General features: G+C 46.6%; 1 protein-coding gene and 1 long non-coding RNA gene across 6 annotated transcripts in view; both read left to right on the forward strand.

Moving 5' to 3' along the window:
* Positions 1-9084, forward strand: part of LOC129382397 (uncharacterized) — a 20716-nt gene extending 11632 nt beyond the window's left edge. The window contains exon 4 of the long non-coding RNA XR_008610463.2: positions 9046-9084. This is a non-coding gene — a long non-coding RNA (uncharacterized lncRNA). The remainder of the gene's footprint in view (positions 1-9045) is intronic.
* Positions 9085-26027: 16943 nt separating this feature from the next.
* Positions 26028-230541, forward strand: LOC129382503 (uncharacterized). 5 transcript variants are annotated; one of them, XR_011895170.1, is made up of 7 exons: positions 26028-26300; positions 45567-45756; positions 63547-63609; positions 66568-66729; positions 222796-222951; positions 228409-228617; positions 230264-230541. XR_011895170.1 is itself a non-coding variant. In XM_055066556.2 (6 exons), exons 2-6 carry the CDS (start codon positions 45681-45683, stop codon positions 230295-230297), a joined length of 507 nt encoding a protein of 168 aa, XP_054922531.1. In that variant the 5' UTR covers positions 26206-26300; positions 45567-45680; the 3' UTR covers positions 230298-230541. The 5 variants fall into 5 exon arrangements, 1 of the variants encoding a protein (XP_054922531.1); XR_011895171.1 differs by lacking the exon at positions 222796-222951; XR_011895172.1 differs by lacking the exon at positions 222796-222951 and having other exon boundaries at positions 228440-228617.
* Positions 230542-267100: the final 36559 nt, after the last annotated feature.

Raw genomic sequence — 267100 nt, forward strand, 5'->3', positions numbered from 1 at the left:
GATTAATTAAACGAAACACGAAAAAAATGAATATTGACATGTCGAATAAGGTAACCATTCAATACCAAAGGAAAGACACCTCTGGAAGCTATGAAACCTGCATTTATAAAGGGAGGAGAAGAGAATCAATTCTCATATTGCACGTGGATTTCCAGAGTGAATATGTAGTGGAAGTAACGACTGAACTGGTTTTCTGTTTTGGTTTCGTCATTAACAATATAGACCTCCTTTATCTCGGTCAATTCTTTATGCGTATTATTTACGAATCACCAAAATTTCTTTTCAAGGAGGAAGGAGTGGTTACGGTATTTTGTTTTTTTCCGGTAGGCAAGCTGCGAACGAAGTCTAATTTTGAATGTGTAACCAATTAAAGACCACAGTAAATCCACATAGAAGTCGGTTGTCTTACTTACTGGACTAAATGCCAATGCTTGCAGAACCATATGAATGTATAGTAACGGCGGTACAATGAATTCCGGCATTTACTTTTCGCGTGATGGCGCAATAAAAGCCATCCCTCGCACCTTATCTAGAGGAGACTTGGAGCATTGTACACATGAAGGGAAATTCCGGCTTTGCGAAAGCTCAATGCCAAGCATGCCACATGCTGGGTGCATTTCGGTGGTCGTAGGATGCGGCTTCCGTTCGGGCGTTCTTTCACCGACCTAAATACCACCAATATCGAGGGTTCATTCTCTGCACGTAGCGCAATTACGACAGATGTCCGTCGCTCAGATGGGCCTCATCACGTATTATATTGCTTCCAATCGGATGAATAAGGTGCTAAAAAGCCATGAGGGCTTATAATGACCGGAGTGATTCTGATATGTTTGATAAGCGCCAACAAGTTGGATAAGGTTAACGTGCGTTATTAGTTCATAAAGGCCTGATCGTATCCAATAACCGTAGGGATGATAACCGTAGGTAGCTTGGTGAAGTTGATAATGAGCGGTAAAGGTAGATAAGTGTTGATAAGGCTTAGATCTAGTCTGGTCAGGTTGATAACCCGTAAGGGCTGAAAAATATTCATAGTGCTCGGATCAAGTTTGATAAGATTGATAATTACGTTGGGTTACGCGGAGATGAGCAAGTGCCAGTGGCACTATGGATACGCATACGTAGACAACTCCAGTACAATGGCTGTGCCAATTTTTCGTTCTAGTACGCTTTATTCCGCGCTGCAAATTCATTAAACAGACAACCCAATTTGTACATGGTGAAACAAAATGTGTGAAAAAGGTGTCACGAGTACCACTAACAATTCAACAATGAGTTCCATAGCTGATATGAAAGCAATGCATAAGTCGCAACATGCAAAAAAGCAACATAAATCACCAATAGGTATAGTGCAGCATTACGTGACGTGAGGGCGAGGCCTTGTGATGAGGAACGCAATGCTAAGCTCGCAAAGCGCAATATGGATTGCTTGACGCATCAGAGACGTCCGGATAATAGCTGACTTCAGCTGACCAAAAGATGCAGCTCAGCTTGGCCACGCAGCATTACTTAGGCTTTGGTACGTAGACCGATTGCTGACGTTCCGCATACATGAGCAATCGTAAGCACACCTGAGCATACATGGCTGCTATTTCACGATCCTTATTGAAGATATTGTCAGGATGCCTCGGCAGTTGGTTACTGCGTTTGCAGATGTATAACATATGACAACACGTGTAGGCTCAACAGCTGTGAAAATGCCAATGTTTTGTCGCCCGGCCTGTTGTCGAAGAATGCCTATACTTGCCTATTAGTCGTCGTGTGTTTTGCTTATAGACCAATGATCATCGATCGGCTCACTTGTTTAGCCCGCAGTCCATCAGTCGCTTAGCTTAAGTCGACAAATCTCAAGTTTTTAACTTCAGTATCGTTTATTATTTTGGCAAATTTACCATCCTCCAGGTAATTGATAGAGCCAGGTGGTTCGTCACTCATGGCGACGCGATGGTTGTTTTTCTCAAAGCCTACTACTGCATCATTACTTGCTGATTCTGGCGTAGACCTTCGTAAAATGCTGCCAACTAGCTTGGCTCATGCGAGTCAGAACAACACCGAAACAACGCCGGTCCCCGCCGATTCGTTGCCAACGTGGCAGATTGACTCGCTACGCTGAGGCAGCAGCTTTTCTGTCTTGTGCTTTTCCGAAGCCACCGAGTTTTCGAAATTTTTCCGACCTGATCAGTGAGTATGTTTAACTCGATCACATAAAGAGGGGCACCATTCTTTCTTTGTTCACGTTTCTTGGTAATGGTGCTGTCCAGCTTACAACTAATCACAGTCCATTTTTCGTCGTGCAGGAGCGCACTCCGCTCCATACTTCGTCTTAGATACTACCTTCCTTTCGACATCCGCTGCTCCTTCCACGTTCTGTCTAGAAGAGTGTGCTGACTGCACCTCCCAATGCCATGAAGTTGCATGCTACAAACCGTTACCATTCGGAACAGCAAACTTGTGTTGTGGTGTGACGCGTACCATTGCTTTCTTCCGCCCAAGTGATACATATCTCTAGGAACACCTGTTCATAGGACACCTGGCGGCAGCCATCGTGTGACTGCTGTTCACTCGGTTGATCGCAGCACAGTGCACGTCTCTTGAAGAAAGTCGTACATTTGCCGTTCCTACTCTCAACGTGTTGCTGGCCGCTCTCTTGAGGGGGCGAGAGGAAAGGTATGGAGCGCTTTTAATGCGAAATCATCATAAGGCTCATTACGCAAAAATCTGTCGGCGAGACGGAAAGATGGGGTAGCAAAAATGGCGCATGGCGCAAAGCGCGTCAGAAATTCTCGTATTGACATCAAATCTCTCGGGGAAGGAGTAAGTTGTGGGAATCGAACCTCAGGCCTCCGTAATGCCAGACAATGATGCTTAGCGCTTGCGTTAATGAGCGCTATAATGCCCACGTGCATGAACGCGTTCATGACGCTCTGAGGGGACTCGTACATCGCTAACGTAGCGTAACTGCAGCTGTTTTTTATTTGCGTAAACCACACACCATAGTATTCCATTGAGGGACACTCAGTGAAGCGGTTTTTTTCTTTAAAATAGGCATCAGTGATATGGAAACAGATAAGGCATTTGTTTGAGAAGTAATTACGTTAGTCAGAGCCATTCACAAATGCGAGTATTTTTCGAATAGTTTCAACCATGCCATAGCAAATATAAAGAACCGGACTTGCGTATTGCGCGCTTTGTTACTCGGGAAGCCACAATTTTGCAGGTAAGCGAGTCATTCGCGCTCAAACTTGGCATTTGGCATTGTGTTGTAGTATTCGTCGATGCTGCAAGTGCTCTTGGAAATAAATCTGAATAAGTTTGACGGCGACAATATTTCATAAAATAGTGGCGCCAGTATTGCAGAAATATAATCCTTTTTTTGGCAGTCTGCAGTCAACATAAACATCACTTTTATTGTTCAAAGTACACAAAGATGGAGATGGGTTGACAAGACTGGCTAATTTTAAACCTTCATTATGTTAATTCATGAGCAAAGCGTGCTTGTAGAATCCTGTCTGTCTGATGTAATGCGCTTGCCAAACATACAATGAAGCCCATTTCATAATAGGCTGTAATCGGAACAAACTCTTAATCGGGAAAATACTGCGATAACATTGTTTCAAATAATTTGTAAATAGGGCAGTTGATTATACAAAACTTTTGTAAGAACTGTTCTACCATGTTGCAGAAAAGATGCCGTTGCGAGGTCATAGAAACAGACAAGAGCATTACTAAACATGGTTTTTGAGTTCTAGTTGGGACATCCAAAAGTGAAGGCATCTTTATGTGCATTTCCTTTTATTTGTCCAATCTAGGACCCAAAAGCAATCTTTTGTACATTAAGTACTTCCATTGAAAGTTAAGAGGTAGCTATATGTAAGCGAAATTGAAGCAGCCGCTAAATGTGATGCGTTATGCAGACGGCGTCCCGTGGTTTGCAAAGGGCAATCATAGGGACTGATTATCTCGAAAATTGCAGCAACAAATTTTCATTCTTCGAATTCAATTGTGCACGAGTAAAATATTAGAAACCTTCGCGAAGGTGTGCGCTTTAATCAGTATACCAGGTATGCTTTCAAAACGCCGTCATCGCCAGGAAAAATCCGTACCACTTCGTCAGCGCGAAATGCTCTTGTCGTAGGTAAAAATAAGAGCACTTTCGAGGCTCTTGAAGGTGTTTAACGTCGTACAGTGTCAAAAAAAAAAAAACGACTTATTTCGTTACCAACAATGAAAAGATTTCAATATTTTGTTTTTGTGGTGAGATGAAGCGAACCGAAGTGTATCTAAATTGTCACAATGAAGGGCAAGTAGCAAGAGCGCAATTGGATCGAAGCGGGTGGACTGCTTCCTGTCTTGTTGTTGACGCCATGATGCCGTAACAGGCGAGCACCGCCGCATGGGCTTACAAAGAAAGGAGAAATTTTCTGGCTGGCTACAAATCAGACAGTAGCTGACTGCCCTCGGCGATGGCAAAACGCGTCGCTCCAAAACAGCATGGATATATATGTTTCGGTGATTCGAACTGACACTCAGCATTTCGGTTTTTACCACAGGAGAAAGCCGTAGGTGCACTGACGGTTTAGCACCTTGGAGAAAGTGTTTTGGACGGTACGGGCAAGTAAAAAGCTAGGGTGCAATATTCAACGTCCTAAATTCACGGTCAAGAGCGACCATTGTCCTCTAACATGGCTGAAGAAAATGTAAAAAAAAAAGAGTGAATGGAATAAAAATGTCGGGGGATGAGCCGGGGATTTTGGGAAAATTTGCGTGGTCGGAATCGCTATCGATAGTAGTGAAATAGGCAACCTATTTCTGTCTCGCCGGGAGCTAACCACGGCAAGATAGGAGAGAGCCAGAGAGAGGGGTAGAACATTGTAAAGCGAAGCGGGTATCATAGGGTCCGGTAGGCATGTCGCATGGGCACGCCGACGAGTGTGTGTGCATGTGTGCCTGTGTATTCCCAGGTCCCCCTCAGGCCGAATCTCTTAGCGGCGTAGCTGTTTAGTAAGACCACATTGGCGTTAACTACGCGGTTGCTACGAGGCGAACACTCATCCATCCATCAGCGCCTATCCATAAGTCGACGCAGCGTGGACACGGACTCATGACGTTTCTACAAAAGGCCACTACCTCCGCCATTACCTGACAGCCTGAACCATTGATGAAGGGGGGGCCACCATCATATTCTATCGAGCAACGACGGTGACGGTCAGGTTCCCAGGTTACTATCCTGCCGCATATTGCCTACCATCGGGCTTCGGAAGCGGGGTTACTCGGAGCGTTGTGAGCATGGTCGTTGTATGGCAACGGATTCGACGATTATGATTTGCGGTTGGACAGTCTTCAGATTCCCTAGTCGACTCGCCGAAGGAAGACGACGGGAATAAAATCGGAGACATTTCGTGGAGGAGGCGGAGTCCTTATGTGAACTCGGACGTTTGACTTGCTCCTGCATGGAGTGGGCTTCCGTAACTGAAGCCGTGTAACTAAGCCAATAAACCCTTTTCTCTTCATTTCTACAACATGACGTAGCCATCGATTGGATTGATGGATGCATTGCCCTGACGCAGCCTAAGCCACAGCAACTCCGTCGCAAACTAAGCGGTCAATACACAGGGAAGCAGGGAGGGTGGTTGAATGAGTATCGCGCAAACTTGCTCTGAGTCTCTAATTTCTGATCTCCATAGGTGGCAAATCACACCGAACATGACAATGAAATGGCGTGGACGGCGCCGGCTCTGACAAACGACAAAATAAAAGAAAGCACTTGATACTATTAACAAAAATTGTATAAATAAAGCTATATTGTTGAGACCTTGATGTACTCGAACTGAGCTGTAATCAGTGCTGGCTTACTAACTTGGTTTTCCCATTGATAAGCGGAGACCGTAATTTATTCCTATATACAGAAGTCACTGATAGCTTGCAACATTATTGTTATACAGTGCTAGGAGACTGCCGAGCATTCGATACAACATCTACTGTTTGGTATGCGCACGCCCGTAATTTAAAATAATAAACTAATCCAGTGTCCTCCATTGTGGCCTTCCTCGTCAATACATGGTTTCGACACATAAATGCAAATTTTCCATAAAATGCCACGAAAGTATGACATGCATCTAAATTCATTAGCAATCTATACGCCTTGAGTCAAAGGGGCACATTACCTTTCTTGAGGATTGGACAGCCGAGAACGGGTTGTGCAAACTTTGAAAGAATTTTTCAACACCGCAAGGAATTTCGAAAAATCAAGCAAGCATATTGCTACCATAGCTAGCACATTACTTACTGTTCGAATTCTTTGAATTTCGCATGGGCTTCAACGGCCCTCTTCCTTAAGTTTGCTGCCCGAATGCATCCGCAAGAGCTTCAGGTTCGGCAAATCAGTGTTTAGACTTAAAACTCACAGTCGACGAAACCAGCAAGCAAACTCTATGCGAGGGGATAAGCTGCGACATCGCGGCGTCAGCGCTGGTGTGTGTACCCTTGTGCCTCGTCTTCGCGACTATCTGGGACCAGTGGGAAAATATCCAAGGCTAGGTTTGGAGTATGTGAGTTCCTAGCCAAATAAATTTGCTGTGTGGCAGTCGGTGAAGGTGGTTGATCAGCATTGTTTAGTACATGATACGAAGGTGTCATCGTGATGAAGGTATACAAAGTCAAATGGATACACGTCATAATGTGAAATGTCAAATAATATCAAATGGATACACGTACGACACTGGGTGGTCCGTTGTGCTCGATCGGTGTGGAATCGCAAGGAATATTTCAGTAAAACAGAACGCGTAAATTGCTCACTTTTCGGTACAGAGACATTCACATTGAAATTACCGACGTCAACAGGTGTCATTGCAGCTCTAATTCACGCAAAGTGAGTAGCCACGAACCTTACGGGATTATGAGTCATTGCATTTTATGTTTGTTACGGGGGCATGAACCATTGCTTGCAGGGGTATGAGCCATTAATGATGAGTTTTGGACTTTCTGTTCCGCATGTTGTATGCGTGATTAGAAAGAATTTAAGCACTGTTCGCGTCACTTAGCTGAGTACTGTGTAGCCTCTGCCTTACGGAGCTATGAGCCATTGTATTTTTTGCTTGCTTACGGGAGCATGAATGTTTACAGGGGTACGAACCATTGAAGACGATAGTTTTCGTTCACTGAGAACAAAAAGCACGGAACCCTAGCCAGGTACCGCTTCATCGCTTTAAAAAAACCAGCTTGGTGGCAGCAAGTTATAAGGAAGCCTCCAGGCAGTTTTGTGCCGACTTTAGTCGAGGCGCTACATGGTGCAGTCGCGAAGAAAATATGGCACGCATCTAAACTCATTACCATTCTATATGCCTTCAGTGAAAATGACACATGACCATTGAGGATTAGCCAAGAATGCGAACAAGGGGCGACAACATCAGCTGCAAGCATGACAAACTCGGGCTTTGGATCGCGCCTGCGTCAGTTCTGTAGGCAGCATGGTGCACACATTGTTTCCCTGCTTACTGTAAACATACGAGTAGTCGGAATTATCGAAGGTGTGTCATCAGTCACTCGTGTTAATAGCGCTGGCATAGAACACTTGGCAGCTTATTGGGAATATTGCCAGTATATGTACTGTATGAAATCTTGTTAGTTAAACACGTCGGCATCTGAGCCAGATTAGTGCCTTTTTTCTCATTTTCTTCCTTTTGACACGTGCGAAGAAAAAATGAGTACGAAAGGCACGCTGATGAGTTGTCAAAGTATGGAAAATACGGTGACGTTAATAATGATTAAACAGAACGATACATGTGTTTTTCAACATTGGGTCTGCTTTCCGAAACAGCATCTGAAGGCAGTGCTTGCATTCGTCGTTCTGCGGGAAAAGTCTGCTGCAAAAAAAGTGGGAAAAAACGTTTCAGGGGATTTCACTGCTACACGTGAAGCAAGAAAAAGTAATGAGCACTGCGCCGTTTTGAGTGTGTAATATTGTAACTAACCAATAGGGATGAAAGCTGACCTCTGTACCATTTCTAACAGAAGACGCAAAGAATGCTGCGATCTGCGAAAGGCTTGTAGTGGAGGTGTGGACATCTCAAACGATGTCATTATTGGTTGGAAACAAAGACAGGGCTCTTATCACGGTATTTAGAATAGGCATACTCCTAACAGATGGCTTCGTTAGTTTTCGATGACAGTCTAAGGTTTTTAAATACCAAGAAAAAAGACACCATACCAGTGCTGCGAAAGTGGTTGTCCTGATAAGCTGTGGAAAACCACCACAACTGCTAAGGGGGGCATTTTTTATAACCTGTAATGATTGCTTAGTGGCTATGTGTTGGGCTGCTAAGCACGAGGTCGCGGGATAGAATCCCGGCCGCGGCGGCCGTATTTCGATAGGGGCGAAATGCGAAAACACCCGTGTGCTTGGATTTAGACGTACTCTTCAATCATAGGAGCGGACAAACTTGTCGATAGTCGAAATCTGATCGGCAGTATATACAAGGGTTAGCGAACCTTCAGGCGTAACCGCTGGTATTCATGCATGTTCTAGAATGCGCACCAGTATCCCTGTCGCGCACACAATTTGATTAAGCGAGGCTTGGTGCCAACATAAACAACGGGTAGGACCATCGACAACATTCCTAGTTAAAAGCAGTCGCATATGCAATATGCTCTAAAAACTTCCTTCGTTTGCCTGAACTGCGCACGCCATATGCCAGTCATCAGGAAAAATAGAATCGCTGAACGAAGGACGAAAAGATGCGCTAATATGTACTAATGATAGGTGAACCAACTGGGCTGAAAGAGGATTGCTAAGGCTACCGAGGATAGATAGCCATGACAAAATTAGCGTCCAAATAAATACTCCTTTATTGTAATAAAATGACTACAGGACCATATGATGTAAGCGATAAGCCATGCGATATCTCTTTTGAGTGATAGCGTGAATAAATTTAATTCAAACTCGGCGCAGTGTTTTGAGATCCGTTAACGTATGTGGAGTCTAGGTGAACATTTTATTCAGCTGAATAGGCGGGAAGAAATTTAGACCAGTTGGCTTCCTTTCTTGCCCAGGTCCTGTTGGAAAGATGACAGAAAGCCTGTCAAACGAAGGTGAGTGGCTGTTCTTGCACTTGCTTAAAGTAGCCCTTACCATAGTAGTACAGTGGAAACCGAGATATGCGACAAGGCATACGGCATGCTCTTGTGGTTGATAGCGTGTAGAAATTTAACCGCAACTCGTGATTAGCTATGACCTCTGTTAGTGTGTATAAATTCAATTAAAATTGCTTCATATCTAGAAACAGTACTCCTGTGAACCTTGTAAACGCCATATAAACAACGATGTGAAGAAATTTGCCTCGAACTCGGCGTCATATCTTTGGGATCTTTGGATGCTTTTCTGGTTAATGGGCATGAACTAAATTAATTCACTCGGCTTATTTGCATTGTTATCTAGGACCTTTTGAAGAGACAACAGAAAGCATATCAACAGCAGGTAAGTGGCCTAAGCCCTTATCGTAGTAGTAGAGGACAAGCTGAGCCGTGCGACAAGTCATATGACATTGTTCATGCGATGGATTGCCTTAAGCAAGACTTGCTCGTTTCGTAACACCAAGGAAGTAATTAATTAAATTATAAAGTTTTACGTGCCAAAACCACTTTCTGATTATAAGGCACGCCGTAGCGGAGGACTCCGTAAATTTAGACCATCTGGGATTCTTTAACGTGCAGCCAAATATAAGTACACGGGTGTTTTCGCATTTTGCCCCCGTCGAAATGCGGCCGCCGTGGGTGGGATTCAATCCCGCCACCTCGTGCACAGCCGCCCCACACCATAACCACTGAGCAACCACGGCGGGTAAGGAAGTAAGAAAATGTAGTAGAGCTTGCGGAAGTAAATGGTTTTCCATAGACTTACTTCATATTAAAAACATAGGACATGGCATATATCCCTTGTGACGGGTACAGTAACGTGGCTGCATCAAAAGCTTCGCAGAAATAAAGAACGAAGCAATCGGTTTGGTCTAAGGTTTGATTTAACTGCCTGTCACATGAGTGGCCCTTCCTGAAACCATGGTCATTAGAGGATTTAGTTCATTAAAGGTGATCACCCATTTTAGGAGCTATATGGCGTTCAAGTAACGCCATGTATGCGCGTTAGTAAAACAGGTCAGTCTAAAATGTTGATATGAGTGTTATCATGCGCTCCCCGAGCGAACGATTAACTGGCATCTATTTATTTGGTTTCTCCAATCTTGGAGGTCGACAGCACGATTTTACAAGTATTTTAGCGGAAGACGTAACGCATGGAACCAAAGTTCTTTATTATTAAAGTTATTATCTACTGGAAACGATATGGCTAATTTTTTTCTCTCAATAAAAACGCTTCCTCTTTTTTCGACCTGGTCGCACCAATATGTTCCAGTTTGTCTGGGAGCAATTCTTCGCTTGTTAAAAAGGATAGAGCCAGGATCTCCGTTATAGTACGAAAATGTCAGGATCACTATAATCTAAATAAGAACACGATACATGGCTCCGATTGTTAGTAAACAATAAGGATAAAGATGACAATTTCAGCTCACGCCATTTTCCCGTGCGCGTGTTAGCCACTCGCTTTGTTGCAGACTGTAACTACGGTGTACCATAAAAATCGTAGGTTTTATCATAAACGCTGAACTTGTTCTACGCTATTGCACATTCCAAAAGCTTTAGATGCGGTTGTCACGTTGGCAAACACAAATCCTCCTCTATGAGCAGCTGAAGATCCCTTCACCTTGCGTGCGCTTGACAAAATATTTCCTTTACCCCTGATAAAGTTCAACTTTCCAATAATAGGCCTTCGCTTTTAGTGAATCTTCAAGCCTTTCACAAAGTTCGAATTGGGGGATCTTACCGCGATGTTCCGGTTATGAGAGCGAAGCGTTTTCTTCTCGGAAGCTATCCTTCCTGAGCAGAAATTAAGGACCACCAAAGGGCAACAGAACGAAAAATCTTAGGCATAGTCTTAAAGTGGCCCAATACGCTTCCTGAACCTGGAATAAAATTTTTGCTGATATGTCAAGTAGGCTCCTGCGATCATGTTAGTCAAATATGATTACACGGGATTTAGCAAGAATTTTACAATTTTGCGTCAAATGTAGATAACAGGCGCTTGCTCTCTCGTGTATATATGAGACAGTAAGAGAGTAAGACAGTGGTGGGGAATAGAGCGCAAAGTGTAGTAGCCCACATTCTATACATCGTATCACGAACCTCACACCACACAAATTTTTTGGAGTCCTACAACTATAAGGAGTTAATCGCACCGATGCCCGGCTTTCTCTCACTCCATCTGCACTAGCGTGAGAAGCTATACGGAAGAGAAGCCCGGGCCGAAAATTTTTTTCGGGGCACATCATGGCTGCCGCGGTAGACCTTCACGGAGCGCGCAGCTGCTATTTCACCAGCCACACGCAGCAGAATCAGCTACCCGCAATGCAAAGATGAATTGGCTTTTCTGTGTTTGTGCGATTGCAGACATGCATATCTTTCAATTAGCTCAAATTATCAACTATGTATAATAATCTCGCGATCACGAAATAAAGCAAAAGCTTTGACGGCCCAGCAGCTTTTGATGACGGCTTTAATATAATATGTAGGTGGGTAGGTCATATGAGTAACACGGATAACCGGTGGTCTTAGACTTAAGACTGCTGCCAAGAGAAGGGAATAGAAGCAAGGTCGAGAACGGCAGTGGTTGTTACAATTGGGGAAATCCGGGAAAGACCTACGATCTGCAGTGGAAATAAAGGTTAGGCTGATGAGGATGAATATGAGTTTGTATGAAGACGAAATGTTCCACCTTCTTTTCGACCTAATAGGCGACGCGAAAGCTGATGTAGAGGGCTTGATTATGTGGGTGCCTAGCATTTCCTGCAGTTCTGTTAGCCAGGTCTTCTCACGTGTCGTGCTTATGATTTCCTCTTGACTGGGGTCTGTAAATACAGCACTTTAGCGGCAATAGTTACGGACGGATACGTCTCGATGCAAAGATGGTATAACGCTTGGTTCCCTCACCATCCTAGACATTTCAAGCTCAGTTGTCACTTCATGCCATGGCATGCTACTTTTGTGAAGTAAGGCTTGTTCGGAATAAACTCCGTAATGAACTAACATTCTTATGTAAACTGTAATCGTGTATTAGTTACCCGTGTTTGGTGACAAAATAAAAATTTGTGAATGTCGCACTTTTGTTTCAAGGCTGAAGTTTCGCTAATATTTGCAAAACATTACCAGCCCCCCCCCCCCCCCCCCAAAAAAAAAAATTAACTACTGCAGTTAATAGAATTAAGAGTGATGCTTTCTGAGAAGCAAAAGATAAAAGAACACAAGAACCAAAGAAATTGAAATTTAGGCTGCCGAATGCCCACATCTCGCTGTTGGAGACCTTGTCTAGCACTTAGTCACGGACGACGAGACTTGCATCATGGCGTGACGTAGGTAGTCTTCAGCGTGCCAATATTTCAATTAGGTAAATGGGATTATATATTTTTCGTTTCAAGAAAACTCAATATGGCCATCGGTTAAACAGCGGGATATTGTGCACTGTTCGTAGACATGTCTGTCAAGCATGTTTGATTCGAACCTGTGAATCTGCTTACAGGAAGACTTGTTCGGCCTCAGAGAGGCTTAAGCCATACCCAGTTGTCGTAGTGTTCTACAATATAAGCCGTACGGGGCTCCCTATGAAGTCAAATACCTATGAATACATTTTACAGCGAAGCTATTAGCCTCTCGGTCAGATATATTGTCGATGTGGGCCAATCCTGGAGGTGGTGCCATACCGGGCTGTCGGGATTTGGCAGTCGTAGCTGCAGGGAGGACCTTGACGCTTCGTCGGGACTTGGGCGTGCAGGATTTATTTACAGTATTTACAGTTTAAAGAAGAGATACATTCGATAGTCTAAGCATGGCTCCCAAATGGAGCACGCAAGACGAGCAAACAGCTCACGAGTACATTGACGAGCACACTACGAGCACACACTAGCAGCCGACAACAGCTGCTTATAAACACTCCATTGGTCCCTAGTTCCCTAGGGGAGGGAAAAACGTCAGTTCAGCGCCGATTCGCAGCGTCAAACGTCAACGCAGTCGACCCGGCGGTTGTATATTGAGTCTTGAAAGGCGCGTCGGTTACCCGAGCTGACCCCCCGCAGCGCGGCTGCCAGTTGGCCATTGTCTTGCGCCTCTAATTTCCAGAGCTACCTTTCTCCTGTAGTCGCCACGAGTGTCAGCAGACTGATGAATCCTGGGGCCCGCGTACCGCTAAGCACCCCTTTTGTTAGGGAAGCTCTTGCTGCCGAGAGAGACCATGAAGACCCGGCAAATCAGCCAACAATACGTTGCGTGCCAAACGTGGCCCGCCCTGCTGCCGTCACCGATTCTCCGAACGAGGCGCATGGTGGATTAGCGCTGTCGTCGTTGCTGGTTCTCCGAAGGGCGCCAGCACCGCGGGTCGATCGAAGCACGTGCAGCGGGCTAAAGTAGCTTTGCAGAGCAGTACCCCTGCAGGCCGATCCTAACAGGGCCAACCCGTGGCGGAAGTAAAGCATGCGTCAAGCATTGAGCAAAGTGAAGCGAAAAGTGCGTACACTCTTTAGAATCAAGCATACAGCATAAAACAGGCATCCGAACCACATAAATCATAACGCGCTCCCGATAACAATGCAAAGCACGTATCACTCCCACCCCTATGTTTCCCGGTAAAGATTACTGTTGCGCAAGCTTCCGCGGCGACGACACATTGCTATGTAGGCCGTCATGTCACTCGCCTTTCGTATATAAAAGACGAGGGAGCAAGAAACGGCAAAACGACCATCGGCGGCGTGCTGACAAGATTACCATTACTCTCATTACTTCTGTTACGTCTATTGCTTTATATTACCATTACTACAATTACTCTAAAGCAATAAAGGATTGCATACCCCCCCCCCCCCCCCCCCTTTCAGCAGAGATAGTGGTGGTATTCAACAGTTTCTCTGGACATCTACTTTCGCAGGGCCGGGGTGGTGAGTCCATTAAAAAAAAATGCGCCAAGTCGCTTTCATAATGTTTTTTCATTACCCGTGCACTCTTCCTCCATGGGTGCTTCAGGTTTTCCGTCACTGATAGCGACATTCTAAGCTGAGCTTACAATTACCACTATAGAAACAAAATTTCGAAACTTGTAACATTTTTCATTGGTTGACTGTAAACGTATGACACCTGAAACATCAACATTCCTGCTAAATATCTTTGTGCTAGCTGCGTAGGTTCTCCAAAACATTTATTTCTGATTTGTATGAGCTCCTGCATAAAGATCGCTTTAGTTGCAATGAGAAGCTCCCTATATACATTCAAACTTCATTCGGCTTTCTCAGGGTGTCTACCAACCGGGAAAACCGGGAATTCTCAGGGAACTTGAACAGTTTGGAAAAACTCAGGGAAAACTCAGGGAATTTGTGCTTCCATCAGGGAAAATTAGCTGCAACATTATTGAAAGGGAACGAAAGTCATGTTAATGCTGGTTCCAGTAACAGAGGCATCACAATGAATCGTCATTGACGCCGTGTCATCGGCATGATGTATTGCCAGAGTAGTTAACGACCGATTTTCCGGACGCTTTTTCGGACATACCCGAGAATTTGCACGGCTTTGCGGCACCACCACCTACCCCATATAGTCAATGTATATTGCCCTGACTGTAGGTCTGAAATGGGATTAATCAAAGCCGCCACTGCCGCCATTTTGATTATCTCGCCTCCTCGAACCGGCACTCTCGCACGCAGATCCGCTGGCAGCCGCCACCACCGCGGCAACGTTAGGCCTAGCTGCTTCTACGTTCGCTATTAAGCACGTTCGCTATTATGCACGTTAGAAGTTACAAAGATATTTTTAAATTAGTTCTTGAAAATGTTCGGGCGTGGATTGCGCCGACAGGATAAATATAACTACACATGTAGTTGTTTCTTTCTCGAGTGGCGCGCCTGCATGTATCGGAAGCAACAGCGCTGCGGGAAGAAGCAGGGAAGTGTCCTGCTCCCATCATATGTGGCACGACCGCTCTGATAGTCTCGCGTAGATCGTCGGTAGCCAGTGATTGAACCCCGGCGTAGTTTGTGGAGTTCGTGCGGCGGTCGAATAGCCGGTTTCGCATCTCGAGTGTCTTCTCAATGTTCGTCGCCTCGCGAAGAAACTCTTCGACGGTCTTCGGTGGGCTTCTTACCATTCCGGCGAAAAGTTCCTCCTTTACACCACGCATCAGTAGGCGGACTTTCTTCTCCTCGGCCATATCAGGGCGGCGTGGCGGAACAAACGGCTCATTTCTTCCGTAAAGATGGCAACGTTCTCGTTTGGTAGCTGCACTCGGGCGTCCAGCATAGCTTCGGCCCTTGCGCACGACGCTTGTAAAGATGCGCAGGAAGCCGCTACGGAACAGGTCCCACGTTGTCAAGGCTGACTCCCTGTTCTCAAACCACGTTCTGGCGGTGTCTTCTAAGGCGAAGTAGACATGCCGCAGCTTGTCGTCGGAGTCCCAGTTGTTGAATGTCGCGATTCGTTCGTAGGTCGCCAGCCATGATTCCGGGCCTTCAGCCGCTGCTCCAAGGAAGGTTGGTGTGTCCCGAGGTTGTAGGATAACGGGGGACGCTGGGGCAGCCATTGGGGTTGTCTTGACCACGGTCTTCTTCGTCGTCTCAGCTAGAAGTCCGTGCTCTGGGGGCTGTCCTTGCAGTCTGCGGCTAGCACGCTGGTCTTGGGCGATGTTGGTTCTGTCCTCGGGCTTCGGGCTTGGATCGCGGCTTTGCGGGGGCGTTCGGTACATGAACGCACAAGCACCTTCACCACATGTCACGTGGTATTGACGGTGAAGAAAGCAGCAATACGGCGGAATACAATACTAGCTTTTATGGGGCGAACCTGTGCCCAGAAAAACAGGCTACACTTATAGCACAACGATAGCGGCGAACACGGTCGGCGATCGTCGGAAATCTGATCAGCGGGTCATGCGCGTTGGCTTTTATAGAGCAGTCGTCGAATGTTCCAGACTAATCGTTCGGACCCGCGTGCCTTCCACAAAGTTCTACACCATTCTCGTCACGCGATGAAATCAGATAACGTAAGGTTCGGCGACAACAGAGAGCGGATAGAAGCATCGATAACTTTCCAGAAACTTCGGATACATGCAGGCGCGTTCCGCGCTGTGCGTTAACATTTGTTAGACGGCGAAACGTGGTTGCCCGATAAAGATAAGTACACGTGTCAATATAGTAGCTCATTGTACCATATCATAACCACCTGCTACATACCTTTCCCTGTATTTCCCACCTCCCCTTTCACCAAGGAGGAGTAGCAGGCTAGAGACACGCTCTCCACGTCGAACTCTCCTCTTTTCAGTTCATTAAAATCTACTCCTTTCTTCCTTACTGTCTCATGTCTATACGAGACGGTAAGAGAGTAAGACAATGGTGAGGCTTAGAATGCGGATGGAAGTAGCCCACATTATCATCATCATCAGCCTGGTTACGCCCACTGCAGGGCAAAAGCCTCTCCCATACTTCTCCAACTACCCCGGTCATGTACTAATTCTGGCCATGTTGTCCTTGCAAACTTCTTAATGTCATCCGTCCGCCTAACTTTCTGCCGCTTCCTGCTATGCTTCCCTTCCCTTGGAATCCAGTCCGTAACCCTTAATGGCCATCAGTTATCTTCCCTCCTCATTAAAAGTCCTGTCCATGCCCCTTTTTTTTTATTTCAACTAAGATGTCATTAGCTCGCGTTTGTTCCCTCACCCAATCTGCTCTTTTCTTATCCCTTAACGTTACACTTATCATTCTTATTTCCATAGCTCGTTGCATCGTCCTCAATTTAAGTATAACCCTTTTCGTAAGCCTCCAGGTCTCTGCCCCGTACGTGAGTACTTGTAAGACACCGCTGTTATACACTTTTCTCTTGAGGGATAGTGGCAACCTGCTGTTCACGATTTGAGAATGCCTGCCAAACGCACCCCAGCCCATTCTTATTCTTCTGATTATTTCAGTCTCATGATCCAGATCCTTGGTCACTACCTGCCCTAAGTAGATGTATTCCCTTACTACTTCCAGTGCCTTGCTACCTATCGTAAACTGCTGTTCTCTTCCGAGACTGTTAAACATTACTTTAGTTTTCTGCAGATTAATTTTCAGACCCACCCTTCTGCTTTGCCTCTCCAGGTCAGTGAGCATGCATTGCAGTTGGTCCCCTGAGTTACTAAGCAAGGCAATGTCATCATCGAATCGCAAGTTACTAAGGTGTTCTCCATTAACTCTTATCTCCAATTCTTCCCAATTTAGGTCTCTGAATACCTCCTGTTAACACGCTGTGAATAGCATTGGAGAGATCGTATCTCCCTGTCTGACGCCCTTCTTTATTGGGATTTTGTTGCTTTCTTTATGGAGGACTACGGTGGCTGTGTAGCCGCTATAGATATCGTTCAGTATTTTTACGTATGGCTCGTCTACACGCTGATTCCGTAATGCCTCCATGACTGCTGAGGTTTCGACTGAATCAAATGCTTTTTCGTAATCAATGAAAGCTATATATAAGGGTTGGCTATATTCCGCACATTTCTCTATCACCTGATTGATAGTGTGAATATGGTCTATTGTTGAGTAGCCTTTACGGAATCCTGCCTGGTCCTTTGGTTGACAGAAGTCTAAGGTGTTCCTGATTTGCGATTACCTTAGTGAATGCTTTGTAGGCAACGGACAGTAAGCTGATCAGTCTATAATTTCTGCAGTCGTTGGCGTCCCCTGTCTTATGGATTAGGATTATGTTAGCATTCTACCAAGATTCCGGTACGCTCGAGGTCATGAGGCATTGTGTATATAGGGTGGCCAGTCTTTCTAGAACAATGTCCCCACCATTCTTCAAACAATCTGCTGTTACCTGACCCTCCCCAGCTGCCTTCCCCCATTGCATAGCTCCCAAGGCATTCTTTACTTCTTCCGGCGTTACTTGTGGGATTTCAAATTGCTCTAGGCTATTCTCTCTTCCATTATCGTCGTTGGTGCTACTAGTACTGTATAAATCTCTATAGAACTCCTCAGCCACTTGAACTATCTCATCCATATTAGTAGTGATATTGCCGGCTTTGTCTTTTAATGCATACACCTGATCCTTGCCTATTTCTAGTTTCTTCTTCCTTGCTTTTAGGCTTCCGCCATTCCTGAAAGCATGTTCAATTCTAGCCCTGTTATAGTTCCTTATGTCAGCTGTCTTACGCTTGTTGATTAACTTAGAAAGTTCTGCCAGTTCTATTGTAGCTGTAGGGTTAGAGGCTGTCATCCATTGGCGTTTCTTGATCAGATCTTTCGTCTCCTGCGATAGCTTACTGGTGTCCCGTCTAACGGAGTTACCACCGACTTCTATTGCACACTCCTTAATGATGCCCATAAGAATGTCCTTCATTGCTTCAGCACTAAGGTCCACTTCCTGAGTTAACGCCGAATACCTGTTCTGTAGCTTGATCCGGAATTCCTCTAGTTTCCCTCTTACCGCTAACTGATTGATTGGCTTCTTATGTACCAGTTTCTTCCGTTCCCTCCTCTAGTCTAGACTAATTCGAGTTCTTACCATCCTATGGTCACTGCAGCGCACCTTGCCGAGCACGTCTACATTTTGTATGATGCCAGGGTTAGCGCAGAGTATGAAGTCCATTTCATTTCTAGTCTCGCCATTTGGGCTCCTCCCCGTCCACTTTCGGCTATCCCGCTTGCGGAAGAAGGTATTTATTATCCGCGTAAAATTCTGTTCTGCAAACTCTACTAAAAATAACTCCCCTGCTATTCCTAGTGCCTATGCCGTATTCCCCCACTGACTTGTCTCCAGCCTGCTTCTTGCCTACCCTGGCATTGAAGTCGCCCATCAGTATAGTGTATTTTAACTTTACCCATCGCCGATTTCACGTCTTCATAAAAGCTTTAGACTTCCTGGTCATCATGACCGGATGTAGGGGCGTAGACTGTACGACCTTCAATTTGTACCTCTTATTAAGTTTCACAACAAGACCTGCCACCCTCTCGTTAATTCTATAGAGCTCCTGTACGTTACCAGCTATACCCTTATTAATCAGGAATCCGACTCCTAGTTCTCGTCTCTCCGCTAAGCCCTGGTAGCACAGGACGTGCCCGCTTTTTAGCACTGTATATGCTTCTTTTGTCCTCCTAACCTCACTGAGCCCTATTATATCCCATTTACTACCCTCTAATTCCTCCTATAACACTGCGAAACTCCCCTCACTAGATAACGTTCTGAAGTTAAACGTTGCTAGGTTAAGATTCCAATGGCGGCCTGTCCGGAGCCAGGTATTCTTAGCACCCTCTGCTGCGTCACAGATCTGACCGCCGCCGTGGTGAGTTGCTTCGCGGCTGCTGGGGACTGAGGGCCGGGGTTTGATTGTTGGATTCATATAGGAGGTTGTGGCCAAGTACTGCGCCAGGGTGGCCAATCCTGCTCTGGTGAGGGAGTGCGTTACCGGTTCTGGTCACCGGGATCAGGCCGCACTCCAGGCCTTGTTTATGCAATTTTATCAACACGCGGATTTTCTTTTTTTTTTCGTTGGAAAATTGCGCGGCACGGGATTCGAACCACGGTCTTCTTTCACGCGAGGCGGGTACTCTACCTCTTCGCCACCGCAGGAGTTGTACTCCTCATTTAACCTACAGTGGTGCCTTATTCGATCAGTCAAGATGGACCAATCTGAGCCCGGTTAAACTGCACAGATGGCCTTCAACTGGAGAAACCTGGTAGTTTATGACCTGCACATGAGTGGCCATACATAATAGAGAAGAATTTCTTTTTGTGTTGACGGTCGTGGCGAAGATATGCAATTCCCTCGTATAGGGAAAAAAAGAAGGCAAACAAGAAAAAAAGGAAGAGAACAGGGGATTTGAACTCGTGACCCTTGGATGTTGCCCGGGGAGATAGCTGAGTCGGTCGGTCCGTCAGGCCCCAGGTTACATTGGAGCGCCATAGCTCCTGTCTAGAGCCTCGTACTTACGTGGAAAGAAACTTGTCCGCGATGCTCGATTTTGGTTGGAAGGCATACTTTCTTGGAAAAAATGGCCGCTCGTCGATGAGAGGGAACTCGAGCGGATCTAGAGACTAGGAAAAGTATAGTTGACCATAAAGGGGCCTTGAAACACTTTTATATCAGATTGCAGGGAGCTGACTTTAGCGGAGGGAAGGAACGGAGAGTCGATTGGTTTTGTTCATGTTGAAGCTGACTTGAAATCATGACTGGTTTCGTTAATCTTGAAAGACCTACTGCACGTTACACCAGGCAAAATTGATGTCCAGAACCTGCGAGGATTTGATTAAAGTAGTACAGGAATGTGCACTGAAAAACAATAATCTTTAGCGTTTTAGTACGAGTACCAAGTTTCTCCTAGGCTTTTTCAAAAGGAACGCCAAACGCAATATTTTAATGCTTTAATTTACGTAGTCTGCCTACACGGCATATCAGGTGCAAGATATTCCGGTTAATCCGGGGAAGGTTATTCATTAGTTTTTTGTTTTTAATGAAACGCAGTTATCGATACAAGATTGCACTGACGACTGAAAACAATCAACAAGACTGTCAACGTGAGATTCGGTTCTGAGTAACCAAATATGGTCAAACTTATCTGTTTGAGTATCAGTTAAAGACGTATCGTCTGCCTTGTTAAAATCATGAAATCGGGAATAACTGAAGCGTTTATGTCGGATAGGACACTTGATGTATACGAGAACTGCGTTATGATGGGCAATGCAGCAGCAGCTTCAGAATTTTGCCTAAACCCTTCTTGCTTGCACAGCTCCTAGATTTCTTCGCTGGTCATGCCGTTTGGATCCGGGGCATGGCTGGCCCTGCACCAGTGGAACACGTGGCGATTCCCCTCAATTCGACATGGTTCAGCTCTATCGCACACGCGTATAATCGGCCCGCATTACCTGCCCAAGTTCTTCCTTCTCTCGTGATTCTGCGCCCTCCCGTGGATGCTCCTAGCGTGGCAACTCCGACAGGTGACGCCATCAGATGGGTGACGTCAAGCTTCATCAATATAAAATCATCGTCGTTCCAGCGCCCCGGCAGTGGGAAATGAAGGAACATCACTTCAGCATGCAGCCTAAAGCCTGTTTCACATGATGCGATTTTCGTCGCATCGGAAGTGCGATTTCTGTAGTTTGCGACGAAAATCGCAGTCGCAGTGCCGACTCCCCGATTTGCGGTTGGTGGTCGCCGTCGCAGCGATCGCTGTGATTTGCCGTCGAAATTGCGCGGAGAGCTATTTCGCTGGTTTGTTTTGGGAAATTGCTTCTCGATCAACAAGTGCAATGCGCGGACTCGTGGATTGGCGAATTCGGTACCCGAAGGGAGAATAAAAAACTTGTACCAGTTTTCTTCACGTGTTCGCTGATCGAAATCGGGCATCATTGTATCCATAAAGTTCTCCGTTTCTTGCGTAACGGGGATATCAGCTTTGGAATAATCGCGAATTGTCTTAACCTTTCTTGTGTAAGAAAAGCGTGTTTTTAAATCAAACTGCAGCAATGAATGATCACTTATCCCAGGAAGATAAGGAGGAAACTAGGTCGGGGGTAGTAGACAGCACTAGGTAAAGTGTGTTAGAAGATGATGGAGTGACTCGGGTTGGTTTGTGGACCAGCTGTGTTAAGTTCAAGTCAAAGCACAAATATAAGAATTCAATGGACTCGGCTGAAGTACGCTTTAAGTTAACACAGTCCGTCTCCCATATTATATCTGGAAAAAAAGTCCCCTAAAATAAATACCGGAGAGTTCGGAAACCTAATAATCAATTTGTTAAGGACATCTTGGAAATCTGCACAGAATGTAGAGGACAAATTTGGTGGCCTATAGCATGCACAGAATATAAAGAGACGGTCTCAAATGCTCACGCGCATACAGAGTAATTCTAGGGGTGATGTAATGTCAATAACAGATGAATTTAGGTTATCTTTGATGGTAATCAAAACGCCCCCTCCTGACCGGATATCGCGGTCGCACCTGTAGATGTTAGCACTTTCACGGTCGATTATTTCACTGTTTTTTATTCTCGCGGAAAGCCAAGTTTCAGTAAGGACAATGACGTCAGCGGAGTAAGAGTCGATGGTCGAAGATGAAGCTGTTCGCTTGTTGGAAACGCTACGCACATTAGTGAAAAGAACAGACACGCTATATTGGCACTGTCGACTTGAAGATAGTTATGCAGAATGAGAGGAAGGATTGTTAAGACCTGTGGCATCGTTATTCAGCGGCGAAACCGGAAGAATGAAGCTCGCAGATAGAATCTGTGACAGAAGAATACGCATAGGTTTTTTTTGTTGATGACTAATTTATTTGTCCGCAAAGAAAACGATTGCCCGCTGGCTTTTCCGAATTCAATTAGTTTCTTTCGAGATTGGCGCGTAGCCCTGCAGAAATCTCCCAGCGATACTTTTGTGGCCTTTAGTAGGCCTTTCAGTGAAAGGATCTTTTCTCTTGTTTTGAACGATGAAAACTTGATAATAATGGGGCGAGTCTTGCCCACCACAAAAGAGCCAAGACGATGTGCCCTAGCAATTGCTTCATCAGATATTTCTAACTTTAGATGGTTTTTAATAAGTCCGCGGCCAAGGATTTCAGTTCGTGCCCATCTTTCCGAAGCGTTATTAACAACTCCATAGAACAAAAGGTTGTCCCTCCTGATCGATACTCCAAGTCGTCAAGCCTTGATTTTAATTCTGAGTTTTCGGTACTAACGGCAGTAGTAACTATATTGGATATGTCTGTGGGAGGCGTGGAAGATTGAAGTGTTTCTACAACTGTTTCAAGGGTTAGCAATCTGGTTGACTGGTCTGACACTTTGTGAGTGAGGGCTTCTTCGGTTGCCTTAAAGTTCCGAAAAGGAACGCATTACGTCTTCATGGCGGGACTCAGCTAAAGCGGATAAAGCAGCATTGGCAGCGAAGACTGGGCTAGTTACATCATCAGGCTGAGGATTCATCTCTACATCCCCGCAGAGAAAGAGCAGTTTAGAAGCGTGCCCACAGTCACAAAAAAATGGTATATAACACGCTCGGGCTCGGCAGGAGCAGCAAAATAGACGTTATTTGAACACTTGCAATGCAGTGACGGACTGCCACTAACCTGCACATAGAAGAAGGAGACACTGAGCGGCGAGCGCGTTTTGGCTGCTCCTCCGTGCCCACTGAAGGCGGCGAGGCCGTGCTAGTCCTTTAAGTAGTGGCGCCGTTGTGACGTTGCGTTTGACGTGTTGAAGAGGGAGGCGTGGCCGGTCTCATGGCGGTGACGACAGCAGAACCCACACTGCTCGGCTGATGTCGAAGATGCGTGCACTCGTGCTGACGATATCTAATAATCAGCAGCTTGTGGTACCGGGCCTAACAATCCGCCAAGGAAGAAAATCTGCACATAGAAGAAGGAGACATTGAGCGGCGAGCGCATCTTGGCTGCTCCTCCGTGCCCACTGAAGGCGGCCAGGCCGTGCCAGTCCTTTAAGTAGTGGTGCCGTTGTGACGTTGCATGTGACGTGTTGAAGATGACTTGATGACGATCGCAAGGTGTTCGTACTTGCAGATGCCCCACACTTGATCCAATGCGTTAGAAACCGCGTGCACACGCAAAAAAAAAAAAAAAATTCTTCAAGCTGCTGAAGACCGCTTCTTCTGGGCTCACTTTGACAATTTACTAATTGCAGACACCAGCAATCCAGGTTTCTTGCGCGTGTGTCCAAAGTTGTCATCTGCCCACCTGAACCATACAAATGCCAAAAAAAAAATTGCCTGAAGCTGGCGATACAGATCTTGAGTAGAAGGGTGAATGATGGCCTACACTACTATTCTAAACGAGATGTTTTTGGACTGGACATTATCCAAGGAACAGTAAAGTTTACCATGAATTCAATGATCTGTTTGACGCGTTAAAGAGGCGTTTTCCGGCACAAGGCATAATGCGAGATATCAAGGACTTTGAAGTCTTAAAGTCTTTCTCCACATGACTTGATTGTTGGGAAACAGAAGTGTCTGCAGGAAGAATCCTGAAAGAACGCTTTCTAACGGAGTCAATGGTTGAGGGACTTCGAGTGACAGTTTTGTCTACAATAACTACCTACTTACTCTAAGTGTGCCACTTCAAGTATGTGCTGACATCTCGCTTCAACGAGGACGTTTTGGAACGCTTTTTTGGAATTATTCGCCAAGCCGGGAGTCAGAACGATCATCTTTCTATGCCAACTTTTCTCCAGTTGTATAACATGCTGTCTCTTTACAGCCTGGTAAAGCCCCCAAAGTTTGGTGACTGCATCATCGCAGATGGCTGCTACAATCGTCCCCTCACGCTATAGCATCTCACAACAGCCTTCCGATCCAATAACGGAGAGTCAAAGCTGGAAAAGCTGAAGAAAAAACTTGACAAGAACGTAGATGATGAAGTGGAATGCGAGACCCTTTTTGACCATGTTTACTCTTTGCCAAAAGCAGCGGACTGTATAGTCTACTAGATAAACGGCTACATATGCCGCAAGCTCTTAAAGAACACATCATGCGAACAATGCACCCGTGGGCTGCCAGTCTCACTTGTAAGGTCAGACCGCCCTGAAGCTTCCCTTTTGAACTTGAAGACTAAAGGCAAGTTGATTCATCGCGCTATTCACATCTTTCGCATGCTGCAATCTGCAGAGAGCGTCTTTCAGAACGCTGCAAAATGTTCTGCATACTGCCTTACGATAGGTGAATTGCTTGAGGAGCACAACTTTTCTTTTCCATGCCCGCAGCACAAAGTCGATGTGGTTGCACATGTTTTGCACTACTATGCCTCCATGAGGATGAGGCAATACGCCAAGAAAAAGCGACTCAATTGCAGCTAGTCGCACAATTTAAGAAAGTGGCTAAACTCGTTTAGAACCTAGCTATGAAGAATGCCGCGGGGATATGTTCACCCTACACTGATAAACTTCCTTTCTTTTGGTTTGCAAGTTGATTCCATGTTGGTTTTTTGTTGCCTGGTGAATTTTGAATTACAAAGAAACAAGAAAGCAATCAGCGTCTCCTAGCTATCATGAATATTATATTAAGGAGCATGCACCCACTTATTCAATTCAACGCTATAAATGCATGAAAGGCGAAGCATGGTTCATAAGAAACAAGCAGCCTTTGCATTGGTGCTTTAAGAACTCTACTATTCATGGAGCCCGCTTGTCAAGCGCGCAATATTTAAAATTTTCTGTACCATGATTGTTGTCTACACAACAATGATGGCACAGGTCACTGCATTGCGCAGGAGAACATCGTACGCGGTCTGCCCAACATACTGCCTCCGCAGGAGAAATGAAAACGGGGACGCTGCGTATAGTGACGGCAGATAGCAAATCTTAATCTAAACTGAACTTGCAAACTGAATTGTCAGCTGCTCCAACAAAAATGCGAACTGCGAGCTCCGCGTTGAGCAAAATATACGATTTTTTTTTCTAACATGCAGCACGCGTTGCGGCATTGTCAAATAATTCTATAAGCTTTCGGGTAATTAAGATACTAACCTCGATATGAGAGCGTTAACACATACACGCACTCTGAAAAAAAAAATGGCGGTCGCTTAGCGCGGCTATGCCAGGATATACATAGTGAAAGCTAAGGCATATCATGGTTAGCCTTGGTTAATCTTTATTGCAAGTCCAGGTTAGTCTGGTTGTCTACCTATGCAATTGCGCCGTCTAGCCAGTCGTTCAGCGCGCTGTTCGTGTGTTCCCTGCGCGATTCGTTTCCTCTTCATCTCGTTACGATGTCGAGTCCAGGCCTCATCCCGCTTATCAGAATTGTCGCCGTCCATACTGCTGTCTCAACTCTAGTTGCGGCGAACGCGATCTCTCCTTTTTAATCCTCAGACATGCTATCAGGCATGCGACGTAGCTGGAGAAGCGAGCGGACGCTAGCGCAGCGACGAGGAACGCGGTCTGACGAGGAACGCGGTGTCACGTTCTGTGCCTCCTCGGTGCCCGGCCACGGCGAAATCGCAAGTTCGCGGCCGGTAAAGTTTTCGCTATAAAATGCAGGCTGAAACGCTCGCGCTCGGGGCATGTCAGCCTCCGACGCCAGCCACCTAACCAGCCTCCTAGTCGCGTGCGCCACCTGGCGGCTCCCCAACATAAGTGAGACGCGCTGCGCGCTGCCGTCGGACCACCTGTTCTTACACCGTGGTCCCACCATTTCGTTCCAGGCTACCGACGTGTCAGGTACCTCCCCGGACATGCTCAGCGAGCCACCCGCCCCGAAGAGTAAGTTGGATATTCTGCAATTTCTTTCGCAGTTACCGCTTGCATTTCACGCAGAGTGGCTTACAGATGTCAGGAATACAAGCGACCTAGCGTTTTTTCAAAATGAGGGCCTCTCTATGCCTTTCGCTTCGAAGATCGTAGAAACAAGCACATGTCACGGACTTTGGGCAGACGCAAGAGGCGCTGCAGCATTAAAGACGCGTTCGTGACGCGGGCGTTGACAAAGTGAATCATTTCGTAGAATTATGTGAAACTTGAATCGGGTTGCGATGACAGAAGAGGATGGTGCTCGTGCTGTTCTTCGACGTGCGCGCTCGTGCTGACGTGGAGAACGTGATCGATCTTTCTCGTTCTTCGCTTCGAGCGAGACCACGCGATGCTGCGCGCGTTGGCTATTCGAAGGCGCCAGACGCAACATCGAATTTTTACAGCGAAGGCATTAAGGGCTGCTTCCCCCAGGAAAGTGCGTCTCCGTGTGTCCACGCAAAACTGCAGCCTTCTCCTGCGGCGTCCGCGTCAGACGCCACCTGCGTTTTCTCCTTCAGTTTCTTGCGAATGCTCTGTGGCTCTCAATTTAATATAGGTATCTTGGAAAAAGAAACGATATTAGTAGTAAGACGCCTCTATCATTACACTGAGTTTCATTTACTTGTCATAATTAGTTAGTTGCCAGTGAATTTGTACACGTTTCAGAATTTCCGTTTGCTGTCAATACATGGCCGTCTACGGAGTGAGTATGGTTACAGAAAACGGCTGTAACTTGTTTTATCGAAAGTGTTCGCAAACCAAATTATATGGGGATTGGCCGCTAAGAATAGTCTAACGAGTTTCATATACTTTTTGTAATTAAGTAGTTGAGAGTGAAATTTTAAGTATTGTGTAATTCCCCTCTTCCATGCGGCAGTACTTGCACACGTCACCACTTCATAAAAGAATAACAATCACTCGACAGTCTAAAGATGTATTCTTTGTCTGTGTCCAATAATTATAATAATAACAATAATACACACATAGATGCGTCCATTGAGGTAAAACGCACCACAGCTTCGCTCCTTGTGCTTCTTCACAGAGTGGAAGGGCTGACGTTTCTTTTAACTCGGCTTTAGGGCAGGGCTTTCACGTATGCACTCAAGTGTCAGCCTGCGCCCGCAGCTTTTTGCGATGGAGCGCATTCCAGATGTTATTCAGGGTTAAATGTCGTCCGTGCTTGTGCCTAGACCAGTGGAACGCTGCGTCGCACAGCGAAGCACTTCTAACTGCAAAGCTACTGCTGGGTTCAAGGCACACGGCTAAACACGGTGATGGCCGTGCGTTCTTATAACTTTCCCTATATTCTCAAACGCTGTCTCTAAAAATTGCCACGAACGCACTGAAATTCAGTTCCTCGCAGCGCACCGACTCGGCGTTATCGACAGAAAGTGCGGACGATTCCACGTAGGCCTATTACACATTCAGTTGTATGCGTCGAGGGGATGGTCACATCTACTGTACCGTATTAAAGCAATTTTGTCGATCATAACGGTACATTTGTTTCTTATGCTGATGGCACAATCGTTTTATTGCAGAAAATTTGTAATCTTTTATAGAAATTAAGGCTAACATACGCTGTCTGATTTAGAACGCTGGTGCACTATCAACTGTTTAACAATCAACCATGAGAAAATGAAATTAACTTTGTACATGCGTAGAGGGAAAATGTTGAGCGCTAATATGAATTTACGTCTTGGTGGTCAGCAGTTAGAGATGGTAGATTCTGCTATTATCCTTGAAGTACACATTTCGAAGCACCTTACCGGCAATTAGCATGTTCATCACCTCCAATCCAAACTATAACCTGCCATTGGTGTCACTGTGCGTATGCGACGCATTATCCCTACTGCGGTGAAGGTAATGCTCTATAATGCTCTGGTGATATCTGTCATGCAGTACTGCGTCCTGGTGCGAGGCACAACTGGTGCGACAAATCTGCACGAGCTACATAAAGCCACAGCTACAGCTACAAGCTGTAGCTACAAGCTACAGTAAAGAGCCGTGTGTTACATAGCTGACATACATTATACTTATTCCACAGAACCCCTTTTTTTTTCTAGATATGAAATTATTCCTGTGTATTGCACAATTATACGTTGATCTTGTGTTACAAATGTTTTGTTAAATTTGGTATTGATCGTGCCGTTAACCAGACAAGAATATGTGTAAATACAAGTATTCCTTGGACTAGATATAAAGGACTTTGGTTGGCATCCACCGCTAGAACTTCCTATGACAAACAATGCTTTTGTCCGACACACTACCTTCGCTGCTAAACAAATTAAACCCACAAGATTTTGGTCCTTCATGTAACCAAAACTGTTATAATACGATTTTGCCAGCTTACTTATTTGGACTGGTACATGCGTTCATCTTTTTATGCTCTTGTTTACCGCTGTTGTTCACGTTGTTGATTATTGTATAACCACTTTGCTTCTGGAATCATTTGACGTTTTGTTGCTTTCATTTTGTATTACTTGTCACTCATACGTCTTGTCCACTTTGAAATCCTTGTGTTTGACTGGCCACCATCTTGCTGCACTGCCAACTTGTAAGGGGTGGGGACGTCGTCAAGATGTTCGACGTTTCAGTCGCGTACTCCTCCTTTTCAAAGAAAGTAAAAATATGATTGAATGATTGATTGATGTTTCGGACAGCGCTGTTGACCTCAAACGCGTAGGAAATGCAATCCCATATACCAGTTGTCGAGCTGCAGCACTAAGTACGCGTTCGTATCGCGGGCGCTGAAGGAAAACTGAACAATTTCGTGGCGTTATTGAAAGATTTACTTGTAAGATTTCCGGCATGAGGAATAATTTGTGCGCACTATGTTTTTCGTTTACAGGAGTGAATCTGGCGACAATGCAAGTGGTATCACGTGCGCTTTAGATTGCTTCAGGCGAATGCTGCTACGAGGTTTTTGATACAGTGGGAGCATTGATTATATGGTTAAGCAGTTACACAATATTGCTGTTTTTTGTTGCATTTTAATGAGGCTTGGAGAGATATGCACGAAGACTTCTTTTCTTTAGTGGTCACTTCTGACGCTCAGGAACCTTCCGTAGGGTTGTTATGGCACATTCGAGAGGTCGTTTGGGTGCTGTGGCAGCAGTGCACTGGTGTTCATGTAAAAGAGCAACTAAGCGTTACTGCTAGCATACATGAGCTCCGCTGATGATGCAAAAAGAGGGCCCTCACTTAGCATTTGCTATGTGCTCGGAAACACATCGTTAAATTTGTTTTTCACCACTTTCGCAACAAGATCCGAGTGCTCTCCAAACGGCCACCTGATTATGCCATTAGGATGTCAGCTGACCATGATTCGCAAATGCTGAAAACAATAGCGTAGTCCCTAGGCCTTCTCAGAATAGTTGTGCTACCCTTATCATTAATCGCTGCGCTTTCCGGAAGCAGTGCGTCAAGCTCTAGCCCAGAGAAAGACATTCGACGAGAGCGGACACTTCTATAGAGCCCAGCACAGCGGCCGAATTGATTGCAGCGCGCCAAGCGGGTGGGATTAATTACTCCTGTTTTCGGTTTTGAGCGTTTTGAACACTAGGTGGCACACGCTACGCCGGTTGCACTACTCGGCGCCTTTTCTTTTGTAGTCTACTGCTGAATCGGGCCCGCATTTGAAAGCTTTGATATGCGTCTCTTTGCGGCTAAGCTGTGCGCCAACAAGGCTGCGCACGTGAGCCCATCTTTAATGTGCGGGCGTTATCAGTGACGCTAGTTTCTTTATCGTAGCCTCGTTGAGCAGCCTTGTTCGCGCATGGCTTGGCCGAAAAGTGAGGAACATCATAGAGTGTCCTACAATAGAGTAGAGGGAACTCTGGCACTGCACTCGTTGGTCCACCATGGGAATTATGGGTTGCGGAGGAATCCAAGCATGTGGGTTATACACACGGCTCTGGGCTAGGTCGATCTAGTTTCCTTCACCACCTTCCAAGCAGGCGAACGTTCTAACCTCATTCATGACAAAGAAAGGCATACGCCGACCAAGTAAAACTTTTTAAAAGCTAGTCCTTTCGGCTTCCACACGGAAGCTTTGGCAAAAAAGGTTGAAGTGAAGTTGAAACAGGTTTTAGCCTGTAGTGCAAACACTGTGCGCAAGATGGTGGGAAGGCTCCATTTCAATTGAGCGTGTGCCTTGTTATTGCTTCTCGAGGGACTCCAGGTACAGTCGTGTATTGCCGGTTTCTTTCCTGACCTATTAGGCTAGGCTTCATCCAGTAAATATTGCGTTTAGTCGTTCATGCATGCACTGCTAATGCATTAGAAGCTACTCTTCTCTTATCCACATCGTTTTGATGGAGGCTCAGGCGCTGTTCAACGTTACCCGTCTCCCCGATGTAGAGAGACTCGCGATCCGCACAGCGGATCTTGTAAATAACGCAAGGAAATACTTCATCCGGCAGCTTGCCCTCTTGACTAACGAGTGCACGCCTCAGTTTGTGCACAAGAACGTCAGGCACCTCAACGTCGCATTTGCGTAGCACGCGTGATAACGTCTCGCTTATCCAGGGTACGTGAGGATGGGAGTGCGTTTCTTCTCGGACGCGCAATGACACCTCATCCAAAGGGGCGGAATCAGTGCATACACTGTAATATAATATACAAGCTTAAAAGTGAAGTGTAAATATGTCTACAGCTCCCACCTTTGTATTCAAAACGGGCGAAAGGCCAGATGCGAGTTATAGAATGATTTACACCCTTATTCACTTTTAACGCTTTCAGTTATATTGCCGTGTAGGTTGGCTCTTACTGGGGAGCTTGCTAATATATTTTAAAAATTTGACAAGGAATGTGCTCAAGGCTCGTATGCCCACGGTCATCTAAGTAGGGCTGGTATCACGGCAGCAACATCTAAAACATGACTGGTCATCTCCATATCGCGGGTATTCCGGACTGCAATAAATAGCGCTGCATAGTTCGCACATGGAGCCATGTTCAGTAATATTGCTACGGGATAGTATTTCCAATGACGAAGAGCCGAGCAGTAAGAAGACGACGACGACGATTGGAAGCTAGCGCGGGCTGTTGCCTCTTGGCCAACTGCGGCGTATTGCCTTGTAAATATACTTGTAAATAGCTTTTCGTCGGTGTCTTCCTGCGTAACATATCTGGTGGAGGTGGACATTCCCTGTACCTCGTCACGGAGCTTCGCAGTGGATGGTACGTCGAGCCTTCCTTCATGGCTCCCGGCGACGACAACTCGACTCCGCCGGCTCCGACACCTGCTGCCACTTCGACGACCTACATCACTCTCCCCGCTCCCCGTGATCCTGGCGTATTCTCGGCAAAAGATGGGGAAGACGTCGACGACTGGATCAGCCTGTACGAACACGTCAGCCGCAATAACCGGTGGGACCCTACTATCATGCTCGCCAACGTAGTCTTTTACCTCGGTGGCACACCTCGAGTTTGGTATCGGACCCACGAAGATGAGCTGACCAGTTGGGATTCGCTTAAGCAAAAGCTTCGAGACTTGTTCAGCAACCCCTACGGTCACCAACTTGCCGCGCAGAAGGCGCTTTCCGGTCGTGTGCAGATGTCAACGGAGCCCTACGTCACGTACATTCAGGACGTCTTGGCTCTGTGCCGCAAAGTTGACGCACACATGACTGAGTCCGACAAGGTATCCCACATCCTCAAAGGCATTGCCGATGACGCCTTCAACTTGCTCGTATTTGACAACGTGGTGACGGTGGATGCAGTTATAGAAGAGTGCCGCCGCCTGGAACTCGCCAAAAGCCGACGTATCGACCAACAGTTTGCCCGTCTGCCCAACACCCCAGCGACATCTTCCTGTGCCGACGCTCCTCGTCCCAACAACACTGGCGATGTTACCAGGATTGTCCGGCGTGAGGTCGAGGCCGCCTATCCGGCTGCCTTCGACTTCAGCCCCTCCAATGCACCTGCAGTCACTGTTTCCCTGATTCAGCCAGTTGTCCGCCAGGAGTTCGCCAACATGGGTATTCACACCATCTGCTCGGCCCATCGCCCTGATACCCACCCGGCTTCTTCGATTCCACCCCGTCCAGCACCTTCTTACCCACCACGTTTCCGCAACCCCTCTGAATGGCGCACTGCAGACGACAAGACAATTAGTTTTCACTGCCATCGAATTGGGCACATTTCTCGGCACTGTCGCAGTCGCTGGAGTTCCCTGAACCAGTCTACATATACTGCCTACTCTCGCCCCCCAGGTGGCCTTTCTCGTCCCTATGCTGCCCGCTCAGATAATGCCGCCACCGATTCTCCTGCGCCGAACCGCCCCTATTCTCGTTCGCCTTCGCCCCAACGACGACAATCTCGCTCCCCCCATCCCCGTCGCTCCTATTCGCCGACTCCCTTCGGACGCCGCTCCCAGCCGGAAAACTAGACGATGCAGCGCCTCGAGGTGACGCTGCATTGCTCCCTACGTCGCCAAATCCTCTCCTGACGTTACCCACTCATCTGAACCTTCTTGACGTGCAAGTCGACGGTGTTCCTGTATCTGCTCTCATAGACACTGGGGCGCATTTATCGGTAATGAGCGCTGACCTCCGTAACCGGCTGAGGAAAATAATCACGCCCGCCACGACGCCTGTTGTCCGTGTCGCCGATGGCGGAACAGCCCCTGTAATTGGTATGTGTGCCGCCCACGTCTCCTTCGTCGATCGCTCCACTACCGTGCTATTCACAGTCATCGGTCACTGTCCCCACGACATCATCCTCGGCTTAGACTTCCTCTCCGCACATTCTGCTCTCATCGATTGCTCCGCCAGTACTCTCCGCCTCGACCTGCCTGTTCTGGATCCCGCTGAACAACACCTTACTCGCCTCAGTTCCATCGACTTCGTTCGCTTGCCACTTTCGGCACTGACTTACGTTGACTTCGTGTCATCCCCACCAGTCCCTGACGGTCACTACATCGCGGCTCCTATGCAAGACGTCCTCCTTACACACGGGATCACAGTACCTCATACAGTTTTATCTATTACGGCGAATTGCGTCTGCCTGCCAGTGGTCAATTTTGGCTTGACGACACAAGTGCTGCCACGCGGGATGTCTCTGGCACAACTTTGCCCATTCGAGGATCACTCTGTAGCATCGATTTCAGTAGACGACAATTCAGCCGATCCTCCTCTACCATCGCAGTCGGCAACTTGTACCATCGCCAACTTACAGAAAATGATTGCACCCGACATGCCGCCCGAGCACGCTCGTGCGCTCTACCGCGTTCTGATTTCCTGCCAAGATATTTTTGACTTTAACGATCGTCCTTTGGCACAAACAACAGCTGTTAAACATCGCATTAACACCGGCGATGCCCCTCCTATTCATCGCCGCCGGTATCGAGTATCACCGGCTGAGCGTCAAGTTATTCACACCGAAGTTCGCAAAATGCTTGCCAAGAACATTATTAAACCGTAATGTAGTTAGTCCATGGGCGTCACCTGTTGTGCTGGTAAAAAAGAAGGATGGCTTATGGCGCTTTTGCGTGGATTATCGGCACCCTAACAGGGTTACCAAAAAGGACGTGTATCCCCTACCTCGGATTGATGACGCCCTTGACTGCCTCCACGGTGCTCGCTATTTCTCCTCAATTGACCTTCGCTCCGGCTATTGGCAGATTGCCGTATACGCTCTCGACCGCGAGAAGACTGCGTTTGTAACACCCGACGGTCTTTATCAATTCAAAGTGATGCCGTTTGGTCTATGTAACGCTCCTGCCATTTTTGAACGCATGATGGACTCCCTTCTTCACGGTTTCAAATGGTCCACGTGCCTGTGCTACTTGGACGACGTTATAGTATTCTCATCAACATTCGCTACGCACCTCGAGCGCCTCTCAGCAGTCCTGGACGTTTTTTTGGCGAGCCGGTCTGCAACTCAATGCATCGAAGTGCCAATTAGGCCGTCGTCAGATTACCGTCCTTGCACATCTCGTTGACGCGAACGGAGTGCAAACGGACCCAGGCAAGATCCATGCTGTTACGCACTTCCCTGTTCCAAAGTGTGTCAAGGATGTGCGCAGCTTCATCGGCCTTTGCTCGTACTTCCGCCGTTTCGTGGAAAATTTCGCGGCCATAGCACGACAACTAACCGAGCTTTTGAAGAAAGACAGCCCTTTCCAGTGGGGCGATAACGAGGCCTCTGCATTCTCGCTTCTAATCGACCTTCTCACAACGCCTCCCGTTCTGGCCCATTTCGATCCTTCTGCGCCTACCGAAGTCCGTACTGATGCCAGCGGTCACGGAATTGGCGCAGTACTGGCACAACGCCAGCGTGGCCACGACCGTGTTATCGCTTAGGCCAGCAGGCTCCTCTCGCCCGCGGAGCACAACTATTCCATCACTGAGCGTGGGTGTCTGGCCCTAGTTTGGGCGGTTGCGAAGTTCCGCCCATACTTATATGGCCGACCCTTTTCCGTTATCACACACCATCACGCACTTTGCTGGTTATGCTCATTGAAAGATCCTACAGGAAGACTTGGTCGCTGGGCCTTACGCCTCCAAGAATATTCGTTCTCTGTCACCTACAAATCTGGCCGACTACACAAGGACGCTGACTGCCTGTCTCGCTACCCGGTAGACGAGCCTGACGACGCCGACAGTAGTACCACCGACGGCATTTTCTCTGTGTCTGCCTTCGCTAACATCGCCGATGAGCAGTACCGAGACCTATCGCTGCGAGTACTCATCGAGCGTCTGCGCTCTAAACCTACCGACGCATCCGTTCGCCGATATGTCCTCTAGGGCGGCATTCTGTACCGAAGGAACTTCCTCCCTGATAGCCCTGATCTTCTTCTTGTCGTGCCAAAGCATCTACGACAGACTGTGCTCTTTGAGATGCATGACGCACCCACTGCAGAACATCTTGGGGTAACCCGCACGTACGACCGCGTCCGCCGCCGCTTCTATTGGCCTGGTCTCGCTCGCTCCGTCCGACGCTATGTTGCTGCCTGTGATCCCTGCCAGCGTCGGAAAACACCTCAGGTGCTACCTTCCGGTCATCTCCAGCCGATCACCGTCCCTGTGGAACCGTTCTTTCGTGTTGGATTAGACCTCCTCGGTCCCTTTCCCACTTCATCCTCTGGGAACAAATGGGTAGCCGTCGCAACTGATTACGCCACCCGATACGCTATCACGCGGGCTCTCCCTGCCAGTTGCGCCACTGACGTCGCGGACTTTCTCTTGCGTGACATCACCTTAGTGAATGGCGCCCCGCGACAGCTGCTTACTGACCGTGGTCGTAACTTGCTCTCGAAAGTTATCGCCGACATTGTGCGTTCCTGCTCTATTCAACACAAGCTGACTACCTCATACCATCCTCAAACCAATGGCCTGACAGAGCGGTTAAAGCGTACTCTTACCGACATGCTGTCCAAGTACGTTTCGAAGGACCACCACGACTGGGACGTTGCTCTTCCTTACGTCACATTTGCTTATAATTCTTCCCGGCACGACACCGCCGGATTTTCTCCATTTTATCTACTCTGCGGTCGCGAACCGACCTTGCCCCTTGACACGGTACTTCCTCCTCCTGCTACCTCAACAACCGAGTATGCGCGCGACGCTATCGCCCTCGCCGACCATGCACGCCAGCTTGCCCGTGCTCGACTGACGGACTCGCAAACCACGCAGCAGCGTCAGTACAACGCCCGCCACCGTGACGTACAGTTTTCACCTGGTGCACTCGTGCTCCTGTGGTCGCCCTCTCGTCACGTCGGACTTTCAGAAAAGCTCCTTTCGCGATACACAGGGCCCTACTGCGTGCTGCGCCAGGTGACGCCTTTGACGTACGAAATTGCTTCCTGTGAGCTCAACCTCGTCATCTACTCTGGCATCTAGTGATGTCGTGCAGGTCAGTAGGCTCAAGACCTACTGCACTGCTTCAGAGTCCGGCCTTTAGTCGCTCCGGGACGGCGCTTTTGCCGCCGGGGGTAGTGCTACGGGATAGTATTTCCAATGACGAAGAGCCGAGCAGTAAGAAGACGACGACGACGATTGGAAGCTAGCGCGGGCTGTTGCCTCTTGGCCAACTGCGGCGTATTGCCTTGTAAATATACTTGTAAATAGCTTGTCGTCGGTGTCTTCCTACGTAACAATATCGGCAGCGATATCTGGGCACCAAACGCGCTCACGGGCCATAGCTTTACAGTGAGTGAGACCTTGGTGACCTCACGACGTGGATGCCGGATCCACGGGGAAGCGTATAAAACTGTCTTCGCAATCGGGTCACTGTTCAACACACGATCTCCAGGAACGTTCCAGCAAACTGTTGCATATCTCCACGCATATCTAACGCACCTATTGAAATGTTAGTAGAGCTATGCTGGGTCTTGTCAGTCGCTCTGAAGGAATTCACTGCAGCCGATGCAAGTTCTTTCGGTCTTGGCGCAGTGCTGCTAGAAACTCACATTTATAGGGAACTTTTTCATCCAGATCCACGACACCTACTGAGTAGCGTTATAGTTAAACTGAGAAGGAAACTCTGGCTGTAACATGGGCTGTCGAACGGCTGGGCGAGTTCGTGCGTGGCATCACGTTCGAGGTGCGAACGGACACCCAGCCACTGGTACCACTGTTTGAACAAATGGAACTGGAGAATCTCCTTCCTAGAATTCAAAGGCTTAGCTCGAAACTGATGTGCTACCAGTTTTCCTTGCTTTATGTTCTGGGAAAGTTGCTTACCACTGCGTACTCCCTGTCTAGGATACCCTTGGTCGAGACCAGTAGACACTATGGAACTCCTCCCATCTGACACAAGCAGGTGCGGGTTTGTACCGATAAATGTCTGATTCTGATCTCTTATATCCAGCGAGGGTTGCCTCAGAAAAACAAAATGCCACTTCACGTCACAAAGTGTGGCCGAGCTGCCAACGGAATCTCAATATTTGATGGTCTTCACTTCAAAGGCACCTGCATTATCGTTTCTCTAAACTGAGACCGTCTGTGTCGACACTTCTCGACGAGGGGCACCAAAGTGTCAATCCTCGTAAAGCTAAGGTCAGTGAATATGTGTGGTGACGAAATATTGCAGAATAGTTCGCGATGTGCGAACGATGCACTTAAGTGCCAACACCCTGCGCAACCTCCCTCTCGACTCCCCTACCTGGAACTCCATGGGAAGCCATAGGTATGGACCTCTGCCGTTAGAGCAGAGAGACATTTTTTAGTCGTCGTCGAGTACTACTCACTTTAGTGACCCTGCGACAGACTACTACGGGAAAGGTCATAGAGGTCCACAAGAACGTTCGCTCGTCATGGCAACCCTGAGTTGGTCAGATACAACAGCGGGCCGCCCGTTCCCTCGCACCAGATAGCTTCTTTCGCGAGGTATTATGGATTTCAACACCTAACAAGTAGCGCTCACTAACCTTAATCCAATGGCGAATCCGAGAAAATGGTACAGGCAGGTAAAACTTTTTCTCAAAGGCAGTGGACAACTATCTCGCTCTCCCTGATCATCGATACAAGCCAAGTGTCAGTGGGTATAGACTTGCTCAGCTTTTTATGAGAAGGCAAGTGAGGACAAGGCTACCGAAGATGGAACGGCTGCTTCATCCTGTGTGGCTGGCCCCAGAGAAAGTCTACAAAAAGTGACACGAAAAATATTTCATTGACCGCGATTGTCCTCGACATTTAGAACCAGAGAACCGGTTTTGGATACGCCCTCATGATATACGGGCCACAGTATTGGGCCCTGCTCAACGTCCAAGGTCCTACGTCGGGGAGACTGACGAAGGCACACTGCTATAGCGTAATCACCGTCAACTTGTACCGTCCTATCCGAAACCTCCTTGTGCGTCTGAATTCCCACCCGCGCAGCAGACTGAAACCTGTGCTTCCCCACCAAGCAACCCTACTGCGGGATTAGCCGATGAGCAATGGGACGCAGACGGTGGTGACCCTGCGGTTCGCACAAGAAGAGATCGCTTGCTTGTGCCACCGACCCGGTAGAACTTGCAGTGTATGCGGTGTCCGCTTCACTCAGAAAGGAGGGAGATGGCATCGTAACATGTACCCCACCTATCTACTGTATGGTTCAAATTTTAGCACGATACTCCCGAGGATGCTGAGTGCGAGCATACCACTTATAACTGATGCCATACTTGTAGTTCAATGCGGCCAGCAATGCCCGCAAGCGATAGGCAAACTCCGCCAAGAAGCCGAAAGACGCCGGAAGGCTCCTCCGACGATCAGTAGTGAATTACTTCAGCGCGACTGACAAGACCCAGGATAGGGCAATCATTTGGTGCAGTTTGAGGTTGTACGGGGCAGCGACACCTCTATCAGTAAACCGGCCTCAGACATCTCGTCATTGTATCGCTGGAACTTTGGCACTTCGACGCTACGGCGGAACAGAGGCGCGTACTCTCAGTGATTGACGCACACGATGGCACGACCGATGATCAAAAACCACGATTTATTCACGATGGTTGCAGATTGCACGATCAGCTCTCGGCGCGCGCGTCCTCCTACACCGAACGCTCGTCCACACGTGACGTCTTCTTCCGCCTCGCTCGCCAGTCGCTTGCCGTACTTCTCCCGCTTGCCAAATGGTGCCGATAGTCCCTCAGCTAATACGGCCGGGTCTTCTATCTGTTGCGTCCTCGCAATAGTCTGTGACATAGTTTTCAAGCCACCAGGGCGGTTTCCTACGACGTGGCGGACCGTCAGCTGTTCGAAACGGCACCTGTTGAGCTTCGTTTAGCCGTAGTTTGACATACGTATCACTGTGGGCTTGAACGTTATCATTCTCGTTGGAGTCCGTGGTTGCTTCTTCATACGCGGCTTGCAACTGTGTCCGGTAGAAGTCGGGTTGCGCGTGGAGATGCTTCAGCTGCCTGGCTGTAGCCAACCTCGTTTCTTCTGTCCCATTGAAATGGTGTACGTTCCTATCTCCACCGCGGTGATCGTATAGGGTTCGTCGTAGATTGGCCCTGGATTTGTTGGTCTTGTACGTTTGTGATGCCTAACTTTATAACCCACATTGAAAGATGGTGGTTTGTGTTTGGAGTCGTACTTGCGCTTGAGCTCGTGCAAGTAGTAGGATTAGCGTAGTTCGTGCTTCATCGCGCTTAGCTTCTGCTTGGTCTTGTATTTCGGTCAGTGCCGACAGCTCATTGTCGATGGTTCGATGGGGCACGTAATTGTGCAGCAGTTGAAATGGTGACATGTGCAAACCAACTGGTTGTTCACCTGGAACGTTGTTTCCTTTAGGTAATCGCTCCAGTGATCCATGTTGTCATTTAAGTTCTTTCTGAGTGCTGACAAGATTTTTGCCTCTGCGTGCTCGACAAGACCTTTCGTTTGGGGCGCGTAGGGTACGGTGAAGTTGTGGTGGATGCTTTTGTCTCTGAAGTAACGTGTAGGGACTCGTGAAGTGAACACTCTGTCATTGTCTGTTACCACAGTTTCCGGCGTCCCGAATGTGAATAGGATGTGCTCTTTAAGTAAACGTAGCACGTGTTCCGTTGACTTGTCTGGTACAGCACGTGTAGTGATGAATCTCGTGGTGACATCAATAGCCGTTATTGAATACTTGTTGGTGTCCTCGGTGTTGATTGGCCCAAAATGGTCCATGGCAATGTTGTTAAATGGTGCCTGCCTTGGCATGCGCGGGTTTTGTCAACCAGTTTGTGTTCCTGTCTGAGCGTTGCACCTTTGACCTGTTTGGCATCCTCGCACCTAATCTTCAACATCACGGTTCATGCTGTGCCAGAAGCAGCATTACTTTGGAGTGTCCGAGAAGCATCACCATGGCCGTCCTCGTCGTGATCGGACGTCAGAACTGCCTGGTTTAAGCTTTCTCGTACTACCATGCGATGTTTCTCTCGTTCTCAATCTGTGGTCACGTGTACAAGTCTGTCTTGTACGATCCTGTACGGTGAAGCCTGCGTTTCTGCTCGAGCTTGATCGATTATCTGAGCAAGCCTAGCATCATCTCTTCGCGCTCTGCTGAGTCGATTGTCATCAGCCTTCAGGACAAAGACGTTCTGCGTCTTCTCTGTGACTCGTGATAGCGCATCTGCAATGACATTTTTCTTGCCTGATGTGTGGCGAACCTTGAAGTTGTACGACATCAAGTCGAGAATTATGCGAGCGAATCGCCTCTGCGGATTCTTCTTTGACATGATGTGCGCTACCGCCCAGTTGTCGGCGTATATTTCGACGGGCTGTAGCCCTTGGAGCTATTGGTGAAATCGGTCTGTCACAGCCCAGTGCAACGCAATCGCCTCCAAATTTGTTGAGTGCTTGTGCATATCTGAGTCGGGCACCTTTTTACTTTCGTATTCTACAATCCGTGTTTCATCCGCGTGTTTCTGGGAAAGGACAGCACCAAATGCAATATATGATGTATCGACGTGAACTTATGTCGGGAGTGCTGCGAGTATTGGTGCTTCGGTTATTCTCTCTTTCAGTATGCATCCTTCTTCGTAAGCTTCGTCAGTGGTTGAGCGATCTTTGAGTAATCTTTGATGTACTTCCTGCAATGAGATGCCAGTCCTAAGAATGATCACACTGCCGTTTTCGAGCGTGGTTGCCCATAGTGCTTTATGGCACTCGTACGTCGTGGGAATATGTCAACTCCGTCTCCCGAAATTATGTACCCTAGAAAGCTGATAGAGTCTGCAGCCAAAGTGCACTTTCTAAAGTCCACTCGTAGGTTCAGGTCCATCAGTGTCTTCAAAACGTCGTTCACGGTTTGGATGTGTTTCACGGTTTCAGTGTCATTAGTGAAGATGCATATATCAATACACACAACAACATATCCGTTGTCAGATGAGTGGTTGCAGGCCTTCATCCGTGATGCTTTGCATGGTTGCCGGTGCTGTACACAAGCCAAAGATCATGCGTGTTGGCTCATAGTGTCCATCTTCACTCACAAATGCGGCCTTCTCGATGTCACCTTCGCGTATTGGGACGTTGAGAAAAGCATTCTGCACGTCAAGTTTTGAAGAAAGTCGCGACCCTGACACTTCGCGAAGTAGTGTGTCGATTTTCTCCATTGAGTAAGCCCGTTTGATTGTTTTTGTATTGAGGAAACGATAGTCGACGCACATTCTTTTTGGAGTCGATTCGTTGTGTGGCTGGTCTACAACAATCACAGGTGAGGCATATCCCGACTTCGACTTGCACATGATGCCCTTTTTCAACCAGTCCTCGGTTTCTTGCCTTATGAACGTTCTGTTCACATCACTCTATGTGTATAGTTCCATACGAACTGGTTTCTGATCGCTGAGGTTAATTGTATGCTCGCATTCGTGCAGAGACCCAATTCGTTGCCGGCGTTTGTAAAAACATGAATGTTTGCGATGAGTACTGACCTCATCCTTTGTGTTTCATCTGCCGGTTGCCCCTGTAATATCTCACGTCGCACTTCCTCCGGTGATGGAAGCTTGGGACTCCCTTTCTTGTTAAGGTTGTTCGCGGCAACTGTTCCGCACACTGCTGCGGTGGCTTCGTTTTCGTCGTTGCACAGTGGCTGTTTTGGGGTGTCTTTTTTTCGATGTTCCGCCTCAGGCGTTTCTTGAGCGCTGTTTTTTGCGATCCACTCAAGCGTATGTGTTCCTTTCGTGTATCGCTCGATGTAATCGAATTTGATGCACTGTCGCCAGTTAGTCCCTATGACAGCGTCATGTGGCAAGTCACTCACCACTTTACATTGACGGTTGCGCTTGCATTCTCGATGGCGATGTGACCTTGGGTTGCTCCGACAGGAGCTGTTGAGTCTCCGAATGGTCCCGTGAGTATGCAGTCTGTGTCTGGTACAACATAGAAGTTATGCTGTTCTGCAAACGCTGATGACACTAGAGTAGCTGTTGATCCCGTATCCCATAGTGCTAGCGTCTCTATGCCATTCATGTTCGTTGGTACAAGGATTACGTTGTTCGCCGAACGCGCTGTCACGATGCGGCTGGTGCGCTGCTCTCGCGCCGCTCCTTCGTTTCTTCGTCGTGCGGCGGCTACCTTCTCCTCTTCAGTGCGTGTGTCGGGTTTCGGGCAGTCCTGCGCGCGGTGCCCCAGCTGAAGGCAGCGAGCGCAGATATCCGCGGGGAGTCTCGTCGGCTTGCCTTGCGGGTGGTCCCCTTTGACTGCGTTCTTCTGTGCCTCGTTTCGTGGGAATGACTTCACGTGTGTGCCATCGCTTCTCGTCGATGCCATGCGCCTGCCGAATTGTGCATATTTGATGAATTCCGACACGCTCCCTTTCCTCAGGTCGTGGAACGCCGCGAGCACAGGCCTTGCACTTTCCCATTGCACACCCTGAATTAACCAGTCCACAATGTCGTTGTCGCTTAGGGCGTACTTTCCGCGTTTTATACGTTGCAGACGGGAGTACATGTAGTCAGTGATTGTTTCGTCTTCCTTCTGTCGCCGTGCGTTGACGTTCTCCACCCATTCACAAAACAGTGGCTGCTTGCCAAACTCCTTGTCAACTCGTCAGGCTTACGCCATCCCGGCGATGCGAAGCTGCTGCGCGCCCACGCAGTCTGGAAATTCCGGCGTTTAGCGTAGCCATTTCGTTCCATGAACATCTCTCACGCATGCTCCCCACAGAAGTGATCCATTCGCCTAGGTTGTCGTTGTCTGTTCCGGAGAACGCTGGGAGAGTTGGTGTGAGGTAAGGCATTGTACTGATCTGGATTGCAGTGCTTTCATTGACCGGTCGTGTAGTGTCGTCGCCGTTAAGCGCGTTGGCTGGGTTACCTTGCGAGCCCATTTGTTGTTCCAACAGTCGCGCCATGATTTGCATCGTTGTCGCAAGCATCGTGAGCTCCGTTGTGCCTTTCGCGTTTACAGTTCGTGTTGTCGTGGGCGTTTCAGGGAAAAATCTGCTTCGTTGCACCTCTTCTAGCGGCTCGTCACTCCTGTACTCGTCGTTCAGCGTTGACTGCTTCCCTTCGTCGTCTCTATCCGCCATGTTGGCCGTCCGTGCGCTCGTTGCACCCCGTGCTTCGTTTCGGGAATGGGACGTCGTTCACTGACACCGTGGAGGCCAGGGACGTTCTCATTCGGTTTCGCCCCGCGTCGTTGACCTTGTTCAGCTTAGTCCTCACACCGTGGTTTTAGCCGTCGTGCTGCGTGCTCGTCGCGTCATGGTCCTGCGGCATGTGACACCATGTCAGTTGCCGTTGTCGTTCGCTTACGTTAAATGTGGCATGTTCTGCGGTTGCTTGTCCGCGCTGGTGTCGTTAACGGATCCTCGTCGCCATGTCAGGGATTGACGCACACGATGACACGACCGTTGATCAAAAACAACTGGATTCATTCGCGATGATTGCAGATTGCACGATCAGCTCTCGGCGAGCGCGTCCTCCTGCTCCGAACGCTCGTCCTAACGTGACGTCTTCTTCCGCCTCGCTCGCCAGTCGCTTGCCGTACTTCTCCCGCTTGCTGACAGGTGCTGCTAGTCCCTCAGCTAACAGTACTCCAGCGGCAGCGGCTCTCGGGAACCAGTATCGAGTTGCAGGTTGGCTGCGCACCAGTTGAAGCGGTCTCGTAATGGCCTAGCATCTGATCTGGACCCACAGTGACGTTTGATTGTTCATCGACATATCGGTCGGGAGTCTCCATTGCATATCCCACTTAGGAAGCATGTCCGAATGAGAAACACAGAAAAATAAACGACCCACGCATACTCTGTACGGGGTGTCGAAAAAGGAGTAGGTGAAAAGAGGTAAAATGAGTAGTAGTCATTGTAGTAGTAAAAAATAAAATTAAGCATGAAGAACGTTTCCATCCACATTTACTTGTTAGTGGTGCCATTGCAAGCACGTGTCAGTTAGCGGCCAGAATAGTATAGGAAAAATAGAGACAATAAGAAGGTCACATTGAAGGAAGTTACCAACAAGAAAAAACAAGCTTTATTCCTCTTACGCCGAAATTGGGCCACTCACATCGGCTCATATTCTTGGTAGCCTTAAAGTGTTACGCTTTATTATAGCCACCTCGCTTTATGCCCCCGTCCGCTTCCTATTCCCCATTATAGGCATTCGAGCCATCCCTCATTAAATACGTCTTGTCATTATCATGCAACAAGTCACTAGCATGAACCGTGCCTGTCTAGACAAATACAGTGTGCCCGGTTCCAGCAACACGCTCTGTTGGTTTTAAAGTCATGGCGGCATTTAGTTACGACGCCTAGCATGTATACTCATATCACTGATGTTGTACTGGAACGATAATGATGGTAATGACGATGAATATGGCCTAGAGATTTTTAAAGAGGTAGCACAGTGGTGGTGCAGAAGGCAAGTTTCATTCCAATAATGACATTCCTGGTTATGGAATTTTCGTGACGTGTGTGTTCAGGAGTTGCACGATTAAGTGTCGGTATCAACAAAGAGTGTTGCACGCCGAGTTTGCTATAGTTTGTATGCTTTACTCAATGCATACTTACAATGTAGTTTACTGAGTGTCGAGCATATTACAATTTGTGTCGCGCTAGTAGCGAGAGCTCCACAGCGAAGAAGGCATGACGAGCCTGCAATTGTTGCGCCAACAAGTAGACGTTGTGCGGAGAACATGTTCGCATGTATGCCGGACAAAAAAACCAACGGCATGCAACATGTACTAAATGGATATAGTAATAAAACAGTTCAAAGTAGTAGCAAAAACGTTTTTATAGCCAGTAAGCTTGACCATTTTCTAGAACGAAAATTCCGTTCCCATTTCAATAAAACAGAAGCTGTGCACGCAATCCGACGTCGCGTGACGCAACGCCTCATGGTGCCCCGCCGCGTGCTTCCCGGAGTTACTGGCGCCAGAAAAACTTCTTCCAAGCAACAGTTCAAACATAGATGCAGGCACTGCGAAGCACTAACCGCAGACGAAAATCACATACTTTGGGCGCGCCCATCCAACCTGCCGCCAAGGAACTTTCTTCGACAAACCCCCAATGTTTGAGGACTGGGCTTGTGCCATCAAGACAGATGACCCAGAATGCAAATTCATGCTGGCATAGTCGGTTAACCGTGTAAGGGCCATAGGGCCTCTGCGCTAGCTCCTCTGCCAGGGTCTCAACTACTAATTTATGGCACCAATAAAGTTTACTTCTCTCTCTCTCTCTCTCACCAGGAACCTTGGCCCATTTGCTAGCCCAATGATTCCGTTCGCACTTAAAAGCAGAAGCTGTGTGAGCGATACGACGTCCCGTGGTGCGGCTACTCGCGGCACCCCGCCTCGTGCTTGCTCTCGAATTGGCCCCAAGGTTCGAGGTTCCACCATTTCGTTGCAGGCTACTGACCAGTCAAGTGCCTGTTCGAGCATGCTCCGCAAGCCCCCTGAAGTGTAGGGCGAGTCGGCCTTCAGCAGGCCGACGGCGCCTAAGGGTGGCGCCACTTGCCGCGCCATGCTAAATGAGGCGGCAGCCCTTGAGACTGAATCCGCCGCCACCGCCGCCGTCGACGAGTGGTCCGCCCCCCAGGGTAAGTGAGACGTTCTGCAATTAGTTCCGCAGTTATCGCGTGGATTTCTCGGACAGTGGCTTAGGCAGGTCAGGAAAGGACGCGACATACCGTATATTCGAAAAAAGTGCCTCTTTCTGCCTTTAGCTTCGTAGACCGCAGAGACCAGCACACGTCTCGACTTTGGAAAGCGGAAAAAGGCGCAGAAGCATTAAAGAAGCGTTCGTGACACGGGCGCTGGCAAAGTGTTAGTAATTTCGCAGCATTCTATGAAAAGCTAGTGCAATATCAATTGCGTTACGATGACAGAAGAGGCCGGTGTGTGTGTGTGTGTGAAAAGTTTTATTGGAATGTGGTCCGGAGGCTCGACTTCTTAAGCCAAGGCGGGCTGCTCCTATGTTGGCACTGTCAGGCCAAGCCTTTCAGCGACATCGTGGGCCCTATGGACTGCCCTTAGTTGTCTTGAAACAATGGGCTTTGGATCCTTTTCTCCCACTGTGTCCATTGCGTCCATCGTGTCCAGCCGGTGCGCGTGCTGTGTTTGGACGCGCTCGCTGGCGCCGACGTAGGTAACGCGATCTAGCTTTTGTGTTCTTCGCTTCGAACGAGAGCACGCGATGCTGCGTTCGCCGGCTATTCAAAGCCGCCGGACTCGGCATCGAAATTTTTACTTGCCAATAGGGCACCGCTTTCAAGGAAGTCTTGCGTATGCCCCAGGCGTCAGCCTGCGCTCCAGCGAGAAAAGAGAGTGTATCACGTTGGTATTGGGGGTTAACCGTCGTCCGCACTTCTGTCTAAAGCACTCGAATGGTGCACTGCACAGCAAAGCACTTGTAATCGCATAGCAGCTGCTAGGTTCAAGGGATACGGCTGTATACAGTGCTGGCCGGGCGCTCCTGTGACTTTCGATATATACTCAAGCGCAGTACCTGAAGAAAAGATGCCAGCAACGCACGGAAATATACTTCATTGCCTCGCAGCGCGCAGACTCGGCGTTATTGTTAGAAAGTGCGGACGACTCCACGTAGGCTTAATGCGTATTCAAGAGTATGGGTCGAGAGGATGGTCATATCTACTGTAACGTATTAATACAATTTTATCGACCATGTTTCGGACAGCGCTGTTGTCTGCAAAGGCGTAGCAGCAGCGATCCAATATACCAGTTGTCGAGCAGCAGCATTAAGTACGCGTTCGTGACGTAGCTGCTCACCATGCGTGAATAATTTCGTAGCATTATATGGAAGCCTGTCATAATTGAAATCGTGTGTGGATAACACAATGTTTGTCAAGTTATATTTACCATTATATGAGAATAAACTTGTGCGCATTTTTTTTTCCCGAGAGACAGTCTGCCAACCATGCAAGGAAAGTGGTGTTGCTTGCAGTTTAGATTACGTTAAGGGAATGCTGCTGTTAGGTTTGTGACTCAATCGGAGCATTCATTATGGTTCATAAGTTACACAGTTTTGCGCGATTTTTGGTTGGACGTTATTGAGGCCTCGAGAGTGATGCACGAACAATGCTTTTCCTTTGGCGGTCACTGCGTGCTCACTCAATGCTCCTGTAGGAGACGTATCGCATGTTCGCGCGGTGGTTTGAGCGCTCTGACAGCATTGACAAACAGCTAGCAAACATCGGCTGCCCTGATGATATAGAAACAGAGTCATCACTTCCACAACTGGTTGTGCTCTGCATACATCGTCAACACTGTTTTTCACCATTTTCATAAGAAAGCCCGAGCGCACTCAAACTGCTGCCCGAATATGCCGTCAGGATGTCCCTTGACCTCGTTTAGGAAACTCTGAAAGGAATAGCATAGCCCCTGGGCTTTTTCCTAAGGGATGTGCTACCATTTTTTTTTAATTTCGGGGTTTTACGTGCGAGAACCACTGTCTGATAATGAGGCACGCGGTAGTGGGGGACTGCGGAAATTTAGACCACCTGGGATTCTTTAAAGCGCACCTAAATCTAAGCACACGGGTGTTTTCGCATTTCGCCCCCATCGAAGTGCTGCTGCCGCGGCCGGGATTCGATCTCGCAACCTCATGCTTAGCACTCCAAAACCATAGACACTAAGCAACTACGGTGGGTGTGCTACCATTTGCATCAATCACTTCGTTCTTCGAAGCAAACGGGTAAAGCTGTTATTGCAGTCAAGTGGATTTAGCCTTTGGTCTGCTGACATAAATCCCGATTCAGCCGTACATGTTACTTGAATTACTATAATAGACGCTGTCAGATTTCACCGTGTTGTCGAAATTCCTCCGTGTTGGTTTTTCTGGTGTTAGCTTCCCTGCGAGCCAATCAGAGATGACGAAACGGCCAGTTCGACACAATTGCGCATTATGTCCGTGACCAGAATGCTACCCACGTTTGGATGTCGCGCCATGAACCGCTAGACTTGAGGATGAATTTTCGCCGTAAATGTAAAATGTGACACAATGCATGCTTTTCCATATTCTTAGTCGATGAACATAGACTACAGCATACGTTGACATCGCTTTCCGCTGTTTAAGATGGCACTGTTGGCCATGAAGGCGGACAACCATTTATATTCCCCATATGACGTCATACCGCAACATTACAGCACAGTGCCACAACACACGTCTCGCAAAAGGAACACCTGTCTCTAGCATGCGATTCAATAGTAAATCGTATAATAATAATAATAATAATAATAATAATAATAATAATAATAATAATAATAATAATAATAACAATAATAATAATAATAATAATAATATAATAATAATAATTATTATTATTATTCCCCGCAGAGGCGTCTGCGTTAGCAGCCGTTTGGTGTGTTGCGACACCACGTACCCGAGCACATGAGTGTCAAACCCTCCCGCGTGTAGCCGTGCTTGGCTTAGCCGTGTTTGGCGAAAGGGGGATCCTGGGGGTGGAGCCGATGCTTCGGGTTTGGACCTTTAAGGCCCCCCGGCGGAGGCAATACACCTCTTCGGCCTCGGCTTCACATAGACGGCACCTCCAGACTGATCCACCTGGAGGAAATCGGCAGTCGCCTTTTCCTGTCCTCCTTTCCTATCTTCGTCTTTCTCTCCCACTTTTCCATCTTTCCTGTCTTCTCTTCACTTCTTATTACTTCCGTATTTCCTGGCGGCAAGGGTTTACCGTGTGTAATATATCTTGTCTTGGGTATTTATATATATATTAGGTTAGGGCGGCGATGCATGGTTGGCGTCCGCAGGTATTATTCCCAACGTAGTAGCGTCCCCTAGTTGGGCTCGGTGGTGGGTGGCTACCATCGCCGCCGAATTTTCCAGTGTTTACATGGCAAACGCTTCCCCCCCCCCCCTCCAAGATCGCCCTCAAACCGAGGACGCACCGAAGTTACATTTCAGTTCCTATTAAAACCAAACCATGACACCTTCCCAACGTTCCATGTTCTTCACAGTGAAGGCAACACAACTATTAGAAAACTGTCGCCTTTCTTATTATCCAAATGCCTATCAAACACGATCGGATCAGGCTGCAAGGCATCAAAGATGGCAAGCGGAGACGACCTCCTCGAACTGGCAAAGAAAGAACAAGTTGAAAAAATCAATGAACTCACACGTGTCGGTGACATTAATGTCACAATTTCCCCACATCACTCGCTCAACACCAGCAGTGGAGTAATATCAGAAGATTTCTTGAACCTCAGTGACGAAAAGCTCCTTGAGGGAATCCAGGAGCAACATGTAATCAAGGTACAAAGGATAACACTTCGACGAAACGACCAACATATCCCCACAAAACACGTAATACTCACATTTGGCCCCAGTACTGTACCAAGTTCACTCGACGCAGGCTACCTGAAAATCAATGTCCGACCATACATACCGAACCCGAGGCGGTGCTTCAAGTGCCAGAAGTTCGCACATGCATCACAGTCATGCAGAGGAAAGGAAACATGCGCGAAGTGTAGTGCCAACGACCATCCATCTGATAACTGCATTGCTCCCGTACAATGTGTCAATTGCAAGGGCAGTCATCCAGCTTACTCACGGAGCTGTCCTTAATGGAAAAGAGAAAAAGAAATAATCGCAATAACTTTAAAGGAAAAGATTTCATTCCATGAAGCGAGGAAAAGGCTAGCGGACTTACCTCAAGTAAGCTATGCCAGTGTGACGCAGCAGGGGGCAGCGCCACACCGGTCTCAGGGATCTACAGGGTCCACGTCCGGTACTCCTGTAGAAACCCCAACCGCCCCCTTGGTGGCTGCAGCCAGGGCTGCTCCATCGGCATCAAAGACGGGCCGGCATACAACAGTGCCGTAGGTCCCAAAGTCTCGGGCCGTAGGTCCCGTAGGTCCCACGGCCCGAGACGCGCGTCTCGCCGCCTGGGCCTCGATCGTCCAGTGCCTCGGAAAAGGCGATGGAGGTCGATCCGAAAACCCCGGCATCATTGACCCGAAAGACCCGCGCTTCTTATAGCGCTCACAGAAGCAGAAACATATTACAACTCCGGTGAGAAAGGGAAAGGTAACCTGAACGGCTTCCGCCCTTCATAAGAGTAATCAGCTTTTAAATACATGTCACCTACAATTTGTACGCTCATACACATAAGTAATTTTTTTTTTCAATTCCAATAAGATGGCTTTCATCATTCATTGGAATTGCAGAGGCCTAATTCACAATCTAGGTGACATGAAATACATAATAAATAAGTTATCACCAGTAGCATTCTGCCTTCAAGAAACGAACCTGGGACCCAAACACACATTTTCTTAAAGGTTTTACTGTCATAAGAGTCATAAGAAAGGACCGCGAGCACTCCAGCCGTCTATCAGGAGGTGTCGCTATTGTCGTCCAAGGCGGCATTTACACACGGAACGTTTCATTAAATACTCCTTACGAGGCAGTAGCTGTCACCGTTTTCTCTTTTAAGACTGTCACCATTTGTTCGTTGTACATCCCTCCCCATAGCCGTTTCGCAACTTGAGACCTGGCAAATGTAATTGGCCAGCTGCCGGAGCGTTTTGTTTTAGTTGGAGATTTTAATGCTTATTGCACTCTTTGGGATAGCGATAAGAATGACAAAAGAGGACAACTTATCTACGATGTTAATTTGACAAATAACATCGGTCTTTTGAATTCAGGTGCGCCAACTGATTTTTCACCGAGTTCACGTAATTTTAGCTGCCTCGATTTCGCATTTTGCTCTCCGGACATTTTTACCGATTTTAAATGGGATGTACTGGAGACTTCATATGGCAGTGATCATCTACCAGCTATAATCAACCTCACCTCAACGCTACCCATTATATCTCACAAACAGCGCCATTGGAATCTAAATGGGAGACTGGTCTGTTTCCACAGAAAGTGCCAGGCTGGAGGAGCTTATTTTAACAGACTTAAGCATTGACGAAATTAATGAAAAATTTACTAACTGTATTATTTCTGCACCTGAAAAGGCCATTCCACAATCTTCTGGCGTTGTTCGGATAAAGCTGAATCTTTGGTAGACACATGCGTGCACCGTAGAAAAAAAGCAGCAAAATAAGTCCTGGGGAACCTTACGCAGGTACCCAACGCATGACTTCCTGAATTTCAAATAAGCCAAAGAGAAAGCTCGATAGTATTACCAGAGTCCTTCCAAAAAAATGGAAGGACTCTGGTATTACATCATCGAGGGATACTCAAGGGACGAGCCGCTGCGAGAACGACGACGAAGTAGGTCGGTGCCCTTGGCGCGAGTGAGTGTCGGCGTGGTGGTCTGGCTCCAGTGTAAATAGCCTGTAAATAGCCTCTTTCATCTGTGTCTTTCCACACGTAACATTCTGGCTCTATGCCGCAAAGCTGAAGATACTATGTCTGAAGCAAATAAAGTGTCGCATGTGCTAAAAGGCATCGACGACGATGCTTTCAATTTGCTAGTTTTCGGCCACGTCTCGACTATCGACGCCACCATCAAAGAATGCCGTCGCCTTGAACAAGCTAAGAGCCGCCGTATGACACATCACATCACGCGGCTACCCAACACTGCTGCTACGTCGACATTTGAGGGTCGGCTGCGTCAGACCACCCCCTGTGACGAGGTAACCCGTATTGTTCGCCGCGAGCTCGAGGCCGCCTGTTCGCCAGCTTTCTTCGCGACGCCTCCCGATCCACCAGCAACCACGATTGCGATGATTCAGGCGGTCGTCAGACAGGAATTTAAGAGCATGGGTCTCAACTCAGTGTGTTCATCGTCTCTGCCCACGGTTCCCCAGTTCTCTAGCAGCCCTCCTTGCCCCGGCAGTTCTTTTCTGCCAAATCTCGCCGCAACCCATCCGAATGACGTACCCCTGATGACAGGCCGATCTGCCGATCTGCGTCCACTGCTGTCGCATCGGCCACGTAGCTCGTCACTGCTGCAACCGATGGCCACCACCTCCTCGGACATACACCACCGCTTACTCCCGCCCCTTTGGACCTTCTGTTCCTTATTCCTCCCGCCATGAACCCACTGCCGCTGATGTTCCTGCCCCGAACCGTCGGTACAGCCGCTCGCCCTCACCACGACGCCATCAGTCTCATTCGCCCCAACCCCGTCGCTTCTCTTCGCCGCCTATCGCCTCCCGGATCCAGCCGGAAAACTAGGCACTGCAGCTTGTGGAGGTGGAGCTGCGTTGTCCACCCTGCCCTCAAATCGTCTGCTCACGTTGCCTACGAACCAAAACCTTTGACGTTGATGGCTATCCTGTCGAGGCACTCATCGATACAGGAGCACATCTTTCTATTATGAGTGCTGCCTTCCAACGACGACTGAACAAGCTCCTCGCCCCAGCATCGGCACGCGTCGTCGGCGTTGCGGATGGCGGTACTGTGCCTATCATCTGCATGTGTACGGCACGTGTTAGCATCGCCGGCCGCAACAATCCTGTCCTCTTCACCGTGATTGCTCATTGCCCCCACGACCTCATTCTCAGCCTCGATTTTCTCTCCGTGCAATCTGCTCTTATTGACTGCTCTGCCAGTACCCTTCGCCTTGAGTCGCCGATTCTCGCAGAACCTTCTGACGCACCCCAGTGCCGCCTACGCCCCACCGGCTTTATTCGCCTGCCGCCAAAGTCTGTAGCCTATATTGAACTCTTGTCTTCCCTACCAGTCCCTGATGGCGAATACCTCGTCACTTCTCTGCCCGACATTCCACTACAGTATGACGTTACCGTGCCTCACAGTATTAGCCCCGAGAACTAACTACAGGGGCGCTGCGAGCGCCGCTCGTGTGACGTCAGGGCAAGTACTCGCGCTTGTCGTCTGCTGCAGTTCGGGGAGTGTCCGGGCGCCTTCTGCAGTGTTTTCGTTTGTTCGCTCTTGTTCCCTCTGCTTGTACACTTAAGGCGGTCGTCTCAAATAAATCTTTATGACGTCTTCATTCGGGAAAATTTATTCAAAGAGCTTATTTCTTAGACGACAATACAGTTCTCAAAGCCAACGCTACAGTACCAGCCGAAGGAGCGCAGACCAGCCCAGTGCAGCTTTTTCATGCGCGGATCGACAACCCCAAAACATAGCATATAAGAATCCAGTTATCATACCATACCAGCAGCGGTGCAACAAATATATCACAAACGCTGGCTATATATGACTTCTACAACATTTACCTTGATTTTATAACCTGCTACAGCAGGTTTGCTCACGACGAGTAGTTAATGGTATAATATCCAAATTTTGCATTTCTTCACAGAAACGCTCGGCAGTAACACTGGTACTTAACTAACACTGCAGTTTACATTATACCAGCCCCACTTGACTTCTTAAACTACTTCTCAAAATTAGGCGGTTCTTCACGTGTTTAATGGCGGTGATTTGAAGTAAAGCGAATTGAGGCTTACAGCTGTTTGCAGAATACGAAAAGGAATGTACCAATATATACTACTTTTACTTTGCTACACGTTCAACTTACTTGAGCAATTTACTGGTGTTTGTTACTTCAGGAATATACATGACGAATCTGCTTGGCGATCTGACACAGGCCGCTCGGCCCTAATTTTTTAGTGAAATATGAATTTTGGACTGCATGGCTGCAGCCCGAAAGAAGCCGAACCGCCATTCATTAGTAGTATGGGACACATTGAAGATATAATTTCCCGGTGGAGGCTCAAAAAACAAATGAAATATGTAAGGCTTGTTATGTCTTCTTTAGGAAGGTTTGCGAGGTTCTCTTTTATGTACTGATGAAGCGAATAGTTCGTTTTATGGGGGCTTGTTTCAGGAGCGGTGAAAGTAGTAGCAAACTTTTTCATACGAAATACGCGCCTAACTCTTTCTTTTACGCATTAATAAAGTGCCCATATTTGACCAGAACAACTCACCAGAGTAATATGAATCATGATGAGAGCTTCGCAGGGCAGTGTCTAACACGGACAACACGTTGACACCAAAGATTTTTCTTTCATGTAGAATGTCTCTCATACGTACAAAGGGAATGTTAGGTATTTAGCGAAGCATCGTACACAACTTCGCGTACTGAATTTGCAGACATTCTCTTTTTACGCAAAATTTATGGACAGACACGGCGCATATATGCATTGCAAAACTGGTAGAGCCATTCAACGCTACATAGCTTGCGATATCCAAGCCGCAAACTTTCTCGACGCACGCGCTTTTGAAGAAGAACAGTGGTTCACGCATGGCAGCAGAAAGAAGCCGACATACCCTTCAATACCTATGGCTCGAGCCACCCATACCCCAAGCATACACGAAGGCAATGAGCGCGTGCGGCTGCCGACCGAGCCGGAGTGAGCGGTGTCCTGGCCGTCACGTCACTCGCGTGAGGGCGCCACTCCAAATTCTCGCCGCTAATACTTACTATTACTGCGAACCGCACTTTCATGCCTATCTTTAACTTTGGATTGGCAAACCAAATTCTACCACGAGGTATTTGCTTTGCCAACGTTGATTGTCTAGGCGACCATCACGTAGCAACTTTATCGACCTATGCTTCTTGCGAGCTTAGCAGGCCCATCGTGCCAGCCTCGGCCGCCGATACCAAGATACAGAAAATGGTTGCGACGGGCCTGTCTTCTGCGCAGGCGGAAGACCTTTACCAAGTATTATCGTCCTACCAAAATATTTTGGATTTCGACGATCGCCCTTTAGGCCAGACGCTCGCGGTCAAGCATCGGATTCTTACTGGCCATGCTACTCCTATTCACCGACGACCGTATCGAGTTTCTGCGGCGGAACACAGAGTAATTCAAAGTGAAGTGAACAAAATGCTAGCTAAAACATCATTGACCCTTCTTCAAGTCCCTGGGCGTCACCTGTAGTCTTGGTTAAGAAGAAGGTTGGCATGTGGCACTTCTGTGAAGACTACCGTCACGTGAACAACATTACTAAGAAGGACGTCTACCCGCTCCCACGTATAGACGACACCCTTGACTGCCTCCACGGTTTCAGCTACTTCTTTTCTATTGATCTTCGTTCTGGGTACTCGTAGATTGCTGTTGACGATATGGACAGAGAAAAAACCGCGTTCATCACACCTGATGGCCTATACTAATTTAAAGTAATGCTGTTTGGATTATGCAACGCCCCTGCCACCGTTGAGCGTATGATGGACTCCTTGCTCCGAGGTTTCAAATGGTCCACATGTCTCTGCTACCTCGACGACGTCATCGTCTTCTCGCCCACGTTCGGCATTCACCTTGAGCGTATATCAGCTATACTTGATGTATTTCGAAAGACAAAGCTGCAACTTAACTCGTCCAAATGTCGTTTCGGCCGCCGCCAAATTACTGCTTTGGGCCACCTCGTTGACGCTTTCGGAGTACAGCCTGATCCCGACTAAACTCGCGCTGTCCAAGACTTTCCGGTTCCGAAGACAGTCGCAGACGTTCGAAGTTTTGTAGGGCTGTGCTCGTACTTTCGTCGTTTTGTTCAAGATTTTGCGGGAATTGCTAGATCCCTCATTAATCGTTTGAAGAAAGGCGTACAATTCTCGTGGGGTACTGCAGAAGCCGCCACATTTTCTCGTCTCGTCACTCTTCTCTCCTCACCACCCATTCTCGCCCACTTCGACCCTGATGCCCCTACATAATTGCGTACAGATGCCAGCGGTCATGGCGTAGGTGCCGTCTTAGCCCAGCGTCAGCGTGGTCAGGATCGCGTTATTGCTTATGCGAGCCGCCTCCTCGCACCACCGGAGCGTTATTCCATTACGGAACGAGAATGCCTTGCTGTAGTCTGGGCGGTTGCGAAGTTCCGTCCTTACTTTTACGGTCGCCCTTTTTCCGTAGTCACTGACCATCATGCTCTCTGCTGGCTCTCATCGCTAAGATATCCTATAGTCCGGCTTGGTCGATGGGCTTTGAGGCTACAAGAATTTTCATATTCCGTGGTCTAGAAGTCTGGCCGCCTGCACCAAGACGCTGACAGCTTGTCGCGTTACCCTGTTAAAGACCCTGACTCCTCCAATATTGCCACTACTACTTGCGTATTCTCTGTATCGCAGCTGCTTCATTTGACGCCTACATCAGAGCACTCATCTAAAGTTTTGAACACTCTCCAGCCGATGCCACTATACGCATCTTCGTCCTCCGCGACGGTACTCTGTACCGTCGTAACCTTCATCCGGATGGCTCTGAGTTCCTACTTGTCATACCTAAACACCTCCGCTCAACCGTTCTAGGAGAGCCTGACGACGCACCAGCGGCAGGGCACCTCGGCGTATCTAGAACGTATGACCGTGTACGTCGCCGTTTTTTCTGGCCGGGCCTTGCCCGTTTCGTACGATGTTACGTCACCACTTGTGAACATTGCCAACGACGCAAGAAGCCTTCGCAGCTCCCCACTGGTTACCTGCAGCCGCTCGACATCCCTGCCGAGCCCTTCTGTCGTGTCGGCGTAGATCTTCTCGGCCCATTTCCGGAATCTAAATCAGGAAACAAGTGCGTTGCAGCCACGGCGGACTTCGCGACCCGCTACGCGATAACCCGCGCTGTTCCGACCAGTTGCGCAACTGATGTTGCGGACTTCCTGCTGCATATTATTTTGATTCATGGGGCTCCGCGTGAATTGCTTACAGACCGCGGCCGTACGTTCTTAGCCAAAGTCATTGACGACATCATGCGTGCCTGCTCAATACAGCATAAATTTACCACCTCTTACCACCCTCAAACGAACGGCCTCACTGAGCGTTTGAACCGCACCCTTACAGACATGCTACCCAAATACGTTTCAGACGACCACCGTTACTGGGACCAGACTCTATGTTACATTACTTTTGCGTACAAGTTTTCCCGTCACGAAACTGCTGGCTTTTCGCCTTTTTACCTCTTGTATGGCCGTGAACCGACGCTACCACTGGACACTGTGCTTCCGTCCGCCACAGCTTCAATTGCCCGTGATGCCTTATGCCCGTGATGTTATCACCCATGCTGACCTTGCTCGCCAACTTGCGTGCACTCGTCTACAAGTCTCTCAAGATAAACAAAAGCAGCGCTATGACCTCCGTCACCGTGATGTCCATGTTGTGCCCGGCACCCTCGTGTTGATTTGGTCACCATCGTGTAAAGTTGGCCTTTGTGAAAAACTGCTTTCCTGCTACACAGGCCCATATCGCGTGCTCCTCAAAGTGACCGATGTCGCCTATGAAATCGTTCTAGCCACGCCCAATACGTCCCCGGCTGTGACAACCAGTGACATTGTCCACGTCGCCCGACTCAAACCCTACAACTCTCCACGCGCCTTGGATGTTTAACAGCACCGTGACGGCGCTTTTGCTGCCGGGGGGTAGTATTACGATATCATCGAGCGATGCTCAAGGGACGAGCCGCCGCGAGAACGACAACGAAGTGGGTCTGTGCCCTTGGCGCAAGTGAATGTCGGACTGGCGGTCTGGCTCCAGTGTAAATAGCCTGTAAATAGCCTCTTTCGTATGTGTCTTTCCACACGTAACAATATATTCGGAGACAGGAGGTAAAATTGTCTTGGCAGAAATATATATCAACAATTAATAGTACCGTCACATCCAAAAGGATGTGGGGACAGGTGAGGCAGTTTAAGGGGGACTACACATCATACACGATACCGATACTTACACCTTCAGGCACTCAGACAACACTACAAGAACAAGCGCATATACTTGGGGAACATTTCTATAACGTCTCTAGCTCGGCTATTTAAACACGTTCTTAAAATACAAACTGTCGGCAGAAAAGGAGAAGCTACCAACTGCTTGTATGTGAATGGATGATTACAACTCTCCATTCAAGGTACAAGGACTTAACAGGGTTCTCTGTGCTGGCAAAAGAACTGCAGTAGGTCCTGCCCGGATCCATTATTCCATGCTCGCACACCTGTCCCAAGCATCCGTAGCTGCTCTCCTTAATTTAACAAAGTATTTGAATCCGGAAGCATGCCAAAAGGTTGGGAAAACGCAATAGTTGTGCCTTTCTTTTAAAGAACAGGTAAATCCCCCGCATCCGCAAGCAGCTTTCGAGCCATTGCCCTGAGAAGCTGTTTGGCGAATTCGTACGAAATTGTCGTAAATGCCAGATTAACCTTCTCGCTTGATATACGGAACTTCATAGATTTTCGTCAGTGCGGGTATAAAAAAGGGTATTCAGCGACGGGCCACCTGGTCCGACTTGAACACGAAACAAGTGAAGCTTTATTACACAAACAGCACTGCCTGGCAATATTCTTCGGTGTAGAAAAAGCGTGTGACACCACACGGAGATTCTGGACCTTACGTGACCTCGCTGCTTTAGGAATCCACGGCAAAATGCTAAACTGTCTCACTGATTTTATGTTTAACATTCCAAATCCGTCTAGGCACTGGGCTCTCGCGCGCATTTATCCAGAAAAGCGGCGTGCCACAAGGTTGCGTACTAAGCACAACGCTCTTTACAGTAAAAATGAACTCTGTTAACAAAGTCATCCCCCCCCTCTGTTATGCATTCCATATACGTCGATGATCTGCAAGTAGCCTGCCGCGTCTCAAACTTATGAAGATGTGAAAGGCAGCTCGAGGTCAGAATTAATAAACTAATGGAGTGGGCTGAGAAAAATCCCTTCCGCTTCTCTACTAAATAAACTGTTACAATGCTATTCTCGCAAAAAAAGAGGCTTGTACTTAGACCCGGTTTTAAATTTAATGATGTCGCACTGCCGCTGAAACAAGAATATAAATTCTTGGGAGTAATCTTTGACAAAAAACTAAACTTCCTAGCCGACATTAAAACGCTAAAGATTAAGGCAAATAAAGCATTGAATATCCGCAATGTTTTATCACATAAGCACTGGGGTTCCGACCGAGCCTGTCTTTCCTCTCTTGTCGGGGCAATCACCGTTGACGTGAAACTATACGATGCTGTTACGTTTTGCCGAGGAGGGCTCCTAGCCGAAACAGAAATACGACGCCGGACGACGAACAACGTTATTTTAATCCGGCATAACTGCTGCCGGTAGATACACAGCGCCCTCGGCGTGGTTGCACTGTCCTTTTTAACAGCCTCGCCTTCACGAAGGGAGAGAGAAACACAACCCTCGTGACGATAACGACCATGCGCGACAGCACCTTATCTCGCTGACAGGCTCGCCGGGCTTCGGCACTTGGAGAAGGTATACGCATGCGCGTGAGCGCAACAATGCCAAAACGCATAAATAATCTGATAGTAAGGTGTTTGTTCGACATAGGATGTTAATATTGAAGTCACCTGCCAGGCAAACTTGATCCACTGATGACCAGCTCTTCAATGCTTCTTCCAGTTACAACACAAAACGAGTAGCACCATTACTTGGGGGCCGGGACACGGCTAACAGTAACAGTTCATAATTTACACAATGAATCTTTACGGCGAGGCATTCCGCATGCTTGAACGTAAAGTCTACCAGTGAAGTGTCATATTTTGAATTTACAAATCTAGCAATGCCGCCATCTCTACGGTTAGTCCGTGTTATGCTGCAGCACCTGTATCCATTTGACGAGAACATATGTAGGAAATATTCTGACACGTTGATTTCTGTTACCACAAAAGCATCTACAAGATCAAGCAAAATTGAGCTAGCACTTGTAATTCCTCCCCGTATTTACGTAGACTCCTAATTTTTATGTTCACATATGTAAAATTGCATGGTGACGAGCGCCCAAAGGATTTCTTGAAAGAAGTGAAATCAGATAACTCACTTAGAGTAGCTGACATTCCGCTTAAGCAATTCCTTTAATATCTGCTTCCCGGTTCACACGAATGTGAGAGGCATATGAGTGTTTTTTTGCGTAGATTTTTCCGCCTTTCACCCAGCAATACTTGAATCATTTTTCGTTCACTGCCATGCGCGTGCGCCAGAACAGGTCCCGATTCATCTTGGTTAGATTGTCGTTGAAGAGAATGTTCAGGTCTGAATCAACCACACATAACTGTCGCAGTTTCTTACGCGCCTCAAATCGCTCCTATTTCACTGATACTGTCGAGTAACGGAAAAGCACAGTGCGGTTTTTTTTTTTTTTTTTGCTAGGCAGCCGATGGGCTGGTTCAATGTCTGAGGTCGAGAAGTTCAGTTCAAGCTTATTCGCAAGGTCAACCAGTTTTTCCTTCAAGTTCTCATGTTCTTCTTGTTGCAGTCCTTCAATCTCCAGATTACATTTCCTGCTTTATGGCTCATTCTCGTTTTGAACTTCACGTAGAGCTTGTAGTTAATGTGCCTGTGCTTGGATAGTCGCTTTCAATGCGCCGATTTCCGCTTCGTGTGCTGCAGCAAGTTCTGTGCTAGCTTTCGCCTGCTCAAGTGCCGAGTCATATTGATTTGACATAAACACGACTGATTATTCCAGTTATCCGACAGTCTTAGCTTCGTGAATTCTGCCTTAAGCAGCAAGAGCGAGTCAACTTTCTGGTGCAAAATTGGCAGTGATGCTAGGCTAGATTTGATCTCTCGAATTTCGCGCAGCAGTACCGGTTCGGATTGAGTGATTTTCCCTTCAGGAGCCGCTTCTGAGTGAGAAAAGGGACGTTTTTTTCCAGTTCGACATGCTTTACAAATCCACGAGTCCTTTTTCGCTTGTGCCATGCCCAATGTAGGTACTACTACTAACACCGGAACATGCTTGTCCTAGTTGGTAGCCGAGTGTACACTCGAAACACAGATACCGTCCATCCTCCGGCAGCACTTCATGGCATGCAAGGCAGTCGGCACTCTTCTAAACCTGACATAGTTCGTGACAAGCGCGGTGCAGTCAGCGCAACAGAACCAATAAGTAAAGGTTAATAGGAGTCCAGTACCTGTTAAAATACAGAGCATCAGTGTTGGACCGTTCCAATCGCCACCGACTGCAGAGCGTCGCAAGAATGCTGTCTTCTTAAATAGGCAAGCCCAGGAGCCAAGGTTTCCAGATGCGATGATTTTCTGCGATTGAAGCGCCAGGATCAGTATGGAAGCTACCGGTTCGTTTTCATCGATGGAAGAGCCAGTATCAGCAGGGCGATGATCAACCAAGGGGGCGCTGAACAGCTGTACAACAAACACAGGATTAAGTATACACAATAGGAATACAGGTGGCGTTACTAAGAATATGTGCAGTGAAGCTGTCGTAATTCACGCTTAGATATTTTAAGTAGGCCAGTCCCGGATATTTCACAGTTGTTTAATAGAGTTGGAATTGTGTGAAAAATAATTTTTCCACTGCGTAATTGGTTCTAGGAGTTTGTACAATCCACTCCTCTTTATGACGGGTAGGGTAACACACAGTGCTCTTTTCCAGTAGTGACAACTCATGCAAAGATTCAAGATGATATTCTAGTTCGCGCTGAAATGCAAGTGCTAGCTTATAATTGTAAAGATTGAATACTGGTATTATGTATGCTTTGGAGAAAAGACCTTGCGAGTGACTGTTGTATGGTAGATTAAAAAGTGCTCTGATAAGCTTTTTTTGAAGTATAAAGATCTTTTGCAAATTTGTATACGTGGTTGTGCCCCAGACCAAGAAACAGTAATTAAGATGAGAGTAAAACAGGGTATTATAAAGCAGAATCTTTACTTGATGCAGGAGATATTATCTGTAATGGGAAATCATGCCGACTGCTCGGGCTAACTTACAACAGCATCAATGTGACCATCCCATTGCATGCTCTGAGAAAATGTGACACCCAGAATTTTAATATTATTTGTCATTTCTATTGGTGCGCCACCATAACTTAAGCTTACATGAGAAATTAGTTGCCTCAATTTAGGTCTAAACATTACAGCTTTCGTCTTCTTAACATTTATGTTTAGATAGCTTACTATTGACCATGTTTCAAGCTTGGTAAGGAGAGAATTGGCGTCATTGTGTAAGATATGTAAGTCTGGAGCAGATAGAAATATACTAGCGTCGTCGGCATACAAAACATATTTAGGTTTGGTAGAGAGGTTAGTGAGATCATTGATGTAAATGTTAAAAAGAAGCGGACCAAGAATGCTGCCCCTAGGAACACCTTTAACTATTGATTTTAAATCAGAACGGTACGCTTCGATTTGAACGAACTGCTGTCGAAAACTGAGATGATTTGATAAGTCAAGAAAATGCCCTCGGATTCCATAAATTTCCAGTTTCTTCAGCAAAGTGAAGTGATGAATACAATCAAATGCTTTAGAAACGTCTACATAAATACATAATACAAAGTTATTTTTTCAAATGCGGATAAAATACTTTCTGTTCCAGCAAAGCTAATTCGGTCGATTTGTTCTTCCTAAATCCATATTGAGCATCTGAAATAAGTTTGTCTAAATCAAAGAACCAGCAAAGCTGATAATGGATAAGCTTCTCCAAGCCTTTTGAATATATGGGTAAGACGGAGATGGGTCGGTAATTATTCATATCATTAGGATCACCCTTATTGAAGAGCATAGTTACTTTAGCGATTTGCATTCGCTTTGGAAAGCATGCACTTGTTAGGCAAAGGTTAAAAATATGGGTTAAATATGGACATGGTACAACTTCTCTTGTGTGTTCCTTGGTGCTTGTTGGCCTCCTATATTCAATAAAAAAAATCGGGCCGCTCGGTTAACCACTTTTCTTCTTGTTCATTGCATAACGAGTGTCTAGAATCCGGCAACATTGATGCCTTCATTTAGCATATGTGGGTTTATTGACGAGTTCCTTTCAACGAGTTGCTTTACGAGTTGACGAGTTGCTTTCGTGACGCCTGCGGCAGAAAGGATTGTCGTGCCGGTAGCCCAATTGGTAGAGCATTGCATGAATAACGCGAAGACGTGGGATCGTTCCCTACCTGTGGCAAGTAGTTCTTTCATCCATGTTCATTTTCGTTAATTTTCGTTTCGTTGTGCATCGGCTTCTTATATGACTATTAAAAAATCCTGCCCTTCGGTTCACCCGCTATATTTATATATATATATATATATATATATATATATATATATATATATATATATATTTATATATATATATATATATATATATATATATATATATATATATATATATATATTGCGGTCTAGGGAGAGGCACGTTCCGCCATGGCATGACTATAATGCTAGGAGGCGCGATCCCTCTTTTCATTCGCCGTCAATGCAATGCTTCAATTTAGTTAAAAGCGCGACAGATTCGCAGGGCTTTCGCGGTCTGTGACATTCGGCATGAAGACGCAGTCGAGAAGCCAAGAGCTCTTGGAGTGCATTCAAGATTGAGTGCCAACACGACGTTGCGTCGTTTCTAGTAGTGCACGTGGGCTTGCTTCGTCGACTTTGTCGAGGGGCGCGGATTCTTTCGTGCTCTTTGTACCGCAGTGGCGGTAACAGTTCAATGTTACGTATATGACGAGTCTCGTAGCCTGATTCATTATACGGCGTCTTTCGCTTTCTTCGTTTTTTGTTACAGAGGGCCGTCGGGTCAGGTTCGACCCAAATCTACCGGACGACGACGAGGAAAAAGCACAACGAGGTGAGTTACTGGTGACACACTCTCAAGAGTTTACACCCTTTGGGTCGTATCTCGCCACACAATAATGATCTGTCTTGCCCGCATTTCCTTTCTGTAATTTTTCGCGCCCGGTACTTCCCAGTCACGAGCGGCTTGCGCGTTATCAGCTTGACACAGGATTCTCGACAGGAATGTAGCGAGCGCCGAATTTTAAAGTGAGGAAACGCAAGCAAGGCAGATGACAATTATTGTTGTGTGGCAAATGTACCCCTAAAAGTGTGTAAACTTTTCTCACAGTGCACATCGGCACACTATCGGAACGTGTAACCTTGTGCAGTCTTATTCATAATCGCGGTGCTGGTGGATGGTCAGTAGTGGTGCAGGATTGTCTGGCATTCGCGGGCTGGTTGCTCCCCTAGCTGGCATTACCTAACCGATATTCGTAGTCAGTGGGGCACTTTGGGGGTATCTTGGCCTGCAAAACCGCCACACACACACTAATATTCCCGGTATAGGACATTATTGAGCGAGGATGGTTCTCTGTCGAACACGAAGCACTATGCTGTAGCACTGCCACCTGAAGGCAGGACCCCGGAAAAGAAATGGCTTTGCAGCGCGGGCTACGTGGTGTTCTGAACAGCATGGTAATCAATCAATACCAGCTTCGTAATTTCTTGAGGGCACCTCTACAGCCCGGAGGCGCGTGGTTGAATCGCGGCCTCTGCGGCCCCGTTTCGCTGGAGCTGAAGTACAATATGTTCTTTTTTACGTGTTCCGTTTTCTGAAGTTATGGGTATTGTGCAGGGAATGTGTTCTGGCCACTTGAATTCTGCAACAAACAGAATAGAGATATACTATTGTTGTGGGCTGATACCAATCGTGATGGTGTAGTAGGTGACAAAGGAAAGATCGTACATCCGATGAACAGTTCTTTCTCGCGTTTCGTCACTTTTGGAGCTGGCCTGGCAAAACGCCGAAACAAGGTTGATGGTGGTTGGAGTGCGACAAGGAAGCGACTGGAACGAACTCTACAGTCATGGCCGCAGCATTACGTCACGCAATGTCTAATAGGTGGGCAGCGTATCCGACAACACTTCACCATGAAAGTCGTCTCCAAGATTGCACAGGCCACAGAGAAAGGAATCGCCGCGCGCTGTTCTGCATTGGGGTCGGTAAGTGCGGTGGTCATCATTTCGGACACCACTTTTCAATGTAGAGCCGACGTACCTCGTCACAATATCGGAAAGTTCCAACCATTATTCTTGGGCAATTATGCGCCTTTCTCTTATCTAGAAATGTGGGAAAGAGACTTCTGTCACATCGAAACAGCTCAAGAGCGGGCTTTGTGTTCGTATGCAGTACACTGACCGGAAGTTCCTTTCAACCTCACGACGGCAGCTATGACTGCGCGCAAGAAACCATTATTTTGGGATTGTGAAACGGACGCGGCACTGTGGTCGCGCCGTTCCGGTGCCTGTACGTTCGAATTTCGAAACCAGAACATCGGCGTCGTTGATCGGTCGTTTGTGAAACCGCCTTCTGATGTCGCACGAGCAGGGCTACAAAAAGAAATCTCGATAGCATCGTTCGGTATTGTTCTGAACATTCATAAACTGGAAGTGTCGTGAGGTGTTTCATTGTTTTCCAAATGCCAGCGAGTCGGATGGCAGAGATATATAAACCTTGAAACTGCCGGATGGGCAAACCCCTAACGGCCGCGATGATTGTATGCTCGCGGAATTTTCAACCCTAGGGCATTTTATACAATGTTCTCCTTGACGACAGGATGGTTTACCTAAATAGATGGGCAGCTAAAGTGGTTCATTGTGTTTGTTCACAGACGCCTACATCAGTTCGGTTATAAACATACAATCATTGACTTTAAACCGGAATCTCGAGCATATGCATTTGTCGAGATACTCGCATGTTTTTTGCGTTATACGATGAGCAGCATTTAATGAACTTAGCTTTGATATTCAGCATTCCTTTGTTGCATTTTTCCAAGCTTCTCGAATTTATGCCTCTTTTACAAAGGTGTAGTGTCAGTATTAAGACATCGTTTGGCGAATATCGCGAAGCGAAATGTTTGAATGCGTTGCGTATACGGAGTATTATGCGCGGACTCAAAGAAACACACGAAGGTTTTGGAAACATTGTGTAGCATAAGATGTGCACGAATGATATGCAAGAAGTGCTGTGCATATTATTTTTCCTGTGTTTGTGGGCCACTGGGCCAAAGCGTGCTTCACGCAATTAGATGATAAAGGAAACAAAATTAATTAGCACACGTGCCTTTGTCAGCAAGTCATTTTAAGGTTGGGGCCTCTACAGATCACTAAACAAGGCCATATATGTTAGTAGAGAGCGTTATAAGAGATTGTTAGTAAGGCTTATCTTATTATTCTGTTCACATTTTCTTTGCGGCTCCTTCCGTGTCTCAGGCTGCACCTAACGAGACATGCGAAAGCATAGGTGGTGAGGGTCTTGGTTGCCTTTCTTGCTTATGCTGAAAAAAGTGCGCGATCTATTCAGCAGTGCCACCGTTTCGTAAAGTCAGATATCAACGATAGGCCACTGAAAGTAAGGAAAGCTGGTGTTAGGGGGTCGCTCATCTTCGTTATGAGAACATGTAAAGGGGTAGCATGCCCTATGCTACGCGGATGTCACGGGAATTACGCTGACACAAGCACGATATGATCAAACACTCAGTATTGGTGGACCTCGAATTAATTTCTACCGCGCCAGAAAACGTCGCTAAAAACGCTGAATGTGGGGCGGCCAAAAGAGATTTAAGAATATCGCGACAATCACGAACATTTTCCTGTGTGTTCAGAGGACTACGTACACGAACAGCAGTGGTGCACGCAAGGTAATGTCTAACATCAATTCGCACTCTCGTGTTGGCTTAAACGCTGTAGAAATTACACATTCACATCCAAGACCACCGATAATTATCTTTCTCAAACATTGCATTCGCAGTTAAATGATGAAGATGCGCGCGCGATGCCACGCCGCGTGGTGCCCCACTTCGTGCTTGCTCGCTAGCTGGACCCAAGGTGGGAGGTGCCACCACTTCGTTCCAGGCTACCGTCGAGCCAGCCGCCTCCGCGGATATGCTGAGCGAGCCACCTGCACCGAAGGGTAAGCCGGATGTTTTGCAATTTCTTTCGCAGTTACCGCGTGGATTTCACGGACAGTGGCTTAGACATGGCAGGAATAGACGCAACCTAGCGTTTATTCGAAACGGGGACTCTCTCTGCTTTTCGGTTAGCAGACCGTACAGACCAGCACAGGTATCAGCTTCGGGCAGCAGCGAAAGGCGCAGCTACAACAAATACACGTTCCTGACGCAGGCGCTGACATAGCACGAATCATTTCGTAGAATTCTATGAAATTTGAATCGGGTTGCGATGACAGAAGATGATGGTGCGCGTGCTGTTCTTCGACGTGCGCGCTCGTGCCCACGTGGAGAACGCGATCGATCTTTCTCGTCCTTCGCTTCGAACGAGAGCACGCGATGCTCCGTCCGTTGGCTATTCGAAGGCGCCGGACGCAGCACCGAATTTCTACAGCGAAGGCGTTAAGGGCTGCTTCCCTCAGGATAGTTCGTGTCCGCGTGTCCACGTGAAGCCTTCTCCTCCGGCGTCGGCTGCCGGGAAAGACAGGCCATCTCCTCCATGAAGATCGCCATGATCTCATTGGAAAGCTGTGCTCTGGTTTCTAGTAGCGCTTGGGTGCGCTCTTTGCAGGAATGTTTGCAGGAAGCCGCTTGGGAACAGGTCTCGTGTCGTTATGGGGGCTTTTAGATTATCGAACCACGTCCTGGCGGCGTCTTCCAATGCAATATAGACATGTCGCAGCTTCTCGTCGCAGTTGCAGCTGTTATACGTAGCGATGCTCTCATACGTCTCCAGCCAGCTTTCTCTGTCCTCGAATGGGGAACCATGGAACGTCGGTGGCTCCCTGGGCTGCTGCAGAACAATTGGGGACGCTGCAGCTGCCATTGCGGCTGTCTTAGCCACGATCGTCTTAGTATTCTTTTGTAGAAGTCCGAGTTCCGGGGGCAGCTGCTGTAGCCGGCTGCTTGCTCAATGTACCGGGAAGACGGTGTTGTCTTTGCGGTCCGGGCTTAGGTCACGGCTTGTCGGGGGCTTCCGGTACATGAACGTGAAGCACCTCCACCAGATTCTCTCATGAAACACTGTTTTACGATTTGTGAAAAATGCTAGAAATCGCCACTCCAAATTATGAAAACGTGGCGCATAGTCCCATATGTATTATTGCATTATTTGCAAAGGTATCACAGGCCTTAATGCTACGAAACACTTATGACAGCTCATTAGCTCTAGTTAACTCAACTTTGAAAGTCGTCACCTGGGGTACAAATCAGCTGTACGTTCATAATAGAAAAGCAAATGTTTGCATTCAAACACTTTTCGAGTATATGGTAAATATATTATGATGGTTGCTGTGGCAGCATACCAGGCTGGGCCACACGCATCTACTTGGCAGGTCCTAAGGAGTTCCTCCGACCAGGCAGCTGGAACCGTGGCCTCTTTCAGCCTCATGTGTTTCGATAATAAATGTGAGTGTAGGGTTCATAAAAGAATGAATTGCGTTAAACATTGTCCTTGTCATAATTATTCAACTACATGATGCGTACAACCACCTCAGTACACAGTTTACAAGTAAACACAGCCTAGAATCCTTGGATGACGCCTCTAAAAGAAGGTGGGTGAGAATCAGTAAAATTAACTGCGGCACTGGGGCCACCTAACAAAACTTTACCCCCTGAGATCACGGTTGCCTGAAATGTTGTTTGAGAAGTTTGTATTTGTCAATAGCCACCTGTAAATATGACCTGTTATAAGGTAAGGTTTTATGTAATCAAGGCCCCGACAGAACAACATATGGAAAGGTGTGGTATATATTAGCAGGCACATATATTTCAACAGTAATACGATGAGCAAAGTTTTCAGCATTCAAGTTTCGTAAGCATTGTTGAGGTTATTTTCCAGCACCTACGTAGTAGGCAAAAGTATCTTACCAGAATCCACATTACTGAAACTTTTTTACGGATCACCTGCTAATATGCAGTTTGTGACAAAAGTGAGTGGTTCATTTGCATAGAAGGGACATTTCTTGCAGAGTGAAGACCACAGATAAGGATCTGTGGTTTCGAACCTCTGCTCATCTACTGTTCTCGCGTACTAATGCGCCAGAAGCTGACTTGAATTTTTACATATTGTGACGCGGAGTAATTATTTGACAGCAAACGGTTAATACTTGGCGAGTCAAGAGTGCACAGGGCACACAGGTTTTAGCATGTCTTTCAATCCGACAAGAGAAGCTGACCCAGCCACACTACAACGCCTTTTTTTTTTCGCCACTGTTCGTGACATAATCCCCGCCAGGTGAAGCATCAACCCGGTGCTGGTTCTGGTCAAAATAAGTTATCACAGTTGTAGCGCTTGAGGCGGGACACATTACGATGTCATTCCGTGGTGTGGCCGTCGATGAAGTGGACACCTTGGGAGTTATCTCATAGCTGACAGGAGACACCTGGTGCATCACGTGGTAAGGCCCGACGTACCGCGCCATTAACTTTTCACAGAGGCCCTCACGGCGAGATGGCAGCCAGAGAAGGACGAGAGAGCCCGGTGGAAAAGCAGTATCCCAGTGTCGACGATCGTAAATGTATTTTTGTGCAGTCTGCAATGACGAGAGGCGAGCGCGGGCTACTGTGCGCACGACGAGCGTACGTGTGATGGGATCTTGCGCATAGGAAGCCGTAGGCGAGGACACCGGATCAGAAGGCAGCAAGGTGCCAAAGGGTAATAAGGGATGGCGGTCAAAGAAGAAAGGGTGGGTAGCAGGCAGCATCGTGATGGCGATGAGTTGTACGCAAATGCGACGAATGGAAAGGCAACGTCCTAATCGTGTTTATTATAAGAAACGTCTGCATCGAAAGCATGTCGGTCAATGTATGGGTGAGACGTTCGGTGAGGCCATTGCTTTGAGGGTGATATGAGGTGGTGAAGTGTTGATGAGTAGCACATGGTCAAAGTAGATCGTCAACCACACAAGACAGGAAGCAGCGACCGCGATCTGTGAAGTAGGTGACGTAGTAGAAAGTTGGTTATGTCCGTGGCTCAGCTTGTTGGCAACGCTAGAGCAAGTGCATATCGCGTGGTACAATCTGGAGCGGCTGCAATCCATTTCTTGCCTTTCGAAGCAGTTTGAAAAGGGCCGAGCACTCCCAGGCCACTCGATAAAACGGTTTGGTTGAAACGTCAATTGTCTGAAGGAGACCAGTAGATTCGGTCACAGGCTTCTTGCGTTGCTGACACAGGTAACAAGATATTACGTAGTGGGGAACGGAACGATAATGGCCCTTCCTGAAGAAACGTCGTCGTATGCGATAAGTTCTGGAGACGCCTAATTGCCATGAAATTGGGGTGTCATGAAACTGGATGAGGACATCTCTGCGTAGATGACTCTGGACAACTAGCAGGAGTACTGCTCCGTCGGGGCGCATGCTGCAGCACTAAAGAACGTTATCGTGAAGCAAAAACATGAATGAGGAGTCGAAGGTGCCGGATTGCAGACTGTTAACAAGAGAGAGAAGGGAAGATCTCTACGTTGTTCGTAGGTCACAGGGATGACGTTCGACTGCACACTGAAACCGAATGCCTATCCCGTCACCACATTGAACCATCCGACTTTTGAAATAGACCCCGATACCTATTTCAATGCAGTCGGATGGTTCAATGGGGTGACAGGATAGGCAGTCGGTGTCATTGTGTAATTTGCCAGATTACTACACAACCGAGAACGTGTACTCCTGTAATTGTAATGCCCAACAGCTCAGCCTCGCTGTGGGGCCTTTGAATGTTGAGAGCCAGCAGAGTGCATGATGGTCTGTTAACGGCCGTTCATATAGGTACGGATGGAATTTCGCGACAGCCCAGACCAAAGCTAGGCATTCCTGCTCAGTAATGGTGTAATTCTTTTTCGACTGACAGGAGGCTACTAGCATACGCTATCATACAGTTAGCTCCGTTCTCTGTTTGGGCAAGGATAGAACCTATCCAATGGCGGCTTGCGTCGGCGCGAAGCTCTGTTCTATAGCAGCTGGGTCAAAATAAGCTAGCAGAGGTGCTGATGTGAGGGCAGAAATGAGCGGTGCAAAGGAAATCTCTTGGTCCGCGCCCCAAGAAAAGGTCGCATCCTTGATGAGGAGGTCCGTGAATTGTCCGTGAAGTTGAGAACAAAGCGGCGAAAGTAGGAGCAGAGTCCAATAAAGCTGCCTAGTACATGCATGGACCACAGAACAGGAACTCGCGGACGGCACGGATTTTTTCAGGGTCTGGATCGACACCGCAAGCATCAAATAGGTGTCCAAGTAATTTGATTTGGTGGCACCCAAAGGTCCTCTTAGAGGAACTGAGTGGGAGGCGAGCCCACCGAAATATGTCGAGAATGGGCGACAGACGAGGGAGGTGGCTTTCAAAGCTGGGCGACAAAACGATGACGTCGTGCAGATAACAAAGGCAGGTCAACCACTTGAGACCGCGTAGAAGAGGGCCCATCATGCTTTGGGAAGTTGGAAGTGCGTTACACAAACCAAAATGCATGGCCTTAAATTGCTAGAGGCCGTCGGGTATGATGAAAGCGGTTTCACGCGGTTGCGGTCATCGACGTCAATTTGCCAATATCCCGAGCAGAAATCTAGTGATGGGAAATATCTGGCACCATGGAGGCAGTCGAGCGCATCAATTCGAGGGAGAGGATGCACATCTTTCTTCATTACCCAATTGAAATGGCGATAATCGACGTAAAAGTACTAGCTATTGTCCTTTTTCAGAAGCTCCACAGGGGATGCCCAATGGCTAGAGGAAGGCTCTGTAACGTCTTTGTCAAGCATTTTCTTTTGTATGACTCTGTGCTCAGTAAGTAAGGTAAGGGTGCTTGTGAAGGAGCTGGCGTCTCCAGTGTCAATGCGGTGGGCCACGTCATCTGTACAGCCTAGTGGACTGTTCGCAACATCAAAAACGCCAATGTAAGAAAACAGGACAGCGCAGACTGCTTCACTTTGGGAGGAGGTTGGGGGATATCATTTTCTTTAGAAGTGCCTTGGTTGGTGCCTGTATGAGAGGTTGGGCCACAGTCTCAGTGTCAGCCGCGAATGTAGACACTATACATTCTTGCACCGGTGACAGTTCGGCTAGCGAAGTTCCTTGAGGAAGACCATGGCTCGAAGTTTAAGATTTGACGACTGGAAGCATCGTTCAGTTGTTGGCAACAGCCAGTATGTTGTGAGGAAGTTATGTTGCGCGAGAGGATCAGATCTGTGAGGGAAGCGACCACATAGTCACCATCAAGTAGGCGTTAAGCACTCCCCATACGTAAGCCGATCCCGAAAATAGTGCTATACCAGGAGCCCGCGGCAGAGGTGAAGCAGGCGTTAAGCACTCCCCATGCAATGGCTGATAAAGACAGTCCAATACCGGGCCGACCCGTAGCGGACGTGAAGCCGGCGTTAAGCACTCTCCAGACGTGGGCCGATGCCGAAGATAGTGTAATGCCAGGCCGGCCCGCGGCGGACGTGCAATTCACCATTAAGGGGCCCGCATATTCAGCTTCACTAAGGTTTTGTTCCTTGTTTAAAACCAGAAATTAAAATGTCAAGCTCAAACCAAGCTTTTTTAGTGTTTTCAGCCAAGGTGTTGCTGTAACAGAACAATGTTGCGATTAGTTCTTATGAGAAGCAATGTTCTCAGGAACGTAAATGGCCATATAGCAGGGTGAAATTAAGACACTCGGTCGTGCTTCAAAATATTCTTTCCGGTCTGCAATAACGCCCAGCCATATTTACTAAACACGCCGACATTCAGCGTGCCATATGGGACTTCTTAGAAACACCTTAGAAACTTCTTAGAAAGTGTGCGAATAAATTACTACTATAAAAATGGTGCATAAGGATGTTCCTAGCGTAATGTCGTCCGTCTCGTAAACTAGTGATGGACAAAATGACGTCTACTCCAAAATACGAATGTGACAAATGTAGCGCAACTGACCTATTCACGCGCAGACGATTTACTCGCATCGTACTAGAGAACGTTACTGAAGAAAGAAATCATGGGAAATAAATAAGATTTAGCCTTGCCCTCTAGTGTGCAAACTGTACAGTTGTGTTCCTGGCCAGATGAGCTCGGGGGGATGAATATGCAACGCGGCATGAAACTTTCGACTGTCAAAAAAGCAGCTTTGATGGGCAGCCTAAAAGTACACCTGAAACATGATTCGTTATCTTTACATGTCTGCTGTGCCGCCAAGAAGATACAGAAATGAGTTACTTTTAAACGCGAAAAATTATTTATTGAGCAATAGCTTTTATTCCTTTTTTATTCTATCATTGGAATACTATAAAGCAATATCAATTTTGGCCGCCTTTCCCAAAGCGATTTAGAAGTTCCTTGTCCTTGGAAACCGCACTTGCAGTATACGTAGATTTATCAAACGCTTTTGATTCCTTACAGCATGAAGTACTTACTACTTGATTAACTGTTGTCATACGGTGTACACGGCACAGTGCATGATCTAGCTTCTTAAACGCAATACGTATCAGTAGGTGCATTCTCTTCAGATATTAAATCCATAAAGATGAGAATACTTCACGGCAGGATTTGGGGCCCCTTATTTTGTGTTTACGTTATGACCTGCACTTTTTCACCTGAAATCAGTATGAAACATCTATTTGGTATGCTGATTACACTACATTATTAATCACCCGTAAGGCACCCGACAATATGCAAAGAATATCTGACGAAACAATGCCGCTGGTATTATAATGGACAAAGTACAATTTCTTATTGATACCACGAAAAGACAAGCAATACTATTGAGACCAAATATAGTTTGATCGAAAGAGTAGAAGGTATGAAAGTGCTGGGTGTATATTTTTCATGTACTTCATCTTGGCATGACTATGTACGCGAAAAACTGTGTAACACTGCGGTTAATGTAGACATCTTATGCCTCAACGGCATAAGATGTCTAACTACTAAAATAAAGCTAGTACAGGGCACAACAAAAGCGAATCGAAACCGACTGTATTCCCAATTCAATAATTGCAAACGTCCCAGAAAATTTTCAAGGATCTAGCACTTTGAATACGAGGCGCACTTCATTTGCAGCCCTTATTCATTTTTTCTTACTGCTATTTTTTTAACACCACCGCTAACACGAACACAACACCAATGCCTCCCTTTGTTCCCTTTCCTATTACTACTGCAACCCTCCCTTTCATCTCGTTTGTTGAGCACATCTCCCTGCGGTCCTGTTTGGGTCAAAGTGGCAGCACTTAACCCATCGCGGAAATCGATTTTGCTCGGCCACATAATAGAACAATTCCTTTCACAGCGAGATTACAGAATTAAGAGAAAATATTATCGTATTCACTACGTGTAGCCCTAATATTTCGCCTGTACGTACTCCGCCAAACTATGTGAAACAATCACTTTTACCTTTGCATCTTTGCATAATAATCTTAACTAACAAATTTGTAGATGTGTCACAGTTGTGCCGAACAACAATGCGAAATCAGTTACTGTGAAATATGTTGTACTTATTTACTTGTAGTCACTGTATTAAGCTTTCCTTTTTAATTTGCAAAATGCTCATGTTCCTCTACGAAATTATTCTGTGTACATGTTTTAAAAGCAGTTATTTGTCTGAAGTGTTTTCTAAATTGTTGCGGCTGTGTAAAGAGGGGCAACTGTCCTTTCAAGAAACTGATCTCAGTAGATCTTGTGGCTACTCTTTCCCTGTATTTATGTATATCGACTTTGACACAGCCATTCTCGGCGATAAATGCCGAAACAGTGGCGTGCGGCGCCATATAAGCGTCGTCCACTGCAGTGAAGCCGGGCGGAAAGAGTAATGATATTTTATTGAAGATATGTCTAACACACACATATATATAGGTGCCAGTCGATAACCATGACATGAATCACAAGCAACTGGCCCAACTTTCCGTCTTAGTAAAGTAGTACGTTTATATAGGTCAATTAGCCAAAGGGGACCCTTGTCATGAGAACGAAATTAACCAAGAATAAAAATGCTTTGGAGCGCATTTGACAGACGTTGTCAGGTCCGAACTGGAAGCTTACCAATATCATAAAAAACAAAGGTGTACAATCAATGCATTCTAACGGTGCTGACATATGGAACAGAAACTCGAAAGAAGAAGCTCCAAAACAACTCAAGGACCGGGCAAAGTGCGATAGAACGAGGAATGTTAGGCACAACATTAAGAGACAGGGAGAGAGCGGCGTGGACCAGAGAGCAAACAGGGATAACCGATATTCTAAGTGACATTAAGAGAAATAAATGGAGCTGGGCAGGTCATGTGATGCGTAAGGTTAGATAACCGATGGACCACTGAGGTTACAGAATGGGTGCCAAGAGAAGGGAATCGCTGTCGAGGGCGGCAGAAGGCTTGGTGGGGCGATTCGCAGGCGGCTGCTGGAATCGGTTGGCGCAGGATAGGGGAGACGTGAGATCGCATAGAGAAGCCTTCGTCCTGCAGTGGACATAATGTAGGCTGATGATGACAATAGTGATGAAATTCAGTGGATCACCAGAAAAAAAATACAGGTAAATAATCTTTTGTAAAAAAACTTCGTGGCCAAAAAAAGGGTTTTTGGTGGCCTACCCAAATATATACTTGATACACCACGGCTCAGCATGTCTGCTAAGCAGGCAAGAGCATACAAAAAGGTTATATTTAAGCGCGAAAATGTATTTTTTTGAGCAACGGCTTTTTACGACATACACCTAACTTGCCGGCCTGCGATGCAGATGACAAAGCTGGCTTCGTCTGCAAGGCAGATGACAACCTATGTTATGGTCTGCGTTTTAGAAGAGGCGCGCTAAAGGAGGCGCGGTGGTGGCGGCGGCAAGGGACAAACTTAAGGTCGCTTGAAGGTCACTCACACTTACGCGCTGCTCACACAAAGTCCAGTCTTGCTTTTTGGGTAGAAACCAGTGGATATCTTTTGCAGGAACAAGTTAAACTGCTTGGTTGTTCGAGGTGATGAAAACTTGGGTGGCGTTGTTCAAAATTCCAGGATCGTAAAGGAAACTAAGCTGCACAAGCTGTCCGGAGGAGATGTGTTGTCGGCAAGATACTTTCCAACCATGCAGAAAATGATTGGTTGAGGCTTGTTTTCTGGAAGAAAATTGATTCCAATTAAAATTTGGAAAGCACCTGAAAATCTGTGCATACACATTCTAATATCGTTTAAAGAAAACAAAGAAAGAGCAAAATACATCCAGGGCGGCGAAGTCAGACAATGTACAGAGAGTACATAGTTCTACCGTAGCGATTATTGAAGAATAACATAAATATTTTGTATACGCTCATGCAAAACCCTTGACAGGTCAAGAACACAGTAATCGGTTCCTTATATACACTGGTCTTTTACAAAGGCGTATTCTTTGAGACTTTTAACAACCTTTCTTACACAGGCAAAATGCTTTAATTCTTATACTACTAAAGCAATTCCGCAATTTCTATTGCAAGCGTCTTAAGCGAAATGCATGCGGGATGTTAATGTAAAACACAAGGAGGTATCTTTTTTATAAATAGAACCTGTTCAGCTGGCGTAAGGACACTTACGAGAAAGTTGAATGTAGTTACATGATCGTAAAGGAAACTAAGCTGCACAAGCAGTCCGGAGGCCTTTAATGTCGCTGAGGAAGAGTGCACAGGTGTTTGACTCCATAGGCGTGACTACGGCATAAGCTCCTGTGATGCCGAGCAAGTTGTTCTGTAAGCAGATTCAAAGGTGCATATCAAACATACTCGACAGGCATGTCTAGAAGTAGTGCAGAAAATATGTCGTGGAAGCCCACCCTAATATAGCGATCACTTGACCGAGAGCCATATGGAGTTTTCTTACCGAATAGAAGCCGGGCATTCCAGATATCGACTGTTTAAGAGATTCTCAACTGTTCTGTGGAGAAGCTTAAAAAGGGCATTCTGATCCATATAGTTGCAGCAAGATTGATCTGCGCAGCACACAAACGAAAATGTTTGGATGTTTATTCACCATTCACGTAACGCCCATCTCATTTACTTGCCCATTTGAAATATTTAAACGGTGAAGGGTCTACTTACGTCGCACAATGCTTCAAGTCTTGCCATTCGTGATTAACAGCTAGGCGCGTCTTCAACGTTGGCATGTTCACATGTGTGAGTTAGGCAGCCTGATGTTCTTTTGCAAATATTCCCGGGACTTCACGTTTCAGTGCTTTACAGAATTCATTGCGAAGGAGTCTTGCATAACAAAAATGTGACAAATGAGCATGAAGGCACTGTTCTTGAGTTGCCTAGAATGATTACAGAACTAAGCGTTGTGTATTCCTAAATTATTATTTATAAGGCATACCCGTCACTAACCATCGCCACCCAAGTGCTATTTTTTTCTTCGAGACCAGACGCCGGTCAAGAGAAAACCACAAGCATGACATGTGAGATGCGGACACGGCTAAATGAAATGCAGTAAATGCTAGGCGCCCAAATAATTAGGCCACCTAATCAGCTTTCTCGTCAGAGGTCTCAAACAAGGTGGAACATTGCAGGACTAAGGCCTTTCCCATAGTTTTCCAATTCAAACAACCTGATTCTCTGAAGTCCTCGAATTTTTTTTTCCATTTCCTGGCACCCATTCTGTAACTAACAGAGCACTGGTTATCCATTTTACAAGTTACAGCGCCTGATCAGATGCGTCTTAAAATGTTGAAGGCCGCTTGAAGCACTTTTCGCACATAGCATATAGAAAAGGTTTATCCATTAATGATGGTGCTATGAAGATGTCAGCCAAATATTATTGCCTTACACGCAGAAGAGCTTTTCGCAGTTCCTTAGTGTCAACTATGCAATGCGTCATCGAAAGCAGCTGTTCCATCAATGCTATTGACTGATTTCGTTATCGCGAAATTATTCTCGCTAATACAAAATTTATAAGATGATTTAAATAAAAATATGTATGTCTGTGGTCTCAAAACGCAGGAAAATCAATTCATCTTTGCATTTTGCACAGCTGCGTCTGCTGTGCGTGGCCTCTAAGATGGCAGCACCGCGCAGCGGCAGCCATGGGGTGCTGCGACGAGCCATTTGGCTGCCAGGAGAAATTTTGTCCCGCGCTTTGCCCTCATTGTTTCTCTTATGTGTAGCTTTCCACGCTAGCTGAGATGAAAGGGAAAAGGTCAGACATCGGTGTTATTATTAACTGTCATAGTAGAAGGATCCGAAATAGTTTTGCGGCGTGTGTACTTCAATAGTGAGGTTATTCAATGATCTTGCAGGGACCATCCGTCCCTACGCTGTCCCCGTCATTGCCCCGGCCAATTTACCTCGACTTGCCTTGCTGTGGAAGATCATTTCCCCCTTCTCTTTTATGTAATCGAGGTGGCCTCACGACTGAGGCGCCACCACCGCCACTCGGCAAACGTTCTCTTACTTTTGAACAAAGCCAGTCCACTCTCCGTTCTCAACTTTTTATTTATTTATTTAAAATACCTTACAGGCCCACTTAAGGGCATTGGGTAAGGGGGGACACAAAGTAAGTGTTTCAACAGGAATCTGTTATAGAAGTGTTTCAAGGCGCTTTATTGTCAAGTAGAATGTGGGCTGCTTCCGTTCGCGTTCTAAACCCCATATATAGAAGAGACGTAAGCTACTGTTCACTAGCTCCACATTTCGTTATTACTTCTTTGGTGTTAATAAGAAACGATCATATCGCACATGTTCACAGGAGCCTCCTTAACACATCAGAAACAATTTTTTGTATTAGAGAACCGTATGGCAGGAACACTTTCGCTCCATCGCGCTTTGGGCTATCGTTGGTCTCTGCTCTGGAAGGGTAGGTTCTGAGAACTAATGCTTTGCTCTGATAACCAAGACATCGTGATAACTGCCGCCAATAGGAACACGGTCAAACGCTTGCAGATTCGTTAAAGATTTTGTCAAGAGCACGCAAGGCTCTTGACAAGATTTTGGACAAGGATTTCGGATCGCAAAGCTGAAGGAACGACGAGTAGGAATTTCTCTCTGCTGCGCTCACAATTTCTTTTGTACAGGACGCCATTTCTCATCACATACGATGACAATCCCCGGCAGGACGGCGTTTCCCTCGAGGTGCCTGATGAGTAGAAGTAACTCGGCGTCAGACTGCTGGTGTTTGGCCATCTCAGATGTGGTTACGGCTCCAAGAAACGGAAATTCGTGTCCATCTTACACAGGAGCAGGTTCGACCGGCGCACGTGATAAACAATCAGCGTCACTGTGCTTGCGACCTGACTTGTACACGACCGTTATGTCGTATTCCTGGAGCCTCAGACTCCATCTAGCAAGTCGTCCAGAAGGATCTTTCAGGTTTGCAAGCCAGCACAATGAGTGATGGTCGCTGATTGCTCGGAACGGTCTACTGTATAAGTATGGTCGGAATTTTCCTATGGCCCATATTACTGCAAGGCATTCTTTTTCTGTGGCTGAATAGTTGGTTTCAGCACTCGAAAGAGTGCGGCTACCTTATGCAATCACTCTTTCCTCTCCGTTTTGCCATTGAACGAGGACGGCACCGAGTCCTAAATTGCTGGCGTGTGTGGATGTTTGTTTCCGCTTTCTCGTCAAAGTGCGCAAGGACCGGGTGGTTTCGAAGTCGCCATCGCAGCTAATTGAATGCATCTTCTTGTTCACTGTGCCATACGAAAGGCATATCTTCTTTCGTTAATCGCGTTAACGACTCGGCAATCTTCGAAAAATTTTTGACGAAACGCCTGTAGTAGGCACAAAGTCCTAGGAATCACCTAACGGCCTTCTTGTCGGTTGGTCTAGGAAACTTTTCTACTGCTGCGGTCTTCTCAGGGTCAGAACGGATGTATTCGGTGCTAATCACATGGCCGAGGAAAAGGAGCTCATGGAAGCCGAGGTGACATTTTTGTAGTTTTTAATAGCTTTGAGCACAGTCCTTAGTCGTTCCACGTGCTGAGCAAAGGTGGTAGAAAAAGTCACGACGTCGTCAAGATAAACCAGACAGGACTGCCAGTTTAACCCGGGGAGCACAGTGTCCATCATCCGCTGAAAGGTGGCAGGTGCGGAACAGAGGCCGAACTGAACTACCTTGAAATCGTATAGTTCGTCTGGTGTGACGAATGCTGTCTTCTCGCGATCTCGTTCGTCCACTTCTATTTACCAGTATCCGCTTTTGAGGTCGAAAGAGGAGAAGAATTTCGCATCCCGTAGTCTGTCGAGGGTGTCATCGATCCTCGGAAGTGGATATACATCCCGCTTCGTGACGACGTGTAGCTTCCGATAATTAACGCAGAAGCGCAAGGTCTGATCCTTTTTCTTTACCAGCACCACAGGCGAAGCCCACTGGCTGGTCGATGGTTGAATTACGTCGTCTCTGAGCATTTCTTCGACTTTGCTGATGATCTCGCTCTCCTTCGATGACACTAGGTAGGGATGCTGGCAAATAGGCCTCAAAGCTTCGTCGACAATGATACGGTGTTTGGTGATTGATGTTCTCTGGACTTTCGATGTGATTGAGAAACACGAGGTGGATTCTCGTACAAGGTTCTCTATTTGCTGCTTCTGTGTCGGTGATAGTGCTGCTTCGATGTTGACAGATACGAGTACGGAGTCTAGGTTGTCACAATTCAGTAGTGTAGCATCGGAAGCGCTCAAATCCGCAATCTGTTCATAATCGTTAAGGCGGGCAATGATGGTTCCCTTCGCAACATGCTGGACTTCATTTCCAAAATTAGTCAGGAAGACATTTGAACACCCGTCACGCAGCCGAACAAGACCCCTTGCCATACAGATCCCTTTTTCGAGTAAGAGCCCAGTGTTACTCTCTGCTATTCCTTCATAGTCGCTGAATACGGTGCTTCTTACGGCGACAGGTATGCTGGATCTTGGGGATATCGTGACGTCGTCGTCTATAATTTGAAGCGCATCTAATTGTTCTTCACACTCGAACGTCGCGATGGCGTGCTTCGTTGAGAACGACACACAGGATTCCTGCAAGTTGATAACTACACCGTTCGCCTGCTAAAATCCATTCCAACAATTAAATTCCTTGAGCATTCTGATAGGACAATGAAACGGGCGACGTATGTAAAGCCGCGTATTCCGATTCTAGAAGTGCACCTGCTTACCGGGTTGATAAGGTGTCCACTGGTGGTTCGAATTAGGGGTCCTCTCCAAGGAGTCGGCACTTTTTTCAGTCTTCTGGCAAGTACTTTACTCATAACGGAATGGTCTGCGCCTGTGTCTACTAAAGCAGTAATTTCGCAGCCGTCTATAAACACACATAAATCGGAAGCTACGTCACTTTTTTCGCAACTGCTCTCGCGTCCGTCGTTCTATTTCAGAATCAGCGCTGGAGGCTCCGTTCTAGCGTCGACAGCGGCCTCACCTCTACAGGTCGCCGGTATTAGTTTTCCCGACGTGGGCTTTGGGGGCGTCGCCTTGGGGAGCTTGAGGATGGACGCGGGCTCAGTGATCGATAACCCAACGGCACTGTTGACCGAGGTTGGTGTTGCTCTGAAGTCTGCGGGCTTTCGCGCGTTGACAAACACTGGATCTCGAAATGCCGTTCACCGTTTCTTGGGCAAGGAGCGTTTACAGAAAACCCCGAAGTCCCGCTCTGTGGTATTCGCACATCCTGTAGAGATGACCAGCTTCGCCACAGTGGTAGCACAGCGGGATTCTATCAGGAGTGCGCCATATGTCAGCCTTCCGGAATCTCGTCTCCGGCGGAGACGGCAAGAACCGAGGTTCGGGTACATGCGCAGTTGCCGCGACGAAAGTACGTCCTGGAGATCCTCTGAGCACCTTGGCGTACGATACTGTCGGCCGTATCGGTGAAGACGCTTGCGATTGTGCTGGTTGGTGCTGTTCGCGGATTGCTTGTCTCACTTCTTCGCGAACCACTTCTGCTAACGAAGAGACCACTGTGGGGCCGTTGTTCAGCTGTTGCCTCTGGAGCTCTTCTCGAACCACAGATCGTATGAGTTCTTGTAAGACCTCGACGCTTTTCCCGAACATTGCCGATATCGCATCCATAGAGGCGGCGTTCATATCGCGGTTGTAGGGTCTCGCACGCTGTTGAAGAGTCCTTTCCATAGTTGTCGCCTCGGAACGGAATTCGGCAACGGTGCGTGGAGGGCTGCGAACCAAACCAGCAAAAAGCTCCTGCTTCACACCGCGCTTCAGGTGCCGAAGCTTCTTGTCCTTGCTCATGCTCGGGTCGGCCCGGCAGAATAAGGTGTAGACCATTATTTATTATTATTATAATATTTAATAATAATATTATTAATATATATATATATATATATATATATTATTTACTAAATATGATTTATTTTACGTGTATATAAACGGAACGGGACCTAGATACCGCCTGTTGGCTTCATAAACTGGGTGATGGTTGTCGCACTGCCTGCAGGAACCATTTAACGCAACCTACATTATTACGTTTCCGCACAGAAATGTTGGCAATCGTACTTTTCAATTCATAGGTAAGATGGCTAAAATACTTGTCCTCTAGATACTGTCATCGAGGTTTGGTCTCCTGCCTTTCGCAAATCTGATAGTTGCCAAGCTGAACCTTGTATAGGCTTTCTGTTATGTAGATCGTCGATACCACGCTGATGGCAGGTATTGAAAGTGACTCGTGCTTGAAGTGGACTTGATGGACATGGTCCAGCCATGCTTTCTGGAACCAGAATGAAAGCAAGCTATGTGCAAGACAATATTTCATGTACAATACTTAGAAGGGCACCTGATCGGACTCGTCGGTGATCTATTATTATTAGTGTACAGCTCGAAGCTACACCGCTTGCCTTCACGCTGTTACAATCATGATAACGCACAATACTCTTCGCTTTGAACAGAGAATGAAATGTGATGCCAATATGTGACGAAAACGTATACTTTCTGCGATGAAGCCATTTCAAAAACAAAGGTTTAGCACCTTCACATAGTTCTGAATGTGGTAACACTATAATATGCTTTGCAGAGATTGCTGTAGCAAACAATTCTTTAAACACAGTTCTAAACAAACTGTGGAAACGGGCATAGTACACTGTAGCATAGTTTGCACCAGCGCATAACATTCTCGTGCCTGCAAAGACAGGCTGTATTGAGAGGTGTGCGCTACGAAAATCATGTAACTGCACTTCTGTATGTGGGGAAAGCCTCTTCCTGTTATATATTTCTAGCAATAAGCCATTGCAACGAAAGATCCCTGGTGTAGCGATGAAACAACGTTATTTTGCATCAGTGATTTACAATCATTCCTGAACTGCATCAACTGCTACTTGGGCTATTTGGCTCCGAAGCTTCTTTTTTTAGCCTAAATGTTACGAACTTGCTATATTACTTGACTGGCTTCCCGCTCTCGCATATCTCTAGTTTCTATGTGCGTGTGTGTGACCAGGGAAAAACTCGCGTCACCACCCTTTCGAGGCACCTTTCGCGTATTTGCAGGCGTCTCTCATGCTTGAAAAAGTTAATGTAGCACGTATTGAGCAACAGGAAGCTGTATGGGGAGTTTTTGATGTTGCTCTACAATTTTCTAGTTTCCTATTTTATGTGACTATAATATCTAAGGAGTTGGATCAATTAAGACGACTAATTACACGGAATACTAGAAATAATCTGAGTACCACCAAACAACGGCAAACATTACCTTGCTTCTGTCTAGCTAGGTGGCTTTTGCATATTTTTAGGGTTGGGCTTAAGTTACATTTTACTATAAAGTGGTGAGCTGTCTCCGTATGTTTGCTGCAACATACACATGCCTCATTTTGTGGCGCACATTTGATCTGGTAAGTGTTTTCGTTTTGAGAACCAGCTTGATACTAGCAAGGCACTTCCCTTTGTGTTATCGTACAGATTTTCTCTCCTAATTTCTTTCTTGTCATGCTTCATTTTGTTTCAGTCCGTGATTTACAATGGTTCGTGAACGGCATCCGCTGCTAGGTGCTTCATTGGGCTTCAAAGATCCATGAGTGCGCTTAGTCGCAACAGGCAACATTGATTCCATTCAATTGCGACACTTGTACTCGTGCGTTTTTGAATTACGTAGTTTAACATTAGTATTACGGTGAATTTAGGCACGTATGATATATTTTACCTGTATCTAAACTGAACGGCATGTAGATACCGCCTGTTGGCTTCAATATCGAGGCTTCATAAACTGGGTGATGATTGTCGCACTGCCTGCAGGAACCTTTTAACGCAACCTAGATTATTACGTTTCCGCACATAAATGTTGGCAATCGTACTTTTCAATTCATAGGTAAGATGGCTAAAATACTTACTTGTCCTCTAGATACTGTCACCGAGGTTTGGTCTCCTGCCTTTCGCAAATCTGATAGTTGCCAAGCTGAACCTTGTATAGGCTTTTCTGTTATGTAGATCGTCGATACCACGCTGATGGCAGGTATTGAAAGTGACTCGTGCTTGAAGTGGACTTGATGGACATGGTCCAGCCATGCTTTCTGGAACCAGAATGAAAGCAAGCTATGTGCAAGACAATATTTCATGTACAATACTTAGAAGGGCACCTGATCGGACTCGTCGGTGATCTATTATTATTAGTGTACAGCTCGAAGTCACAGCGCTTGCCTTCACGCTGTTACAATCATGATAACGCACAATACTCTTCGCTTTTAACAGAGAATGAAATGTGATGCCAATATGTGACGAAAACGTATGCTTTCTGCGATAAATCCATTTCAAAAACAAAGGTTTAGCACCTTCACATAGTTCTGAATGTCGTAACACTATAATATGCTTGGCAGAGATTGCTGTAGCAAACAAAGCTTTACACACAGTTCTAACCAAACTGTGGAAACGGGCATTTTACACTGTAGCGTAGTTTGCACCAGCGCATAACATTCTCGTGCCTGCAAAGACAGGCTGTATTGAGAGGTGTGCGCAACGCAAATCATGTAACTGCACTTCTGAATGTGCGGAAAGCCTCTTCCTGTTCCATATTTCTAGCAATCAGCCATTGCAACGAAAGATCCCTGGTGTAGCGATTAAACAACGTTAATTTGCATTAGTGATTTACAATCGTTCCTGAACTGCATCATCTGCTACGTGGGCTATTGGGCTCCGAAGCATCTTTTTTTTTTAGCCTAAATGTTTCGAACTTGCTATATTACTGCACTGGCTTCACGCTCTCGCATATCTCTAGTTTCTATGTGCGTGTGTGTGACCAGGGAAAAACTTCTCGCGTGACTACCCGTTCGAAGCACCTTGCGTGTATTTGCAGGTGTCTCTCATGCTTGAAAAAATTAATGTTGCACATATTGAGCAACATGAAGCTGTATGGGGAGTTTTTGATGTTGCTCTACAATTTTCTAGTTTGCTATTTTATGTCACTATAATATTTAAGGAGTTGGATCAATTAAGACGACTAATTACACGGAATACTAAATATAATCTGAGTAGCTCCAAACAACGGCAAACATTACCTTGCTTCTGTCTAGCTAGATGGCTTTTGCATATTTTTCAAGTTGGGCTTAAGTTACATTTTACTAGAAAGTGGTGAGCTGTCTCCGGATGTTTGCTGCAACATACACATGCCTCATTTTGTTGCGCACATTTCATCCGGTAAGTATTTTCCTTTTGACAACCAACTTGATACTAGCAAGGCACTTAGCTTTGTGTTATCCTACAGACGTTCTCTCCTAATTTCTTTCTTGTCATGCTTCATTTTGTTTCAATCCGTGATTTACAATTGTTCATGAACGGCATCCGCTGCTACGTGCTCCAATGTGCTCCGAAGATCCATGCGTGCGCTTAGTCGCAACACTGAACATTGATTCCATTCATTGTGAGACTTGTGCTCGTTTACTTTTTAATTACGTAGGTTAACATTAGTATTACGGTGAATTTACTCGTGTACTTTTTAATTACGTAGTTTAACATCAGTATTACGCTGAATTTAGGCACGTATGATATATTTTACGTGTACATAAACTGAACGGCATGTAGATACCACCTGTAGCCTCAATATCGAGGTTATGGTTGTCGCACTGCCTGCAGGAACCTTTTAACGCAACCTACATTATTACGTTTCCATTACATTACGCTTTTGACGTAGAGATACTTGAGCATTTTAGCCTCCCATTTAAAGTTACAAATGTTCGCTAGTCCTACTTCAAAATTAATTTGGTGTGCGCGTCTTCTACTTCAAATAAAGCTCAACCCATGTCAGCCTGCACAGTCTCATTTGGGGTTTTAACACGAGGTCCCAAAGTTCGCCGGCCTACCAAATTGAGTTGTAAGCAGGGAAAAAATATATAAGGAAGAATAGGTGAGGTTATAAATTAAGATTAACAGTTGGCATAATTTGTTTTGTGCCTTCGTTGATGATGTGAGAATTGCAGATTTAAATTACATGTTTTAGAGATTCTAAGTTGCTACGTGCCAAATTAATTCTAACCTCGACAATACATCCGATTTTAAGCAGAGAATTACATTTGTAATTGTAATTTCACACCACTCACACCATTACTCCTTTCTAGATTCTATGCCCGACCTCATATTTAATTTGGAATATGGCAGCACACTTCGAAACAAACGTAACACAGAATGAACCGTGAGGCCTTACTGTGTTACGTCGCTTCGAAATATTCCATCATGACTAACCAACTAGCCCACACTCAAGAATGGGACAGACAGATGGAGTAGCACACAGTGGTTTAAAAGGTTATCAGGTTGTAAGGTGCCTCAGAAAGGCTGGCCAACGTTTCGATAGGAGGACCTATCTTCGTAAAAGGCTGCCTCGTCATCCTGGGCATGTTTCTAGGACGAGGGGACCAAGAGGTAAAAAAAATAATGACGAAAAACAAGGGCATAGGAGGGTGTTGGGGGAGCGAGTGGTTAGGTTACATCTTTGAGAGATTCTAAGTTGCTATGTGCCAAATACCCGTCGGCGTTAGGCATTTCAACTTATCTGTGATGTATTTTTTATATATATATATATATATATATATATATATATATATATATATATATATATATATAATACGTAATGTCAAGTTGTTTCTTGGCAGGGTGCGCAAGAAGTGAGAGGTCGAACTTGGTGCGGTAGTTAAACCCTGCGAGCACTCACAACCGACCCCGTGCGTAAAGCGCTGGTGATGCGCCTGACTGGCCGGCACTTCTTTACATTTCATACGCTGGAGATGCGATGGGCTAACGGGTGCTTCTTTATTACATTTGCCCCCGGAGAAATAGGCGCCATCCTGGCGATCTAAGCGTAAGTTAGGATAGAGAGGTCGTAGGACTTGAGCCAATCTACGTGAACACTTTCACGACCGCGACGGCGCCGATCAGAAGACGGCGACACAGGCTCGACGACATAGTTCACGGGGGAAGTTTGTGCAATGGCATGGTTGGGTCCATGATATCGTGGGAGCAGCTTAGAAGGAAGGCCGGGAGCTAAAGGTGGAACCCACAGGCAAACCAATGTATCGGAAGGGAAGCTTCGAGGGTCATAGCCATCACGACGAAGCTTCTGCTATGTCTGATCTGCGGTGGTAAGACAGCGGGCGAGTTGTGTGCATTCTTCAGCATGCTGTGCAGCTTGACAGACAGGAACACATTCTGATGAATCAGGCTGGTAAGGTAGAATGGTATCAATGATGCGGAAGGTTCGCGGCTGTGCAGTAAGAAAAACGGAGAAAAACCAGTGGTGGCTTGAGTAGCACTATTATAAGCGAACGTGATGAACGGAAGCACAGCATCCCAGTTGAAATTGTCGGACGGGACGTAAATGGCGACCATGTCGCCAAGAGTACGGTTGAAACGCTCCGTCGAACCGATCGTTTGCGGGTGGTATGTGCTAGTGGTCCAGTGGATGATGTTACACTCCTTCAGAAGCGACGTCACGACTTCAGATAGAAAAGCGCGGCCTCTATCACTAAGAAGTACCCGACGGGCTCCATGACGAAGAACAACATGCCGCAGTATGAATGATCCAACGTCTTGGGCACTGGCAGACTTAAGTGCAGCGGTGTCTGCATAACGTGTGAGATGATCCACTGCAACGATAATACAGCGGTTGCCAGCCCCGGTACAAGGAAGTGGACCGTAAACGTCGATTCCTACGTGATCAAAAGGACGGGACGGACAAGGATGCGGCTGCAAAGGTGCTGCAGTGAAAGTAGGGGCCGACTTTCGGCGCTGGCAGTCGAGGCAGCAGCAGACGTACTTGCGAACGAACACAAGTCAGGCCAGTAATACGGGAACCTAAGGTGGGTTTATGTCTTTAACCCGCCACCATGTGCACATTCGGGATCAGTGTAAAATGATGCGCATAAATCAGCCCGAAGATGACGCGGTATTACAAGGTGTCATTGGCGACCCTCGGGTACATAGTTGCGACGGTAGAGGAGTTGGTCGCGAACAACAAAGTGATGCGCCTGCCGCCGTACCGTCCTAGACGCTCTAACAGTGCCAGGATCAGCGAGAAACTCCAAATTCCAAGAAATCGACAGGTCTTTGCTCTACTCAAAGCGCATGTCATCGATGGCAAGTGCTGACAGGACAAAGTCGAGAGGGCAAAGGCTTTGCGCGTCAGGTGAAATTGGCGAGCGGGAGAGAGCGCCGGCAACAATATGCTTGCGTCCATAGCGGTACATGACCTAGATATCGTACTCTTGCAAACGGAGCGCCCAGCGTGGGAGGCGGCCAGAGGAGTCTTTCAATGAGGAGAGCCAGCACAGCGCATGGTGGTCAGTCACTACATCAAATTGGCGGACGTATAAGTAAGGTCTAAATTTCGTAAGGGCCCACAGTATGGCAAAACACTCCTTTTCTGTAACAGAGTAGTTTAGCTTCGACTTTGTCAGTCGGCGGCTAGCATAAGCAAGACCACGTTTGCGTTGGGGAAGAAGCGCCCCAAGGCCGACTCCACTAGCATCTGTATGGACCTCAGTTGGGGCAGCGGAGTCAAAATGTCGCAAAATAGGAGGAGAGGTGAGCAGATGGCGAAGAGTGGTGAACGCGTCATCGCATGCTTTCGACCCGGTGGATAGGGTGTTGGCTCCACCCAGCAATTGATTCAAAGTATCGATGATCGTAGTGAAGTTCTTCACTAAGCGGCGAAAGTAGGAACAGAGGCCGACGAAACTGCATAGTGTCTTCAGGTTGGTGGGTTTGGGGAACTCCGCAATCGCACGGAGTTTTGCAGAATACGGAAGCAGGCCTTCTTTTTATACGACGTAGCCTAAGATAGTAAGCTTACGGGCAGCAAAGAAGAATTTTTTATGTTAAGCTTGTTAAGAATGGCCGTACGGAGTGGCAACGTGCCAGCTTTCAGCCCGCTGCACGTGTTCCAAGCCCTTCGGAGAACTGCGAAGGGCCGGCAGCCACGTGGCGCGCGATCAACTCAGGAAATTGGTACTTGGCCGAGCCATCCGGGACAAAGCAGAGTTCTACGAAGCCCTCTGATGTCGGCACTGAAAGCTGGGCGGTACCGAGAACTGTCCGGCCTTTTCACCTGTGTGTGTGTGCAACACGAACATTTCCGTCCACGGGGCCCTCGAACGTGTCAGCCTTTGTGTGTGTAGGCTCGAACGTGTGTGCCTTTGTGTGTGTGGGCCGTACTGCGGGGCGGCGGCAAGTTTACAATAAGCTGCAGACCAGCCTTAGTAAGGCAGCTTAATACCTCCCTTATTCGTTGGAGGTGGGTCTGGAAATCAGGTGAGAAGACAACGACATCATCTAGGCAGCACAAACACATGTGCCACTTGAGCCTGCGCAACATGCTGTGCTTCATACTCTCGAAAGTAGCGGGCACATTACATAGGCCGAATGGCGTGACACTAAATTCGTGTAATCCGTCCGATGTGACGACGACGGTTTTCGAACAGTTAGCCTCTGCCATGGGCACTTGCCAATATCGGGACCGAAAATCCAAAGAGGAAAAGAAGTCGTCACCTTGCAAACACTCAAGAGCATCGTCTATGCGGGGTAAGGCATATACGTCCTTGCGTGTAATTTTGTTAAGGCGTTTGTAATCTACGTAGAAGCGAATAGAACCATCTTTCTTTCTTACGAGGACGATTGGCGACGCCCAGTGGCTATGGGACGGCTGAATCACGCCACGCCGAAGCATATCGCTCACTTGTTCGTCGAGGACACTGCGTTCAGGATCAGTGAGAAACTCCAAATGCGAAGAAATCCACAGGTCCTTCCTCTGCTCAGAGCGCATGTCATTAATGGCAAGTGCTGACAGGACAAAGCTGAGAGGGCGTTCGATGACACGGCGTTCAGAAGCTGAGACACGGTAAGTACGCTGCCGGAGTGGGGCATGCGAACCGGTGTTGATGCTGTGCGATACTGTGCTGGTACGGCCGAGAGAATGTTGATGACAGTCGAAGGAGGCGGTAAATTTGCGTAGCAAGCTGATAAGTTGCGCGCGGTTTTCTCGATGCAGCTGGGACGGAGCGCCGTTTAGACGCTGGTGGCCGTGACGCGAGCGACGATATACGTAGACCGGGGCGCAGTCCAAGCGAGTGCAGAAAAGAAAACACATTTATTTGTTATTTGCGATTGAAGTGAAACTTGGAAGGACTAGTGTTTTATTCGAGAAGACAAGAAGCTGTTGTATTGACAACAGGTGGGAATTCCACAACATTTGCAACTTCACTGTGAACTACATAATCAAGAAAAGTAAATGAAACGCAGCGCAATGTTAGAATCGTCGTAGCGAATAATCGTAATATAATTTGTTTCGGAACAGTTTCGATAAAACAAGAATTGCATGCGTTTTCAGTAACCATACACCGTCCGTAGATGCTCATGTATTAACATCGGACGTGAATTCTGTTTAACGTCCAATTTGCGTATAAATTTCTTCAAGATACCTACATTAGATTGAGAGCTACAGAGCATTCGCGAGAAACTTCGTTTCGACACGACGCGTACACGGACGGACATCGCCTACCACGGGAGTATAGCTACACACAGCTTAGCCGTAAAAAGTGGCAGTCTCTCTGGAAGGCGAAGCGAAGAGAAAGTTGGGTTTGCAATAATGCGTTTTGTGTTCGCCACTATGATTTTTCCGGAAGGTAGCCATAGACTGCTTCGCTGTAAAAAGGTGTACCGCTCGTTAACGAGGTTCGGCTAATTATGCTTTACTGTATATACCAGAATTACTTTTTGTCCTTGCCTCCTCGCGCCACAGATGAAGTTTAAAATGCCCAGCCTATACTCTAGCACAAACCCAGCTGTTGCAGCAGCGGAACCATGCTGCGATCTATTTCTAATCAAAGGCAATGTTCTCCGCCAACGTGTTGCAGTGATTAGTTCTCATTAAAATCGAATGTTCTCAAAACCTAAAATGGCCATGTCGCACCGCAAAGTGAGAAAACACTCACTCGTGCTTCTACGTAATCGTTTCTGTGCTTCAGTAACGCCCAGTCTTGTGTGCTAAAACACGCTCAGACTCGGCGTACCATTTCGGATATGAGCGCACTCATTAGAAAGTGTATTAGCTTAATGTGGTAACGTAAAAGAGTGACGTAAAAAAACATCACAAAAGAGTGACGGACAAAAGTAGAAAATTACGTTTGCTTCAAAACATGAAATCTTTTAAGCTCAGAACGGGACGAACAAACCTTGCGTAATTGAATCATTCATGTGCCAACAATGTGCTCACCATCGTACTAGAAAACGCACTTGACTCGATGCCAGTGGCAAAAAATAATACTTGTAGCATACAGCAGCTGAAAATTTCGTAGAAGCCCTGTCTTCTAGTACGCAAAATGCGCATTTGTGTTCATAGAATATAGACAATGGCAATGAGCTCGGATGTATGAATAGGCAACTCGACATGTAACTTCAAGGCGTGTACGGTAGCGAGATAAAAGACTGGACAAAAGAAGACACACAGGGACGTGTCGTCTTTTGTCCCGTCTTTTAATCGCGCTACGTACACCTCTTGAAGATGCATTGCGAACAAGCCCATATTGCAAACCTCGTTGACATGTAACGTTCAACGAAGTTTCGTGCCTTTGGCGCAGTCACTGTCGGCGAGTCGCAAACGCCGAAACAGTGGCTTGTGGCGCCTCACCAGCTTCGTGCGCTGAGCTGTAAACGGAATCAGAGGAGCCCGGCTAAAAGAATAATGAACGCATCCCCCGCGGATCTTAAGGCAATGCGGTGGAAAGGGGCTATAACGCGATACTATTCTTCAGTGATTGTAAACTGAAGACCCACCTGAAAGAATCTCAGAGTATCGGCGCTGAAGTCCGCGACTGTGACGACACGCATAGTGCCCAGGTATGTTATGTTCAGATCTAGATAAGGCTTTAGGAACGCCATGTTGCTGGTATTGAGGTATTCTGTCTTCATTCTGTATGAAAAAAGCATCATGTGGTCGCGTAAGATTTAGTAATTACCCCCATTAGTATGCACAGTTATCGGCAATATCACTGCTCATATTCCTTCGGGAACTCAATTACTTCAGCTAATATCGTGTGCTATGATTGGTTTTGTATGCTATGGTGGAATATTCCTTCATCCTTGCCGCTTTACGTCTTCACATCGCCCTGGTATGCCCCAATCAGTGCAATCGAACAGACGCTTCCTTGCTCAACAGAAGTGTTGAGCAACGGCGAAAGCCCCACACCAAAAGAAAAGTAATGTCATTCATGCATTAAGCGTACAATAAATATCACAAAAGCACAATAAATATCATCGCACAAAAGGAAGGGTGCATATTCTACGCGTCAACAGACTCCAGCTCTAGTTAGTAGTAATAGTAGTATAGCAATTGTTCAGGCTGACTCTTGAGGCTGCGACTCTTGACCTCGCTTGTCTTCGTGTTGATAAGAAACGCTAATCAGTTCGTTCAATAACTTTTTGGGCTCATTTTATTCACAATTACTCCTTGTTAAATTGAAAAGCTTCATATGTTTATGCTGCCTACGCGATGCACGCAACAACACTTAAAAAAATATTGTCGCGTTTAAAAAATACCTTTCTGCAACCTCTCACAAGCCTAGAAGACACGTAGGGCTAGGTAATGAAGTAGCACATATTTTTAGGGTGAGCACCGAAGCAAGCTTTTTTGACCAGGAACACGAAGCTTTGTGCACAAAGCTGGAACATTACTGTTTTTGAGGCAGTCGGCTGTGCTTTCAAAGCTTCAAATAGTTTTCGGTTATCTTCATTTAGTAATTACCCCCATTAGTATGCACAGTTTTCAGCTATATCATTGCTCCTATTTCTTCCGGCGCTCAATTGCCCTACACTGAAAGAAAAATTTTAGGCTTTGCGTTTTAGCTGGCGCAAAAACACTGAAAGTCGTCATTTTCGCACGGACACCAATTCAATTTTTTCACATAGACCATCTGAATGTAGGGGGATCATAATTTTCCTGTGAAAAGAAAAACTTCGTTGGTGGGTTATATTATGCTAGAAAATTTTTGAGAGGAAAAAGAAACTGAAAGTTTCGAACTCCAACAAACGTGAAAATTTTTTCAACTGTATCATTGGGGTGGAAAAAGTGGAAATTTTTTCAACTATATCATTGGGGTGAAAAAAATTTTGGTTGACTTGGTGTGGAGAGCAGAAACAGCGGCGGCACGCCGCCAGCCTAAACTGCCCTTGAAGATCATCGACACTTACGCGCTGCTAACACAAAGTCCGGCTTTGCTTTTTTCGTAGATGCCAGTAGAAATCTTCTGCAGGAACATATTAAACTGGCCGCCTGGCTCCATTGGTGCAAGTACCGGTGGTGCTTGCACCAATGAAAAGGCAAGTCGCTGCACAATCCACCACCACCACCACCGTTAATTTTCCACCATCATAATTCCACTATCGAAAAGGCAACTACGCTGCACAATCCATCCGGGGGAAAATTATCAGCAAGTTACTTTCCTACTATGCAAAAAATAAATGGTCCGGGCTTGTTTTCTGGAAAAAAGAAATTAGAGGACACTAAACTTATGAAGGGCAGCATACATCAGTTCCTCAGAAGTTGTAAGATTGAACCTGGAAAGCGTCTGCAAATCGGTACACACACATCCTAATATCATTGAAAGAAAACAGGAAGAAAGAGGAAAAGGTTTTACCCAGGGCAGCAAAGTCATTCGCAATGTACGTGACCGTACTTGGCCACGTTGAAATGTTAGCAACTAGATGCGAAACTCTAGGTGAGGAAATTATACCTAGCAGTCAAGCTGATAGTCACTTCTTAGCGACAGCAAAATGCATCATGAAAAAAGAAAAGCTATTCCATTATAAAATTGATAGTCCCTTTACAAAACCACGAAATCGGTTACTAAAGCTTACTTGAATGGAGACAATTGCCAGCATTTTATATTTGACGAAACGCGAGAAGGAACAGTTCAACGGAAGAACGATATCTCACTCAGATACCCCTTCAGGACTGGCATCAACCCACCATAGAATATCTGTATTCTCTTTGTTGCTGAATACAAGTGGCCAGAACACATTCTGTGCGCCATACTCATGACTAGAATACATAACACTTAAAAAACTTAGTATTTCAGACGCAGAGGCCGGGATTCAATCCCCCGACCCTGGCTGTCGAGGTGCCCTCGAGAACTGACCAAGCTGGTATAGATTTATGTTGAAAGTTTAGCGCTAGAAAAGACGTAAGTCGGGAAAGCGCTGCTGGTGTGTTCAGTTCCTTTGTCCTCATGCTTTCGTGCGCTGTTTTCAAAATGTGAAGGCGAGTTTCTCTCAGTCGCATTCAGGAGCTTTCATTTCAAAATTTAATCCGTCAATCATCGGAGGATCATATTCAAAACGAAGCAATAGCTGCTCGTTAGATCTGTGCCCACCTGGGACATTTATTATATTGTGAGGCTAGTTGGGATGGTGTGACGTGCGCCAAATTCAGAATTCACTTGGGAGGTAAAAATGTTAGTTCATTACGAAGCTCATTCCGAATGAGCCTTCCTTCACAAAAGTTGCATTCCATCGGGCGGACCGATGGAATGCAACATTGGCGGCACAGTCTAGGTTCGCCGACGGCTCATACCGTTGTCCGTGCTGTGTTCTCACCGCTCATTTTGCGCTGAAGCACTAGACAGCACGAAACTCGCTTTGCTCGCGGCTGCTGCTGCTGCGCTTCCTTACCCCAGCGCTTTGACAGCGTGTGTCCGCGGCCATCGAGTGCCGTGTGTTCATGTTTACCTGTGGACACTGTCACCATGCTTGTTAATTTTCGTAATAAGTTTAGTAAGAATATACGGACGATAAAACTACTTTTTATAGCTGTCTGCTATTTTGCTTTGGCTAGCGGTGCTTTGCTTTTGGACGAAACTATGACTGTTCTTTCTTAGCGGTACTTTTTTAACGACACCGCTTAGATGGACATAATACCAGTACCCCGCTCTATTCCCTTCGCTATTACTACAGGAGCGTTCCATTCTTAAACGTCTTAAAAATTGTGGCGTTTTACGTGCCAAAACGAGGATCTCGTTATGAGGCACGCTGTAGTCGAGTTCTTTACCGTGCCCCGAATGCACTGTACGTCGAAGTTTTACATTTTGCCCGTATCGAAATGCGGCCACCGCGGCCGAGATTTGATCGCGCAACCTCGGGCTTAGTAGCACAACGCCAACGCCGCACAGCAACACCGACTCAACTTACGAAATTAATGTTATCCTAATATCTACGATCTTATGCGCTCTAAGCGACCAATACTAATAACCCTAGTAAACAAAACGTCATGAGTTCGATGTGTTGTGTTCACAATGGATTAATATTCAAAAGGTGTACCACTCGATAACGGCGTTCTCCCTAATCTGCTTTACTCTGCCTACCAGATATTTTGGTTCTTGCTTCTTGGAGCCAAAACACTTTAAAATGTCCAGCCGATAATTTAACTGCAAACAAGCTGTTGCACTAACGAAGAGCATTGTCATTAGTTTACTAAATGGAGTGTTCTCAGAAACTTATAGTGGCCATATCGAGCCACGAATTGAGTAGACATTCGCTCGCGCGTTTATATATTTCTGGGCTTCATGAACGTCCAGCCCAGTTTACTGAAAAACACTCAGGCTCAGTGCGACTTATCGGACGTGAGGCCACTCATTAGAATGGCTGTCTAGAAATGTGAATTTAGAAACGCTAAGAATGTTCCTAGCATAATGCCGTTCGTGACGTAGACGAGTGATGGACAAAATGGCGTCTACTTCAAAACTTGAATGTTTTAAGCTCGGTGTGTGGCAAACAAATCTAGCGCAATTGACGCATTCACGTGTCAGCGATGTGATTACATCATAATAGAAACTTTACTGAATAAAAACATGACAACGCGTTGCGTTTAAGACATTGGCAATAAATAATATTTGTATAATACAGCGGCTGAAAAGTTCTTACAAGGAAAACAATTTATTACCCAGCCTTTTAGCACTCATACTTTATGGCCCTGTTCGAGAATATAGACAAGTCGCAGTGAGCTCTGATTAATATGAGACGAACTGTAGACAGTTTCGTGCTTAGACGCAGACTCTGTCAGCGACAAACATCGAAACAGTGGCTTGAGGCCCCATACAAGCATCGTGTGCGGCACTTGTAAACGCAAGCACTGGAGGCTCGCTGAATGAGCAGTGAACGGCGTCAGCCGATATTTATTGGCAACTCAATTGAAATGGGCCGGTGACAAGTATTCACCTAGGTTAATTGAATCACGTATGCTATACATGTCTTTGTCTAGCGTTTTTGTCTATTTTTTTCTTCAAAGTCTAGTTTGTATACCTCTAGCTATCATTTAGAGATACGGCCGTAGCAATCTTTTCCCTGCTTTTTGTCCACTAATGCCCTAAACGACTTGCTTATTTCGACTGCTGATCGGTTCACGCTTCCGTTCGCTTTAAACCCAAGCGCTTCTGGAAGGCGTACGTTACATACGGTTTTCAGTTGGTGAGTCGCTTCACATTCTATTAGGGTGTGCTGAGAAGTCTCCGCATTTTTGCTGCACTTAACGCATGGCTCATCTAGTTCCGAACATTTCCTCCGGTATGTTTTTGTCACTAGGCAACCGGCTGGAGCCTCATTGCAAGGCCCTTGTGTGCATTCTTGTAATCTCAATGATCCTTCTTGTTTACATTCTTTGCATCCAGTTACCTGTCTGTTCATCTTGCTTTCAAGCCATCAAATTAGAATTTTCTTCGTTTTTGTTTAGCGGTATTGGGATTTCATCCGGTCCTGCTGCCGCGTTATTAGAAACGGTTTCTTCTGCTTTTTTCCAATAAAATATTTCTATGTAAATTTTGGTGTCATGCTTCTCTGTTGTTGCTGGGCCGAAGTTGTCCCTAATAACGTCTATGATGTACCGCAGTGCATCGTCTACTTATAGCCGTTTGCGAATGTTTTAGTTGTAGCGCTGAGTGCTCTCATATGGCTCCAGAATCTTTTTAGAGTGCCTTCGTCCCGTTTGCGAATAGTATGCACCCTGTGTTCGTTCACGCATTCAATCGCTACCATTTCGTTATTTCTTCCCCTCTAAGGAGCACCTCTTGTTCGTATAATCCCAACATTTTGGCTTTTCGAACGCTAGATGCTTGCTTAGCTCTTCTATAGCTTGCTCTATTTCCTTGTGCTAACACTTGCATGGTTTCCTTACTTCAGTACAAAAAATTTTTGCAGTGTCTGTTATTTCCTGCTGCATAACATCTGCCAGATCCTTATATTACCAGAATTCTGTAGGAAAAGCCTCCATTTCCTTTTTTTGCGATCTTTATTATATGTTCATTAAAAAAAATTTCATGCTAGTTATTCGTGGTTTGCCTTAGCATTTCTCTCAAACATTTTTGTTGAACGTTCACAAACAAATCCAGCACAGTAAAACAACCGTGTGCCCCTTCCTTGACTTATCATGCTGCACTCTCCCCATACAAAATTGTTAATAAGAAGCCGCTGCTCCAAATCTCGCAGATGCGTTTCGGTCAAGGTGTACGTACTAATTGCAGTCATTCTGCTGAGTGATCACCCGACGCGTCACCTGACGGAGCCCACGGAATTGCGGTAGGAAAGGGTTTATAAGAAGAACTATTAGTGATAGTAAACAGCCAAGGACTCACCTTGAGGAATCTCAGTCTCCTTGATAAAGTCCCATGCAGTGAAGACATAAGTGATGTTCAGTTCTACATATGGTTTTAAAACCTCCGTGCCGCTGCTACTGATGTACTGTGTCGTCATTCTGCACGGAAAAACGCATCAAACGGTTGCGCAAGATTTATAACTACCCTTAGTATACAGGGTTATCAGCATTGTTAGATTCGCTCCTAGTTAGAAGGGCACTCATTTCTTAATGAAACATTCTTTCATGCTTCCCGCTTTCGGTCTGAATATCGTTCTAGTGTTACACAATCAGTATAACTGAACACAGGCTTCCTTGCTTAACCGAGCTGTTCAGCAAGGAAGTAGCTTGCAGCGGTGGCGTAGAGGTAGAGTATCCGACTCGCGTGTAGAGAACCGTGGTTCCAATCCCGGTGCTGTGCAATTTACCACCGGATTAAAAAAAGTCCGCGTGTTGATGCAATTGCATGAACGGGCCTGGTGTGCGGCCTGATCCCGGTGACCAGAACCGGTAACACACTCCCTCACCAGAGCAGGATTGGGCAACATGGTGCAGTTCTTGACCACAACCTCCTACATGAATGCAAGAGTTTGCAGGGACAACATGGCCACAATTAGTACAAGAGCGGGGTAGTTGGGGAAGTATGGGAGAGGCCTTTGCCCTGCAGTGGGCGCAACCAGGCTTATGGTGAGCAAGGAAACATCGTACTTTCTTGAAACCTCAACATCAAACACCATCCCGCGCCAGGACAAACGTGATGCGATTCATGTATTAAGCGTTCAGCCACTTTCATTGTTCTTCAAGATTCATTCTATAGCGAGTGGCACGCTGCAATACGATATTAGCATTTGCAGGGTTTAATAGTACTAATTCAATGCGCATTTGTGTTTATTTAGGCATTTGTGGTAACCGACTGCGCTACCATTTTCAACTTTAGGTAAGTGCACAAGTGACGATATTCTCAATAAGTTTAATACACTATTACACACCGCGTCGTGGAGCGCATAATTGTTATACCAGAAGGAAATGCGCATATTCTGCACATGAACCGACTCCGGCTGTACTGGTGGTAATAGTAGAGTTAAGTAGTTAAGTGGTAGTAGTAGTAGTAGTAGTTAGTAGTAGTGGCATGTAGTAGTAGTAAACGTTCGTGATGTAAAAGCGCTGCTAAAACGGAGTCTTAGGAAGATTTCAATTTAGCAGCGCTTTTCCGTCACGAATGTTTACCAACATGCCACACTGACAGCTATTATTCTAAAAGTAAAAGTAATACTACTACTACTAGTAATAGTGATTCGTCCACTGCACAGATAACAGAAACTGTGTTATGCTCTGCGTTTCAAAAGACACATGACCTACCGCAATGCAGGTTGTGGTTGGTCTGTGCCAGGTGAACCATGCCGCCATTGCACATGGAATGTTATGACGTTAATTTTGACAGGGAGCCCTCGAGAGTTCAAAATTACGTATTGTGCACTTTTTAAATGCATGTATTTGAACTTAAGTATTTGCCTGATATCATTCACGCAAAGCATCTCAAAAGATACGTCCCACTGTACATATGTCGCACGGCAATACAGTGAGACATGTGAACATGTGTTGCAACATGGAATGCAGTGCCACATATGATGGGAGCAGGACACTTCCCTGCTTCTTCCCGCAGCGCTGTTGCTTCCGATACATGCAGGCGCGCCACTCGAGAAAGAAACAACTACATGTGTAGATATATTTATGCTGTCGGCGCAATCCACGCCCGAACATTTTCAAGAACTAATTTAAAAATATCTTTGTAACTTCTAACATGCCTAACAGACACGTACGACTATGCAATCATGTATCAGACATCGTCAGTGTGAACACCAAAGCAATTTCTTTGACCGCGAAGAGCAAGCTTCTTGCAAAAAGCTGGAGCTTTACAGTCTTATTTCAAGTGATCTACTGAGCCTTAGGAGCTTCAAATATTTTCGGCTGTATTATGTAACTCGGGCTACCATTCTATACCATGTGCCTTCCGGATTTTCCTGCAATGCAAAAAAAAAAGTTCAAACCCGAAATTTTACTTGCGTTTGCCGGTGCAAAATACACTGGAAGTGCTCTAATATCTCAAGTGCTATTTGGCAGTCACGCCTCTTGATTTTCTTAACATTGAGACCCAACTAAATGGCAAGAACTTTTGTCGAAATGCTAGTAAACTTTTTGGAAGAAAAATGTGCAGAAAGAGTTCAACAAACAACTTCAACAAACATGTGGAAATTATTTCAACTATATTTACGATGGTAGAAAAGTACTGCTTGGATTTGGCAAGGACTAAGCCAGTAGTAAATTAAGTAAGCAGTAGTAATAGTACCACTACTACTGCGAAGTAGTAGTGGAGCAGCCGCAGCAGCAGCGGCGGCGGCAGCGGCACGGGACAAGCTTCAAGTTCACTTCAAGGTCATCGACACTTACGCGCTGCTCACAAACAGTCCAGTTTTGCTTTTTTTGTAGATTCCCGTTGAGATCTTCCGCAGAAATATCTCAAACTGGTCGCCTTGTTCCATTTGTGTGAATTTGGGAGGTGGTGTTGAAAATTCCACCATCGCAAAGGCAACCACACTGCAAAGGCCGTCCGGAGGAAACGTGTCATCAGCAAGTAGCTTCCCAACGATACAGAAAATAAAGGGGCGAGGCTTGTTTTCTGGAAGAAAAGTACGGAACACACAACTTGTAAAGATTATCACATCAGCTCAACAGAACTGTTGACAGTTGGCAATTCAATGTTGGAAAGCATCCAAAAATTTATACATACACATTCTAATATTCTTCAAAGAAAACACGAAAGCCAGCAAAGTAAGTCACAATGGGCCGTGACGACACGGTTCTACCGTTGCCCATACTGAAGAATAACAGCTGAAATATGAAAGCTTCATATACACTTATGCAAAACCTAACTAAGAAACACTAACTGGTTGCTTATGCAATTCTCTTTATCAATGCTTGATAGATATGTCTAGGAGTAGTGCACAAAATCACACCATTTGACCGACAGCCACATGGAGTCTGCCAGGCGATTCCAGCGCGATTCGGCAACTAATCATAATTTACCAATGTAGTTTACTAATGGCTTCCTTGCGCAGGCAATATGTTTAAATTATTGCACCGCCTAACATAGAAAGCCGAATGAAGCTTGCATGTATATAGGGAGCTTCTCATTACAACTAAAGCTATCTTTATGCAGGAGCTCATACAAATCAGAAATAAATGTGTTAGAGAACCTACGCAGCTAGCGCAAAGATATTTAGCAGCAATGTTGAAGTTTCAGGTGTCATACGTTTACAGTCAACCAATGAAGAATGTTACAAGTTTCGAAATTTTGTTTTATAGTGGTGATTGTAAGCTCAGCTTTTAATGTCGCTATCAGTGGCGGAAAACCTGTGAAGCATCTCAAAAGACATGTCTCCGTGTACATATGTCGCACCGCAATACAGTGAGACATGTGAACATGTGTTGCGACATGCAATGCAGTGCCACATATGAAGGGAGCGGGACACTTGCCTGCTTCTTCGAGGAGCCATGTTGCTTCCGATACATGCAGGCGCGTCACTCGAGAAAGAAACAATTACACGTGTCGATATATTACGTGCAGCTAAAGCCGAATGCTATTTACAATTTATTTACAGGGAAGCTAACGGAGGCCAAAACGGCGACGCTAGATTAAGCCGGCACACGCGTCGTCTTCGGCAGCTACACTGTGGAGGCTGTTCCGTAGCATCACCCTTGGCTGTAGAAGCACCGTCCCGGTGCTTAATCTACACATCCGCGGTGAAAGGTGTGTGCTATGGTTTTAGTCTCGCCACGTGATGGCACTTGCAGCTGATGATGACGCCGAGAGGTCGGCGGGGATTATTTCATACTTGACATCGGTCACTTGTCGCACCACACGGTAAGGGCCAGTGTAGCGCGACAGCAGCTTTTCGGAAATGGCAACAGGTCGAATAGGTGACCAGAGAAGCACCAGAGAACTCGGAGAAAAGTGCACGTCGCGATGGTGGCAATCATAGAGGCGTCTCTCATGCTCCTGTGAGGCCTCGAGACGAGTGCGGGCGAGCTGTCGCGCCTGGTCGGCGTGTGCGATCGCGTTGCGGCCGTATTCAGTGGTTGAACGTGTGGCCGAGGGCGGCAAAGTGTCGAAGGGCAGCGCGGGTTCTCGGCCATATAGGAGATAGAATGCTGAATATCCGGCGGTGTAGCGACGCGATGAATTATACGCGAACGTCACATATGGTTAATGAAGATCCCAGTCATGGTGGTCGGTTGCAACGTAGTTCGAAAGCATGTCGTTGATGGTCCGGTTGAGGCGCTCCGTGAGGCCGTCGGTCTGTGGGTGGTAGGACGTGCTGAACTTGTGCTTTGTCAAGCAGGAGCGGAGGATGTCCTGAACGACTGCCGAGAGAAAGTTGCGGCCACCGTCAATGAGTAATTGGCGCGGAGCACCATGCACTAAAATGATGTCATACAGAAGAAAGTCAGCAACGTCAGTAGCACAACTTGTCGGGAGAGCTCTGGTGATTGCGTACCGCGTAGCATAATCAGTAGTGTCGGCGTCCTATTTTTTTCCGGAGCCCGAGAGAGGGAATGGTCCAAGAAGGTCTAGGCCAACACGGAAAAAGGGTTCGGTTGGGATATCGATCGGCTGGAGACATCCAACTGGAGGGGTGGAGGGCTTCTTCCGGCGCTGACAGGGCACACAAGCGGCAACATAGCGCCGCACGGAGCGGGCGAGACCCGGCCAAGAAAATCAACGGCGTACACGGTCGTATGTGCGCGAGACGCCCAATTGTCCAGCCAAGGGAGCGTCGTGAAGTTGCTGGAGGACAGTCGAACGCAGGTGCGATGGAATAACGAGCAGAAGGTCAAGGCCGTGTGGATCAAAATTGCGGTGGTATAATGCCCCCTCCTTAAGGAGAAAAATCCGGAGAGAGGCGTCGCCAGGAGTTGACACCAGACGGTCGATGAAGGCTCGTAATGAAGGATCGCGCCGTTGCTCCTTGCCGATTTGAAGCAACTGGCACACAGAGAGAACGCAAGCGATTGCATCCGCATCAGCCGGTTCGTCGACGGGGTAGAGGGGCAAACAATCGGCATCCTGGTGCAAGCGTCCCGTCTTATATACCACGGAGAAGGTATCTTCTTGCAGGCATAGCGCCCAGCGAGCGAGTCTTCCCGTGGGGTCCTTGAGCGAGTATAGCCAGCAGAGAGCGTGGTGATCAGTAATGACACAGAAGGGGTGTCCGTTCAAGTATGGACGAAACTTCGCAACAGCCCACACAAGAGCAAGGCACTCGCGCTCTGTCATTGAATAATTGCGCTCGGCGGGTAATAGAAGTCGGCTGGCATAGGCTATAATGCGATCATGTACACGCTGTCGTTGTGCTAACACTGCTCCTATGCCGTGACCACTGGCACCAGTTCGAACTTCCGTTGAGGCAGACGGGTCAAAGCGGGCCAAAATTGGAGGCGTGGTAAGGAGAGTAGTCAGCTGTGAAAAAGATGCGGCATTGTCAGGACCCAAGGAAAAGGGGCGTCTTTCTTCAAGTGGTCGGTAAGGGGACGTGCGTTGGTCGCAAAATCCTTCACAAAGCGTCGGAAATAAGAGCACAGCCCTACGAAACTACGACCGTCCTTGGTAGACTTCAGAACAGGAAAATTCGTAAGAGCGCGAATTTTGTCCGAATCGGGTCGCACGCCTCTGGCGTCCACGAGGTGTCCAAGGACGGCGATTTGGCGGTGAGAGAAGTGACTTTTTGACGAGTTCAACTGGAGACCGCCGCGGCGGAACACGTCAGGAATCGCTGAAAGACAGTCAAGATGCGTGTCGAATGTGGGCGAATAAACGATCACGACATCCAGATAGCACAAACAGGTGGACCACTTGAACCCCTGAAGCACAGAGTCCACCATTCGTTCGAAGGTGGCGGGCGCGTTACAGAGACCGAAAGGCATCACCTTTAACTGATAAAGGCCGTCAGGGGTAACAAATGGTGTCTTCTCTAGGTCCATGTCGTCGATGGATATCTGCCAGTAGCCGGACCTTAAATCGATAGAAGAAAAATAAGTGGCACCGTACAGGCAGTCTAGAGCGTCATCAATACGTGGCAAAGGGTACACGTACTTTTTTGTGATTTTGTTCAGGTGTCGATAATCAACACAAAAGCGCCACTTTCCATCCTTCTTTTTGACAAGTACGACGGGAGATGCCCAGGGACTACAGGAAGGCTCGATAATGTTTTTTGCAAGCATCTTTTTGACTTCCGGTTGGATAACAGCTCGTTTGTTTTTGTGCCTTGGTTGATGACATGAGAATTGAAGATTTAAATTACAGATTATAAGTTACTACGTGCCAAATCAATTCTAATCTCGACAATACATCCGATGTTAAGCAGAGAATTACATTTGTGATTCTCCTTTGACACCATTGACACCATTACTCCTTTCTAGATTCTATGCCCGACCTCATATTTAATTTGGAATATGGCAGCACACCTCAGAATTAACGTAACACAGAATGAACACGCACGAGTGAGGTCATCCTGGGCATGTTTCTAAGACGAGGTGATCAAGAGGTAAAAAAAAATAATGACGAAAAACAAGGGCATAGGAGGGTGTTGGGGGAGCGAGAGGTTAGGTTACAGCTTTGAGACATTCTACGTTGCTACGTGCCATATTGCCGTCGGCGTTAAGCATTTCAACTTTTGTAGGTGGTATTATATATATATATATATGTCAAGTTGTTTCTTGACAGGGTATGCAAGGAGTGAGAGGTCGAACTCGGTGCGGTAGTCAAACCCTGCGCGCAGTCAGAACCGGCCCCGTGCGTAAAGCGCTGGTGATGCGCCTGACTGACCGGCTTTTCTTTACATTGGATACGCTGGAGATGCGCTGGGTTAACGGTTGCTTCTTGGTTACATTTGCCCCGGGAGAAATAGGCGCCATCCTGGCGATCTAAGCATAAGTGACCATAGAGGGATCGTAGGGCTTGAGCGAATCTACGTGAACAGTTTCGCGACCGCGACGGCACCGATCAGAAGACGGCGACACAGGCTCGACGACATAGTTCACGGGGGAAGATTGTGGAATGGCATGGTTACGTCCATGCTATCGTGGGAGCAGCTTAGAAAGAAGGCCGGGAGCTAAAGGTGGAACCCAAAGGCAAACCAGTGTATCGGAAGGGAAGCTTGGGGGGTCAGAGCCATCACGACGAAGCTTCTGCTGTGTCTGATCTGCGGTGGTAAGACAGCGGGCGAGTTGTCTACATTCTTCAGCATGCTGCGCAGCTTGAGAGACAGGAACACATTCTGATGAATCAGGCTGGTAAGGTAGAATGGTATCAATGATGCGGAAGGTTCGCGGCCGTACAGTAAGAAAAACGAAAAAAAAAACCAGTGGTGGCTTGAGTAGCACGATTATAAGCGAACGTGATGAACGGAAGCACAGCGTCCCAGTTGGAATTGTCGGACGGGACGTAAATGGTGACCATGTCGCCAAGAGTACGGTTGAAACGCTCCGTCGAACCGTTCGTTTGCGGGTGGTATGTGCTAGTGGTCCAGTGGATGATGTTATACTCCTTCAGAAGCGACGTCACGACTTCAGATAGTAAAGCGCGGCCTCTATGACTTAGAAGTACCCGAAGGGCTCCGTGACGAAGAACAACATGCCGCAGTGTGAATGATCCAACGTCTTGGGCACTGCCAGGCTGAAGTGCAGCGGTGTCTGCATAACGTGTGAGATGATCCACTGCAACGATAATACAGCGGTTGCCAGACCCGCTACAAGGAAGTGGACCGTAAACGTCGATTCCTACGTGATCAAACGGACGGGACGGACAAGGATGCGGCTGCAAAGGTGCGGCAGTGAAAGTAGGGGCCGACTTTCGGCGCTGGCAGTCGAGGCAGCAGCGGACGTACTTGCGAACGAACTTGTACAAGTCAGGCCAGTAATATGGGAGCCTAAGGTGGGTTCAGGTCTTGAACCCGCCACCGCGTGCACATTCGGAATCAGTGTAAAACGATGCACATAAATCAGCCCTAACATGACGCGTTATTACAAGGTGTCATTGCCGACCCTCGGGTACATAGTTGCGACGGTAGAGGAGTTGGTCGCGAACAACAAAGTGATGCGCCAGCCGCCGTACCGTCCTAGATGCTGTAACAGTGCCAGGATCAGCGAGAAACTCCAAATTCCAAGAAAGCGACAGGTCTTTGCTCTCCTCAAAGCGCATGTCATCGATGGCAAGTGCTGACAGGACAATGTCGAGAGGGCAAAGGCTTTGCGCGTCAGGTGAAATTGGCGAGCGGGAGAGAGCGCCGGCAACACTATGCTTGCGTCCATAGCGGTACATGACCTAGATATCGTACTCTTGCAAACGGAGCGCCCAGCGTGGGAGGCGGCCAGAGGAGTCTTTCAATGAGGAGAGCCAGCACAGCGCATGGTGGTCAGTCACTACATCAAATTGGCGGACGTATAAGTAAGGTCTAAATTTCGTAAGGGCCCAGAGTATGGCAAAACACTCCTTTTCTGTAACAGAGTAGTTTAGCTTCGACTTTGTCAGTCGGCGGCTAGCATAAGCAAGACCACGTTTGCGTTGGGGAAGAAGCGCCCCAAGGCCGACTCCACTAGCATCTGTATGGACCTCAGTTGGGGCAGCGGGGGTCAAAATGCCGCAAAATAGGAGGAGAGGTGAGCAGATGGCGAAGAGTGGTGAACGCGTCATCGCATGCTTTCGACCCGGTGGATAGGGTGTTGGCTCCACCCAGCAATTGATTCAAAGTATCGATGATCGTAGTGAAGTTCTTCACTAAGCGGCGAAAGTAGGAACAGAGGCCGACGAAAGTGCATAGTGTCTTCAGGTTGGTGGGTTTGGGGAACTCCGCAGTTGCACGGTGTTTTGCAGAATACGGAAGCAGGCCTTCTTTTTATACGACGTAGCCTAAGATAGTAAGCTTACGGGCAGCAAAGAAGAATTTTTTATGTTAAGCTTGTTAAGAATGGCCGTACGGAGTGGCAACGTGCCAGCTTTCAGCCCGCTGCACGTGTTCCAAGCCCACCAGACGGGGCGCCCTTCGGAGAACTGCGAAGGGCCGGCAGCCACGTGGCGCGCGATCAACTCAGGAAATTGGTACTTGGCCGAGCCATCCGGGACAAAGCAGAGTTCTACGAAGCCCTCTGATGTCGGCACTGAAAGCTGGGCGGTACCGAGAGCTGTCCGGCCTTTTCACCTGTGTGTGTGTGCAACACGAACATTTCCGTCCACGGGTCCCTCGAACGTGTCAGCCTTTGTGTGTGTAGGCTCGAACGTGTGTGCCTTTGTGTGTGTGGGCCGTACTGCGGGGCGGCGGCAAGTTTACGATAAGCTGCAGACCAGCCTTAGTAAGGCAGCTTAATACCTCCCTTATTCGTTGGAGGTGGGTCTGGAAATCAGGTGAGAAGACAACGACATCATCTAGGCAGCACAAACACATGTACCACTTGAGCCTGCGCAACATGCTGTGCTTCATACTCTAGAAAGTAGCGGGCACATTACATAGGCCGAATGGCATGACACTAAATTCGTGTAATCCGTCCGATGTGACGACGACGGTTTTCGAACGGTTAGCCTCTGCCATGGGCACTTGCCAATATCGGGACCGAAAATCCAAAGAGGAAAAGAAGTCACCTTGCAAACAGTCAAGAGCATCGTCTATGCGGGGTAAGGCATATACGTCCTTGCGTGTAATTTTGTTAAGGCGTTTGTAATCTACGTAGAAACGAATAGAACCATCTTTCTTTCTTACGAGGACGATTGGCGACGCCCAGTGGCTATGGGACGGCTGAATCACGCCACGCAGAAGCATATCGCTCACTTTTTCGTCGAGGACACTGCGTTCAGGATCAGTGAGAAACTCCAAATGCGAAGAAATCCACAGGTCCTTCCTCTGCTCAGAACGCATGTCATCAATGGCAAGTGCTGACAGGACAAAGTTGAGAGGGCGTTCGATGACACGGCGTTCAGAAGCTGAGACACGGTAAGTACGCTGCCGGAGTGGGGCATGCGAACCGGTGTTGATGCTGTGCGATACTGCGCTGGTACGGCCGAGAGAATGTTGATGACAGTCGAAGGAGGCGGTAAATTTGCGTAGCAAGCTGATAAGTTGCACGCGGTTTTCTCCATGCAGCTGGGACGGAGCGCTGTTTAGACGCTGGTGGCCGTGACGCGAGCGACTCTTGACGCGAGCGACGATATACGTAGACCGGGGCGCAGTCCAAGCGAGTGCAGAAAAGAAAACACATTTATTTGTTATTTGCGATTGAAGTGAAACTTAGAAGGACTAGTGTTTTATTCGAGAAGACAAACATGGAGATGTCCGTTTCTCTCTCATAGAAGCTGTTGTATTGACAACAGGTGGGAATTCCACAACATTTGCAACTTCACTCTGAACTACATAATCAAGAAAAGTAAATGAAACGCAGCGCAATGTTAGAATCGTCGTAGCGAATAATCGTAATATAATTTGTTTCGGAACACTTTCGATAAAACAAGAATTGCATGCGTTTTCAGTAACCATACACCGTCCGTAGATGCTCATGTATTAACATCGGACATTAATTCTGTTTAACGTCCAATTTGCGTATAAATTTCTTCAAGATACCTACATCAGATTGAGAGCTACAGAGCATTCGCGAGAAACTTCGTTTCGACACGACGCGTACACGGACGGACATCGCCTACCACGGAAGTATAGCTACACACAGCTTAGCCGTAAAAAGTGGCAGTCTCTCTGGAAGGCGAAGCGAAGAAAAAGTTGGCTTTGCAATAATGCGTTTTGTGTTCGCCACCATGATTTTTCCGGAAGGTAGCCATAGACTGCTTCGCTGTAAAAAGGTGTACCAATCGTTAACGAGGTTCGGCTAATTATGCTTTACTGTATATACCAGAATTACTTTTTGTCCTTGCCTCCTCGCGCCACAGATGAAGTTTAAAATGCCCAGCCTATACTCTAGCACAAACCCAGCTGTTGCAGCAGCGGAACCATGCTGCGATCTATTTCTTATCAAAGGCAATGTTCTCCGCCAACGTGTTGCAGTGATTAGTTCTCATCAAAATCGAATGTTCTCAAAACCTAAAATGGCCACGTCGCACCGCAAAGTGAGAAAACACTCACTCGTGCTTCTACGTAAACGTTTCTGTGCTTCAGTAACGCCCAGTCTTGTGTGCTAAAACACGCTCAGACTCGGCGTACCATTTCGGATATGAGCGCACTCATTAGAAAGTGTATTAGCCCAATGTGGTAACGTAAAAGAGTGACGTAAAAAAAACATCACAAAAGAGTGACGGACAAAAGTAGAAAATTACGTTTGCTTCAAAACGTGAAATCTTTTAAGCTCAGAACGGGACGAACAAACCTTGCGTAATTGAATCATTCATGTGCCAACAATGTGCTCACCATCGTACTAGAAAACGCACTTGACTCGATGCCAGTGGCAAAAAATAATACTTGTAGCATACAGCAGCTGAAAATTTCGTAGAAGCCCTGTCTTCTAGTACCCAAAATGCGCATTTGTGTTCGTAGAATATAGACAATGGCAATGAGCTCGGATGTATGAATAGGCAACTCGACATGTAACTTCAAGGCGTGTACGGTAGCGAGATAAAAGACTGGACAAAAGAAGACACACAGGGACGTGTCTTCTTTTGTCCCGTCTTTTAATCGCGCTACGTACACCTCTTGAAGATGCATTGCGAACAAGCCCATATTGCAAACCTCGTTGACATGTAACGTTCAACGAAGTTTCGTGCCTTTGGCGCAGTCACTGTCGGCGAGTCGCAAACGCCGAAACAGTGGCTTGTGGCGCCTCACCAGCTTCGTGCGCTGAGCTGTAAACGGAATCAGAGGAGCCCGGCTAAAAAAACAATGAACGCGTCCCCCCGCGGATCTTAAGGCAATGCGGTGGAAAGGGGCTATAACGCGATACTATTCTTCAGTGATTGTAAACTGAAGACCCACCTGAAAGAATCTCAGAGTCTCGGCGGTGAAGTCCACGACTGTGACGACACGCATAGCGCCCAGGTATGTTATGTTCAGATCTAGATAAGGCTTTAGGAACGCCATGTTGCTGGTATTGAGGTATTTTGTCTTCATTCTGTATGAAAAAAGCATCATGTGGTCGCGTAAGATTTAGTAATTACCCCCATTAGTATGCACAGTTATCGGCAATATCACTGCTCATATTCCTTCGGGAACTCAATTACTTCAGCTAATATCGTGTGCTATGATTGGTTTTGTATGCTATGGTGTAATATTCCTTCATCCTTGCCGCTTTACGTCTTCACATCGCCCTGGTATGCCCCAATCAGTGCAATCGAACAGACGTTTCCTTGCTCAACAGAGCTGTTGAGCAACGGCGAAAGCCCCACACCAAAAGAAAAGTAATGTCATTCATGCATTAAGCGTCCAATAAATATCACAAAAGCACAATAAATATCATCGCACCAAAGGAAGGGTGCATATTCTACGCGTCAACAGACTCAAGCTCTAGTTAGTAGTAATAGAAGTATAGCAATTGTTCAGGCTGACTCTTGAGGCAGCGACTCTTGACCTCGCTTGTCTTCGTGTTGATACGAAACGCTAATCAGTTCGTTCAATATCTTTTTGGGCTCATTTTATTCACAATTACTCCTTGTTAAATTGAAAAGCTTCATATATTTATGCTGCCTACGCGATGCACGCAACAACACTTAAAAAAATATTGTCGCGTTTAAAAAATACCTTTCTGCAACTTCTCACAAGCCTAGAAGACGCGTAGGGCTAGGTAATGAAGTAGCAGATATTTTTAGGGTGAGCACCGAGGCAAGCTTTTTTTGACCAGGAACACGAAGCTTTGTGCACAAAGCTGGAACATTACTGTTTTTTAGGCAGTCGGCTGTGCTTTCAAAGCTTCAAATAGTTTTCGGTTGTCTTCATTTAGTAATTACCCCCATTAATATGCACAGTGTTCAGCTATATCACTGCTCCTATTCCTTCCGGCGCTCAGTTTCCCTGCACTGAAAGAAAAATTTTAAGCATTGCGTTTTAGCTGGCGCAAAAACACTGAAAGTCGTCGTTTTCGCACGGACACCAATTCAATTTTTTCACATAGACCATCTGAATGTCGGGGGATCATAATTTTCATGTGAAAAGAAAAACTTCGTTGGTGGGTTATATTATGCTAGAAAATTTTTGAGAGGAAAAAGAAACTGAAAGTTTCGAACTTCAACAAACATGTGAAAATTTTTTCAACTGTATCATTGGGGTGGAAAAAGTGGAAATTTTTTCAACTATATCATTGGGGTGAAAAAAATTTTGGTTGACTTGGTGTGGAGAGCAGAAACAGCGGCGGCACGCCGCCAGCCTAAACTGCCCTTCAAGATCATCGACACTTACGCGCTGCTCGCACAAAGTCCGGCTTTGCTTTTTTCGTAGATGCCAGCAGAAATCTTCTGCAGGAACATATTAAACTGGCCGCCTGGCTCCATTGGTGCAAGTACCGGTGGTGCTTGCACCAATGAAAAGGCAAGTCGCTGCGCAATCCACCACCACCACCATCGTTAATTTTCCACCATCATAATTCCACTATCGAAAAGGCAACTACGCTGCACAATACATCCGGGGGAAAGTTATCAGCAAGTTACTTTCCTACTATGCAAAAAATAAATGGTCCGGGCTTGTTTTCTGGAAAAAAGAAATTAGAGGACACTAAACTTATGAAGGGCAGCATACATCAGTTCCTCAGAAGTTGTAAGATTGAACCTGGAAAGCGTCTGCAAATCGGTACACACACATCCTAATATCATTGAAAGAAAACAGGAAGAAAGAGGAAAAGGTTTTACCCAGGGCAGCAAAGTCATTCGCAATGTACGTGACCGTACTTGGCCACGTTGAAATGTTAGCAACTAGATGCGAAACTCTAGGTGAGGAAATTATACCTAGCAGTCAAGCTTATAGTCACTTCTTAGCGACACCAAAATGCATCATGAAAAAAGAAAAGCTATTCCATTATAAAATTGATAGTCCCTTTACAAAACCACGAAATCGGTTACTAAAGCTTACTTGAATGGAGACAATTGCCAGCATTTTATATTTGACGAAACGCGAAAAGGAACAGTTCAACGGAAGAACGATGTCTCACTCAGATACCCCTTCAGGACTGGCATCAACCCACCATAGAATATCTGTATTCTCTTTGTTGCTGAATACAAGTGGCCAGAACACATTCTGTGCGCCATACTCATACTCAGGCCGGGATTCAATCCTCCGGCCCTGGCTGTCGAGGTGCCCTCGAGAACTGACCAAGCTGGTATAGATTTATGTTGAAAGTTTAGCGCTAGAAAAGACGTAAGTCGGGAAAGCGCTGCTGGTGTGTTCAGTTCCTTTGTCCTCATGCTTTCATGCACTGTTTTCAAAATGTGAAGGCGAGTTTCTCTCAGTCGCATTCAGGAGCTTTCATTTCAAAATTTAATCCGTCAATCATCGGAGGATCATATTCAAAATGAAGCAATAGCTGCTCGTTAGATCTGTACCCACCCGGGACATTTATTATATTGTGAGGCTAGTTGGGATGGTGTGACGTGTGCCAAATTCAGAATTCACTTGGGAGGTAAAAATGTTAGTTCATTACGAAGTTCATTCCGAACGAGCCTTACTTCACAAAAGTTGCATTCCATCGGGCGGACCGTATACTGAAAGCGATCCGCTTTTGCGGCACAGTCTAGGTTCGCCGACGGCTCATACCGTTGTCCGTGCTGTGTTCTCACCGCTCATTTTGCGTTGAAGCACTAGACAGCACGAAACTCGCTTTGCTCGCGGCTGCTGCTGCTGCGCTTCCTTACCTCAGCGCTTTGACAGCGTGTGTCCGTGGCCATCGAGTGCGGTGTGTTCATGTTTACCTGTGGACACTGTCACTATGCTTGTTAATTTTCTTAATAAGTTTAGTAAGAATATACGGACGATCAAACTACTTTTTATAGCTGTCTGCTATTAGCTTTGGCTAGCGGTGCTTTGCTTTTGGACGAAACTATGACTGTTCTTTCTTAGCGGTACTTTTTTAACGACACCGCTTAGATGGACATAATACCAGTACCCCGCTCTGTTCCCTTCGCTATTACTACAGGAGCGTTCCATTCTTAAACGTCTTAAAAATTGTGGCGTTTTACGTGCCAAAACGAGGATCTCGTTATGAGGCACGCTGTAGTCGAGTTCTTTACCGTGCCCCGAATGCACTATACGTCGAAGTTCTTACATTTTGCCCGTATCGAAATGCGGCCACCGCGGCCGAGATTTGATCGCACAACCTCGGGCTTAGTAGCACAACGCCAACGCCGCACAGCAACACCGACTCAACTTACGAAATTAATGTTATCGTAATATCTACGATCTTATGCGCTCTAAGCGACCAATACTAATAACCCTAGTAAACAAAACGTCATGAGTTCGATGTGTTGTGTTCACAATGGATTAATATTCAAAAGGTGTACCACTCGATAACGGCGTTCTCCCTAATCTGCTTTACTCTGCCTACCAGATATTTTGGTTTTGCTTCTTGGAGCCAAAACACTTTAAAATGTCCAGCCGATAATTTAACTGCAAACAAGCTGTTGCACTAACGAAGAGCATTGTCATTAGTTTACTAAATGGAGTGTTCTCAGAAACTTATAGTGGCCATATCGAGCAACGAATTGAGTAGACCTTCGCTCGCGCGTTTATATATTTCTGGGCTTCACGAACGTCCAGCCCAGTTTACTGAAAAACACTCAGGCTCAGTGCGACTTATCGGACGTGAGGCCACTCATTAGAATGGCTGTCTAGAAATGCGAATTTAGAAACGCTAAGAATGTTCCTAGCATAATGCCGTTCGTGACGTAGACGAGTGATGGACAAAATGGCGTCTACTTCAAAACTTGAATGTTTTAAGCTGGGTGTGTGGCAAACAAATCTAGCGCAATTGACGCATTCACGTGTCAGCGATGTGATTACATCATAACAGAAACTTTACTGAATAAAAACATGACAACGCGTTGCGTTTAAGACATTGGCAATAAATAATATTTGTATAATACAGCGGCTGAAAAGTTCTTACAAGGAAAACAATTTATTACCCAGCCTTTTAGCGCTCATACTTTATGGCCCTGTTCGAGAATATAGACAAGTCGCAGTGAGCTCTGATTAATATGAGACGAACTGTAGACAGTTTCGTGCTTAGACGCAGACTCTGTCAGCGACAAACATCGAAACAGTGGCTTGAGGCCCCATACAAGCATCGTGTGCGGCACTTGTAAACGCAAGCACTGGAGGCTCGCTGAATGAGCAGTGAACGGCGTCAGCCGATATTTATTGGCAACCCAATTGAAATGGGCCGGTGACAAGTATTCACCTAGGTTAATTGAATCACGTATGCTATACATGTCTTTGTCTAGCGTTTTTGTCTAGTTTTTTCTTCAAAGTCTAGTTTGTATACCTCTAGCTATCATTTAGAGATACGGCCGTAGCAATCTTTTCCCTGCCTTATGTCCACTAATGCTCTAAACGACTTGCTTATTTCGACTGCTGATCGGTTCACGCTTCCGTTCCCTTTAAACCCAAGCGCTTCTGGAAGGCGTACGTTACATACGGTTTTCAGTTGGTGAGTCGCTTCACATTCGATTAGGGTGTGCTGAGAAGTCTCCGCATTTTTGCTGCACTTAACGCATGGCTCATCTAGTTCCGAACATTTCCTCCGGTATGTTTTTGTCACTAGGCAACCGGCTGGAGCCACATTGCAAGGCCCTTTGTGTGCATTCTTGTAATCTCAATGATCCTTCTTGTTTACATTCTTTGCATCCAGTTACCTGTCTGTTCATCTTGCTTTCAAGCCATCAAACTAGAATTTTCTTCGTTTTTGTTTAGCGGTATTGGGATTTCATCCGGTCCTGCTGCCGCGTTATTAGAAACGGTTTCTTCTGCTTTTTTCCAATAAAATATTTCTATGTAAATTTTGATGTCATGCTTCTCTGTTGTTGCTGGGCCGAAGTTGTCCCTAATAACGTCTATGATGTACCGCAGTGCATCGTCTACTTATAGCCGTTTGCGAATGTTTTAGTTGTAGCGCTGAGTGCTCTCATATGGCTCCAGAATCTTTTGGGGGTGCCTTCGTCCCGTTTGTGAATAATATGCACCCTGTGTTCGTTCACGCATTCAATCGCTACCATTTCGTTATTTCTTCCCCTCTAAGCAGCACCTCTTGTTCGTATAATCCCAACATTTTGGCTTTTCGAACGCTAGACGCTTGCTTAGCGCTTCTATAGCTTGCTCTATTTCCTTGTGCTAACACTTGCATGGTTTCCTTAATTCAGTACAAAATTTTTTTGCAGTGTCTGTTATTTCCTGCTGCATAACATCTGCCAGATCCTTATATTACCAGAATTCTGTAGGAAAAGCCTCCATTTCCTTTTTTTGCGATCTTTATTATATGTTCATTAAAAAAAAATTCATGCTAGTTATTCGTGGTTTGCCTTAGCATTTCTCTCAAACATTTTTGTTGAACGTTCACAAACAAATCCAGCACAGTAAAACAACCGTGTGCCCCTTCCTTGACTTATGCTGCACTCTCCCCATACAAGATTGTTAATAACAAGCCGCTGCTCCAAATCTCGCAGATGCGTTTCGGTCAAGGTGTACATACTAATTTCAGTCATTCTACTGAGTGATCACCCGACGCGTCACCTGACGGAGCCCACGGAATTGCGGTAGGAAAGGGTTTATAAGAAGAACTATTAGTGATAGTAAACAGCCAAGGACTCACCTTGAGGAATCTCAGTCTCCTTGATAAAGTCACATGCAGTGAAGACATAAGTGATGTTCAGTTCTACATATGGTTTTAAAACCTCCGTGCCGCTGCTACTGATGTACTCTGTCGTCATTCTGCACGGAAAAACGCATCAAACGGTTGCGCAAGATTTATAACTACCCTTAGTAAACAGGGTTATCAGCATTGTTAGATTTGCTCCTAGTTAGAAGGGCACTCATTTCTCAATGAAACATTCTTTCATGCTTCCCACTTTCGGTCTGAATATCGTTCTAGTGTTACACAATCAGTATAACTGAACACAGGCTTCCTTGCTTAACCGAGCTGTTCAGCAAGGACGTAGCTTGCAGCGGTGGCGTAGAGGTAGAGTATCCGACTCGCGTGTAGAGAACCGTGGTTCCAATCCCGGTGCTGTGCAATTTATCACCGGATTAAAAAAAGTCCGCGTGTTGATGCAATTGCATAAATGGGCCTGGTGTGCGGCCTGATCCCGGTGACCAGAACCGGTAACACACTCCCTCAACAGAGCAGGATTGGCCAACATGGTGCAGTTCTTGACCACAACCTCCTACATGAATGCAAGAGTTTGCAGGGACAACATGGCCTCAATTAGTACAAGAGCGGTGTAGTTGGGGAAGTATGGGAGAGGCCTTTGCCCTGCAGTGGGCGCAACCAGGCTTATGGTGAGCAAGGAAACATCGTACTTTCTTGAAACCTCAACATCAAACACCATCCCGCGCCAGGACAAACGTGATGCGATTCATGTATTAAGCGTTCAGCCACTTTCATTGTTCTTCAAGATTCATTCTATAGCGAGTGGCACGCTGCAATACGATATTAGCATTTGCAGGGTTTAATAGTACTAATTCAATGCGCATTTGTGTTTATTTAGGTATTTGTGGTAACCGACTGCGCTACCATTTTCAACTTTAGGTAAGTGCACAAGTGACGGTATTCTCAACAAGTTTAATACACTATTACACACCGCGTCGTGGAGCGCATAATTGTTATACCAGAAGGAAATGCGCATATTCTGCACATGAACCGACTCCGGCTGTACTGGTGGTAATAGTAGAGTTAAGTAGTTAAGTGGTAGTAGTAGTAGTAGTAGTAGTTAGTAGTAGTGGCATGTAGTAGTAGTAAACGTTCGTGATGTAAAAGCGCTGCTAAAACGGAGTCTTAGGAAGATTTCAATTTAGCAGCGCTTTTCCGTCACGAATGTTTACCAACATGCCACACTGACAGCTATTATTCTAAATGTGAAAGTAATACTACTACTACTAGTAATTGTGATTCGTCCACTGCACGGATAACAGAAACTGTGTTATGCTCTGCGTTTCAAAAGACACACGACCTACCGCAATGCAGGTTGTGGTTGGTCTGTGCCAGGTGAACCATGCCGCCATTGCACATGGAATGTTATGACGTTAATTTTGATAGGGAGCCCTCGAGAGTTCAAAATTACGTATTGTGCACTTTTTAAATGCATGTATTTGAACTTAAGTATTTGCCTGATATCATTCACGCAAAGCATCTCAAAAGATATGTCCCACTGTACATATGTCGCACGGCAATACAGTGAGACATGTGAACATGTGTTGCAACATGGAATGCAGTGCCACATATGATGGGAGCAGGACACTTCCCTGCTTCTTCCCGCAGCGCTGTTGCTTCCGATACATGCAGGCGCGCCACTCGAGAAAGAAACCGCAATCCACGCCCGAACATTTTCAAGAACTAATTTAAAAATATCTTTGTAACTTTTAACATGCCTAATAGACACGTACGACTATGCAATCATGTATCAGACATCGTCAGTGCGAACACCAAAGCAATTTCTTTGACCGCGAAGAGCAAGCTTTTTGCAAAAAGCTGGAGCTTTACAGTCTTATTTCAAGTGATCTACTGAGCCTTAGGAGCTTCAAATATTTTCGGCTGTATTATGTAACTTGGGCTACCATTCTATACCATGTGCCTTCCGGATTTTCCTGCAGTGCAAGAAAAAAGTTCAAACCCGAAATTTTACTTGCGTTTGCCGGTGCAAAATACACTGGAAGTGCTCTAATATCTCAAGTGCTATTTGGCAGTCACGCCTCTTGATTGCCTTTAACATTGAGACCCAAATAAATGGCAAAAACTTTTGTCGAAATGCTAGTAAATTTTTTGGAAGAAAAATGTGCAGAAAGAGTTCAACAAACAACTTCAACAAACATGTGGAAATTATTTCAACTATATTTACGATGGTAGAAAAGTACTGCTTGGATTTGGCAAGGACTGAGCCAGTAGTAAATTAAGTAAGCAGTAGTAATAGTACCACTACTACTGCGAAGTAGTAGCGGAGCAGCCGCAGCAGCAGCGGCGGCGGCAGCGGCACGGGACAAGCTTCAAGTTCACTTCAAGGTCATCGACACTTACGCGCTGCTCACAAACAGTCCAGTTTTGCTTTTTTTGTAGATTCCCGTTGAGATCTTCCTCAGAAATATCTCAAACTGGTCGCCTTGTTCCATTTGTGTGAATTTGGGAGGTGGTGTTGAAAATGCCACCATCGCAAAGGCAACCACACTGCAAAGGCCGTCCGGAGGAAACGTGTCATCAGCAAGTAGCTTCCCAACGATACAGAAAATAAAGGGGCGAGGCTTGTTTTCTGGAAGAAAATTACGGAACACACAACTTGTAAAGATTATCACATTAGCTCAACAGAACTGTTGACAGTTGGGAATTCAATGTTGGAAAGCATCCAAAAATTTATACATACACATTCTAATATTGTTCAAAGAAAACACGAAAGCCAGCAAAGTAAGTCACAATGGGCCGTGACGACACGGTTCTACCGTTGCCCATACTGAAGAATAACAGCTGAAATATGACAGCTTTATATACACTTATGCAAAACCTAACTAAGAAACACTAACTAGTTGCTTATGCAATTCTCTTTATCAATGCTTGATAGATATGTCTAGCAGTAGTGCACAAAATCACACCATTTGACCGACAGCCACATGGAGTCTGCCAGGCGATTCCAGCGCGATTCGGAAACTAATCATAATTTACCAATGTAGTTTACTAATGGCTTCCTTGCGCAGGCAATATGTTTAAATTATTGCACCGCCTAACATAGAACGCCGAATGAAGCTTGCATGTATATAGGGAGCTTCTCATTACAACTAAAGCTATCTTTATGCAGGAGCTCATACAAATCAGAAATAAATGTGTTAGAGAACCTACGCAGCTAGCGCAAAGATATTTAGCAGCAATGTTGAAGTTTCAGGTGTCATACGTTTACAGTCAACCAATGAAGAATGTTAAAAGTTTCGAAATTTTGTTTTATAGTGGTGATTGTAAGCTCAGCTTTTAATGTCGCTATCAGTGGCGGAAAACCTGTGAAGCATCTCAAAAGACATGTCTCCGTGTACATGTGTCGCACCGCAATACAGTGAGACATGTGAACATGTGTTGCGATATGCAACACAGTGCCACATATGAAGGGAGCGGGACACTTGCCTGCTTCTTCGAGGAGCCATGTTGCTTCCGATACATGCAGGCGCGTCACTCGAGAAAGAAACAATTACACGTGTCGATATATTACGTGCAGCTAAAGCCGAATGCTATTTACAATTTATTTACAGGGAAGCTAACGGAGGCCGAAACGGCGACGCTATATTAAGCCGACACACGCGTCGTCTTCTGCAGCTACCCTGTGGCGGCTGTTCCGTAGCATCACCCCCGGCTGCAGAAGCACCGTCCCGGTGCTTAATCTACACATCCGCGGCGAAAGGTGTGTGCTATGGTTTTAGTCTCGCCACGTGATGGCACTTGCAGCTGATGATGACGCCGAGAGGTCGGCGGGGATTATTTCATACTTGACATCGGTCACTTGTCGCACCACACGGTAAGGGCCAGTGTAGCACGACAGCAGCTTTTCGGAAATGGCAACAGGTCGAATAGGTCACCAGAGAAGCACCAGAGAACTCGGAGAAAAGTGCACGTCGCGATGGTGGCAATCATAGAGGCGTCTCTGATGCTCCTGTGAGGCCTCGAGACGAGTGCGGGCGAGCTGGCGCGCCTGGTCGGCGTGTGCGATCGCGTTGCGGCCGTATTCAGTGGCTGAACGTGTGGCCGAGGGCGGCAAAGTGTCGAAGGGCAGCGCGGGTTCTCGGCCATATAGGAGATAGAATGCTGAATATCCGGCGGTGTAGCGACGGGATGAATTATACGCGAACGTCACATATGGTTAATGAAGATCCCAGTCATGGTGGTCGCTTGCAACGTAGTTCGAAAGCATGTCGTTGATGGTCCGGTTGAGGCGCTCCGTGAGGCCGTCGGTCTGTGGGTGGTAGGACGTGCTGAACTTGTGCTTTGTCAAGCAGGACCGGAGGATGTCCTGAACGACTGCCGAGAGAAAGTTGTGGCCACGGTCAATGAGTAATTGGCGCGGAGCACCATGCACTAAAATGATGTCATACAGAAGAAAGTCAGCAACGTCAGTAGCACAACTTGTCGGGAGGGCTCTGGTGATTGCGTACCGCGTAGCATAATCAGTAGTGTCGGCGTCCTATTTTTTTCCGGTGCCCGAGAGAGGGAATGGTCCAAGAAGGTCTAGGCCAACACGGAAAAAGGGTTCGGTTGGGATATCGATCGGCTGGAGACATCCAGCTGGAGGTGTCGAGGGCTTCTTCCGGCGCTGACAGGGCACACAAGCGGAAACATAGCGCCGCACGGAGCGGGCGAGACCCGGTCAAGAAAATCAATGGCGTACACGGTCGTATGTGCGCGAGACGCCCAATTGTCCAGCCAAGGGAGCGTCGTGAAGTTGCTGGAGGACAGTCGAACGCAGGTGCGATGGAATAACGAGCAGAAGGTGAAGGCCGTGTGGATCAAAATTGCGGTGGTATAATGCCCCCTCCTTAAGGAGAAAAATCCGGAGAGAGGCGTCGCCAGGAGTTGACACCAGACGGTCGATGAAGGCTCGTAATGAAGGATCGCGCCGTTGCTCGTTGCCGATTTGAAGCAACTGGCACACAGAGAGAAGGCAAGCGATTGCGTCCGCATCAGCCGGTTCGTCGACGGGGTAGAGGGACAAACAATCGGCATCCTGGTGCAAGCGTCCCGTCTTATATACCACGGAGAAGGTATCTTCTTGCAGGCATAGCGCCCAGCGAGCGAGTCTTCCCGTGGGGTCCTTGAGCGAGTATAGCCAGCAGAGAGCGTGGTGATCAGTGATGACACAGAAGGGGTGTCCGTTCAAGTATGGACGAAACTTCGCAACAGCCCACACAAGAGCAAGGCACTCGCGCTCTGTCATTGAATAATTGCGCTCGGCGGGTAATAGAAGTCGGCTGGCATAGGCTATAATGCGATCATGTACACGCTGGCGTTGTGCTAACACTGCTCCTATGCCGTGACCACTGGCACCAGTTCGAACTTCCGTTGAGGCAGACGGGTCAAAGCGGGCCAAAATTAGAGGCGTGGTAAGGAGAGTAGTCAGCTGTGAAAAAGATGCGGCATTGTCAGGACCCCAAGGAAAAGGGGCGTCTTTCTTCAAGTGGTCGGTAAGGGGACGTGCGTTGGTCGCAAAATCCTTCACAAAGCGTCGAAAATAAGAGCACAGCCCTACGAAACTACGAACATCCTTGGTAGACTTCAGAACAGGAAAATTCGTAAGAGCGCGAATTTTGTCCGAATCGGGTCGCACGCCTCTGGCGTCCACGAGGTGTCCAAGGACGGCGATTTGACGGTGAGAGAAGTGACTTTTTGACGAGTTCAACTGGAGACCGCCGCGGCGGAACACGTCAAGAATCGCTGAAAGACAGTCAAGATGCGTGTCGAATGTGGGCGAATAAACGATCACGACATCCAGATAGCACAAACAGGTGGACCACTTGAACCCCTGAAGCACAGAGTCCATCATTCGTTCGAAGGTGGCGGGCGCGTTACAGAGACCGAAAGGCATCACCTTTAACTGATAAAGGCCGTCAGGGGTAACAAATGGTGTCTTCTCTCGGTCCATGTCGTCGATGGATATCTGCCAGTAGCCGGACCTTAAGTCGATAGAAGAAAAATAAGTGGCACCGTACAGGCAGTCTAGAGCGTCATCAATACGTGGCAAAGGGTACACGTACTTTTTTGTGATTTTGTTCAGATGTCGATAATCAACACAAAAGCGCCACTTTCCATCCTTCTTTTTGACAAGTACGACGGGAGATGTCCAGGGACTACAGGAAGGCTCGATAATGACTTTTGCAAGCATCTTTTTGACTTCCGGTTGGATAACAGCTCGTTTGTTTTTGTGCCTTGGTTGATGACATGAGAATTGAAGATTTAAATTACAGATTATAAGTTACTACGTGCCAAATCAATTCTAATCTCGACAATACATCCGATGTTAAGCAGAGAATTACATTTGTGATTCTCATTTGACACCATTGACACCATTACTCCTTTCTAGATTCTATGCCCGACCTCATATTTAATTTGGAATATGGCAGCACACCTCAGAATCAACGTAACACAGAATGAACACGCACGAGTGAGGTCATTCTCTGTTACGTCGTTTCGAAATATTTCATCATGACTAACCAACTAGGCCACACTCAAGAATGGGGCAAACAGATGGAGTAGCGCAGTGTGGTTTAAAAGGTTATCAGCTTATAAGGTGCCTCAGAAAGGTTGGCCAACGTTTCGATAGGAGGACCCATCTTCGTCAAAGGCTGCCTCGTCATCCTGGGCATGTTTCTAAGACGAGGTGATCAAGAGGTAAAAAAAAATAATGACGAAAAACAAGGGCATAGGAGGGTGTTGGGGGAGCGAGAGGTTAGGTTGCAGCTTTGAGACATTCTACGTGGCTACGTGCAATATTGCCGTCAGCGTTAGGCATATCAACTTTTGTAGGTGGTATTATATACATATATATATAACCTCTCGCTCCCCCAACACCCTCCTATGCCCTTGTTTTTCGTCATTATTTTTTTTTACCTCTTGGTCACCTCGTCTTAGAAACATATGTCAAGTTGTTTCTTGACCGGGTATGCAAGGAGTGAGAGGTCGAACTCGGTGCGGTAGTCAAACCCTGCGCGCAGTCAGAACCGGCCCCGTGCGTAAAGCGCTGGTGATGCGCCTGACTGACCGGCTTTTCTTTACATTGGATACGCTGGAGATGCGCTGGGTTAACGGTTGCTTCTTGGTTACATTTGCCCCGGGAGAAATAGGCGACATCCTGGCGATCTAGCATAAGTGACCATAGAGGGATCGTAGGGCTTGAGCGAATCTACGTGAACAGTTTCGCGACCGCGACGGCACCGATCAGAAGACGGCGACACAGGCTCGACGACATACTTCACGGGGGAAGATTGTGGAATGGCATGCTTACGTCCATGCTATCGTGGGAGCAGCTTAGAAGGAAGGCCGGGAGCTAAAGGTGGAACCCAAAGGCAAACCAGTGTATCGGAAGGGAAGCTTGGGGGGTCAGAGCCATCACGACGAAGCTTCTGCTATGTCTGATCTGCGGTGGTAAGACAGCGGGCGAGTTGTCTGCATTCTTCAGCATGCTGCGCAGCTTGAGAGACAGGAACACATTCTGATGAATCAGGCTGGTAAGGTAGAATGGTATCAATGATGCGGAAGGTTCGCGGCCGTACAGTAAGAAAAACGAAAAAAAAAACCAGTGGTGGCTTGAGTAGCACTATTATAAGCGAACGTGATGAACGGAAGCACAGCGTCCCAGTTGGAATTGTCGGACGGGACGTAAATGGTGACCATGTCGCCAAGAGTACGGTTGAAACGCTCCGTCGAACCGTTCGTTTGCGGGTGGTATGTGCTAGTGGTCCAGTGGATGATGTTATACTCCTTCAGAAGCGACGTCACGACTTCAGATAGTAAAGCGCGGCCTCTATGACTTAGAAGTACCCGAAGGGCTCCGTAACGAAGAACAACATGCCGCAGTGTGAATGATCCAACGTCTTGGGCACTGCCAGGCTGAAGTGCAGCGGTGTCTGCATAACGTGTGAGATGATCCACTGCAACGATAATACAGCGGTTGCCAGACCCGCTACAAGGAAGTGGACCGTAAACGTCGATTCCTACGTGATCAAACGGACGGGACGGACAAGGATGCGGCTGCAAAGGTGCGGCAGTGAAAGTAGGGGCCGACTTTCGGCGCTGGCAGTCGAGGCAGCAGCGGACGTACTTGCGAACGAACTTGTACAAGTCAGGCCAGTAATATGGGAGCCTAAGGTGGGTTTAGGTCTCGAACCCGCCACCGTGTGCACATTCGGAATCAGTGTAAAACGATGCACATAAATCAGCCCTAACATGACGCGTTATTACAAGGTGTCATTGCCGACCCTCGGGTACATAGTTGCGACGGTAGAGGAGTTGGTCGCGAACAACAAAGTGATGCGCCAGCCGCCGTACCGTCCTAGATGCTGTAACAGTGCCAGGATCAGCGAGAAACTCCAAATTCCAAGAAAGCGACAGGTCTTTGCTCTCCTCAAAGCGCATGTCATCGATGGCAAGTGCTGACAGGACAATGTCGAGAGGGCAAAGGCTTTGCGCGTCAGGTGAAATTGGCGAGCGGGAGAGAGCGCCGGCAACAATATGCTTGCGTCCATAGCGGTACATGATCTAGATATCGTACTCTTGCAAACGGAGCGCCCAGCGTGGGAGGCGGCCAGAGGAGTCTTTCAATGAGGAGAGCCAGCACAGCGCATGGTGGTCAGTCACTACATCAAATTGGCGGACGTATAAGTAAGGTCTAAATTTCGTAAGGGCCCAGAGTATGGCAAAACACTCCTTTTCTGTAACAGAGTAGTTTAGCTTCGACTTTGTCAGTCGGCGGCTAGCATAAGCAAGACCACGTTTGCGTTGGGGAAGAAGCGCCCCAAGGCCGACTCCACTAGCATCTGTATGGACCTCAGTTGGGGCAGCGGGGGTCAAAATGTCGCAAAATAGGAGGAGAGGTGAGCAGATGGCGAAGAGTGGTGAACGCGTCATCGCATGCTTTCGACCCGGTGGATAGGGTGTTGGCTCCACCCAGCAATTGATTCAAAGTATCGATGATCGTAGTGAAGTTCTTCACTAAGCGGCGAAAGTAGGAACAGAGGCCGACGAAAGTGCATAGTGTCTTCAGGTTGGTGGGTTTGGGGAACTCCGCAGTTGCACGGAGGTTTGCAGAATACGGAAGCAGGCCTTCTTTTTATACGACGTAGCCTAAGATAGTAAGCTTACGGGCAGCAAAGAAGAATTTTTTATGTTAAGCTTGTTAAGAATGGCCGTACGGGGTGGCAACGTGCCAGCTTTCAGCCCGCTGCACGTGTTCCAAGCCCACCAGACGGGGCGCCCTTCGGAGAACTGCGAAGGGCCGGCAGCCACGTGGCGCGCGATCAACTCAGGAAATTGGTACTTGGCCGAGCCATCCGGGACAAAGCAGAGTTCTACGAAGCCCTCTGACGTCGGCACTGAAAGCTGGGCGGTACCGAGAACTGTCCGGCCTTTTCACCTGTGTGTGTGTGCAACACGAACATTTCCGTCCACGGGGCCCTCGAACGTGTCAGCCTTTGTGTGTGTAGGCTCGAACGTGTGTGCCTTTGTGTGTGTGGGCCGTACTGCGGGGCGGCGGCAAGTTTACGATAAGCTGCAGGCCAGCCTTAGTAAGGCAGCTTAATACCTCCCTTATTCGTTGGAGGTGGGTCTGGAAATCAGGTGAGAAGACAACGACATCATCTAGGTAGCACAAACACATGTGCCACTTGAGCCTGCGCAACATGCTGTGCTTCATACTCTCGAAAGTAGCGGGCACATTACATAGGCCGAATGGCATGACACTAAATTCGTGTAATCCGTCCGATGTGACGACGACGGTTTTCGAACGGTTAGCCTCTGTCATGGACCCTTGCCAATATCGGGACCGAAAATCCAAAGAGGAAAAGAAGTCGTCACCTTGCAAACAGTCAAGAGCATCGTCTATGCGGGGTAAGACATATACGTCCTTGCGTGTAATTTTGTTAAGGCGTTTGTAATATACGTAGAAACGAATAGAACCATCTTTCTTTTTTACGAGTACGATTGGCGACGCCCAGTGGCTATGGGACGGCTGAATCACGCCACGCCGAAGCATATCGTTCACTTGTTCGTCGAGGACACTGCGTTCAGGATCAGTGAGAAACTCCAAATGCGAAGAAATCCACAGGTCTTTCCTCTGCTCAGAGCGCATGTCATCAATGGCAAGTGCTGACAGGACAAAGTTGAGAGGGCGTTCGATGACACGGCGTTCAGAAGCTGAGACACGGTAAGTACGCTGCCGGAGTGGGGCATGCGAACCGGTGTTGATGCTGTGCGATACTGTGCTGGTACGGCCGAGAGAATGTTGATGACAGTCGAAGGAGGCGGTAAATTTGCGTAGCAAGCTGATAAGTTGCGCGCGGTTTTCTCGATGCAGCTGGGACGGAGCGCCGTTTAGACGCTGCTGGCCGTGACGCGAGCGACTCTTGACGCGAGCGACGATATACGTAAACCGGGGCGCAGTCCAAACGAGTGCACGAAAGAAAACACATTTATTTGCTATTTGCGATTGAAGTGAAACTTGGAAGGACTAGTGTTTTATTCGAGAAGACAAACATGGAGATGTCCGTTTCTCTCCCATAGAAGCTGTTGTATTGACAACAGGTGGGAATTCCACAACATTTGCAACTTCACTGTGAACTACATAATCAAGAAAAGTAAATGAAACGCAGCGCAATGTTAGAATCGTCGTAGCGACTAATCGTAATATAATTTGTTTTGGAACAGTTTCGATAAAACAAGAATTGCATGCGTTTTCAGTAACCATACACCGTCCGTAGATGCTCATGTATTAACATCGGACGTGAATTCTGTTTAACGTCCAATTTGCGTATAAATTTCTTCAAGATACCTACATTAGATTGAGAGCTACAGAGCATTCGCGAGAAACTTCGTTTCGACACGACGCGTACACGGACGGACATCGCCTACCACGGGAGTATAGCTACACACAGCTTAGCCGTAAAAAGTGGCAGTCTCTCTGGAAGGCGAAGCGAAGAAAAAGTTGGCTTTGCAATAATGCGTTTTGTGTTCGCCACCATGATTTTTCCGGAAGGTAGCCATAGACTGCTTCGCTGTAAAAAGGTGTACCAATCGTTAACGAGGTTCGGCTAATTATGCTTTACTGTATATACCAGAATTACTTTTTGTCCTTGCCTCCTCGCGCCACAGATGAAGTTTAAAATGCCCAGCCTATACTCTAGCACAAACCCAGCTGTTGCAGCAGCGGAACCATGCTGCGATCTATTTCTTATCAAAGGCAATGTTCTCCGCCAACGTGTTGCAGTGATTAGTTCTCATCAAAATCGAATGTTCTCAAAACCAAAAATGGCCACGTCGCACCCCGAAGTGAGAAAACACTCACTCGTGCGTCTACGTAATCGTTTCTGTGCTTCAGTAACGCCAAGTCTTGTGTGCTAAAACACGCTCAGACTCGGCGTACCATTTCGGATATGAGCGCACTCATTAGAAAGTGTATTAGCTTAATGTAGTAACGTAAAAGAGTGACGTAAAAAAAAAAAACATCACAAAAGAGTGACGGACAAAAGTAGAAAAGTACGTTTGCTTCAAAACATGAAATCTTTTAAGCTCAGTACGGGACGAACAAACCTTGCGTAATTGAATCATTCATGTGCCAACAATGTGCTTACCATCGTAATAGAAAACGCACTTGACAAGGCGTAGCTTCGATGCCAGTGGCAAAAAATAATACTTGTAGAATATAGCAGCTGAAAATTTCGTAGAAGCCCTGTCTTCTAGTACGCAAAATGCGCATTTGTGTTCGTAGAATATAGGCAATGGCAATGAGCTCGGATGTATGAATAGGCACCTCGACATGTAACTTCAATGGGTGTACGGTAGCGAGATTAAAAGACTGGACAAAAGCAGATACAAAGGGACGTGTCTTTATTTGTACCGTTTTTTAATCGCGCTGCGTACACCTCTTGAAGATGCATTGCGAACAAACCCATATTGCAACCCTCGTCGACATGTAACGTTCAACGAAGTTTCGTGCCTTTGGCGCAGTCACTGTGGGCGAGTGGCAAACGCCGAAACCGTGGCTTGTGGCGCCACGCAGGCTTCGTGCGCTGAGCTGTAAACGGAATCTGAGGAGCCCGGCTAAAAGAACAATGAACGCGTCCCCCCCCCCCCCCAAATCTTAAGGCAATGCGGTGGAAAGGGGCTATAACGCGATACTATTCTTCAGTGATTGTAAACTGAAGACCCACCTGAAAGAATCTCAGAGTCTCGGCGGTGAAGTCCGGGACTGTGACGACACGCATAGCGCCCAGGTATGTTATGTTCAGATCTAGATAAGGCTTTAGGAACGCCATGTTGCTGGTATTGAGGTATTCTGTCTTCATTCTGTATGAAAAAAGCATCATGTGGTCGCGTAAGATTTAGTAATTACCCCAATTAGTACGCACAGCTATCGGCAATATCACTGCTTCTATTCCTTCTGGAACTCAATTACTTCAGCTAATATCGTGTGCTATGAGTGGTTTTGTATGCTATGGTGGAATATTCCTTCATCCTTGCCGCTTTACGTCTTCACATCGCCCTGGTATGCCCCAATCAGTGCAATCGAACAGACGTTTCCTTGCTCAACAGAGCTGTTGAGCAACGGCGAAAGCCCCACACCAAAAGAAATGTCATTAATGCATTAGGCGTACAATAAATATCACAAAAGCACAATAAATATCATCGCACAAAAAAGGAAGGGTGCATATTCTACGCGTCAACAGACTCCAGCTCTAGTTAGTAGTAATAGAAGTATAGCAATTGTTCAGGCTGACTCTTGAGGCAGCGACTCTTGACCTCGCTTGTCTTCGTGTTGATACGAAACGCTAATCAGTTCGTTCAATATCTTTTTGGGCTCATTTTATTCACAATTACTCCTTGTTAAATTGAAAAGCTTCATATATTTATGCTGCCTACGCGATGCACGCACCAACACTTAAAAAAATATTGTCGCGTTTAAAAAATACCTTTCTGCAACTTCTCACAAGCCTAGAAGACGCGTAGGGCTAGGTAATGAAGTAGCAGATATTTTTAGGGTGAGCACCGAGGCAAGCTTTTTTTGACCAGGAACACGAAGCTTTGTGCACAAAGCTGGAACATTACTGTTTTTTAGGCAGTCGGCTGTGCTTTCAAAGCTTCAAATAGTTTTCGGTTGTCTTCATTTAGTAATTACCCCCATTAATATGCACAGTGTTCAGCTATATCACTGCTCCTATTCCTTCCGGCGCTCAGTTTCCCTGCACTGAAAGAAAAATTTTAAGCATTGCGTTTTAGCTGGCGCAAAAACACTGAAAGTCGTCGTTTTCGCACGGACACCAATTCAATTTTTTCACATAGACCATCTGAATGTCGGGGGATCATAATTTTCATGTGAAAAGAAAAACTTCGTTGGTGGGTTATATTATGCTAGAAAATTTTTGAGAGGAAAAAGAAACTGAAAGTTTCGAACTTCAACAAACATGTGAAAATTTTTTCAACTGTATCATTGGGGTGGAAAAAGTGGAAATTTTTTCAACTATATCATTGGGGTGAAAAAAATTTTGGTTGACTTGGTGTGGAGAGCAGAAACAGCGGCGGCACGCCGCCAGCCTAAACTGCCCTTCAAGATCATCGACACTTACGCGCTGCTCGCACAAAGTCCGGCTTTGCTTTTTTCGTAGATGCCAGCAGAAATCTTCTGCAGGAACATATTAAACTGGCCGCCTGGCTCCATTGGTGCAAGTACCGGTGGTGCTTGCACCAATGAAAAGGCAAGTCGCTGCGCAATCCACCACCACCACCATCGTTAATTTTCCACCATCATAATTCCACTATCGAAAAGGCAACTACGCTGCACAATACATCCGGGGGAAAGTTATCAGCAAGTTACTTTCCTACTATGCAAAAAATAAATGGTCCGGGCCCTTTTTCTGGAAAAAAGAAATTAGAGGACACTGAACTTATGAAGGGCAGCATACATCAGTTCCTCAGAAGTTGTAAGATTGAACCTGGAAAGCGTCTGCAAATCGGTACACACACATCCTAATATCATTGAAAGAAAACAGGAAGAAAGAGGAAAAGGTTTTACCCAGGGCAGCAAAGTCATTCGCAATGTACGTGACCGTACTTGGCCACGTTGAAATGTTAGCAACTAGATGCGAAACTCTAGGTGAGGAAATTATACCTAGCAGTCAAGCTTATAGTCACTTCTTAGCGACACCAAAATGCATCATGAAAAAAGAAAAGCTATTCCATTATAAAATTGATAGTCCCTTTACAAAACCACGAAATCGGTTACTAAAGCTTACTTGAATGGAGACAATTGCCAGCATTTTATATTTGACGAAACGCGAAAAGGAACAGTTCAACGGAAGAACGATGTCTCACTCAGATACCCCTTCAGGACTGGCATCAACCCACCATAGAATATCTGTATTCTCTTTGTTGCTGAATACAAGTGGCCAGAACACATTCTGTGCGCCATACTCATACTCAGGCCGGGATTCAATCCTCCGGCCCTGGCTGTCGAGGTGCCCTCGAGAACTGACCAAGCTGGTATAGATTTATGTTGAAAGTTTAGCGCTAGAAAAGACGTAAGTCGGGAAAGCGCTGCTGGTGTGTTCAGTTCCTTTGTCCTCATGCTTTCATGCACTGTTTTCAAAATGTGAAGGCGAGTTTCTCTCAGTCGCATTCAGGAGCTTTCATTTCAAAATTTAATCCGTCAATCATCGGAGGATCATATTCAAAATGAAGCAATAGCTGCTCGTTAGATCTGTACCCACCCGGGACATTTATTATATTGTGAGGCTAGTTGGGATGGTGTGACGTGTGCCAAATTCAGAATTCACTTGGGAGGTAAAAATGTTAGTTCATTACGAAGTTCATTCCGAACGAGCCTTACTTCACAAAAGTTGCATTCCATCGGGCGGACCGTATACTGAAAGCGATCCGCTTTTGCGGCACAGTCTAGGTTCGCCGACGGCTCATACCGTTGTCCGTGCTGTGTTCTCACCGCTCATTTTGCGTTGAAGCACTAGACAGCACGAAACTCGCTTTGCTCGCGGCTGCTGCTGCTGCGCTTCCTTACCTCAGCGCTTTGACAGCGTGTGTCCGTGGCCATCGAGTGCGGTGTGTTCATGTTTACCTGTGGACACTGTCACTATGCTTGTTAATTTTCTTAATAAGTTTAGTAAGAATATACGGACGATCAAACTACTTTTTATAGCTGTCTGCTATTAGCTTTGGCTAGCGGTGCTTTGCTTTTGGACGAAACTATGACTGTTCTTTCTTAGCGGTACTTTTTTAACGACACCGCTTAGATGGACATAATACCAGTACCCCGCTCTGTTCCCTTCGCTATTACTACAGGAGCGTTCCATTCTTAAACGTCTTAAAAATTGTGGCGTTTTACGTGCCAAAACGAGGATCTCGTTATGAGGCACGCTGTAGTCGAGTTCTTTACCGTGCCCCGAATGCACTATACGTCGAAGTTCTTACATTTTGCCCGTATCGAAATGCGGCCACCGCGGCCGAGATTTGATCGCACAACCTCGGGCTTAGTAGCACAACGCCAACGCCGCACAGCAACACCGACTCAACTTACGAAATTAATGTTATCGTAATATCTACGATCTTATGCGCTCTAAGCGACCAATACTAATAACCCTAGTAAACAAAACGTCATGAGTTCGATGTGTTGTGTTCACAATGGATTAATATTCAAAAGGTGTACCACTCGATAACGGCGTTCTCCCTAATCTGCTTTACTCTGCCTACCAGATATTTTGGTTTTGCTTCTTGGAGCCAAAACACTTTAAAATGTCCAGCCGATAATTTAACTGCAAACAAGCTGTTGCACTAACGAAGAGCATTGTCATTAGTTTACTAAATGGAGTGTTCTCAGAAACTTATAGTGGCCATATCGAGCAACGAATTGAGTAGACCTTCGCTCGCGCGTTTATATATTTCTGGGCTTCACGAACGTCCAGCCCAGTTTACTGAAAAACACTCAGGCTCAGTGCGACTTATCGGACGTGAGGCCACTCATTAGAATGGCTGTCTAGAAATGCGAATTTAGAAACGCTAAGAATGTTCCTAGCATAATGCCGTTCGTGACGTAGACGAGTGATGGACAAAATGGCGTCTACTTCAAAACTTGAATGTTTTAAGCTCGGTGTGTGGCAAACAAATCTAGCGCAATTGACGCATTCACGTGTCAGCGATGTGATTACATCATAACAGAAACTTTACTGAATAAAAACATGACAACGCGTTGCGTTTAAGACATTGGCAATAAATAATATTTGTATAATACAGCGGCTGAAAAGTTCTTACAAGGAAAACAATTTATTACCCAGCCTTTTAGCGCTCATACTTTATGGCCCTGTTCGAGAATATAGACAAGTCGCAGTGAGCTCTGATTAATATGAGACGAACTGTAGACAGTTTCGTGCTTAGACGCAGACTCTGTCAGCGACAAACATCGAAACAGTGGCTTGAGGCCCCATACAAGCATCGTGTGCGGCACTTGTAAACGCAAGCACTGGAGGCTCGCTGAATGAGCAGTGAACGGCGTCAGCCGATATTTATTGGCAACCCAATTGAAATGGGCCGGTGACAAGTATTCACCTAGGTTAATTGAATCACGTATGCTATACATGTCTTTGTCTAGCGTTTTTGTCTAGTTTTTTCTTCAAAGTCTAGTTTGTATACCTCTAGCTATCATTTAGAGATACGGCCGTAGCAATCTTTTCCCTGCTTTATGTCCACTAATGCTCTAAACGACTTGCTTATTTCGACTGCTGATCGGTTCACGCTTCCGTTCCCTTTAAACCCAAGCGCTTCTGGAAGGCGTACGTTACATACGGTTTTCAGTTGGTGAGTCGCTTCACATTCGATTAGGGTGTGCTGAGAAGTCTCCGCATTTTTGCTGCACTTAACGCATGGCTCATCTAGTTCCGAACATTTCCTCCGGTATGTTTTTGTCACTAGGGAACCGGCTGGAGCCTCATTGCAAGGCCCTTTGTGTGCATTCTTGTAATCTCAATGATCCTTCTTGTTTACATTCTTTGCATCCAGTTACCTGTCTGTTCATCTTGCTTTCAAGCCATCAAACTAGAATTTTCTTCGTTTTTGTTTAGCGGTATTGGGATTTCATCCGGTCCTGCTGCCGCGTTATTAGAAACGGTTTCTTCTGCTTTTTTCCAATAAAATATTTCTATGTAAATTTTGATGTCATGCTTCTCTGTTGTTGCTGGGCCGAAGTTGTCCCTAATAACGTCTATGATGTACCGCAGTGCATCGTCTACTTATAGCCGTTTGCGAATGTTTTAGTTGTAGCGCTGAGTGCTCTCATATGGCTCCAGAATCTTTTGGGGGTGCCTTCGTCCCGTTTGTGAATAATATGCACCCTGTGTTCGTTCACGCATTCAATCGCTACCATTTCGTTATTTCTTCCCCTCTAAGCAGCACCTCTTGTTCGTATAATCCCAACATTTTGGCTTTTCGAACGCTAGACGCTTGCTTAGCTCTTCTATAGCTTGCTCTATTTCCTTGTGCTAACACTTGCATGGTTTCCTTAATTCAGTACAAAATTTTTTTGCAGTGTCTGTTATTTCCTGCTGCATAACATCTGCCAGATCCTTATATTACCAGAATTCTGTAGGAAAAGCCTCCATTTCCTTTTTTTGCGATCTTTATTATATGTTCATTAAAAAAAATTTCATGCTAGTTATTCGTGGTTTGCCTTAGCATTTCTCTCAAACATTTTTGTTGAACGTTCACAAACAAATCCAGCACAGTAAAACAACCGTGTGCCCCTTCCTTGACTTATGCTGCACTCTCCCCATACAAGATTGTTAATAACAAGCCGCTGCTCCAAATCTCGCAGATGCGTTTCGGTCAAGGTGTACATACTAATTTCAGTCATTCTACTGAGTGATCACCCGACGCGTCACCTGACGGAGCCCACGGAATTGCGGTAGGAAAGGGTTTATAAGAAGAACTATTAGTGATAGTAAACAGCCAAGGACTCACCTTGAGGAATCTCAGTCTCCTTGATAAAGTCACATGCAGTGAAGACATAAGTGATGTTCAGTTCTACATATGGTTTTAAAACCTCCGTGCCGCTGCTACTGATGTACTCTGTCGTCATTCTGCACGGAAAAACGCATCAAACGGTTGCGCAAGATTTATAACTACCCTTAGTAAACAGGGTTATCAGCATTGTTAGATTTGCTCCTAGTTAGAAGGGCACTCATTTCTTAATGAAACATTCTTTCATGCTTCCCACTTTCGGTCTGAATATCGTTCTAGTGTTACACAATCAGTATAACTGAACACAGGCTTCCTTGCTTAACCGAGCTGTTCAGCAAGGACGTAGCTTGCAGCGGTGGCGTAGAGGTAGAGTATCCGACTCGCGTGTAGAGAACCGTGGTTCCAATCCCGGTGCTGTGCAATTTATCACCGGATTAAAAAAAGTCCGCGTGTTGATGCAATTGCATAAATGGGCCTGGTGTGTGGCCTGATCCCGGTGACCAGAACCGGTAACACACTCCCTCAACAGAGCAGGATTGGCCAACATGGTGCAGTTCTTGACCACAACCTCCTACATGAATGCAAGAGTTTGCAGGGACAACATGGCCTCAATTAGTACAAGAGCGGTGTAGTTGGGGAAGTATGGGAGAGGCCTTTGCCCTGCAGTGGGCGCAACCAGGCTTATGGTGAGCAAGGAAACATCGTACTTTCTTGAAACCTCAACATCAAACACCATCCCGCGCCAGGACAAACGTGATGCGATTCATGTATTAAGCGTTCAGCCACTTTCATTGTTCTTCAAGATTCATTCTATAGCGAGTGGCACGCTGCAATACGATATTAGCATTTGCAGGGTTTAATAGTACTAATTCAATGCGCATTTGTGTTTATTTAGGTATTTGTGGTAACCGACTGCGCTACCATTTTCAACTTTAGGTAAGTGCACAAGTGACGGTATTCTCAACAAGTTTAATACACTATTACACACCGCGTCGTGGAGCGCATAATTGTTATACCAGAAGGAAATGCGCATATTCTGCACATGAACCGACTCCGGCTGTACTGGTGGTAATAGTAGAGTTAAGTAGTTAAGTGGTAGTAGTAGTAGTAGTAGTAGTTAGTAGTAGTGGCATGTAGTAGTAGTAAACGTTCGTGATGTAAAAGCGCTGCTAAAACGGAGTCTTAGGAAGATTTCAATTTAGCAGCGCTTTTCCGTCACGAATGTTTACCAACATGCCACACTGACAGCTATTATTCTAAATGTAAAAGTAATACTACTACTACTAGTAATTGTGATTCGTCCACTGCACGGATAACAGAAACTGTGTTATGCTCTGCGTTTCAAAAGACACACGACCTACCGCAATGCAGGTTGTGGTTGGTCTGTGCCAGGTGAACCATGCCGCCATTGCACATGGAATGTTATGACGTTAATTTTGATAGGGAGCCCTCGAGAGTTCAAAATTACGTATTGTGCACTTTTTAAATGCATGTATTTGAACTTAAGTATTTGCTTGATATCATTCACGCAAAGCATCTCAAAAGATATGTCCCACTGTACATATGTCGCACGGCAATACAGTGAGACATGTGAACATGTGTTGCAACATGGAATGCAGTGCCACATATGATGGGAGCAGGACACTTCCCTGCTTCTTCCCGCAGCGCTGTTGCTTCCGATACATGCAGGCGCGCCACTCGAGAAAGAAACAACTACATGTGTAGATATATTTATGCTGTCGGCGCAATCCACGCCCGAACATTTTCAAGAACTAATTTAAAAATATCTTTGTAACTTTTAACATGCCTAACAGACACGTACGACTATGCAATCATGTATCAGACATCGTCAGTGCGAACACCAAAGCAATTTCTTTGACCGCGAAGATCAAGCTTTTTGCAAAAAGCTGGAGCTTTACAGTCTTATTTCAAGTGATCTACTGAGCCTTAGGAGCTTCAAATATTTTCGGCTGTATTATGTAACATGGTGCTACCATTCTATACCATGTGCCTTCCGGATTTTCCTGCAGTGCAAGAAAAAAGTTCAAACCCGAAATTTTACTTGCGTTTGCCGGTGCAAAATACACTGGAAGTGCTCTAATATCTCAAGTGCTATTTGGCAGTCACGCCTCTTGATTGCCTTAACATTGAGACCCAAATAAATGGCAAAAACTTTTGTCGAAATGCTAGTAAATTTTTTGGAAGAAAAATGTGCAGAAAGAGTTCAACAAACAACTTCAACAAACATGTGGAAATTATTTCAACTATATTTACGATGGTAGAAAAGTACTGCTTGGATTTGGCAAGGACTAAGCCAGTAGTAAATTAAGTAAGCAGTAGTAATAGTACCACTACTACTGCGAAGTAGTAGCGGAGCAGCCGCAGCAGCAGCGGCGGCGGCAGCGGCACGGGACAAGCTTCAAGTTCACTTCAAGGTCATCGACACTTACGCGCTGCTCACAAACAGTCCAGCTTTGCTTTTTTTGTAGATTTCCGTTGAGATCTTCCTCAGAAATATCTCAAACTGGTCGCCTTGTTCCATTTGTGTGAATTTGGGAGGTGGTGTTGAAAATGCCACCATCGCAAAGGCAACCACACTGCAAAGGCCGTCCGGAGGAAACGTGTCATCAGCAAGTAGCTTCCCAACGATACAGAAAATAAAGGGGCGAGGCTTGTTTTCTGGAAGAAAATTACGGAACACACAACTTGTAAAGATTATCACATTAGCTCAACAGAACTGTTGACAGTTGGGAATTCAATGTTGGAAAGCATCCAAAAATTTATACATACACATTCTAATATTGTTCAAAGAAAACACGAAAGCCAGCAAAGTAAGTCACAATGGGCCGTGACGACACGGTTCTACCGTTGCCCATACTGAAGAATAACAGCTGAAATATGACAGCTTCATATACACTTATGCAAAACCTAACTAAGAAACACTAACTAGTTGCTTATGCAATTCTCTTTATCAATGCTTGATAGATATGTCTAGCAGTAGTGCACAAAATCACACCATTTGACCGACAGCCACATGGAGTCTGCCAGGCGATTCCAGCGCGATTCGGAAACTAATCATAATTTACCAATGTAGTTTACTAATGGCTTCCTTGCGCAGGCAATATGTTTAAATTATTGCACCGCCTAACATAGAACGCCGAATGAAGCTTGCATGTATATAGGGAGCTTCTCATTACAACTAAAGCTATCTTTATGCAGGAGCTCATACAAATCAGAAATAAATGTGTTAGAGAACCTACGCAGCTAGCGCAAAGATATTTAGCAGCAATGTTGAAGTTTCAGGTGTCATACGTTTACAGTCAACCAATGAAGAATGTTAAAAGTTTCGAAATTTTGTTTTATAGTGGTGATTGTAAGCTCAGCTTTTAATGTCGCTATCAGTGGCGGAAAACCTGTGAAGCATCTCAAAAGACATGTCTCCGTGTACATATGTCGCACCGCAATACAGTGAGACATGTGAACATGTGTTGCGATATGCAACGCAGTGCCACATATGAAGGGAGCGGGACACTTGCCTGCTTCTTCGAGGAGCCATGTTGCTTCCGATACATGCAGGCGCGTCACTCGAGAAAGAAACAATTACACGTGTCGATATATTACGTGCAGCTAAAGCCGAATGCTATTTACAATTTATTTACAGGGAAGCTAACGGAGGCCGAAACGGCGACGCTATATTAAGCCGACACACGCGTCGTCTTCTGCAGCTACCCTGTGGCGGCTGTTCCGTAGCATCACCCCCGGCTGCAGAAGCACCGTCCCGGTGCTTAATCTACACATCCGCGGCGAAAGGTGTGTGCTATGGTTTTAGTCTCGCCACGTGATGGCACTTGCAGCTGATGATGACGCCGAGAGGTCGGCGGGGAATATTTCATACTTGACATCGGTCACTTGTCGCACCACACGGTAAGGGCCAGTGTAGCACGACAGCAGCTTTTCGGAAATGGCAACAGGTCGAATAGGTCACCAGAGAAGCACCAGAGAACTCGGAGAAAAGTGCACGTCGCGATGGTGGCAATCATAGAGGCGTCTCTGATGCTCCTGTGAGGCCTCGAGACGAGTGCGGGCGAGCTGGCGCGCCTGGTCGGCGTGTGCGATCGCGTTGCGGCCGTATTCAGTGGCTGAACGTGTGGCCGAGGGCGGCAAAGTGTCGAAGGGCAGCGCGGGTTCTCGGCCATATAGGAGATAGAATGCTGAATATCCGGCGGTGTAGCGATGGGATGAATTATACGCGAACGTCACATATGGTTAATGAAGATCCCAGTCATGGTGGTCGCTTGCAACGTAGTTCGAAAGCATGTCGTTGATGGTCCGGTTGAGGCGCTCCGTGAGGCCGTCGGTCTGTGGGTGGTAGGACGTGCTGAACTTGTGCTTTGTCAAGCAGGACCGGAGGATGTCCTGAACGACTGCCGAGAGAAAGTTGTGGCCACGGTCAATGAGTAATTGGCGCGGAGCACCATGCACTAAAATGATGTCATACAGAAGAAAGTCAGCAACGTCAGTAGCACAACTTGTCGGGAGGGCTCTGGTGATTGCGTACCGCGTAGCATAATCAGTAGTGTCGGCGTCCTATTTTTTTCCGGTGCCCGAGAGAGGGAATGGTCCAAGAAGGTCTAGGCCAACACGGAAAAAGGGTTCGGTTGGGATATCGATCGGCTGGAGACATCCAGCTGGAGGTGTCGAGGGCTTCTTCCGGCGCTGACAGGGCACACGAGTATAGCCAGCAGAGAGCGTGGTGATCAGTGATGACACAGAAGGGGTGTCCGTTCAAGTATGGACGAAACTTCGCAACAGCCCACACAAGAGCAAGGCACTCGCGCTCTGTCATTGAATAATTGCGCTCGGCGGGTAATAGAAGTCGGCTGGCATAGGCTATAATGCGATCATGTACACGCTGGCGTTGTGCTAACACTGCTCCTATGCCGTGACCACTGGCACCAGTTCGAACTTCCGTTGAGGCAGACGGGTCAAAGCGGGCCAAAATTAGAGGCGTGGTAAGGAAAGTAGTCAGCTGTGAAAAAGATGCGGCATTGTCAGGACCCCAAGGAAAAGGGGCGTCTTTCTTCAAGTGGTCGGTAAGGGGACGTGCGTTGGTCGCAAAATCCTTCACAAAGCGTCGAAAATAAGAGCACAGCCCTACGAAACTACGAACGTCCTTGGTAGACTTCAGAACAGGAAAATTCGTAAGAGCGCGAATTTTGTCCGAATCGGGTCGCACGCCTCTGGCGTCCACGAGGTGTCCAAGGACGGCGATTTGACGGTGAGAGAAGTGACTTTTTGACGAGTTCAACTGGAGACCGCCGCGGCGGAACACGTCAAGAATCGCTGAAAGACATTCAAGATGCGTGTCGAATGTGGGCGAATAAACGATCACGACATCCAGATAGCACAAACAGGTGGACCACTTGAACCCCTGAAGCACAGAGTCCATCATTCGTTCGAAGGTGGCGGGCGCGTTACAGAGACCGAAAGGCATCACCTTTAACTGATAAAGGCCGTCAGGGGTAACAAATGGTGTCTTCTCTCGGTCCATGTCGTCGATGGATATCTGCCAGTAGCCGGACCTTAAGTCGATAGAAGAAAAATAAGTGGCACCGTACAGGCAGTCTAGAGCGTCATCAATACGTGGCAAAGGGTACACGTACTTTTTTGTGATTTTGTTCAGATGTCGATAATCAACACAAAAGCGCCACTTTCCATCCTTCTTTTTGACAAGTACGACGGGAGATGTCCAGGGACTACAGGAAGGCTCGATAATGACTTTTGCAAGCATCTTTTTGACTTCCGGTTGGATAACAGCTCGTTTGTTTTTGTGCCTTGGTTGATGACATGAGAATTGAAGATTTAAATTACAGATTATAAGTTACTACGTGCCAAATCAATTCTAATCTCGACAATACATCCGATGTTAAGCAGAGAATTACATTTGTGATTCTCATTTGACACCATTGACACCATTACTCCTTTCTAGATTCTATGCCCGACCTCATATTTAATTTGGAATATGGCAGCACACCTCAGAATCAACGTAACACAGAATGAACACGCACGAGTGAGGTCATTCTCTGTTACGTCGTTTCGAAATATTTCATCATGACTAACCAACTAGGCCACACTCAAGAATGGGGCAAACAGATGGAGTAGCGCAGTGTGGTTTAAAAGGTTATCAGCTTATAAGGTGCCTCAGAAAGGTTGGCCAACGTTTCGATAGGAGGACCCATCTTCGTCAAAGGCTGCCTCGTCATCCTGGGCATGTTTCTAAGACGAGGTGATCAAGAGGTAAAAAAAAATAATGACGAAAAACAAGGGCATAGGAGGGTGTTGGGGGAGCGAGAGGTTAGGTTGCAGCTTTGAGACATTCTACGTGGCTACGTGCAATATTGCCGTCAGCGTTAGGCATATCAACTTTTGTAGGTGGTATTATATACATATATATATAACCTCTCGCTCCCCCAACACCCTCCTATGCCCTTGTTTTTCGTCATTATTTTTTTTTACCTCTTGATCACCTCGTCTTAGAAACATATGTCAAATTGTTTCTTGACCGGGTATGCAAGGAGTGAGAGGTCGAACTCGGTGCGGTAGTCAAACCCTGCGCGCAGTCAGAACCGGCCCCGTGCGTAAAGCGCTGGTGATGCGCCTGACTGACCGGCTTTTCTTTACATTGGATACGCTGGAGATGCGCTGGGTTAACGGTTGCTTCTTGGTTACATTTGCCCCGGGAGAAATAGGCGCCATCCTGGCGATCTAGCATAAGTGACCATAGAGGGATCGTAGGGCTTGAGCGAATCTACGTGAACAGTTTCGCGACCGCGACGGCACCGATCAGAAGACGGCGACACAGGCTCGACGACATACTTCACGGGGGAAGATTGTGGAATGGCATGCTTACGTCCATGCTATCGTGGGAGCAGCTTAGAAGGAAGGCCGGGAGCTAAAGGTGGAACCCAAAGGCAAACCAGTGTATCGGAAGGGAAGCTTGGGGGGTCAGAGCCATCACGACGAAGCTTCTGCTATGTCTGATCTGCGGTGGTAAGACAGCGGGCGAGTTGTCTGCATTCTTCAGCATGCTGCGCAGCTTGAGAGACAGGAACACATTCTGATGAATCAGGCTGGTAAGGTAGAATGGTATCAATGATGCGGAAGGTTCGCGGCCGTACAGTAAGAAAAACGAAAAAAAAACCAGTGGTGGCTTGAGTAGCACTATTATAAGCGAACGTGATGAACGGAAGCACAGCGTCCCAGTTGGAATTGTCGGACGGGACGTAAATGGTGACCATGTCGCCAAGAGTACGGTTGAAACGCTCCGTCGAACCGTTCGTTTGCGGGTGGTATGTGCTAGTGGTCCAGTGGATGATGTTATACTCCTTCAGAAGCGACGTCACGACTTCAGATAGTAAAGCGCGGCCTCTATGACTTAGAAGTACCCGAAGGGCTCCGTGACGAAGAACAACATGCCGCAGTGTGAATGATCCAACGTCTTGGGCACTGCCAGGCTGAAGTGCAGCGGTGTCTGCATAACGTGTGAGATGATACACTGCAACGATAATACAGCGGTTGCCAGACCCGCTACAAGGAAGTGGACCGTAAACGTCGATTCCTACGTGATCAAACGGACGGGACGGACAAGGATGCGGCTGCAAAGGTGCGGCAGTGAAAGTAGGGGCCGACTTTCGGCGCTGGCAGTCGAGGCAGCAGCGGACGTACTTGCGAACGAACTTGTACAAGTCAGGCCAGTAATATGGGAGGCTAAGGTGGGTTTAGGTCTTGAACCCGCCACCGTGTGCACATTCGGAATCAGTGTAAAACGATGCACATAAATCAGCCCTAACATGACGCGTTATTACAAGGTGTCATTGCCGACCCTCGGGTACATAGTTGCGACGGTAGAGGAGTTGGTCGCGAACAACAAAGTGATGCGCCAGCCGCCGTACCGTCCTAGATGCTGTAACAGTGCCAGGATCAGCGAGAAACTCCAAATTCCAAGAAAGCGACAGGTCTTTGCTCTCCTCAAAGCGCATGTCATCGATGGCAAGTGCTGACAGGACAATGTCGAGAGGGCAAAGGCTTTGCGCGTCAGGTGAAATTGGCGAGCGGGAGAGAGCGCCGGCAACAATATGCTTGCGTCCATAGCGGTACATGATCTAGATATCGTACTCTTGCAAATGGAGCGCCCAGCGTGGGAGGCGGCCAGAGGAGTCTTTCAATGAGGAGAGCCAGCACAGCGCATGGTGGTCAGTCACTACATCAAATTGGCGGACGTATAAGTAAGGTCTAAATTTCGTAAGGGCCCAGAGTATGGCAAAACACTCCTTTTCTGTAACAGAGTAGTTTAGCTTCGACTTTGTCAGTCGGCGGCTAGCATAAGCAAGACCACGTTTGCGTTGGGGAAGAAGCGCCCCAAGGCCGACTCCACTAGCATCTGTATGGACCTCAGTTGGGGCAGCGGGGGTCAAAATGTCGCAAAATAGGAGGAGAGGTGAGCAGATGGCGAAGAGTGATGAACGCGTCATCGCATGCTTTCGACCCGGTGGATAGGGTGTTGGCTCCACCCAGCAATTGATTCAAAGTATCGATGATCGTAGTGAATTTCTTCACTAAGCGGCGAAAGTAGGAACAGAGGCCGACGAAAGTGCATAGTGTCTTCAGGTTGGTGGGTTTGGGGAACTCCGCAGTTGCACGGAGTTTTGCAGAATACGGAAGCAGGCCTTCTTTTTATACGACGTAGCCTAAGATAGTAAGCTTACGGGCAGCAAAGAAGAATTTTTGATGTTAAGCTTGTTAAGAATGGCCGTACGGAGTGGCAACGTGCCAGCTTTCAGCCCGCTGCACGTGTTCCAAGCCCACCAGACGGGGCGCCCTTCGGAGAACTGCGAAGGGCCGGCAGCCACGTGGCGCGCGATCAACTCAGGAAATTGGTACTTGGCCGAGCCATCCGGGACAAAGCAGAGTTCTACGAAGCCCTCTGACGTCGGCACTGAAAGCTGGGCGGTACCGAGAACTGTCCGGCCTTTTCACCTGTGTGTGTGTGCAACACGAACATTTCCGTCCACGGGGCCCTCGAACGTGTCAGCCTTTGTGTGTGTAGGCTCGAACGTGTGCGCCTTTGTGTGTGTGGGCCGTACTGCGGGGCGGCGGCAAGTTTACGATAAGCTGCAGACCAGCCTTAGTAAGGCAGCTTAATACCTCCCTTATTCGTTGGAGGTGTGTCTGGAAATCAGGTGAGAAGACAACGACATCATCTAGGCAGCACAAACACATGTACCACTTGAGCCTGCGCAACATGCTGTGCTTCATACTCTCGAAAGTAGCGGGCACATTACATAGGCCGAATGGCATGACACTAAATTCGTGTAATCCGTCCGATGTGACGACGACGGTTTTCGAACGGTTAGCCTCTGCCATGGGCACTTGCCAATATCGGGACCGAAAATCCAAAGAGGAAAAGAAGTCGTCACCTTGCAAACACTTAAGAGCATCGTCTATGCGGGGTAAGGCATATACGTCCTTGCGTGTAATTTTGTTAAGGCGTTTGTAATCTACGTAGAAACGAATAGAACCATCTTTCTTTCTTACGAGGACGATTGGCGACGCCCAGTGGCTATGGGACGGCTGAATCACGCCACGCAGAAGCATATCGCTCACTTTTTCGTCGAGGACACTGCGTTCAGGATCAGTGAGAAACTCCAAATGCGAAGAAATCCACAGGTCCTTCCTCTGCTCAGAGCGCATGTCATCAATGGCAATTGCTGACAGGACAAAGTTGAGAGGGCGTTCGATGACACGGCGTTCAGAAGCTGAGACACGGTAAGTACGCTGCCGGAGTGGGGCATGCGAACCGGTGTTGATGCTGTGCGATACTGCGCTGGTACGGCCGAGAGAATGTTGATGACAGTCGACGGAGGCGGTAAATTTGCGTAGCAAGCTGATAAGTTGCACGCGGTTTTCTCGATGCAGCTGGGACGGAGCGCCGTTTAGACGCTGGTGGCCGTGACGCGAGCGACTCTTGACGCGAGCGACGATATACGTAGACCGGGGCGCAGGCCAAGCGAGTGCAGAAAAGAAAACACATTTATTTGTTATTTGCGATTGAAGTGAAACTTAGAAGGACTAGTGTTTTATTCGAGAAGACAAACATGGAGATGTCCGTTTCTCTCCCATAGAAGCTGTTGTATTGACAACAGGTGGGAATTCCACAACATTTGCAAATTCACTGTGAACTACATAATCAAGAAAAGTAAATGAAACGCAGCGCAATGTTAGAATCGTCGTAGCGAATAATCGTAATATAATTTGTTTCGGAACAGTTTCGATAAAACAAGAATTGCATGCGTTTTCAGTAACCATACACCGTCCGTAGATGCTCATGTATTAACATCGGACATTAATTCTGTTTAACGTCCAATTTGCGTATAAATTTCTTCAAGATACCTACATCAGATTGAGAGCTACAGAGCATTCGCGAGAAACTTCGTTTCGACACGACGCGTACACGGACGGACATCGCCTACCACGGGAGTATAGCTACACACAGCTTAGCCGTAAAAAGTGGCAGTCTCTCTGGAAGGCGAAGCGAAGAAAAAGTTGGCTTTGCAATAATGCGTTTTGTGTTCGCCACCATGATTTTTCCGGAAGGTAGCCATAGACTGCTTCGCTGCAAAAAGGTGTACCAATCGTTAACGAGGTTCGGCTAATTATGCTTTACTGTATATACCAGAATTACTTTTTGTCCTTGCCTCCTCGCGCCACAGATGAAGTTTAAAATGCCCAGCCTATACTCTAGCACAAACCCAGCTGTTGCAGCAGCGGAACCATGCTGCGATCTATTTCTTATCAAAGGCAATGTTCTCCGCCAACGTGTTGCAGTGATTAGTTCTCATCAAAATCGAATGTTCTCAAAACCTAAAATGGCCACGTCGCACCGCAAAGTGAGAAAACACTCACTCGTGCTTCTACGTAAACGTTTCTGTGCTTCAGTAACGCCCAGTCTTGTGTGCTAAAACACGCTCAGACTCGGCGTACCATTTCGGATATGAGCGCACTCATTAGAAAGTGTATTAGCTTAATGTGGTAACGTAAAAGAGTGACGTAAAAAAAACATCACAAAAGAGTGACGGACAAAAGTAGAAAATTACGTTTGCTTCAAAACATGAAATCTTTTAAGCTCAGAACGGGACGAACAAACCTTGCGTAATTGAATCATTCATGTGCCAACAATGTGCTCGCCATCGTACTAGAAAACGCACTTGACTCGATGCCAGTGGCAAAAAATAATACTTGTAGCATACAGCAGCTGAAAATTTCGTAGAAGCCCTGTCTTCTAGTACCCAAAATGCGCATTTGTGTTCGTAGAATATAGACAATGGCAATGAGCTCGGATGTATGAATAGGCAACTCGACATGTAACTTCAAGGCGTGTACGGTAGCGAGATAAAAGACTGGACAAAAGAAGACACACAGGGACGTGTCTTCTTTTGTTCCGTCTTTTAATCGCGCTACGTACACCTCTTGAAGATGCATTGCGAACAAGCCCATATTGCAAACCTCGTTGACATGTAACGTTCAACGAAGTTTCGTGCCTTTGGCGCAGTCACTGTCGGCGAGTCGCAAACGCCGAAACAGTGGCTTGTGGCGCCTCACCAGCTTCGTGCGCTGAGCTGTAAACGGAATCAGAGGAGCCCGGCTAAAAGAATAATGAACGCATCCCCCGCGGATCTTAAGGCAATGCGGTGGAAAGGGGCTATAACGCGATACTATTCTTCAGTGATTGTAAACTGAAGACCCACCTGAAAGAATCTCAGAGTATCGGCGCTGAAGTCCGCGACTGTGACGACACGCATAGTGCCCAGGTATGTTATGTTCAGATCTAGATAAGGCTTTAGGAACGCCATGTTGCTGGTATTGAGGTATTCTGTCTTCATTCTGTATGAAAAAAGCATCATGTGGTCGCGTAAGATTTAGTAATTACCCCCATTAGTATGCACAGTTATCGGCAATATCACTGCTCATATTCCTTCTGGAACTCAATTACTTCAGCTAATATCGTGTGCTATGATTGGTTTTGTATGCTATGGTGGAATATTCCTTCATTCTTGCCGCTTTACGTCTTCACATCGCCCTGGTATGCCCCAATCAGTGCAATCGAACAGACGTTTCCTTGCTCAACAGAGCTGTTGAGCAACGGCGAAAGCCCCACACCAAAAGAAATGTCATTGATGCATTAAGCGTACAATAAATATCACAAAAGCACAATAAATATCATCGCACAAAAAAGGAAGGGTGCATATTCTACGCGTCAACAGACTCCGGCTCTAGTTAGTAGTAATAGTAGTATAGCAATTGTTCAGGCTGGTTCCTCAGGCAGCGACTCTTGACCTCACTTGTCTTCGTGTTGGTAAGAAACGCTAATCAGTTTATTCAATAATTTTTCGGGCTCATTTTATTCACAATTAGTCCTTGTTACATGGAACAGCTTCATATATTTATGCTGCCTACGCGATGCACGCACCAACACTTTGATAAGTATTGTCGCGTGTAAAAAATATCTTTCTGCAACTTGTTACAAGCCTAGAAGACGCGCAGGGCTAGGTAATGAAGTAGCACTTTTAGGGTGTGCACCGAAGCAAGCTTTTTTGACCAGGAACACGAAGCTTTGTGCACGTAGCTGGAACATTACTGTATTTTAGTTAGTCGGCATTGCTTTCAAAGCTTCAAATATTTTTCGGTTGTCTTCATTTAGTAATTACCCCCATTAGTATGCACAGTTATGAGCGATATCACTGCTCCTGTTCCTTTGGGCACTCAATTTTCCAGCACTGAAAGAAAAATGTTAAGCTTTGCGTTTTTGCTGGCGCAAAAACACTGAAAGTCGTCATTTTCGCACTGACACCAATTCAATTTTTTCATATAGACCATCTGAATGTCGGGGGATCCTAATTTTCCTCTGAAAAGAAAGAAGTCGTTGGTGGGTTATTGTGTGCTATAGTATGCCTTGCTTTTTTCGTAGATGCCAGTAGAAATCTTCTGCAGCAACATATTAAACTGGGCGCGTGGCTCCATTGGTGCAAGTACTGGTGGTGGGAATGAAAATTCCCTCATCGAAAAGGCAACTACGCTGCACAATCCATCCGGGGGAAAGTTATCAGCAAGTGACTTTCTTACTATGCAAAAAATAAGTGGTCTGGGCTTGTTTTCTGGAAAAAAATGAGAGGACACTAAACTTATGAAAGGCAGCATACATCAATTCGTCAGAAGTTGTAAGATTGAAGTTGGAAAGCGTCTGCAAATCGGTACACACAGATCCTAATATCATTCAAAGAAAACAGGAAGAAAGAGGAAAAGGTTTTACCCAGGGAAGCAAAGTCATTCGCAATGTACAATGACTACGTGCTTCAAACGTTGGAGGTATAAAAGAATAACGACTGAAATATAACCGCTTTATACACGCTTATCCAAAGGCTTCGATATGTCAAGAAACTATAAGATTCTTTACACAGTAGACTTTACACAGCCCCATTCTTTATGGTGCCATAGAAGTTTTAGTCCACCAAAAATAAAAGGTGGCCACAGCCAGATTTGGCAACAAATCGGTAATTTAAATATGAGGTGCTTACATAGGCAAAGTGCTGAAATTTTTCCCCACCTAAGTAAAGAGAAAACCGAATAAATCCAGATTCAGCATAAAGCCTGATTGAGCAGTTAGCAGGAAGTTCATTCAAAGAGCAAGGAAATTTTTTAGAGAACCTGTGGAGCTAGCGCGAGGACATTTATAGGGAATGTTGAATGTTGTGATACGTTTACAGTCAACAGAAAGACAGAAAGAACGGATATTGGCCTGTAGTTATTCATGTCGTTAACTGGGCCACTTTTATGAATGACAGTCACTCGGGCTAGCTTCATCTTATCTGGAAACACACCGTTAGAAAGAATTAAGTTACAGATATGTGCAAGAGGCGTGCTTACAATTTCACTGACGGCTTTCAACGGTTTCACTTTTATATCATCTTCACCTGAACCACAACTGTCTTTCAACGATAAGATTATGGTCTGTATCTCGTGCTGCTCAGTAGGCGCCAAGAACACCGTAGAAGAACATCGATTTAATATATATTCCGTGCAAGAGACCGGTGTATCATTTTGTGAGGACGCACCAGCATCAATAAAATAAGAATTAAAAGTATTTGCAACCTCAATATCTGACAATTCACTATGCTGAAATGCACCTTTTCTTGCGATAGCGCCTTTGTTACTTCATTGATCGCTTTCCACATGAGATTTGAATTTCCCATGATAGCAAAAAACTTGTTCGCGTAATATTCTTGTTTAGAGCGTTTAATATCAGAATTTAATTTGTTACGCTCAGATTTGAAAGACCGAAAGTCATCTTCACTTCTGTTACTCAAAAAAATTTGGAAGAGCATGTTACGACCTTTTATCCTGTTATAGAGGTCACGAGTTATCTAAGGCTTTCTAGGTTTGTTGTGTTTTTTAAACTTCTTAAGTGGAAAACATCTGTTCTATAAGAACTCGAGTGTAGATATGAAAACATCGTAAGCCTTGTTTACATCAGTTTCCGCGGTCACTTCGTCCCACCGATAACCAGAGACTAGTTCAAAAATTTTTTAATACTTTGTTCAGAATAAATTCTTTTTAAGCTTTCGGGGCATATATTGGATGGCTGTCTACGAGGTAGCAGACAGTATATAGGCAAGTGATCACTAAGATCGCACATCAGGACTCCTGCTCTTACATATTCAGGAGAAAAACTCGTCACACAGAGGTCAAGTGTTGTCTGGCTTGCAGGTGCGATGCGAGTAGGCACGTTGATGACATTTGAACACCCGTATGATTCAAACGTTTCCTGAAAACGCGTATATTCTAGGTTGTCTGGGCAAGCATCTGTATTAAAATCGCCCATTAATATTGTTTCGAGTTTAAGTTCGATACTGAGTTCTAATAATTTTTCAGTAAATTCTAAGAACTTACACATGAATCCAGATGGCGGGCGGTACACTAGCGAAATCAAGGTGTTCATGCACTGAAGACCAATACATTCATAGCATTCGTTAACAATCTTGAGCTCGGGGATTATACTGTACGACAAACCAGAACGGACATAAATAGCAATTCCTCCTCCTCGTTTTTTCGTTCGATAAACAGAGATACAGTCATATCCAGAAATAGAAGCGCATTCATCCTCTGATGTAAACCACGTTTCACTAAAACAAAGCAAGGCGAAGCAGTCTTGCAGCTCAGACAGATACAAACTGACTTCATCAAACTTATTTCTGAAACTTCGCACATTAAAATGAAATATTGAAAGTAGACATTGGTTCTTTAACGACGCGATATCCCCAGAAAATTGGAATTCCAGGGTCCGCATTGTGGTTTAGTAAACATAACGCATTTTTTGCTATCACGTATGCCGCCATCACTTCGACGCTGTAATACTGGCCAGATCCTCCTCGCCGCGTATGACAACAGCTCCGTCGCCGCTCCTTTTTCGCGCCAAAACTTTACCGTTTGAGTGCCAGACGTATGTGTATCCTGAGGTCTGGGCCCATTCCTTCGTCTTTGGTAAAATAGCCTGGATAGCCGTGTCATATTTTCACAGAAAAAACACGTGCCCATGGTCCTTTAGTTGCTTCTTTTTAGCAAGCCAGGGATCGCGAAGTTCCTGGTGAACGAAACGGATAATGATCGCCCGTGTTTTGCCTGGTTTAGCGGGAAGTCTGTGTATAGCCATGACATCACTCTTGTTCAATAGTGGAAGCTTAATTTGCATCGCTACTTCGTTTACCTTCATCATTATGTCTTCGTTCTCGCTTTCAGTAATACCATGTATTTCAATATTTAACCTGCGGCTACGGCATTCAAGATTGTCCAGATCCCGTTTGATTTGGGACAATTCACTGCTCGAATCTGCATGTTCAAGTTGATCAACTCTGTTTGATAATTGCATGGTAACTTTTTCCTGAGCATGCAGCCTCGTCTGAAATTCATCGAATTTATCAGAAACATGTTGCACAGACGATTCCAGTTCCACCAGTTTGATTGGCAGAACCAAAAGGGTATCTAGCTTGATTTGGATTGCTAGAAGTCGAACTGCTATGTCTCTCTGCGGCGTTTGCCGCTCAATTTCAGCATCCGCCCCTTGTCCCACCCCCCGACATGTCTCCCATTTCCATGCCTTCTTAGACATGTCGCGCTTTCCTGTAAAAGCTTCTTCCGTTATACCGGAGCACGAACCAAAATGAAATTTGAATTTGCACTCGCAGCAAGTCATGTACAAGCCGTTGTCAGGCACCGCGGAGCGGCACACACAACAACGCGACATTTCAACAAGTACAAGTAACACTCGTAAATCTCAAGGAGCGTTGGCAGCAGCGGCTGGCACATACAAAAGGTAACTGATAGAAACCACCAACCTGTAATATTTCAAAAACGTGTTTCAGTGGACATACGTCAGATGCTGCCGCTACTGCCAAAGTGCGCAGGAAAATGGTTGTCAGGACTTGATATAGCCATTGGTCCAGGGGGCGCTCTGAAAAGTGCGTTGATAGCAGATCTATGGCAGGGAAATCCGCGCGGCGGTAAGGGCTCGCAGTATCGGCAATGAGGCTGCAAGTGGCAGAAGAAACCGGGAGTAAAGTTGAGTGCTTGAAACCGGGGTAGGCCACAGATGGGGTACGGGCACCACCGTCTTGAGACGAGAGCCCGACGATTCCACGGGTAAAGTTTGTAGACGAGGCAGAGGCCACCGTACCTGTAATATTTCAAAAACGTGTTTCAGCGGACATGCGTCAGATGCTGCCGCTACTGCCAAAGTGCCTACTGCTACTGTCAAGAAACTGTTTGGTTCAGGAGGAAGTCCTTGATTCCCTCATAGGACTTTGTGGCCTGCGGGAGGTGGACCCATCTCTCCCAGTAATTTTCCAGCCGGGCGAAGAACTGCGATGGCGCTTCGTCGTCCTGGAGTGCTTCCGTCCTGAATTTCTTGCGGAAGCCCACTTCTGTCAGGCGGAAGCGACGTAGGAGCGCCCGTTTAACCTAGTCATAAGCCGACGCCTCCGACGCTGGCATGCGGCCGAACACACTAAGGGCTTCTCCCGTTAGGCACGTACTGAGGGCGGTGGCCCATTGTTCCCTCGCCTATCCGTGGGCTTCGGACACTCGCTCAAATTGCGTCAGGTATGCGTCCATATCGTCCGACTTCTCGTTAAAGGGTGCCAGTAGTCTTTGGGAGCTGACCCCCGCGAACTGCACTGTCACTAGGCCCCCCATTGGGCAGGGTTTTTGAGCCGCCACTATTGCTTGCGCAATCACTCTGCGCGAAGTAGCTCGAGCTCCTTTTCTATTTCGACGAGACGCCGGTCGCTCCGCGCCCTGTCGTGCTCATCGTCTTCGCGATTTTGCTGCTCCTGTTCTTTAAGTCGCTCGCGATGACCGCTCGTTCCTCGCGCAGAAATTGAAGCGCTGTCCCTTCCAGGCCCAGCTGCTTCCTGACCGCAATGAATCGCTCCGCTTCATCCGCCATATTTCGGCCCCTTTACGCTTTTTGATACAACGCGTCTGTTCTGCCCTATATGCCTTGTGGTCACTGCAGATCGTGGTCAGCAAGTCCTGTCGTGGACGCCAGTTGTCGAAGATTGGGGTAAGCTATGCGCACTCTCCAAACCGGAGGGGATGGGGTGACAGCAAACCCACACCGCATGCGCTTATTGATGGTTCAACTGCTGACTGGCGATAAGGTTCACGCCTGTTCCGCCATGAACCATATGCATGAGACGGAGGGCAACGTACAAACATACACTCAATTTAATAAAGTAAAATCGTGCCGGATACATAATGAAAAAAAGAATATACAAACTACAAGCAATTGGTCCTTGCTTCGTGGAAGGCGTGCGGGTCACATACAACACACGCCCTGATTCCACACGCGACACAAAGCCCACCACGTGCGAACTCTTAACTGTTAGATCCTTTATTGCCGGAGGCTGGGTACAGACTGGCGGTAAGCCGCCGTCACTTGATACATGGTAACACAGGGTTGCTTAACCCTAAGATTGTCCCGCTATAACACCCCTGCCCCCTACGTCACGAAGTCCTTCAGATACGCAGGACGGCTGCGTTGGCGCTGTGGTCGCTGGACTTGAAGGGATATGCTCACTTCACTGTCCTCACCACAGGAACCAGGCAGGTTCGGTACTGGGCGTTGCAGCCTCCTCTCGTATTTCTCTTTGGTCCTGTCTTCCAGGGTCCTCTGGGCTTGAAGGAATGCCAAGTTCGGAACACTCTGCCGGGGAAGCAACAAACGGTTCCTCCTCTTCGCACATTCCAGAAGTGGAAATGTCCAATGTGTAGCTGGCAGAACGACTTCTGAGTTGATCAACATGCCGTCTCCACCGACGTCCATCCTTGGTGACGACTAAGTACGACACTGGTCCAGTGACAGAATCCACAATACCTGGCAACCACTTGCGCCCATAGAGATAGTTGCGCACAAACACTCGATACCCCACGTCAAACAGTCGCACTGCCTGGTTACGGCACTGCATCACCTGCTCTTGTTTCTGCTGCACACTGGACTGCAGGTGGGGATGCAGACGCTCGAACGCAGGTGAAGGTTTCCTGCCGATTATCGATTCGGCTGGGCTCTTGCCTGTTGTAGCATGAGGCAGGATATGCTGGGTCATTAAAAACCTAGCCAGACGTGTGTCGATATTGCCTCCAACCATGCGCTTGAGTACTTCCTTGGTTTCGCGCACCATCCGCTCTGCTTGACCATTTGAAGAAGGGTCATATGGGGCAACGGTCACATGTCGGATTTGATTTCGGCACATGAAGTCTCTGATCCCCCAAGTTCGGAACACTCTGCCGGGGAAGCAACAAACGGTTCCTCCTCGTCGCACATTCCAGAAGTGGAAATGTCCAATGTGTAGCTGGCAGAACGAATTCTGAGTTGATCAACATTCCGTCTCCACCGACGTCCATCCTTGGTGACGACTAAGTACGACACTGGTCCAGTGACAGAATCCACAATACCTGGCAACCACTTGCGCCCATAGAGATTGTTGCGCACAAACACTCGATACCCCACGTCAAACAGTCGCAACTGCATCACCTGCTCTTGTTTCTGCTGCACACTGGACTGCAGGTGAGGATGCAGACGCTCGAACGCAGGTGAAGGTTTCCTGCCGATTATCAATTCGGCTGGGCTCTGGCCTGTTGTAGCATGAGGCAGGATATGCTGGGTCATTAAAAACCTAGCCAGACGTGTGTCGATATTGCCTCCAACCATGCGCTTGAGTACTTCCTTGGTTTCGCGCACCATCCGCTCTGCTTGACCATTTGAAGAAGGGTCGTATGGAGCAACGGTCACATGTCGGATTTGATTTCGGCACATGAAGTCTCTGATCCCCTCCGGACAAAATGCAGTTCCATTATCCGAAATAACAGTTTGTGGAATGCCATGGGTAGCAAAAAGAAAACGAAGCTTTGTACAAACTGCAGCTGCCGACATGGAAGTCGAATATTCGGCACACTTCCAACCAGTTGGAGTGAGGGTCCACCACAATAAGGAAGACGTTACCTTGGAAGGGCCCAGCAAAATCGATGTGTAGTCTTGTGCAAGGACGCTTGGTGAATTCCCAAAGGTGAATTCTTGCAGCTTCTGGCGCAGACCTGGATTCTTCACAACGTGCACAGTCCCTCACTTTCGGCTCAACATCTGTGTCAATTCCTGGCCACCACACGGCTCCTCTGGCGAGCCCCTTCATCTTGAAAATTCCTGGATGAGCTGTGTGAAGAATGTCTATGACATATGGTCGAGCTGGCTCCGGAATGACCACACGACTGCCCCACAGCAAACAACCTTGGTACACCAACAGTTCATGCTTGCGGCTCACAAACGCTGCAAACTCTTCTGGTAGCTTGCCCTCTGGCCACCCATGCTGCACCCAATTGCAGACTCTAGCCAACAGCTTGTCCCTTGACATAGATTTTGCCACCTTCCTAGAGTTCCATGTTACTTCTGGCGCCATTTCCAGCATTCCTACTTGCCAAAGACGCTGCTCCTCTTTCTCCGCCTTACTGGCCCTCAGTGGTAGACGACTGAATGCGTCAGCATTGGAAAGCTTCTCTGCTGTTCAATACTCAACTTCATAGTCATATGCTGATAACATGAGAGTCCAACGCAGCATCCGTTGTGATAGCACCTGGGGAATGGGCTTGGCATGGTGCAACAGTCCTAAGAGAGGTTTGTGGTCCGTCACAATTTTGAAATGCCTCCCATACAGAAACTGATGGTACTTCTTAATGCCAAAGCCAATGGCGAGGGCTTCTCGGTCTGTTTGGGCATAATTCCGTTATGCCGCGCTCATCGTTCTCGATGCATATGCAACTGGTCTCTCGTTGCCATCTTCACCCACATGACTGAACACAGCACCCAGTCCATACGGGGAAGCGTCACAGGCCAGCACTAGGGGCCTGTTGACATCACAGTGCACAAGAACATGCGATGATTCCAGCAGATCTTCCGCCTGGCGAAATGCGTCTGCCTCGGCTCCCGTCCAACGCCACTCGCGACCCTTGTCCAACAGCCGGTACAGTGGCTCCAAGGCATGTGCTGCTCCTTTAAGAAACTTGTAAAAGTTCAGAGCTCCCAAAAAGGCTTGAAGTTCCTTTTTGCATGTTGGCTCCGGGGCCTCGTGAATAGCACGCACCTTGTCTTCTGTTGGCTGCAAACCTGCAGAGTTCACGCTGAATCCGAAGTAACGCACTTCCTCAATACAAAATTGACATTTGTCAAATTTCAGTCGCAGACCATCTTCATGGATTCTTTTGAGCACCTCTTGCAAACGAGCATGGTGCTGTGCCTCATCGCATCCACCGATCAAGATGTCGTCCAAGAACACAAGCACACCATCAATTCCATGCAACAGTTCTTCCATGTGCCTCTGAAAAATAGCCACTGTGACTGCCACGCCAAATTGAAGACGGGTTACGCGGAACAGTCCCCGATGTGTTGTAACCGTCAACAAGTCAGCTGTTTCTTCACCAACAGTCTTCTGTTGATACGCTTGTCCGAGGTCTAACCTTGAAAACTTCGAGCAACCTGCTAGCCTGGCAAACAGCTGCTCTGCTGTTGGCAGAGGATACGTTTCCCACTGCACCACACGATTAACTGTGCTCTTGTAGTCCCCGCAGATGCTTATCGATCCATCTTTTTTGACAACTGGAACGACAGGTGTTGCCCACTTCGAGTGCCGTACAGGCTAGAAAATGCCTTGGCTCACCAACCTGCCCAGTGCTTCGTCGACCTTCGGTCTCAATGCAAACGGTACTTGCCGTGGCTTCAGAAATCGCGGCGGAGCTGCCGGGTTCACCTCTATGTGTACAGGAGGCTCTTTACTTGTCCCAAGTCCAGGCTCAAAGACTGAAGAATACTTCTTGAGCAAGGCCGTTCTTCCTTTACTGCCAGTTCTACTCGGCTCGCACACACTGTGAACGCCACTCAGACTTATTCCCAAGGACTTGAACCAGTCCCGACCGATAAGTCCAATACTAGCACCCTTAACCACCACCAATCGCAGGCGATATTCCTGCCCCCTAAATTCCACCGTCACGGTCAGTTCACCCAACACTCGTAGTTCCTTGTTATTGTAAGCTCGGAGGTGAAGACTACTTGGGCGCAACGCCCTTTTCGATATTCGCAGCTTCCGCATAGTCCGGTCGTTGATGACTGAACACACTACACCCGAGTCCACCTCCATCTCTAGGGGACTTCCGTTGACGCGCACTTCCACTCTCACGGCTGGCATTTCACCAGACAGCACGAACACGTCGTATACGTCCGACGCAGCATTCTTGTGACGGCCTCCATTGGCCCGTTTTCCGTTCGGGGGGTTTGGTTCAGCCGAAGCGCGAGCTGTAACCTTCCTCCTGCATGCTCTTACTATGTGCCCTCGTTGCTTGCAGAAGTGGCACTGCACATTAATGAATGGGCAACTGCTTGGCGAATGCGCACCCTTGCAGCGGAAACATCCGCTTGTGCTCCCAGGCGAACCAGCCTGCTTCTGGGTACCCTCCTTGGCTGTCACTGGCCCAGAGACCTTCGTAATACATGGGTCGAAACGCTTCCCGCTCACGCTGCAAACTTCAGACTATGTGGCACTGCCGCGAATTTGCTCGGTCTGTCGCTGCGCAGACTCCATTGCAATGGCTTTCTCCCGAGCTGTCGCAAACGTAAGCTCCGGTACCGCCAGCAACTAACGCTGAAGAGTCTCGCTTCGCATCCCGCAAACCAGCCGGTCGCGCAACATGTCGTTGAGCGACGCACTGAAATCGCAATATTCCGAGAGACGTCGCAGTTCTGCATTGTAGTCGGAAATTGACTTACCGGGCTGCTGCTGACGCATGCCAAACTTGAAACACTGTACTGTCACCGACGGCCGCGGCGAGAAGTGGTTTGAGAGACGCCTGACGATCTCATCGTAGGCCACCGCCGACGGCGCATCCGGAGAACAAAGGGAGCGGACGATGGCATACGTTGCTGGGCTGCAAACGCTGCAGAGCGTTGTTCGCTTCTTCTCATTACCGTCGATGTCGTTTGCTTGAAAGAAAAATTCGACGCGCTCCAAATACAAGGGCCAGCACGGCGCCTCCATCGGAACGAATTCCCCAATCGTGCCCAGTGCAGCTGCCATTTTCTCTACCGCCAGCCGCTTCGGCTAGCCCCACGCCTAATCAGGCCTAAATTTCGATCCTTCGTCGCCAGTTATGCTACACTAACCCTCACGAAATAAAAAATAAAAAAAATACGCGACACAAATGCAAGATACACGCGACAATAAACGCGGCAAACACTACACTAACAGGACATACAAGAATCAACACGCGATGAATAATTAAATGAAAGATTAAACGTGATTAAAAAAATACAGTCCGGCGGAAGTTCTGAGAGCTGCTGAACACGTAGCGTGGGCCGAGTCTACGGAGGCTCCTGCTACGGGAACTCAGGCCGCCTTCCACACCTTGCCTGACGCCCAATTCACGTGCCGCTTGCCCCGCCGGTTCAACACTTCTGCCCGCTTGTCGCGGTTCACTCCACGCTCGTGCTCTCTCTCTGTTTCGCCGAGCGCCGGCTGTCACTTGAGGAACCGGTCTGGATGCCGGCGGGATCTAGGGAGAGCGCTCCCCGCGCCGGGCACGCCACGGCGGGATCTCTTGGCGACGGTGTGGTGACGCCGAGGAGTACACGCACTTTATGACAGGCTGATCGCATTGCGGGAGCAGAGTCATCTTTGCAGGCCAAACGTGGTGGGGCTTATTGCCTCAGATGACGCTGACTCTCGCAAGAAACGGTAAGTTGCATTTGCTACGTACGTGCTATGTTGTTTCCTCGTGAAGCACGGCCGCTTTGTCAATATATCTAATCCCAAGAAAAGCAGCAACTACTGCAAACAGCGTTTGTTCCAGCTTTTGGTGTTTGAGACCGGTATACGCGCGGGTCATGCGGTCTCCGCTATGTTCCAAAGCGCTAAGCCTGTTTCGAATACTTCGTATTGCGAATACGAACAAGCGGTAGGTCATCGGACGGATACGCATTATTACAATGCCAAAACCATGATCTCATTGTGAGGCACGCTGCAGTGGAGGACTCCGGAATAATATGGGCCGATCTGAGTTCATTAACGCGCACTTAAATCTAAGTACACGGGTGCTTTCACATTGCGCCTCCGTCGAATTGCGGCCGCCGTGGTCGGGATCCGATCTCGTGATCCCCTGCTTAGCAGCTCAACACCATACCCACTAAGCAACCACGGCGGGTAAAACATGTATCGGCGAACGAGAGAGGAAGGCCCACTCCAATTTATCAACTGAACTAAAATAAACGCCTGAAAGCCATTCTCTCTGATGCGGCTCTCCGAACGGACACGCATAGCGCAACACTGTGATTCGACGCCAGAATCCAGAAAATTGAGCGCGACATTAAGCGAAAGGGCCGCAGTGGTAGCCATGTTTTTTTTTATTTGAAGAGCTCAAAATGGGGGGGGGGGGGGTTTCTCCTGTGTATCAAAAAAAAAAAAAAAAATCAACCGGGAGTGCTGCAACCTACTGCACGCGCTGACCCTTTTATCATGTGTTGGACCGCCACATCAGTTTCGACCGCGTTGCGGCATATTCCCTGTTATTGTTTCCTTTCTCCATGAATGGATCGGTACAAAGGGTACAGCCACCGGTCATGTCGGCGGGCGCGCAAGATAACGACGGTTATGCGCATTGCGTGGCTCTCGACACTAGAGCTCAGAACAGCCGCGCGGTGATGGAGTTCAGGATAGCGTTCCTTGATAGCAGCTCACGTGGTATGAAATAGCGACCCTAGTTCGGCACAGTCGGACGCTGGCAGGAATCCGTTGCTTTCGCGCACGAAAGTACTTGAAATAAAATCTGTCCAAAATTCATACGGAGAATCGCCATGTTGGAGAAATACAGCATATAAAAATCAAAAGTCGAAGCGGAACAAAAAGCTACCATTCTTTCATAACTAACGTTTTTGTCAGCATTGGCGCGTGACGGTGCCGAAAGTAGACGGTGCGCCACGTGATAGAACTTCTGCTGTTGTTCAGGCGCCAGTGGGAGGTCACGTAATGGCTTGTGCTTCCGCCCACAATTAGGCCATGAGCATCTAATAAAGGAGCCTGCGTGTCTGGCTACGTCATGCAGCGTACCTTATCAGTGAAGATCGCATTTCCGCGACGCTTCCGCGTAAAAGCTAAGATGGCATCTACAAGAAAATTTAAGCAGCTCTGGCTGCTATGCTATTGCACTTCAAGCAACAATGACTGGCACTCTTCACAAAGAGCGAGCGAACTATCGCTGCTTTCGGAGGGGAAAGGAGACAAATTGCGTTAGGCCCTTCTGTGGTGGCAGCAGTGGTCACATTTGAATGCAACCGAGCGGCAAGGCCATTCCGGTATGTCAAAAAAATAAATTTACTACATAATGCGGCTTCTTTACCTCTGCTTCGCAAACAGCGGCCTCTCAACTTTTAGTGGCATGCAATTACACCCCTTTACAATCTGAGAAGCAGCTTGCTTTAAACCTTTTGCTTCGTGCTCATCTTCCGCGCCATCAATGCATCACAAATATGCAAATATGAAGGCAAACGCATAAACCTTACTACAATCTTTACATTACATCCTGAATTCGCAATATTTCTTACACCTGAACTGTTCGTAAGAGAAAATTGCAGCCTATACTGATGCAGGACAATTTACCGAAGGCGGCCGACCATTGGCTAAGTGCACTTGCGAACAAGAATCTTTCTGAATTACACCGCAGGACAATTATAAACCTGACATGCGAAAAAAAGCCCGGGGTCATTATTACGCGATAACGGCACGGGTGATTCCTTGCTGTTGCCGTTGTCACTGGAACGTGCATGGAAGGTGCGATTATGTTCAGATTAATAGTGCTTTCGTTCATATCGTTGTTTTGTTACGTTACACGTGATTCTTTATGTTACAGTGGTTCTGTCTCCGTAATGCCTGCTATAATGTCTTCACAAAATAAAGACAAGCCATCCTTTTACCCGTAGTGCTCCTCGCGTACACAAGTGTTGCTTGAATGTTGCGTCAGTGCCTTGCTTTTGACTTCCAGAAGCTTCGCACTCCTGAAAACGAAACCAGTCACTGATAGCTTAGACTTGCTAACGAGCACGTGAAAGAAAAGAAAGGTGGCGTGGGAGCAACGCGTTATCGCGTTGTCTCTTATAGAATGACTGCAACGTTTGTTATGAGAAATGTCTCCTTTGCTAAAAGGTGCAAAAATAGGTGGTCCGACAAAAGGGGGGCGCCATGTGTATTTTGTGTACGGTGTGATCATTACGCGTTAACGGCACGGGTGATTGCTTGCGGTTGCCGTTGTAACTGGAAAGTGCTTAAGGTGCGAATATGTTCAGATTAATAGTGTTTTCGTTTATATCATTCCTTTGTTTCCTTACACCTGTTTCTTTTGGTTATATGCAATGCTTCTGTCTCCGTAATAACGGCTATAATTCTTTGAAAAATAATGACAGGCCGACCTTCTACTCTTACCCGTGGTGCTCCTCGCGTCCGCAATCGCTGCTTGAAGGTGACATCGATTCTCCGGCTTTGCGATCCAGAAGGTTCGCACTCCTAAAAACGAAGCCAGTCACTAATAGCTTAGCCTCGCTAACAAGCACGTGTCTGAATAAAGGTGGCGGGGGAGGAACGTGTTATCGCGTTGTCTTTAATAGAATGGCTGCAACGTTTGTTACAAGAAGCGTCTCGCTTGCTAAAAGGCGCAAAAATAGGTGGTCCGACAAAAAGGGGACGCCATGTTCATTTTGTGTACTGTCTGACGATTACGCGTTAACGGCACGGGTGATTGCTTGCGGTTGTCGTTGTAACTGGAAAGTGCTTGGAAGGTGCGAATGTGTTCAGATGAATAGTACTTTCGTTCATATCATTGCTTTGTTTCCTAACCCCTGTTTTGTTTGGTTACATGCAATGGTTCTGTCTCCGTAATTTCTGCTCTAATTCCTTCAAAATTAATGACAGGCCAACCTTTCACGCTTACCCGGGGTGCTCCTCGCATCCACAAGTGCAGCTTGAAGGTGGGATCGATGCCCCGGCTTTGCCATCGAGAAGCTTCGCAGTCCTGTAAACTAAGCCAGTCACTAATAGTTTAGGCTCGCTAATAAGCACGTGAATGAATAAAAGTGGGGAGGGAGGAATGTGTTTTCGTGTTGTCCTTCATAGAATGGCTGAACTATCCCGATATAACTGACTCTCTTCCCACCATAACTGCAGATATCATAGCTCCTGAAAACGTCTTTCCTTTGGGACTGAATCTTCTGTCAATCCAGGTGGTGTACTCAACGTATTTTTTCAGCGGTATGATTACCCCATTCGTCACGCCATAATGTATTTTTTTGGTTGATTTTTCTACTCTTCCTGCTGATTGTCGTACGGCTCGCCTATTTGCGGTATTGAAGTAAAATGATAATTTGGAAAACTACTTTCCATTCTATACAGCTCCTGGCCGCTGCAAGCATTTAAAGCATAGTGTTGCACAATATATTAGCATATCAGAGTCGAACAACGACAATAGGCCTCCAGCCTATTCAGACATCCTACGCCAACTCTGGCCTACGGAAACATTCATCCTCAGAGAAGGATGCATGTTTCCACGAATTCGTGACCTCCTTGATTGTATGGTGCTGCCTTCTCTTCAATTGACCATTCTGCCTATTGAAGACTTCCTGCTTTGTGGCTTCAAATAGTCCACACACCCCTATGGTATTTCGACATATTCCTTTTCCAGTTACCTTCACCATACACTATTACAGTGTTTCGACTATTTTTGACGTCTTTCACTAGGCAGGATTGCAATTCACTTTTTCCAAGCGCCGTTTTGGACAGCACCCGATTACCATTTTTCGGCATCTCGTGGACGCTACCGGAGTACAGCCTGACCCCGACAAATCCGAGCTGTAATGACTAGAAGGAGCTAGAAGGGAGCAAAGCTAGGAAGGAAGCAAAGCTAGGAATAAACAATGAGGAAAGAAAGAAGCTCTCTCAACTACTAGCATGATTGCAGATCATGAATGAGTCTGCAATTGAGACCATGAAGTTTCGTAGGATTACTAGAGGGTACTGTAACACTAGCTTCTACGTGCACGCATGGCGGTTCAGCTAGCATATGAATTGTGTTTAGTATTTGGATTTGATAAAACTTGTTCAATTTGGCTTTATGTGGGTTCAACTCAAATGTTATGCGTGTTCATGGAGTCTTGCTGCCTTCTGCGTTAAAAAAACGGTATAGATTGCTTAGAAATTTAGGCCAATGAAGACAGATAATGGGTGATAAACGAGGACAAGAATGTCTGAAGCCCCAAGCGCGAAGGTGAGATAAATGCATGTACTAGCCATCATTCCCATGGTGGCTGAATGATCGCTGCGCCAGAGTTCGCTCGAGTGATTATTGTAAGAAACTCTGTGGATAAGATTTTATTCTGACCTTAAATAAATGCACACCCCTTCTTGACAGCTTCCTTTTGCGGGCGTGTGCTACAGCGACGACAACCGCAACAATGCTCGCGCGCTCATCGTACCGGTACCATTGAATGCCAGTGCTCAAATTGCAAAACGGCTAAATGAATTTATTTCGGTACTAATTACGGAAAGAAAGAAATTGCCTGCAGTACCCGCAGTCGATTTCCTTCTGCTAATGTAAACATGAATATTTTCCGGAGGCATTACATTGCCTATTCACCTCCATTTTACCCTCTTAAGGTCCACTAGAATATCACCTGACCTTATTTCTTGATCCAAACTACACTCTTCTTGTTTCTCACCGTTAGGTCTAAGATTTTTTGTACCATAGTTCATTATGCTAACCTCCAAGTTTGTGCCCGATATGTTAATACGGGGGCCATACAGTGATTGTAACCGTTTCTATTTATTACGAAGGGTAAGTTACCGGTTATGATTTGTTATGTCTGCTGTTTGAGCTCCAAAGAATTTTTATAATCATGACCAGGGTCTCCTGTGAGTAATTGACCTAGATAAACGTGCTCCTGTACAGATTCTAAGGCTGACTGGCGGCCACTTATTCTTGTTCGTTTGCCATCCAATTTGTTATTACGTTGCCTGCATACTCTTTTTCGGTTATCGTTCTCAATCAGCAGCTGAAGATAATGTGCTCTGCAAGTCGACTTGTTGAGAAAATGAGCGTTGATCTTCACTTTTAATCTTTCCGAGTTTAATAACATTCCTTTTTTTCATTTCCCTTGTGCAGAATTAAAACATGGGAGACATGTCATAAAACATGCGCAGCCGATGCTGTCACTTAGTCAGTGTAGAAACGAGCCTGAGGACTTGCGGATACATGCGCTGTGGCTGAACGTACATGTGGCACTTTAACATAAACTGAACGAATTTGGAGTTGGCAGACAAATACTCCAAGCCCCATGGCCATGATGGAAAGTTCATTGAGTCCTTCAGTACCTTCCATACGTTATGCTCTAACACCGCTAAATTTGCACAAAATCGTACCTTTCTTGCACCAAATTTTTCTTACACCAAAGCTTCTTTGTAATTTCTGTTTTCTCTTTGTCGAATGGCACAATATAGGGAGTGACAACATGTGAGGCAAAATGCCGCCGACATTTGGGCAACTTGGCACAGATACCTGGAGAATAAAATACTAATCGTATGAAATGCATAAGCATTCTCTGGTTCAGCTGCTACTTCGCGTTTGCTTACTTATTTAGCTAGCTTATGTATGTCTACCCACCACTACGAATCATCTATCACACTATTATAACGATTACATGTGTTAAGTAATTATGCATTTGTTTTGCAGATATACTGTATTTTTTGTACCATAGTTCATTATGCTAACCTCCAAGTTTATTCCCCATATGCTAATACGGGGGCCATACAGTGATCGTACACATTTCTGTTTAATACGAGGGGTAAGTGCCAAAACGCCATCACAACCAAACAGCTCACATTTGAAGCTCGATTTCTTCGGCGACTTGTCTCCATTTTGACGGCATTACTTCCGCAATGCCTATGAAGACATAGAATTGTGCTCCAGGATGGTTTTTCATGTCTTTACGCGCATACTTCGTAGACACCTGAAAAAAAGAAATTTCAGTAATTTCCATGAATTTTGTGCACAAGCTTTGTACGGCTTCTCTTGAAGGCTGCTACTCGACCACAAAATTACACCGATTTATGCAACAGAACTAGCTTGAAGTACATATTAAGGGCTAAGGGGTGTGATGATATTCAGGTTTCAGACGATGTGTAAACACAATTCGTTCAATTAAGATAAAGTGACACTTTCTTTGTGCGAAAACGAGGTCATTATGGACATGCGCACTATCGATTGTACTCGGCAATACAATGATAACCGAGCACTCACCTGGAAAAACGCCTTCCAGCAAACTCCAAAGGTCTTACCGTCGGGGACATGATTAACTCCTAAGTAAGTGATGTTGTACTTCACGTGTTCTTGAAAAGGTGCGTCGTCCACACTCATATATAAGTTGTTGCAACTCTGGAGGAGATGAAGTTCAGTTTAGACAGGCACAAATAATTCTTTTGCCAAGGCCTGAAAATGCACTTGTATAAATTGCATCGCAATTTTTCTTACGACTAGCCGCCTTCTCATCTCGCGTCATCATGGTATGGCCAAGATATTCCAGGGGTAGTCATTCGTTGCTTATTCCTCACAACTGCTGGAAACAAACTGAGCAAAACGGCAGCCTCACCACAGTACCCACTTGCGCGATGCCGTTGCTACGCAGTGCGCTACATGACGCTCCATTTATAAGGGTCACAGGCGTCACAGCTCTTGGATCTATGACGTCACATTGAAATGTGTATTCACTTTCGGGGCATTCATATTACACAGTGTAGCTTCCGTACGTTATGCTCTAACAGCGCTGAATTCACAAAAAATCGTACGTTTCTTGTACCAAAGTTTCTTCGTAATTTCTGTTTTCTCTTCGTCGAATGGCATAATATAGGGAATGACAACATGTGAGGCAAAATGCCGCCGACATTTTGGCAACTTGGCACAGTTGCGTGGAGAACAAAAATACTAAGAATCGTTTGCTAATGCATATAAGCATTCTCTGGTTCAGCTGCTACTTCGCGTTTGCTTACTTATTTAGCTAGCTTATGTATGTGTACTCACCGCTATGAATCATCTATTACACTATTATGACGATTGCATGTGTTAACTAATTATGCATTTGTTTGGCAGATATACTGTATTTTTTGTACCATAGTTCATTAGGCTAACCTCCAAGGTTGTGCCCCATATGCTAATACGGGGGCCATACAGTGATCGTACACATTTCTTTTTAATGCTAGGGGTAAGTGCCAAAATGCCATCACAACCAATCAGCTCACATTTGAAGCTCGATTTCTTCAGCGACTTTTCTCCATTTTGATGGCGTTATTTCCCCAATGCCTACGAAGAAATGAAATTGTGCTGCAGGATGGCTTTTCATCTTTTTATGCGCATACTTCGTAGATACCCGAAAAAAAGAAATTTCATTATTTTCCGTGAATTTTTTGCGCAAGCTTTGTACGGTTTCTCTGCTAGTGAATGTTGCTGTTCGATCACAAAATTGCGTCAATTTCTGCAACAAACTAGTCTGAAGTAAATATTAAGTGCTTAGGGCTGTGATGATATTCAGGTTTCAGACGATAAGCAAGTCTCAATTATAGTTTAAACACATTTTCTTAAATTAAGATGGATTGACACTTTGTGTTGCACGAAATCTTCTCACTAGTAATAGATACGCTCGGGCGATTAACTCTAACGAGGTGATTATGGACGTGCTCATTATCAATTAAACTCGGCGATGCAATGATAACCGAGCACTCACCTGGAAAAACGTCCTGCAGCAGACTTCAAAGGTCCTAAAATCGGGGACATGAGTAACTCCTAATCGGGTGATGTTGGATTTCATGTATTCATGAAGAAAAGATGCGTCGTCGACGCTCATATAAGTTGTTGCAAATCTGGAGGAAATGAAGTTCAGTTTAGACAGGCACAAATAATTCTTTTGCCAAGGCCTGAAAAAGCACTTGTACAAATTGCATCGCAATTTTCCTTACGACTAGCCGCCTTCTCATGTCGCGTCATCATGGTATGGCCAAGATATTCCAGGGGTAGTCATTCGTGGCTTATTCCTCACAACTGCTGGAAACAAACTGAGCAAAACGGCAGCCTCACCACTGTACCCACTTGCGCGATGCCGTTGCTACGCAGTGCGCAACATGACGCTCCATTTATAAGGGTCACAGGCGTCACAGCTCTTGGATCTATGACGTCACTTTGAAATGTGTATTCTTTTTCGGGGCATTCATATTACACAGTGTAGCTTCCGTACGTTATGCTCTAACACCGTTAATTCACAAAAAATCGTACGTTTCTTGTACCAAAGTTTCTTCGTAATTTCTGTTTTGTCTTCGTCGAATGGCATAATATAGGGAATGACAACATGTGAGGCAAAATGCCGCCGACATTTGGGCAACTTGGCACAGTTGCGTGAAGAACAAAAATACTAAGAATCGTTTGCTAATGCATATAAGCATTCTCTGGTTCAGCTGCTACTTCGCGTTTGCTTACTTAATTAGCTAGCTTAGGTATGTCTACCCACCGCTATGAATCATCTATTAAACTATTATAACGATTGCATGCGTTAACTAATTACGCATTTGTTTGGCAGATATACTGTATTTTTTGTACCATAGTTCATTATGCTAACCTCCAAGTTTGTGCTCCATATGCTAATACGGGGGCCATGCAGTGATCGTACACATTTCTTTTTAATGCGAGGGGTAAGTGCCAAGCTGCCCTCACAACCAATCAGCTCACATTTGAAGCTCGATTTCTTCAGCGACTTTTCTCCATTTTGATGGCGTTGTTCCCAATGCCTACGAAGAAATGAAATTGTGCTGCAGAATGGCTTTTCATCTTTTTATGCGCATACTTCGTAGACACCTGAAAAAAAGAAATTTCATTATTTTCCATGAATTTTTTGCGCAAGCTTTGTACGGTTTCTCTGCTAGTGAATGTTGCTGTTTGACCACAAAATTACGTCAATTTCTGCAACAAACTAGTCTGAAGTACATATTAAGTGCTTAGGGCTGTGATGATATTCAGGTTTCAGACGATGTGCACGTCTCAATTATAGTTTAAACACATTTTCTTCAATTAAGATGGATTGACACTTTGTGTTGCACGAAATCTTCTCACTAGAAATAGATACGCTCGGGCGATTAACTCTAACGAAGTGATTATGGACGTGCTCATTATCAATTAAACTCGGCGATGCAATGATAACCGAGCACTCACCTGGAAAAACGCCCTGCAGCAGACTTCAAAGGTCTTAAAATCGGGGACATGAGTAACTCCTAAGCGGGTGATGTTGTATTTCATGTATTCATGAAGAAAAGATGCGTCGTCGACGCTCATATAAGTTGTTGCAAATCTGGAGGAAATGCAGGTCAGTTTAGACAGGCAGAAATAATTTTTTTGCCAAGGCCTGAAAATGCACTTGTATAAATTGCATCGCAATTTTCCTTACGACTAGCCGCCTTCTCATCTCGCGTCATCATGGTATGGCGAAGATATTCCAGGGGTAGTCATTCGTTGCTTATTCCTCACAACTGCTGGAAACAAACTGAGCAAAACGGCAGCCTCACCACTCTACCCACTTGCGCGATGCCGTTGCTACGTAGGGTGCTACATGACGCTCCATTTATCAGGGTCACAGGCGTCACAGCTCTTGGATCTATGACGTCAAATTGAAATGTGTATTCTGTTTCGGGGCATTCATATTACACAGTGTAGCTTCCGTACGTTATGTTCTAACACCGTTAATTCACAAAAAATCGTACGTTTCTTGTACCAAAGTTTCTTCGTAGTTTCTGTTTTCTCTTCGTCGAATGGCATAATATAGGGAATGACAACATGTGAGGCAAGATGCCGTCTCTGCTTCAGCTGCTACTTCTCGTTTGCTTACTTATTTAGCTAGCCTATGTATGTCTACCCACCGCTATGAATCATCTATTACACTATTATGACGATTGCATGTGTTAACTAATTAGGCATTTGTTTGGCAGATATACTGTATTTTTTGTACCATAGTTCATTATGCTAACCTCCAAGGTTCTGCCCCATATGCTAATACGGGGGCCATACAGTGATCGTACACAATTCTTTTTAATGCGAGGGGTAAGTGCCAAAATGCCATCACAACCAATCCGCTCACATTTGAAGCTCGATTTCTTCAGCGACTTTTCTCCATTTTGATGGCGTTATTTCCTTAATGCCTACGAAGAAATGAAATTGTGCTGCAGGATGGCTTTTCATCTTTTTATGCGCATACTTCTTAGATACCCGAAAAAAAGAAATTTCATTATTTTCCGTGAATTTTTTTGCGCAAGCTTTGTACGGTTTCTCTGCTAGTGAATGTTGCTGTTCGATCACAAAATTGCGTCAATTTCTGCAACAAACTAGTCTGAAGTAAATATTAAGTGCTTAGGGCTGTGATGATATTCAGGTTTCAGACGATAAGCAAGTCTCAATTATAGTTTAAACACATTTTCTTAAATTAAGATGGATTGACACTTTGTGTTGCACGAAATCTTCTCACTAGTAATAGATACGCTCGGGCGATTAACTCTAACGAGGTGATTATGGACGTGCTCATTATCAATTAAACTCGGCGATGCAATGATAACCGAGCACTCACCTGGAAAAACGTCCTGCAGCAGACTTCAAAGGTCCTAAAATCGGGGACATGAGTAACTCCTAATCGGGTGATGTTGGATTTCATGTATTCATGAAGAAAAGATGCGTCGTCGACGCTCATATAAGTTGTTGCAAATCTGGAGGAAATGAAGTTCAGTTTAGACAGGCACAAATAATTCTTTTGCCAAGGCCTGAAAATGCACTTGTATAAATTGCATCGCAATTTTCCTTACGACTAGCCGCCTTCTCATCTCGCGTCATCATGGTATGGCCAAGATATTCCAGGGGTAGTCATTCGTTGCTTATTCCTCACAACTGCTGGAAACAAACTGAGCAAAACGGCAGCCTCACCACTGTACCCACATGCGCGATGCCGTTGCTACGCAGTGCTCTACATGACGCTCCATTTATAAGGGTCACAGGCGTCACAGCTCTTCGATCTATGACGTCACTTTGAAATGTGTATTCTCTTTCGGGGCATTCATATTACACAGTGTAGCTTCCGTATACGTTATGCTCTAACACCGTTAATTCACAAAAAATCGTACGTTTCTTGTACCAAAGTTTCTTCGTAATTTCTGTTTTCTCTTCGTCGAATGGCATAATATAGGGAATGACAACATATGAGGCAAAATGCCGCCGACATTTGGGCAACTTGGCACAGTTGCGTAGAGAAGAAAAATACTAAGAATAGTTTGCTAATGCATATAAGCATTCTCTGGTTCAGCTGCTACTTCGTGTTTGCTTACTTACTTAGCTAGCTTATGTATGTCTACCCACCGCTATGAATCATCTATTACACTATTATAACGATTGCATGCGTTAACTAATTACGCATTTGTTTGGCAGATATACTGTATTTTTTGTACCATAGTTCATTATGCTAACCTCCAAGTTTGTGCCCCATATGCTAATACGGGGGCCATACAGTGATCGTACACATTTCTTTTTAATGCGAGGGGTAAGTGCCAAACTGCCATCACAACCAATCAGCTCACATTTGAAGCTCGATTTCTTCAGCGATTTTTCTCCATTTTGATGGCGTTGCTCCCAATGCGTACGAAGAAATGAAATTGTGCTGCAGGATGGCTTTTCACCTTTTTATGCGCATACTTCGTAGACACCTGAAAAAAAGAAATTTCATTATTTTCCGTGAATTTTTTGCGCAAGCTTTGTACGGTTCCTCTGCTAGTGAATGTTGCTGCTCGACCACAAAATTACGTCAATTTCTGCAACAAACTAGTCTGAAGTACATATTAAGTGCTTAGGGCTGTGATGATATTCAGGTTTCAGACGATGTGCAAGTCTCAATTATAGTTTAAACACATTTTCTTAAATTAAGATGGATTGACACTTTGTGTTGCACGAAATCTTCTCACTAGAAATAGATAGGCTCGGGCGATTAACTCTAACGAGGTGATTATGGACGTGCTCATTATCAATTAAACTCGGCGATGCAATGATAACCGAGCACTCACCTGGAAAAACGTCCTGCAGCAGACTTTAAAGGTCTTAAAATCGGGGACATGAGTTACTCCTAAGCGGGTGATGTTGTATTTTATGTATTCATGAAGAAAAGATGCGTCGTCGACGCTCATATAAGTTGTTGCAAATCTGGAGGAAATGAAGGTCAGTTTAGACAGGCACAAATAATTCTTTTGCCAAGGCCTGAAAATGCACTTGTATAAATTGCATCGCAATTTTCCTTACGACTAGCCGCCTTCTCATCTCGCGTCATCATGGTATGGCCAAGATATTCCAGGGGTAGTCATTCGTTGCTTATTCCTCACAACTGCTGGAAACAAACTGAGCAAAACGGCAGCCTCACCACTGTACCCACTTGCGCGATGCCGTTGCTACGCAGTGCGCTACATGACGCTCCACTTGGATCTATGACGTCACATTGAAATGTGTATTCTCTTTCGGGGCATTCATATTACACAGTGTAGCTTCTGTACGTTATGCTCTAACACCGCTGAATTCACAAAAAATCGTACGTTTCTTGTACCAAAGTTTCTTCGTAATTTCTGTTTTCTCTTCGTCGGATGGCATAATATAGGGAATGACAACATGTGAGGCAAAATGCGGCCGACATTTGGGCAACTTGGCACAGTTGCGTGGAGAACAAAAATACTAAGAATCGTTTGCTAATGCATATAAGCATTCTCTGGTTCAGCTGCTACTTCGCGTTTGCTTACTTATTTAGCTAGCTTATGTATGTGTACTCACCGCTATGAATCATCTATTACACTATTATAACGATTGCATGCGTTAACTAATTACGCATTTGTTTGGCAGATATACTGTATTTTTTGTACCATAGTTCATTATGCTAACCTCCAAGTTTGTGCCCCATATGCTAATACGGGGGCCATACAGTGATCGTACACATTTCTTTTTAATGCGACGGGTAAGTGCCAAACTGCCATCACAACCAATCAGCTCACATTTGAAGCTCGATTTCTTCAGCGATTTTTCTCCATTTTGATGGCGTTGCTCCCAATGCGTACGAAGAAATGAAATTGTGCTGCAGGATGGCTTTTCATCTTTTTATGCGCATACTTCGTAGACACCTGAAAAAAAGAAATTTCATTATTTTCCGTGAATTTTTTGCGCAAGCTTTGTACGGTTCCTCTGCTAGTGAATGTTGCTGCTCGACCACAAAATTACGTCAATTTCTGCAACAAACTAGTCTGAAGTACATATTAAGTGCTTAGGGCTGTGATGATATTCAGGTTTCAGACGATGTGCAAGTCTCAATTATAGTTTAAACACATTTTCTTAAATTAAGATGGATTGACACTTTGTGTTGCACGAAATCTTCTCACTAGAAATAGATAGGCTCGGGCGATTAACTCTAACGAGGTGATTATGGACGTGCTCATTATCAATTAAACTCGGCGATGCAATGATAACCGAGCACTCACCTGGAAAAACGTCCTGCAGCAGACTTTAAAGGTCTTAAAATCGGGGACATGAGTTACTCCTAAGCGGGTGATGTTGTATTTTATGTATTCATGAAGAAAAGATGCGTCGTCGACGCTCATATACGTTGTTGCAAATCTGGAGGAAATGAAGTTCAGTTTAGACAGGCACAAATAATTCTTTTGCCAAGGCCTGAAAATGCACTTGTATAAATTGCATCGCAATTTTCCTTACGACTAGCCGCCTTCTCATCTCGCGTCATCATGGTATGGCCAAGATATTCCAGGGGTAGTCATTCGTTGCTTATTCCTCACAACTGCTGGAAACAAACTGAGCAAAACGGCAGCCTCACCACTGTACCCACTTGCGCGATGCCGTTGCTACGCAGTGCGCTACATGACGCTCCACTTGGATCTATGACGTCACATTGAAATGTGTATTCTCTTTCGGGGCATTCATATTACACAGTGTAGCTTCCGTACGTTATGCTCTAACACCGCTGAATTCACAAAAAATCGTACGTTTCTTGTACCAAAGCTTCTTCGTAATTTCTGTTTTCTCTTCGTCGAATGGCATAATATAGGGAATGACAACATGTGAGGCAAAATGCCGCCGACATTTGGGCAACTTGGCACAGTTGCGTGGAGAACAAAAATACTAAGAATCGTTTGCTAATGCATATAAGCATTCTCTGGTTCAGCTGCTACTTCGCGTTTGCTTACTTATTTAGCTAGCTTATGTATGTGTACTCACCGCTATGAATCATCTATTACACTATTATGACGATTGCATGTGTTAACTAATGATGCATTTGTTTGGCAGATATACTGTATTTTTTGTACCATAGTTCATTATGCTAACCTCCAAGGTTGTGCCCCATATGCTAATACGGGGGCCATACAGTGATCGTACACAATTCTTTTTAATGCGAGGGGTAAGTGCCAAAATGCCATCACAACCAATCCGCTCACATTTGAAGCTCGATTTCTTCAGCGACTTTTCTCCATTTTGATGGCGTTATTTCCCCAATGCCTACGAAGAAATGAAATTGTGCTGCAGGATGGCTTTTCATCTTTTTATGCGCATACTTCGTAGATACCCGAAAAAAAGAAATTTCATTATTTTCCGTGAATTTTTTTGCGCAAGCTTTGTACGGTTTCTCTGCTAGTGAATGTTGCTGTTCGACCACAAAATCACGTCAATTTCTGCAACAAACTAGTCTGAAGTACATATTAAGTGCTTAGGGCTGTGATGATATTCAGGTTTCAGACGATGTGCGAGTCTCAATTATAGTTTAAACACATTTTCTTCAATTAAGATGAATTGACACTTTGTGTTGCACGAAATATTCTCACTAGAAATAGATACCCTCGGGCGATTAACTCTAACGGCGTGATTATGGACGTGCTCATTATCAATTAAACTCGGCGATACAATGATAACCGAGCACTCACCTGGAAAAACGTCCTGCAGCAGACTTCAAAGGTCCTAAAATCGGGGACATGAGTAACTCCTCATCGGGTGATGTTGGATTTCATGTATTCATGAAGAAAAGATGCGTCGTCGACGCTCATATAAGTTGTTGCAAATCTGGAGGAAATGAAGTTCAGTTTAGACAGGCACAAATAATTCTTTTGCCAAGGCCTGAAAATGCACTTGTATAAATTGCATCGCAATTTTCCTTACGACTAGCCGCCTTCTCATCTCGCGTCATCATGGTATGGCCAAGATATTCCAGGGGTAGTCATTCGTTGCTTATTCCTCACAACTGCTGGAAACAAACTGAGCAGAACGGCAGCCTCACCACTCTACCCACTTGCGCGATGCCGTTGCTACGCAGGGTGCTACATGACGCTCCATTTATCAGGGTCACAGGCGTCACAGCTCTTCGATCTATGACGTCAAATTGAAATGTGTATTCTGTTTCGGGGCATTCATATTACACAGTGTAGCTTCCGTACGTTATGTTCTAACACCGTTAATTCACAAAAAATCGTACGTTTCTTGTACCAAAGTTTCTTCGTAGTTTCTGTTTTCTCTTCGTCGAATGGCATAATATAGGGAATGACAACATATGAGGCAAAATGCCGCCGACATTTGGGCAACTTGGCACAGTTGCGTAGAGAAGAAAAATACTAAGAATAGTTTGCTAATGCATATAAGCATTCTCTGGTTCAGCTGCTACTTCGTGTTTGCTTACTTACTTAGCTAGCTTATGTATGTCTACCCACCGCTATGAATCATCTATTACACTATTATAACGATTGCATGCGTTAACTAATTACACATTTGTTTGGCAGATATACTGTATTTTTTGTACCATAGTTCATTATGCTAACCTCCAAGTTTGTGCCCCATATGCTAATACGGGGGCCATACAGTGATCGTACACATTTCTTTTTAATGCGAGGGGTAAGTGCCAAACTGCCATCACAACCAATCAGCTCACATTTGAAGCTCGATTTCTTCAGCGATTTTTCTCCATTTTGATGGCGTTGCTCCCAATGCGTACGAAGAAATGAAATTGTGCTGCAGGATGGCTTTTCACCTTTTTATGCGCATACTTCGTAGACACCTGAAAAAAAGAAATTTCATTATTTTCCGTGAATTTTTTGCGCAAGCTTTGTACGGTTCCTCTGCTAGTGAATGTTGCTGCTCGACCACAAAATTACGTCAATTTCTGCAACAAACTAGTCTGAAGTACATATTAAGTGCTTAGGGCTGTGATGATATTCAGGTTTCAGACGATGTGCAAGTCTCAATTATAGTTTAAACACATTTTCTTAAATTAAGATGGATTGACACTTTGTGTTGCACGAAATCTTCTCACTAGAAATAGATAGGCTCGGGCGATTAACTCTAACGAGGTGATTATGGACGTGCTCATTATCAATTAAACTCGGCGATGCAATGATAACCGAGCACTCACCTGGAAAAACGTCCTGCAGCAGACTTTAAAGGTCTTAAAATCGGGGACATGAGTTACTCCTAAGCGGGTGATGTTGTATTTTATGTATTCATGAAGAAAAGATGCGTCGTCGACGCTCATATAAGTTGTTGCAAATCTGGAGGAAATGAAGGTCAGTTTAGACAGGCACAAATAATTCTTTTGCCAAGGCCTGAAAATGCACTTGTATAAATTGCATCGCAATTTTCCTTACGACTAGCCGCCTTCATCTCGCGTCATCATGGTATGGCCAAGATATTCCAGGGGTAGTCATTCGTTGCTTATTCCTCACAACTGCTGGAAAGAAACTGAGCAAAACGGCAGCCTCACCACTGTACCCACTTGCGCGATGCCGTTGCTACGCAGTGCGCTACATGACGCTCCACTTGGATCTATGACGTCACATTGAAATGTGTATTCTCTTTCGGGGCATTCATATTACACAGTGTAGCTTCTGTACGTTATGCTCTAACACCGCTGAATTCACAAAAAATCGTACGTTTCTTGTACCAAAGTTTCTTCGTAATTTCTGTTTTCTCTTCGTCGGATGGCATAATATAGGGAATGACAACATGTGAGGCAAAATGCGGCCGACATTTGGGCAACTTGGCACAGTTGCGTGGAGAACAAAAATACTAAGAATCGTTTGCTAATGCATATAAGCATTCTCTGGTTCAGCTGCTACTTCGCGTTTGCTTACTTATTTAGCTAGCTTATGTATGTGTACTCACCGCTATGAATCATCTATTACACTATTATAACGATTGCATGCGTTAACTAATTACGCATTTGTTTGGCAGATATACTGTATTTTTTGTACCATAGTTCATTATGCTAACCTCCAAGTTTGTGCCCCATATGCTAATACGGGGGCCATACAGTGATCGTACACATTTCTTTTTAATGCGACGGGTAAGTGCCAAACTGCCATCACAACCAATCAGCTCACATTTGAAGCTCGATTTCTTCAGCGATTTTTCTCCATTTTGATGGCGTTGCTCCCAATGCGTACGAAGAAATGAAATTGTGCTGCAGGATGGCTTTTCACCTTTTTATGCGCATACTTCGTAGACACCTGAAAAAAAGAAATTTCATTATTTTCCGTGAATTTTTTGCGCAAGCTTTGTACGGTTCCTCTGCTAGTGAATGTTGCTGCTCGACCACAAAATTACGTCAATTTCTGCAACAAACTAGTCTGAAGTACATATTAAGTGCTTAGGGCTGTGATGATATTCAGGTTTCAGACGATGTGCGAGTCTCAATTATAGTTTAAACACATTTTCTTCAATTAAGATGAATTGACACTTTGTGTTGCACGAAATATTCTCACTAGAAATAGATACCCTCGGGCGATTAACTCTAACGGCGTGATTATGGACGTGCTCATTATCAATTAAACTCGGCGATACAATGATAACCGAGCACTCACCTGGAAAAACGTCCTGCAGCAGACTTTAAAGGTCTTAAAATCGGGGACATGAGTTACTCCTAAGCGGGTGATGTTGTATTTTATGTATTCATGAAGAAAAGATGCGTCGTCGACGCTCATATAAGTTGTTGCAAATCTGGAGGAAATGAAGTTCAGTTTAGACAGGCAGAAATATTTCTTTTGCCAAGGCCTGAAAATGCACTTGTATAAATTGCATCGCAATTTTCCTTACGACTAGCCGTCTTCTCATCTCGCGTCATCATGGTATGGCGAAGATATTCCAGGGGTAGTCATTCGTTGCTTATTCCTCACAACTGCTGGAAACAAACTGAGCAAAACGGCAGCCTCACCACTCTACCCACTTGCGCGATGCCGTTGCTACGCAGGGTGCTACATGACGCTCCATTTATCAGGGTCACAGGCGTCACAGCTCTTGGATCTATGACGTCAAATTGAAATGTGTATTCTGTTTCGGGGCATTCATATTACACAGTGTAGCTTCCGTACGTTATGTTCTAACACCGTTAATTCACAAAAAATCGTACGTTTCTTGTACCAAAGTTTCTTCGTAGTTTCTGTTTTCTCTTCGTCGAATGGCATAATATAGGGAATGACAACATGTGAGGCAAAATGCCGTCTCTGGTTCAGCTGCTACTTCTCGTTGGCTTACTTATTTAGCTAGCTTATGTATGTCTACCCACCGCTATGAATCATCTATTACACTATTATGACGATTGCATGTGTTAACTAATTAGGCATTTGTTTGGCAGTTATACTGTATTTTATGTACCATAGTTCATTATGCTAACCTCCAAGGTTCTGCCCCATATGCTAATACGGGGGCCATACAGTGATCGTACACAATTCTTTTTAATGCGAGGGGTAAGTGCCAAAATGCCATCACAACCAATCCGCTCACATTTGAAGCTCGATTTCTTCAGCGACTTTTCTCCATTTTGATGGCGTTATTTCCCCAATGCCTACGAAGAAATGAAATTGTGCTGCAGGATGGCTTTTCATCTTTTTATGCGCATACTTCGTAGATACCTGAAAAAAAGAAATTTCATTATTTTCCGTGAATTTTTTGCGCAAGCTTTGTACGGTTTCTCTGCTAGTGAATGTTGCTGTTCGACCACAAAATCACGTCAATTTCTGCAACAAACTAGTCTGAAGTACATATTAAGTGCTTAGGGCTGTGATGATATTCAGGTTTCAGACGATGTGCGAGTCTCAATTATAGTTTAAACACATTTTCGTCAATTAAGATGGATTGACACTTTGTGTTGCACGAAATCTTCTCACTAGAAATAGATAGGCTCGGGCGATTAACTCTAACGAGGTGATTATGGACGTGCTCATTATCAATTAAACTCGGCGATGCAATGATAACCGAGCACTCACCTGGAAAAACGTCCTGCAGCAGACTTTAAAGGTCTTAAAATCGGGGACATGAGTTACTCCTAAGCGGGTGATGTTGTATTTTATGTATTCATGAAGAAAAGATGCGTCGTCGACGCTCATATAAGTTGTTGCAAATCTGGAGGAAATGAAGGTCAGTTTAGACAGGCACAAATAATTCTTTTGCCAAGGCCTGAAAATGCACTTGTATAAATTGCATCGCAATTTTCCTTACGACTAGCCGCCTTCTCATCTCGCGTCATCATGGTATGGCCAAGATATTCCAGGGGTAGTCATTCGTTGCTTATTCCTCACAACTGCTGGAAACAAACTGAGCAAAACGGCAGCCTCACCACTGTACCCACTTGCGCGATGCCGTTGCTACGCAGTGCGCTACATGACGCTCCATTTATAAGGGTCACAGGCGTCACAGCTCTTGGATCTATGACGTCACATTGAAATGTGTATTCTCTTTCGGGGCATTCATATTACACAGTGTAGCTTCCGTACGTTATGCTCTAACACCGCTGAATTCACAAAAAATCGTACGTTTCTTGTACCAAAGTTTCTTCGTAATTTCTGTTTTCTCTTCGTCGAATGGCATAATATAGGGAATGACAACATGTGAGGCAAAATGCCGCCGACATTTGGGCAACTTGGCACAGTTGCGTGGAGAACAAAAATACTAAGAATCGTTTGCTAATGCATATAAGCATTCTCTGGTTCAGCTGCTACTTCGCGTTTGCTTACTTATTTAGCTAGCTTATGTATGTGTACTCACCGCTATGAATCATCTATTACACTATTATGACGATTGCATGTGTTAACTAATTATGCATTTGTTTGGCAGATATACTGTATTTTTTGTACCATAGTTCATTATGCTAACCTCCAAGGTTGTGCCCCATATGCTAATACGGGGGCCATACAGTGATCGTATATATTTCTTTTTAATGCTAGGGGTAAGTGCCAAAATGCCATCACAACCAATCAGCTCACATTTGAAGCTCGATTTCTTCAGCGACTTTTCTCCATTTTGATGGCGTTATTTCCCCAATGCCTACGAAGAAATGAAATTGTGCTGCAGGATGGCTTTTCATCTTTTTATGCGCATACTTCGTAGATACCCGAAAAAAAGAAATTTCATTATTGTCCGTGAATTTTTTGCGCAAGCTTTGTACGGTTTCTCTGCTAGTGAATGTTGCTGTTCGATCACAAAATTGCGTCAATTTCTGCAACAAACTAGTCTGAAGTAAATATTAAGTGCTTAGGGCTGTGATGATATTCAGGTTTCAGACGATAAGCAAGTCTCAATTATAGTTTAAACACATTTTCTTAAATTAAGATGGATTGACACTTTGTGTTGCACGAAATCTTCTCACTAGTAATAGATACGCTCGGGCGATTAACTCTAACGAGGTGATTATGGACGTGCTCATAATCAATTAAACTCGGCGATGCAATGATAACCGAGCACTCACCTGGAAAAACGTCCTGCAGCAGACTTCAAAGGTCCTAAAATCGGGGACATGAGTAACTCCTAATCGGGTGATGTTGGATTTCATGTATTCATGAAGAAAAGATGCGTCGTCGACGCTCATATAAGTTGTTGCAAATCTGGAGGAAATGAAGTTCAGTTTAGACAGGCACAAATAATTCTTTTGCCAAGGCCTGAAAATGCACTTGTATAAATTGCATCGCAATTTTCCTTACGACTAGCCGCCTTCTCATCTCGCGTCATCATGGTATGGCCAAGATATTCCAGGGGTAGTCATTCGTTGCTTATTCCTCACAAATGCTGGAAACAAACTGAGCAAACCGGCAGCCTCACCACTGTACCCACATGCGCGATGCCGTTGCTACGCAGTGCTCTACATGACGCTCCATTTATAAGGGTCACAGGCGTCACAGCTCTTCGATCTATGACGTCACTTTGAAATGTGTATTCTCTTTCGGGGCATTCATATTACACAGTGTAGCTTCCGTATACGTTATGCTCTAACACCATTAATTCACAAAAAATCGTACGTTTCTTGTACCAAAGTTTCTTCGTAATTTCTGTTTTCTCTTCGTCGAATGGCATAATATAGGGAATGACAACATATCAGGCACAATGCCGCCGACATTTGGGCAACTTGGCACAGTTGCGTAGAGAAGAAAAATACTAAGAATAGTTTGCTAATGCATATAAGCATTCTCTGGTTCAGCTGCTACTTCGCGTTTGCTTACTTACTTAGCTAGCTTATGTATGTCTACCCACCGCTATGAATCATCTATTACACTATTATAACGATTGCATGCGTTAACTAATTACGCATTTGTTTGGCAGATATACTGTAATTTTTGTACCATAGTTCATTATGCTAACCTCCAAGTTTGTGCCCCATATGCTAATACGGGGGCCATACAGTGATCGTACACATTTCTTTTTAATGCGAGGGGTAAGTGCCAAACTGCCATCACAACCAATCAGCTCACATTTGAAGCTCGATTTCTTCAGCGATTTTTCTCCATTTTGATGGCGTTGCTCCCAATGCGTACGAAGAAATGAAATTGTGCTGCAGGATGGCTTTTCACCTTTTTATGCGCATACTTCGTAGACACCTGAAAAAAAGAAATTTCATTATTTTCCGTGAATTTTTTGCGCAAGCTTTGTACGGTTCCTCTGCTAGTGAATGTTGCTGCTCGACCACAAAATTACATCAATTTCTGCAACAAACTAGTCTGAAGTACACATTAAGTGCTTAGGGCTGTGATGATATTCAGGTTTCAGACGATGTGCAAGTCTCAATTATAGTTTAAACACATTTTCTTAAATTAAGATGGATTGACACTTTGTCTTGCACGAAATCTTCTCACTAGAAATAGATATGCTCGGGCGATTAACTCTAACGAGGTGATTATGGACGTGCTCATTATCAATTAAACTCGGCGATGCAATGATAACCGAGCACTCACCTGGAAAAACGTCCTGCAGCAGACTTTAAAGGTCTTAAAATCGGGGACATGAGTTACTCCTAAGCGGGTGATGTTGTATTTTATGTATTCATGAAGAAAAGATGCGTCGTCGACGCTCATATAAGTTGTTGCAAATCTGGAGGAAATGAAGGTCAGTTTAGACAGGCACAAATAATTCTTTTGCCAAGGCCTGAAAATGCACTTGTATAAATTGCATCGCAATTTTCCTTACGACTAGCCGCCTTCTCATTTCGCGTCATCATGGTATGGCCAAGATATTCCAGGGGTAGTCATTCGTTGCTTATTCCTCACAACTGCTGGAAACAAACTGAGCAAAACGGCAGCCTCACCACTGTACCCACTTGCGCGATGCCGTTGCTACGCAGTGCGCTACATGACGCTCCACTTGGATCTATGACGTCACATTGAAATGTGTATTCTCTTTCGGGGCATTCATATTACACAGTGTAGCTTCCGTACGTTATGCTCTAACACCGCTGAATTCACAAAAAATCGTACGTTTCTTGTACCAAAGTTTCTTCGTAATTTCTGTTTTCTCTTCGTCGAATGGCATAATATAGGGAATGACAACATGTGAGGCAAAATGCGGCCGACATTTGGGCAACTTGGCACAGTTGCGTGGAGAACAAAAATACTAAGAATCGTTTGCTAATGCATATAAGCATTCTCTGGTTCAGCTGCTACTTCGCGTTTGCTTACTTATTTAGCTAGCTTATGTATGTGTACTCACCGCTATGAATCATCTATTACACTATTATGACGATTGCATGTGTTAACTAATTATGCATTTGTTTGGCAGATATACTGTATTTTTTGCACCATAGTTCATTATGCTAACCTCCAAGGTTGTGCCCCATATGCTAATACGGGGGCCATACAGTGATCGTACACATTTCTTTTTAATGCTAGGGGTAAGTGCCAAAATGCCATCAAAACCAATCAGCTCACATTTGAAGCTCGATTTCTTCAGCGACTTTTCTCCATTTTGATGGCGTTATTTCCCCAATGCCTACGAAGAAATGAAATTGTGCTGCAGGATGGCTTTTCATCTTTTTATGCGCATACTTCGTAGATACCCGAAAAAAAGAAATTTCATTATTTTCCGTGAATTTTTTGCGCAAGCTTTGTACGGTTCCTCTGCTAGTGAATGTTGCTGCTCGACCACAAAATTACATCAATTTCTGCAACAAACTAGTCTGAAGTACACATTAAGTGCTTAGGGCTGTGATGATATTCAGGTTTCAGACGATGTGCAAGTCTCAATTATAGTTTAAACACATTTTCTTCAATTAAGATGGAGTGACACTTTGTGTTGCACGAAATCTTCTCACTAGAAATAGATACGCTCGGGCGATTAACTCTAACGAGGGGATTATGGACGTGCGCACTATCAATTAAACTCGGCAATACAATGATAACCGAGCACTCACCTGGAAAAACGTCCTGCAGCAGACTTTAAAGGTCTTCAAATCGGGGACATGAGTAACTCCTAAGCGGGTGATGTTGTATTTTATGTATTCATGAAGAAAAGATGCGTCGTCGACGCCCATATAAGTTGTTGCAACTCTGGAAGAAATGAAGTTCAGTTTAACAGGCACAAATAATTCTTCTGCCAAGGCCTGAAAATGCACTTCTATAATTTACATCGCAATTTTCTTTGTCATATCGCCTCCTCATGGGATGGCCAAGATATGCCAGGGGTAGTCATTCGTTACTTATTTCTCACAACTGCTGGAAACAAACTGAACCAAACGGCAGCCTCACCACTGTACCCACTTGCGCGATGCCGTTGCTACGCAGTGCGCTACATGACGCTCCACTTGGATCTATGACGTCACATTGAAATGTGTATTCTCTTTCGGGGCATTCATATTACACAGTGTAGCTTCCGTACGTTATGCTCTAACACCGCTGAATTCACAAAAAATTGTACGTTTCTTGTTCCAAAGTTTCTTCGTAATTTCTGTTTTCTCTTCGTCGAATGGCATAATATAGGGAATGACAACATGTGAGGCAAAATGCGGCCGACATTTGGGCAACTTGGCACAGTTGCGTGGAGAACAAAAATACTAAGAATCGTTTGCTAATGCATATAAGCATTCTCTGGTTCAGCTGCTACTTCGCGTTTGCTTACTTATTTAGCTAGCTTATGTATGTCTACCCACCGCTATGAATAATCTATTACACTATTATAACGATTGCATGCGTTAACTAATTACGCATTTGTTTGGCAGATATACTGTATTTTTTGTACCATAGTTCATTATGCTAACCTCCAAGTTTGTGCCCCATATGCTAATACGGGGGCCATACAGTGATCGTACACATTTCTTTTTAATGCGAGGGGTAAGTGCCAAACTGCCATCACAACCAATCAGCTCACATTTGAAGCTCGATTTCTTCAGCGACTCTTCTCCATTTTGATGGCGTTGTCCCCAATCTCTACGAAGAAATTAAATTGTGCTGCAGGATGGCTTTTCATCTCTTTATGCGCATACTTCGTAGACGCCTGAAAAAAAGAAATTTAATTATTTTCCATGAAGTTTTTGCGCAAGCTTTGTGCGGTTTCTCTGCTAGTGAATGTTGCTATTTGACCACAAGATTACGTCAATTTCTGCAGCAAACTAGTCTGAAGTACATATTAAGTGCTTAGGGGTGTGATGATATTCAGATTTCAGACGATTTGCAAGTCTCAATTATAGTTTAAACACATTTTCTTCAATTAAGATGGAGTGACACTTTGTGTTGCACGAAATCTTCTCACTAGAAATAGATACGCTCGGGCGATTAACTCTAACGAGGTGATTATGGACGTGCGCACTATCAATTAAACTCGGCAATACAATGATAACCGAGCACTCACCTGGAAAAACGTCCTGCAGCAGACTTTAAAGGTCTTCAAATCGGGGACATGAGTAACTCCTAAGCGGGTGATGTTGTATTTTATGTATTCATGAAGAAAAGATGCGTCGTCGACGCCCATATAAGTTGTTGCAACTCTGGAAGAAATGAAGTTCAGTTTAACAGGCACAAATAATTCTTCTGCCAAGGCCTGAAAATGCACTTCTATAATTTACATCGCAATTTTCTTTGTCATATCGCCTCCTCATGGGATGGCCAAGATATGCCAGGGGTAGTCATTCGTTACTTATTTCTCACAACTGCTGGAAACAAACTGAACCAAACGGCAGCCTCACCACTGTACCCACTTGCGCGATGCCGTTTGTACGCAGGGTGCTGCATGACGCTCCATTTATAAGGATCCTAGGCGTCACAGCTCTTGGATCTATGACGTCACCTTGAAATGTGTACTCTCTTTCGAGCCATTCATATCACGCAGTGTAGCGAGTTCCTTTCGCACCTGTTGCCGCACATACCGAGTTTCCCTTCTACTCCAACATCGCAAACTCCTATGTGATCAGGTGTTTGAAATGTGGAAGGTGCTTCAAGAGGCTAAGTGAATTGGCAGGTTAAATTGCTGCAGCTTGATATCGGTAAATCTAAATCAAATCACTTAATTCACACAAGTCGGATGGAGCAACCAAACGCATGAATAAAGAAAACATTGATGTACAGGACCCCTAAGGTGCCGCGTTCTCAACCTTTCATTAAGAGGTTGTAGATACCTCATACATACATCATACATTTTTAATAGAGATCAACGACTTGCCCACCAACCTTTCATCCTCAGGTTGTTCACTGACGACTTCGTCATCTGCCGCAATAATAAATGTTTCGATTATCATTTTACTTTCCATAATGACCTTGAACCACCCTATAGATGGTGCGTAAATCGGCAGAAGTCCCCTAGCCCCTCCAAAAGCAAGTGAACCTCGTATTTTCGAAAGTGCACTCAGTGTTTCACTATTCCATTCATGATATCGTAGTTTAGACTGCCCCGTCGTACATATATCTCGGTGTATTATCTTTCATCTAACTTATCCTGGACAACGCATGTAGCAACTCTCATACAAAGCTTCTCAATTTCTCAGTTACCCGCGTAGAAACTTCCGCAACGCGCGTTCTTGTGCACAAAAATTAGCATATCTTACCTATGTTCGCCCACACCTAGAATAGGCTTCATCCATAAGGTCACCATATCAAGATTATCTAATCCGTATGTTGGAAGCCGTTAAGAATAGGGCAGCCAGATTCATCTCTGGCAACTACGACTATCATAATAAAGCAAGACCTTGCATTAGAAGATCACCGCGTCATTGCACTTTTGTGTCTGTTTCACAGGTACATCGATAGTAATAACTTTCACTGTTTGCCGCTTCATGCTCCTTTGGGCTCATATCGACGCATTCACAACGCCCTTTCATGCGCATTCATGGTCAGACGCAGGCATTTAACTCATCACAATCTAGACCTATTGCACATTGCACGCAGACCTATTGCACGCAGACGCCCCCGCAGGGGCGTCTGCGTCAGCAGGCGTTTGGTGTGTTGCGACACCACGTACCCGAGCACACGAGGTTTGGACCCTCCCGCGTGTAGCCGTGCGCGGCTTAGCCGCGTCCGGGGAAAGAAGAATCCTGGGGGTTGAGCCGACGCCGGGTGTTCAGACCTTTAAGGCCCCCCAGGGGAGGCAACACACCTCTTTGGCCTCGGCTTCGTGTAGACGGCACCCCCGGACTGACCCACCCGAGGGAAATCGGCAGTCACCTTTTCCTGTCCTCCTCTCCATTCTTCGTCTTTCTCTCCCACTTTTAAATCTTTCCTGTCTTCTCTTCACGTCTCCTCACTTCCTAGTTTCCCGGCGGCAAGGGTAACCTTGTGTAGCTAGCCAGCCTTGGTTATGCTGTATTTGGTTATAGCAGCGATGTACGGCTGGCGTTGGCAGGGTTTATCTAGCAGGAACTCCTGTCGCGTCCCCCTGTTGGGGGCTCTATGGTGGGTGGTCGGCATCGCACCCGAAAACCCAACCGTACTTATGGAAAACGCTTTTCCTAAACTCCCTGATCGCCCTCAGAAACGAGGGCGCACTGAAGGGGTCTTTCAGTTTTTCGGACGCCAAGTCCACAACTTTCCTCGTTTTCATGTGATCCACGCATGAAAACCAGCTAAACAAGTGCGAACTATCTCCCCGTTCCTTGTATCTAAGTCTCTTACCGATGTTTTTGTACCAGGACATAAGGTGTCGAGGATGGCTAGCGGTGACCTCCTTTTGGAGCTCCGCGATCAGAAGCAATTTCAGAAACTGCCTCAGCTAGTGTTATTTGGGGAAACCCAAGTAGTAGTAACCCCGCACCGCACGATGGATACCAAACTGCCTCAGCTAGTGTCATTTGGGGAGCCCCAAGTAGCAGTAACCCTGCACCGCACGATGAATACCTCCCGTGGCGTGGTCTCGGACGATGATTTGCTGGAGCTCACTGAGGGTGAGCTCATGGAGGGCTTCAGTGAGCAGAATGTCATTAACGTCAAAAAAATTAAGATGAGGCGAGATGGAAAAGAAATCCAAACCAAGCACTTGATAATCACCTTCGGTTCGAGTGTCCTGCCCGAGTCCATCGAGGCCGGGTATATCAAGCTCCGTGTTTGGCCATACATCCCTAATCCCCTGCGTTGCTTCAAATGCCAGCGTTTCGGTCACAGCTCACAGAGCTGCCGAGGCCGTCAAACCTGCGCTAAATGCAGTGCTAATGAGCACACTTCTGAATCTTGTGAAAACTCTCCACTGCTTAAACTGTGAAGGCGAGCACGTTGCATACTCGCGGTCGTGCCCATCTTGGAAGAAAGAAAAGGAAATAGTTACGATAAAAGTAAAAGAAAACAGAAGTTTCAAAGAAGCACGCAGGCGGGTATCCTTCCTGCCAAAGCACACCTTTGCCGATGTGGCGCGTCAGGGGGAAGCGCCACAACGGTCTCCGGTGGCTGTCCGACCCACACCCAGTGAGGCGGCAGTGACGCCATCCGCCCCCTCGACGGCTGCAGCTAACGCTGCTACGCCAACTCAGAAGACGGGGCCATCGACCCAGAAGGTGGGCGCAGCCGAGGCTGCCCCAACCTCCCCGGCCCATTCCAGCGCTGGCAACAGCCGGCGCAGCCAAATCCCTCAGGGAGCCCCATCGACCTCCGGGCTGGTGGGCGCAGGGGTCTTGCCCTCCAAGGCGGGACTCTCTCTTGTAACTTCTCGCTCGCAAGAGCACGTGTCCGGCGCCTCACAAGAGGCAATGGACACTACACCTGTCCTCAAGGCGCACCAAACGCCTAAGGAGCGGCGAGGCTCCCTCGAACGCTCCAGAAAGGGCACAACCCCCGTTTCAGGGCCTGCAAAGAGCTCTATAACCTAAGGCATCACCTCCATTTCCATACACACAGCACTTATTTACTTACAATATGGATACACATATAATTCAATGGAACGTCAGAGGTCTTCTTAGGAACCTTGATGACGTGCAAAGAGCTTATCCAAAAACACAATCCAAAAGTGCTGTGTCTACAGGAAACACACTTAAAACCACAACACACAAACTTTCTCCGACCGTATGTCAAGTTTCGGAAAGATCGCGATGATACTGTCGTATCATCAGGCGGTGTTGCCATTTTTATTCATAAAAGTATTTCCTGTAAGCGTTTACAGCTGCAAACGCCCCTTGAAGCAGTGGCGGTTCGAGCTGTCCTTCTAAATAAACTTGTCACCATTTGTTCGCTTTACGTACCCCCACACTACAAATGAAACAAACATGAATTTCAGTCATTTATAGACGAATTGCCTGAACCTTATGTTGTTCTTGGCGATTTCAATGCGCATAGCTCCCTGAGGGGCGACTCTCGTAGAGACGCGCGAGGTCGTCTTGTTGAACAGTTCCTTTTTTCTTCAGGTGCGTGCTTGCTGAATAAGAAGGAACCCACGTATTACTCCCTAGCGGACAGAACCTTTTCTTCAATAGATCTTAGCATAGTTTCCCCGTCCATGCCGCCCAAACTCGAATGGGAAGTTACGAACAATCCTTACGGGAGCGACCACTTCCCTATACTGATAAGAACATCTAAAGAAAACGAATATCCTCCACAAGCTCCTAGGTGGAAGATAGACACAGCCGACTGGGATAAATTTCGAACTCTCACAAACACCTCATGGGCCGACATGTCTTCTTTAGAAATTGATGCTGCTGTGGAGTATCTTACATCATTCATAATAGACACCGCATCAAAATGCATATCCGGAGTGAGTGGTCTGGCATGCAAACGACGTGTACCGTGGTGGAACAGCGAACGCAGGATCGCCCGTAAGAATCAGAACAAGGCATGGGGGTTGCTACGCGCTTCTCCCGCTGCAGAGAATCTTGTGAACTTTAACAAAGTAAAGTCCCAAGGCAGGCGAATCCGCCGACAGGCCAAAAGAGAAAGTTGGCACAAGTTTTTATCGAGTATTAACTCGTTTTGAGATGAGGCCAAAGCCTGGAACAGGGTTAATAAGATTAGAGGGCGGCAAACATATTCACTCCCTCTGGTAGACACGCAGGGCGATACACTGCAAGACCAGGCAGACTCACTTGAGGAGTATTTTGAGAGCGTGTCAAGTTCAACAAATTATTCAAAATCCTTTCGCAAATACAAACAAATAGAAGAATGTAAGCCTTTCATCAGAAAATGTCAGAATCAACCATACAACCGTTCTTTTAGTATTGCGGAGTTTAGAGCTGCCTTGAGCACATGCAAGAGCTCTGCACCTGGATCTGACAGAATAATGTATGAAATGATTAAAAGCCTACATAGTGACACGCAAGGTACACTACTCGCGCTTTTTAACACTATTTGGGCTGTGGGATACCTTCCAACCGCATGGAAACGCTTGAAGATGTGAAGATGAACACGTGCAGATGAACACGCTTCGTGCTTCATTACCACGGGCCATTTTTTACTCTGTCTATGTGGACGACATTCAAATAGCTTTTAAATCCTGTAACCTCGCAGTGTGCGAGAGACAGGTACAGCATGGTTTTAACAAAGTATCAAAATAGGCAGAGAAAAACAGATTTAAAATCAATCCTCACAAAAGTTCTTGTGTTCTTTTTACACGAAAGAGAGGCCTGGTCCCGCATCCTTGCTTAGAACTGTGTGGACAACAAATTCCTATCAACAAAAAGCACAAATTCCTAGGTATTATACTTGACGATAGACTCACTTTCATTCCACACGTCAAATATCTGAAATAAAAATGTCTAAAAACAATGAACTTAATAAAACTTCTATCCAAGACTACGTGAGGTAGTGACAGAAAGTGTCTAATGAATCTTTACAAGAGCCTAATACGGTCACGATTGGATTATGGGGCCGTAGTGTATAACTCTGCCGCCCCGAGCGCGCTAAGGATGCTGAATCCTGTCCATCATCTAGGTATCCGCCTAGCCACTGGTGCTTTCAGAACAAGCCCGATCGAAAGCCTATATGCCGAATCCAATGAGTGGCCGCTCCACTTACAGAGATCATACATCAGCTTTACTTATTTCCTTAAAGTGCACTCCATTCCTGAACACCCATGTTTTAATACCGTTACCGATAAGACGTATGCTACACTTTTCCGCAACCGTCCGTCTATAAGACAGCCTTTCTCGCTGCGTGTGAAGGAGCTTAGCGATGAAATGCATGTCCCACTCCTCGAGCTTCCCTTAATGCACCTAACCAAGCCCTTACCTCCTTGGGAGTGGCAGGTGATAGAATGTGACCTATCCTTTCTAAAAGTCACAAAACACGCTCCAGAGGTCGAAATAAGAATGCATTTCCTACAAATTCAGTGCAAGCACTCGTGCACAGACTTCTACACAGACGCTTCTAAGTCACATGCCGGAGTGTCCTATGCAGCCGTCGGTCCATCCTTCTCGGAATCCGATATACTACATCCAGAAACAAGTATCTTTACGGCAGAGGCCTACGCTGTATGGTCGGCTGTAAAGCATATAAACAAAGCAAAACTCCAAAAAGCTGTTATATATACAGACTCCCTAAGTGTGGTGAAGGCCTTAATGTCACCCTACAAACGTAAAAATCCTGTACTTACTGAGGTCTATTCTGACCTGTGCAAAGCTTATCTATCTAACCAACAAATCATCATATGCTGGGTACCCGGACACAGGGGAATCGAAGGTAACGTTTTGGCAGACCAGATGGCTACGTCAATTGCACTCCCTGCTGTCAATAATACTGCTTTGGTGCCTCTCACAGATCTGAAACCTTACATACGAAAGAGACTGCGAAACCACTGGCAACGCATGTGGGACGCTGAAATAAATAATAAACTGCACGTTATAAAGCCACAGTTAGGTTTTTGGCCCTCTCCAACAAAATCTCGGCGAACAGATGTCCTATTCTGTCGCCTCAGAATAGGACACAAATTTGGCACCCATAATTATCTGCTTACTGGAAGTGAACCTCCAACCTGTGGTAGATGTGGTGAGAGGCTGACCGTCCTCCATGTCCTCTTGGAGTGTCGGAAAGCCGAACCGGAAAGAAAGAAACATTTTCTGCTTGCATACCGTTATTACATCCCTCTACACCCGGCTATGTTTCTTGGCAAGGAACCGCTTTTTAACACCAAGGCAGTCCTCGACTTCTTAAAGGATGTAGTTCTACACGTTATAAGCCCATTAAATTCGTAGAGCATGCTCGCTCCAGAGGATGCCGCTGCGATTATTGTTTTGAATAGCACATGCCTCCAGGCCCTTGTGTTTCAAGGGCTCTGGGGAGGCAGCAGTGCTCCAAGTAATTTTACTATCTTAAATATTTTCTATTTTGCATCATTCTTCTACGATGGATTTTAATGTTTATAGTATTCATCATTAGTCATCGCCATAATTTTATAGCACGTAGATTTTACGCACTTTACAGCGAGTATTTTTAGGCCACTTTACAGCCAAGTCACATCTTCACAGAACTCATCATTCCACCGCGAAATCACTAACACTGTCTTGGCGCTCTTTGGCCATATCTGGCCCTTGCGCCACGAAACCACACACACATACATGATAACTTTAATTCGTTGCGTGTTAACATTGTATAACGGTGTTGCACTTTGCTGTTTTTATCTTGTAAATAGGGTTGCCCCCCTTACTCAGTGGCCCTCAGTGGGCCTGTAAGGTAATGAATAAATGAATAAATAAGTAAATAAATAAATAAATACTCATCGTAACTGAAATTCGCCCATGTTATACCTATATTCACGAATCTTATAAGTATCTCTCTTATTATCGACAGATATCTGTCCTGAGTATACGAAATACTGTTTATGAAAACAATCTTGTGAAGCGAGTCCAGAAATTCCCAGGAAAGTACAACATAATTAGCACGCAGCAACATTGACTACGGCCAGGTTTTCCCACATCTACTTCGGTATTCTCTCCCATTCAAGTACTTAACGCAGCCCCCACTAACAATAAGCTTGTGTCAGTGCTATTTTTTTACCTAAGAAAACCATTCGACACCATCGATCACTACTAACAAACTAAACAAAATCAGGAGGACGCTTCAGCTCCGCCTTTAAGAGGAAGCTTTAGCTTTGGCGCTCCCATCCAAATACATGTGAAACGAGAATTCGTTTTTCTCGGCAACCACTGCACCAAATTTGAGGAGGTTTGTTACATATAAAAGAAAATTTTGGAATCTAGTGACTGCTGGTTCCGAATTTTCAATTTAGGTTGTCCATTTGTTAAAAATTGGAAAAAATTGACAATTTTCAGAACAAAAAACTATCAAACTCGGCAATGAAAAATGATATCACAATTATGTGAATTGCATCTCATAATACGCTAAAGCGGACAAAATTGATGTCACACATGAATCTTAAAAATTCAGTAACATTAAAATACAGCTTTTGCAGAGAACCCTTGTGCACAACGTAACGAATTGACGTAAGATATAATTTGTCCGCTTTGAATGATCTAATGGATGCCGTTTACAAAACCGCGATATCTGTTCTTGATGCAGAGCCTTCATAACTTGTAAACTTCGTGCTTCTATTTCTTTCTTTAAGCTTTCTAATTTTTGAAAACCTTTTGGCAAAATTCAGGCCCTAAATCGAAATTCCGCTACCAGTAGTTCTATTTTTCTCTCAAGTGCAACAAAGTTCATTAAAATCTGTTCAGGGGTTATTTAAAAAAAAAAACAAACGTTTTTGCGTTTTACAATAGGCCGCGTCGGAGTTGGGCTCGAGCTGAAGCTTCCTCTGAAGAGTTAGAATACGATAGCATTAAAAGATCCCTAACGGTTTCTCACGCTTCCCGGCAACTGCAGGTTATGTAACCGTAATGTTTACCGGGAAACATTGGCGTCGAACGCTATGCATGAAGACAAGCTTTCTGGTAGAAACATGGCCGCTTTCGGGGCCCGATCCCGGAGGTAGTGCGCAGCGGGGACATCATTTTCAGGTTTTCGTCATTGTTTCGCACCATTAATATGAGAAGGCATACGCGGTCTGAGCAACTTTAGTGATAGAATTGTGTGTTAATATAACCCTCATATACAACACGTCATATGGAAAGGCGTGCCATATACATATACTTAAATATATACGGAAATCTTCACTCACGGTCAATGCCATTGACGCCAACACAGACACCATACTTTCTGCGACACGGAATCCTTAATGGTATCGCTTTAATAATGTGGTTTTCAAGGGCAGACCACCGAGTTGCTCTGAAGTTAATTAAAAAACAGCAGTCAGGTAGTCGTGAGGAATAAATTCATATCGTGTGCTCTGCGTACTAGTACAGGTGTCCCCGAAGGATCAGTCTTGCGACCTTCGTTCCTTTTTTGCCCGGTACATTTATGACTTGGCGAATGCGTTAAGCTCTGCAAAAATACTGATGTACGCCGATTTTACTATAATAGTAACATCAGATATGTCAAGGATGTTTAAAGGAAAACTAGTGCCGTGCTGACTAACATTTTTAGATAGTCTGCAGAAAATAAATGAACAGATAACGTAGAAAAACATGATTATTCACTCGCGAAAGGCTTTATATGCATCTTAAGCTCACATAGTACTTAATGAGAGTCCTCTCGAGCGCACCTCTTCCTTAAGATATGTTGGCTCATCAACGTGGGAAAACCGCATTGATGTGCTATGTAATAGGCTTTCAGGGGGAGGTTATCACCTGTTACAAGTGCGAAATTACTTTGACAGCAAAGCTCTCCGTATCCTTACACGTATATATTTTCGTACTTACAACACGTATACCTCCAGCCGGTACGCAAAATTCAGAAAAAGACTTCGTACTAGTGCATACCGCTGTTCAGAAATATACAGGTACTCCCGTTTGATCTATTACCTCATCTAAATACTGGTTAATGATACAAGCAGTGTCCACTCCTCGCTGCCCTGTTCCGGACGACATCACTGTCGCTAAACATGTAGCCTTGTGAAACATTGGTTTGCCTCTAATTCACAGCACATGTGGATACTTACTGGTGCTAAAGTGCGGAACTCTTTGCCACTAGAACTATAAGCAGAAAATGGTGCTCATAGAAACGAAAGAAAGGGGGAAAAGCGTGGCAAAAGAAAAATTATTATAAATTATATTATGATATTGTATTAACCCCTCCTATCCCCGTATTAATGCCTTGATATATGTATCATTTTTTTTTTCATTTCGATGAGTGACATTTTTATTGTCTGATGAGCGAACACTTAGCCTTCACATTTAAGTGATTTACACTTACTCATCACTAAGTGCGAATCTGTCTGGATTGAAATAGTTAATTCCTCTCTCTCTAATGGTCACAGAGATTTCATATTTGGTTGCACTTACCGATACCCTTCATCATCAGTCGAAGACTTCTTTATAATCTTGATCATACTCTACATATCCTTTCACTAGAAAATAGAATGTCACAAAAACATAGGTGATCTTAACATTAACCTACTGAATGACACATTACCAACAGCTATTTCTTACACCAGTCTACTACAAAGCCACGGATATGAATGTTTAACTGATGTTCCTACACGACAGGTACCTAATCGCACAGGCACGCTAATTGATCACGCCCTCTCTAACTTATAACTTCACCAGAGGTGAAAGTTCTTGATATTGATATGACAGAGCATCGCCCATTGCTTCTACGTGTTAAATATAACTAGAGTCCTTGCTCTCTTCCACACTGTAAATACGTTCTGGACCAAGAGCTTCATAACTGCCATTGCTAATATAGATTGGTCTGAAATAAAAACTTTTAATGATCCTCAAAAAGCATTTTCTGAATTTCTTACTATAATTATATCACATATTCGTAAACTCACTTGTAAAAGGAAATGTCAAAAAGAATACATTGCGATTTTCACAATCCATGGATGTCTAAAAAGTTATTAGCAGCTTTGCGCAAACGCGACAACCTGTCTAAAAAAAACTAAAAACCAGCCTTTTAATACCAAATTGTCCAATATAACATGTTACGTAACTCTATAAACAGCCAGTTAAAAGCGGCAAAACGATTATATGTTGAACAAAAAAATCTTACAACCCGGCAATAACAGCAAATTGAAATGCAACATCGTCAACTCCTTTCTAAACAAATTCTAAACCAAAACCGGTATCAAGATTAATCGAATTGCATCGAACAAACTATCTCGCTAAATTTAATATTCTCTCTTCATGTAAATTTGGCTTTCTGAATGGCTACTCCACAGATTTGGCGCTCATACATCTAACTGAGCAATTTAAAAAAAATAATTGACGATGGTCTATTTGCAGGTTTAGTTTTCATCAATCTAACGAAGGCATTCGATTGCTTAAACCATAGTGTCCTTTTTGCTAAGCTTGAGGCTATCGGTGTTCGTGGTCCTGCGCTCTCATTATTAAAAAGTTACTTATCAAACAGAGTTGTTCACATAGTGTCTGTGTCTAATGTCTATTCCAGAGAACAAAACACTAAAATTGGCGTCCCTCAAGGTTCCATCGTAGGACCACTACTGTTCTTGATTTATATCAATGACCTACCTAGGTGTTCGTCGTCTACTAATTGCATTCTGTACGCTGATGACAACCGTTTCTGCCTCCGATAAAAAAATTTCACCTTTGGCTCCCACTCTATCTCTCCCAGTCCATGCTCATCTTTTCTTGGGATCTCTCTTGAGTGCAATTTGAAATATAAAGATCACATTTGTCACATCGAAAAGAAAATGGCATATGGTATTCGCGTTCTAATTAAAACTCGTCCGTACTTTACACATAATACATTAATCCCGCTAGGACAGGACAGGAATAACTTTAATAAAGTGCCGGCAAACGACGATTTAACGAGTCGTGACGCTGGCCAAGCGTCGACCCGGGGTTATACCCTACTCTGCACTAGCCCAGTTGGGCCCGTTTGTAGTGGGTCATGAGGCTTGTGCTTTTCGAGCGCACCCCGGGCCTGCTGGACGGCCCATAGTTGTGAGTCCTTGTCTGCTGACTGCAGTGCACTTTGAAGTTCTGGCGGGTAAGTCCTGGAGGTAGCTTCCGTCGGGAACCTGGCACAGTCCCACATGATGTGCCATTGGTCCGCCGGACCCGCTGCACAAACACCGCACAGCCCACTCGGATAGAGCTCTGGGTGAAGCACGTGCAGCATTGCAGGGGCGAGGAGTGACGCGGTCTGTATTTGTCTTAGGATTACGCCCTCCTCCCGACTGAGTGCCGGGTGGGGAGGCGGCATTGTCCGTCGAGCTAAGCGGTAACACTATACCACTCATTTATTCACTTTCATATTGACGCGAAATAAGTTTGCACGTGTTGACACGGGACCCTTAAGGCGAGAACGATGAAGTCCGTGGTTGCGCGCGCGCTCTCCGAGGACCAGCCATCGCTAAAGGCAGGCGTTTTTTTCCCAATCTGTCAGTGGTAAACTGCTTTAGTTGCCATAGCTGGGTGACATTTCTGGTGGACGTGCGGGGTACGGTCGATGTTAAGATCTCCGGAGCATACCCCAGACCTAAGCCCGGCAAGTAGTTCAACCGAGCTTACCGCTGTGCACGTACGTGCCAGCCGACGCCTCCAGGGACTCTAGCCACAGCACGGTCTGCTACCTGAACGAACTAGAATGACGACCCAACCACCTACTGCCACTCCTGCAGCATCGCGCGTTGTCGTCAATTACATCCGGACGCCGAATCTGTTCCACGGAAGTGCTTCAGAGGACGCCGATGACTGGCTTGACCATTTTGACCGGATTGCCAACCTCAACGACTGGAACCACGAGCGTAAGCTACGTTACGTGTACTTCGCTCTTGAGGATTCCGCGAAAACGTGGTTTGAGAACCACGAGGCGACGCTGACGTCATGGGAAAAATTTATTAGGCAGTTCCTCAATGCCTTCGCCAGGGCGGACAGGAAGGAGAAGGCGGAGTTAGCGTTGGAGGCAAGAATTCAAGGCCCGAATGAGCGAGTGACGGCGTACGTAGAAGACATGAATCGGCTTTTCAGACGTGCGGACCTTTTGATGACTGAAATAAAGAAGGTGCGCCATCTCAGGCGCGGCGTCAAAGAGGACACCTTTGCTGGCCTCATTCGAAGTCCGCCGGCGACACTTGCAGAGTTCCATGACGAAGCCACTACTATGGAAAGGCCCTTCAACAGCGCGCCAGGTAAAACAACCGCGACGCGATGATTTCAAGGGAGCTCTCTGCCGTTACCCTCGGTAACGACGTTGGCGCCTTGCGAGAACTCATCAGGGCTGTCGTCAAGGAGGAATTGCAGAAGATGCAGACGACCACTGTCGTCAAGGAGGAATTGCAGAAGATGCAGACGACCACTGCCCCTGTGGGACAACTATCCATTGCGGAAATGGTGCGCGCCGAAGTACGATAGGCCGTCCATATTCCTGGACAGTACGAGGCACCACAGCAGGGACCGCACGCCGAAATGAGTTACCCTGAAGCAGCATGCCATCCGTCACCCTCAAGTGCGTGCAGCATGGTACACCCCAGTCAACAAATGGACGTAAGCTTAAGGCCGCCTCGCAGCCCACCGCACATCGCCGAAGCAAGGACTAGCTAGGAAGAGCGACGTCTGGCGCACCACAGACTACAAGCCCCTTTGTTCTCATTGTGGCAAAGCCGGACACATCTACAGAATGTGTCCTTATCGTCATGTGGGGCTCCGTGGATTCTCGCCGAATGCACCTCGTCCACGACCTGGTGAGCGGCCGCCGGAAATAGAGTTTCGTCGCGAATCGTCGCAATGTTGATCAGCGATGGCAGGAGCCCCGTTCGTCGTCTCCTGCTCGTTACAGGTCACCATCACCAAGCCAAGCCTTTACTCGCGGCGCTCTGAGACGCCGCTCGCCTAGCCCGGCGGGTCGGGAAAACTGAGTTCAGCGACCTTCAGAGGTGAGGCCGCTGACGACGACCGTACGCAAGATCCTCCACTACGACGACAACGACGAAAAGAGAACGACGCAGACGTACAGACGGAGTCAAACACCTTACGAGAGGTAGTAACGTCGAACATTCCCGTCACCATAGACGACGAAGAAATAACGGCGTTAATCGACACTGGAGCGGACACCTCAGTTATGAGCATGGACCTTGCCTGTAAGCTGAAGAAAGTTTCTACCAAGTGGACTGGGTCGCAGATTCGCATTGCAGGAGGCCATCTGCTAACCCCGGTAGGAAGATGCACAGCGCGCGTGAGCATTCGTGGGTTTCCGTACCTCGGAGATTTGGTTATCCTCCCAAGCTGTTCGAGGGACCTAATTCTGGGAATGGACTTTCTGCAGGCTAATGGAGCTGTGATTAACTTACAAAAGTCGCGGGTAACGTTTTCGACGGCGCAGGCCTTAGCAGGGAGCAGCACTGACGACACGTATGTCAACGCCTTGAGGATTGTTGACGAGAACCTCACGGTGCCGCCACGGAGCAGCGTAGTGACCCTCGTCACCTGCGACGCATTCGACGGCTATGAGGGTATTGCTGAGGCAAATATCCCGCTGCTGCTCGAAAGACACATCTGCATCGCCCGGAGCCTTGTTCGAATACAGCATAAGTGCTCGCCAGTTTTGTTGATAAACTTCAGCCATGAGTATCAGCACGTCCTTCAAGGTACAGCTGTGGCATTCCTGAACGACATTGCTGACTTCTCCGACATCGGCACGTTACAAGTGACTTCACCGGATGCAACAACTCACGCCAGCCTGAATACCCGCGTCCACATTAATGCTGACTTAGCAGATGTACAGAAGGAGCAGCTGCTGGGCCTACTGACAGAATTCTCCGGCTGTTTTTCCACGGAATCCAAAGTCCAGCGCACTTCCGTTACGCAACACCGGATAGTTACAGAGGAGTCGGCGCGGCCTGTTCGTCAGCATCCGTATCGCGTGTCACCTATGGAGCGGGAGGCGATTAAGCGTCAAGTTCAAGAAATGCTAAATTATGACGTCATCCAGCCGTCGACAAGTCCGTGGGCATCGCCTGTCGTACTAGAAAAAAGAAAGACAACACACTCCGCTTCTGCGTTGACTACAGACGGCTTAACCGAGTCACCAAACGCGACGTTTATCCCCTGCCACGGATCGATGACGCTTTGGCCGATTGCGTCATGCTCAGTTCTTTACTTCGTTAGACCTAAAGTCAGGCTACTGGCAAATCGAAGTGGACGAGCGTGGCCGTGAAAAAACCGCCTTCGTGACTCCCGATGGGCTGTACAAATTTAAAGTGCTGCCTTTCGGTCTCTCTTCCGCTCCTGCTACGTTCCAACGAATGATGGGCACTGTACTCGTTGGACTAAAGTGGCAGACGTGTCTAGTGTACCTAGACGACGTTGTTGTGTTTTCCAGCACGTTCGAAGAACATCTCGCCCGGCTACGAAGTGTTCTTACCGCAATACGCAAGGCCAACCTCACCATCAAGCCTGAAATATTGTTACGTAGGAAGACGCAGACGAAAAGCTATGTACAAATATATTTACAAGGAAAATACGCTGCGCTTGGCCAAGAGGCTACAGCCCGCGCTAGCTTCTAATCGTCGTCGTCGTCTTCACACTGCTGGCCTTTCGTGATCGCGCATATTGTGCCGTAGCACTACCCCCGGCTGCAAAAGCGCCGTCCCGGAGCGACTAAAGATCGGACTCGGAAGCAGTGTAGTAGGCCTTGAGCCTACTGACGTGTACGACATCACTAGATGCCACAGGAGAGGACGAGGTTGAGGCCAGAGGAGCAATTTCGTAAGTCACAGGCGTCACCTGGCGCAGCACGCGGTAGGGCCCTGTGTATCGCGAAAGGAGCTTCTCTGAAAGTCCGACGTGACGAGAGGGCGACCACAGGAGCACGAGCGCACCAGGTGAAAACTGTACGTCACGATGGCGGGCGTTGTACTGACACTGCTGAGTGGTCTGTGAGGCCGTCAGTCGAGCACGGGCAAGCTGGCGTGCATGGTCAGCGAGGGCGATGGCGTCGCGCGCATACTCGCTTGTTGAGACCGCAGCAGGAGGAAGTGCCGTGTCTAGGGGCAAGGTAGGTTCGCGACCGTACAGTAGATAAAAGGGAGAAAATCCGGCGGTGTCGTGCCGGGAAGAATTGTACGCAAATGTTACGTAAGGAAGGGCAATGTCCCAGTCGTGGTGGTCCTTGGAAACGTACTTGGCCAGCATATCGGTAAGAGTACGGTTTAACCGCTCTGTCAGGCCATTGGTTTGAGGATGGTATGAAGTAGTCAGTTTGTGTTGAATGGAGCAGGAACGCACAATGTCAGCGATAACTTTCGAGAGGAAGTTTCGACCACGGTCAGTAAGCAGCTGTCGCGGGGCGCCATGAAGCAAGATAATGTCACGCAAGAGAAAGTCCGCGACGTCAGTGGCGCAGCTGGTAGGGAGAGCCCGAGTGATAGCGTATCGGGTGGCGTAATCAGTCGCGACGGCTACCCATTTGTTCCCAGAAGATGACGTGGGAAAGGGACCGAGCAGGTCTAATCCAACACGAAAGAACGGTTCCACAGGGACGGTGATCGGCTGGAGATGACCGGCAGGTAGCACCTGAGGTGTCTTCCGACGCTGGCAGGGATCACAGGCAGCAACATAGCGTCGAACGGAGCGAGCGAGACCAGGCCAATAGAAGCGGCGGCGGACGCGGTCGTACGTGCGGGTTACCCCAAGATGTCCTGAAGTGGGTGCGTCATGCATCTCAAAGAGCACAGTCTGTCGTAGCTGTTTTGGCACGACAAGAAGAAGGTCAGAGCCGTCAGGGAGGAAGTTCCTTCGATACAGAATGCCACCCTGGAGGACATATCGGCGAACGGATGCGTCGGTAGGTGTAGAGCGCAGACGCTCGATAAGTGCTCGCAGCGATAGGTCTCGGTACTGCTCATCGGCGATGTTACCGAACGCAGAGACAGAGAAAATGCCGTTGGCGCTACTACTGTCGGCGTCGTCAGGCTCGTCGACCGGGTAGCGAGACAGGCAGTCAGCGTCCTTGTGCAGTCGGCCAGATTTATAGGTGACAGTATACGAATATTCTTGGAGGCGTAAGGCCCAGCGACCAAGTCTTCCTGTAGGATCTTTCAGTGAGCATAACCAGCAAAGCGCGTGATGGTCTGTGACAACGGAAAAGGATCGGCCATATAAGTATGGGCGGAATTTCGCAACCGCCCAAACTAGGGCCAGACACTCACGCTCAGTGATGGAATAGTTGCGCTCCGCGGGTGAGAGGAGCCTGCTGGCGTAAGCGATAACACGGTCGTGGCCACGCTGGCGTTGTGCCAGTACTGCTCCAATTCCGTGACCGCTGGCATCAGTACGGACTTCGGTAGGCGCAGAAGGATCGAAATGGGCCAAAACGGGAGGCGTTGTGAGAATGTCGATTAGATGAGAGAATGCAGAGGCCTCGTTATCGCCCCACTGGAAAGGAGCGTCTTTTTTCAAAAGGTCGGTTAGTGGTCGTGCTATGGCGGCGAAATTTCTCACGAAACGGCGGAAGTACGAACAAAGGCCGATGAAGCTGCGCACATCCTTGACACACTTCGGAACAGGGAAGTGCGTAACAGCATGGATCTTGCCTGGGTCCGGTTGCACTCCGTTCGCGTCAACGAGATGTCCAAGGACGGTAATCTGGCGACGGCCGAATTGGCACTTCGATGCGTTGAGTTGCAGACCGGCTCGCCGAAAAACGTCCAGGACTGCTGAGAGGCGCTCGAGGTGCGTAGCGAACGTTGGGGAGAATACGATAACGTCGTCCAAGTAGCACAGGCACGTGGACCATTTGAAACCGTGAAGAAGGGAGTCCATCATGCGTTCAAAAGTGGCAGGGGCGTTACATAGACCAAACGGCATCACTTTGAATTGATAAAGACCGTCGGGTGTGACAAAAGCAGTCTTCTCGCGGTCGAGATCGTCCGCGGCAATCTGCCAGTAGCCGGAGCGAAGGTCAATAGAAGAGAAATAGCGAGCACCGTGGAGGCAGTCAAGGGCGTCATCAATCCGAGGTAGGGGATACACGTCCTTTTTGGTAACCCTGTTAAGGTGCCGATAATCCACGCAAAAGCGCCATGAGCCATCCTTCTTTTTGACCAGTACTACAGGTGACGCCCATGGACTATATGATGGTTCAATAATGTTCTTGGCAAGCATTTTGCGAACTTCTGCGTGAATAACTTGACGCTCAGCTGGTGACACTCGATACGGGCGGCGATGAATAGGAGGGGCATCGCCGGTATTAATGCGATGTTTGACAGCTGTAGTTTGGGCTAAAGGACGATCGTTAAAGTCAAAAATATCGTGGTAGGAAAACAGAACGCGGTAGAGTTCACGAGCGTGCTCGGAGGGCAAGTCGGGGGCAATCATTTTCCGTAAGTCAGCGATGGTACAATTTGCCGACTGCGATGGTAGAGGAGTATCGGATGAAGTGTCGTCTACTGCAATGGATGCTACTGAGTGATCCTCGAATGAACAAAGCTGGGCCAAAGACATCCCACGTGGCAGCACTTGTGTCGTCAAGCCAAAGTTGACCACTGGCAGGCAGACGCAATTCGCCGTAATAGATAAAACTGTATGGGGTACTGTGATCCCATGTGTAAGGAGGACGTCTTGCATAGGAGCCGCGATGTAGTGACCGTCGGGGACTGGTGGGGATGATACTAGGTCAACGTAGGTCAGTGCCGAAGGTGGCAAGCGAACGAAGTCGGCGGAACTGAGGCGACTGGGGTGTGGTTCAGCAGGATCCAGAACAGGCAGGTCAAGGCGGAGAGTACTGGCGGAACAATCGATGAGAGCAGAATGTGCGGAAAGGAAGTCTAAGCCGAGGATGATGTCGTGGGGACAGTGGGCGATGACTGTGAATAGCACGATTGTTGAGCGATCGGCGAAGGAGACGCGGGCGGTACACATACCAATTACGGGGGCTGTTCCGCCATCGGCGACACGGACAACAGGCGTCGTGGCGGGCGTGATAATTTTCTTGAGCCGGTTACGAAGGTCAGCGCTCATTACGGACAAATGCGCCCCAGTGTCTATGAGAGCAGACACAGAAACACCGTCGACTTGCACGTCAAGAAGGTTCAGATGAGTGGGCAAAGTCAGTAGAGGATTTGGCGGCGTAGGGAGCAATGCAGCGTCACCTCGAGGCGCTGCATCGTCTAGTTTTCCGGCTGGGAGCGGCGTCCGAAGGGAGTCGGCGAATAGGAGCGACGGGGCTGGGGAGAGCGAGATTGTCGTCGTTGGGGCGAAGGCGAACGAGAATAGGGGCGGTTCGTTGCAGGGGAATCAGTGGCGGCATTATCGGAGCGTGCGGCATAGGGACGAGAAGGGCCACCTGAGGGGCGAGAGTAGGCAGTATAAGTAGGCCGGCTCGGGGAACTCCAGCGACTACGACAGTGCCGAGAAATGTGCCCGATTCGATGGCAGTGGAAACAAATAGGCTTGTCGTCAGCAGTGCGCCATTCAGATGGGTTGCGGAAACGTGGTGGGTAAGAAGATGCGGGACGGGGCGAAATCGAAGAAGCCGGGCGGGTATTAGGGCGATGGGCCGAGCAGATGGTGTGAAGACCCATGTTTTCAAACTCCTGGCGGACAACTGCCTGGATCAGTGAGACCGTGACTGCAGATGTGTTGGTGGGACTGGAGTCGAAGGCAGCCGGATAGGCGGCCTCGATCTCACGCCGGACGATCCTGGCGTGCGATACCAAACTCGAGGTGTGCCACCGAGGTAAAAGACTACGTTGGCGAGCATAATAGTAGGGTCCCACCGGTTATTGCGGCTGACGTGTTCATACAGGCTGATCCAGTCATCGACGTCTTCCCCATCTTGGCCCGAGAATACGCCAGGATCACGGGGAGCGGGGAGAGTGATGTAGGTCGTCGAAGTGGCAGCAGGTGTCGGAGCCGGCGGAGTCGGGTTGTCGTCGCCGGGAGCCATGAAGGAAGGCTCGACGTACCGTCCACTGCGAAGCTCCGTGACGAGGTACAGGGAACGTCCACCTCCACCAGATATGTTACGTAGGAAGACGCAGACGAAAAGCTATGTACAAATATATTTACAAGGAAAATACGCTGCGCTTGGCCAAGAGGCTACAGCCCGCGCTAGCTTCTAATCGTCGTCGTCGTCTTCACACTGCTGGCCTTTCGTGATCGCGCATATTGTGCCGTAGCAATATGTTACTTTGGCTTCCAGGAACTCAAGTTTCTAGGCCACGTGGTCAGCTCCCAAGGAGTACGACCAGACCCAGAAGAACTCGCTGCCGTTGCCGAGTTTCCTCGTCCTAAAGACAAAAAGGCTGTTCAGCGGTTCCTGGGCCTCTGCGCTTACTACCGTCGTTTCGTTGAAGGCTTCCCAAGGATTGCTGAACCGCTCACGAGACTGACGCGAGAAGATGTGCCCTTTGCGTGGGCGGAAGAACAAGAGCAGGCCTTCACCGAATTGCGTAAACGCCTTCAATCCGCTCCAGTGATGGCGCATTTTGATGACACCGCGGCAAATGAAATACACACCGACGCCAGTAACGTAGGACTCGGGGCCATTCTGGTTCAATGGCAAGATGGCGCAGAACGTGTAATTGCGTACGCGAGTCGTTGTCTGACAAAAGCGGAAGCTAATTATTCAACGACCGAAAAAGAATGCTTAGCAGTCGTGTGGGCCATCAGCAAGTTCCGACCCTAGTTATACGGCCGGCCATTTCGAGCGGTCAGTGATCACCACTCGCTCTGCCGGCTTGCCAATCTACGAGACCCGTCAGGTCGCCTCGCTCGTTGGAGCCTCCGCCTCCAGGAATACGACATAACTGTTGTCTACAGATCCGGCCATAAGCATAGCGACGCTGACTGCTTGTCACGTTCTCCTATTCCTTTGACATCCTCCGACTTGGAGCTAGATTTGCCGTTTCTTGGTGTCGTCGACGTGGTGCGCATGGCTGACTATCAACGTGCAGACTCTGAGCTGCTTCCAGTCATCCGATATCTCGAGGGAGCTGACGTTGTTGTCCCACGCCGACTTTCACGAGGATTGACGTCGTACTGCCTGCGAAACGATGTCCTGTACAAGAATAATTTCGAGAACAGCCAGGAAACGTTCCTTCTCGTCGTTCCGACTGCACTGCGCGAGGAAGTTTTACAGGCGTGTCACGACGATCCCTGTGCCGGCCACTTAGGCTTCGCGAGGACATTAGCGCGCATACGGCAAAAATACTATTGGGCGCACCTATTTTCGTCGGTTCAGCGCTATGTGCGAACGTGCCGGGACTGTCAGAGGCGTAAAGTTCCACCCGTCAAGCCTGACGTCCTCCTTCAGCCTTTGGATCCTCCTCCGGTGCAGTTCCAACAAGTGGGAATGGACCTTCTTAGGCCGTTCCCCACGTCATCCTTGCAAAATAAGTGTATAATCGTGGCAACTGACTATTTAACTCGCCATGCGGAGACGAAAGCTGTGTCGCGGGGAACTGCTGCTGAAGTCGCCAGCTTCTTCATCTACAACATCGTGCTTCGCCACGGTGCACCCGCTGTACTCATTACTGACCGTGGTGCAGCGTTTACAGCGGAGTTATTGCAACAAGTCGTCACCCTGACGCACACCGACCACCGAAAGACCACAGCCTATCATCCTCAAACTAACGGCTTAACAGAGCGCCTAAGCAGAACATTGGCCGACATGCTCTCCATGTACATTGATGTGGAACACAAAACATGGGATGACATTTTGCCATACGTCACGTTTGCTTACAATACCGCTGTGCAGGAGACCACCGAGTTTAAACCATTCGAGCTTGTTGACGGACGCCGCGTTACCAACCCCTTAGACGCCAAGCTCCCGGTAGACCACGGAACCACAAGGACTGACACCACTGAAGATTTCGTCGAGAAAGCCGAGGAAGCTCGCAAGCTTGCTCGGAATCGCATCCGCACCCAGCAGGATACCGACGCCTACCGTTACAACCGGACCGGACGGAATGTCCAGTAGTGACCAGGCGACCGCGTGTTGGTGTGGACACCTATCCGACACCGTGGGCTCTCAGAGAAATTGTTGCGCCGCTACTTCGCACCCTACGAAGTTGTACGCCGCCTCAGTGAGGTGAACTACGAGGTGGTGCCTCAAAGCTCTGATCCTGGTGCGAACCGACGCCGTCCCCGTGCTGAAGTCGTCCACGTAGTACGCATGAAGCCGTACTACGCACGCCAGGGCTAAGCAACCCTCACAAACCGCTTTAGCATTGTGTACATTCCTGTATGTTTTTTTTTTGTCTTTTCATGTTGGCATTCTTGCCCATAGTGCGCGCCCGCTGCCCTTGAAATGATCGGGCCGGTCGCTTTTGAGAGGGGAGCAATGACGCGAAATAAGTTTGCACGTGTTGACACGGGACCCTTAAGGCGAGAACGACGAAGTTCGTAGTTGCGCGCGGGCTCTCCGAGGACCAGCCATCGCTAAAGGCAGACGTTTTTTCCCAATCTGTCGGTGGTAAACTGTTCTAGTTGCCATAGCTGGGTGACAATATTACCTACGGCATAATATGCTGGGTTAACACTTATAACACTCACTTGGCATCCCTCCAGGTAATCCAGAACCAATCCATAAGAATTATTACAAGTAGTTCACACTTTGCAAATGGAAAATCACTACTACATGAAAACAACATCCTAACCATTTCAGAACTCACCAAATATAATCTAGGAATTTTATTCTACAAATACATGACTAAGCAACTTCCATCGGCCTTCTTCTCCCATTGTGACCTGATAGCTCATAGTCACGCTAGATTTGCACTGAATAATAATTTCCGTCTACCTAAAGTGCGCACTAACTATGGTAAACAGACTGGGGAGTTTTCCTGAATATCTCTTTGGAATACTTACTGATATTGTCCACTTTTCCTAATTTTATTGTTTTTTTATATTGTCATGCTGTTAACAAGTGTTCTTATCGCTCATATGCTATAAACATGCTTTGCCATTACTCTTAGCTCTCATCTGTTCTATTGTTGCTTTAAACATTGTATAACTTCATAAGTGTATTCAACTGGCGGTCCCAATACAGTGAATAACAGATCCTAACCCATTGCTTCTACGTTTTAAATAAACTCGAGTCCTTGCGCTCTTTCACACTCTAAATACGTTGTGGACAAAGAGCTTCATAACAGCCATTGCTAATATAGACTGGTCTGAAATAAAAACTTCTAATGATCCTCATAAAGCATTTTCGAAATTTCTTACGGTCCCTGCGGGCGTTTTGCGCTTCGTGAAAACAATGAGCCAAACAAAAAAAGCCGGAGGTAATGTTTCGACAAGTGGACTTTTTCAAGGCGACATACCGTAACATCCCGACAGATGGCTCACCCTCGAAAGAAAGCCCATCCCTGTTATTGGTAATATTTTCTAGTTTCATAAAATAACGTGCTAGTTCTTGTAGGTACCTGAAAGTTAGCCCACCTCATATATTTACTTGATTTTTTTCTCCATTTTAGGTGGGCTATCTCTCGGGATCTTAAGGTATGCTTTCGTCGGCACACTATATATACCTACGGTTCTTCTAAAGGAGAGAGAGGGTAAGCTGATGGGGGAGGCAAAAATGAGGGTGTGTTAGCGGCGAGGGCGTAGAATTGAAAAGAATGGCTTGCTGTTCAACGTTGGTGGAGGAATGCGTCTTGTCAGCCGGTTGACGTGTCACTGTAGGTTCCTATATTAGTGGAACGGGCCTGGACGGCAGTAAAGGGGAAGGGTGGGATTATCTGCTCCGTTTGAGGTCAGTGAGCCATTGCCTCTTTGAAAGAGACGATATAGCAAGCGGTAAAAGATAGTGCTCGTGGAAAAAATTTCAATCCCGAGTAGATGTAAGCTAGGTAATTTATATATTTCAAAATTTAGCATGGCAAATGGACTATAAAGCTCTGTTTGAAATGTTTATGCTTAATGGGAAATTTTGGATTTTGGAAATTTTGAAACGCTCGGCGACGGCACCTCTCAAGCGATGGATAGAGGCAATTCGATCGACTGGTGTTCTCAGCAGCTTTAGCTATGCACCCCATAAGTAGCTAGGCCTATAATCTACGTCACTACTAGGTTGTACAGGTGGTTGAAACGCTCGGCGACGGCTTCGGGTAGCTATTTAGCTGTGTCTGTGCAATGTCTGTTTAACCTGACGTTCATGGATTGTCCCGTTTCGCCGGTGTATTCCTTATAGAAGGAGCATTCAAGGACATTAATAAATTACATCTGGACTAGTACAATTAAAGTTTGCACTTCGTATGTATACCTATGTGGAGGCGAACATGCTTTTATTATGGACGAATGATGTTGGCCGATTTTTGCGCGCACTAACATTTCTTTAAAGTTTGTTGCAGCGATAGGCACCCTTGGTACCACCGAGAAAGGTTGTCTGTACCCTCGTTTTCGTAGGATGTTTATGTTTGGGACAGCATAAGACTATTTTGTTATAAAGGCTGGCGTTATCTGCGATTCTGGTGTAGGCTGTTTATTAGCTAATAACGACTACCCCTCTAATCTTGACGCGACATCGTAAGCCTCTTCGAGATGTTTCATTTTATTCGTTTCGCTCGTGCGAAAAAAATTCCTCGCTTGCAGTGTCTCAGGTGTTGACTGGTGGAATGGGGTTACGAATCGTACGTTAACTACGATAACTAACGATGCCGCCAGTATTGTCGCTAAGCGATACTGATTTTTTTTATTCGATTAGCTACTGATGTCGCACTTTGGGAAATAGAATGTGGTAAGGTTCTGGATGCTTACAGCTTTTTCTTTTACCTTTAACTATCCTGCCTACAAGATATCCGCATAGTCTCCACAGTGCTGCAACCAGCCAACTATTGTACGCCTTGGCGCCGACGTCACATCCGTTACATCCGCTACAAGAAGCCAATCGTGGACCCCGGCGCGAAACACTTTACACTAACTGTGCGAGACTAAAGATAGCTGGGGATGAGAACCTGTTTGTAATAAAACCGCGTGTCGCTACATTATCGCATGTACAGCACGGCATATGGCGAGGCAAAATGTGTTCTAGCACCTGACTGCCTAGGATTCTCTAAAATGGCTTTCCGAGCGCGAACGGCGAGGTAAACTGTGTTAACCAATCACACCCCCGTGGCTGCGTCGTCACGTTAGTGGTACGCTCGACAGTATTCACCATCATATTGTAGCCGCGCGGGCCTTGTCCGGGCAGCGGGTGCTTTCCCTAAAGCTCGCTTTTTCAGTGCTATCACTGCTACGTTCTTTGTGTTGCAACTATGTTCCATCTGCGTTAGCGCACCAAACTGAAGTCTGTGAAACCGTCCAACTCGCTGTACGAGCGCATTCCGTTGCAAAGCTGTCATATGCCCGATGGCGTTGGACTCAGCTGCAAGCCAGACACGGCGAATTGCTGTACAGAACGTATCCATAAATACATATGTCAACGTGGCGCGTTCCGTGTTTATAATTTCCGTGCGAGCCGGCACCTCTCAAGCGATGGATACAGGCAATTCGATTGACTAGTGTTTTCAGCAGCTTTAGCTATTTGCCCCATAAGTAGCTAGGCCTATAATATATGTCACTTCTTTCACTTTCGCGATGTAGAATGAAAGGGCATTAAACAAGTAAGCTACACTTACGTTCTGTCAACTGTTAGGCCCGTCTCCGTCTTTTTGTACGTGCCATTTGCCAATGTTGCTACGTAAAGGCCGAAGGCGAATGTATGGCCGCCAGCATCAAAAGTTGTTGCTCTGTCCTGGTCTCCTGCGATTATTAACAGTGTTCCAAACGTCAGGATATCACAGAGGCCGTCAGGAGGAAGGGAAGCCTCTGTCGGGGATTGGCCGACCATACAAAGCAGGAAGCGTCGGGGCTTGTTTCCTGAAAGGAAATTACAAGTTATTATAAATGTTATTGTGGTGTGACTTTCCAAAGCGAATGGTCATAGCAGTGTCCAATTTTAATGTAACAAGCATTAGCGTCAACAGATTCTGCTACCAGTTAACACCCGCTGATATATAAGCTCCAAAACTACTATTTCTGATACCGTTCAGAATATAGTTGAAGAAACAGCAAGGCATTATTTATCCAGCTAACAGCAGATTCAGTTCGACGCACGAGCCTACGTCACAGTTACTCCTTTACGGAACGTAGACCTTTGCTTCTGACGCAGGCCGTGACTTTCGTCCCCGACATAGTGCCGTTTCAAAGTGAGTTTAATTTAAACTCACTTTGAACTTATTCATTGTATCCTCTAAGTTATCTATGTCTCATTATTACTGCGTCATTCTCGCTCTTTATTTTCATATTATTGTGGGCGCTTCAGTAAATTTTTTTCCTCCTTCTCTATACATGCAACCGGGCATTCATATTACTTTACTACTGGTACGGCTTGCGGTTCAACCCATTGCGATGGACAGCTAAAGTGTCATGCGCGCAACAATGATTACACCGATTCTAGAGAAACTTGCACAAAGAAGTAGGAGTATAGTTCTTGCAGTCTTTTCTGATTGTTACGAGAATTATATTTATACGGTGACCAAAAATCTGAATAGAATTCTTTCATTTCATGTTCTAGGTTTCTTCATTAACTTTGGAAAGATGTATAGTTGGTTCAGCAGGATTGTTCATTAGCCATAATGTTTGCAGTAGCATGCCCATCATCATCATCAGCCTAGTTACGCCCACTGCAGGGCAAAGGCCTCTCCCATACTTCTCCAACTACCCCGGTCATGTACTAATTGTGGCCATGTTGTCCCTGCAAACGTCTTAATGTCATCTGCCCACCTAACTTTCTGCCGCCCCCTGCTACGCTTCCCTTCTCTTGGAATCCAGTCCGTAGCTCGTAGTGACCATCGGTTATCTTCCCTCCTCATTACATGTCCGGCCCATGCCCATTTCTTTTTCTTGATTTCAACTAAGATGTCGTTTACCCGCGTTTGTTGCCTCACCCAATCTGCTCTTTTCTTATCCCTTAACGTTACACCCATCATTCTTCTTTCCATAGCTCGTTGCGTCGTTCTCAATTTCAGCAGAACCCTTTTCGTAAGCCTCCAGGTTTCTGCCCCATATGTGAGTACTGGTAACACACAGCTGTTGTACACTTTCCTTTTGAGGGATAGTGGCAACCTACTGTTCATGATTTGAGAATGCCTGCCAAACGCACCCCAACCCATTCTTATTCTTCTGGTTATTTCAGTCTCATGATCCGGATCCGTGGTCACTACCTGCCCTAAGTAGATGTATTCCCTTACCACTTCCAGTGTTTCGCTACCTATCGTAAACTGCTGTTCTCTTCCGAGACTGTTAAACAGTACTTTAGTTTTCTGCAGATTAATTTTCAGACCCACCCTTCTGCTTTCCCTCTCCAGGTCAGTGAGCATGCATTGCAATTGGTCTCCTGAGTTACTAAGCATGGCAATATCATCAGCGAATCGCAAGTTGCTAAGGTATTCTCCATCAACTTTTATCCCCAATTCTTCCCACTCCAGGTCTCTGAATACCTCCTGTAAACATGCAGTGAATAGCATTGGAGATATCGAATCTCCCTGTCTGACGCCTTTCTTTATTGGGATTTTGTTGCTTTCTTTGTGGAGGATTACGGTGGCTGTGGAACCGCTATAGATATCTTCCAGTATCTTTACATATGTCTCATCTACACCCTGATTCCGTAATGCCTCCATGACTGCTGAGGTTTCGACTGAATCAAACGCTTTCTCGTAATCAATGAAAGCTATATATAAGGGTTGGTTATATTCTGCACATTTCTCTATCACTTGATTGATAGTGTGAATATGGTCTATTGTTGAGTAGCCTTTACGGAATCCTGCCTGGTCCTTTGGTTGACAGAAGTCTAAGGTGTTCCTGATTCTATTTGCGATTACCTTAGTAAATACTTTGTAGGCAACGGACAGTGAGCTGATCGGTCTATAATTTTTCAAGTCTTTGGCGTCCCCTTTCTTATGGATTACGATTATGTTAGCGTTCTTCCAAGATTCCGGTACGCTCGAAGTTATGAGGCATTGCGTATACAGGGTGGCCAGTTTCTCTAGAACAATCTGACCACCATCCTTCAACAAATCTGCTGTTACCTGATCCTCCCCAGCTGCCTTCCCCCTTTGCATAGCTCCTAAGGCTTTCTTTACTTCTTCTGGCGTTACCTGTGGGATTTCGAATTCCTCTAGGCTATTCTCTCTTCCACTATCGTCGTGGGTGCCACTGGTACTGTATAAATCTCTATAGAACTCCTCAGCCACTTGAACTATCTCGTTCATATTAGTAACGATATTGCCGGCTTTGTCTCTTAACGCACACATCTGATTCTTGCCTATTCCTAGTTTCTTCTTCACTGTTTTTAGGCTTCCTCCGTTCCTGAGAGCCTGTTCAATTCTATCCATATTATAGTTCCTGATGTCCGCTGTCTTACGCTTGTTGATTAACTTAGAAAGTTCTGCCAGTTCTATTCTAGCTGTAGGATTAGAGGCTTTCATACATTGGCGTTTCTTGATCAGATCTTTTGTCTCCTGCGATAGCTTACTGGTTTCCTGTCTAACGGCGTTACCGCCGACTTCTATTGCGCACTCCTTAATGATGCCCATGAGACTGTCGTTCATTGCTTCAACACTAAGGTCCTCTTCCTGAGTTAAAGCCGAATACCTGTTCTGTAGTTTGATCCGGAATTCCTCTAGTTTCCCTCTTACCGCTAACTCATTGATTGGCTTCTTGTGTACCAGTTTCTTTCGTTCCCTCCTCAAGTCTAGGCTAATTCGAGTTCTTACCATCCTGTGGTCACTGCAGCGTACCTTGCCGAGCACGTCTACATCTTGAATGATGCCAGGGTTCGCGCAGAGTATGAAGTCGATTTCATTTCTAGTCTCACCATTCGGGCTCCTCCACGTCCACTTTCGGCTAACCCGCTTGCGGAAAAAGGTATTCATTATACGCATATTATTCTGTTCTGCAAACTCTACTAATAGTTCTCCTCTGCTATTCCTAGAGCCTATGCCATATTCCCCCACTGACTTGTCTCCAGCCTGCTTCTTGCCTACCCTGGCATTGAAGTCGCCCATCAGTATAGTGTATTTTGTTTTGACTTTACCCATCGCCGATTCTACGTCTTCATAAAAGCTTTCGACTTCCTGGTCATCATGACTAGATGTAGGAGCGTAGACCTGTACAACCTTCATTTTGTACCTCTTATTAAGTTTCACAACAAGACATGCCACCCTCTCGTTAATGCTATAGAATTCCTGTATGTTACCAGCTATTTCCTTATTAATCAGGAATCCGACTCCTAGTTCTCGTCTCTCCGCTAAGCCCCGGTAACACAGTACATGCCCGCTTTTTAGCACTGTATATGCTTCTTTTGTCCTCCTAACCTCACTGAGCCCTATTATATCCCATTTACTACCCTCTAATTCCTCCAATAACACTGCTAGACTCGCCTCACTAGATAGCGTTCTAACGTTAAACGTTGCCAGGTTCAGATTCCAATGGCGGCCTGTCCGGAGCCAGGTATTCTTAGCACCCTCTGCAGCGTCACAGATCTGACCGCCGCCGTGGTCAGTTGTTTCGCGGCTGCTGGGGACTGAGGGCCGGGGTTCGATTGTTGTATTCATATAGGAGGTTGTGGCCAAGTACTGCACCAGGGTGGCCAATCCTGCTCTGGTGAGAGAGTGCGTTACCGGTTCTGGTCACCGGGATCAGGCCGCACTCCAGGCCTGTTTGTGCAATTTTCTCAACACACGGTTTTTTTTTTGTATTTTCCGGTGGAGAATAGCGCGGCACCGGGATTTGAATCACGGTCCTCTTGCACTGGAGACGGATACTCTACCGTCCCCGTAGGAGTTAAATTAAAAATTAATTTATGGGGTTTTACGTGACAAAACCACTTTCTGATTATGCACGCCGTAGTATGCATGCCCAGGATGGGTCGTAAACAACAAACCAAAAGTAGCATCCTCACGTGTTGGTGTAGAAATCAATTGTGTCATTTGAAAGTCCACTCCTTAGTTTCGTAGACCATTTGGAGACTCCTCTATGCCGAAAGTATGATTTTTCAAAAATGTTGATAAAGTATGTCTATAGAGGACACAGAGCAACATACCTAAACTATCTCTTGACATTTGTCGCATCAAAATTAGTGGGCCATAACAAGCACTTATGACGACTGCTACATACATCAAATAGTAAACGACCCGTTCATTTTCAAGGAAGATATCAATACAATATCGATACTAATGGTGGTATTGATACCACATAAATTATCCATATCTTCATTGATTATTATATTCCACAGTGCCAGATTTATCGTTGCGTTGCCACACACATTCGCAAGTGTCTCTTGCACTGTCCGTTATTCACTATGTCATCCCCATACATTCCCAATTCACTGTTTTCCAGTAGTCTCTCTGTGCCGTTAACATAAAGCATGAACACCGGAGACAGGGGAGCGAGATAGAAACAGCTTTATTGAAATAAGAATTGTGCTTGGCTACTGCAGGTGGAGCCGGCGTGTAGTTTGTATTCGGCGCCAGTCCCTCACCTATCACCTGTTGCGCTTTAGGTTAGGTGGACCTTCGCTTCGTCTATGTAGTCGTCTCGGTGTGCAGCGTGTGTCGAAGAGCTGCCCCTTCGAGCGCAATGTATCACAGATGGGCTTATCATGTCGTGAGATAGGCGGTCACCTCGATCGTTGCCTTCCACATCGGTGTGCACCGGACACGAGGTTTTTCCTTGATCCACTTGAAGGCTTGGTCAAAGGATGCGAAGGACCCGAAGAGAGTGGCAAGTGCCTTTCGAGTATTAAGCGGATTGACTTTGGTCTGAGGTTCTCGCTTCGCCTGGGCTATTGCCATGGCTTCCCCCGTGGCGTTTTATTTCGTCCGTACGGATGCTGCTACGATCGGTCACCCTCGATTCGCCACGACCATCGCGTAAGTTGAGATCTCAGTCTCCCCTCGGGGGCATAAACCCGTGTCAATTTCTTTACTTGTGCTGTAGATGAGAGGTTGGACTCGGTGTTGAGCCATACTAATGCATTTTGTGCAGGATAGGTGCTCGGGATTCGCACCATTTCGCGTGGTAGTCAGGGTTCTACGTGGATTTTGCTCGTATGTCACTGGCACAAGGGCGGTGTCGTCATCCCAAAACTGGCGTTGGGGAGTAGCATAGTCGTGTTAGCACAGAGCGTCACTGGGGTGTTGAGTCTTTCGTGCTGGGCCATGAGTGTAGCTGCCGCGAGTTCTTCGTATGCATTCATCGTGCGGAGCTCGCTGAGGTGCAGCTCTTAGGTGTCCGTCCCTGCCAGCAGCGTCGCATTGGCATCCCTCGTAACGAGCGCAGTGAAGGAGAAAGAGCAAACGCGAAACGCAGCGGATGATGAAAGAAGGCGATATCGAAGAGAGCGCGAAAAGGAAAGACGAAAATGGCAGTGCCGCGCAAGACGCGTTCTGCGGCGACAGTCGCTATGAGGTGGCGCCAGAGTAGCACGTGTATTCTGTTCACCTATGATACCATCAATAAGTCATGCCGCAAGCACGTCCACTGATACCACACACGCAAATAAAGTGCAGTACGAGTGAAGGTTTGTCTGCCTCGGCTGCTGTGAATCGCGCCGAAGCGTCACCCACACGCTGCCTCTTACAATCTCCCGATTTGCGGGGCAGTCGCGCCACACTTCGCTTCGTTTGCAACGTGTCTCACGAGACAGCTTATCTGCGGCACCCAATATATAGCGCATTGAAAACACGTATAGAGCTGCGCTCAAGTTTCAGATTAGGGAGTGTCGTAATCGTCGGTGAAATTTTTCGGGTAGGTCGAGTGCCGCCTTGCAGGCAAACTCGATTTGTCGATTTGCTTGGCCGGTTTCGGTTTGTCGGGCGACTTCGAAAGGGGAAGCGTAGGTGATAGAGCCGGTCTTCGTCATTTCCTCTCGGTTACGTGCGGTTCTGTTAAGCGGACTACCAGTTCGCCCAATAAAACGCAAAGGCAAAACCTACGTCGTTCCGGGTCACCAACCAAGGCGCCAACTGCAACAGCTACCCCCGGAACACGGACTTGTACCCGACACGACCAAGAAGATCGTGGCCAAGACAACCCCAATGGCTGCCCCAGCGTCTCCCGTTATCCTGCCACTACCTAGGGACCCACCGATCTTTCAAGGAGCAGCGACTGTAGACCCGGAATCCTGGCTGGAGACCTACGAACGAATCGCGACTTCCAACAAATGAGACTCCGACGACAAGCTGTGGCACGTATACTTTGTCTTAAAAGACGCCGCCAGAACGTGGTTTAACAACCGGGAGACCTTGACAACATAGGACCTGTACCGTAGCGGCTTCCTCTGCAGCTTTACGAGCGTCGTGCGCAAGCAAAGAGCCGAAGCCATGCTGGACGCCCGATTCCAGCTACCTAATGAGAATGTTGCCATCTTTACGGAAGAAATGAGCCGTCTGTTCTGCCACGCCCACCCGTATATGCCCGAAGAGAAGAAAGTCCGCCTTCTCATGCGTGGTGTGAAGGAAGAACTTTTTGGCGCAATGATACGAAGCCCACCGAAGACCGTAGAAGAGTTCCTTCGCGAGGCCACCAGCATCGAGAAGACACTCGAAATGCGGAACCGGCAATTCGACCGCCGCACGAACTCTACAGACTACGTAGGAATTCAATCACTGGCCACCGACAATCTGTGCGAGACCAACAGAGCGGTCGTACGGGAAGAGCTGCGGAAGTTGTACCCCAGGTCGCAGCCTCAACTAGCCTCAATCGCCGAAATCGTATTAGCCTCAATCGCCTTGGCGTTTTTGAGGTGCAACCAGAATCACCGCAGGCCCTGCCGGAAGCGATGACTTACGCCGCCCGCCTTCAAGGCCTCCCTTCACTACCGCGCCAGGGCTTTTAACGCCGCAATTTCATCGTGCACCGCCACCAGCACGCCCACCCGTCACCCAGCGCCGCCACGCGAGGAAGACGGACATTTGGCGCGCTCCCGACCACCGGCCACTCTGTTACCACTGCGGAGAATCGGGTCACGTCTACAGCCGTTGCCCATACCGGGAGATGGGACTGCGAGGGTTCGCCGTTAACGCGCAGAGACCACAGTTGGCGCACGACCTCGCGATGTCGCCGACTACCTCGCCGCCACTCAGTGCAGCCCTCGACGACCGTACCTTTCGCCGTCATCAGGCCGCTACTTATCGCCGCAGCGCCTACTATACACGGGCCCAGCCCGGGGCCGGTCTTCGAGCCCATATCTAAAAAACTAAAAGCAGCAACCGATGCAGGTGCGGTTGCTGTTCGTCGAACTGACGAAGATCCTCCGCCACCGCCGAAGATGCCGAAGAGACTACCTCGACGACGTAATGACACGCCGCCGTCCCGATGGTCTGGAAGCAAAGAATACACCGACGAAAGACGACCTGACGACACCACGTACCAGCCACAAGTCAACGCGATGCAGCCGTGATCCGACGCCATGACCTAACTGTAACGCAAGACAATGAACCACTGACCTCGACGTGCTTCTCGACGGTCACGCAGTCACCGCCTTAGTAGACAACGAGCCAATTACTCCGTCATGAGTGGACCCATCGCCGCCCAGGTGAAGAAACTTAAGACTGCATGGGAAGGCCCTCAAATTCGAACCGCTGGAGGGCATCCCGCCTACTGAAATGTGCACCGCAAGAATACAAGACCGGACCTACCCTGCCACATTCGTTGTCCTCCAACAGTGTTCACAAGATGTCATTCTGGGCATGGACTTCCTGAACCAACAAGGCGCAATCACCATCCTGAAGTTGAAGTCAATAACGTTGTCTTCGCCCAAAGACCATTCAAAGTGTCGCAATTTGTGTCGCAAGAGGGATCGCTCGACTTCACGGAAGAAAAACGAAAGTGGGCGTATAACCCCTTGTTGTCTTAGTGAAGAAAAAGGACGGAGGTTTACGTTTTAGTGTCGATTATCGCCGACTGAACAAGATCACTAAGAAGGACGTATAACCCCTCCCACGGATAGACGACGCATTGGATCGGCTCTGCAAGGCTAAATATTTCTCGTCAATTTATCTCAAGTCTGGAGCAGACCTGGAGCTAAAAGGCCTCGTCGAGTATTGGGAAGGGCACACCGTCGTTTTCCCTAGAGCATTTGAGCGAGGATTATCTTCATTCTCGCGTCAAAACTATCTACTAGTAAATAATAACTTCTCACCAGCCTGCGCCAAGTACATTCTTGTTCCCTCAGCCGTGCGTCCTGGAGTACTGCACGCCCTTCATGACAGTCCGACCGCTGGACACCTCGGATGCTCCGGGACGCTATCGAGGATACAGGAAAGGTATTGCTGGTTGCGCCTGATCGCCGACGTTGGCCGTTACGTCAAGACATGGCGAGAATGTCAGCGACGCAAGATACCACCGATAAGGCCAATGGGATTACTAAAGCCGATCGAGCCTCCTTGCCGATCATTTCAGCCGATCATGATGGACTTTTTGGGCTCTTTCTGACGTCAACAATCGGAAATGTGTGGATCGTCGTGGCGACGGACTACCTCACCGGCTTAGCTGAAACGAAAGCTCTGCCGACAGGTAGCACAACCGAAGTTGCGAAATTCTTCGGTGAGAACATCCTGCTGCGATGCGGCGCCCCAGAATTCCTCATCACCGACATGGGAACGGCCTTTACAGCGGAGCTCACCCAAGGCATACTGCAGTGCAGTCAGACAAGGCACAGGAGGACAACTTCCTACCACCGACAGACAAATAATCTTACGGAACGCTTGAATAACACCCTCGCCGACATGCTAGCCACGTACGTCGACGTCGTACAGAAGACCCTGGGATGCCGTCCTGCCGTACGTAACCTTCGCTTACAACACGGCGGTGCAAGAAGCAACGCAGATCACGCCGTTCAAGCTGGTTTACGGCAGGAACCCGACGAGGACTCTCGACGCTATGCTGCCGCACGTCACCGACGAGGAGAATCTTGACGGCGCCACCTACTTCCAGCGCGCCGAAGAAGCCCGACAGCTCGCCCGCCTACGGATCAAGAACCAGCAGCGTACCGACAGCCAGCACTACAACCTCCGACGTCGCTGTGTCGAATACCAGCCCGGCGACCGTGTTTGGGTTCGGACCCCGACACGCCAACGAGGACTCAGTGAGAAACTATTGCGATGCCATTTCGGACCCTACAAGATCATACGACGTATTGGCGAACTGGACTATGAGGTCGTGCCAGACGGCATTTCGCATTCATAGCGGCGCCGCGCACGATCTAAAGTGACCACGTGGTGCGTGTTAAGCCCTTTTACGCAAGCTGACGAACTTCCTTAATTTGTTTTTTTTTTTACTACGGGTGTTTTGTTTAATACTTTCGTTTGTTAGCAGCGTCGGGTCGATGCTTTTTAAGAGGCGGGTATTGACACATGTAGATGTTTATCTTCGTCGGGAGCCCCCTTTTCACCGCCTAACAAATCTTATCCCACAGCGCAGGACGCTCCTGCTTGTATCGGAAGTTTCTGGAAGGTTATTGGTGGTTCCACCCGCTATCTGTGACCGAACTTTGTGTAATCTGACTGCATGTATGCGCGAAGCGAATAATATAGAACTTTTTGGAAGTCACGCGAGTCCAAGCGATTACTCTGGAACATTCGACGACTGATGTATAAAAGCCGATACGCTTGACCCACTGATTAGATTTTGACGATCGCCGACTGTGTACGTCATTGTCGCCGTTCTTTAAGTGCAGCCTCTTTTTGTAGGCACAGGTTCGCCCGATAAAAGTTACTTTCGTCTTTCACAGTACTGCTACTGTGCGCTGTATATGTCACTACCACGTGACAATGTATATATATATATATATATATATATATACATATATATATATATATATATATATATATATATATTATATCAGGTAGTATTAGTAGTAGTAGAAGTAGTGTTGTATTTGTGGTAGTTGCACGAAATCGAACGATTCCAGTGATCCGCTGGGGACCTCGTGGCATGCTGACAGCTGTTAGCGATCACCGAGAACACGTAACCCCAACGCGAAGCCTCAAATTCGTTGACTGCGCACATTCAGCAGTTCATCGAGGTACGGGGTACCATTTCAGGCGCTCTCTGATTTCACCCTGTTGTGGAACTCTGCCGTGTTGGCGTTTCTAGTCAGCCTGTCTGCGAGCCCATCAGAGATGAGAAAAATGGAGACTTCTTCGTAATGACTGACGCCTTACCACATTTAAAAGAACGTTACCCATGATGAAACATTGCGACATATACCGCGAGTTGTAGGTATAAGTTACTTATCCCGTAAGAGTAAAATGACAAAACGGTTTTTTCTTGTTCTTTCAGCGAAATCTAAAAATTTTATCTAATGTTGTGATATCGCTTATCTCAGTAAACAGCCACTGTTGGTCATGAGGAGATGGACGGACACCTATTTAGATGGCCTCAAACAATCCATCAAGGCTTAAGTACCACGTTGCGCAGAAGCGCAACACAGATCTAGCAAAAGGGATATGCCTGTCTGAGGTCGTGGGAAAAAAAATGATGATGATGATGACTTATTATTATTACGCTACATTTTACTACTGCAACCGAATGCGACAGATGTTGCTACTGCGAGATGTGTGTTGTGCCTCCGCGCTGTAATGTTGCCGTATGACGTCATAGGGGGAATATAAATGGTTGTCTATCTTCATGGCCAACAGTGCCGTCTCGAACTGCCGAAAGCGATATCAACGTATTCTGTAGTCTATGCGCATCGACGGATCCAGAAAAGCATGCATTGTGTCGCATTTAACTTTTACGGCGATAATTCATCCTCAAGTCTCGCGGTTCATGGCGCGACGTCCGACTGTGGGTAGCAGAAGGTCACGGACATAATGCGCAATTGTGTCGAACTCGCCGTTTCGTCATCTCTGAATGGCTCGCAGGGAAGCTAACACCAGGAACACCAACAAGGCGGAATTTCGAAAATACCGTGAAATCCGACAGCGCATATTATAGCAATTATACTACGACCAACGTCTGAATTTGGATTTACGTCAGCAGACCGAAGGCTAAAGTCACTCGACTGCAACAACAGCTTGACCCGCTTGCTTCGGAGGATGCAGTGATTGACGCAAATGGCAGCACATCCCTTGCGAATTAGCCCTGGGGTTATGCTATTGCTTTCCGCCTTTCCGAAATGATGTCAAGGGACACCCTGATGGCATGTTCGGGCAGTAGTTTGAGTGCGCTCGGGCCTTGTTGTGAAAGCGGTGAAAAACAGCGTTAACGATGCAGCCAGAGCCCAATAGCTTGTGGAAGTGATGGCTCTGTTTCTGCATCATCGGCGCAGCCCATCTTTCCTAGCAGTAACGCTGAGTTGCTCTCTTAATTAAATGAACTCTTCAGTGCTGTCGGAGCACTCAAACGACTGCCCGAACATGCGATACGTCTCCTACAGGAGCATTGAGTGTGTACGCAGTGACCGCAAAAAGAAAAGCAGTGTGAGTGCATCCCTCTCGAAGCCTCCATAAAGTCCAACCAATAACCGCAAAATTGTGTAATTTCTGAACCGTAATGAACGCTCTCAGAGTCTAAAACCTAACAGCAGCATTCCCCTTATGTAATCTAAGCTGCAAGCGACACCATTTTCCTTGCGTGGACGGCAGACTCTCTCTCTCGTGTAAACAAAAACTTAAACGTGCACCGTTATCGCAACACAATGCAATTATGATAGGCTTCCATATAACGCTGCGAAAGTATTCACGCTTTGTCAGCGCCCGCGCCATGAACTCGTACTGAACGCTGCTCCTCGACAGCTGGTATATGGGATCGCAGCTGCTACGCGTTTGTGCACAACAGCGCTGTCAGAACAATTGTTTGATGTGTTACAGTAGATATGATCATCCTCTCGACCCACACAGTTGAATACGTAATACGGCCTACACGGAGTCATCCGCACTTTCGGTCGATAACGCTAAAATAACGATAACGATAAGATAATTGAATTCCCGTGCGTTTCTGGCATTTTCTTTATACTGCGTTTGAGTATATAGCGAAAGCCACAAGAACACCCGGCCAACACTGCATTCAACCGTGTGCCTTAAACCTAGCAGCTGTCGGCCGATCACAAGTGCTTTACTGTGCAGTGTCAACGCCCGCGCCGCGAACGCGTCCTTAATGGCGTTGCGCCTTTTCCCGCTGCCCAAAGCCGAGACCTGTGCTGGTTTACGTCTACGAAGTGAAAGGCAAAAAGAAGCCTGAGCCACTGTCCGAGGAATCAACGCGATAACTGCGTAGAAACTTGCGAAACGTCTGACTTACCCTTAGGGGCGGGCTCCTCGTCGATTGCCGTGGGAGCAGCGCATTCGGCCTCAGCGGCGGCCGCCTCTGTGAGCATATCCCGGGAGGTAGCCGAGCCACGCTTAGGCACCGGCGGCCCGCTGAGGGCCGATTTGCCCTTCGGTGCGGGGGTCTTAAAGAGCATATTCGGGAGGCAGCTGACTCGTCGGTTTGCCTGGAACGAAATGGTGGAACCTCGCACCTTGGGGCCAGTTGCAGAGCAAGCATGATGTGGGGCACCACAAGGAGTTGCACCACTGGAAGTCGTATCGCGCACACCGCTTCATCTTTAAATGCAAACGGAATGTTTGTGGTAGCAAATGGGCCAAGCTTACTTGCTCAGAGAGAGAGAGAAGTAAACTTCAGTGGCGCCGTAAATTAGTAGTTGAGACCCTGGCAGAGGAGCTAGTGGCCATATGGCCGCTGCACGATTAACCCACTATTGCCAACATGCCTTGGCTTTCTGGGTGTGCCATTAAGAAAGTGATGGCACACGCCCAGTCCTCGGGCGTTGGTGGTTTGCCGAAGAATGTTCCTTGGTGGCAGGTTGGATGGGCGCGCCCAAAGTATGGGATTTTCCTTTGCGGTTTTGCTCTAGAAAATGCTCAGAAGTATTCAAAAATGTTCAGAAATATTTGCTCTAGAAAATGGATCAAAGCGGCCGACTACAGAAAACATTTTTGCTACTACTTTATTTTTATTTACATTACCCCTAAGGGCCCTCACGCGAGGCTATTACATAGGGGGGGGGGGGTGCACAAGCACGAAATATACAGAAGGAATAAAACCACATGAAATAAACACCCACAAACAAGGAACAAAAAATATGCACAAGGGACGCATATGCACGCATATGCATATGCATATGCATGACTTAGTGCATATGTCATGAAAACACAAGAACGTTTTTACATAATATGTTAATATGTACATATAACAATAAGTAATAACTAATCTGCTACCACTAACCGTTTTCTTCCAACAAGGTTTGGAAAGATGGTAAGTTAACTTCAGTAGCCATGCGTCATGGTAGTTTATCCCATTCTATTATTGTGCGAGGAATAAACGAATTTGCGTAGAGCGATGAGCGGCACATGATGCGTTTTACTTTGTTAGTGTGGTCACGGCGCGAGAAAACTGCAGGGGGTGGTGAAAAGAAGTCATCGTGAAGCGTGGAATGGTGATAAAGTTTGAAATCAGGTTAGGCGAGCAATCTGGCGCCGACGTGATAGTGATTCCAACTCGGCACGTTGTTTTAACGATCGCTGGTGAAGCGTGAATAATCGGAAAAGATGCAGCGAACTGCACGGTTTTGCAGAGATTCAATGTTGTTGATTATGTATGCTTGATCGGGATCCCATATGGCAGAAGCATATTAAATTTTTGGGCGGATCCGCGTGACATAAGCAAGTTGTTTTAAGTGTGAAAGTGCGTGCTTGAGGTTACTCTCAAGACCGAGTGCTCGGTTAGCTGACGTTAAGACAGTGTTAATATGGTAACGCCAAGTTAAGTCCGACTGAATATGAAGGCCAAGTTGGCGCAAATTCTACTCTAGCATTATTGAGAAAGTAGGTGGTAGGAAGTCGAGTGGAATGGAAACTTAGCAGTTCCATTGGCAAACGTGCGACCATGTTCGCCTGACGTCTACCTTTAGCGCAATAACTGCACGCTCATGATATCTTTGCTGTGGAGCTCTCCCTACAAGCACAACACAAATTCTAATATGCTCGACACTCAGTAAACGACATTGTAAAGTATGCACAGAGTAAAGCATATACACTACAGCAAGCTCGGCGTGCAACATTCTTTGTTCATACCGTGATTTAATCGTGCAACTCATGACCGTGCAGGTCCCGAAAGTTCTGTAACCGGGGATGTCATTATCAGAATGAAGCTTGGCTTCTCCACTACCACTGTGTTACCCCTTTAAATATGTATAGGCCACATTCATCATCATTATCATCATCGTTCCAGTACTTAACATCAGTGATGTTATTATACATGCCAGCTGTCCGAACTAAATGCCGAGAAGTGTTGAAAACCAAGAGAGGGTGTGGCGGAAACCAGGCACACTTTATTTGTCTAGACAGGCACTGTTCACGCTAGAGAGTTGTTGCATAAAGCGAGGCGGCTATAATAAAGCGCGTAGCAATAGGTGCCACCAAGTGGCTTCACTTCGGCGCAAGAGGATTAAACTTTTTGTTGTTCTTGTTGTTGGTAACTTCCTTGAATGTGACCTTCTTGTGGTCTCTATTTTTCCTATACTATTCTGGCCGCTATCTCACATGTGCTTCTAATGGCATTGCTAACAAATGTAGATGCAAATGTTTTTCATGTTTATTTTTAATATTTTTTTACTACTACTATGCCTACTACTTGTTTTACCCCTCCTTTCACCTACTCCTTTTTTGACCCCCCATACAGGGTACGCGCAGCTGTTTAGAATCATCTCTATGATGATCATCGTCACCATCCTTCTTGTGGGTATGGTAGAGTCCAGGAACACACGATTGCACGCTGGTGGCATACGCGCACGGATCTCGGCTGTTGGCCTTCATGAACGACACCGGGGATGGTTCCGTGAGCTGTTTGCATTCATTTTTGCATTTCAGCATACCCAGCTCGCTCTCATTTTTTGCTTTCGTTGTCACACTGGCTCTCACCTAAGGGTTATTCGAATGGTCTTGCATATTTGATGCTTTCTCTTATGCGCGGGTCGTTTTTTTTTTGTGTGTGTTTCTCATTCAGACGTGGCTCATAGGTGGGTTATGCGATGGAGACTCCCAACTGATAATGTCGACGAAAAATCAAGCGTCACGGTGGTTCCGGATTAGATGCTTGGCCTTTACGAGACCACTTCAACTGGTGCCCAGTCAGCCTGCAGCTCGATACTGGTGCCCGAGAGCCGCTGCGGCTGGAGTACGCGCCTCTGTTCCGCCGTAGCGTGCATGTGCCAAAGTTCCAGTGATACAACGAGCAGATGTCGGCGGCTGGTTTACTGGAAGAGGTGCAGTTGCACCGTACAACCTCTGATTGCCCTATCCTGGGTCTTTATCAGTCGCGCTGGAGAAATTCATTGCTGATCGTCGGAAGAGCCTTCCGGCGTCTTTCGGCTTCTCGCACGACTTTGCCTATCGCTTGCATGCTTTGCTTGCCGTATTGAACTGCAAGTATGGCATAAGTTATAAGTTGTATGCTCGCATTAACCATCCTCGAGAGTATCATGCTCAACTTTGTTTGAACCATACTGTAGATACGTGGGGTGCATGTTAGGATGCCATCTCCCTCCTGTCTGAGTGTAGAGGACACCGCATACACTACACGTTCAACCGTGTCGGTGGCCCAATCCGGCGACCGCTTCTTGTGCGAGCCGCATAGTCACTACAGTCTGCGTCCCGTGTCTCATCAGCCAGTGCGGCAGTGGGGCTGCTTAGTGGCGAAGCACACGCTTCAATCTGCTGCGCGGTTAGGAGTTCAGACGCACTCGGGGGTTTCGGAAGAACGGCACAAGCTGACGGCGATTACGCTATAGCAGTGTGCCTTCGTCCGTCTCCACGACGTACGACCTCGGACATAGAGCAGGGCTCAATACTGTCACCCGTAGATCATGAAGGCGTACCCAAATTCTGTTCCCCGCTTCTAGAGGTGGCGAATGTCGAGAACGATCGCACTCAATTAAATATTTTTCGTGGCGCTTTTGTAGACTTTCTCTGGCACTGGCCACACAGGCTGAAGCAACTGCTTCCTCTTCGGTACCCTGGTCCTCAATCGCTTTCCCTTAAGAAGCTGAGCAAGTCTATAGCCACTGACGCTTTGCTTGTCTCTATGATCAGGGAGAGCGAGATATAAGTCCGCTGCCTCTGAGAAAAAATTGGAGGACGCTTCTGCTTCGGCTTCAAGAGTGGAAGGCGATAGCGTTATCGCACCCCGTTCGCACCGCCCACTTATTCGCTCGGCATCATGAATCGCACAAAGACGAAACGTGCGCCTGAGCAAGGGAACGAACCAAAGAACTTGGTGTCTCGGAGGGAGAAACGACCTTTGCCGGTCAAACGTCGTGATCGGTACGGACAGCCGGACCGCGACGCGCCATGAAGGCCGACGCGATCATGGGGCTGACGCCTCGATGGGGCGATCCTGTATCTCGCTTGGGAGCACCACGCAGACGCACGACTCCTCGCCAGCAGCATGGCACACATCGCAGGGGACGCTTTCCCACCAGAAGCGCTACGGCGCAGCGATCATGTCAGAGGCGTCCCGCATCGGACGCTGCACCTAGGAACCGCGCTGTGAGCGGAAAGAGGAGCCGCGTCGCCTAAACACGAGGGTTCGAGTAACGCACGCTGGAAGTTGGAAGGGGAGAGGGCGAGAAAACTTATTAAACGCAAGGGTATTGGGGCATCCTCGCACCGGTCCCCGCACGGCCCCAATACGCTCAAAGGAGACGAAGGGGAGAAGCGGGCGAGCGGAGCGCCACCTGTCCGGGCAGCGCCGTACATTGCGAGGAGGGGGTCTTCTGTGTTTGCCGCAAGATGGCTCTGCGTGTGCGGCAAGCGCAGACGAAATGTAGCGGAAACGTACTTCATTACTTGTTTAACTGCGAGTTCTGTAATTTGCATGCTCATAATTACTGATATAGACCGCAGTATAACTTTCTACGGCATGTTTCTAGGGCAACACCGCATTCATTAAAGGCGCTTTTGTGCCGCTTTGAGCCATCTAACTCATAGCTGAGTGGTAGCGTCTCCGTCTCACACTCCAGAGACGCTGGTTCGATTTCCACTCAGTTTAACTGTCTGTGCCATTCTCTCGGTTTCGCCATTGTATTGAGGGTAGTGACCGCTACTTCTTAGGTGTTGAAATTCATAGGACCCCGCGAAAGAAGACATCTCGTGCGAGGGAATGGGCGGACCGCTGTTGTATCGGACCATCTCGTGGATGCCATGATGAGTGAACAAGCTCTTGAGGACCTCTATGACGTTTCCCGCAGTAGTGCGTTGGAGGGACACTACTTCAGGTTATTGTGAGTAGTAGTGGACGACGACTAAAAACGTCTCTGCTCTCTAATGGCAGAGGTCCATACCAAAGACTTTCCATGGAGTCGAGACTCCACTTCCATTCCAGGTAGTGGATTCGAGACAGAAGTGTTGCAAAGTGCTGGCATTTAAGTGCATCGTTCGCACAAGGAGAAAATTCCTGTGATACCTGGCCACCACACACACTCATGGACCTTAGCTTTACAGTGACTGACACTTTGGTGCCGCTCGTGGAGAAGTGTCAAGACAGATGGTCTATGTTTAGAAGGGACGACAACGCAGGTGCCTTCGAAGTGAACGCCATCAAATATTGAGATTTCATTGGCAGCTGGGCCATAATTTGCGAGGTGAAGTGGCATTTTGTTTTTCTGAGGCAACCTTCTTTGGACATTAGAGGTCAGACTCTTCCCCTCGCCGTCAGAGCTTTGTGCGAGGAGTTCCACAACGTCTACTGAATTTGACCTAGCGTATCCTAGAGAGCGTGTAAGCAGTGACAAGCAGCTTTCGAAGAAGATAAAGCACGGAAAACTCGTAGCACATCAGCTTCAAGCAAAGCCTTCGAATTCGGGGGAGGAAGCTTGCCCAGTTCCATTTTTCCAAACAGCGGTGTCAGTGGCTGGATGGCCATTCCCAACTCTAAACAGATTCCACGCACGAACTTGTTCAGCCGTTGGAGGGCCATGTAACAGGCAGGGTTTCCTTCTCATTATATCTATAAAGCTGCTCAGTAGGTGTCGTGGATTTGAATGAAAATGTTCCCCAAAAGGGTGAGCACGGCGCCCAGACCGAAAGAACTTGCATTGGCTGCAGTGAATTCCTGCAGAGCGACTGAAAAGACCCAGGATAGTTTCACTAACATTTAAGTATGTGTGTTAGATATGCATGGAGATATGCCAGTTTGCTGGAATGATCCTAGAGATGGCATGCCTAGAGATGGCATGTTGAACAGTGACCCGATCCCGAAGACAGTTTTACGCGCTAACACATGGGTCAGGCATGTCACGTCGTGAGGGCACCATGCTGTCAATCGCTGTAAAACTAATGCCTGTGAGTGCGTTTGGTGACCAAGTATCGCTGCCTATATCACCGAACTTACCTCCATGTGCGAACTATGTGCGGCTATTTATTGGAGAAGTGCGGAATGCCCCCGATATGGAGACGGCCAGTCATATTTTCAGATGTTGCCGCCGTGTTACCAGTCCTACTTAGATGACCGTGGTCATACGAGCCTTGAGCACATTCCTTGCCAAACTAAAAAAAATAAATATTAGGAAGCTCGCTTATAAGAGCCAACCTACACTGCCAAATAGCTGAGAGAGCCTTAAAAGTGAATAAGAGTGTAAATCGTTATAGAACAATTCACGCCTGGCCTTTCACCCTTATTGAATATAAAAGTGGGAGTTCTAGACATATTTACAATTTAATTTTAAGGTTGTGTATTATTTTGCAGTGTATGTACTGATTCCACCCATTTGGATGAGGTGTCAATGCCCGTCCAAAAAAAAACGCACTCCCATTCCTCACACCCTGTCATAAGCGAGACCTTATCGCACATGCTTCGTGAATGCGACGTTGAGGTAGCTCACGTTCATGTGCTCAAAGGGAGGCAGGCGCTCGCTGGTCAAGAGGGCAAGCTGCCGGATGAAATGTTTCCTTGCGTTATTTACAAGATCCGCTGTGCGTATTGCGAATGTCTACATCGGGGAGACGCGCAACATTAAACAGCGGCTGCGCCTACATCAAAACGATGTGGATAAGAATTGAGTCGCTTCTAATGCTTTAGCAGCCATTGCATCCACGACTAAACACAATATTTGCTGGAAGAAGTCACCGCCTGTACCTGGAGTCCCTCGAGAAGCAATTAACAGGGCACACGCTCAATTGAAATGGAGCCCTCCCACCGTCTTGCGCGCAGTGCTTGCATTATCATGCTAAAACCTGTTTCAATGGCACTTCAACCTTTTTTGCCAAAGCTTCCTTGTGGAAGCCGAAAGTACTAGTTTTAAAAAGTTTTACTTGGTCGGTGTATGTCTTTCTTTGTCATGAATGAGGTTATAACGTTCGCCTGCTTGGAAGGTGGTGAACGAAACTAGGTCGGCCTAGCCCAGAGCCGTGTGTATTCCTCTGGAACCCATCATTCCCATGGTGGACCAACGACTGCAGTGCCAGAGTTCCTCTACTGTATTGTAGGACACTCTTATGATGTGCCTCACTTTTCGGCCAAGCTATGCGCGAACAAGGCTGCGAAACGAGGCTACAATACAGAAACTACCATCACTGATAACGACCGCGCATTAAAAAATGGGCCCACGTGTGCAGCCTTGTTGGCGCATAGTTTGGCTGAAAAGAGAGACATATCACAGCTTTCGCAATGCGGGCTTTAAGATCGGTCGGTTTCTAACGGCCACACCTGCTTTGGAAAATGGAATGCGCCTGAAACTCTCGCTATTGGCAACAACGCCGCGTGTCACGCTTTGGCCGCTCCGGCTACTATAGTCACTTATGCTAATCTTTTCCCTCTGTGACTGTATGTAAGTCTGAATCACCCGCCGTGGTTGCTCAGTGGCTATGGTGTTAGGCTGCTGAGCACGAGGTCGCGGGATCGAATCCCGGCCACGGCGGCCGCATTTCGATGGGGGCGAAATGCGAAAACACCCGGCTGCTTAGATTTAGGTGCACGTTAAAGAACCCCAGGTGGTCGAAATTTCCGGAGTCCTCCACTACGGCGTGCCTCATAATCAGAAAGTGGTTTTGGCACGTAAAACCCGATGATTTAATTTTTAAGTCTGAATCTAAATTTCTGTCAGCACGCCTCAGGATACAACCACGTGATTGCACACGTCACGCCAAGTGTTAATCTTTAATCTCATCCGTTAGTTGACGTGAGCTTCGGAAAAAAATACAGACAACGCTTTATTCTTTTTTACTTACTGCTCAATCAGAAAAGCTTTGCCTACAAATGAACTTATACTTTGCAACTTATTGTTCTTGCATCACCTAGCAACAAGCTAACGGCACGCCACGCGCGACAGATGCATGCGTCATGCGCCAGACAGGCCACGAAACCAGCGAGACCGATTGCACTTCTGCAGCTCGCCTGCTCGGCGCCCCGGCTCTTTTGGATGTGGCGTGTTTGTTGGGTTCATGGCGTATTCTTGGGTTCCTTCTGTACTTCGATACGCAACCACTGCACCATTGGACTTCGGCAAGGTGAGAAACATTGTTTGTCAGCATGCGACGCATTTCAAGCAATTTTGGCTGTTACGGCACGGAGCCATGACTTGTGACGCAGTTTGCGGGAAACAGCTCGGGCTACCTGGCGTAGTTAATTTTAGTTAATGACTCACTGCGAGATGCTTGCGACGCTTTCTTTCTTAGAGCCCCAACATTATTACTTATTTCGGTAGGTTTTGGGCACACTCACCGCACCCGGCTTTTTGAAGCAGTCAGCGAACGGCACCTCGGCCGTGTGATGCAGTTAGTTTCACGTGTATTGAATCTTACTAGGAAAAGTTGGTGACACATTCTCTGGTCCCCAAAATTATTGTAATCGATTACGTTACTTTTTTCAATACTTTGACGCACGCTCGCCGGGCCTGGGGTTGTGACATAGTTAGCAGAAAAACCAACCCGGCCATGGTGAGACAAATTTGTGAATGAACCTTGGATGAATGCCCAAACAGCCTAGAATGAACACTTTGTAGAAAAAAAAAAAAAAAGAGATTTCTTCATTTACAAGGCGTTTTGCGTCCACCACGTGGCACCGGTTCGATGGAGGCTTCTATAGGTCGTTCGCAATAATTTTAATTAAATAAACGATTCCGCCCTAAGACCGCGCCCGATTCAGCAGCAGACAAAAAAAAAAAAAAAGGCGCCGAATAGTGCAGCCGGCGTAGCGCGTGCCACCTAGCGTTCAGAACGCCCAAGACCGAAAACGGAAGTAATTAATCCCAACCGCTTGGTGCACTTCAGTCAATTCAGCCGCTGGGCTCTATGGAAAGTTACGCTCTTGTCGAATGTCTTTCTCTATGCTAGAGCTTGACGCGCTGCTTCCGGAAAGCGCAGCTATTGATGGTAAGGGTAGCACAACTATTCTAAGAAGGCCCAGGGACTGCGCTATTGTTTTCAGCATTTGCGAATCGTGGTCAGCTGACGTCCTAATGGCATATTCAGGTCGCCGTTTGAGAGTACTCGGATCCTGTAGCGAAAGCGGTGAAAAACAGATTTAACGATGTGTTTCCGAGCACACCCAGTGTTAAGTGAGGACCCTCTTTTTTTCATCATCGGGGGAGCTTATGAATGCTAGCAGTAACGCTTAGTTGCTCTATTACATGAACATTGTAGTGCTGCCAGAGCACCCAAACGACCTCTCGAACATGCCATAACAACCCTACGGGAGGTGCCAGAGCGTCAGAAGTGACCGCTAAAGAAAAGCAATGTTCGTGCATATCTCGCTAGGCCTAATTAAAGTCGAACAAATAACAGCAATATTGTGTAACTACTTTATCAAAAGCCTCATAGTAGCATTCGCCTAACGTAACCTAAACTGCACGTGACACCACTTTACTTGCATGGTCGCCAGATTCACTCCTGTAAACGAAAAACATAGTGCGCACAAATTATTCCTCATGCCGGAAATCTTACAAGTAAATATTGTGTTACTACGGTTATGCTAGTCTTTCAATAACGCCACGAAATTGTTCAGTTTTCCTTCAGCGCCCGCGATACGAACGCGTACTTAGTGCTGCAGCTCGACAACTGGTATATGGGATTGCATTTCCTACGCGTTTGAGGTCAACAGCGCTGTCCGAAACATCAATCAATCATTCAATCATATTTTTACTTTCTTTGAAAAGGAGGAGCACGCGACTGAAACGTCGAACATCTTGACGACGTCCCGACGCCTTACAAGTTGGCAGTGCAGCAAGATGGTGGCCAGTCATACAGAAGAATTTCAAAGTGGACAAGACGTATGAGCGACAAGTAATAAAGAATGAAAGCAACAAAACGTCAGATGATTACAGAAGGAAAAACGGCTATACAATAATCAACAACGTGAACAACAGCGGTGAACAAGGACATAAAAAAGATGAACGCATATTCTAGTCAAAATAAATAAGGTGGAAAAATCGTATTATAGCAGTTTTTTTACATGAAGGATCAAAATCTTGTGGGTTTAATTTGTTTAGCAGCGAAGGTAGTGTGTCAAACAAAAGCATTGTTTGTCATAGGAAGTTCTAGCGGTGGATGCCAACCAAAGTCCTTTATATCTAGTCTAAGGAACACTTGTATTTACACATACTCTTGCCTGGTGAACTGCACCATCAATACCAAATTTAAGAAAACCTTTGTAACACAAGATGAACGTATAATTGTGCAATACACAGGAATAATTTCATATCTAGAAAAAAAAAGGGGTTCTGTGGAATAAGTATAATGTATGTAAGCTATGTAACACACGGCTCTTTACTGTAGCAAATGTAGCTTGTGCAGATTTGTCGCACCAGTTGTGCCTCACACAAGGGCGCAGTACTGGTGTGAGGCACAACATGCTAATTGCAGGTAAGGTGCTTCGAAAAGTGTACTCCAAGGATAATAGCAGAATCTACCATCTCTAACTGCTGACCACCCATACGCAAATTCATATTAGCGGTCAGCGTTTTCCCTCTACGCATGTACATAGTTAATTTCGTTTTCTTATGGTTGGTTATTAAAGAGTTGATAGTGGCCTAGCGTTCTAAATCTGACAGCGTATGTTAGCCTTTATTTCTATAAAAAATTCCGAATTGTATGTAATAAAAACGATTGTGTCATCAGCATACGAAACAAATGTACCGTTCTGATCGACAAGATTGCTTTAATACGGTACAGCAGATATGACCATCCTCTCCACCCATACACTTGAATACATAATAGGCCTACATGGAATCGTCAGCAGTTTCTGTCGACAACGCCGAGTCGGTGCGCTGCGAGGCGAGGAACTGAATTTGTGTGCGTTCGTGGGAATTTTGAGACAGCGTTTGAGAAAAAATGGCTGTGGCTTAGCTAAGGTTAAGCCCAGGATGCGAAGCATATACTAGCCTTTATTTTAGTTGTTGAACCACTGTTTAGCCTGGTGAACTGCTGTTGCTTGGCTATATTTGGTTCGGCTAGACGAAGAAACAACTCATGCGTTACTCTGCTTCGCCTTCAAACGGGCTACGGCGCAGCGACTACGCGCCCCGCATTGGACGCGGTGAGCGTCGAGCAACGCAGCGTTCGGCGCGGCAACGAAATGTGCGCCTGAGCAAGCGACGCACGCCTGAGCCTTAGAAACAGCTCGTTTCTAAGGCAACACCGCATTCACTAGAGGCGCTTTTGTACCGCTTTGAAGCATCGTACTCGTGGCTCAGTGTTAGCGTCTCCGTCTCACACTCCGGAGACCCTGGTTCGATTCCCACCCAGCCCATCTTGCAAGAGTTGAGCCAAAGCCACCTAGAAAATCAGTCTCTGTAGCACGCCGCAACCTTCGCTTCTCATTCCAACGAGCAGCTCTGTCTCCAGGAGGCATCTCACCTCGTGAGTGTCTAGCAGAGGCAAGCGCAGCTGCTTGCTTATATACCGCCGCAACGGCGCGAGTTGGAGCCCCGTTTCTCCTCTGTCGTGCCGTCACGGTGTCACGTGGTATTGAAGGCGACACCGCCGCGCCTGAGGAGCTTGGTTGAGCTCTCGTAATATGCTTCGCATAATATAGCGAAAGCTACAAGAACGCCCGGCCAGCACCGTATTTAGCCGTGTGCGTTCAACCTAGCAGTAGCTTTGCGGTTACAAGTGTTTTGCTGTGCAACGCAGCGTTCCAGTGCTCTAGGCAGAAGTGCGGACGACAGTTAACCCTGAATACCATGCGGAATGCGCTCTTTCGTATAAAGCTGCCATTGCAGGCTCACCCCTTAGTGCATACGTGAAAGCCCCGCCCTAAACCCGAGGTAAAAGAAACGTCAGCACTTCCACTCTGCATGTAAAGAAGCACAAGCAGCGACGCTGTGGTGCGTTTTACCTTAATCGACGCATCTATGTGGGTATTATTATTAGTATTATTATTATTATTATTATTGGACACAGACAACGAATACATCTTTTAGACTGTCGAGTGATTGTTATTCTTTTATGAAGTAGTGAGGTGTGCAAGTACTCCCGCATGGTAGAGAGGAATTGCACAATACTTAACATTTCACTGGCAACTAATTATGACAAGTAAATGAAACTCATTGTAACGATAGAGGCGTCTTAGCTACTAATTTCCGCTTTTTTTCTAAGATACCTATATTAAATTGAGAGCCCCATAGCATTCGCGAGAAGCTGAAGAAAACGCAGGTGGCGTCTGACGCGGACGCCGAAGGAGAAGTCTTCAGTTTTGTGTGGACACACGGACCAAAGCGTTGCACGGACACGAAATATCCTGGGGGAAGCAGCCCTTAACGCCTTCGCTGTAAAAATTCAATGCTGCGTCCGGCTCCTTCGAATAGCCTACGGACGCAGCATCGCGTGCTCTCATTCGAAGCGAAGAACAAGATCGATCGCGTTCTCCACGTTGGCCCGAGCGTGCACGTCGAAGCACAGCACGCGCACCTTCCTCTTCTGTCATCACAACACGAATCAAATTTCATAGAATTCTGCGAAATGATTAACACTTTGTCAACGCCCGCGTCACGAACGCGTCTTTAATGCTGCTTCGCCTCTTGCTTCTGCTCAAAGCCAGAAACATGTGCTTATCTCAATGGTCTCCGCAGCGAAAGACAGAGAGAGGCCCTCATATTGAATAAACGATAGATAGGTCGCTACTATTCCTGACGTCTCTAAACCACTCTCCGTGAAATACAAGCGCTAACTGCGAAAGAAATTGCAGAATATACGACTTACCATTTGGTACGGGTGGCTCCCTGAGCATGTCCGGGGAGGCACTTGACGCGTCCTTAGGTTCGGGTGGCTCGCTGAGCATATTCGCGGAGGCAGCTGACTCGTCGGAAGCCTGGAACGAAATGGTGGGACCACGGTGTAGGAAGAACAGTTGGCCCGACGGCAACGCGCAGCGCGTCTCAGTTATGTTGGGGAGACGGCAGGTGGTGCACGCGACTAGGAGGCTGGTTAGGTGGCTGGCGTCGGAGGCTGATATGCTCCGAGCGCGAGCGTTTCAGCCTGCATTTTAAAGCGAAAGCTTTACTGGCTGCGAACTTGCGAGGAGGCGCATGACGTCATGGCTCCGAGGAGGCACATGACGTCACACCGCGTTCATCGTCGTTGCGCTAGCGTCGGCTCGCCCCTCCAGCTGCGTCGCGTGCCTGATAGCATGTCTGAGGATTGAAAAGGAGAGCTCGTGAGCGCCGCAACCACACTTGAGGCGGCAGTATGAACGGCTACAATTCTGATAAGCAGGATGAGGCCTGGAATCGAGATGAAGAGGAAACGAATCGCCCAGGAAACACACGAAGAGTGCGCCGAACGACTGGCTAAACGCCGCAACATAGGTAGACAACCAGACTAACCTGGACTTGCAATCAAGAACAACCAAGGCTAACCATGCAATGCCTCAGCTTTCGCTACGTATATCCTGGTATAGCCGAGCTAAGCCGCTGCCAATTTTTTAACAGTGCGTGTAAGTGTCAATACTCTCATATTGAGGTTACTATCTTAATTGCCTGAAAGTTTATAGAGTTATTTGACAATGCCGCAACGTGTGCTGCATTTTAGAAGAAAAAAACATATATTTTGTTCAACGCGGAGCTCGCAGTCCGCATTTTTGTTGGAGAACCTGACAATTCAGTTTGCAAGTTCCGTTTAGATTAAGATTTGCTATCTGCAGTCACTATATGCTGCGTCCCCGTTTTCATTTCTCCTGCGAAAGCAGTGTGTTGGGGAGCACCACGTACGATGTTCTCCTGCGTAATGCAGTCAGCTGTGCCATCGTTGTTGTGTAGACAACAATGATGGTACAGGGAAAATTAAATATTACGCGTTTCACAAACGGGCTCCGTGAACAGTAGAGTTCATCAAGCACCAATGCAAAGGCTGCTTGTTTCTTATGAACCATGCTTCGCCTTTCATGCATTTATAGCGTTCAATGGAATCATGTGTAAATGCTCCTTAATATGATGTTCAGGATAGCTAGGAGACGCTGATCGTTTTCTTGTTTTCTCTTTATTCAAAATTCACGAGGCAGCAGAAAACCAATATGTAATCAACTTGCAAACCAAGAGAAAGGAAATTTGTTGGTGTAGGATAAACATATCCCTGCGGCATTCTTCATAGCTGGGTTCTAAACGAGTTTAGCCAGAAGCGCACGCGTTTGGGCTGGTTGGTTCATGATTACGAGCAATAAAAACAGCGCTAAACGACAGGACGAGTGAAGGGACACAGACAACAGCGCTGACTAACAACTCAAGTCAGCGCTGTTAGTCAGCGCTGTTGTCCGTGTCCCTTCACTCGTCCTGTCGTTTAACGCTGTTTTTATTGCTAGAGTTTAGCCACTTTCTTAAATTGTGCGACTAGCTGCAATTGGGTCGCTTTTGCTGGGCGTATTGCCTCATCCTCATGGAGGCATAGTAGTGCAAAACATGTGCAACCCCATCGACCTTGTGCTGAGGGCATGGAAATGAAAAGTTGTGCTCCTCGAGCAATTCACCTATCGTAAGGCAGTATGCAGAACGTTTTGCAGCGTTCTGAAAGACGCTTTCTGCTGATTGCAGCATGCGAAAGAAGTTAAAAAGGGAAGCCTCAGGGCGGTCTGACCTTACAAGTGCGACGGCCAGCCCACGGGTGCATTGTTCGCATGATGTGTTCTTTAGGAGCTTGCGGAAAATATAGCTGTTTATCTAGTAGACTCTGCAGTCCGCTGCTTTTGGCAAAGAGTAAACATTGTCAAAAAGGATCTCGCGTTCCTCTTCATCATCTACGTTCTTGTCAAGTTTTTTCTACAGCTTTTCCACATTTGACTCTCCGTTATTGGATCGGAAGGCTGCTGTGAGATCCTATAGCGTAAGGAGACGATTGTCGCAGCCATCTGCAATGCTGCAGTCGCCATACTTTGGGGGCTTTACCAGGCTGTAAAGAGACAGCATGTTATACAACTGGAGAAAAGTTGGCATAGAAAGATGATCGTTCTGACTCCCGGCTTGGCTAATAGTGCCGAAAAAGCTTTCGAAAACGTCCTGTTTGAAGCGAGATGTCAGCACATACTTGGAGTGTCAGACTTCGAGTAAGTAGGTAGTTAACTCTATTGTAGACAAAACTGTCACTCAAAGTCCCTCAAGCGTTGACTCCGCTAAAAAGCGGTCTTTCAGGATTCTTCCTGAAGACACTTCGGTTTCCCAAGAATCGAGCCATGTGGAGAAAGACTTTAAGACTTCAAAGTCCTTGATATCTCGCATTATGCCTTGTGCGGGAAAACGCCTCCTTAACGCGTCAAACAGATCATTGAATTCATGGTAAACTTTGCTGTTCCTTAGATATTTTCCAATCCCAAAAGATCTCGTTTAGAATAGTAGTGTAGGCCATCATTCACACTTCTACTCAAGATCTGTGTCGGCAGCTTCAGCCTAATTTTTTTCGGCATATGTAGGGTTCAGGTGGGCAGATGACAACTTCGGACACACGCGCAAGCAACCTGGATTGCTGGTGTCTGAAATTAGCAATTTGTCATGGTGAGCCCAGAAGATGCGGTCTTCCGCACTTTGAAGAATTTTTTGCATGTGCAGGCGGTTTTTAACGCACTTGATCAAGTGTGGGGCATCTGCAAAGACGAGCACCTTGCGATAATCGTCAAGAGAATGGCTAAAATAATTGATGGGATTTTCCAACCTGCCACTCACTGCGTACTCTTTCCAAATCCTGCGGTTTGTAGCAGCGCCGTCGCAGGCCAAACCATCAATGAATGCATCTGCCCGTTCTAAAAGTATTACTGCTTTCATGACCATACGAGCGAGGTCAGTACCTTTTCATGGGCCTTTACTGGTGAAAATGGTGACCGGCTGAGAGTGTGCGTCCCTAAAAGAGCAGAACATGAAAACAAGACGGTGGTCGGCTAGTTCTTCGCATGGAAATGATTCGCCGAAGTCAGTGAACCCAGAGTACACCATTAGAGAGATTTAGCTTATTCCGTAGTCCGGTTAACGCAGGCGAGCGGGGCGTTTAAACGGAAGGGCGAATGCGTAAACGTGTGCGGTCTTAAGGTCCCTCTATAATCTTGAAGGTAGCTGGATGGGTGGATGTTATCAGCGTCCCCTTTGGAACGGGGCGGTGGGTTGCGCCACCAAGCTCTTGCTATTATACTGCCTAATATCCTAGCTAGGTTAAACAATGAAAAAAGAAAAAAAAATGATCGCTATGAACTACCACGCCCACATTTTCTGATCCCCTATTGCGAACTGTGCTTTTGTACGTCTCCGTCCTTTGTCGTTTCCCTACTTTTCTTCCACCAATCCTCCAATCGGCTCTTACTAACGTCTATTACGCAGATGTTTGCTTTACCACTCCGGTGGCGACATCTGCCGCGCGCGCCATCTGGGAAGTTCCCGTATCAGACGGCGCCCACGCTAAACCAGAGCACCGCGGCATTCGTGAGCTGAAATCTGCACACGCGCGGAAATAAAACATACTGGCGCCTGACTGTGGTGAAAAACGATATAAGGGCCCTAAGTGCTAAATCTAGTCCTTTAATTTCAAATGAGCGTTGAAAGAAAAACGCTCAAGAGAGCGGAATTAGGGCTTAATCGCCTCGATTCCGCATGTTTACATTTCGTTCGTTTGCGCTCAATCACCGCGGGAGCCTTGGTGATTGCTTGCACTTAATCCTGCTTCCTCTGCTAATTCTCTTGCTTATAAGTGCTGCGTACACATAGCGGTTACTTCGAACGAAGAATTCGTGTAAAAAAGAAGGCTGACAGTCGCTTGGACCGAAAAACTTTCCGCATAACGTCGCGGAAACGCGCGACCTTCACGGCAACTAAAAAACATCCTGTGTGTGTGTGGAAATGAGTGCGTCAACAGTCTTCTTGCCGCTTAGTGTGTCTGTCGTGTATCGATTACCCGACGACTGTTGTGTTTTGTGCTGCGAGCCAGTGCAAGTGTCGTGGCATTCTGAAGCGGCGGCATGAATCGTGTCAGCGAGTCTCCTCGATCGTGTTTGGGCTGCCAGAGCCATCGAATCTCGCGGCACACCAACATCGAGCGTAGTGTGTGCGCGGGTGTGAATGCGGTTGACTGTTCTTGTAAACCGTGCGACGTCGCCACGTAAACTTGAATCATGACGCGCATTGTTCTGTTTATGCCTTTTCGCCTCCGTGCACCGCTAAAGCCCCGTAAGAATTAGAGGGCCCTTGTACGAAACGCACGCAGTGTGGTCCAGCAATTGCTGCACTGTGTTCTGCCGGCAATCTGTGTATCGGTTCTGGCATTTTTCTTATGTTAATTTGCAGAGGTCACGGAGGCATCGACAGAGCTTGGCGTCGCGGAGCGTTGCTCGTCGCCGCGAAAGAGGGCGCGAGTGAGATATCCAGTGTTATGCTCCCGCAGGGGCATATACAGGAACACTAATGCCCCAATCACTGGCACGCGTCGGAAAGCTTCGGCATGCGCCGAAGCGTCAAAAGCGTCGGTCGGGAACACGGCGATGCGTGACGACGCGCAGCGATTATGTCCACTGCCGATGCTAGAAGTTTGCCGATGCGAGGCGACGCTGCGCTGGCGTCCACCAATGAGAGGCTGCGACGCGTTGCAAGCGTCAACCAATCGGAGGCTGCGAATCCTCCGGTTGCTATGCCTATAATGGCCGATCGTGCGAAGGCGCTGGCACCAACGATCGTCCGAGTTTTGTGGACGCACGACGCGTGCGACAGTGTTCCTGAAAGACAGTGTTGTAATAGTAGGCCGACAACGACACGTCGACCGACCAACGACGGTGGGTTGTGGCAGCGCGACGTGGATACGTAGCGATTTCGAACGACGCCGACTAATCCAACCTGCCCACTGAGTTCCGCCGGGCTCGGTACGATCGTCTGGTTAAACAGCCAACCGAATCACGATTGCCGCAACGTCTGTGCTTGTTGTGTGTGTATTTTGTTCTGCTCAAATGAATGGAGAGATGTTTATGAGCTTCGAAGTCTGGACAATTAGCACTCACCTATCGATGTTGTTTACGTTACGCGTAGGCCTACGCGCCCATCGAGTTCAAATGTTAAACGTTATCGCTCGGTGCAGCAGCCGCCTGAACGTATCGGAAGTTTCGCGAATGTTATCGATGGTTCTGTCTGTTGTCGACGAACCCTGTTAATCTGATTGCATACGCTAAAGCAATTGTGTAGTAGTTTCTGGAAGGTGCACGGGCACCAGCGAATAGGCTGTAACTTTCGACGACTGATGTATGCAAACCGACGCGCTTGACCCGCAGACGAGATTTTCGACAATTGCCGACATTGCTCGCCGCTATCGTTGCGATTGAGTCTGCACTATTTATTTACGTGACTATCACTCTAAGAACAGTTTGCACCCTTTGGCGTGCCCCTTCTTCCACACAACAATAATCTTCATCTGCCTTGATGCGTTTCCTTTCTTTATCGCTGCGAGCCCGGAACTTTCCAGTAACGAACGGCACGCGCGTTATCAGCATAGAACAGTTTACACCGTTTGGAGTGCCCCTTCTGATAACGCGCGTGCCGTTCGTTACTGGAAAGTTCCGGGCTCGCAGCGATAAAGAAATGAAGCGCATCAAGGCAGATGGCGTTTATCGTTGTGTGGCAGAAGGGACACGCCAAAGGGTGTAAACTGTTCTTAGAGTGTACTACGTGACAATATTTCCAACACAAATTTTTTCAGTGATACTTTGCACGCCTGATCCTTACATAGTTGGCTGTGCAATGAGCTACCAAAAAAAATTACCGACGATTACGTTACTTCCTAATGCGAAATTTGAGCGCAACAAGTAAGCTGTTTCACCTTTTTGATAGATTGAGGCAAAGAAATCGAGCAACACATGTATGCGCTATCACAGAATTTTTTTTTTATTTTTCACACGTATTCCTTTAACAAAGACTCCACTAACAGTTCTTGACAGTCATGAAGGAAGCTTTGTGGATTCTGACGGCGACGGCGATGGGCCTCTGCTCTGGCAGCTCGCTTAGCAGCAGCAGCAGCAGCAGCAGCAGACGGAGGACTTCCATCGGTCGTCTCGCTCATGGCTCAGAAAGAACTGGCAGATAATTTCGCAGTGGCGAACGGCAGCGGCAATTTCGGCTCGGGCGATGCACATATACAGATCCGCCGCCACCGATCTGGCTCTCTGATTGCCACCGCACAGGGCGAACGGCAGCGGCAATTACGGCTCGGGCGGTGCACATATACAGATCCGCCGCCACCGATCTGGCTCTCTGATTGCCACCGCACAGGGGTTGCATTGGAGGAGGAGCGAAGAAAGGAATTAAGTTCGAGCCGGCGCTTTGACAACCGGAGACTCGCAGGAAGAGGGGGGAGGGGGGCGGCGTGTACACCCAGCGGCAAACGATGGGGGCAGAAGCGCGCGCAGCAAGCGGACAACACGATAAAGGGAGGAGGGAAGAGATAGCAGTGACTGACTGATGCCGCTGACGCCGATAGTGAGTCAACCCCAGCTGCGGAGTTGGTTTCAGGGACAACGCCGCCGATGCCGACACAAACAATATGATACCCTCGCTTCCGCAGCGCTAAGAACCAGGTCTAGCCGTGGGAAGGTGGTCACGTATTCGTCGACGTGCCGGGGCCTACGTGAAATAACCGGCGCGTCGGCAACTGAAGAGCACCCTATCCGCCACACAAGAACAGGGGGGGGGGACCCTTTCCTCCTCTTTCTGCATGGCGGCGACGGTGTTCTATGCAGTCACGTTATCTTGACTCTCTAGCGGCGTCAGCGGCATCCAGCGGTATCAGTCGGTCGCTGCTAGCGCTGGGGGGATGAAAGGGGGGCGGAGCTGGTTACGAGGCCGACGACAACGCCGACGACGACGCGAAACCCAGGAACGGACGCCAAAGAGCTGCGCTCTAAAATGAAATGGTACAACAGTTTTTGATATGATGTGGCATCGTCGTGCAGGTGTTTGCAAAGCGATCTTGCAGGCAGGCGACTCGCGAGCGCTGATGTAGATATTTTGTGCACTATTTTTACTTCAAAAATAAAAACAAACTGTTACGGCAGGCGTATATTCATTATTCAAACGTGTTTTGTATATATAAAAGCGCATACAGATCACGAACTTATTGTTTCAAGCTTAGTTTACAGCAGGCTGTTTTAGGCCGGGCTTTGACGGATGAAGACAAAATAGTCCAGCAACAGTGCGCCGCAGCCGAGGAGCGAGCTTCGGCGCGCGTAGGAGCTTAGCTCCAGTGGTTGCGTGCCCTCTTCCTCCGACCAACACGAAGCGAAGCGTTCGCTTTTTGGCGCCCGCCGAAGCTTGCCGACGCGTGCCAGTGGTTGGGGCATAAGTCACTTTATTTGCGTCCGGTGCCGCTGAGCCGCGTCCTTCGTAGCACCCGGTTGGTCAAGCACTGCTTATGGGTGAGGACTGGGCAGGAGTTAGCGTACCCCGATCACCGAGCCAAAAGCAGACAAGCAAGCGGGGCGCGAAACTGCATGTCGGTGCGGAGCGGGTAGTGCGTCTCGCCACCTTTGCACCGGGAAAGCTCGGGGGACGGCAGGAATGCGACCCCAGCGAGTACGTTTGCAGAGCAGGGGGTATTGAGAAGGGCAGCCGGCACAGTATCGATAATTTAGTTTTGTTGATAGTGCCACATAACTGTTTTTATGTTTGATTGCATTTGTTAACGGTTAATTTTTCTGCCCTTCAGTACGCCGATCTCTGTTCCTTTTGTTTGTGTTTTCTTTTGTTCGTGGTTTCTTTTGTGTGTGTGAGACGTGTTGCCTGTAGATTGCGCGTACCGGCTCTGCCGTGGCTTCTGCCAGTCACACGGCCCAAGGGGACAATGCCTTATCGCATTCATTTTGAAGTTGTGGATTCTCGGGACGATTATTTCATCGCTAGTTTTCTGTTCTCCTTTTGCGTTTTTTGAGACATTTTTTATTAGACATTACAACTACAAAGAAAATGTAATACAGAAGGAGGTCCCAAAGTAGAAACTGTCAGGGGGACCTCCTGTTACAACATGTACGAAATATGTAATATAGGATTAGCAACGAGGGTAAGAACAGCGTGAAAATACAATCAACATATTAGAAGTAATTAATGAAACGTCTGGTAGTTGAAGATTACACAAAAATTAGCAAGAATAATTCTATCTTGAAATACACTTGAAGATACTGTCATTACAGTAATTGAATAGGGGTGTATTGATTATGAACAACAGTGTGCAATCCAACAATGCAGCAAAACTAATTTACAAACGGCTGATAATCTATGAACATAAATCGAGAAAAACTACAATACGTGGCTACACAGTAATAAATGTATACACACACGCATACATCCTTACAGACATATATATAGACACACATATAAACATATGTACACTTGACGAACAATCAGGTAAGGCATGTTGTTAGTAATAACTGTTTTAGAAGCCGCCGGAAACAGTGTAGTGAAGAGCATGATTTAATATTTGATGGCAGTGAATTCCAAAATGAACTTGCGGAAATGAAGGCTGTCATTTTACCGTAGTTAGTGTTGACTTTAGGAAGCAAGAGATTATTATTTTCAGAAAACCGCGTGTTATTTGTATTGAAAAGTTGCGTTGGGGGAAGTAACTCAGTTGGAATGTCACTGTTTCTGCTTCCATAGAATATAAGACCTAGTTTCAGTTGAAATGTGCAGGTTAAGGGTAGAATTTCAAGAGTGCGAAAAATGGGCGCTGCTGATGTGGTGTATGAACTGTGGGTAATTATTCGGACCGCCCGGTTCTGAAGATGAATGAGGGATGTCGGATGTGCAGGATATCTGTTGCCCCATGATGAAATGCAGTAAGTAAGGTGACTGTTAATGATACGTAGTAAAGTGATTTTAGAATATATTGCTGAAAACAGTGTCTTGTTCGAATGAGCACGCGGATGCCGAAAGCAGTCTTCTTAGTGACAGAGTTTACGTGAATGTTATACTTAAGATGGGGGTCTAATGTAACACCAAGGAAAGTAATAAAATTACATGGGGTAATGACGTAGTTATCGATTTATAGTTCAGGGATTTTTGTAGGCGTTTTTTGAGACGAGTGAAATAACATAAACTTTGTTTTAACATGGTCTAGGTTTAGCAAGTTATTTTTACACCAAGAAACAAGATTCGTGACATTGGCGTTTCACTTTTTTAGTAGAGTGTAGGAAAGTAATAAAATTACATGGGGTAATGACGTAGTTATCGATTTATAGTTCAGGGATTTTTGTAGGCGTTTTTTGAGACGAGTGAAATAACATAAACTTTGTTTTAACATGGTCTAGGTTTAGCAAGTTATTTTTACACCAAGAAACAAGATTCGTGACATTGGCGTTTCACTTTTTTAGTAGAGTGTAAATGTCTTTATCACTCGTGAATATCGTGGTATCATCCGTATAGAGGATGCACTCGGAGCAGTTAAGCGATGATGGTAAGTCATTAATGTAAATGAGGAATAACAGAGGACCCAGAATTGATCTTTGTGGAACGCCCTGGTTGGTTGTTATTGGAGTGGATAAAACGCTTCCCTATCTAACAACCTGGGTTCTGTTAGTAAGGTAGCTTTGCAAAAGAGCTAAAGCAGGTCCACAAATTCCAAATGATTCAAGTTTATCATACAAAATGGAGTGGTTAATAGTGTCAAAAGCTTTAGTTAAATCAACAAATACCGCTCCCGCCCATAGCCCATTGTCGATAAACTGCTTTATGCTGTCAGTTAGCTTTATCAGTGCTAATTCGGTTGATAAGTTAGCACGAAAACCAAACTGATTAGGTGTCAAAAGGTTAAATTTTGTTAGGTGGTTCGTTAGGCGATTAACAAGGAGCTTCTCAATTACTTTACCTAAAATGGGAGTATCGTGATAGGGTGAAAATGAAAAAAGATATTTCGATTTTTAAATACTGGAGTTACTTTTCCTTGTTTGGGACTCGTTGGAAAAACGCCGGTACGAATTGCAGTGTTAATAATATCAGAGAGGACAAAAGATAACTGACGAGCAACAAGTTTGATTTTAGATGGATGAATTCAATCTAGGCCACAGCCTGTGGTCTTGAGCCCTATTATAGTGCGATCAACTTCATTTGGCGACGTGGGTTTTATGAAAAAGGAGTGAGGCAAGCGGGGCAACTTGGGCAAGTTAGGGACACCGGCTGCAGAGCTCTTGAAGAATGATTCATTAAATGAATTTGCGACATATATAGGATTAGTTAGAGTGCTGGTGCCGTCCGTAAACTCTGTCACAGGTGTGCTGTTGATTAAGATTTAAAAATTCTTTAATTACATTCCAATTCGTTCTCCAGTCACTCCCATTTTCGAGCACTTTATTTTCATTGTAGGTTCTTTTAGCCTGTTTAAGTAATACGGTGAGAGTTTGTGAATACAATTTGAGTCGAGCCTTAAGGGCGTGGTTAAATGGCAGGAGTTTTAATTTTTTGAAGAGGTTATCTTATTTATTTATAGAGCGCAGTAGTCCTCTAGTGATCCACGAGTGCCTGGGGGTGGAGTACCGACGTGATATGGAGGATACAGACGTAGAAGTATTTATAATATCTGTTAGTTTCTCATTTAAAGTGCTGAATGCTTTGTTAACACAAGATTCCTCGGATAATAGGCCCCAGTCAGAGCCGGATACCAAATCCACAAATTTTGCTGAATCGAAAGAACCCTTAACAACCATTTTCATATTTATAAGTAGTTTGAGTATTTAGTGAGAGAAAAATTGGGTGATGGTCTGTCAGATTAAAAGTGACCACACCAGCTTTTTGATTAGTCATGACATTACTGAGTACATGATCGATAAGCGTATTTTGACCTGAAGAAGCACATTGTGTTGGAGAATCTAGTAAAGATTCCAAACCATGTCCAATGAAGCACTTGGAGGATTGGACACAAGGACTAGCGTTAATATTTGTAATGTTAATGTCACCGACGATGATTACATTATAATTTTTGGTAATGAACGAGTTTAATAAACTATCAAGTTCACCAGAAAAATCTTCGTAAGATGATGATGGTGAACGGTAAATTGAACCAATGCTAGTTCTTTTGTTGGTTGGTAGAAAGTTATTGTCAAATTCAAGCCAAACTGATTCGCATTTGGCCATGGAAAATGAGATATCTGCACGTCGTTTATAAGATAATGTGTTGAAAACAAATATTCCCGATCCACCGTGGCGATCAGCCAGACGATGAAAAAATTCAGAATGATAGGCCGGTATGGAAAATAAGGTATCGTCAGCTGAAGTTAGCCATGTTTCCGATAGACATATGAGCGAAGAAAGTTAACCATATGATCAAAGTTTTTGGGTAAGCTTCGGACGTTAAAATGTATGATAGAAATCTGAGAAGTGGACGAAGAACTAAGTAGTTGCTTCAGCTCATGAACAGTGTGTGATGCCATGGTGGTTCACAGTCATCAATGCACAAGAATAGTGCCTTTCAGGTAAAAATGGCTATATCATTGACTCCAGAGATGTGGTACACCCGACTGTCTCTAGAGCCAATGCTTGAGCAAACAGCCGCTTGTTCTCCGGAGTCAGGTGATCGTTGACGAATATCGGCTTATCCTGATTCGTTATGGCAATGGACCTGGTTGACAGACGCGCCTTCCTAGCCTTTGTAGCGAATTCGGTCTTCTTTTGACGAGAACAAAAACGCGCAATAATGTTTGGGCCACCTTTATCAGGGAACCTGCGCACAACATCAGTCTCTGCAGGACTCAGAGGACAACCAATTTTTTCTGCGATATGTTGCAGAATTGCTTCACAGCTCTCACCCTTCGTTTCTGGTACACCTTTGATTTCCACATTATTCATGCGGGAGTATTGCTGCAACTCAGCAACCTGTTTTGCTAGCTGCTCGTTCATTCGCGAGAGCTCCTTATATTCTTAGGCCAGGCCTTCCTGCTCAGTCTTCATCGTTTCAAACGTTTCGTTAAATAGGGCGATGCTGTTACCCAATTCCCCAACTTCTTTTCGCAACGAATTCATCTCTCTAGATAACTCAGCACACGTTGGCATTATGATTTGGCAGCGGTGGGTACGGCGAAAAAATGTGAAAGCGAGTTCCTATGCAGTGATGCAAATCCAACCAACCTGCGTAGGCGACGGAAAACGGTCAACGGAATGCTCCGCTTCCGTGACCTCAGCTGCCAAGTGATGAATTCTGCGGTGATCCTAGTTTATATGGTTTCCGGGTGCCGATGGTTCCTGGGGTGATGGACAGGTGGGATTCGTCACGGGCGGCACGTGGCGCTCTGCTGACATAGCCAGTCCTGTTAAATCTTCGTGATGTAAGGCACACGTGCTTTAAATAGGATGGTCGATGCACTGCTGACGCTGGTTCACGGTAATACTGTGCCGGATCTGTAGAAACCTGCGTAGGCGACGGAAAACGTTCAACAGATGCTCCGCAGCCGCGACCTCAGCTGCCAAGTCGTTGAGTTGGGTTGTAGAATGCATTGACTAGCTGAGAGCGAGCGGCGATGTGCGCGGTGGAGGTGCCGGTACCGGTGCAGGTCCCGCAGGAGGTGATAGGGTTGGTGGCGATGACTTCGCTTACGACGCAGGTTCTGAGGGACGTTGTGGACGTAGCGGTAAAGTACGCTCAGGTTTCGATGGGGGAACTGCGTAGGTTCCGACAGCGGAAGTGGATCCGTTTTTAGCGGCGGCAAGGAACCTGGCGGTTGTGCCGATGGCGTCGCTTCCGGTGGCGATGTGACAGGCTCTAAGTCTGCGGCGTACTCGAACATGCGCCGAAACGCTTTCATGGTCAAGATCATCATCTGCATGCGACATGAAGAACAAATGATGAAAGCGGGCATTCATCAACTTATCTTTTTTCGTAGATGAGCACACTGTCAGAGGCTAGCCACCGCATGCCGAGGGCTATTGTAATGAACAATGTAACATAGAAATGACTGGTCCGACAAGCACTTAGTATTGGCCCAGTTAAAGCAAATTTTACAAAGGCAACATGAAAAGGCAAAAAAAATATTGCAGCAATCTTGACTTCTCATTACTACATATCTGAACACATAGTTGGTGCCGACGAACTTTAGTGGGATTATTCTGGTGGTTACACCTGGCGCCAGCAGTGTCTATTGAGAGTGCTTTTCTCTGGTAAAGTTTTCACTGCAAACGCGTAACACTAGAGGCCTTAATGAGTCGGTTGCTGAACTTTTCTTTTGTTAGACAAAACAGTAAGCGCAGGCAATTGGACGAAAACACAGACAACGCGAAGGTAAAATAGCCTTAAATGGACGCTAAAAAGAAACAGCAAATGAGTGATAATAGTAAGACTAGAGTTTCGAAAGAATATATTATCACTCATTTGCTATTTCTTTTTAGCGTCCATTTTTCGCGCGGGAGCCTCGGCACCTTATGCGTCAGTGTGACGTGACTGCTTTCAAGGCATTTTGTCGTATTTGAGCTGTTGTGGTGCAGTCGCCCAACAGGCACCGGGAACATAGGTGACGTCACTGTGAGGGCTGCGAGAACAATTCAGACGGCGACGTCACGCGTCAGTCGTTGCTTTTTTTTCTCAGTTTTCGAGCCCAAGTACTAGAGTTTAGTGCAGTCACTTGAGGGAACTATGGCACTAGTGTCTACGGGAGCTGCGAGCAGGGCATGCTCAGTCAACGTGGGAATGATGGGTAGTGCATGGATTTGCCTAATCGTCGTCCCTCTGGCTTTAAGGGGATCCGTGACATCGCAGGGCAATCATTTCGTTCAAGAAAGTACTGCGTTGCAAATAATTAAATAAACATTATTAAAATTATCCGACGCCAGGTTTCGAACACATGACTTCTAGCATAGAAGTACCATATGGTAAACATTAGCGCCATAGACGCATGGACCAGAAGAACAACTGCGGCGATTATGCGTGCTTGCCGAGTCTTATTATACCCTCTGCGTTAAAAAAGCAAATGTATACATTTCTTGGAAATTTAGTTTAATTTGGGCCCAGAAACGACTTAATATGCGAAATCACAAGAACGTATGAACACTCTACCGCGAAGATCCGAGAAATTAATATACTACCCATCGTTCCCATGATAGCTAAATGTTCGCATCGCTAGATTTCCCTGTACTAATGATTATAGGAGACGTACTCTTTGGTGTGCGCCAGCTTAGCGCATTGTTGCCGGCTAAATTACCATACACGAAGTCACATTTCCGATAGGCACAGAATGGAAAAAGTGACAGTGCACTAATATTGCAGCGCGCCCTGACATGAAGCTTTAGCTCGACGCCACCTGCAATGTTCTCTTTAGATACACGTAAAATCCAGAAATGCATTGATGAGACAACATTCGGCTCATTTTAATGAAATTTGCAGCATTTAGGAGCCAAAGTTTAATTTATGTGACTCTAGGACATATTTTTGACTTAGGGCCTGAAATATTGTTACGCGCTATTTATTTATTATTTATTTATTAAGTAGCCACAGCGCCCGTTGAGGCATTACAGGGGGGGGGGGTACAGAATAACGAGAAATAATTGCAGGTTTCCATAAATTCGTGTAAGTGATAATCAGATTATTGTACGCCGACACAAAAGCACACAGCCACGTTGGACACAGGCGCGTTGCAGATGTCACATGTCACATGTGGGAAAAAAAGTACATAAAGCACAATTATTGTAAAGACTCATAATCAAAAAGCAATGAACCAAGCCAATAATAAGTTTACTAACAATAAATATATAAATAAAAATTGTATCACTTGATAACTGCACTGCAAGAAGTGCGCCGCGAACGCGCAAAGCCGGGCAATATATGTTAAATTTTTATTTTGTGCATATAGCCAGGAGAATCCTGTCCAATTCTGCAACTCTCGTTGAGGAACTTCGGACGACGCCGTCAGCCCTCATAGCTTCCGCGTGGCACCCTGGTAGCGCAGGCCTGCTGCCCGTTTGCAGACGCACCGGTGGCGTAGGCCAGAGAGCTACTCTCAAGTGTGACGTCAAACTCAGAGACCACGTCCCCCGAATCCTTCAGCGTAGATAGAGCGACTGTGATATCCTTGCGTCCGTGAACTCAACGAAGCTCTCAGTGTCACTACACTCTAAAAATGATAACACCCTTAAAGGTGTAAATGACTTGTCCCATGGGTGACACCCTTTTTGGTTGTATTGCTACACCCCAAGCAAAGGGATTTAAAGTAACACCCCACGAAGGAAAGGGTGTTAAAATGATGACACCTTGCCTATGGGTGTTAAATAAAAAGCATCCTTTAAGACATGGGTGTAAAGCAAACACCCATCCTATATGGGTGTAACCCAGACACCACTCTTTCAATATGGGGGTAGCATGGACAACACCCCTCCAAAAGGGTGTTACCCCTGGAAGTATTTTAGCGTTCACTACAGCCACGTAGTTAACGCACAGACTAGCTGTTGATAATGCTGCCTAGCCTTAGCTATGGTACTATCTTGTTCAGTATGCGCCACAATGTGTGAGGCGTCGCCAAATTGCGCTTCTGGTCTAGCATGTGGTAGTATATATAATGTGCGACCCTTTCAGGCAAAAAAAATGTTCTACGATCGCAGCAATGCACACACGCCATGCTTTTCGTCATCTTCTTCTGCAGTGATAGTACACTGCCGGCAGGATGCAGAGTGCAATAAGAAAGCATGCTGCACTAAGGACACAGGATGTCCCGCTCCTTGGCGCACCAGTACTTATCACTCCATAGATAAAGCATACAACCAAAAGCATGATGTTACATGCATTTCTGAAATAATTAAAAACCTCCACTTTTCTTGGTCAAAAATTTTCGCAGTAGCACCAGCTCGACGAGAAGGGAAAGCCACCACAGCTCGTTGTTGTAGCTCATATTGACTGCAACAGTGCGCAAGCAATGCATGGATTGGCGACGGTAACCAGTGCAGTACTACAGAAGCATACGTCTGCGTGTCAAGCAGCTTTTTGCCGTTTTAAGCACATATTTTATACCTCTATTCATCAAAGTTGTAATTTATATCCATGGGATGCTTCTACTAGTACCTTCACATATATAATGACTTAAAGGTAGCACTGAAATGCAAAAAACAAAGTGCAACAAAGCGCTTCCACTTTGAAAAATGTTTCAGCATTTACTAACAAAACTGCATGTGTAGCTGTGCATGCTGTTTAATATATAAGCGTGCACCATTTCCTGAAATTTATGTAGGCTGAATTTACTGCCAGTGACCTGCTTATACCCAATAATTTAGTTTATTTTTCACCCTGTGCTTGCATTGTAAAATTTGTAACAAAATGTCAGAAGAAAAGCATTTATTATTTCATTAAAGAGAAATGGTTACATACTATTGTTTGCACATTTTAAAAATAAAAACCAAGATAAGGAATAAAACTATACCAATACAGAGACATAAGCACCGAATAATGGCACAGGCTTGTTCACTTAAATTTTAAGCAAAATTTTTTGAATAACCTCACTACAAACTATCATGTGTTTTCATTCGAAAAGCACTGCACCTTATCATCAAGTACGAAAATAACCGGCCACATAAGAAAGAACAAGTCTCAGTGTGTCTATGTGAACAAAACATCAGCAGTAACAACGAGCGAGCACTGTACAAAAGATGAACATGAAAACTTGTAATAGTAAAGACAATACTTCGCCCACCTGAACTGCAAAATACTGCAAATATTACAAGAACAGCATAAAACTGGGCAGGAAAGAGCACTCAAAGTCAAAACTGCCGGAAATGGTCATGTCCCTGCAAGAGAGATCACTGAGGAAGAAAAGATATATCTTTTATAATTGCATCTCATAGATTACTGGATCTACATAAACTTTAGACACATGACCCCTAGTGTGTCGATAACGCCCTGTTCTCAATACCTAGCCAAGTTTACCAGCCTTGGTGAAAGAATGACTTGCACTAATGTTTTGAGCACTGGTAAAAATGCTGCTTGCTCTCAACTTTCTATTGTGACAGCACACTTGTGTGCAGTAGTGAACGCAGTTGCCTACAGGCTCAAACACCATATTTTGGCTGCAGAGCTACCGTCTACCGAAAACCTGGTTCAAGAAAGCTTGCATCTCAGAATGTGCAGCCACACTGATGGCACAGTATTCTTTTGTCACCTTGCCAGTAGACAAAGCTTCAGCAGCTGCAATCACCTGCGACTGCTCGTAAAGGTGCCATAAGGTCAGGTAGCGAACACAGATACCACGTAACAAAACTTTCAGAGTGCACTGTACGAGTTGAGGTGTGTAATTTGTGCTTTAGTTCGGAAGGGAAGCACTGCCACAGTCACAACGTTTCATTGGAGCTCCTAAAGTTTCAACGACAACGACAAAATAAATTGGGACAGTTTCTTCAGTGCGGTGACACATGCTCAGCTGCAAGCTTTCTAGAACCATGCATTATCAGCAGACAGTGCCAGTAGAGCCCGTAGCACATCTTTCAAGCACTCCAGACAAGTACACTGATTACATATTACACAGAGCATCTGGTGTTCATTTACTTATAAAGGCAATGTGGACCCTAGAACATGTTTTGTGACAGGCATGCTGGACACTTTGTCCCCTGAAATGCAAGTGCAATTTGGCATTTCTATGCCTGTAGTGTCCTTTATATCTAAATGAATATCGAATACATGGTAGTAACATGAAGACTATAAAAAAGCCATCAGCCATCAATTGTGTGGCACATCTGGGTGCAAGCTATTCTTTTATCAAATATACCTGCAGGCATTGCACCCAATGTGCTCCGAAGATGTACGAGGCATTAGTCATTTTAGAGCTGTAAGCTGTCAGCATGATTTCATATGGAGTGACTAGTAATGAATGACTGTACTTTTAAGCTCAAGTGAATATACGCTTATTGTTTACCAAACATCTTTTTTACTCGGACATGATAATCCTAGGATGATTATGTTCTTGAGGCTTTTTTCCGACTTTCAATCTTTTTAAACGTGTAGACTGTAGTCATGTAAACAAAAATGCTACAACTGGCGTGTGGTAAGTTTTGCGTCTTATTTCCTAGCAGCTGATTGAAACGAGCCACGACGACAAATTCAAATGCCGTTACCGCATCAGAGATTCAAATTTCTTAAACACTATGAAAACCAGATAGGCATTAGAGTGAGCCTCACTTAACTACACTAAACACTGGTATAAAAGTTATTGCACCGTTTTGTGCCAGGTAAAAATGTTAGAACCGCGAAAAGTAAATAAAAAATCATTAAGCTTTCTTAAAGGGGTTTAGAAGCTTTACAACTAGCAGTCTTGGTGATGGACATGCTGATAAATGAGCAGGCATTCCACTGAGACGAGAATGTTGAGGGCTTCGCATGGAAGTCCTTGGGAGACACCGAAGAGTAGTTCTTGGTCCACATGAAGGAGGTTGCTTGCATACACAGCGTCTGGGCCATCATACTGAATGCATGTTGTTACCGAGACTTTTTCTCCCTCCAGTGTGGTAAAAAAGGCATGGTTAAGTTTAGTTAATTAAAAATTTCATGAAATTGTTTTAATACGTAAAATTTTTGTAGTATATGTCATTCATTATGAAGGTTCATAACCGCAACATATTTCATATATAAGCAGGGAGAATTATCAGCTATACTGAATGCATGCTGTTACCGGGACATTTTCTCCCTGCATTGTGGTAAAAAAAGCATGGTTAAGTTTAGATATTTAAAAATTTCATTAAATTGTTTTACTACGTAAACTTTTTGTAGTATGTGTCATTTTGTATGACGGTTCATAACCGCACCCTTTTCCATATATAAGCAGGTAGAATTATCAGCTTGGTCAGTTTGTAGAAGCTCGTTGGATGCAAGAAATCGTGTTTCACGAAGAGAACCTCAACATTTTTATTGAAAAAGGAACACGTGACATACAGTCCTGTGAGTGGGAAGTGCGCGCTTAAAGAAAAACAAATTAAAGCTGGCGTACTGATCCTGAAAAAAGATTGATAAGCAACTGCTACTGCAAAAAGATAATTGATAGGTTTTAATAGCATGAGAGCATCTTTGGCCAAGGAGAGCCAAGTCTGTACTGCAACAAATAAATTTAGTGCATCTTTACAAAGCAGATATATAAAGATGACTGATGCCTCCCTGCACTACAGTTGCTTTGCTCTAGCATGAAGTTATTTTAATGCATGTACACGCACATACACACGCTACACCCAAGTGTAACAGCTGCAGAAGTAAAATTCAGCAGCAACGGGGTCACAACCTTTAACCCTTGATGCCGAGCTGTACTAGTGACTGGAGGTAGCAAAAATATCGCCAATGATGAGTCACACTCTTTCTGCCCGATGTTATGCTGCTCTGACTGTCAAAGATGAGTTACCGTCGGCATTAAGAGAAAGCTACCCTCAAGAGCACCTTTTATTTTTGTGTTAGTTCTAACCATAGAGCAATGAAGTACTAAATATTTAGATTGACAATGACACCGAAAAAATGAGCACATAGAAAAATTTGGTCCATTTTTTCTGAATTAGCTGGGGGTTAAAGGGTAAAGCGGCAATCCAGAAAGTAGAACTTTTGGCATGTTTGCAACCGGTAAATGCTAGAAAATATGTTGGTATTCTGTAGTTTTGTCCAACGATGCAAAATGGATCTTAATAACTAAAGAAATAAATGGAAAGGTATCATGAAGTATATTTCGTGAACGTAATGCAAAATCACTCAACTTCTGTTAGTATATAATTTCCACTCGATTCACCGGCACTTTCTGAACTAGGTCAGGAGGTGCTGCATTTTACTACTCGTTCCACCAGTTCAACATGGCAGCAACTGCACGTTGTGGTTCGTTTCACTTGGTGCAGGCTTTGTACAGGGCGAGTTCACAGCATTCCCTAAACTTGTCAGAACGGCAGTGCATGTTTATGCAGCAGGTGTGGTGTCGCTTCTGCACGACCGAGGTGCAGAAATAACCGAAGTTCCTGGGATTTTGTTCCGAGTAATGAACTAACTTTTGCTGTCCCATAAATCTTACTGGTCATTAATTCCAAGTTTTATTGCAGTCACATGTCTAGTAGACAACTGTGGTATTTTGCATAAACATTGTAAAGCCAACTGTGATGAAAGTTCACTCTGCTAAATTGGTTATGATCGAGTAGCATAGACTACTGAAGCAATCTCAGCAACCTCTGGAAGGCTAGTGAAGTAATTTTCTTATTAACAGCCTGTAAACAGCAGTAGAGCATGTCACACATGCACCTCAGATATGCAGATAATATTTCCTAGACTCAGCAAGAAGCGATGTTTCATGTTCCACGAGGCTACTTCAATCAAAGCAGTATTGGTGCTCTCTAAAAACAATGCCAATGCCTGAAATCATGTTAGATGACAGTTTTTTTGAACACATGATCAGACCACGAAGTGATCAGATAGAAGTGCTTCTTAAAAACCTTCTATTTAATAGACTAGTTATATCTCTGTACAGAAAGGCTACTAATTAGGCCCCATGCTATATCATCATCTTAACAAAAACTGCACTTAGTAATACACATGCTATGATAAGATTTCTTTGAGACCACATAGAGATGCTGTGCAAGGTGAATCCATTATTTTGAAAATGAAGGTCCTGTTCTTCCAAACGAGAAGAAAGGGAACTGAGGGTCAAAATTTTTCTTAATCACAGCTAGAAGGTGGCAGGGAAGGCACGTGGACACTTATTTGTAATTTTCTATTTAAATGTAGTATGGCAAAGAAGTCCGAAACGGCTGTGGACGGCACCATGGACGCAGACAAGAAGACGTAACAGCATAGGCTTAGCCAGTCACACAAGGAACAGCGTCTAGCCCGAGCCCCACTTCAGTAGCATTGGCGATCCGGCTGCGGAGCTCTGCACGGCGCACTTCTTCCTTGCAACTTCCCCCCTCGCTTAAGACGGAGCCGCACAGGAGGCCTAAGGCGTCGTGAGGACGAAGGGCTCGTGATACGACTTGAGCCGATCTACGCGCGCAGTTTCGCGGCCTCGGCGACGCAGTTCCGTAGGGGGCGTCAGAGGTTCGATGACGTAGTTCACCGGAGTAGTTTGCTGTAGAACCCGGTAGGGCCCATGGTATCGGGATACAAACTTGGAGGAGACACCTGGTGTCGAAGTAGGAGGCACCCATAACCAAACGGGAGCGTCAGGCGAAAACTGGTGGTGGGGGCTCCCGTCGTCATGACGAAATTTCTGTAGGGCTTGTTCTTGCGTTGTAAGGGAGCGAGCTAGTTGTCCACAATCTGCTGCATACCGGGCGGCTTCGGAAACAGATGTGCCCTCTGATAAGTCGGGACGGTAAGGAAGAATAGTGTCAATGGGAAATGGTGGTTCGCGGCCATACAGAAGAAAGAAGGGACAAAAGCCCGTCGTTGACTGGGGTGCAGTATTGTAGGCGTACGTGACATAGGGAAGGATGAGGTCCCAGTTGGTGTGGTTGGAGGCGACATACATCGAAAGCATGTCGCCAAGAGTTCGGTTAAAGCGTTCTGTCAATCCGTTTGTTTGCGGGTGATATGCGGTGGTACAGCGACGAATAATGCAGCATTCAGCGAGAAGTTCTTGAATGACATGGGCGAGAAAGACGCGGCTACGGTCGCTCAGGAGCTCGCGGGGAGCGCCGCGACGTAGAACGAAGCGTTGAAGGAGAAAGGAGGCAACGTCACGAGCCGTCGCGGCTGGCACAGCTGCCGTTTCTGCATACTTCATGAGATGGTCTACAGCTACAATGACCCAGCGATTGCCAGCAGCTGTAGAGGCCCGTAGAGGTCTATCCCAACCCGGTCAAAGGGTCACGAAGGGCACGGCAAAGGTTGCATTGGTACAGAAGGGCGGCAAGGATCAGGCTTCCGGCGTTGACATTCTGTGCAAGAGCGAATGTACTTTTGTACAAATGTGTACATACCACGCCAATAAAACCTATGACGTAGTTTGGTGTAGGTCTTGAAGAGACCAGCGTGTGCGAACTGAGGGTCGGCGTGGAAAGTGGCGCATACATCAGTGCGGAGCTGCCGAGGTATTACAAGCAGCCATGTGCGGCCGTCGGAACTGTAGTTACGGCCATAGACAATTCCGTCGCGGATGGCGAAGTGCGAAGCTTGTCGGCGTAACGCTCGGGATGGTGGGCGTGTAGGTGAATTAGAGATGTAATCTATCAAAGATGAAATCCAGGAGTCCTTGCGCTGCTCCAAAGCCATGTCGACAGAAGCGAATAGAAGTGGGTCGTCTAGGACGGCCACACAATGTCGGCGTGGACAGGCGAGCGCGAAAGAGCATCGGCATCGGCGTGCTTCTTGCCTGAGCGGTAGAAAACCCGGATATCGTACTCTTGGAGCCTCAGTGCCCACCAGGCTAGGCGGCCGTAGGGATCCTTGAGAGACGACAACCAGCAAAGTGCGTGGTGATCGGTAACGACATTGAAGGACCGGCCGTACAGGTATGGGCGAAATATTGTGATGGCCCATATGATCGCGAGACATTCTTTTTTCCGTGACGGAATAGTTCGCTTCAGCTTTCGTCGGAGTGTGGCTCACGTAAGCAACAACATATTCTTCGCAGCCGGGCTTTCGCTGGGCGAGCACAGCGCCAAGACCAACACCGCTAGCATCCGTATGGATTTCCGTGGGAGCAGTTGGATCGAAATGGCGCAGTATCAGTGGTGTTGTGAGCAGGCGACGCAGCGTCGCGAAGGCATCATCGCAAGTCGGGGACCACGCGGAAAGATTGAGGTCTCCCTGAAGAAGCTCTGTCAGAGGTGCCATAATCGAAGCGAAATTTCGAATAAAGCGGCGGAAGTACGGGCAGAGGCCAATGAAACTGCGCAAGTCTTTTAGAGACATAGGCCTCGGGAATTCTTTAACAGCCTGGAGCTTAGCGGCATCAGGGAGAACGCCGTCCTTCGACACGACATGCCCGAGAATTGTCAACTTGCGTGCCCCAAAGTGACATTTTTTCAGATTTAGTTGGAGGCCAGCGTTACTGAGACAGCGTAAAACCTGCTCCAAGCGATGAAGGTGGGTAGGAAAATCTGGTGCGAACACGACTACATCATCCAAATAACACAAGCACGTGTTCCATTTGAGGCCTCGAAGAATAGTGTCCATCATCCGCTCAAAAGTCGCGGGCGCGTTGCAAAGTCCGAATGGCATCACACGAAATTCGTATAAGCTATCTGTGTGATGAAAGCAGTTTTAGGCTTATCTTCTGCAGCCATAGGCACCTGCCAATAACCAGAGCGTAGGTCGAGGGAGGAAAAGAACTCTGCACCTTGTGAGCTGCCGAGGGCGTCGTCGATCCGCGGCAGTGGATAAACTTCCTTTCGGGTAAATTTGTTTAGGCGGTGGTAATTCACGCAAAAGCGGATCGAGCCATCCTTTTTAACTAAAACAACTGGCGATGCCCATGGGCTGTCGGACGGTTCAATGACACCACTCTTTAGCATGTCACCTACTTGCTCACCAATACCGCGTCGTTCTGTCGACGAGACGCGGTAGGGTCGCTGCCGTAGCGGTGAGTGAGAACCGGTGTCAATAGGGTGACATAAAGTCGTCGTTCGGCCCAGAGAAGTGCTGTGACTGTCAAAAGGAGGGCGAAATTTCTCGAGGAGACGGAGAAGGTCATGGCGTTGCGTGGGGTTTAAGGCGTTGTCGATGGCGTGGCTGAAAACGTCTTCAGGTGATGTGGCAGGTACGGGACTACAGTAGAGGGTGTTACGTTTCGCCTACGACGCGCGGTATAGCCGGCGCGGATGCAACGGACGCCGGGGCTTCGTTCAAAGCGGCGGACATTTTGGCCCGTTCGGAGCTCCCGCAAAGCCGCCCCGCCAAGCGCGTCCAGGCGTGTTTCAGTGCCACGTGTCTTCGTGTGTGCGTGTGTGTGTGTGTGCCCACGCTTGTCAAAGCGCGGCAGCCGGGGAGAGGAGCTCCCCAAGTGTGAAGCGAGGAGGTCTGTCCGGCGCCCGGCCGGCGGATGCGTCACTACACTCGTCTCAACGTGTCTCTCAGCGTGTCCGTGCCCAGTCACGTGCGCATCTGACGAGACGTTCCTCCTTGCCCTCAGCTGCGAGACTATAAAAGCAGCTGCCCCCGGACGCCAAGAGAGAGGCTCCGATTTCATCCGTTGAGTTACGTGCTCTCCCGTCTCTCCACTTCGGTCGACCGGACCGCGCGCTCTTTTGCGATGTTAGAATAAACAAGTTGTTCTGTTACCAGTTGACTCATGCTTTGCCGGGACCTTCGGATGCTTCCAGTGCCCCAGGCCGCCAGGCCAACGCTACCCTTGGGGCTTGCGACCCATTTTCAATAACGGGCGTTAGCACTGAGGTTCCAACAAGGGTGTTGACCTCTGACGATCCAACAGGAAGTTCCGACGTGGTAATGGTGTCGTAAGGCTCAACAGTGCCGAGAGATTCACCGCGAAGCAACGCAATCGAGAATGGGAAGTGGTTGTGTATAGGAAGGTGAGTAGCACCAGCTTGAAGGCGAAGCAGCGCAGTTGGGAGTGGTGAGAGGTGGCGGGAAACGAAACCAGTGGAAGGCGTGAAGAGTACGGTAGAGTCAGAGGCAACGGAACAGGATACAGGTGCCAGAACGGATGCGTGCGGAGGTATATGGATGTCGTCAGTGAGGCACAACTTGGTGCAGGAAAGCGAAACGTCATCAGATATGGCATTGCCAAGCGAAGAGAAGGCAACTTCTGCACGGGAGCAGTCAATAACAGCTTGGTGACGGAAGAGAAAGTCCCAACCTAAAATAATATCGTGGGAACAGTGGGAAAGAACGACGAACTCGACTGTGTAGACCACTCCTTGAATTTCAAGTCTGGCGGTGCACGCAGCCACCGGCTGGACGTGCTGTGCTGTGGCTGTGCGGAGTAAAGGACCGAAGAAAGGCGTCGTGACTTTTCGTATTGAGCGGCATAGTTTTTCGGCAATTACAGATATGGCGGCACCTGTGTCAATGAGGGCAAGCACAGAGACACCTTCAACAGCGACCTCAATAACGTTGGGCGGCGAAAGAAGAGGGCTTGAGCGTTGTGACGATGACGCAGTTCTTGCCTCGGGAACTGCGCCACTTAGTTTTCCGTGTCAGCGGTAAAGGGACGTCGACGCATCGGGGACAGCGAGCGACGACGAGGAGAAGGAGAACGGCGGTCGGAAACTGGGCGAAGGCTTGGGCGGGGAAGGGGTAAATCGCGGTCTGGAGCGTAAGACAAAGGATGGTCGTACGCGGCTGTGCGTGGGTCGTCACGTGGATGAAGTGGACGGCGGCGGCACAGGCGTGCAACGTGTCCCGGAATACCGCACGAATAGCAGATGGGCCGATTGTCCGGTGTGAGCCAGGGAATAATTACTCGATGGGATGGAGGTCGTGGCGGCGTGGGGGTAAAAACAGGGCTAGGCATCGGAGGTGGAGCCCGGAAGGTCGGCGGTCGTGGCCCTGCGACGGCGTCGGCGTAAGTCAATGGGGCGGTGAGTTGAGGCGCCCGTTCCAGAGGAAGGACCTCGGACACTTGCTCTTCTATAACATGTCGTAGGGTCGGACTAAGGGACGAACTTGAGTCCGGTGGGTTGGAGATGAGGGAGAGCTGGCGAGCTACTTCTTCCGGGACGAAAACCTTGATCTGCGAGAGGAGGGTGGAATCTTGAATAAAGGAGGTCAAGCCGGACAACGATTCGTGACGGGGAACAGGACGACGAGCGAGGATGCGTTGACGGCCGGAGCTCGTCATAGCTTTGGCACAGTTCAATAACTTGTGCAACAGTAGAGGGGCTCTTTGAAATGAGCATCTGAAATGCGTCCTCGTCGATACCCTTCATTATATGCTTGATTTTATTGCCCTCAGTGATGGATGCATCGACGCGTTTACAGAGATCGATGACATCTTCGATGTAGCTGGTAAAGGTCTCACCAGGATGCTGAGAGCGCGACTGCAGGTGCTGTTCGGCACGAAGCTTTTGAATAGCAGGGCGGCCGAAGACCTCGCTAAACTTTGTCTTAACACCGTCCTGCTTGATAAAGTGAAATGAAAATGGTAAAAAAACAACCAGCCATGGGTGGAGAACGAACCTACAACCTTTGCATTAGGCATGCGATGCACTAACCACTGTGCTACCAAGGCAGCATTCAACCGTCCACAATGGTCCCTCAGACTGTCGACGCTCGAACGCGATCGTAGTACTACAGTGGTTAGTATATCACATGCGTATTGTGAACGTTATGGGTCCGTTCCCGACCCACAGGTGGATGTATTTTCATCCACTTTCATTTCCCTCGCATTTATCATTTCAATACTTCATATAAAAAACTTAAAACATGTTCCTGTATGCTTTCCTTCGCCTCATTATCTGCTGGCTTCTTCCAGTTCTGTTACTTCCGACACTTGTACATATTCTCATCTGGTAAGTAAACAGCTTTTGCGTGATGCTGGAATGCAATATAAAACATTATTGCAGGGCCGTGTTGCGTAGAAAGCCTTACATTGCCCAGGCAAGGTGTATTAATGTAAATCTGAAAAAAAAAGTTCCCACTCCAGACAGCACTGCTGTGTACTGCTGTGTGCAACAGGGTTTAAAGAAAACAACTTGTTCGGAAATAAAGCCACCAAACAACGAGGAAATATGAAAACTAGATGAAAATTTGTGCAGTTGCATGTTAAAAATTTAGCACAGCAACAGAGGAAGACATAATGAAGGAAGCGCGAGGATGGTTTATTTCGGAAACAGGAGGCAATATACTCGAAAGATGCATATGAGCTTACGTGTGGAGAAATATTGTTCATGTAGCAACTAAGCTACGAACAGTCCTAGAACACACTGATACAAGGTGTCGAGCATGTAAACCTCATCGTGCCCTTTAGTCAAAGAAACGTGGCGCTTTCTCATGATTCGCTACACATGGCTGGCTCACACAACTTAGCCGCTTCTACATATGCCTTGTAAGTATCAGGTGGTGTGTGTGACTTGTGCAAGCTTTAAATATGTACAAGTGCCACGTAGCTGGACAGAACCAAGGTAATGTCGTTTGCCATCGTTTTGAGCAAGTGAAACCAATGTTTGCATTTTTCCTGATTAGGTAATTATTTCTTAACCATTAGTTAACTCCTCAAATATTATATTCAAAGCAAAAGTGTCGGTGCGAAAATTGTAGAGCATTCTGAAAAATTCCCAATTCAGCTTTCTACTACTTAATAGGGGCAATAAATTTTTTTTTTCAAGCTTGAAAGGAGCCACTGAATACATGCAAGACGTGCCGTGCCGTGCAACGAACCAGTCGTACACCTGAACACCATTTGGCTGCTTTCATGCTTGAAAAAAAAAAACAACTTTTTGAGAAGAATATTTTAGAAATTGATGAATTATTGTTGACTATGTTTTAGGCGAAATGCATGAAATAGTGTCACTGCCACCTCCATTTTCGGCGACATGAATTGACTCCATTTTCATGTCCAAATACAGCTGTATTTGGTGCGTGTTTTGAGCTGGTTCTGTAATTTAGGCTGGCTTTGACTAACTGAAGCTTCGCACCCTAATAATGGAGTCTACAGCCTAAAAAGAAATTTGTACATAAACGGTCGCTGTCAGTACTCCCTACTCCTTTAACTTAGTGCAAATTGCTTGTGGGCCAAGAAGTTGGTAGTTCTAAGCAGAATTTGTTATCCTGACCTGGTGTTATAGCCCAGTTACTATGATGCCATGCTCCTCAGTCATGCTGGTCACAGCTTCAATCTAGGCCATGGCAGCTGCCCTCCAATGGAGATAAAATGCAATAACGCTTATTCACTTAGATTCAGGTGTACATTAAGGAAGGCCAGGTTCCCAAAACTTGAGGTTGTGACTTTGGTATGTAAAAGCCCAGAATTTAATTTTAACATCTAAAGGTGATTTATTAGGAGCAGGACATCATCTTGAGCTTTTACTGCCCTGTCATTGCTCCAAGGAGCTCCTAGTAAATAAAAACAATTTCTTAGACAATATCCTTGAAATGAACAAAATACTTGATCCCTGTCATAGTGGCTTCAGAGAGGGTCGATACACAACCGACCATCTCGTGCGTATTGAGGGTAATATTCGCGACGCGTTCATACGCAAACAGTTTTTCTTATCTGTATTCCTCGATATGGAGAAGGCGTACGACACGACGCGGCGGTACGGAATCTTGCGAGACTTGTCCGGAATGGGCATCCGTGGCAATATGCTAAACCTGATAGAAAGTTATCTGTCCAATCGTACCTTCCGCGTGAAAGTCGGGAATATAATCCCACATACATTTATACAGGAGATTGGTGTACTCAAGGGAGGTGTGCTCAGCTGCACACTCTTTATAGTTAAGATGAACACACTCCGCGCTTCATTACCACCAGCTATATTTTATTCGGTGTACGTAGATGCCATACAAATAGGCTTTAAATCCTGTAACCTTGCAGTGTGCGAAAGACAAGTACTGCAGGGTTTGAACAAGATATCTAAGTGGGCAGACGAAAATGGGTTTAAAGTCAACCCTCACAAAAGTTCATGTGTTCTCTATACAAGAAAGAGAGGCCTGGTTCCAGGCCCGTGCATGGAACTGTGTCGACAACAAATACCTGTCAAGAAAGAGCACAAATTTCTAGGTGTAATACTTGACTCTAAGCTTACTTTCATCTCGCACATAAATTATCTCAAAAATAAATGTCTAAAAACAATGAACTTGCTGAAAATGCTATCTCACACAACATGGGGTAGCGACAGGAAATGTCTAATGAATATTTGCAAGAGCCTCATTCAATCACAGCTAGACTATGGTGCCACAGTATACAACTCTGCCGCCCCGAGCGAACTAAAGATGCTGGACCCCGGCCACCACCTTGGTATCCGTTTGGCGAAAGGCGCATTCAGAACTAGCCCGATTGAAAGCTTATATGTAGAATCAAATGAGTGGTCACTCCATATGCAGAGATCATACATCAGCTTCACATATTTTCTTAAATTGCACTCTAATCTTGAACATCCGTGTTCTAAAACCATTAGCGATTTGATGTGCACTGCACTTTACCATAATCGACCCTGTTTGAGACGGCCTTTTCTCATTTCGTGTGAAGTAGCTTAGCGTGGAAATGAATGTCCCACACTTCGAACATTGCTTAATGCCTTCAGCGAAGCAGCTACCTCCATGGGAGTGGCAGGTCATTGCATGTGATATATCTTCCGTAAGACTTACAAAATATGCACCAGAGCTCGAAATTCGGATGCATTTCCATGAACTGCAATCAAAGTACTCCTGTTCGGAATCCTACACCGATGCGTCAAAATCGCATGTTGCCGTGTCTTACGCGGCTGTTGGCTCCTCTGTTTCTGAATCAGGTGTGTTGAATCCCTATAGAAGTATCTTTACCGCAGAAGCCTATGCAGTACTGTCTGCGGTAAAACATAAAAAAATTAAAACTAGACAAAGCGATAATATTTACGGACTCGTTAAGTGTCGTAAAATAACTTATGTCCTTGAGAAAACACAGAAATCCTGTTTTTATTGAGCTGTACTCGTACTTGTGCAATAATTATTCAGCTCGCAGACATGTAATAATAATATGTAATAACTTGCTGGGTTCCTGGCCATAGATGCATCGAGGGTAGTGTGCTGGCAGACCAAATGGCCACATCAATTACATCGCAAGCTAACAATTCTACCACTGCTATTCCTACCACAGATCTCAAGCCTTTCTTGCAAACCAAACTGCGAAGCCACTGGCAACACTTGTGGGACAGTGAAACAAATAATAAGCGTCACCTGATTAAGCCAAAGTTAGGTTTCTGGCCCTCCGTTACAATATCACGAAGAACTGACGTCCTATTCTGTAGGCTCAGAGTAGGACACACATATAGTACGCACAATTTTCGGCTTACTGGCAACGAACCTCCTACCTGTGGTAGGTGTGGTGAAAGGCTCACCGTCCTCCATGTCCTCGTGGAGTGTCGGGAAGCCGAAAGGGGAAGAAGGAAACGTTTTCCTCTAGCATACCATTATTGTCTCCCTCTCCATCCTGCTATGTTTATAGGTCAAATACCCCTTTTTACCACCAAAGCTGTCCTAGATTTCTTGAAAGATGTGGTCTTGCACGTTATTAGCCCAAATCTTTCGTAGCGCATCCTCTCTACAGAGAATGCTGCTGTGATATTAGCCCTTGTATAGCACGCGCTTTCAGGTCCTTGCGCTGCAAGGGCTCTGTTACGGCAGTAGTGGTTTTAGGAAGTTTTAGCCTATGACCAATTTTAGCGCATTGCAATTCTTTCGCAATGTATCTTTCGCGTCCTTGGCACGCTTCATATTCATTGTCATAGTTTTATTACATGTAGTCTACCGTCGTTTAGGCCCCTTTACAGCCCTGTCACATCCTTGTTCGTAATTTATAGCTTCACATTGAACACATTCACCTTGACTTGGCCTTGCACCACATAACACTATTCTTCACCTACCGAGCCAACGGTGGCTGATTTATGCACGAGGCCAATACTCGGGTGATAGAACTTAGATTTAAGCGTGGTTATAGCTTGATGAGCTCTGAACTGTTACCTAATTAAGAAAACATTGCGGCAGAAGACTCCAAACACTGACTGTCGACGGCAATGCATTTGCATTGAGTCAATACAGCAACAAAACGTGTTGCCAACGTCGCAACAAGGTGTCGCAAATATTCAAGGGGAACTTAGTTATACCTGCGGGGATAAATGCGAATACATTGCGATCACCGCGCGACGCCTGTGCTTGTTCAGTCGTTGAGTAACAAGTCCTTCATACGCCTAGTCCTTGGTTCGACTCCCACCAAAGGTGTTGGGTTCAACTCCCAACTCAGGTCGTGAATTCGAGTGCCTTAACAAACTCTACCAGTTTTGCCTGTGTTTCACTTCACTTCTGCTTAAATAACGCGAAAGGTCGTGAGTTTGACTATCACGTAAGCTCCTGGGTCAGGCTTCCTCGAATGTCCGTAGGTTATAGTGGCGAAACAAACTCTATCTTAATTAAACACGTGCCTTACCTGTATTTTAATTAGGGGTGCCTTTGTTACCTGGGCATTAATTCACATCTTTCTTTGTCATGCATGCTAGGCCATTGTAGCGGTAAAGCATCTGTCTCGTATGGAGAGGTATCGAGCTCAACTCCTGGTGCTGCCGGAAACCCACCAGTTTCTTCTAATGGGTAGAGGGGCTCCGTGGTGCGTCGCTCTGCTCTCGTGGGGGCTGACATCTCGAATAGGGGGCTCAATAGAGATTTACGAGTTGTCCTTGGGCTCCTGGTTGCCCAAACACAGAAAGCCCTCTTCAAGAGCATCGGCTGCGGCTTTGTGAGGCAAATGCTGCCACCTAGTACCTACAAGCGCGCTCCTGACAAGCGCGGTACAAGCGTGTCGTACTAGCTATAAGCACGCTCCTGACTTGGGGCTCGGCAATTATGGGACTTCCACACTTGGAAAGGGGTGTTTGTCTGCAACACGAAGGCGTCCCCACCTCAATAGGTACATTTAGGGTGCCACATGGTAAACGGCTGCCATGGCAGCGTCCCAAATATCGCTTTCTTTGTGCTCACGAGGGTTTGGACGGGATTCATATTAAAACTTTTTGTGCGCAAACAAACAGGGACGAAGAATAGGGGCAACACAAGGACGAGCGCTTTCTAACAACTGGTTTTTATTTCTGAAGAACCACCTGCTTAAATACCAACAGATCTGCGCGATTTAGTCAACAGAGAACGCCTATAGCGCATATGATACCCGCAGATCTGCGCGATCAATTCAAAAGAGCAACGTCAATATTACATATAACACTTGTGATAAAAAGACATGGACAAAAGCCACCCGGTCATACTAAAAACAGCAAGGTGCATAAAACAACCACTTACAATGAAATGCGTTAAAGATGTGATGATGGAAGCAAATTTTCTTTATCTAACAATGAAACAGAAGGATGGCTGATGCATTTTTCTTTTTGTTTTTCAATCCAGTGTGCTTCCACGATTTCCCTAGCGGTTTGATTTCTATGCCTATACAAAATGTCTGTGCTAGTAAGACAAGGGGAGCAAGCATGTTCCTGGCAATGCATTGCCAAATGCGTACTAGTGCGACCTTTCAGACTAGACAAGTGCTCCCTTAGCCTCGTGTTAATGCATCTCCCAGTCTGCCCTACGTACACATGACCACACGTCATAGGAATCTGGTAAACAACGTTCTTCGCGCAATCAACAAATTGGTTCTTGCGCGGATATTTAACACTACATTCTTTCTTTACATCATCCTTACTTTCGAACTTAACCTTGGAACACACACTACCTATTTTGTTTTTTGCCGAAAATACCACTTTTACGTCATAACTACCAGCCACCTTTTTAAGTCTGTGTGAAAGGCCATGAACATACGGAGTCACTGAAACCTTGGAAGCTACATCCTTCTGCCTTTGATTCTTTGTGCATTGTCCTTTATCCTTTTTAAATTCTTTCATTAGTCTAGCGCACGACGCCAGCATCACAGCGAGCGGGTACCCAGCCTTTCTCAACCTATCAACTTGCTCAAAAAATGCAATCTTTACAGTGTCGTGACATGACTTCAACAACGCTGACCGGAAACACGAAATGACTATCCCATTCTTCACAAGCCTGGAATGGTTTGAGGCATAGTTCATTAGCGGTTTTCCAGCTCGGGGTGTCTAGCACTTGTCTAGTCTGAAAGGTCGCCCTAGTACGCATTTGGCAATGCATTGCCAGGAACATGATTGCTCCCCTTGTCTTACTAGCACAGACATTTTGTATAGGCATAGAAATCAAACCGCTAGGGAAATCGTGGAAGCACACTGGATTGAAAAACAAAAAGAAAAATGCATCAGCCATCCTTCTGTTTCATTGTTAGATAAAGAAAATTTGCTTCTATCATCACATCTTGAACGCATTTCATTGTAAGTGGTTGTTTTATGCACCTTGCTGTTTTTAGTATGACCGGGTGGCTTTTGTCCATGTATTTTTATCACAAGTGTTATATGTAATATTGACGTTGCTCTTTTGAATTGATCGCGCAGATCTGCGAGTATCATGTGCGCTATAGGCGTGCTCTGTTGACTAAATCGCGCAGATCTGTTGGTATTTAAGCAGGTGGTTCTTCAGAAATAAAAACCAGTTGTTCGAAAGCGCTCGTCCTTGTGTTGCCCCTATTCTTCGTCCCTGTTTGTTTGCGCCCAAAAAGTTTTAATATGAATCTGTTCCAACTAGGCCGACTCGCAGTTATGTTTTGGACGGGAAGTTATGGCGCAGGCTACTTTACAAAGCCTACACCTGTGAAGAAAGCCGAATGCCAGGCCGGGGTACACTAGTGCCCATTTGGAACCAGCGGGTGCCTTATGGCGCTGGGAATCGACCCACAACCTACCGCAGCTGAGGCGGGTGCTCTACAACAAGGACATGACTTGTTGCTTGTTGCAAAAAGACGTTTCTATTTTTCCTGGAGGCCCCCACATAAGCTCATTTCTCGGAAAATATACATTTATGAAGTACATTCAACTCTCGTTACATATTCGGCACAATAAAGCAATAGAGTAAAGCTCTGTTATATAGTTTTGTGC

The sequence above is a fragment of the Dermacentor andersoni genome, chromosome 6, assembly GCF_023375885.2.
Source record: "Dermacentor andersoni chromosome 6, qqDerAnde1_hic_scaffold, whole genome shotgun sequence".
Taxonomy (NCBI): Eukaryota; Metazoa; Arthropoda; class Arachnida; order Ixodida; family Ixodidae; genus Dermacentor; species Dermacentor andersoni.

What these genes read in the sequence shown, in the direction of transcription:
- LOC129382503 (XM_055066556.2), top strand. Translation starts at nt 45,681, where the DNA reads ATGCTAAATGAGGCGGCAGCCCTTGAGACTGAATCCGCCGCCACCGCC. An exon ending in ACGACACCGGGGATGGTTCC is followed by an intron (nt 222,952 to 228,439) that starts GTGAGCTGTTTG and finishes CACGCGCGACAG; the next exon opens with ATGCATGCGTCATGCGCCAG. An exon ending in CACCATTGGACTTCGGCAAG is followed by an intron (nt 228,618 to 230,263) that starts GTGAGAAACATT and finishes TTCTTTGAAAAG; the next exon opens with GAGGAGCACGCGACTGAAAC.